At 51.9% G+C, this 278,359-nt stretch overlaps 9 protein-coding genes and 2 non-coding genes across 25 annotated transcripts in view; 6 read left to right on the top strand and 5 right to left on the bottom strand.

Annotated features, from left to right (window-relative positions):
* Positions 1-10,147: 10,147 nt before the first annotated feature.
* Positions 10,148-35,905, bottom strand: TMCC2 (transmembrane and coiled-coil domain family 2). 2 transcript variants are annotated; one of them, XM_062509393.1, is made up of 5 exons: positions 35,820-35,905; positions 26,113-26,628; positions 12,239-13,173; positions 11,878-12,013; positions 10,148-11,298 (listed from the first exon to the last, which is right to left on the bottom strand). In XM_062509393.1, exons 2-5 carry the CDS (start codon positions 26,599-26,601, stop codon positions 10,987-10,989), a joined length of 1,872 nt encoding a protein of 623 aa, XP_062365377.1. In that variant the 5' UTR covers positions 26,602-26,628; positions 35,820-35,905; the 3' UTR covers positions 10,148-10,986. The 2 variants fall into 2 exon arrangements, with proteins under 2 accessions (XP_062365377.1, XP_062365378.1); XM_062509394.1 differs by lacking the exons at positions 26,113-26,628; positions 35,820-35,905 and adding an exon at positions 22,946-23,063.
* A 1,028-nt stretch (positions 35,906-36,933) lies between these two features.
* Positions 36,934-58,735, top strand: DSTYK (dual serine/threonine and tyrosine protein kinase). The gene is made up of 14 exons (XM_062509391.1): positions 36,934-37,165; positions 43,402-43,571; positions 43,737-43,952; positions 46,091-46,700; positions 47,306-47,580; positions 48,507-48,590; positions 50,577-50,753; positions 52,308-52,437; positions 53,265-53,421; positions 54,637-54,769; positions 55,035-55,148; positions 55,604-55,718; positions 56,521-56,655; positions 58,533-58,735. The coding sequence occupies exons 1-14, from the start codon at positions 36,934-36,936 to the stop codon at positions 58,718-58,720; spliced, it is 2,736 nt and encodes a 911-aa protein (XP_062365375.1). The 3' UTR covers positions 58,721-58,735.
* A 2,250-nt stretch (positions 58,736-60,985) lies between these two features.
* RBBP5 (RB binding protein 5, histone lysine methyltransferase complex subunit) lies at positions 60,986-81,491 on the top strand. Of its 5 annotated transcripts, none has more exons than XM_062509397.1 (14): positions 60,986-61,020; positions 61,733-61,758; positions 61,929-62,101; positions 63,175-63,315; positions 64,220-64,382; positions 65,284-65,393; positions 65,511-65,630; positions 67,682-67,835; positions 67,973-68,044; positions 70,006-70,123; positions 71,693-71,762; positions 73,250-73,479; positions 74,604-74,798; positions 79,347-81,491. In XM_062509397.1, the coding sequence occupies exons 1-14, from the start codon at positions 61,002-61,004 to the stop codon at positions 79,373-79,375; spliced, it is 1,620 nt and encodes a 539-aa protein (XP_062365381.1). In that variant the 5' UTR covers positions 60,986-61,001; the 3' UTR covers positions 79,376-81,491. The 5 variants fall into 5 exon arrangements, with proteins under 5 accessions (XP_062365381.1, XP_062365380.1, XP_062365383.1 ...); XM_062509396.1 differs by having other exon boundaries at positions 79,350-81,491; XM_062509399.1 differs by having other exon boundaries at positions 74,604-74,681.
* Positions 81,492-82,737: 1,246 nt separating this feature from the next.
* TMEM81 (transmembrane protein 81) lies at positions 82,738-84,207 on the top strand. The gene is made up of 2 exons (XM_062509342.1): positions 82,738-82,910; positions 83,481-84,207. Exons 1-2 carry the CDS (start codon positions 82,831-82,833, stop codon positions 84,205-84,207), a joined length of 807 nt encoding a protein of 268 aa, XP_062365326.1. The 5' UTR covers positions 82,738-82,830.
* A 4,815-nt stretch (positions 84,208-89,022) lies between these two features.
* CNTN2 (contactin 2) lies at positions 89,023-105,565 on the bottom strand. Its single transcript, XM_062509392.1, has 22 exons — positions 105,511-105,565; positions 101,067-101,211; positions 100,215-100,390; positions 99,838-99,933; positions 99,414-99,623; positions 98,738-98,837; positions 98,331-98,506; positions 96,965-97,101; positions 96,430-96,559; positions 95,404-95,554; positions 95,005-95,132; positions 94,533-94,708; positions 93,544-93,664; positions 93,043-93,201; positions 92,776-92,925; positions 92,189-92,259; positions 91,742-91,976; positions 90,890-91,005; positions 90,368-90,554; positions 90,085-90,197; positions 89,831-89,999; positions 89,023-89,132 (listed from the first exon to the last, which is right to left on the bottom strand). Exons 1-22 carry the CDS (start codon positions 105,563-105,565, stop codon positions 89,023-89,025), a joined length of 3,111 nt encoding a protein of 1,036 aa, XP_062365376.1.
* Positions 105,566-123,102: 17,537 nt separating this feature from the next.
* On the bottom strand, positions 123,103-176,789 carry NFASC (neurofascin). Of its 7 annotated transcripts, XM_062509671.1 has the most exons (30): positions 176,540-176,789; positions 176,129-176,146; positions 175,150-175,255; positions 174,352-174,548; positions 173,521-173,643; positions 172,618-172,788; positions 169,390-169,440; positions 164,924-165,035; positions 164,152-164,336; positions 163,457-163,588; positions 162,777-162,920; positions 161,821-161,932; positions 161,554-161,720; positions 160,587-160,734; positions 159,864-159,988; positions 159,062-159,097; positions 158,130-158,231; positions 157,239-157,436; positions 156,154-156,224; positions 154,967-155,189; positions 154,268-154,383; positions 152,994-153,198; positions 151,122-151,244; positions 150,143-150,316; positions 147,201-147,220; positions 139,144-139,396; positions 129,750-129,881; positions 129,020-129,089; positions 126,220-126,231; positions 123,103-123,761 (listed from the first exon to the last, which is right to left on the bottom strand). In XM_062509671.1, exons 1-30 carry the CDS (start codon positions 176,631-176,633, stop codon positions 123,530-123,532), a joined length of 3,852 nt encoding a protein of 1,283 aa, XP_062365655.1. In that variant the 5' UTR covers positions 176,634-176,789; the 3' UTR covers positions 123,103-123,529. The 7 variants fall into 7 exon arrangements, with proteins under 7 accessions (XP_062365655.1, XP_062365656.1, XP_062365659.1 ...); XM_062509672.1 differs by lacking the exons at positions 126,220-126,231; positions 152,994-153,198; positions 154,268-154,383; positions 169,390-169,440 and adding exons at positions 135,321-135,476; positions 136,887-137,003; XM_062509675.1 differs by lacking the exons at positions 139,144-139,396; positions 159,062-159,097; positions 176,129-176,146 and having other exon boundaries at positions 147,206-147,220.
* A 56,329-nt stretch (positions 176,790-233,118) lies between these two features.
* On the top strand, positions 233,119-235,176 carry LRRN2 (leucine rich repeat neuronal 2). Its single transcript, XM_062509787.1, has one exon. It carries the CDS (start codon positions 233,119-233,121, stop codon positions 235,144-235,146), a length of 2,028 nt encoding a protein of 675 aa, XP_062365771.1. The 3' UTR covers positions 235,147-235,176.
* Positions 235,177-236,712: 1,536 nt separating this feature from the next.
* MDM4 (MDM4 regulator of p53) lies at positions 236,713-256,875 on the bottom strand. 4 transcript variants are annotated; one of them, XM_062509790.1, is made up of 12 exons: positions 256,761-256,875; positions 251,664-251,769; positions 251,369-251,443; positions 248,916-249,049; positions 247,924-247,973; positions 243,399-243,460; positions 242,554-242,650; positions 241,160-241,320; positions 240,034-240,168; positions 239,452-239,532; positions 238,445-238,494; positions 236,713-236,965 (listed from the first exon to the last, which is right to left on the bottom strand). In XM_062509790.1, exons 2-12 carry the CDS (start codon positions 251,736-251,738, stop codon positions 236,953-236,955), a joined length of 933 nt encoding a protein of 310 aa, XP_062365774.1. In that variant the 5' UTR covers positions 251,739-251,769; positions 256,761-256,875; the 3' UTR covers positions 236,713-236,952. The 4 variants fall into 4 exon arrangements, 3 of the variants coding, with proteins under 3 accessions (XP_062365774.1, XP_062365773.1, XP_062365772.1); XM_062509788.1 differs by having other exon boundaries at positions 236,720-238,494; XM_062509789.1 differs by lacking the exons at positions 251,369-251,443; positions 251,664-251,769; positions 256,761-256,875 and adding an exon at positions 250,692-250,807 and having other exon boundaries at positions 236,719-238,494.
* Positions 256,876-258,263: 1,388 nt separating this feature from the next.
* Positions 258,264-258,336, top strand: TRNAK-UUU (transfer RNA lysine (anticodon UUU)). The gene has a single exon. It is a non-coding gene; the product is annotated as a tRNA-Lys (tRNA).
* Positions 258,337-258,556: 220 nt separating this feature from the next.
* On the bottom strand, positions 258,557-258,629 carry TRNAK-UUU (transfer RNA lysine (anticodon UUU)). Its single transcript has one exon. It is a non-coding gene; the product is annotated as a tRNA-Lys (tRNA).
* An 11,007-nt stretch (positions 258,630-269,636) lies between these two features.
* Positions 269,637-278,359, top strand: part of PIK3C2B (phosphatidylinositol-4-phosphate 3-kinase catalytic subunit type 2 beta) — a 20,886-nt gene continuing 12,163 nt past the window's right edge. The window contains exons 1-8 of the mRNA XM_062509362.1: positions 269,637-270,503; positions 271,081-271,181; positions 271,435-271,589; positions 272,211-272,331; positions 275,356-275,467; positions 276,587-276,666; positions 277,396-277,459; positions 277,982-278,128. Of these exons, the coding sequence (XP_062365346.1) occupies positions 269,637-270,503; positions 271,081-271,181; positions 271,435-271,589; positions 272,211-272,331; positions 275,356-275,467; positions 276,587-276,666; positions 277,396-277,459; positions 277,982-278,128 (1,647 nt within the window). The remainder of the gene's footprint in view (positions 270,504-271,080; positions 271,182-271,434; positions 271,590-272,210; positions 272,332-275,355; positions 275,468-276,586; positions 276,667-277,395; positions 277,460-277,981; positions 278,129-278,359) is intronic.

Raw genomic sequence — 278,359 nt, forward strand, 5'->3', positions numbered from 1 at the left:
TTATTTGCAGCCTCGGGGCTGGGGGATGCCCTAGGGCCAGGACATTGAATGGACCAAAGCCCCCAATGTGACCCCCGAGTAGGGGCTGGGGGGTCCTTGCTGCCGTCCTCCCCTCTCCAACAGGCTCATCTCATCACGGAGGTGAAAGCAATGGGTTGGGCAGGGATTTTTGTTTTCTTTGCACTGTTTTTTGGCTGCACAAGGTAACGGAGGGCGTGGGTGATATACCTCAAACAAGCTGCAGATGTAGCAGGTGCTGGCGAGGGCTCCAAGGTGCTGCCCATGGGCTTCAGGAGGTGCTGGGGGCACCCAGGCCACGGCTCTGCCCTGTGCTGAGAAACTGGATATGGCCAAAAGCCCAGGCCGGGAAATGCTGTGATGCCAACATCTCTCATTGTAATGTGGAAAAAAAAAAAAAGAGAAAAAAAAAGGTGCCCTTGGTGAGGCACCGTGTCTTTATTTATTGATTTATTGCCTTTGCCCAGGCTGGTGTGGAGGGCAGCAGCACGGGATGTGTCTGGCTCCACAGAGGGGTGTTTTTGGGGAGGTGGCCGTGTCCTTGTGTCACACGGCTCCCTTGCACTATTGCCACGTGCGCTCGTGTTGTGTTTTCCCTCCTTGCTGCAGCACGGGCTGGAGAAAAACATTAAATTAAAAGCAAATGGGAAATTTGAGTTGTCACCTTGAATGTTGGGGCAGCCTGGGCCAGGCTGGTGTCCCCGTCCCTGTCCTTGTCCCATCCCCTGCTCCATCAGGTGAGGGTCAGCTCAGACACCTCTGTGTGCTCAGCCCCTCCTCAGACTGGGTTTAACTGGTGCCTTCCCAGTGCTCTGGAGCTGAACTGGGACTGGTCACATCGCTGATGTGGGCGCTCAGCACCCCCGCGAGTGGGAAATCTGGATTTTACGGCTGAGCAGCTGCTGGATAAACACAGCCCCAAATTTAGGGAGAGCTGTGATGGAAGCAGGGCATTTGGGGATGAGGATCCCTTCTCCCCTCCCCACCACCACCAGCAGCTCCCCTGTCCCAGCCCTGCTCCCAACCCCCTCTCACACCCCTGAACCCCTGTGGGTTTGGATTTGTGGGATATTCCCGGGTTTTGGTGGCAGGAGCTGCCTCTTCCCCCTTTCCCTCCATCCCCTTAACCCATTTTCAGCCGGGTTAACCGGAGTCATCCCATCTCCTCCCCCTCCCCCCCCCCCCCCCCCCCAGGAGCAGCGGGGTCAGGGTGGCAGGGCTGTGCCCGGAATGCCACCCCTTGTCCCACCGGGCTCAGGTCACCGCGCTCGGCCCCTGCTGCGCATTCCCCGCGTGCTTCCCGAGCCATTGGGAAACTCCGGAGCGCTTAAAGCTGCTCTGAGGGTGCCCAGGCTGAGTCTGGGCAAAGTCCTGGTGCCCTGGGTGCTGCCAGGCTGGGATGGGATCCATGGGATGGGATGGGATGGGATGGGATGGGATGGGATGGGATGGGATGGGATGGGATGGGATGGGATCCATGGGATGGGATGGGATGGGATGGGATCCATGGGATGGGATGGAATCCATGGGATGGGGTGGGATGGGATGGGATCCATGGGATGAGCCAGGCACAGGGCAGAGGCTTCTCTTCAGGTTTGCTGTTAGAGCATCCCAGGATGCCACAGCCCCGTTTCATCCAGGATTCACAGGGAAACGTTCCCACGTGCTGCTTTTGGAGCCGTGGCAGCTCCGGGTGGGCTGTGCTGTACCCCGGGGTTTGGGACTGCAGCTGCCAAAGGACCAGGGGACTTTCATGCGTGGCAGTGGGCATTCCCAAAGATTTTTAATGGGAGTGTTGAGGTGGGTGACGTGTTTGTTCCTGGCTGGGTCACATCTCAGCCGAAAATTCCACCCCAGATCCCACTGGGGACCTGTTTAGCCAAGCACTGGTGGCCACTCTGGAGCTCTGGGTGCGAGGAGCCCACCCTGTCCCCTGTCCCCGCTGGTGCCAGCAGAGCTCGTCCCGATGTCGTGGGCAGCTCAGCCCAACCCTGAGTGGTGGCATCTCCCGGGGGCTGCTCCGAGTCCCTTCCCACCTTCTCCGGGGCCATGGGAAATGCCCTTGGATGAGGCGGTGACAGGGGCAGCCGAGCCCGAGGACACCGCGGTGTCGCTGAGAGCGGGGCAGTGACCGCCCCCCATCCCTGCGCTCCCGGAATTCCCCCGCCAGCCCCTGGAAACGCTCCTTTCATCCCAGCCTTGATTTCCGCTGCCTCTGAGCCCCCCCCCTCAGCCCCCCACCATTATTCCCGGTTCTTTTATCCATCCAGCCCTTTCATCCCCAGGACTGGCAATTCCCGCAGCCCCCACCCCGCCCTGCCCGGCCCCGCGGGGGTTTGGGGCGGCTGGGAATGACCTCAGCTGCGTTTTGCTGAGAAAATGCCATTTTTTTGGGGTGACTTCAGCCCCAAACGCTGCGTTTGCTTCCCAACAGGTTGTGGGAGCGGGGCCAGGGAACAGGAAACCCGGGACAAACAGCTGGAGGTGAATTGTCCTGGAGGGCTCGGAGCACCCTGGGTTGTCCTGTGGGTTTGTATCCAGTGATCCAAGCTTCCCTGACCACTGTCCCAAGGGATTATCCAGCCTGGACCCTCCTCCTGCTGGTCCTGGGGGAAATTGGTGCTTCCCAGTGCTTCATCCCGGGGTTCGGGACTGCAGCCATTGCCAAAGGACAGGCGTAGGGGCATCCAGCCATGGGAACTGGGCATTCCCGACGATTTTTATTGGGAATGCTGGGGTGGGGGGAGTGTCTGTGCCTCTTTGGGTCACCCCAGGCTTGGATCCCCCCCTCACCCGGGGCTGCTTTGGGATCCGCATCCCTTCCCCCCGCCCCGAGCAGCGGCAGCGCCCCGAGAAAGGAGGAAAAGAGGGAATTTAGGGGTGGGATCAGCCGCGATCTGGCTGGGGGAGCGGCTCCAGCCGCACTCCCGTCGGGAGGATTTCCCGGCAGAGCGGAGCTCCGGGCGCTCCCCGGGCCCCGGGGGCTCTGAGTCACCCCCGGCCCCGGCTCCTGCCCAGGCTTGTGCCGGGAATTCCGGATCCACCGAGCCCTCAGTTGGGACTGGGGGCTCGGCGGGACGCGGGGGTGACCCCAGGGACAGCTTGGGGCCAAAGCCACCACTGGTGTCGGGAATGTAGAGCAGGGATGGGACTGGATCCTGCTGGAGCTTCCAGAACCGCTGGAAGGGGATGGATGAAGGACCGCAGGCAGCCCTCATTAACCGGTGGCTCTTAATGAGGCCCACAGCAGCTCAGGGATGTCCCCGGAGCTCTGGAACTTGGGTGTCACCTCCCCTCTGGCCTAGCTCCTTCTTTGGAACCTTGGGATTGTTCCTTCCTGTCGGAATCTCCCGCTGTCGCTTTTCCCTTCCTCGGGTTTTGTGTCGGAGCCCTTTTTTGTGTGTCTGACACATGGTGGGCCCAGAGCCAGGGATATTTCTGAGACATTTTGTCAGAACTTTGAGTGCCGGAACAATTAACACAACAAAGTTGAGGTGTTTCTTTGCCTCTGATTCTTTCAAAGTGTTTGGGTTTTTGGTTTTTTTGTAGTTTTTTTTTCCCACAACCACCTGTTTGATTGCTGGATTTCTTTGAAGATCTGAAGGAGAGAAATCCCCACATGAAAGTCCTCCCATCTTCAATGGCAGCCTGGAGCAGCCCAGAGAAAGGGGAGAAAGCAGTGCCTGGAAACTTTGATCCCATTTTTTTTCCTGGAGCACAGGGAATGGCTGGGTCACATCTGAGTCAAAAATGCAACCCCAGACCCCACTGGGAACCTGGCAGGCCAAGCACTGGTGGCCACTCTGAAACTCCTGTGCCCTCCTGGAGCTGTGGTGATGTGTTTTGGGGTGCTGGGTGTCTGCTGGAAGATTTCTCCAAGCAGGAGAGCTCTGCCCATCCCATGCCAGAAACTCTGGGATGTGCAGCAGAATGGGACAGAGGAGATCAGGTCCAGCACTGCTGGAGCAAAATCTGTGGCTGTGGGACAATCAGGACATCTCCTGTCCTTGTCATCCTTTGCAGGGTCCCGCCCATCGTGCCTGCCTTGAGCTGATGGGAGCCACGAAACATAAAATGATGGAATATCCTGGGCTGGAATGACCCCCACGGATCATGGAGTTCAACTCCTGACCACAGCTCCTCGTTCCGAGCCCCCGGCTGCTCCCGGGACACTCCGGGCTTACAAAAGCCACCACCCTCATCCCTCGGGCACCGTCTGGGGAGACGGCGCAGTGACTCAGTGACCCTGCGGGTCCCCAGGGGTTGTCACACCTCCTGTCACCGCCGCGTCACCTCCACGGCATCTCCGCGCTGCCCAGGCCGGCACCGGGACCGGAGGGACCCCAACACCGGGACCCTCCCGGCTGGGGCTGCCCGGGGTTGGGCACGGGGCTGCTGCCAGCCCGCCCGGGGCTCCAGGGGCCTCTTTTCCAGCGGCCCAGAGCCTCTCCTGCCCCAGCCGGGAGCTTCCATCCCGCGTCTCACACGGGAAGGGAGCGCGGCACCGCTGGCAGCTGCGGGCGAGGGCGATTTTCCCAGCGGGTCTGGCTGCCCGCGAATGCAAAGCAGCAACCAGACGGGTTTTGGAAAGGGGCGGGCCTGGCGGATCCCGAATTTGGGACGCTGATGCCCAGGCAAGCCCGCCTGGGAGTCGGGACCCTCCAGCGCATCCCCAGGCACCCGAGCCACCGCGGGACCCCGGCTCGTGCAGCTGGAGCACGGGGAACGCCGATCCCCAGCTCCCCGAGGGGCTGCTCCCCGCTCTCGCGGCTCTCCGGGGCTGGCGCATCGCTGCCGTGGCACGGGCAGCTTTGGATCCCGCTGGGAATTTCCTGCAGCGGCGCTGAGAGCCGGGCTAGGCTCTTGCCTCACCTGCTTTTGCAAGAAGCAGCCGGGGGAAGCGGTTGGGCCGGCTCCGGAGCTGGCAGCCTGGCACGGGGACAGCATCTGGGTGTGCCACCTCCCCGCCGAGCCGGTGGCAGCCCCGGCGGTCGAGCCAGCGGGGCCGGTTCGCCGCGTCCCCGGGGGAGCCTCCCGTGCCTGCTTTGAACGCGTGGGAAGGGCTTGAGAAGGGAGCGGGACGCGATTCCCATGGAGCTGCGATCCCACCGGGCATTCCCGGGACTGGGGGAGGGCTGAGATGGGCAGGGCGCCGTGCTGAGGTGGGCACGGAGAGCTTGGGGACAGATCCGATCTCTGCTCGCTGTGGAGCTGGGTCAAGGAGGGATGAGGTTGGGTCTGGGGAAAGGTTCTTCCAGTAGAGGTGGCACTGGAAAGGTTCCCCAGGGAATGGTCACTGTTCCAAAACTTTTTTCAGAGCTCCGGGAATGTTTGGGAAAAGGTCTCAGGGTGGGATTTTGGGATATTTTCTGTGCAGGGCCAGGAGCTGGATCAGTGATCCTGATGTATTCTTCCAGCTCAGGATATCCCAGGATCTTTTTTTTTTTTTTTTTTTTTTTCATCTTGGTGTCTTCAGTGCCAGAACCTTAACTCTGATATTTTCATTCCTGAGGAGAAATGGGAAGTTTGGATATTTTACTCATCCCAGGGATGCACAGGGTGGGATTTTGGCATCCATCATCGACCAGCGAGTGCCGCCAGCCCTGGGGGAACCCCGCGATCAATGATTTCTCTAATCTTATCTCACTGTCTCTCTGCTGCTTTCCCTCGTGCGCCCTCCCCTCGCTGCCTCCCCTCCCTTTGTAGCCGCTCCGCTTCCCCTCCAGCCCCTGCTTTGATCCCGGGAAGCAGCAATTGATCCTCCTTATCTTTATTGTGGGAGAGACATTCCCGACAAGGCCCTTAATTAAATTCCTCTTCATTTTCCTCCACGAGCCTCTCTCTCCCCTAAACCCCGACGAGGGTTTATTTTTAAACGTGCAATTAAAGGATTGGACTGGCCACGAGTGGGACCTGTGGGCGAGCTGTGGGACTGCTGGGGCCACACGAGCTCCAGGGGCTGCTGGCGGCCCCGTGGTGTTGGCAGTGGTCACAGCGGCATTGATGCTGGTCACAGTGGCCATGGTGGCACCGTCACTTGTCATTGTGGCACTGGCACTGGACACAGCGATGAGGGGATGGCCCGTGGTGGCGCTGGTACTGGGTATTGGCACCAGTCGCGGTGGCCACAGTGACATGGGGATGGCCCACACTGGCCCAGGCACTGACTACGGTGGAAATGGCACTGGTCACACCAACACCAGTCACAGTAGCAGAGGCACTGGCCGAGTGGCACAGGCACAATTCATGGTGGCACTGGCATTGGCCATGGTGCCATCGATCACAGTGACTTGGGGATGGCCCGCAGTGGCACAGGCGCTGGCTGTGGTGGCACTGGCACTGGTCATGGTGGCACTGGCACTGGTCACAGTGACATGGGGATGGCCCGCAGTGGCACGGGCGCTGGCTATGGTGGCACTGGCATTGGCCATGGTGGCACTGGCACTGGTCATGGTGGCACTGGCACTGGTCACAGTGACATGGGGATGGCCCGCAGTGACACAGGCACCTGCCGTGGTGGCCACATAGCCTGGGGCCAGTCACCGGCCGTGGCTTTGGCCTCCTGGAGCTTTTCCGCCCGGCAGTTTCTCCTGTAGGAACCCTGACCTGCAGGGCAGGAGCATTTTTCATGTGGAACAGCCGAAATTCCCCCGGAGACAGCGCAGGAATGCGAGGCATGTTATCCTTGGTACCAGCTCTCCCTTCTTACGGCCTAAGCTCGGCCACGCCGCCGGGGGGAGGGGACAGCCGGGGACCGCCGTGTCCCCGTTGATGGTTGCCAACATTCCCACTCCCCAATCCCTTCATCCTCCTCTTCCTCCTTGGGAAAACTCCTCAGCGCTGGGCCAGGTGAGGGTCTCTGTGCCCAGGGGATGCAGGTGAGCCCCTCTGGGTCTCTCCTGTTCTGCAGGGACATCCCTGGGGGGACAGCAGGGGGATATTTTGGGGGTCCCCTCAGCAGAGTGGAGGGCAGCGAAGACATCATTTTATCTGAGTGTAGCTGGAAAGCAGGAGCACAAGGCCAGGGGATAAATCAGAGCCTGCATTAGCAGCCATCACCTGAGACACCAACACAAGTTGTGACAATGACTTCAGCCAGGCTGGCTGCGGTGACACAGGACAGGGGACAGCGACAGTGCTGGCCCCACCCTGCAGGACCTGGGCACCCCGGGGCACCCTTGGGATGTGGCAAACCAGGCCCAAAGAGGGGACAGAGGGACATCCTGCTGTGCCATCCCAGGTGCCCCTCGCCCCCACGACCCTCCAGGCTGTCCCTGGCTGTCCCCAGCGAGCTCTGTCACACACACAGTCACACGATCACAGAATCGCACAACCACAGAATCTCACAAACAATTCCAGAACTTTATCGCTCTTCCCGTAAAAAACTTTTTTCCTAATATCCAGCCTAAATTTTCCTCGGTGCAGCTTAAGGCTGTGCCCGGTCATTGCTGTCCCCGCCGAGTGTCCCAATCTCTGTGTGTGTCACACCATGGGCTGGCTGGACCCCGGCCCCACGAGGGTCCCCGTGCCCGGTGCCACCAGGCCGGGGTGTCCCGCAGGGACATTCCCTGTCCCTCCCGCTTATCCCGCTGCCTCCCGGGAGCGCAGCTGCGGCTCTTACATAAAACGCAATTAGCGGCGGGCAGCGAGGCCTGAATGGAATTAAGGAATTCCTGCCGGGCTGACGTCAAAGCTTCACCTCTCCCGCACAAAGGGGGCCCTTGTGAGCCCCCCCTGACCCCGCCGGGACAAGGCGAGTCCTCAGGGAGCCCCGAGCCGTGCATGCCATGCGGGAATTGTCCCCTCCGCCAGCGCTGGGGTCACCGGCAGCTCCCTGAGCGGGGTTCGCTGGCTCGCAGCTCCCCCTTGCTGGTGCCAGTGGCCACCCAGTGCCAGATGCTCGCCCATGAGAGGGGGGGCTCGGCCCGAGCCCGGCCTGGGGAGCCGGAGGGTGCTGGAGGGGCAGCGGGGAGGTCTCTGCTGGCCAGGAGTGGACAGCTGGACATGGGGACAGGCAGGGCTGTGAGCGAGAGATCCCGAAATTCCCACTGGGATGGGATTGCCCCGGCTGGAGGAGTGAACCTCTTCTCGCTGCCCCAACCTGGGGCCTCCTCCGGCTGCTGCCAGCGGGGTCACAGGGACTGGGCAGTGCCAGGCCGTGCCGTGAATGTCCCCAAGTGTCACAGGCGGTTGGGGGGGGTGGCAGGGCTCACACCTGTGGGGCTCCTGCCCCACAACTGCCTCCACTTCACGGCGATTGTGCGACAGCACGAGGGGAACGATGAGTTTTAACTACAGAGGGTGGGATCAGATGGGACACTGGGAAGGAGTTTTTTAAAGGGAGGGTGGTGAGGCCATGGAATGGATTTCCCAGAACAGCTGTGGCTGCCCCACAGGAGTGTTCAAAGCCAGGTTAGGGGGCTTGGAGCAGCCTGGGATAGCAGAAGGTGTCCCTGTCCATGGCAGGGTGTGGCACTGGATGGGATTTAATGTCCCTTCAACCCAAACCATCCTGCGACGTCACGATTGCTGATGCTGCGCTGGGGGGGAGGGGCAGGAAGGGGTTAATGCGCTAATTTGGGGGCTGTGACCCCACTCTGGGCACTGTCCCTGCCCCTGCCCGGCCTCACGGGAAGATCCTCCGGAGCGGCTCCGGGATCTGCGCGGGGACCGGGGGCCCCCCTGCGGCCGCAGCGCCGCAATCCCATTCTGGAGCATCCCCTTCCTGGAGAATTCCCTTCCCCGAGCATCCCCTTCCCGGAGAATTCCCTTCCCCGAGCATCCCCTTCCCGGAGAATTCCAGTCCCTGAGCATCCCCTTCCCGGAGAATTCCCTTCCCCGAGCATCCCCTTCCCGGAGAATTCCAGCCCCCGAGCATCCCCTTTCCGGAGAATTCCAGTCCCTGAGCATCCCCTTCCCGGAGAATTCCCTTCCCCGAGCATCCCCTTCCCGGAGAATTCCAGCCCCCGAGCATCCCCTTCCCGCAGAATTCCAGTCCCCGAGCATCCCCTTCCCGGAGAATTCCAGTCCCCGAACATCCCCTTCCCGGAGAATTCCCTTCCCCGAGCATCCCCTTCCCGGAGAATTCCAGTCCCCGAGCATCCCCTTCCCGGAGAATCCCCTTCCCCGAGCATCCCCTTCCCGGAGAATTCCAGTCCCTGAGCATCCCCTTCCCGGAGAATTCCCTTCCCCGAGCATCCCCTTCCCGGTGAATTCCCTTCCCGCAGCATCTCGTTCCTGGATCATCTCCTCCCCGGAGCGTCCCCTTCCCGGAGAATTCCCTTCCCGCAATCCCTCTTGTGGCACAATTCCCTTCCCGGAGCTCCTGCCCCAGCAGGACACGGATAAAACCAGGACTGAGGGTTTTTTTCTCCCATCTCCTCCCTCCCTCGCAGGGCTGGGGCAGCTGAACTGCCGGGATCTCGATCTGGGCTCAGGCAGGGCATGGAACCGAGTTTAAATTTAATCCAGGAATTTTGGAATTTAATTACTCACGGTTTTGTTCTTTTCGTGGCGTCAGGGCTGACCTGGTGCAGGATGCACCTGGCTGGGAAGAGGCGGAGGAGGGAATTCTGCTGGAACTGAGGGTGGGACAGATTCCCCATCTCCGGCCAAGCCCCAACTTGCTCAGGTGACCATTCCTGACCATCCCCTCTGGAGGTGTCACCTGCAGCACCGGGGAGCCTCCACAAAGCCCTGTCCTGTCCATACCTGTCCATCCCACCTGGGCACAGCCCTGCTCCTGCTCTGAGCCTTACCTTTCATACCCAACCTTTATCACCTGCCAGCTGTGATGCTCAAGAGGGGATGCAGGGACCCCCATGTGAGACCACAGCAGGGCTGGGCTTGGCCCTGGGAGCACGGGGGGAGGTGGCAGAGGGACCCTCAGCCCTCCCAAACGCCCTGTGCCAGTCCTGGGAATCACCACCGAAAACGTTCAGGGCCAAATTCTCACCTGAGGCCAAGTGGTTCAGGGTTTCAAAGTGAGTGGAGCAGCTGCACCAGAGGAAACCCTGATTGTGCAGGTATTATATATATATATTTATATATATATGTGTGTGTATAGTTATATTACATAAATATATAGGTATGAAATAATTTAAGAACCATCCGAGACAGCATGCTGTGCTCCGGGGTGGGGCTGGGGGGAGCAGCTGCTGCCCCTCCTCCCCCTGCCCCACCAGCTTTGATTCACAAATGGAAACAAGAGTCTGGAATTAAATTAAAAACCGCACACACGCACACACACACACACACACACACACACACACACACACGACACGGGGCAGAGGCTGGACGAGTCCAGGTGTCCCTGAAGAGATCTGGATCAACTAAAGCCAAAGAGTTGGGAAGTCAGGAAGTGAAAGCAGCGCAGGGGGTGCTGCTTGTGCCGGTGCTGACTGCCCTGGGTGTGCCCAGCCCCTGTGGGGACACTGGGGCGGTGTCACAGCCCCGCCGTGTCCTGCCTGGGCTGTGGCACAGGCTGGTGGCACGTGTGTGTCCTGCTGTGTTTGTGGTGGCCCATCTGTCTCCATCTCCACCTGCTTTGTTTTCTCTCCGTCCCAGGACTTTTTGCCACCTTTGTTGTCAAGGCTGAAAGGGATAATCCTGCCCCAATGAACCCCCTCTCCTCTCCCTGCTGGAAGTTGTCCCAGAGCCAGGTTTGGTCCAGCTCAATCCTTCTCACCAACTGAAGACCCCTGGAGAAAATCTCCTTCCTGGAGACTTCAGGATTACCTTTAAAAAAAAAAAAACACCCAAAAACCCCCTTAGAAAAAGCCAGAAATCACCAGTGCCTTCCAAAACTCCTCCTCGCTCCCCATCCCACCCTTCCCAAACATCCCAGAGGGATCCCAGATCCGTGGAGGGCCGGGAAAGCGGCCGAGCCGAGCGCGTGGAGAAGGCTTTGGACCCTCATCCCCCTGTCCCTCCCCTCGTCGGGAAACGAAAACCCCCGGATGGGGCAGCTCAGCTGGGGAGCAGCACGTGCTCCAGCAGGTAGCTGATGGAGTCCCAGTGCTTCCAGAGGAAGAAGAGGAAGAGGACGAGCAGGGCGGTGCTGAGGATGCGCATGCGGGTCTTCATGAGCGGCGTGATGAAGTTGGCGATGGTGGAGACGAAGACGAGCAGCACGGCCATGAGGGCCAGGATGACGTTGATGAACTTGCCCAGCAGAGCCCGGGCGTTGGCGTTCTCCACCCCCTCCAGCTGCACCACCTGCTGCTGCTGCTGCTGCAGCTCCAGCTTGGTCACCCTCGTCAGGCACGACTCCACGGCCTCCTGCCGGGGGGGACAGAGGTGGCAGGGTTGTCCCCAGAGGGGTTCCAGACTCTTTGGAGATCCCAGGGCTTGCTGCTGGGCAGTTTTGTTCTGTCTGGGTGTCGGGGGATTGTGCTGGTCCATACGTGGCTTGTCACAGCTCAGTGGTGTGGTCACCCAGCTGAGCAGGAGTGACAGGACGAGGGGGAATGGAGGGTAGGGACAGATGGGATTTTGGGAAGGAATTCCTTCCTGTGAGGGTGGGGATTCCCAGACAATCTGTGGCTGCCCCGTCCCTGGAAGCATCCCAGGCCAGGTTGGAGCAGCCTGGGATTGTGGAGGGTGTCCCTGCCCATGGCAGGGGTGGCAATGGGTAATTTTTAAAGTCCCTTCCAACCCACATCAGCCTGGGGTTCCCTGGTTTTCGGGACATGGTTTAGTCACCTGATTTCCACTGTGACAGCATCACAGAGAGAACATCACCTGGAGAGTGCTGGGAGAAGGGATCCCACTGCCCCGCTCTCCTCCCCAGCCCAGGGTGTCTCCCTCACCGCGTGGCTGGAGGGAGCAGAGGGTGGCTGAGCCCTCCCACAGCCCTACCTGGATGTCCCGTGCCCTCTCGTAGGACTGGTAGGCCACCTTCTCCTCCATGCTGGCCAGCTCCTGCTTCAGGTTGGTCATCTCGTTCTGGTGCAGCTCCGTGAGGTCGTTCAGCTGCTCCTCCAGGCGCTCGTACCTGCGCAGGGCAGCCGGGCTGGGACACCTCCCCGAGACCACCCTGGCACTGGGGACACCACCCAGACCCTCCCACCCTCCCCCGGTGTGGGAAAACACCTCAACATCCTCCGTGGAGGTTTGGCAGTGAGGAGGACTGCAGCTCCCTGTGTCTCTTGGCTGGACAAGCCCAGGTCCCCAAAGAGCCACCCCAGGTGACACCACCCCTGGCACTGCCCGCCCCTACCTGTAGCGCTCCTCCTGCAAGCACTGGGTCATGTAGGTGTAATCCCTCTGCAGCTGGGCCTTGAGGTCCTCCATGGAGTCCTCCAGGTGGGACTGGCTGTCCTTGATCTCCCGCAGCTCCTCCAGGATGGTGTCAAAGTTGTTGTGGTGGCTGTCCAGCGTGTTGGACTTGGGGCTCCCCAAACCGCCGGGCCCCGCCCCTGAGTTGCTGCCACCAGCCGAGCCCGAGGTGGCACTGGAGCACTCGTCATCGCTGCCGTACTTGGGGCTGGACACCAGCGTGGCGCTGCCACTCAGCGCCCGGGACGCCTCCTCGGGGTGCCCGTCGTCCAGCGTGTCCTTCAGGTGGGCGATGTTGTCGGCGCTGCCGAACTTGTTGCGGATCAGGCTGGCGAATTCCCGCGGCTTGGACACCACGGCCGTGTGGGTGGCCTGGGACAGCCCCGAGAGCCCCCCCTTGACCCCTTCCACCACGCCGCCGCTGAAGCCGCTGATGCTGGAGCGGACGTTGGCGCCCACATCCTTCAACCCTTGGTGCATGTCCCGGAAAACATCCTTGGGTTGGCGGGAGGGGCCGTTCTGCTCGATCTCCTTCAGCTTCTTGTGGTAGTGCTCCAGTTTCCTGTGCAGCTGCGCGATGGTCTGGGCTGACTTCTGGTTCTTCTTCTCGAACACCTGCTTGATGCGCGACGCCTGCTGCTTGTCGGCGTTATTGGCCAGCTTCAGGTACTCGGCCACGTTGTCATCCCGCGCCTCCTGCTCGATCTTGATCTGCTCTGTGATCTTGAGGATCTTCTGGTGCAGGTGCTCGATGGCGGCTTTGGTGCGCTGAGGGTCCGGGGTGCCATCGGGCACGTCCAGGCACACGGGGCCGTCGGCGTCGCCGTGCCCGGAGCCCTGCGGCAGGTTCAGGGTGGTCACGTCGCCCTTGTCCAGCTGGAGGTGAACAAAAAAGGAGGAGGATGTTCAGAGGAGGGAGGAAAAACCCCAGGAATGACAAGGGATGGGAGGAAACTGGGCTTGGGATGCAAGGGAGAGGTGAGAACTGGGCAGGAGAATAATTAACTGGAGAAGTTGGGGGAGTTTTCCGGCTGGTTGGAGATTTCCCAGCCATGCTGGAAATCCCAGGAACACACCAGTAGTTCCCAGGAACACACCAGCTGATCCCAGGAACACACCAGTAGATCCCAAGGAAACACCAGTAGATCCCAGGAATACACCAGGAAAAGAGCACAGCAGCCAGTTGGGCTTCAGGGCTGGATTTTCCCTGTGGAGCAGCCACTGACTCTGCCTTCCCAGCCTCACCTTGTGGACAGATGGGAACTGGGATTTCTCCAGCCAGCCAGCAAAAAGGAGTGAGGAAAACCAGGATTCATCATCAAATCTCTCCCCAAACCAGCACGGAGCACAAGGATTGAGAAGCCCAGTCCTGATTTCAGCCTGGAAACACCCCAAAGCTGTCCAGCCCAAGAGGAACTGCCCTAATCCCAAATTTTGGGAGACTGGGGAAAAGCTCCTGCCCCCAGAGCTGCAGGTGCAAGGACTCCTCTGCTTTTCCAAGCTCCCTCACCTGGCAGTGCCAAGCTCCTCTTGCAAACACCAGCTGGGAATTCGGACAAATGCCAAAAATTCCGTTTTACAGACGGCAAAACTGGAGCTTTGGGAGAGGAAATCACTCGCCTGAAGCCACATTTGCAGAGCCTGGACTGCAACCCAGCCCCTGCCTCGTGCTCTCCAACCTGGACACGCCACTTGGCCAGTTGGACAAAATTTAAAAAAAATTTTAAAAATCCCTAAATCTTCCCAGTTGCTGGGTTTTACATGCAGATTCTTATGCAAAACCTCCCTGGTTGTGTAAATGGCTCCTGGCTTCTAATTAAGAGCTGCTTGAAAGTTAAATACTCTTGGCAGACCTGAGTAATTTCTCATTTCCATCCCACTTTCCCCGAGTGACCCTTTAATAGGGATAAAGCTGTGGGATCATTGCTTGGGAGTGTGTTATCACCAGGAAATGCAGGGGGGAAGAGGGAGCAATGTTCTCTCAAGATGCTGCTCGGGAACGCTCCCATCTGGAGCAAGGGCTTGGAAAAATCAAGGCCCTCCTGTTATTCCCTTCCATCCCCTCTTTTCCCCAGTTTTTTTGTGTCCTGCTGGGAGAGCCTGGGGATGTTGGGATTTCATCTCAGCTTCCCTCCAGCACACTCCCCAAAGCTTTTCCTGTCTCCTCATTGTGATGCTGTGATGGAGCAAGGGCCAGAGGATGGGAGCAAAAGGCCAATCCCAGCTGGACTCACTCTGTCTGCAGTGGCAAACTTTTTAAAAATAAAAGCGAAGTCATAACAAACCCACGGTTTTCAGACCCCACTTCCAGACTATTTTTAGGCTGGGCCCTCCACCGAGGGTTTTGCTTTGGTTTCTTATCACGAGGCAGAAATTAGAAACAGCAGGAAACAGACTTTTTGCCCAGATGTGCAATTCTCTGGACAGAAAAGGGAAAAAGTGACCATGGCAAAGGAAAAGGCAGCTCTGGAGAGGCCCAAATGGGAAACACCCACTGGGGAAGGGAGGGGAGAAGTTGCTCAGACTTTTTCCAAAGAGGGAGTTGCCCTCTCTAAAGCAAATTTTTTGCGTTGGTAAAGAGATTTAGATGGGATTTTTGGGAAGGAATTCCTGGCTGTGAGGATGGAGAGATGGAATTCTCAGAGAATCTGTGGCTTCCCCATCCTTGGAAGTGTCCAAGGGTGGGTTGGAGCAACCTGGGGTGGTGAAAGGTGTCCCTGCCCAGGGCAGGGGTGGGACTGGATGGGTTTTATGGTCCCTCCTAACCCAAATCATTCTGGATGGGTTTTATGGTCCCTCCTAACCCAAACCTTTCTGGATGGATTTTATGTTCCCTCCTAACCCAAATCATTCTGGATGGATTTTATGGTCCCTCCTAACCCAAATCATTCTGTAATTCTGTGATGTATCCATGGGATTACATCTGGGATGGGCAGGGAACAGCAGGGATCCAGTGCTGGGCTGAAATCCTGCTATCCTGAGGGAGGCGTATCAGGTTATTGCTTTGAAAACAACCCCCCAAAAAAAGACAATGTGGATCCCTGGAGCATTAACAGACCCTGCCTGCTAAATCCTAGCGAGCCTAAACGACTGTGCAGGGGATTTAACGAGGGGATTATGAAAAGCCACACTTTCCCTACATGCAGCAAACCTGCTGGTAGGCACCAGATGAAACAGAATTTCATCCTGATCTGGAAAACGCTGTTTTGCAGAGCTTGTTTTCCAGGCAGGCTGGCAGGGCAGAGCCAGGGCTGATGTGGGATGCGGGAGGAATGCAGGACGAAGGGAGGGAAATTATTCTTATCAACAGAGCTGAGCCCAGGAGAGCTGAGATCTGCAAAAGGCTCGAGCTAATGAGCTGAGCAAACAGCGCCCAGAGGGCCAGGGCTGGGCACAATTATTCAATGCTGGGTTCTTGGGTTGGGTAGAGATGAGCCCAGGTGGCAGGTGAGCAGCTTGGGGATGTGTCCCCACCTTGGGGATGTCACCCCAGCTCAGCGATGTCCCCCAGCTCAGGGCTGTCCCCCCCAGTTTGGGGCTGTCCCCCCAGTTTGGGGCTGTTCCCCCAGCTCAGGGCTGTCCCCCCCAGTTTGGGGCTGTCTCCCCAGTTTGGGGCTGTTCCCCCAGCTCAGGGCTGTCCCCCCCAGTTTGGGGCTGTCCCCCCAGTTTGGGGCTGTCCCCCCAGTTTGGGGCTGTTCCCCCAGCTCAGGGCTGTCCCCCCAGTTTGGGGCTGTCTCCCCAGTTTGGGGCTGTTCCCCCAGCTCAGGGCTGTCCCCCCCAGTTTGGGGCTGTCCCCCCAGTTTGGGGCTGTGTCCCCAGCTCAGGGCCCTGACTGTCCCAGCACATCCACACTTGGATTTAACCCCATTCTTAAGAAATTGCACAATTATTGCAAAGTTCAGAGCAAAATTCTGGAGGCACTGACATCACCCCCTGAACTATTCTGTTTTCTGTGCCTCCAGCTCCCTGGGAAGTGCTGGGGATGGGATGAGCCATGGCCGTGATCACCCCACACAAGGACTTTCCCTACAAAGTGTCACTGTGATTCCTGGCTGGAATCCATCACGGGGACAAAACAGCCGTGGGAAGGACCATGTGCACCTTCCAGCACGGGAAAAACAAGAACAAGTGCCACTGATGCCAAATCCAGGGCAGACCCAGGGAGATGCTGCCCTGATCTGTGCAGCACAAGTGTCACGGTGCCCGGGGGCACTTGGTGGCCATGGAATGCCACCAGGCAGAGGCCAAGGCCAGCACAGAAATGCAGGTGTGTGGTGGACGTGGGGAAGGGGATTTTGGGGCAGTTATTCCATGTGGTCCCTGTATCTCAGAACATTTTCCCAGCACAGCATCTCCTGTGCTGGTGACAGCCCAGTGTCACTGGGGACACTCTGAGTGTCCTGTCCCTGTCCCCACACAGACTCCCAGCCCTGTGCCTCCCCAAGCAGACCCACCCCAGGCACTGAAAATAGCAGCAGGAGCCCTGAGTCACAATTCCCACCCTTGTTCCAAGCCCACAGCAGCACCTGGGGCTGGCAGTGCCCGGGGTCAGCAGCACCGTGTCCCCCTCTGTGCCACCCCTGGATGGGCACAACGGGCTGGCAGCACTGCCTGCACTCATTCCCCAGCCTGGCAATAATTTTCCTTACATAATGCAGGGATTAACGTTCAGGCTTCCAGCTGCAGCGGAGTTTCCCACCCGGCACGGATGGCGCTGGGGGGGGGGGGTTTCACCCCCTGGTTTCACCCCCTGAGGAACGGGGGACACCAAAAACCCCCGTGGGTCTCTCTGCCCATCACCACCCTCCCCATCATCTTACCCGAACCCCAAAAGCTGCCAGGACGTACCTCCATGGCGGGCATGCTGGGGTGCCCCAGGGCTAGTTGGCCGCCTGGCCGTGTCCCCGCGGTGTCCCCAAGGCTGGCAGCGCTGCCCGGGCGGTGCCGGCTGCCATGGCAGAATTCCCGGATAGGGAAGGCAGCGAAGTTTTGGGGGAGCAGCAGGGAGGGAAGAGAAGAAGAAGCCTCTCGAAGACCCTGGAGCTGGCCGGGGGTCCTGGGAGCGATCCCGGGGAGATCCCAGCGCGTTCCCGGAGCGCTCCCGGCGCGTTCCCGGCGCGCAGGGATGGAGGCGCTGGCTCTGGCGGGATTGCCGACTCAGGAAATCTGCCCGAGCTGTTTACAGCTCCCAGCGAGCCGAGCTCTCAGGGCTGTAATGCAAAACCCCCGTCGTCCCCGTGCCGGGATATTCACACGCCTCCAGCCCCATACGCTGCCTGTGCCCTGACGCAGGAGGTCGGGACGGGCTCTTGTCATCTGCTGTGTCACAGAGCGGGACAAAAAAGCCTGAGAGAGGCAGGGGGAGGCATCCAGAAAGGAAAAATGAGAGTGGAAAATAGTCGGGGAAAAAAAAAAATAAATCCTGTCATCAAGCAAGGAGCTTTGTGGCCTGAGGGAATGAAAAACCAGGAATGAGCCACTCGTGCCAACACCAGGAGGGGTCTTGGATCAGGATCTCGATCTGTCCCTGTCACCCATGAGAGTGGGGGTGGCATTGACCCCATTCTGCCACGGGAGAACACACCCGGCACAGAAAACACATCCAGCCACTGCCCGGAGCCCGGCGCGGAGATTCACAGCAGCTCCCAAGATGTTCAACAGGACAGACGGAAAAAGGAGGGATGGCCCTGAGCAGGCTCAGCCACATTCCTGCCAGGCCTGTGGAACTGGGGAGGCACCGAGGGCACCTGAGCTTGAGTGTTTGACTCAGCCCAAAGCTGTGGGGCTGCAGCAGCCAGGGCTGGTGGGTCTGAGCAATTCGGGGAAGCAGAATGGAAATCCAGAGCCTTGTGCTGAGCCACAGCAAAACCCTCGTGGTGTCTGAAACCCCAAACCCACCGTGGGCACCGACAGCAGGCTGGCTGAGCCGGGCTCCTCTGCAGGCTCTCTGCTTCAGCTGTTCCTCAAAAACCCCCCCAGCAGGGGTTTTTTTTTTAGTTAGGATTTTTAGTTAGGAAGTGTTTGCAGGCTGCCTTTGAAGGGTGCAGGCTGGAGCCACGAGCTGAGCGTGCCCCAGAGCCAGGGGAACGGGGCAGCCTGTGCTGCTCCCACGCTGAGCCCCGCTCAGCCTGGCACTGCCAGAGCCCCCGGGCTGTCCCCACACCCAGCCTGGCACTTCGGGTGCTGCACCCCGAGCTGTGCTGCCTTCAGCCCCCCCAGCACTGCCAGACCCTCCTGGAGCAGCACTGGTGCCTGTGCCCGGTGTGCCCAGCCCCAGCAGGGACAGAAGGCACAGCTGGAACAGCTGGACACAGCCCAATCCACTCCGTGACGCTGCCGAGCACCAAAATCCTCCTTCCCTTCCAGCGCCAGCTCCCACTCGATCCCATCCATCCCCAGGCACAGATTCCCTGGGAATTCCACCCAGAACCCAGCCGTGCCTACCATGCGGTGCTCAGCCGTGCCAGGGCAGGCTGAGGATGGGGCAGAGCCTCCTGCCAGTGCCACACGGAGCCGTGGGGACCGGGTGGTGACACCCCAGGGCTGGGGGGTGACACCGCAGAGCTGTCCCCGGGGGTGGCACCAGCAGCACCCGGGGTTCCTCTCCTTCCTGGTGGGCAGGCTCCTGCTCCTGGCCCATCCCTGCATGCCAGGGGAGGATGGAGCAGCCAGGCCGAGCTCCCGGGGCCGTGGATGTCTCTGATGTGACACGGGGAAGGTGACCAGGGCTGGACAGCTCGGCTCTGGTATCTGCCATAGCATCACTTCTGCTTTTAGCACAGCAGGCAGAGCTCACTTCCCATTGCTCTGGTGCTGTCTCAGCAGGGCAGGAGAATCACCCAGCTGCACAGGACACTGTGGAAAGCACCCTTCCTCCTTGCCAGTTCCCTCTTTAAGGTGCTGGGGCTGGCCCTAGAGCCCTTCTGCTTCCCCGTCCCCCTCCTCCCCGTGGTTTTTGGGGCTGGGAAGGGAGTGGTTCACCCATCCTAGGGGAACCACGATGTCCCCTGCAGCTCAAACCCTGTTCCTGGCCTTGGGAAAAGATGGAGGAGCAGAAATTTCCCAGAGGAGGCTGATGGAGTGAGGACTTGATAAAGGTTGGGATGATCGGGAAGAGCCAGTGCAGGCAGGCTGCTGCAATGAGCCCTGGAGAACATTTCTGTGACTTGCTGGGGACCTCAGGCGCTGGATTCCCAGGAAAACACCTGCTCCCAGCTGCCCAGCACGAGGGGAAGGTTAAGAAATCATTGCAAACAACAAAGAGCGTTGCTGATGAACGCCCCAGCTGAGCCAGGCAGAGCAGTGGGGCAGCATCTCCCCCCCCACGGGCACAGAGTCCCTTCCAAACTCCTCCTGACATGGGAAAAATGGGAATTCTGCAAGGCAATTACCCAAGAGCTTGGTGTCAGACTCCTCATCATCCTTCCCCCCCCGGCAGCTGTTTTTCAGGCCTGACTGTACGAGGCAAATTTAGAAATAAATACCAGCTCCTGTGCAAAGAAAAGCGCTGGATTTTCCACATTTTACACAAAATCAGGGCAGATTTGGTGTGTGCTGGTGCTGGGCAGGGCAGGATCCAGCTACAACGCCTTGGGCTGAGCACCAGGTGGGTCCCCTTGTGCTGCTACGTAAATCTGGGGCAGCTTTGGGGCTTGGGCTTTGCTTTGCCTGGGGCTGGGCTTAGCACAGAGAAGCAGGAATTAAAACCAGCAGGGAAACTCTCCTTGGGTGGGCTGGGAGAACTGCATATGGATTATTGGGATGCTGATACAGGTGGAAATCTGCCAAACCCACTGCTCCTTAGCATCCCATTCCAGGATTTGGTGTCTGGAGCAAGCAGCTTCTGAGCCTCCTCCTGCAGCTCCAACCCTGCTCCTCACCCCTTATCCCTGCACATCCCAAATCCTTGCCTGGAAAGGAGAGCAGAGCAGGGGGTACTCACAAAGCCACCCAGCAGGGAATTTAGGAGCAGTGTCCTTTTCCCAGGGCAGGGTTTGGGAGCACAGAGCTGGATCTGTTTGCAGAGCACAGGGCTGGATCCTCTCCCTCCCTCGTGGCCGAGGAGCCCGAGGGGCAGAGGATTCACAGAGGAGCCTCCAGGCAGCCAAGAAGGAGCAGCACAGACCTGGGGGGGAGCCTGGGGGAGCAGGAACAGGAACAGGCTGGATGCCACGAGGCTGATCCCAATCCTCCAACTGTGCCTGGGAACAAACGGCACCGCCAAGCGCTACTTCCCAAAGGGAACAAACAAACAAACAAACAGCCACCACTGCTCTGGTCCCCATTGGGGCTGTGACAGTGCCACCACCCCACGGAGCTCAGGGCACTCGTGAGTGCAGATGTACAGATGGAAAAACCCCGGGATTCTCCCTTGGGAAGATTCTCTCCGTGCCTGTCCACGCCATGTGGAATTCGGTGTTTCCTAATTCCACACCACATCCTCTAGGCTGGGACTGTCCCTTGTGCCCTGTGGGCTCGCAGGTCACAGCAAAGGACAGCTCTGAAGGGACAATTCAGTGACCACCCCTCGTGGGTGAAGCCATTCAGGGCCCTGCCTACACTTGGAGAATATTTGGGGGAATTCCCGCTGTTGTTTTCACCGGAGGGAGTAACCCCAACACGGCACTAAACCCAGCCAGCAGTTCAGCACCTCCAGCAGGGTTTGTACAACCAGGGGAGATTTTTGGGAGATTCTGCACAGAGTATTCGAGATGGAAGCAGGGAGAGACTGAACCACTGCCTCAGCCAGGTGAGAGGCCACAAACAGGACCCTCATCCAGACTCTGGAGCCAAATCCTACTCCCAACCTAGAGTAGCAGGGATGCCTGGAGAGACCACAAGCCCCGCACCCCAAATCCTGCCCTGCACCCTGGGCATCCACCCCCAAACCCCCCGGGATCGCGGCGCTGCCTGCCGGGAGCAGGAGCTACGGGTGGGCTGCAATCAACAGCCATATGTCACCCAGGCTGAGGAACACGATGTCTTCATGAGGGGTGAATCAGTAGCAGAGTCTGATATTCTTCTCCTCCTGAATTAATTAAGCAGCAATCTCGGGTGTCTTTGTCTTTCCAGCTATTATCTGCTCATTCCAAAGCGCTCATCCCAAAGGGAGTGAGGGAAGGAGCTCCCAGCACCAGCCTTGGCTCACAGACTCATTCCCCTGCTGCACGTGGGGAGGTGGAGGTGGAGGTGGGGAGTGGGAGCTCACCTGGACTCTCACACCTCCAATTCCAGGTCAGGAGTTCCCCTCAAAATCTCTGGTGTTTGGAGAATCTCTGCACCCCTGTGCTCCCCAGCTCAGCCCTTGGGATCCAGGTGCCCAAGGGATGTCTCAGGGCTTGGAGGATGCAGGGAAAGCAGCTTTACACCACTCCCTCTGCTCCCTTTTGCCTGTTTCACCTCCTTCACTGGGATTTTAAGTCGCTGGGAATTTGGGTGGGGGGGAGGATATGTCAGAAAATCCTCCCAAGGAGATCCAAGACACTTCACCATACTCATGGATGGGCTGGCTCTGGATTCCAGCCGGGGAAACTGAGGCAGCAAGTGAGGGTAAACTCCTGCCTGGGGAAATTCTGCCCGGGGTTAGGTGTGGGGACAATCCTCACAGAGTCCCTGTCCCAGCTGCTGACTGAGCCCAGGAAACCGGAGCTGTGGGAGGCAGGAACCACATCCTCCCACTGCAACCAAAGGCACTTGGATGCCAGGAGGGCCAGAGGGGCTGAGCTGGATGTGCCCCAGGCAGGGAGCAGAGCCTGGGCAGGGGACAGGAACCTCTCCCGATATCCCTGAGCCACTCTGCAGCCTCCTGGTCACCCCAAACCCCTCTGTCCCCACAGCCACCTTGGGGTGGGTGCTCGGGAACTTTGGGTTTCTCCCTGCTCCCTGTAATCCGTCTGATCCTGATATAGCCACTGACCCGGGGGGAAGCTAAATTTAGCGGGATGAATCCTGCCCTTGAGGCAGCGCGACAGCAGGGCTGGGGCTGTAGGGACAGGTTCCACCCCAGGACAGTGTGGACACTCTCCCGAAGGGCCAGGACAGGGGAAGAGAGAGGAGTTTTGGAGCAGGGGAATGGCACTTTTGGGTTGTGATGCCATAAAAACGGGAGGCTCACAGCTCAGGAGCCGGCCTGAGGTGTGGCAGGAAGCCTCCCCCTGCCTCCCCCGTGCCCCCAGCGCCTCACAGGAGAAGCATCTGCTCCGGGAGGGGCACGGAGGGGGACACGGCCAGCGGTGGCAGCTGGCGCTGTCACTTGCCGAGGGACACCGAGGGCAGCGAGTCCGCGGCTCCAGAGCGGGGCTGAGCACCCGCACTCGAGACACTTGGGACGGATCCACTGCTGGGGGACGCGGCCAGAAGGAGGCCGGGAGCACGGCCGGACAGACGGACACACAGACGGCCGGACAGACGGACGCACGGACAAACACACGGACGGACGCACAGACGGACGGCCGGACGGACAGACGGTCCGACAGACGCACGGACGGACAGACGGGCGGTCGGACGGACAGAAGGCCGGCCGGACAGACGGACACCCGGCCAGCGGTAACGCCGCCCTCTAACGGCCGCCGGCACCGCCGCTCCCCCCGCTCTGCCCGGCCCGGCCCGTTCCCCCCGCGGGGTCGCGCTGCCCTCCCGGGGCTCTCACCTGGACGTGGACCATGCCGCAGTCCCCGCAGTCCGTGCAGCCCCCCGGCAGCACCAGGCACAGCACCCCGCGGCCGCCCCGCTCCAGCTCCGGCCGCCCCGCCGGGGACCGCGGGTCCCCGGGGATGCTGAGCCCCGCCAGCACCGGCTGAGCCCCGGCCGCGGGCACGGGGGGGGGGCTCCGGGGACACCCCCGGCCGCTGCCGCCGGCGCCGGGGCCCTCGCTGGGAGCTGCGGCCGCTAATTCCCGAGCGCCCGCCTCTGCCTGGCGGGTCACCAGCAGGAGATTAGGGAGATCAGGAGAAACAAAGATCCCCAGCACGCTCCCGGAGCCGTGCGCCCTCCCTGCTGCTGCCTCCCCCGGCCCCGACTGTGCCACTGTCACACGTGCCGCCAGCACGGCCTCGTGGCGAGCGGCGGCACCGGCCGCACCCGCACCCGCACCCGGCACGGAGGGTACGCCCCAAATGTGACACCTTGGGGCGAGCGAGAGCCGCGCTCCGTGCGGCTGTTTGGGATCCAGGGATGCTCCCGGATCCCAGGGAAGGAGCTCCTGCAGCCACGAGCTCCGTGGGACACAGGGCAGAGCAGATTTTTGGGATGTAGGGATGCTCCTGGCTCCCAGGGAAGGAGCTCCTGCAGCTAGGAGCTCTGTGGGATACACGGGACAGGAATGTTCGGGATGCAGGGATGCTCCAGGCCCCAGGTAAGGAGCTCCTCCAGCTCAGACAGACAGGAAAGTTTGGGATGCAGGGATGCTCCTGGCTCCCAGGGAAGGAGTTCCTCCAGCTCGGAGCTCGGTGGGAGACAGGGCAGAGCGGATTTTTGGGATGCAGGGATGCTCCTGGCTCCCAGGGAAGGAGTTCCTCCAGCTCGGAGCTCGGTGGGAGACAGGGCAGAGAGGATTTTTGGGATGCAGGGATGTTTCTGGCTCCCAGGGAAGGAGCTCCTCCAGCCACGAGCTCCGTGGGACACATGGGACAGAAAATCACAAACCCCAGCCAGAACTGGCACCCTCAGCACCAAATTCCCAGACTGTTCCATGATGCCACTGAACCCCTGTGGATGTCCCCTGTCACCACAGGCTGCTCCTGGGGGGAATTAGGGGGTGCAGGGGGGAGGAATTTTGTATGCCAAATTCCACAGGGTGAGGAGTTAGTGCAGGAAAAGTGAAGGCAGAACTGCAGGGACTTAATTAAAAAAATAAAAAAATAAAAAGGAAAAAAAAACAAAACACCAATAGCTGCTCAAAAAGCACTTGCTGAGACTGAGAGATCCCACAAGGGATCCATCCAGTGTGTGCTCCTCACGGAAGGGGTGGAAAATTCAGCACCAAATTTGTGTGTGGGGGGGGGAAACGTCTCTTTCCCAAGGGCCTCGTGCATCCCGTGGGGCTTCCAAAGGGACTGGAAACAGGGAGGAGGCGCCAGATCCTTGGGGACAAAGCAGGGACGAGGCCAAGCCCCACCTCTGGAGCCCATCCCTGAGGAAAAGGAGCTGCTTTGCTGCAGGCAGGAGGCTCAGGGCTTCCTAAGGGCTCCTGGAAAAACAACCCGGCTCCCGAATATCGCCCGGATCGTGTTTCTCTAAATAAGTTATTTTTCCACTGCCTCACAAAGGTGTTGTCTCTCTTCTTATTACTCTTTGTGTCATATGCAGTTAATTATTCATCCCCTCTCTGTGCTGCTCAGGGAGTGGACGTGGATCTGCTCTGGATGCTTCTGTCCCAGTGGGATCAGGGCTTTGGCCATAATCCCGGCGGGATTGGGATCCTGCAGTGCCACAGGAGGGAGGAATTTTGGCTGCAGATGCTCAAATGAACAACCTGATGCTCCTGCACCACTTGGTCTGGGTGTGACATTCCAGAAGGGAGGAGCAGGGACTGGAGGGAAGGGCTGGGGTGTCCTGATTTAGGGACAGGAAATTCTGGGCAGCTCCTTGGAAAGCTGCTGATCCAGTGACATTTTTATCCTCTGGGACCACATTCTCATGTCCCTGCCTGGCCATCTCCCCGTGCCAAGCTTTTCCAACCCACTGCCGGCTCTCTCAGGTGAATTAAAAACACAAAAAGAAGGATCCTCATTTCTCTGAGAGCTGCAGGGAGCAGCTTCAGGGTGTGGAACCCCTGGAACGCCCCCAGGCTCCGAAGGTCGAGGGAAGAACCCAACAGGAAAAATCCCCCCAGCCCCCAGAGCACCTCTCAGTGTCTGTCCCTTGAACTCAGCGCGTGCTAATTGGGGTGGTGCATAATTAATGGCACTAAACACTAGATGGAAACACCAGCCTGGCACAGACTGGTTTCAGAATCACTTGGGATGGGACCAAATCGCAGCCACCCAGCTGAGCCTGGAGGTGCCTTTGGATGCCCCAATGCCATGGGGATGGAGTCATGGCAGGGCCTTTTCTTTATCCCTCAAATCCCACTCTGGGAATTGTGTCCCTGCCTTTTGATTCCCCATGAGAGAAGCCTCAACTCCAGCAGCTCCAGACCCGAGTGGTTCTCAAAGGCTGCCATCACTGCCCTGAGGGACAACCTCATTCCAAGGGAATTTTGGGGTGCTCTGCACCCAGTCCTGCCCTGGCTCCCCACTCTGTTATCGTGCTCCCTAACCCAGGTGCAGCCACGGAACCCCAGGATCGCTGAGGATGGAAAATCCCTCTGGGATTATCGAGTCCAAGCTGTGCCCGATCCCCACCCTGAGCACTCAGTGCCATCTCCAGGTGACACCGCCAGGGACGGGCACTCCAAACCTCCCTGGGCAGCCCCTTCCAGTGTCCAATCAATATTTATAGCAAGAAATTCCTCCTGATGTCCAACCTAAACCTCTCGAGACACAGATTAAGGTGGGAGCAGAGCCTGTGGGAGCAGAGCCTGATCCCCTCCAGCTGCACCAAATCAAGGAGCTGTAGAGAGCCACAAAACCCCTCCAAAGGGAACAAACAAACAAACAAACAAACAAACAAACAGCCACCACTGCTCTGGTCCCCATCGGGGCTGTGACAGTGCCACCACCCCATGGGGCTCAGGGCACTCGTGAAGTGCAGTTGTAGAGATGGAAAAACCCTGACATTGTCCCTTGGGAAGATTCCGTCCGCGCCTGCCCACGCCATGCAGAACTCAGCATTTCCTAATTCCACACCACACCCCTCCAGGCGCTCCATCCCTACCTTATCCACCAGCCCCTCGCCGTCCTCGGCCAGCAGGTAGACAGCCCCACCCTCGGCCAGCAGGATGGCCGTGTCCGTGGTGGACGACGACCTGGGCCTGCCCTGGTGCTGATGCAGGATGGCCGTGAGGCCGCTGTCCTGGGGAGCTTTACGTCCCAGGTGGGGACTGCCCTTCTGGGGCTCCAGCGAGCCGCTCTTAGCGCGGCGGCCGCCGCTGTGCAGGCTGGTTCCGCGCTTGATGGACGGGCGGGAGCGGATCTGCTGCAGCACGCGGTTGAAGGCGGTGGGCCGGGCGGGGAGGTCGTGCAGGGACACGGCGTAGGACACTCGGTGCATCTCCGGGGATCTCTCCTTCTCGTCCGGGGACTCGTGGTCAGAGGTGCCGTGAGCCGCCGGCCCGGCCGGCCCCGAGTCCTGCGAGCTCTGCTGCTCCCGCTCCCGCGAGCGCCGGCGGCTGTGGAACAGATGCTTCAGGCCGTGGCCGAACATGGAGCCCTCGGAGAGCTGCTGGATTTTCTGTGGGACGAGGGAAGGAATTAATGGGAATGGGCGCTGGTCATCGGGATCGCCCTGTGCCCACCTCAGATCTGGAGACATCTCAGAAGGATTTGGCAACATCCTGGAGCAGCCCAGAGGGATCTGGGGAGTACCCAGAGGGATTTGGGAACTGCCTGGAATAGCCCAGAGGGATCTGGGGAGTACCCAAAGGGATCTGGGGACCACCTGGAATAGCCCAGAGGGATCTGGTGAGTACCCAGAGGGATCTGGGGACCACCTGGAATAGCCCAGAGGGATCTGGTGAGTACCCAGAGGGATTTGGGGACCGCCTGGAATAGCCCAGAGGGATCTGGGGAGTACCCAGAGGGATTTGGGGACCGCCTGGAATAGCCCAGACAGATGTGGAAACCCCTGGAGCATCCCAGAGGGATTTGGGAACATCCTAGAGCAGCCCAGAGGGCTCTGTGGACCCTTTGGAGCAACCCAGAGGGATTTGGGAACACCCTGGAGCATTCCCTGTGCCATTTGCCATGGCCTCGCTTCTGGGGATGCACCACAGCTGGTGGCCCTGGGCCACCAAACCCAGTCCAAACTGGGCAGCCACTTGTTCCCAGCAGGAGATGGGGACACAGGAGGGTTCTTCCCAGGAGCTGGTCTCACATTCCCAGCAAACACTCGGAGGGAGGCTCCCAGGGAATCAGGGCGGGGAAGAAGTGATGAATATGGATGGTGGAACAGATCCCGCTCCCGATTATGGCCAGGGCAGCCCGGCCAGGGCTCCCGCAGCCGCTGGAAATCCGGGATGTGTGGAACACCCAGATTTGCATCCCGGGAGATTTTGGCCGCTTGCCCTCCACAATCCCCTGTGCCAGCTGGATCGGAGGGGGGGGGGGGGGGCATCAAATTCCAGCATTTCCAAAGGGCTCAGAGCATCCCAAATCCCATTTCCCAAAGAAATGGTTTGGGATCGGAAAAAATCTTCTTCCTCCTGAGCAGCCTCTGGCAGAGCACAAGGTACAATCCTGGCCTGGTCTTGTCGTGTGAGCTGTGACCTTGGTGACATCCAGGGCCACCTCAGCTCCACTGTCCTGCAGCAGGGACTGTCCCCAGGGCAGCAGGGACTGTCCCCAAGGCCACCTCCCCTCTATTGTCCTGCTGCAGGGACTGTCCCCAGGGATGCTCTTCCCGTTACATTTATTCCTGTTCCAAACCAGCTGGAATCTTCAGAGCCCCAGCAGCAAAATAAATCAGGATTTTGGAAAAGTTTTGATGTTCCAGCCTTGACCACCAGGAGCTCCAGACAGTGCAGGATCTCGTGGCCATACAGAACGGGCTAAAAATCCCCTAAAAAAAAAAAAAATCCCAGCCAAAATCCAAGTGCATCACTCTCACCACAGCTGGAATATTGACAAGGAATCAGCAGTGAGATCCCGTGTCCCTAAACTCTGCAGGCAAAGCCTTTCATCCTTCCCTGAGATGTTCACAACACAAATCTCCATCCTTTCAGGTCCTTCCTAGGAAATAGATAAATATCCAGTGCCAAATCGCTTCTTGAGGAAATAACGATTTAAATTTTATTCTATTTATAGAGTCTCTATGGAAACAGAGGCAGCATTGGGGAAGTAAGAACTCCAAACCCCCAAATTCCTCCCATGGAGGGCACGGCCAGAGCTGCAGAAAGTCCAAGGGAAAAGAAACAACCAACTCCCTTCCCCAAGGGAGATGAAAACAAACTAAAAGTGGAGCTGGCAGGAAAGGAGGGGAGTTTTTTTTCCCCATCCCGAGGTGGGAGCCAGATGCCCTCGAGGCTTCTTGGTCCAACAGCTCCAACTGAGCAAAATTCACCTTTTCAAACAAACTCCCCTCAGGCCCTTTCCAAGTTTTCCTGAAAGAGGCTTTCATGGGCTCGCTAGGCACGGGATCTACATGGGGAAAAAAAAAAAAATAAAAATGAGGGAAGCAAGGAGAGATTCCAGTTCTGTTTCTCCAGGCTGGAACCCACTGAATTCCAGCTCTGGGTTTGTCTGCTTTAAAGAGCTGTGAGTGGTGGCCACAAACAAGTTCACTGCTGCTGGAAAAGCTCTTTTTTTTGTTGTTTTTCCCCATGTTTTTTTCATGTTTTCTCACGTTTTCCCAGGATACTCCTGCACTTCCAAAGCAGAAGCATTTTCCTGGCACGGAAACGCTCGTGGCTCAGAGCAGAGGCTATTTTGGAACAGCCATTGCTAACTAACCAAGGCAATGGACACAGAATAATTTCTCAGTGTGGATAGCTGTAAAACACCGAGGTGAATCCAAAAATATCTTTATTTCTTTGGATCTTTTCGTCAGCACAGCCAGGCTCTCCTGCTTGGTGGTGGGGACTGGTTTCTATGGACATCAAAGCCCCTGCACCGAGAGGAAAAATCCCATTTTAGCCCCAAAAAACAGGATATCTTGCAGGAAAACTGGGACTTGGATGACAGCTTTGGCTTGGACTCTTTGGCAATACCCTGTGCTGCCCTTGCCTGGCTGTGCCAGGCTCTCCAGGGTGGTTTTCCAGCCTGAAACCTCCCAGCTCCTCTCCAAACCATCCCTGACACCCAAACCCCTTCCTCGGCTTTCAGAGGGACACACAAGGAGAGGATCTGGTTGCCACGACCTTCCAGCATGGCCCCAAGCTGTGAATTCCTGCTTGATTGTTTGGTTTATTAATTATTTATTAACCCCCAACCCATCCAGAGGCTCCAGCCCAGGCTCTGCAGCTCTTCAGAGCGTTTGCACAAACCTGGGGGGAAGTCTCAGCCCTTCCCACCCCATCCCATTCCATATTTTAGGGCACAGGGGGAAGTCTCAGCCCTTCCCACCCCATCCCATTCCATATTTTAGGGCACAGGGGGAAGTCTCAGCCCTTCCCACCCCATCCCATTCCATATTTTAGGGCACAGGGGGAAGTCTCAGCCCTTCCCACCCCATCCCATTCCATATTTTAGGGCACAGGGGGAAGTCTCAGCCCTTCCCACCCCATCCCATTCCATATTTTAGGGCACAGAGGGAAGTCTCAGCTCTTCCCAGCCCATCCCATTCCATATTTTAGGGCACAGAGGGAAGTCTCAGCCCTTCCCAGCCCATCCCATTCCATATTTTAGGGCACAGGGGGAAGTCTCAGCCCTTCCCACCCCATCCCATTCCATATTTTAGGGCACAGAGGGAAGTCTCAGCCCTTCCCAGCCCATCCCATTCCATATTTTAGGGCACAGCCCCCAAAGAGCAGCAGGATCTTGGCAGATCCTGCTCATCCCTGTGTGGAGTTTCCAGTCCTGCTGCTGCTTTTCCAGCTGATTCTCCTCTGGAAGGACCCAGAGGCTCCTGCCACCACCCAGCACCCTCCAGCCAGGCTGGAGCACAGGCTCAGAGTTGTCCCCAAGTGGTGACAACCAGCCCAGCTCAGCCCCTTCTCTCACAACATCCCAAGCTCCTGCTCCTCCCGCTGCCACCAAGGAAAACGTCGGGATGTTCCCAAATGGCAAATGAAGCACTCCCCCACACCCGGGAGAGGAGCAGCAGCAGGAGCAGCAGCAGGAGCAGCATGTGACAAACTGAGTCACGATGGGCAGGGCACTGCCAGCTCCGGAGTGACAGCACCGGGAATTCACTGCCCAGGAGTGGGGAATAGCAGGGAATTCATTGTCCAGGAGTGGGGAATAGCAGGGAATTCATTGTCCAGGAATGGGGAATAGCAGGGAATTCATTGTCCAGGAATGGGGAATAGCAGGGAATTCACTGCCCAGGAGTGGGGAATAGCAGGGAATTCACTGCCCAGGAGTGGGGAATAGCAGGGAATTCATTGTCCAGGAATGGGGAATAGCAGGGAATTCACTGCCCAGGAGTGGGGAATAGCAGGGAATTCATTGTCCAGGAGTGGGAATGGTCTGGGAATAGCAGGGAATTCATTGTCCAGGAGTGGGGAATAGCAGGGAATTCATTGTCCAGGAATGGGGAATAGCAGGGAATTCACTGCCCAGGAGTGGGGAATAGCAGGGAATTCATTGTCCAGGAGTGGGAATGGTCTGGGAATAGCAGGGAATTCATTGTCCAGGAATGGGGAATAGCAGGGAATTCACTGCCCAGGAGTGGGGAATAGCAGGGAATTCATTGTCCAGGAGTGGGAATGGTCTGGGAATAGCAGGGAATTCATTGTCCAGGAGTGGGGAATAGCAGGGAATTCATTGTCCAGGAGTGGGAATGGTCTGGGAATAGCAGGGAATTCACTGCCCAGGAGTGGGAATGGTTTGGGGATAACGAAATGCATACTTAGGTGTGGGATGGTGAATTCCACCTTCTTAGTAGGGGATCTCCAAAGAAACAAACCAAAATAAAAACTTAGAAAAAGGTAAAATAAAATATAAATAATATGTAAAAATACAATAACAAATAAAAATAATACAAAAATGATATATATTTTATATAAAAATTATATAAAATATATAAAAGTAATATAGAGGAATATAAAAATAAACAATATATTATAATATATAAACATAAAATTTCAATGAGCAATATCTAAATTTAAAATAATACAAAATAGATAAGAAGATAGAAATAATCTATAATATATAAAAACATAAAATAAAATATAAATAATATGTAAATTAAAATATATAATATGTAAAATGATACATAATAATATAAAAATAATATATATAAAATAATATATGGCCATATGTAAATATACTAAAATTATGTGAGGAATTGGGAGGTTAATGCTCCACTCTGTCCCCTGCAGCCACTCCTGTCCCAACCCTGCTGCTCCTGTGGTGGGACCCCCCCTTGTCCTTCATGTCCCCCTTCCTCAGCAGAGGCTCCCCAGCTGCACAAAGCCCTGGAGAAACATTTTGTCCATGGATGTGGGGCTGGGAACAGGGAAGAGCTGAGGCCAACACCTCTGCATTCCTGCTGCTCTTGGCTTTTGGGTTCAGGAGCCATGAAAACCAAATTTGTGAACCTGGAGATGGGAAGAGGGTCAGGCTTCAACATTGAACCCTGGGCTGAGTCAGACTGCTGGGGAAAACAGAGCCAGGGAAAACAGGGAGCCAGGGGAAACAGGGAACCAGGGGAAAACAGGGAGCCAGGGGAAAAACAGGGAGCCAGGGGAAAACAGGGAGCCAGGGGAAAACAGGGAGCCAGGGGAAACAGGGAACCAGGGGGAAAACAGGGAACCAGGGGAAAAACAGGGAGCCAGGGGAAAACAGGGAGCCAGGGGAAAACAGGGAACCAGGGGAAAACAGGGAACCAGGGGAAAACAGAGCCAGGGAAAACAGGGAGCCAGGGGAAAAACAGGGAACCAGGGGAAACAGGGAACCAGGGGGAAAACAGGGAACCAGGGGAAAAACAGGGAACCAGGGGAAAAACAGGGAGCCAGGGGAAAACAGGGAGCCAGGGGAAAAACAGGGAGCCAGGGGAAAACAGGGAGCCAAGGGGAAAACAGGGAGCCAGGGGAAAACAGGGAACCAGGGGAAAACAGGGAGCCAAGGGGAAAACAGGGAACCAGGGGAAAACAGAGCCAGGGAAAACGGAACCAGGGGAAAACAGGGAACCAGGGGAAAACAGGGAGCCAGGGGAAAACAGGGAGCCAGGGGGAAAACAGGGAGCCAGGGGAAAACAGGGAACCAGGGGAAAACAGAGCCAGGGAAAACGGAACCAGGGGAAAATAGGGAACCAGGGGAAAACAGGGAGCCAGGGGGAAAACAGGGAGCCAAGGGGAAAACAGGGAGCCAGGGGGAAAACAGGGAGCCAGGGGAAAAACAGGGAGCCAAGGGAAAAACAGGGAGCCAAGGGAAAACAGAGCCAGGGAAAACAGGGAACCAGGGGAAAACAGGGAACCAGGGGAAAACAGGGAACCAGGGGAAACAGGGAACCAGGGGGAAAACAGAGCCAGGGGGAAAACAGGGAGCCAGGGGAAAACAGGGAGCCAGGGGAAAACAGGGAACCAGGGGAAAACAGGGAACCAGGGGAAAACAGAGCCAGGGAAAACGGAACCAGGGGAAAATAGGGAACCAGGGGAAAACAGGGAACCAGGGGAAAACAGGGAGCCAGGGGAAAAACAGGGAGCCAAGGGAAAACAGGGAGCCAAGGGAAAACAGAGCCAGGGAAAACAGGGAACCAGGGGAAAACAGGGAACCAGGGGAAAACAGGGAGCCAGGGGGAAAACAGGGAACCAGGGGAAAACAGGGAACCAGGGGAAACCCTTGGCTCAGGAATAGTGGCACTTTGGGATGCAGGCTGTTGGATGGATCCCATCACTCCTGCAGAAATCCCTGAGCAGAGCTGTCACACACCAGCTTTGCTCCTTGCCAGAACTTCTTTTTCCTTTTTTTCCCTAAGGGAGCCAGGGCTGGGGAAGGGAGAGCTAGCACGGATCTGCTGGAGTTCAGGGATGGAGGTGACACCAAGCAGGCTGTGGTTTCCAGGGTGCCACCTCAAATCCATCTTCAGCTGGCAATAAAGAGTTTACCCTGATCCTTCCCCTTCCATAGGCACAGCAATCTCTGATCCATCCCCATCCATGGGCACAGCAATCTCTGATCCATCCCCTTCCATGGGCACAGCAATCTCTGATCCATCCCCATCCATGGGCACAGCAATCTCTGATCCATCCCTATCCATGGGCACAGCAATCTCTGATCCATCCCTATCCATGGGCACAGCAATCTCTGATCCATCCCCTTCCATGGGCACAGCAATCTCTGATCCATCCCTATCCATGGGCACAGCAATCTCTGATCCATCCCTATCCATGGGCACAGCAATCTCTGATCCATCCCTATCCATGGGCACAGCAATCTCTGATCCATCCCTATCCATGGGCACAGCAATCTCTGATCCATCCCCTTCCATGGGCACAGCAATCTCTGATCCATCCCTATCCATGGGCACAGCAATCTCTGATCCATCCCTATCCATGGGCACAGCAATCTCTGATCCATCCCCTTCCATGGGCACAGCAATCTCTGATCCATCCCTATCCATGGGCACAGCAATCTCTGATCCATCCCTATCCATGGGCACAGCAATCTCTGATCCATCCCTATCCATGGGCACAGCAATCTCTGATCCCTCCCTATCCATGGGCACAGCAATCTCTGATCCCTCCCTATCCATGGGCACAGCAATCTCTGATCCATCCCTATCCATGGGCACAGCAATCTGGATTTGGAGCAGGGACAGCAGGACCAGCTCGAGCCCACCCCACCAGCAGCTCCAGAGAGGGTTTGGGGGCAGGAAAACTCTGATTTATGAACGATGCCACTCGTGGTGGCCGTGGCACACTGCCCCGCGTGTGGTGGCAGCTGCGGGCAGCAGCCAGCCCCAGCTTCCCCTGTGTTCTGCCCAGTTTGAGGATTTATTTTAATTAATTGCTCGGCTCCAAACGCATTAAAGGTGAGCACTGGCAGCAAACCTGCGGGAGGGCAGCACGGCCAGCTCGATAAAATCAATGGGGATTTATTTGGCCTCAGATGCTGCTGCTGCTGCTGGATGAGGCTGCGGGGCCGGAGGAGCTCCAGCTCCGGGCTGGATGTGCCAGCCCTGGAATGTTTGGGGTGCTGGGAGCAGCCATGGGAAGCTGCAGCTCCTTTTGTCCAACATTCCCACCCCTTTCTGAGCCTCTGTGCCCCATGTGAGGCTTGAGATGCCCCAAGCCACCAAGCAAAGCATGGCCCTGAGCTCCACATCCTCATGGATCACGGAATTACCAAATTGGAAAATCATGGAATGATTTGGCTGGGAAGGGACCTTAAAACTCATCCAGTTCCACCCCCTGTTTGGGTGGGGAGGGACACCTTCCACTGTGCCAGGCTGCTCCAAGCCCCATCCCAAGATCCAGGGATCCAGGGGCAGCCACAGCTTCTCTGGGATAAGCTGTGCCACCCTCCCAGCCCGTGGATGTGCCCAGCCCCGGCCCCTCCAGCTGTTTTTGGGGCAGCAGCAGCTGTTCCCCCACAGCAGCCTCAGGAGCAGGAGCTTGAGGGGAAGGCCCCACGTGTCACCGTGTCCCCTCCGGCAGTGTCCTGCTCCCTGTGCTCACAGCAGCCGAGTTTTCCTCTGGGAGCAGGGATTTGCTCTCCTGGAAGGGATGGCTGCAGGCTCGGCGCTCCTGGCCGTGCCATCGGCTTCCTCGTGACCTTGGCCGTGCTGGTGACACCTTCAGGGCCACCTGGGCTGCCACGACGAGGGGCTCCGTCCTGGATCCCATGGCTGAGCAGGGACATTTTCCACTTTTTCCAGGGCTTTTTGAAAGTGAGGAGTGGGAGCAACCCCTCCGTCTGTCCCACCACGGCGTGACTCTGAGCCCATCCCACTCTGCCCACGGCATTCCCACGCCTGCACCCCCCAAAGTTCCACGCTGGGAATTCATCCCTGGGGGATAAACCCCGGTTGAACAGCCGGGGGGTCGGAGCTGCTCCTTTCCCAAACGCAGGGGAATTCTGTGCCCGATTTCAGGCCGGATCCCCGCTCCAGGATGGGCTCTGTCCCTCCCGCAGCGCTGCAGTGCCGCGGGATTTGTTTTCCTCATCCACCGGCCCCGAGGCCCGGCAGGAGCAGCCTCGGGGCCATTTCCACACCGTCACTCCCGGTGCCGCAGCCCCGGATTCTCCCCGAGCATCCCTCCCGATTCCCGGCAGGGAATTCCCGGGATCTGCGCAGCCCCTTGGCAAGGGGGCAGCACCCAACGCCCCGCTCCCAGCCTGAGATTCCTTCATCCCAGGAGAATCCCTATCCCAGGAGCGTCCCCACTGCAGGACCACCCCCATCCCGACCCCAGGAGGATCCTCATCCCAGGCGCATCCTGTTCCAGCACCATCCCCATCCCAGGAGTGTCTCCATCCCTGAAGCATCCTCATCCAGTAGGAACCCAGCATCAGGATCGTCCCCATCCCAGGAGCATCCCAGTCCAGGTGCACTCTATTCCCAGGGATGTCCTCATCCGGGAGCACGCTATTCCCAGGATTATCCCAATCCCGGAGCGCCCCTGTCCAGGAGCCATCCCGCATTCTCCAAGGTCACACCTGTAGGACCGGGGGGATGGAGATAATGGCACCCCGGAGCTCCATCGTTCGGGTGAACCCGCTGGGATCTCCCCACACCGGTCACCACCGGGAACCCCCCCCCGCCGATCCTGCGGGATTTTCCCGTCTCCCGTGTCCCACCGGGATGCTCCCGCCGCTCACCTTCAGGTCGGGGGGCTTGGAGCGCGGCGCCGGGACAGCGCCCGCTTCGGGGGCCGCCGCCGCCGCCTCGCCGGCCTTGCCCTCCATCACGCTGTGACCGGGAGACTCCCCCGCGGCTCCGGGATCCTCCTCGGGCTGCTGCAGCTCATCCGAGCGGCACCGCTTCATCCCGGGAGCGCCGTGCCCGCGGCTAGCGGGGGGCGCCTCACGGCCGCGGCGGCGGGCGGCGCCCCGGCGGCCGCTGCGGGGCCCGTGGGCTGCGCGGCCCCGGCCCGCCCGCCCCGCCGAGCCCGGGCCGGGCGGCGGCTCCGCGCCGCGGCGGCTCCGCGCCCGCCGCCGGCACCGGCATCGCGGCCGCCGCCGTGCCTGACGGATAGCGCCGCCGGCCAACGGCAGCGCGAGGCAGGAGGGATCTCGCGCGGTGATTGGTGGAGGGTGGTCGGAAGGCGGTGCTGGCGGGAGGAATTAACCAATGAAGACGCGCGGAGGGCGGGGCCGCCGCTGGTGATTCGCGGAGGCGGAGCGGAGCCGGAGACGGGCGGGCCGCCTCCTGCCGAGGCGCTTCGCGCAGCGCGGGATGCGGCAGCAGCAGGCCGTATTTCATCTTCCCCTTTTGCTCCCCGCTCTTAAATACGCCTTCTTACGGTCGTTCTCTTTTTTTTGAGTATTTTTTCTCGCCCGCCGCGGGGCTGCGCAGAGGCCGCGGAGGTAGGTCTGCGGCCGCTCTTTGAGAAACTACATATTCCATGAGGCTTTGTGGAACAACAGACTACAACTCCCGGCGTCCCCCCGCGGGCCGGGGATAATGAACTACATTTTAACGTAAATGAACTACACCTCCCAGCGTTCCTCGCACGCGGGGTGCGCCCGGTCTCCTCCTCCCCCTTTGCCCTGCGGCGCGCCGACAAACGTTCCGCGCACACGCAGCGCGGCTGGTGGAGTCGCTTCCCCTCGGGAGAAGGCGGCGGCCGCGGGGGTCGGGGAGGGGCGGGGGGTGGGGGGGGTCGGGAGACGAGGAAATCCTCGGGGAGGTTTCTCCCCGAACGGCGGCAGCCTGGCAGGGCCCGAGTGCGGCCCGCGGTGGGGAGGGGATAGCGGGGCAGACCCGGAGGACATGGAGGGTGAGGAGGCCCCGTCATGGCGGGGTCCCGGCGGGGCTGTGCGGGAGCTCTGCCGCTCATTCGGCCACTACAACCGGCACCTGGCGCGGCTACAGCAGAACCTGAGAGAGACCAAAAGGTTCTTCCGCGACGTCAAGTACTCCCAGGGACATCCCTTCGCCTCGGCGCCTGCCGGTGACGGCCCCTCCTCCGCCGGGGATGGGGATGGGGGTCCCGGGGATGGCGGTGAGAGAGGGGCGGGGACGGGGAGGCCTCTCTGGGGGTGAGGGGGGTGTGAGGGTGAGGGGTCTGTGGGGTAAAGGGGAGTTCTCTGGGGGTGAGGGGTCTCGGAGGGGCTTGCGAGCGTTGGGGTGAGGAGTGAAGTGTCGAACTTGGGGGGGCTGTAATGGGGGTTATAGGGCTGGGGGTGCCTGGAGGGTGTGAGAGGCTTTGTGGGGTGAAGGGAGGAAGGCAGGGGGTGATTTAGGGTGGACATGAGGAAGATATTCTCCCTGAGGGTTTTGGGGCACAAGCGCAGAGATCAGGGAACTTTTGGACATGGCTCTCAGGGTGGGATTGTTGGGGTGTCTGTGCAGGGCCAGGAGCTGGATCCATGATCGCTGTGAGTCCTTTCCATGATTTCATGATGGGGACCCTCTCCCCCTTGTCCCTGACTCCCACCTGCAGCTCCATCCCCACAGGGAGGGAGGTTCAGAGGAGGCAGCACCTGGAGCGGGTGGGATGAGGGGCTGGCATTCCCTGTTTGTCCCGGAGTTCCATGGAAATAGTGGCCTCATTCAGGACCTCTCTGGTCATCTGCTGCTGTTGACAAACAGAGCTGCCGGTGGCCCCTCTCCTGCCACTTGGTGTTTCCATAAGACTGTCTCGTGAGAGGAGCTCAGTGTGATGTGGGAAGTCCATAAAGATCTTCTTCATTCATCCCCAAATGGCTCCTGAGTCACCTCTCTTGGCCACTTGTCCAGGATCCTTGTCCATGATTCTTGTCCCTCCTTGTCTTGCACTCCCAAGTCCTGGTTTAATGTTTGAAGTGTTGAGTTTTTCTGTCTGTGTATATAAAAAAAATTTGGTTTTGGGCTGATTTGGGGTTCGTTTCCCCCTGGTGGTACTGTGGAGTTGGTGCTGGAAAGGTTTTGGGAATGCATTGGGATTTTGGGAAGTGGCTGCTGCCCCTCTCACCAGGCTGGGTAGGGAGTGAGATTTTGGGAGGGGGCAGAGCCAGGACAGGTGACCCTGTGATGTTTGGAATTTGGGATTGTTCTGCTTGGAGAGGAGAAGGATTTGGGGTGAATTGAGAAAAGATGGAATATTTCCAAGGGAGGGAGTGCCAGCACACGGGGAATGGCTTCCCACTGCCAGAGGGCAGAGATAGATGGGATTTTGGGAATAAATCCTTCCTTGGGAGGGTGGGGAGGGGCTGGGATGGAATTCCCAGAGGAGCTGTGGCTGCCCCTGCGTCCCTGGGAGTGTCCCAGGCCAGGTTGAACAGTGGATAAAATGGAAAAAAAATAGATAAAATAGAAAAAAAAAAGGATCAAATGGCACCCTGGGATAGTGGGAAGTGTCCGTCCCAACCCAAACTATTCCAGGATTCCCTGAGCTGGTTTGGATGGGATGTTGGAAATAAATCCTTCCCTGGGAAGGTGGGGAGGGGCTGGGATGGAATTCCCAGAGAATCCATGGCTGCCCCATCCCTGGGAGTCCCCAAAGCCAGGCTGGATGTGGCTGGGATCAAACTAGGATTGTGGAAATTGTCCTTTTTTCTCTGGGGAGGTTTTTAGGTGACAGGAGGTTTAAAGAGTGCAGTTTTCCTTGACTTTTGCCCAAAATCTGCCCTTCAGGTGGTTCCAAAGTGGAAGAATTTTGTCCAAGGACTTGTGCAGGGTCAGTTTTAACTGGGCAGTGGAGTGGAGTGGACAGGACAGAATTCCTGGGATCTGGAGTGGGAAAAGGAACCTGGATAAGAAAAGTGGATGTCTTGGAAAGCAAAGAGATGTGAAGGGTCTGCCTTTGGGGCACCTACAGGACAGATGGGGACAGCACAGGGAGGGGAAGTTCCCTGTGGATCAGCTTCCAAACACAGCCAGGGCTGAGTATCTGCTGAGTATGTGTTGAGTATCTGCTGAGTAGGAGCCCCTGAACCCCTCAGGTGAGCTCAAGGTGGTGCTTCAAGGAGCAAACAAATCCTTTTATTTCTCACTTTCCCTGCTTGGATGGTGACACAACACCCATCACTCCAAGGCTGCTACTCTGAGGTTACTCTGAGGTTACTCCTGGGAGCAGAACTGAGCTGGATCCAGGGGGCAGCCACTGTTTGTAAGAGCAGGGAAAGTTGTGTTTGCTCTTCCCAGAGAGTCAACAAAATCCTGGCTGTTCCCCAGGGCTCCTTCTCCTCGCTCCAGGCAGGCTGGGAATTTGTGCATCCTTTAATTCCAGCCAAAAAAATCACCCACCCACCCACCCCCCCAAAAAAAAAAAAAAATCACTGAGATACAGCAATTATTGAAGGATTATTTATATGTGTGTACAAATAGAATCCTGGGGTGGTTTTCCAGGAATTCCTCCAGGAATTGCCTTTTGGGAATGGTTTTCTCCAATCCTGAGGGTTCTTGGGGAGCTGTAAAAACAAAACCTGAGTTAGGGACTTGCAGCATAAAGTAGGTAAAGATATGGGGGAAAAAAATCAATTTGTTTTCTGCTCATTGGGGTTGTTTTTTTTGTGCTGTGCCTGTAATAACTGGAACAATCTGAGCTGGAAACCTGAGGGTTTGGAGGATTCTTTTGCTTTATTTTAGAAATTTTTGAGAAAATCCCCAGAGTTTTGGGCAGCAGCTCGGGTTCCCTTAATGGTGTGTGCTGGGGCTCAGCTTCCAGAAATAAATGTATTTTTTATGGAGTTCTCCTGAGGGTTTGGAGGTGTTTTTGGTGCTGATCTCTGCTGACTGAGGAGTTCTTGCTGTTCAAAGCTCTGAGCTCTGTTGGTATCACCGTGATCCCCTAAAGATCAGGACTGCTTTTGGGGGTAAAAAGTTGGATTTAAGAGCAGTGGAGAGGTGGTTGGGGTGGGATTTGTGGAGTAACTCCTCAGGCTGATGAAAGGAGAATTTCCCAAGGAGCTTCAGAGGATAGAATTTGGTTCTGCAGCCTTTAGAGCTGCTGAAATCAGAATTAATTGAATTTTTTTTTTTTTTTTTGTCCTGGAATCAACACCTCTTTGTTGATATGGATCTAGAAGTGGGTTTATTTAGAATTCCAGCCTGGTTTGGCTTGGAAAGGACCTTAAACCTCATCCAGTCTCCCACATTCCAGGTTGATCCGAGCTGATTTTGGACACCTCAGTTGACACAAATGTGTTGAGATTAAATCTTGTGGTGGCCAAAGCCTGCTGGAAGTCACAGCCAGCAGCTCAGAAATGACCAGAATCCTTGGAAAAGCCTCAATAATGGCAAAACCAGGGTGTGGAAAATGGAGTAAAGGCCATCAAAGTGCGGGAAAGGGGATGAGTCAATGCTTGGAGCTTCTGTAGATCCCATAAATCCGAGCTTTGAGTGGATTTGGAGATGAGTCCTGCTGAGAGCTGCCCTTGTTCCATGGACAGGCCTCCTTTTATCCCGGGGAATTCATGGGATGTGTGAGCCCTGGGGCTCCCTGGATTGAAGTGTTCATCACATGGCCCATCCCAGCAGGATCTGGGATGGAGCTCCAGCTTTGAGCACAGCAATGTCACTGCATCCCTCTGGGAAGTTCTGATCCCACTTTTTGTTGAGTCCCTCCCACCCTGGGTCCGTGTCCTTGCTGATCACGGGGTGTGGAATCACAGGGAAGGTGTTTGAACCTCGGATCCTGGAGAAAAGATGCATTTGGGAGGACCTTGGGAAAGGTGTTTGAACCCTGGATCCTGGAGAAAAGTTGGATTTGGCAGGACTTCAGAGCAGTTTCCCAGAAGCCAAAGGAGCTCCAAAAAGACTGGAAAGGGAATTTTCACATGGATAAGGGGAATGGCCTCGAGCTGAAGGAGAGAACGTTTAGATGGGATGAATATGGGCAGAAATTCCTCTCTGTGAGGGTAGGGACATCTGGGATGGAATTCCTGGAGAATCCATGGCTGCCCCATCCCTGGGAGTATCCAGCAAAAGTGAGTGTCCAACAAAGCCAGGTTGGAGCAGCCTAGGATTGTGAAGGTGACAGAGGAACAGGATGAGCTTTCAGGTCCAGCCCAAACCATCCCAAGATTCTGCTTCTCCATCCATATGAATAACCCTTTAATAATTCCAGTTAAGCTGCTGTACCTGAGTGATTTTTTTGGGGGATATTTCTGATGGACTTGCAGATCCAAAAATTCCAAACCTGCCTGGAACAAGGAGAGGGAGCTCCGCTGCCTCTTTTCCCTTCAGAAGCCTCAGCAGGGAAAAGGCTCTGCCTGTGCAGCCCTCCCTGAATTGCTTTTTTCATGCTCTGGAGCCTGAATCCCAGCAGAAACTCCAATGAATGTCCCCAAATCAAAGCCATCCTTAATCCTGCAGATGAAGGCTCAAATGTGCAATTTGTGGGGTTTTTCCAGATCCTTCTCTTTTGTGAGCTCCTGGTCAGCTTCCAGCCATTTGGTCACTTGATGTGGCTCTTGAAAGGCTTGTTTGGAAACCAAATCCTAAAATCACATTTCAAGGAGAGATTCCTGCCTTAAACCATTCCCAAACTTAGGGTTTGGAGCTCAGAATTGGGGTTCTGTGGGGCAAGGGTGCAGTGCTGAGCCACAAAAAGTTTTTCTATCGTTTTGGGGTGGAAAAAGTCCTCCAAAATCCTATTTCCAGCTGGAAGATTTGAGGGGAAGGCAAACCTTGGCCAGGGTTTTAAAGAAGCTTTAAACCAGTCGAAGACTACACAACGTGCTCCAAATTTGGCCGGTTTTAATTAAACTGGAGTGATTAAGCTGTCAGAGTGAGGAGCAGGATGTGTTGTAGGATCTCTTTAGTCGGGTTTGGAGTGTGAGGAGGATCCTGGTGGAGGGGAGGATCTTGTTTTCCTGACAATTTGGGCTGCCAGAACATGACTCATGAAAAAAAGAATTTTAACAGCACCTTCCCTGTAAAATCCCTGTTGCTCCTTCCAGTACCAGAGCAATCCTGATGGTTTGTAGCTCTCAAATTGGGTATTTATAGGGACTGGCACCTCCATTTCCCATTTAATTTCATTCCTGGGCCTTGTGCCCTGGAATTTTTGTATTCCTGAAGCGCAGCAGATGAGGGATTTGTTTGTTATTCCACATTTTTGGGACTGTCAGAGTCATCCTGCTGCTGTGCACGAGGGAAACGCTGAATTTAGCCCTTCCCAAAGCCAGATTTAGAACTTTTAAGAAAAGAAAACAGGAGGTAAACTCAGCCCTGAGGCTGAATTAGTGCAGCCAGGTGAGGGGAGGGAGTTGTTCCATCCCACTGACCTTGGAATTCTTCACCCATGACGCTGCTCAGGGAAGATGAGTAAGGAGGGTGAGGACAGTGAGCTCCGGAAGGGAAGCAGATGTGGAGAAATTTCCTTTTCCTCCTCTCCAAGCCAATCCCTGGCAAACTCTGCTAGTTTATTGTTGGAGCAGCAAGGGGGAGGGGGGACATTTTTGGGGTTTGAGGGGAATTTGTGGGGTGTGAAGGGAGTTTGTGTGTTCTGAGGGACATTTGTAGGATCTGAGGGACCTTTGTGGGGTTTGAGACTGTTCCAGAACCTTCTGGTTGCCAGCAAAGTGCCTTCCCTGGGGCTCATCCCTTCCCAGGCTGCTGGCTTTCCCCTCAGGGATGAACCCCCTAAATATCCCATTTCCCCCCTCAGGGATGAGCCCCATAATATCCAATTTCCCCCTCAGGGATGAACCCCTAAATATCCAATTTCCCCCCTCAGGGACAGTCCCCTAAATATCCCATTTTCCTCCCCAGGGACAATCCCCTAAATATCCCATTTTCCCCTCACAGATGACCCCCTAAATATCCCTTTTTCCCACTCAGGGACAATCCCCTAAATATCCCATTTTCCCCTCAGAGACCAGCCCCATAATACTAATTTTTCCCCTCAGGGATGAGCCCCTAAATGTTCCATTTTCCCCTCATAGACAAGCCCCTAAATATCCCATTTTCCCCTCAGGGACAATCCCCTAAATATCCCATTTTCCCCTCAGAGATGAGCCCCAAATGTTCCATTTTCCCCTCAGAGATGAGCCCCTAAATGTTCCATTTTCCCCTCATAGACAAGCCCCTAAATATCCCATTTTCCCCTCAGGGACAATCCCCTAAACATCCCATTTTTCCCCTCAGAGATGAACCCCTAAATGTTCCATTTTCCCCTCAGAGATGAGCCCCTAAATGTTCCATTTTCCCCTCAGAGATGAACCCCTAAATGTTCCATTTCCCCCTCAGGGACAATCCCCCAAATCCCCATTTCCCCCCGATGCTGATCCATAACCTGCTGTCCCCTTGCAGGCCACGGCCCCGCCTGGTTCCCGCGGCACGAGGAGGAGCAGCTGCAGCGCTCGGTGAGCTGGCGGCCATGTCTGCTCATCCTGGGCCAGAACTGCGGCGCCAAGGGCCGGCTACTGAACGCGCTGCTGGGCCAGCAGCTGCTGCCTTTGCCCGGGGCTGGCACCGGGGAGGTGCTGCCCTCACCTCAGGATGGCACCGGGGAGGTGCTGCCCTCACCTCAGGATGGCATCGGGGAGGTGCTGCCCTCACCTCAGGATGGCATCGGGGAGGTGCTGCCCTCACCTCAAGATGGCACCGGGGAGGTGCTGCCCTCGCCCAGGGCTGGCACTGAGGAGCGCTGCCGGCGCCGCCGCGTGCGCTTCACCCACGGGGCACGGACGCGGCTCAGCCTGGCACTGCCCGGGCAGTACGAGCTGGTGCAGGTGCTGGCAGCCCACAGCGGGCACTGGGACACCATTCCCGAGCAGGACCTGCAGGTGCCCGGTGACGCCGAGGATCCCGCCCAGAGGGTGGCAGAGCTGGAGGTGGTGCTGCCCTACGCTCTGCTCAAGGTGAGGGTGGAACCATGCTCGGCACTGATGTGGTCTGTGGGGAGCTTTGGGTGGCACCGTCACTGTCCCTGGTCTGTGGGGAGCTTGGGGTGGCACCGTCCCTGTCCCTGGTCTGTGGGGAGCTTGGGGTGGCACCGTCCCTGTCCCTGGTCTGTGGGGAGCTTGGGGTGGCACCGTCCCTGTCCCTGGTCTGTGGGGAGCTTGGGGTGGCACTGTTACTGTTCCTACATCGATCAATAAATTCCCAATTGCCCAGTTGTCCCTGCCCTGCGGGGAATTTAGGGTGGCACTGCCACTGTCCCTGTCCTGGTCTATGGGGGGTGTGGGGTGGCACTGCCACTGTTCCCTGGTACTTTTTTTCTCCTCTTCCTGCTGGATTCCTGAATCCCAAATTTTCCCCAAGGAAGGAGTGAGGAAGGAACCAAAATCCCATTTCCATGGGGTGGCTGCTGTGGGAACCTTGTGCTGCTCTGGGATATTTTTAAATCTCGAATATCAGGATGGAAAAATCTGATATTTTGGCAGAGCCGCCCAGTTCCTTGGGGATTTTAGGAATTCAGTGGGGTCATGGGGAATAAACCACAGGACCAGACAGATTCTGGGATTATTATGGGATTTACAGCAGGAGCAAACACTCGACTGCTTCCCTAAATCCAGTCAGCTGTGCCTGGGAGCAGGGATGGGCTTGGTTTTCCTTGGATTTATTCCTTTTTCCTGCCCTTGTGGGATTTGGAATTTTGGGCTGAAAAGTGTAAGGATTGTAGGGAATGAGAAACTTCCAGTTGTTGTGACAAAACTGGAAAGTTAATGAGAAATCAAATTAATTGGGATTTATTTTGTGGCTCAACTTTTTTCTCCTCAGATTTCCATGGAAACAGGAAAAAAATGGGCGAGATTTGAGCAAAACTGGGTGTGTGAAACAAAACAAAGAGAATTTAAAGTGGAATCTGGGGGTACAAAAGTGGCTGGGATGAATGAGGGAGGCATGGAATGAGCTCCCAAATGGAATAAAAGCAGGAATTGTCAGACTGGAGTGAGTCACAGGCTGTTCTTGGAAAGCAAAATATCAAATTGGAGCAGGAAAAGGCTGAGCTGGGCCTGCAGTCGTTTTCTGAGGAGAAATTTGGGTGAAAACAGCACAAAATTGGGTTTTCAGCACCTCAGCTCACTGAGCAAACAGGGACTAAAGTGCCCCAAGCCTGGAAAAACGAGACAAAAAACTGGGATGGAGCCAGGAAATGCTTTAAACTGCTCTGGAAATGAGGAATTCTGTTGGTTTGATAACCTGGCTCACTCTGGTGGGTGCTGAGAGGATCCCACAGAATTTCTGGAATTATTGTCAGGGTTTGCCTAATCCCTGATTTTGATTCATGTTTAACGTTCTGGAATCATGCAGGAATTGCAGGTTGGAATCCCACTGAATTCCTGGATTTTTTTTTTCTGGGTCAAGAGCTGTTTGATCCTTGATTTTGATTTGTGTTTGGGGTTCTGGGAATGCTGTGACCATCCAGGAATTGCAGGGTTGGTGCAAAATAGGGCAGGGATAAGGTGAAAAGTTCTAACTTTTCCATGCTGGCTCTTTCCTGGGATACTTCTCCTAAACTTTGTCCTAAAATTGCAAGGATTTGGTGCAAAACAAGGAATTTGGAGTTGTTGCAGGTGAGGGTCCAGATCTGAAGAATTTGGAAGAATCCAGTTTTTTTTTCTTTGCATGTGAATTCCAGGACTTTGTCCTAAAATTCCAAGGCAGTTGGTTCAAAGTAAGGAATTTGGAGTTAGGGATCAGCCTTGTCCTAAACTGGGCTAAAACTCCAAGGATTTGGTCCAAAATAAGGAATTTAGAGTTAGGGATCAGCCTTGTCCTAAACTGGGCTAAAACTCCAAGGATTTGGTCCAAAATAAGGAATTTAGAGTTAGGGATCAGCCTTGCAGCCGAGACTCCAGATCTGCTTTGAAGAATTCCTTTTTTTTTTTTTTTTTTTTTTTTTTTTTTTTTTTTTTTTTTTGCTGTGTGAGCAAATTCCAGGGCATTTTTCCACAGGAAAACAAACAGATAAACAAACAAAAAAAAACCTCTCCAAACTTTTTTTTTTTTCTTTTTTTAATTGATTTATTGTATTTTATTTTCTTTTCCCCAGGAAGTGGACATCGTGGTGGCTCCATGCCGGGGTTTCCAATCAGCTGAAGCCACCCTGGATGAGTTTGTGAACCAGGTGCTGCCCGTTGTCACCTTTGCCATCAGCGAGCCACAACTGTCCCCATCCGACCAGGCAGAACTTCGGGAAATCAAGGAAAAATTCTCCCTGCCCATCTTCTTCCTTCGAGTGGGCAGCGAACCCGACAGGGACAAATCCCCTGTGCTGCACAGGCAGCTGCTGGATCTGGAATTCCTGACCCCCTCCAGCCCCTGCGGAATTCCCGGCTCTTCCATGCTGGAGAAGCTGCGGTTGTTGAGCGCCTTCTCCAGGCAGGTGCTGCAGCAGCACCTGGTGCAGGCGGCCACGAGGCTGAGCGAGGTTCACGGGCGCTGCCTCAACATCTTCATCAACCAGGCCTTCGACATGCAGAGGGACCTGCAGATCACCCCAAAACGCCTGGAGTACACCCGCAGGAAGGAGAGCGAGCTCTACGAGTCGCTGATGGGCATCGCCAACCGCAAGCAGGAGGAGATGAAGGACATGATCGTGGACACCCTGGGCAGTATGAAGGAGGAGCTGCTGGAGGATGCTGCCAGCATGGAGTTCCGAGGTGGGTGCTGCCTGGAGGGGTTGGAGGGTCTGGGAGTGGGTTTGGGGGTGGGTTTTGGTGTTTTGGGGTGTGTCTCGTCTGCTTCCCTTTCCCCTGTGGTTTTTCCTTTCCCTTTCCTTGTGTCCTCTGGTCTTCCCTTCCCTTCCCTTCCCTTCCCTTCCCTTCCCTTCCCTTCCCTTCCCTTCCCTTCCCTTCCCTTCCCTTCCCTTCCCTTCCCTTCCCTTCCCTTCCCTTCCCTTCCCTTCCCTTCCCAAAACTTCCCAAAACTTCCCAAAACTTCCCTTCCCTTCCCAAAACTTCCCTTCCCTTCCCTTCCCAAAACTTCCCTTCTCAAAACTTGCCTTCCCAAAACTTGCCTTCCCAAAACTTCCCAAAACTTCCCACACCTTCCCTTCCCCTCCCCTCTTTTTACCTTGAATAAAATGATAACAATCTTGCCTTAAACAATAATAATCTTGGGTAAAATAATAATAATAATGCAGTTCTGAGGTCGTGGCAGAAGAACATTTTATAAAACACCATTTGGAGCAGTTTGAGCTCCCTCAGGAGCCTTTCTCCCAACAATCCCATAACCTCCAGGACATTTTCTCTTCCTTTTCTTGCAGACATCATCATCCCCGAGAACGGCGAGCCCGTCAGCTCCAAGGACATCAAACGCTGCATCCAGCAGATCCAGGAGCTGATCATCTCCAGGCTCAACCAGGCTGTGGCCAATAAATTGATCAGCTCTGTGGATTATCTGCGGGAGAGCTTTGTGGGCACCCTGGAGCGCTGCCTCAAGAGCCTGGAAGAGTCCTGGGAGGGATCCGTGCACCCGCCCCGGGGGCTGGAGAAACCCCGGGAGGGATCCGTGCACATCACCAGCAATTACCTCAAACAGGTCTGGCAGGAAAGTGGGAAACTGGGGGGGTGAAACGTGGGGGAATTGGGAATTTGGGGGGGTGAAACGTGGGGGAATTTGGGGGGGTGAAACGTGGGGGAATTTGGGGTGGTGAAACGTGGGGGAATTGGGAATTTGGGGTGGTGAAACGTGGGGGAATTGGGAATTTGGGGTGGTGAAATGTGGGGGAATTGGGGTGGTGAAACATGGGGGAATTGGGAATTTGGAGGGGTGAAACGTGGGGGAATTGGGGTGGTGAAACATGGGGGAATTGGGAATTTGGAGGGGTGAAATGTGGGGGAATTGGGGTGGTGAAACGTGGGGGAATTGGGAATTTGGGGGGGTGAAACATGGGGAAATTTGGGGGGTGAAACATGGGGAAATTGGGAATTTGGGGGGGTGAAACATGGGGGAATTTGGGGGGGTGAAATGTGGTGGAATTGGGAATTTGGGGGGGTGAAATGTGGGGGAATTAGGAATTTGGGGGGGTGAAACATGGGGAAATTTGGGGGGTGAAATGTGGGGGAATTGGGAATTTGGGGGGGTGAAACATGGGGAAATTGGGGTGGTGAAACGTGGGGGAATGGGGAAATTGGGGTAGTGAAACATGAGGGAATTGGGAATTTGGGGGCGTGAAACGTGGGGGAATGGGGGGATGAAATATGGGGGAATTGGGAATTTGGGGTGGTGAAACGTGGGGGAATGGGGGGGGGGGTGAAACGATAGTTTTCCTAAATCTATGTGAAATAATCAAATTACAGCCTAAAAACATGCATGAAATAACACAGTAAATCAATTAACCAAGTGATTAATGGAATATCCCATTTTTTTCTATTTTCACAGGCTCTAGCAAAGTTCCTAGATGGCAGAATTCCCATTTCCCCCTCTTCTCCCAGAGGAAAATTCCCATTTTTCTACTTTTCCAGATCCTGAATGCAGCCTATCACGTGGAGGTCACTTTCCACTCGGGCTCGACGGTGACCAGGATGCTGTGGGAACAGATCAAACAGGTGAAAAAAGTGAATTTTGGAGCCAAGAATCCTCTCAGCTGCTCCCTATGTTCACTCTGTGAGTTTTATTCCTGGGGATTTCCACCCCTGGAAGTGCCAAAGGCCAGGTTGGATGGAGCTGGGATAAAAATTCAAATCTTTTCCAATCCAATTCATTCTGGGATTGCAGGATTCTCATCCAGAGGGGATTGATCCCAAAATAGTTGGAAAAAATCATGGAGAGGTGTTCCCAAATGGGTGAAATCTCCAGGGCAGCAGCTTTTTCCTGGGCCAAGGTGTGGAAATTCCAGGTGTTGGATGCAGCACTTCCTGTAATTAGTGGGTAATTAAATTGCTGTGCTTCAGCCTTCATTAGAAACCACAGAATTCCAGGAGTGGATCCCTGTCCTGGGAAGGGAGGAGGAATCTGGAGTTTGTTCCCACTCTGAACTGGGATTATTTGAGGAAAAGTCATGTTCTTGCTCATCCATCTGAGGAGGGAATAAAATTCCAACTCAGAGCAGGAATTTCAGGAATATTACAACTTTGAACAGCCAGAAATTGAAACCAAACCAGAGCAAATCTGAGAGGAGAGGAGCAAATTATCCTCTCAAATTATCACTCTGTGCAGCTCCCTGACAGGTGCTGTGCTCAGGTGGGGTTGGTCTCCTTCTCCAGGCAGCACTGACAGAACCAGAGGACACAGTTCTAATCTGTACCAAGGGGAATTTAGGTTGGATATCAGGAAAAAGTTTTTCATGGAAAGAAGGATAAAATACTGGAATTGTCTGCTCAGGGATGTGGTGGAGTCACATCCCTGGGTGTGTTAAAAACAGACTGGATGTGGCACTGGGTGCCATGGGTTAGTTCAGGTGTTGGGCTGGGTTGGACTCGATGATTTGAAGTGTGGTTTGGGTGTGCTTTGATCTGTGGGATTTGGGATGCTGTGGGATTTGATTCTGTGTGATTTGGGATTCTGTGTGGTTTGGATGCTGTGTGGGATTGGGGATGCTGTGTGGGATTGGGGATGCTGGGTAGGATTTGGGATGCTGTGGGATTTGGATTCTATGATTGGGATGCTGTGGGATTGGGGATGCTGTGGGATTGGGGATGCTGTGGGATTGGGGATGCTGTGTGGGATTGGGGATGCTGTGGGATTGGGGATGCTGTGTGGGATTGGGGATGCTGTGGGATTGGGGATGCTGTGGGATTGGGGATGCTGTGTGGGATTGGGGATGCTGTGTGGGATTGGGGATGCTGTGTGGGATTGGGGATGCTGTGTGGGATTGGGGATGCTGTGTGGGATTGGGGATGCTGTGTGGGATTGGGGATGCTGTGTGGGATTGGGGATGCTGTGTGGGATTGGGGATGCTGTGTGGGATTGGGGATGCTGTGGGATTGGGGATGCTGTGTGGGATTGGGGATGCTGTGGGATTTGGATTCTATGATTGGGATGCTGTGGGATTGGGGATGCTGTGTGGTTTGGGATGCTGTGGGATTGGGGATGCTGTGTGGGATTGGGGATGCTGTGGGATTGGGGATGCTGTGTGGGATTGGGGATGCTGTGTGGGATTGGGGATGCTGTGTGGGATTGGGGATGCTGTGTGGGATTGGGGATGCTGTGTGGGATTGGGGATGCTGTGTGGGATTGGGGATGCTGTGTGGGATTGGGGATGCTGTGGGATTGGGGATGCTGTGTGGGATTGGGGATGCTGTGTGGGATTGGGGATGCTGTGTGGGATTGGGGATGCTGTGGGATTGGGGATGCTGTGTGGGATTGGGGATGCTGTGGGATTTGGATTCTATGATTGGGATGCTGTGGGATTGGGGATGCTGTGTGGTTTGGGATGCTGTGGGATTGGGGATGCTGTGTGGGATTTGGGATGCTGTGGGATTTGGATTCTATGATTGGGATGCTGGGTGGTTTGGATCCTGTGGGATTGGGATCCTGTGTGATTCCCGCGTGCCTTTTTTCCCCGCATGATTTTTTTCCCTGTGCTTTCCCAGATAATCCAGCGGCTCACGTGGGTCAGCCCCCCGGCCATCACCAGTGACTGGAAGAGGAAGGTGGCCCAGGATGCCATCGAGAGCCTCAGTGCCTCCAAACTGGCCAAGAGCATCTGCAGCCAGTTCCGCACGCGCCTCAACAGCTCCCACGAGGCCTTCGCTGCCTCCCTGCGCCAGGTCAGGGAAAACTGCCCTGGGAAGGGGGGATTGGAACTCAAAACCACCCAAAGCTGCCCTGGGAAGGGGGGATTGGAACTCAAAAGCACCCAAAGCTGCCCTGGGAAGGGGGATTGGAACTCAAAAGCACCCAAAGCTGCCCTGGGAAGGGGGGATTGGAACTCAAAAGCACCCAAAGCTGCCCTGGGAAGGGGGATTGGAACTCAAAAGCACCCAAAGCTGCCCTGGGAAGGGGGGATTGGAACTCAAAAGCACCCAAAGCTGCCCTGGGAAGGGGGATTGGAACTCAAAAGCACCCAAAACTGCCCTGGGAAGGGGGGATTGGAACTCAAAAGCACCCAAAGCTGCCCTGGGAAGGGGGGATTGGAACTCAAAAGCACCCAAAGCTGCCCTGGGAAGGGGGGATTGGAACTCAAAAGCACCCAAAGCTGCCCTGGGAAGGGGGATTGGAACTCAAAAGCACCCAAAACTGCCCTGGGAAGGGGGGATTGGAACTCAAAAGCACCCAAAGCTGCCCTGGGAAGGGGGATTGGAACTCAAAACCACACAAAATTGCCCTGGGCTGCGGATGGGAAAGGGGATTTTAACTTAAAAACACCAGAACCTGCCCTGAGTTGTGGCTGGGAAAGGAGAATTTTAACTTTTATATAAAAATTATATATCTATAGCTATATATACCTCTATATATGTATTTATAAACTATATATATGTATAGCTATAGCTATATGTATATATTTGTCTATATATGAATTATATATCTAAATTATATATATAAAAATTACATATCTATAGCAATATACGCCTCTATATATGTCTATATAAATTATATATAAAAGTAATATATATAAATTACATATTTATAGCTATATATATATGTATAAATTATATATATATGAATTGTATATATCTATAGCTATCTCTCTCTCTATATATAAAAATCTAAGTTGTGTCTGTGATTCCCTGTGCCTGTGCGTCTGTTTCCGTGTGTCTGCGTGTCCATCCGAATGTCTGTCTGTCCGTGTTCCCGTCTGTCTGTCCGTCCGTGTTCCCGTCTGTCTGTCTGTCCGTGTGTCCGTGTTCCCGTCTGTCCGTGTGTCCGTGCTCCCGTGTGTCCGTCTGTCCGTGCTCCCGTGTGTCCGTCTGTTCGTGTTCCCGTGAGTCCGTGTTCCCATCTGTCCGTCTGTCTGTGTTCCCGTCTGTCCGTGTGTCCGTGTTCCCATCTGTCCGTCTGTCTGTGTTCCCGTGTGTCCGTGTTCCCGTCTGTCTGTCCGTCCGTGTGTCCGTGCTCCCGTGTGTCCGTCTGTTCGTGTTCCCGTGAGTCCGTGTTCCCATCTGTCCGTCTGTCTGTGTTCCCGTCTGTCCGTGTGTCCGTGTTCCCATCTGTCCGTCTGTCCGTGTTCCCGTGTCTCCGTATTCCCGTCTGTCCGTGTTCCCGTGTGTCTGTGTTCCCATGTCTCCATCTGTCCATGTCCCCGTGTGTCCGTGTCCCCGTGTGTCCGTGTCCCCGTGTCCCCGTGTGTCCCTGTGTCCGTGTGTCCGTCCGTCCCGCCGCAGCTGGAGGACGGTCACTGGGGCCGGCTGGAGAGGACGGAGGGCCTGTGGCTCAAGGTGAGGAAGGAGCACGCGCCCCGGCTGGCGCGGCTGGCCCTGGAGAGCAGATCCCTGCAGGACGTGCTGCTGCACGGTGAGGGCTCCGCGGGGAGCGCCGGGGAGGGGCTGGCATCCTCCCTGCCCCTTCCTCTCCGGGGCCAGCTGGGAGCTCCCGCAGCCGGCACAGCCTGGGAGTGTGCAGGAGGGACAAACGGGGGCTGGGGCTGGGGGTTTGTGACTTGGAATGGGGGTGGTTGATTCCTGGGATCTGTGCCTTGGGCTGGGGCTGATTCCTGGGATCTGTGCCTTGGGCTGGGGCTGATTGCTGGGATCTGTTCCTTGGGCTGGGGCTGATTGCTGGGATCTGTGCCCTGAGCTGGGGCTGATTCCTGGGATCTGTGCCTTGGGCTGGGGCTGATTCCTGGGATCTGTGCCTTGGGCTGGGGCTGATTCCTGGGATCTGTGCCCTGAGCTGGGGCTGATTCCTGGGATCTGTGCCCTGAGCTGGGGCTGATTCCTGGGATCTGTGCCTTGGGCTGGGGCTGATTCCTGGGATCTGTGCCTTGGGCTGGGGCTGATTCCTGGGATCTGTGCCTTGTGCTGGGGCTGATTCCTGGGATCTGTGCCTTGGGCTGGGGCTGATTCCTGGGATCTGTGCCCTGGGCTGGGGCTGATTCCTGGGATCTGTGCCCTGAGCTGGGGCTGATTCCTGGGATCTGTGCCCTGAGCTGGGGCTGATTCCTGGGATCTGTACCTTGGGCTGGGGCTGATTCCTGGGATCTGTGCCTTGGGCTGGGTCTGATTGCTGGGATCTGTTCCTTGGGCTGGGGCTGATTGCTGGGATCTGTTCCTTGGGCTGGGGCTGATTCCTGGGATCTGTGCCTTGGGCTGGGGCTGATTCCTGGGATCTGATCCTTGCAGGGAAGCCCAGGCTGGGCAGGGAGCTGGGCCGAGGCCAGTATGGGGTGGTGTACCTGTGTGACACCTGGGGGGGACACTTCCCCTGCGCCCTCAAATCCGTCGTCCCTCCGGATGAGAAGCACTGGAATGACCTGGCACTGGAATTTCACTACATGAGGTCTGTATGACCTGAGTGCTTCCCCCCTTCCACTGGGATCCCGTTGGTTTCCCAGGATTGTCCAGGCTGCAGGAGCACCCCCAGGCTGTGGCTGGTGTCCCCTTTGTCACCCAGCCCGGAGCTCTGATCCAGCTTTGCTGCAGTTCCACTCTGGAATGTGGGATTGGAGCTCCTGGAATGCTCAGCCATTCCCAACCCTGGCAGGACACTAAAAAAATATTGGTGAATAAAGATGGGCACAGAACTTGAAAGTTTTGGTGGCAAAAGCTCTAATTTAATGTTACAGTCTTATTTTTATATAGTTTTTTAAAGGCTTTGTGTTTAATTGCTTAGTAATTTTCTTGCTGCTTAATTTCTTGATTAGGTGTTTGTGTGTATATTCTCTTTTCATATTGGTGTTTATATATTTTTTATGGATTCTCATGGCATAGACTTTTTTCTTTTCCATAGGTGCAGCTTGTTTTTCTTAGTAAGAATAAATTGTTACATAAATTGATTTTTATTTTTAGGTTCTTTTTCATGGGGACTTGACATGCTAGTTGTTAACTGCACTTAGCTGAAGTAACAATCTTAGGTCATGATTTTATAAAGCTTTTCTTTTATAAGTTTTTTTTTTCTTATACACCTTGTGAAGGGCAGGGATGCTCCTTCCTGCCTTAATTGGATTCTCTGCTGCCAAAATTCAGGTTAAAGTCCAATTTACAGACCATAATAACCAGAAATTCTTTTCCCCCCGACTCCTGGCAGTGAATCCTCCCTCTTTTCCTACTCCTTTTCCTGCCTCAATCCCCAAAAAAGCCAGGGATGGTTCTGCAGTGCAGAGAGCAGCTGGTTTGCAGTAAACAGCTGCAGGCACAGCCAGCTGACAGAAGAATGGGTTTTTTTGTGACTCTAACCTTTAAAAAGGCTTTTATTTTTGAGTTTAATTGGCTGAGACAGCTGAGGATTGTGCTGCTCTGAGCTGGGCTGGGAATTTTTGTTAAATCTGCAGCTCTGGGGCATCTTCCCTTGGCCTGGGCTGGAGGACAGGGATAAAAATGACCCCAATTTTTTGTGCTGAACCTTCTGCAGGTCACTGAAGAAACGTAGGGGACAAAAATTACCCCAATTTTTTGTGCTCAACCTTCTGCAGAGACTCTGGGGTTTCTTCCCTTGGCCTGGGCTGGAGGACAGGGATAAAAATGTCCCAAATTTTCTGTGCTGAACCTGCTCCAGGTCCCTGCAGTCCCACGAGAGGCTGGTACACCTGCATGGCTCCGTGATCGATTATGGCTACGGGGGAGGCTCCAGCATTGCTGTGCTGCTCATCATGGAGAGGCTGCACAGGGACCTCTACACAGGCCTGAAGGTGCTAAATTCCCTTCTTAAATATTGATTTTTATATCTGTTTTATTCCTGGAAGTGCTGGGAACAGATCTTGGTGCAACCTTGGTTTAGTGGGAAGTGTCCCTGTTCATGGGGTGTTTTAATCTCCCAACTCAAAAAGTGATTCTCTAATTTAAAAAATATGCATTAATCCATGAAACAAAGATGGAATTGCTCAATTTTCAGTGTTTTGATAAAGGAGAACAAATCAACTTTTAGGAATAAAATCCATGTTTTTTTCCCCTCAGGCTGGGCTAGAATTGGAGCCACGGTTGCAGATTGCCTTGGATGTGGTGGAAGGGATCCGGTACCTGCACAGCCAGGGCTTGGTGCACAGGGATATCAAACTCAAAAACGTCCTGGTAAGGAAAATCCCTGCCCCTTCCTCATCCCAGAGACTTTGTAGTGGCAAAAAGAAGCTGGAAATGAGGGAATAACTTCCTCCATGTGGAATATTTGAAGCTGTGCTGGTGTCAACCACAGGGAGGTTTTGCTGCCTCCTTTCCTGGCTGGAAGCCTGGGGCAAAGGGAGCAGGGAATGATTCCTTTGGAGTGCAGACAGCTTAATCCATGAGTAGAATTTCCAGTTCCTGCTTCCCTGAAATCCCAGCCACACCCCTGGTGTGGGAGATGAGTGACTCCAGGGAAAAGCTCTGGAACAAGCAGGATATCAATTAAAACCCAGTTAAAACTCCCAGTATGAATCAATATAAAAAAAAAAAATCTATTTTATGGGAGACACGGGGTTCTCACCTGCCTGCCTGTGTTTGTTGTTTTTTTTTTTTTTTTTTTTTTTTGGTTTTTTTTTTTACCCCAGCTGGACAAAAAGAACCGGGCCAAGATCACAGATTTGGGGTTCTGCAAACCCGAGGCGATGATGTCCGGCAGCATCGTGGGCACCCCCATCCACATGGCTCCTGAGCTGTTCACAGGTGGGATCCCCCTGAACCCGCTGCTCTGCCTGCAGTTCTGAGAGGGAAATTCCTTGGAATTCATCTCTCAGTTGCTCCTGAGGTCATTCCAACCCCACAAAATTCCCTGCTTTCAATGCTCGCTGTATTTTTCCCATGTTTTAAGTGCCGCTCTTGACAGGGGATAATGGGGTTGATCAGCTTTGCTGAAGTAATTAGAAAGGTAAATTAGTGTTGGTAGGAAGCTGGAAATTTTTGGCTTTCATAGGGAAATATTCCAGGAAGGAATCCCTGTAAGGAATTTCCAAGCTGTTAGTACCTTGGAGTGAATTTGGATTTGCTGGGAATTCTGGCAGCTGTTCCAAATCTTTTTCCTGAGTTTTGGAACCACTTGGAAATTTAAATCCCACTTGTCTAAATCTTTTTGCTCTGTCAAAGCTGCTCCTGCTTGAAGAAGGCTGGGATCAAATGGAAGCATCTCAGTTTGTGGGAATTTTGGGGATACCTGGAGTATTTCTGGGATGAGAGGCTGATGTTTGGCTCTGACAGAGCTAAACCTTACAGGTGCTGGTGTTTAAAACACACCTGAGCTCAGTTTGGGAATTCCTGGTACAGCTTAAATTTATAAATCCTGGGAATTGGAAAAGCTTAACCTTGATCCCAGCTCCTGCTGCCTTCCTGGGTTTCACACAAGTTTTGCCTTCCTGCTATGAAACTGAGATTTAAGTTTGAGGAAATGGGACTGTGAAATCACCACTTAGCCTGGCTAGCTCCCAGTGATTTTTTTTTTTTCCTGCTGATCCCACGTGTTTTTTTTTCCCAGGGAAATATGACAATTCCGTGGATGTTTATGCCTTTGGGATCCTGTTCTGGTACCTCTGCTCGGGCCACGTGAAGTTACCTGAGGCTTTTGAGAGGTGTGCAAGCAAAGATCACCTGTGGAACAACGTCAGGAGAGGTACCTGGGCTTGGCTCAACTCTGAAAAACCTGAGCTGCTGGGAAAATCCAGTTTTATTCTGGTGGTGGTGGTGAAGTGAAAGGAAAAAAAATCCCAGAATCCCTGAAGTTGGAAAAGATTTCTGGGATCATCGAGTCCAAGCTGTGCCCAAATCCCCACTCTGAGCACTCAGTGCCACCTCCAGGGATGGGCACTCCAAACCTCCCTGGGCAGCCCCTTCCAGCCCTTTCCAGGAGGAAATTCCAGCCTGAGCCTCCCCTGGCCCAGCCCGAGGCCGTTCCCTCTCCTCCTGTCCCTGTTCCCTGGGATGAGATCCCAAATCCCCCCCGGCTGTCCCCTCCTGTCAGGGAGTTGTGCAGAGCCAGAAATTCCCCCTGAGCCTCCTTTTCTCCAGGCTGAGCCCCTTCCCCTCAGGATTCTCCAAACCCTTCCCCAGCTCCATTCCCTTCCTTGGACTCACTCCACCCCCAAAATGCCCCCACTGAACTGGACACAGGGATTGAGGCTCCTCCAGGGACAATCCCTGTCCTGTTCCTGCTGCTCCAGGAGTTTTTGATCCAGACTTTAGAGGGTTCATTCACTGGCCAGGTTCTGCTGGAAGTTGAACTGAAATTCCCTGGATTAAAGAGGTTTTTGGGATCAGCTCCTTCCCCAGCAGCACAGGGAATGCTCAGCATGCTCAATCCAGGAAGCAGCAGAACCTTGGGATGAAAATCAGCCCCTGGAGCAGCCAGGAATGATCCCCTGAGGAATGTTTAATCCCTGGCACTCGTGGGATCTGCACATCCAATTCCTTGAGGAATGGGACAGAGCTGGATGTGGAGGGAAAAATCTGCTCCAGCTGTTCCCCAAAATATCAATTCCTGACTCCCTGGATCTGGGGAGGGCTGGGATTTGTGTCAGCAAAACCCCTAAAAATACCAACTCCTGCTGGTTCCCTGGGTTTGGGGATTTGTCCCAGCTTTGTCAGGAAGTTTGATCCTCTGTGCCTGGAGGTTTCTGTCTGTGGAAATTCCTCCTGGTCAGGTGGGAAGGATTATCTGGGATGGGCCAGGCTGTGTCCCACACTCCGGGGAGTTCCCGGGTGGAGCTGGCTGCCAGAGGCTCTGGAATGTGCAGCCGGGTGAGGGGATTGGGATCCCGACAGGAAAAGGGTTTTGTTGATCCCAAATAGCTGCACGAAAGGAGATTCCAGTGGAATTAACTGGGACAGCTGGGAAGAGAAGATTCCAGGGACACCTCAGAGCTCCTTCCGGGGCCTGAAGGGGCTCAAGAAGGAGGGAGAGGGATTTTTCACCTCAGAGCTCCTTCCGGGGCCTGAAGGGGCTCAAGAAGGAGGGAGAGGGATTTTTATATGGAACGGAGTGACAGGACAAGAGCTGATCAAGTAAAAGAGGGAAGGTTTGGATGGGATTTTGGGGAAGGAATTCCTGACTGGGAGAGTGGGGAGGGGCTGGAATGGAATGGAATGGAATGGAATGGAATGGAATGGAATGGAATGGAATGGAATGGAATGGAATGGAATTCCCACAGAATCCATGGCTGTCCCATCCTTGGGAGTGTCCAAGACCAGGTTGGAACATCCTGGGACAGGGAAAGGTGTCCTTGCCCATGGAATGAGATGAGTTTAAAGCCCCTCCCAACCCAACTCTCTATTTCAATCCATGATTCCATGGATTTGACCCTTTGGAAGTGCTGGAATGTGCCCCTTTCCCAAGTGCTCCAGACCCCTGTGCCCAAGGGGGCAAGCAAGGCTTTCCCTGGGAAATCCTGGCATCCCGTCCCTTTGTCCCTTTGTCCCTTTGTCCCTTTGTCCCTTTGTCCCTTTGTCCCGTCCCTTTATCCCGTCCCTTTATGCCACCCCCGTGTTTTCCAGGGGTTCGTCCGGAGCGGCTCCCGGTGTTTGACGAGGAATGCTGGCAGCTGATGGAAGCGTGCTGGGATGGAGACTCCTCCCAGCGGCCTCTCCTGGGAATCGTGCAGCCCATGCTCCAGGGAATCATGGACAGGCTCTGCCGGGCCGGCTGCGAGCATCCCAGCAAAGGCCTGGATGACTCCACCTGAGCGGGAATTGCGGCAGGATTCGGGAATTGCGGCGGGGTTTGGCAATTCCAGCCCCGCCTCTGCCGTGGAGCTCCGAGGCAGCCCCGAGGGGGACAGGGAGGAGCTCAGAGGGGGCTCAGGGGGGTGAGAGCTCCATCCCAATCCCACCCCGGTATCCCTTTGGAATTGTGCTGCCGAGGGATGGCAAATCCCTTTGGAATTGTGCTGCCGAGGGATGGAAAATCCAAACCCTTCACAGGGGGCTTTGCCAATCCCACCCCAAGCCTTGTGAGTGATCTGTGGGATGGGGGAAATCCCTTCCCAAAACTCCAGGATAAGGATCCTGCTCCTCTCTCAGCCATTGGCACCAATTCCAGAGTGCTCAGAGAGGAAGGAAAAGGCACAAAACTTTAGGATAAGGAAGTGTTGGGTAGCTCCAAGGAGCTGGAAATGTTTACATGGACAGGAGTAAAGCTTCCGTGTTTTTCTATGGGGACTTGGAAAACCCCACCTGGATAAGCTATGATCCCTAATCCCACCTTTTCCTCCTTTTTTTTTCCCCCTCTCCTTTGCTTCCTTAAATTTCCTGGAATGGCTGGAGAAACCTTGCCTTGATTCCACGCTCCATTCCTCAGAGGTTCCACTTTGTAGCAGCACAAAAGAAGTCCTTAAAATTACTGATTTTTTTTTCCTTGGGGAAAGTGCCAAAATTCCTTTTAAATCAGGATGGGGCTTGGAATTCATGGGAATGTTGTGGCAGTTTTAAAGTGGGCTGAGTCTGCACAGGAATGTTTTTTAAAAATGAGGTTTTTCCAGCTTTTTTTTTTCAAGTTGGATGGAAGAAAGATCCTTCCTTCTTCTCCTCAATTTCACTCCAGGGCTGGAATTTGGTTGGAAAGAATAATTTAAAAAAATGGGGATATGGGAAGAGGGGGATCATAGGCAAGGTTTTCTTTCCCAAATTCCTGGAAATCCCAGTTTGCTTCCTGCATTTTTGGGGTGGAATTGGGCTGATCTGGAGCAGGAAGGGCCCCTTGGTGGCTCCATGAGGAACTGGGGAGTTGGGAATTCTCCCTGGAATTCCCAGGGCAGGTGAAATTCCTTGACTGAAATTCCAGCTGCCCTGGAGCTGAGGATGGGTTTAGTGGGAATCTTTTCCTTTCTTTGTGCAATAAATGGATTCAGGAGCTTTTTTATGGAGGAAAAAAAAAAAAGAAAAAAAAAGAAAAACCCAACAAAAAACCAGCTTTTTTGTGTTCCTTCCCTGCACCTGTGGGGGATGTGCCAGCATTCCCAGCAGGATGGGGATGGATCCATCCTCTCCTGCCATTCCAGAGGGGTTTTTATGGATCCAAACTCTGCCATTCCAGGGTGGTTTTCTACGGATCCATCCTCTCTCCTGGCATTCCTGGCTGTCCCATCCCAATCCAGCTGCTCGTGCCAAGAATTCCCACCCCTTTTCCAAAGACAGTGTTGAGCCCGGGAGGGGAAAAACTTCTGGAAAAGCAGGAATGGCTTTGGGCTGGTGCATTGAGGAGTGTAAATAATAAACTGAATAAAGCCCAAGCTCTGTGTTTCAGTTCCCGAGCTCTTCCTGGGGCCCCATCCTGGACAATTCCCTGATGTGTCTTTTGGGAATTTCCCTGTGGAGTTTTTTTAGGGGGGAATATGGGAATCTCCAGAGTATCCCAAGTTTATTTTCTCTGCCTGCCTGGAGTTGGTGTTGGGATATTCTTCAGCTTTTTATCCCTAAAATCAAGACTTACTTCTGTTTTGTTTTGTTTTATTATTATTTTTCTTTTTTTTTTTCCAACAGCAGCAGTCCTTTCCAGCAGAAATCCAGGCAATAACAGCAAGAGTCCAGCTTCCCCCTTACATTTTAGTTAACTATTATAATAATAATTATTATTTTAATCATTAATTTTAATTCATTATTGGTGCTCTTTTATTATGCCCCCTGCCGGCTTCTCCCCCTCCCCGGAACCTTCCTGCGCGGCCGCGGGTTTCACCCGGCCCTTTCCGCGCAACGCGCCGGGGCTGTCCGCCGCGCTGCCTGATCCCCGCCGCCCGTTGCCGGCCCCGCCACCATTCCCGGCCCCGCTGCCGCGCCGGGAGCGAGCGGCGCCGCTGCCCGAGCCCGCCGGGAGGGGCGGGCGGAGCCGGTCCGGGAGGCGCCGGGAGCCGCGGCGGGGGCGGAGGAAGGGAGCGGCGGGCGGTCAGACGAACGGAGCGGCGCAGGGCTGGACAGGCCCCCGCGGGGTCCTTCGGCGACGGCGGCGGAGGGAGCGGGATCGGCGGCGCGATGAACCTGGAGCTGCTCGGTGCGAACGGGAACGGGAGAGGGAACGGGAATGGGAATAGGAACGGGAATAAGAATAGGAATGGGGTGCGAGCGGGGCGCTGCGGGACCGGCAGGTGGCGGGAATGGCAGTAGGGAGGGAGCTGGGAACGGGGGGCGGCGGGGGCGGGACGGCGGCGCGAAGAACCTGGAGCTGCTCGGTGCGAACGGGAATGGGAACGGGGAGAGGCACGGGGTCAGAGAGTGGCACGGCTGGAATGGGAATGAGGAGGTAGCGGGGGTCGGTACCGGGAGCGGGGCTGGGTGAGCCGGGCGGTGCCGGTGCCGGTACCGGAACGGGGCAGGCTCTGCGGGGCCGGGAATGGGGCGGGGTGAGCCGGGCGGTGCCGGTGCCGGTACCGGAACGGGGCAGGCTCTGCGGGGCCGGGAATGGGGCTGGGTGAGCCGGGCGGTGCCGGTGCCGGTACCGGAACGGGGCAGGCTCTGCAGGGCCGGGAATGGGGCTGGGTGAGCCGGGCGGTGCCGGTGCCGGTACGGGAGCGGGGCAGGCTCGGCGGGGCCGGGAATGGGGCTGGGTGAGCCGGGCGGTGCCGGTGCCGGTACCGGAACGGGGCAGGCTCTGCAGGGCCGGGAATGGGGCTGGGTGAGCCGGGCGGTGCCGGTGCCGGTACGGGAGCGGGGCAGGCTCGGCGGGGCCGCTCTCGCTCAGGCGCCGCCTTCCCCTTCCTCTGCAGAATCCTTCGGCCAGAACTACCCCGAGGTAAGCGCTGCCCGCCCGGAGCCGCGCCCGAACCCTGCCCGGGCAGCGGGGTCGGCCTGAGCGGGTCCGAATAGATCTGACCCAGTATGGGCGGGTCCGAGTGGGTTTGTCCGGGTCTGCCCCGGCTCGGAGCGGACCTGCCCGGCTGTGAGGTGCTGCTGTCCCCGCAGGAGGCGGACGGGACGCTGGACTGTATCAGCATGGCTCTGACGTGCACCTTCAACCGCTGGGGCACGCTGCTGGCCGTGGGCTGCAACGACGGCAGGATCGTCATCTGGGACTTCCTGACCCGCGGCATCGCCAAGATCATCAGCGCCCACATCCACCCCGTGTGCTCGCTCTGGTGAGCGGGGAATGCTGCGGGAATCCCGCCGGGATAGCGGGAACGGCACGGGAATCCCGCTGGGATAGCGGGAACAACACGGGAATCCCTCCGGGATAGCGGGAACGGCACGGGAATCCCTCCGGGATAGCGGGAACGGCACGGGAATCCCTCCGGGATAGCGGGAACGGCACGGGAATCCCTCCGGGATAGCGGGAACGGCACGGGAATCCCGCTGGGATAGCGGGAACGGCACGGGAATCCCGCTGGGATAGCGGGAACGGCACGGGAATCCCTCCGGGATAGGGGGAACAACACGGGAATCCCTCCGGGATAGCGGGAACGGCACGGGAATCCCGCTGGGATAGCGGGAACAACACGGGAATCCCGCTGGGATAGGGGGAATACCATGGGAATCCCACTGGAATTCTGCTGGGATAGTGGGAACACCATGGGAATCCCGCTGGGATAATGGAAACACCATGGGAATGTTACTGGAATTCTGCTGGGATAGTGGGAACACCACGGGAATCCCACTGGAATCCCACTGGGATAGTGGGAACACCATGGGAATGTTACTGGATTTCTGCTGGGATAGTGGGAGCACCACGGGAATCCCACTGAAATAGTGGGAACACTATGGGAATCCTGTTGCAATAGTGGAAATTGCAGGAATCCCACAGGAATCCTGCTGAGATAGTGGGAGCACCACAGGAATCCCTCCAGAATAGTGAGAACTCTGGGAATCCTGCTGGAATCCCACTGGGATAGTGGGAACTGCAGGAACACTGCTGGAATAACTTTAGTGGGAATTTCCTGAGCTTCTTTAACCCCCCGGCTGCATTTGATTTCTGTAAGGAATAACATTCTTGGGAAGTCCTTCAGCTCCTTTTTTCTCTTTAAGGAATATCTTTCTTGGGTATTCCCTGGGCTCCTTCTCTCCCTTTAAAGAATAATTTTACTGGGAATTCCCTGACCTCCTTCCCCCCTTAAGGAATAACTATTGGGAATTCCCTGACCTCTTCCCCCCTTTGACTGTATTTGACCCCTTTAAGAAATAACTTTTTTTTGGGAATTCCCTCCCTGTGCCACAGCTGGAGCCGGGATGGGCACAAACTGGTCAGTGCCTCCACCGACAACATCGTGTCCCAGTGGGATGTGCTGTCTGGGGACTGTGACCAGAGGTTCCGCTTCCCCTCGCCCATCCTCAAAGTCCAGTACCACCCCCGGGACCAGTAAGTGCCCTGGGAAGAGACTGGGATTACCCAGCGGGGTGGAACAGCTGCTTGTTTGGATTTCCCAAGTGGAAAATCGTTTGGTTTTTCGGGGGGGGGGGAGGGGAGGGTTTTGTGTTTGGGGTGGGGCTTTTGGGAGGATCAGGATGGGAGGGAACTTGTGAGCCAGTGTGGAAATGTCTGCTTGGGTTAAAAATTCCTGCACGGACTCGGAGGTGGGAAGGAAGTAAAAGGAGACCTGAATTTCACGTTGTTTTGTTTAAGCACCAGAAAGATGACAACAAAAATAGAGATCTGAATTCCTCAGTCCATCTTGATGCTTTTTTTGCTCCAAATATGGGAATCCTTTTTCAGGATCTCCTGAATTCCTCAGTACAGTGCCATGCTTTTTTTACTCCAGACATGGAAATCCTTTCCAGATCTGAATTCCTCAATCCATCTTGATGGTTTTTTTGCTCCAAACGTGGAAATCCTTTTTCAGGATCTCCTGAATTCCTCAATCCATTTTGATGCTTTTTTTGCTCCAATATGGGAATCCTTTTTCAGGATCTCCTGAATTCCTCAGTACAGTGCCATGCTTTTTTTGCTCCAGACATGGAAATCCTTTCCCAAATCTGAGTTCCTCAATCCATCTCAATGCTTTTTTTGCTCCAAACGTGGAAATCCTTTTTCAGGATCTCCTGAATTCCTCAATCCATTTTGATACTTTCTTTTCTCTAAACCTGTAAATCCTTTCCCAAGACCTGAACTCCTTAATCCATCTCAATGCTTTTTTAACTCTAAATCTGTAAACCCTTTTCCAAGACCTTAATTCCTCAGTCCATCTTGATGCTTTTTTTTTCGCTCTAAACCTGGGAACCCTTTCCAAAGGAGGGAATTCCCAGATGTTCCCTGTGCTCTGCAGGAACAGGGTGCTGGTGTGTCCCATGAAGTCAGCCCCAGTGATGCTGACCCTGTCAGACTCCAAGCATGTGGTGCTGCCCGTGGATGATGACTCTGACCTCAACGTGGTGGCCTCGTTTGACCGGAGAGGGGAATACATCTACACTGGGAATGCCAAGGGCAAGGTCAGCCCGGCCTCCTCGGGCCGCTGAGCATTCCTGGCTGCCACCAGGGCACGGGAATTTCCTCATGGAAAATGGTGGGAGGGGTTGGGGGGGGATAGGGGGGTGGGTGGGTTAGGCTTTGGAAGTGGCCATGGTGGGTTTGGGGTTTCCCATCCCTGGAGGTGGGCACTGAGCGCTCAGGGTGGGGATTGGGGCACCCCGATGGGTTTGGGGCACAGGTGAGGGGTTTGGGGCACAGGTGAGGGGCACAGGGATGGGTTTGGGGCACAGGGAGGGGTTTGGGGCACAGAGAGGGGTTTGGGGCACAGGGAGGGGTTTGGGGCACAGGTGAGGGGCACAGGGATGGGTTTGGGGCACAGGGAGGGGTTTGGGGCACAGGTGAGGGGCACAGGGATGGGTTTGGAGCACAGGGATGGGTTTGGAGCACAGGTGAGGGGCACAGGGATGGGTTTGGAGCACAGGTGAGGGGCACAGGGATGGGTTTGGAGCACAGGGATGGGTTTGGAGCACAGGGATGGGTTTGGGGCACAGGTGAGGGGCACAGGAATGGGTTTGGTGAACAGGTGAAGGGAGCAGGAATGGATTTGGGGAACAGGAATGGATTTAGGGAAGAGGTGAGGAGCACAGGGATGGGTTTGGGGAACAGGGACAGGTGCAGAGATGACTGCAGGGTTTGGGGGACAGGTGAGGGATTGCTTGATGATCCTGAAGGGGTTTTCCAACCTCAGGGATTCTGGGATCTTTGCCTGACACAAAATTCTGGGATCTTTGTTCTTGACACATTTTTGGGCTGGTTTCCCGGCCTTTCTGTCTCAGCAGCTCCTGCAGTGTCCCCGGGTGGGCTCCCAGGGTGCTGTTTCAGGTGAAGCCACTGATTGTTCTCTGTCTGCTCAATCTTCAGATCTTGGTCTTAAAAACAGACACTCAGGATCTTGTTGCTTCCTTCAGAGTGACCACAGGGACCAGCAACACCACGGCCATTAAATCCATCGAGTTCGCCCGCAAAGGGAGGTGAGCGCCTCCGGGGATGATCCCAAAACTGCGGAGAGCCCCTCAGAGCCCCCGCGGGTTTTCCCCAGGACAGGATTTGGATTGGTTCCTCAATGATTTGTCCCCGTTTTCCTGCAGCTGCTTCCTGATCAACACGGCCGACCGGATCATCCGCGTGTACGACGGGCGCGAGATCCTGACCTGCGGCCGCGACGGCGAGCCAGAGCCCATGCAGAAACTGCAGGACCTGGTCAACAGGTGAGGGGACGGCATGGGGACAGGTGAGGGGACAGGTGAGGGGACAGGTGAGGGGACGGCATGGGGGACAGGTGAGGGGACAGGTGAGGGGACAGGTGAGGGGACGGCATGGGGACAGGTGAGGGGACAGGTGAGGGGACAGGTGAGGGGACAGGTGAGGGGATAGGTGAGGGGACGGCATGGGGGACAGGTGAGGGGACAGGTGAGGGGACAGGTGAGGGGACGGCATGGGGACAGGTGAGGGGACAGGTGAGGGGACAGGTGAGGGGACGGCATGGGGGACAGGTGAGGGGACAGGTGAGGGGACGGCATGGGGGACAGGTGAGGGGACAGGTGAGGGGACGGCATGGGGACAGGTGAGGGGACAGGTGAGGGGACAGGTGAGGGGACGGCATGGGGGACAGGTGAGGGGACAGGTGAGGGGACGGCGCGGGGGACAGGTGAGGGGGCGGCATGGGGGACAGGTGAGGGGACGGCGCGGGGGACAGGTGAGGGGACGGCGCGGGGGACAGCACAGGGGACAGGTGAGGGTGCAGCACGGGGGACAGGGACAGGGGAGAGGAGAGGGAACAGGGATAGCAGAGGGGACAGGGACAGGAGAGGGCACAGGTGAGGGAGGGCAGGGGCACAAGGCCAGGATGGATTTAGGGAACAGCTGAGGGGCACAGGGCTGGATTTAGGGAACAGCTGAGGGGAACAGGGCTGGATTTGGGGAACAGGGCTGGATTTAGGGAGCAGGGCTGGATTTAGGGAACAGCTGAGGGGAACAGGGCTGGATTTGGGGAACAGGGCTGGATTTAGGGAGCAGGGCTGGATTTAGGGAACAGCTGAGGGGAACAGGGCTGGATTTAGGGAACAGCTGAGGGGAACAGGGCTGGATTTAGGGAACAGCTGAGGGGAACAGGGCTGGATTTGGGGAACAGGGCTGGATTTAGGGAACAGCTGAGGGGAACAGGGCTGGATTTAGGGAACAGCTGAGGGGCACAGGGCTGGATTTGGGGAACAGGGCTGGATTTAGGGAGCAGGGCTGGATTTAGGGAACAGCTGAGGGGAACAGGGCTGGATTTGGGGAACAGGGCTGGATTTAGGGAGCAGGGCTGGATTTAGGGAACAGCTGAGGGGAACAGGGCTGGATTTAGGGAACAGCTGAGGGGAACAGGGCTGGATTTAGGGAACAGCTGAGGGGAACAGGGCTGGATTTGGGGAACAGGGCTGGATTTAGGGAACAGCTGAGGGGCACAGGGCTGGATTTAGGGAACAGCTGAGGGGCACAGGGCTGGATTTAGGGCACAGGGCTGGATTTAGGGAACAGCTGAGGGGAACAGGGCTGGATTTGGGGAACAGGGCTGGATTTAGGGAACAGCTGAGGGGAACAGGGCTGGATTTGGGGAACAGGGCTGGATTTAGGGAACAGCTGAGGGGAACAGGGCTGGATTTGGGGAACAGGGCTGGATTTAGGGAACAGCTGAGGGGAACAGGGCTGGATTTAGGGAACAGCTGAGGGGAACAGGGCTGGATTTGGGGAACAGGGCTGGATTTAGGGAACAGCTGAGGGGAACAGGGCTGGATTTAGGGAGCAGGGCTGGATTTAGGGAACAGCTGAGGGGAACAGGGCTGGATTTAGGGAGCAGGGCTGGATTTAGGGAACAGCTGAGGGGAACAGGGCTGGCTGCTCCTTTTCCCTGGGTGCTCAGCCACTGGTAAAGGCTCCCCAGGGAATTGTGAGACCCCAAAGGCTGTGGGGGTTTGGACTGGGATGCACTGGGAGCACATTTTGGCTGTCTGTGAGGGGCTGGTGGTTGGATGAATGATCCTACTGGATCCTTTTCCACTGGGAACATTCCCTGTGCAACATCCCACGTGCCTGGGAGAATCTCCGAGGACACGAACTCCCCGCGGGGATTTACCCACCTCACCTCCAACTCTTACAAAAAACACCGTACTGAAAAAAATCCCAAACCCCGCTTCCCTAATCTTTGATTTGATTTAATGTAATTTCTTATTTATTTTATTTTATTTTTTTTTTTTCCCTCCTTTTTCCCTGGCTGCAGGACCCCCTGGAAGAAGTGCTGCTTCTCGGGGGACGGCGAGTACATCGTGGCGGGCTCTGCCCGGCAGCACGCGCTCTACATTTGGGAAAAGAGCATCGGGAACCTGGTGAAAATCCTCCACGGCACCCGCGGAGAGCTCCTGCTGGATGTGGCAGTGAGGAAAATCCCAACCCTCGGCGTCCTTTGGAATTTTAGGAATTCAACCGGCGCAATTCCTTTTGCTAATTCAGATTTTCTTTCTTTATATTTTTATTTTTATTTTTATTTTTTGAATCCACCTTTTAATTCCAGTGGCATCCCGTCCGACCCATCATCGCCTCCATTTCCAGCGGGGTGGTTTCCATATGGGCGCAGAACCAGGTGGTGAGTGAGATTTTTTTATTTTTTGTTTGTTTTTTTCCTGGAAAATTCCATCCTTGGAATTGTCTCCCGAACCAAAATGGAGCAATTTAGGATAGGGAGAAATCTGGAGTTGATGATCCTTTCCAAACCAAAGCATTCCAGGATTCCCTGTGCTGGTTTTCTGCTGTTTTTAATGGGATATTCCTGAATTTTTGGGGGTTTTTAGGGGATTTTCCTTGATGTTTTTGTGGGGTTTTTCCATGATTTTTAATGCATTTGATGGGATTTTCCTTGATGTTTTTATGGGATTTTCCTTCATGTTTTTATGGGATTTTCCTTGATGTTTTTATGGGATTTTCCTTGATGTTTTTATGGGGTTTTTCCATGATTTTTAATGCATTTGATGGGATTTTCCTTGATGTTTTGATGGGATTTTCCTTCATGTTTTTATGGGATTTTCCTTGATGTTTTTATGGGGTTTTTCCATGATTTTTAATGCTTTTGATGGGATTTTCCTTGATGTTTTGATGGGATTTTCCTTGATGTTTTGATGGGATTTTCCTTGTTGTTTTTATGGGATTTTTCCATGATTTTTAATTCATTTGATGGGATTTTCCTTCAGGTTTTTATGGGATTTTTCCATGATTTTTAATGCATTTGATGGGATTTTCCTTGATGTTTTTATGGGATTTTCCTTCATGTTTTTATGGGATTTTCCTTGATGTTTTGATGGGATTTTCCTTGATGTTTTTATGGGATTTTCCTTCATGTTTTTATGGGATTTTCCTTCATGTTTTTATGGGATTTTTCCATGATTTTTAATGCATTTGATGGGATTTTCCTTGATGTTTTGATGGGATTTTCCTTCATGTTTTTATGGGATTTTTCCATGATTTTTAATGCTTTTGATGGGATTTTCCTTGATGTTTTTATGGGATTTTCCTTCATGTTTTTATGGGATTTTCCTTCATGTTTTTGTGGGATATTCCTTGATGTTTTTGTGGATTTTTCCATGATTTTTAATGCTTTTGATGGATTTTCCTTGATGGTTGATGGGATTTTCCTTGATTTTTGCTGCTTTTGTGAATTTTTCCTTGATATTTAATACTTTCATGGCATTTTCCTTGATTTTTAATTACTTTCATTGGGTTTTCCTTGATTTTAGTGCTTTTGATGGGATTTTCCTTGATTTTTTTATTCTCTTTTTTTTTTATTTTCCTCGATATTTTACTGCTTTTATGATTTCCCCCTGATTTTTACTGCTTTTATTTCAGTTTCCTCCATTTTTGATGCTTTTAAAAATTATTATTTTCCTGATTTTTTTTTTTTTCCCCCTGCTTTTCAAGCATTTCAATGAATTTGCAAAACCACAGAACAATCCAGTTTGGAAAACCCTTCCCAGATCCCAAATTCCAGCCATTCCCAGCTCCTCTCCCTTATCCCCAAGTGCCACATCCACATTTTAAACCCCTCCAGGATATTTTAATTCCTTGAAATTCAAGGAATCCGGTGCTGTTTGCATGAACTAAAACTGGGGTTTTTTTCACCTTTTTTTTCACCTTTTTTCTCACCTTTTTTCTCACCTTTTCTCACCCTTTTCTCACCCTTTTTCTCACCTTTTCCACACCTTTTTTCCCCCTTTTTTCCCCTTTTTTCCCCTTTTTTCCCCTTTTTTCCCCTTTTTTCCCCTTTTTTCCCCTTTTTTCCCCTTTTTTTCCCCTTTTTTTCCCCTTTTTTCCCCCTTTTTTCCCCTTTTTCCCCTTTTTTCCCCTTTTTTCCCCTTTTTTCCCCTTTTTTCCCCTTTTTTCCCCTTTTTTTCCCCTTTTTTCCCCTTTTTTCCCCTTTTTTCCCCTTTTTTCCCCTTTTTTCCCCTTTTTTCCCCTTTTTTCCCCTTTTTCCCCTTTTTTCCCCTTTTTTCCCCCTTTTTCCCCTTTTTTCCACCTTTATTTCACCTTTTTTTAACCTTTTTTTTTTATTTTCAGGAAAACTGGAGTGCTTTTGCCCCAGATTTCAAGGAGCTGGATGAAAATGTGGAATATGAGGAAAGGGAATCAGAATTTGACATTGAGGATGAGGATAAAAGCGAGCCAGAACAGACAGGTGCTGCCCCAAAAAAACAAAAAATAAAAATTCCCAAAGAATTCCCAACCTCTCTAGGATCCTCAGGATCAAAATCAAAGAGAAAAAAAAAAAATCCCATTAAAAAAAAAAAAGTGAAAAATAAAAAACCAAAACAGGAATGAGGATTATTAGCAGAGTTCAATTTTTTCCTATTAAAGCACTCCCAAAATTAAATTAATTGGATTTTAGCAGTGCTATGTGTTTTAATAGGAATTATTTTAGATTTTTTTGTTTTTTTTTTTTTTTTTTTTTAATTTTTTCCTGCTTTAATAGGAAATGTTTTAAGGTTTGCTTTGTGCTCTAATAAAATATTTTAGGTGTGTTTTGTGCTTTAACAGGAAATATTTTTGTGCTTTATGCTTTAGTGGATCTTATTTTTTGTGCTTTAATGGGAATTCTTTTAGGGTTTCTTTGTGCTTTAATATGAAATATTTTAGGTTTGTTTTGTGCTTTAATAGGAAATATTTAAGTTTGTCTTGTGCTTCAGTATTAATCATTTTAGGCTTGTTTTGTCCTTTAATTGGAAATATTTTAGGTTCTTTTCCTGCTTTACAGGAATTATTTTAGGATTTTGTGCTTTAATGTTTTAGATTCTTGTTTTTTGTGCTTTAGTGAGAAATAATTTGGATTTGTTTTCTGCTTTAACAGGAAATACTTAGGTTTGTTTTGTGCTTTAATAGGAATTATTTTAGGGTTTCTCTGTGCTTTAATGTGAAATATTTTTGGTTTGTTTTGTGCTTTAATGGGAATTATTTTAGATTTGTTTTGTGCTTTAGCAGGGAACATTTTTCTGCTTTAACTTTTCGTATTTTAGATTTGTTTTGTATTTTAAGAGGGAAGTTTTTTCTGCTTTACAGTTTCCTATTTTAGATTTGTTTTGGGTTTTAACAGGGAACTTTTTTTCTGCTTTAACTTTTCATATTTTAGATTTGTTTTGTGCTTTAAGAGGAACTTTTTCCTCCTGTAACATTTCCCATTTGAGATTTGTTTTGGGTTTTAACAGGGAACTTTTTTATGCTTACAATTTCCTATTTGGAATTTGTTTTGTGCTTAAGAGGGAACTTTTTTCTGCTGTAACATTTCCTATTTGAGATTTGTTTTGTGCTTTAAGGAGGGAACTTTTTCCTGCTGTAACATTTCCTATTTGAGATTTGTTTTGGGTTTTAACAGGGAACTTTTTTCTGCTTTATAATTTCCCATTTGAGATTTGTTTTGTGCTTTAAGAGGGAATTTTTTCCTCCTGTAACATTTCCTATTTGAGATTTGTTTTGGGTTTTAAGAGGGAACTTTTTCCTCCTATAACATTTCCCATTTTAGATTCGTTTTGTGCTTTAACAGGGAACTTTTTTCTGCTTTACAATTTCCTATTTGAGATTTGTTTTGGGTTTTAAGAGGGAACTTTTTCCTCCTGTAACATTTCCCATTTGAGATTTGTTTTATGCTTTAACAGGGAACTCTTTCCTGCTGTAACATTCCCCATTTGAGATTCGTTTTGTGCTGCCCCGGGTGCTTTTCCTGCCGTTCATTCCCATTTTTCCCTGGCTGCAGGAGCTGATGCAGCAGAGGATGAGGAGGTGGATGTGACCAGCGTGGATCCCATCGCTGCCTTCTGCAGCAGGTGCAGAGCTGACCCCAGGAACTCGTTAACAGGCACTAATTAACCTTCAGGGAGCGTTCCCTTTGTGAGCCACAGCATTCCTGTTCTGAAACTCAGCGTTCCCTTTAGAAATTGCAATATTGCAAAAGTAACAAAACGCAGCCTTCTCCTTGGAAACCACAAAATTCCCCTTACAAGCTCTGACTTGCCCTTTAAACATTCCCTTCATAAAACCCAACGTTCCTTTTAAAAAACATTCCCATTACGAACCCCAGAATTCCCTTTTCAAGCCACAACATTCCCATTACAAGCCCCAAAATTCCCTTTACAAACCCCAAATTCCCCGTTTCAAACCCCAAAATTCCCTTTAAACGTTACCTTTGTAAACCACACCATTCCCTCTGTAAACCCTAAAATTCCCTCTACAAACCCTAAAACTCCCATTCCAAACCTCCAAATTCCCTTTACAAATACAAATATTTATACCAGTATGGAATACAAATTTCCTGTTACAAACCCCAAAATTCCCGTTACAAACCTCAAAACTCCCACTCCAAACCCCAAAATCCCCATTCCTCACCCCCACCACCCCATCCCCACCCCACAAACTCCCTGATCCCATCCCTTCCCCACTCCCATTCCCATTCCCCAATCCCATTCCCCAGTCCCATTCCCCAGTATCCCCAATCCCATTCCCTGATCCTATTCCCTGCTCCCGTCCCCAATCTCCACAATCCCATTCCCAATCCTATCCCAAATCTCCCCATTCCCTGATCCCATTCCCTGATCCCATTCCCCAGTCCTATTCCTGCTCCCATCCCCAGTCTCCCCAGTCCCACTCCCCAATCTCCCCGATTCCAATTTCCCCAATCCCATTCCCCAATCCCATTCCCCAGTCTCCCCAATCCCTTTCCCCAGTCCCATTCCTGTTCCCATTCCTCAGTCTCCCCATTCCCAATCCATCCCCAATCTCCCCGATCCCAATCCCATTCCCCAATCCCATCCCCAATCTCCCCGATCCCAATCCCATTCCCCAATCCCATCCCCAATCTCCCCATCCCCAATCTCCCCGCTCCCATTCCCCAATCCCATTCCCCAATCTCCCCATTCCCCAATCTCCCCGTTCCCATTCCCCATTCCCATTCCCCAATCTCCCTGATCCCAATCCCATCTCCAATCTCCCCAGTCCCATCCCCAATCTCCCCGCTCCCATTCCCCAATCCCATTCCCCAATCTCCCCGTTCCCATCCCCAATCTCCCCATTCCCCAATCTCCCCGCTCCCATTCCCCAGTCCCATTCCCCATTCTCCCCGTCCCCAATGTCCCTGTTCCCATTCCCCAATCCCATTCCCCAATCTCCCCATTCCCCAATCTCCCCGTTCCCATTCCCCAATCTCCCCATCCCCAATCTCCCCGATCCCATTCCCCAATCTCCCCGCTCCCATTCCCCTTTCTCCCCGTCCCCAATGTCCCCGTTCCCGATCCCATAGCCCGTGCCGTCCCCGCAGTGACGAGGAGCTGGAGGATTCCCGTGCCCTGCTGTACCTGCCCATCGCTCCCGAGGTGGAGGATCCCGAGGAGAATCCCTACGGGCCCCCTCCCGACGCCGTCCCGGCCGCGCTGCCCGACGACGCCCTGGGCCCCGACAAGAAACGCCCCGGCTCCTCGGACGGGCCCCAGGCCCCCAAGAAAAAACCCAAAACCACCAACATCGAGCTCCAGGGAGTCCCCAACGACGGTGGGTGCGAGCGCCCCGGGATTTGGGGTGTTGAGAGAGATCCCAAAGGGTTTGGGGCGTTGGGAGGGGTCTGATCCCAAAGAGTTTGGGGCGTTGGGAGGGGTCTGATCCCAAAGGGTTTGGGGCGTTGGGAGGGGTCTGATCCCAAAGGGTTTGGGGCGTTGGGAGGGGTCTGATCCCAAAGGGTTTGGGGCGTTGGGAGGGGTCTGATCCCAAAGGGTTTGGGATCTTGGGAAGAACCCAATCCTAGGATTTCCCCACATTTTAAATCCTACTTCACCCCATAACCTTGATTCCCCCACATTTTAAGTTACACTTCACCCCATAATCCCAATTTCCTATGTTGTAAATCCCACCTCACCCCAAAACCCCAATTCCCTACATTTTAAAGTCCCACCTCACCCCATAACCCCAATTTCCCCCCAATTTAAATCCCACCTCACCCCATAACCCAATTCCCCCCAATTTAAATCCCACCTCACCCCATAACCTTGATTCCCCCACATTTTAAATCCCACCTCACCCCATAACCCCAATTCCCCACATTTTAAATCCCACCTCACCTCATAACCTTGATTTCCCCACATTTTAAATTCCAATTCACCCCATAACCCCAATTCCCCCCATTTTAAATCCCACCTCACCCCATAACCCCAATTCCCCCCATTTTAAATCCCACCTCACCCCATAACCCCAATTCCCCACATTTTAAATCCCACCTCACCCCATAACCCCAATTCCCCACATTTTAAATCCCACCTCACCCCATAACCCCAATTTCCCCCCATTTTAAACCCCCACCTCACCCCATATCCTGGATTTCCCCCCATTTTAAGTCCCACCTCGCCCCATAACCCCAATATTCCCCCATTTTAAATCCCACCTCACCCCATAACCTTGATTCCCCCACATTTTAAATCCCACCTCACCCCATAACCTTGATTTCCCCACATTTTAAATCCCAATTCACCCCATAACCCCAATTTCCCCCATTTTAAATCCCACCTCACCCCATAATTTTGATTTCCCCCCATTTTAAACCCCCACCTCACCCCATATCCTGGATTTCCCCCCATTTTAAACCCCCACCACACCCCATAACCCCAAAATTCCCCCTCTCCCAGAAGTGCACCCGCTGCTGGGCGTGAAGGGCGACGGTAAATCCAAGAAGAAACAAGCGGGCAGGCCCAAAGGATCAAAAGGTAAAGACAAAGATTCTCCATTTAAACCGAAACTCTACAAAGGGGACAGAGGTTCTTTACCTCTGGAAGGAGGAGCCAAGGGTAAAGTGCAGGCGGAGCTGGGCCAGCCCCTCTCAGGTAAGGAATTCTTGCTTTGCCACCCCCTGATCCTTCCAGGCTTCATTCAGATTTTTACATCCAAGCTCGGTTGTTGGTAAGGAAAAGCAAAATTGGATTTTTTTTGGTTTTTTTTTTTGGGGGGGGGGGGGGGTTTAAGGTAAAAATTGGGGTTTTTTTAAGGTGGAAATTGGAATTTTTGGGGGTTTTTTTAAGGTGGAAATTGGATTTTTTGGGGTTTTTTTAAGGTAAAAATTGGGTTTTTTTAAGGTGGAAATTGGATTTTTTGGGGTTTTTTTAAGGTAAAAATTGGGGTTTTTTAAGGTGGAAATTGGATTTTTTGGGGCTTTTTTATAAGGTAAAAATTGGGTTTTTTTAAGGTGGAAATTGGATTTTTTGGAGGTTTTTTAAGGTAAAAATTGGGTTTTTTTAAGGTGGAAATTGGATTTTTTGGGGTTTTTTAATGTGGAAATTGGATTTTTTGGAGGTTTTTTAAGGTGGAAATTGGATTTTTTGGAGGTTTTTTTAAGGTGGAAATTGGATTTTTTGGGTTTTTTTTAAGGTGGAAATTGGATTTTTTGGAGGTTTTTTAAGGTGGAAATTGGATTTTTTGGGGGTTTTTTAAGGTGGAAATTGGATTTTTTGGGGGTTTTTTAAGGTAAAAATTGGGATTTTTTTAAGGTGGAAATTGGATTTTTTGGGTTTTTTTTTAAGGTAAAAATTGGGGTTTTTTAAGGTGGAAATTGGATTTTTTGGGTTTTTTTTTTAAGATGGAAATTGGATTTTTTGGAGGTTTTTTAAGGTGGAAATTGGATTTTTTGGGGTTTTTTTAAGGTAAAAATTGGGGTTTTTTAAGGTGGAAATTGGATTTTTTGAGGCTTTTTTAAGGTAAAAATTGGGGTTTTTTTAAGGTGGAAATTGGATTTTTTGGGGGTTTTTTAAGGTGGAAATTGGATTTTTTGGGGTTTTTTTAAGGTAAAAATTGGATTTTTTGGGGGTTTTTTTAGGTGGAAATTGGATTTTTTGGGGGTTTTTTTAGGTGGAAATTGGATTTTTTTAAGGTAAAAATTGGATTTTTTGGGGTTTTTTTAAGGTAAAAATTGGATTTTTTTAAGGTAAAAATTGGATTTTTTGGGTTTTTTATAAGGTAAAAATTGGATTTTTTTGAGGTTTTTTTAAGGTAAAAATTGGATTTTTTGGGGTTTTTTATAAGGTAAAAATTGGATTTTTTTGGGGTTTTTTTAAGGTAAAAATTGGGTTTTTTTAAGGTGGAAATTGGATTTTTTGGGGTTTTTTTAAGGTGAAAATTGGATTTTTTTAAGGTAAAAATTGGATTTTTTGGGGGTTTTTTAAGGTGGAAATTGGATTTTTTGGGGGTTTTTTTAAGGTAAAAATTGGATTTTTTTGGGGTTTTTATATGGTAAAAATTGGATTTAAATGGGTTTTTCTAGGGTAAAAATCAGATTTTTTTTTGAGGTTTTTTAAGGTAAAAATTGGATTTTTTGGGCGTTTTTTTAAGTTAAAAATTGGATTTTTTGGGCTTTTTTTAAGGTAAAAATCAGACTTTTTTGGAGGTTTTTTTAGTCAAAATTTGGAGTTTTTTGAGGTTTTTTAGTCGACATTTGGATTTTTTGGGAATTTTTTTGGCTGGAAATTGGATTTTTTGGGGTTTTTTTTTAGGTAAAAATCAGATTTTTTTGAGGTTTTTTTTGGTTGGAAATTGTATTTTTTTTTGGGATTTGTTTTTTTTTTTTGTTGCTATTTTGTTTTTTAGTTGAAAATTGGATTTTTTTTGGGGGGGGAGGGGGCGATTTTTTTATTCTTAAATTGGAGTAAAATCTATTTATGCCCCTTAGCTCCAGTTTAATAATCCCAGTTTAATAATCCCATTTTAATGGGTTAAACTGGAATTCACTCATTTAACCCAGTGGCTGCACAGCAGGAGAAATTTGGGATTTTCCTCCTTCACAATTGCTGCAAATAGGGAAAAAAAATTGGGATTTTCCCCCCCTTTTTTTTTACCATATTTTGCTGCCTAGCTCCATTAAATCCCACCCTGAGTCTCAAAAATTTCCCATTATCCAATTCCCTTCTTTATTTTTTATTTTATTTTATTTTATTTTATTTTATTTTATTTTATTTTTATTTTTGGTGAAAAGCTCCTCCACAGAAAGCACAATTATAACTGCAGGGATAATTAATTTTTTTTTTTTATTTTAAATAATTTTAATCCAGAGCCTCATGCTTGGGATAAAAAAAAATCCATCTCTCCAAAAATAAATCTGATAAATCCAATTTTGCATTTCCTTGATTCCAGCAGCTGCTGCCGTGGATTTTTGACTTTCCAGGAATAATTTATTCCCTTTTTTTTCTTTTTCTTTTTTTTTTTTTAATTCCCCTCCCATTTCTGCTCAGCTCTTTGGTGTTGCTTGTCCTGATCCTTGTTATTTCCAAGAATGGGAATTTTTAATGGAAAAAAAAAAAAAAAACAAAACAAAAAAAAAAAAAAAACAAAACTTGGGAATGTTTTCTAGGAATATTTCCAGCTGAGGAAAAAAAAAAAAATAAAATAAAATCCAGAGTTGGAATTTTCCAGGAGCATCCTCGAGTGGGGTTTGGGTGGGATTTGATTGGAATTTTTTTTTTTTGGGGGGGGGGAGGGGTGGTTTTCCATGATTTTAGGGCGTTTTCAAGGATGGCAGGATCTTCCCAAAGCTGGTTTGGAGATGAATTTCACGTTAATTGTTGCTTTCCTCGCTGTTAATTAATGTCATTAACAACAGAAATGAGAGAGGATCACGGTCTGGATCCTGAATATTTGGGATTTCCAAGGAGAATTCCAATCCTTGGAATTCCAAACACTGCTGGATCCTGGGAATTTTCTGTGTTGGACGAGCAGGGAAAAATGCTCAGGGGGGGGAAAAAAAAAAAAAAAAAAAAAAGGCTTTAATTTTTAATTAGCTTTTCATTTCTAATGAACCTTGAATTTTTTAATTAGCACTTAATTTTTAATTCACCGGGGTGGTGCTGACTGTGACTTTGTACTCAGCTGCTGTTCCCTGATTCCTCCTTTCCTCTGGAAAAACCAAAATAATTTGTTGTGAACAGAGAATTCTTTGTTTTCTCTGGAGCTTGGATTTTATTTTTTTTTTTTTTTTTCCCTCCCTTCTCTGGGAATTCCCATTCCCAATCCTTCTGGAATGTTCCAAGCAGCCAAACTCCATTCCTGATTTTTTTCTGCTTTTCCCTTCCTTTTTGGAAGGATTTTGATGTGGATTTGCTGTTGGTGCAGGGAACTCTTGGGATTTATTTCCCTGCTTCTTTTGGGATGGGATGAGATTCCTGAGCCAGCTTGGGAATTTTTTTCCACCAAAAAAAAACGAAAGAAAAGAAAACAAAAAATTTATTTAGACTCAAAATTCCACTCGGTTTTCCCATCAAATGGAGGTGGCGGAGCTCCCTAAAAATCTGCTTTTAGGCTTTGCAGCCTTGGAGGTGTTTTCCATGCAAGTTTGGGACGAAGGGAAATTGGGGAAAAAAAAAAAATAAAAATTCCTGCCTGGAATGGGGAGGGAGTTCCCAGAAGAATCCTTGGAAATGTCCAAGGATTGAGGTGGGAGCATTCTGGGATGGGGAGAGGTGTCCCTGATCATGGAATGGGATTTAAGGTCCTTTCCCACCCAAAGTGGGACATTCCATGAAAATCCTGGAATTTTCATGGAATCCTTGGCCTGGGGAGGATCCAGCAGATTCCCAGTGCTGGAATCTCTGTTGGAGCCACGCTGGGAGAGGAGAGAATCCATCCCAAACCCACGGAATTCCCTGGAATTCCACTCTTCCCTTTGTTGTCTTTGTGCCTTGTAACCAAAATTCCAAGAAATTTGGGCTTCCAGCACATTCCAGATTCCCATGGAATTTGGATCCAGGCTCCCTTTTCCCATCCCTGCTGGGAATTCCGTGAGCTCTGCTGTTTCTCCAGAGGAGTTTTCCTGGAAAATCTTTGGGATTTCCATGTGGGAGCTGCATGGTTGGGACTGGGATTAAATAATTCATTCTCTTGTGCCGGCAGAAAATGTTGAAAATCCCGAGTTTTGTCTTAAAGTCAGTCAAAAAAAAAAAAAAAAAAAAAAAAAAAAGAAAATAAATAAATTTTAAAAAAGGGCAATTCCATCATTTTTCAGAATAAAATCCTCTGCTCTGCTTTCAGCCAGGTAGGGCTCGATCTCTTTGGCTTTTTGCTCAGAAATGTTGGGAATTCCAAATTGCTTGACACCAGCTAAATTTGGGAATAGAGAATTTCTGAGCCCAGAATCTCAAATAAATCCCAGAGCCATCAACGAGCAGCCTCGCGCTGCTGAAAATTTCTGATTTTTTTTTTTTTTTAGCTACAAAATCACCCTCTCCCATTTTTTTTTTTTATTCCCCCCTGCATTTCCCGGGTTTTTTTCCCCCTTTTATTTATTTATATATATATATTTTTTTTTTTCCTGCTCCACGTGGGGCTCTCTTGGTTCCTGGGAGCCTCTGGGTGGGGCTGGAATCTCATTTTTCCATCTGTGCTCTCTTTAGCAGGTGGTGCAATCTCAGAGTTGCTATGAAGATTCTCCCTTCTCTCCCTGTCTCCTTTCCTCTCTTGGCTCCCCAGTATGGAAACGCTGTGGAATTCCCAGTCAGGACTGGCACAGACTGAATTCCATGGATTCAGGGAGTGGTTTGGGGCAGGAATGACTCTGGAAAGGGGAGCAGCTCCGTCCTCCTGCTGCCTCTCCGCGGATCTGGAGAAGGCTCGGACTTGAGCTCCACTTGGGAATTTTTTGGGACAAATCCCTGACCCAAAGCAACCTGAGCCCCTTCCCTGCTACTCCTGAGCTTCTCCACTTTTTTATCTCCCAAAATCTCTCATCATTCCCGGATGGAAGAGCTCCCCAGAGCGTGGATTTGGATTCCTGCCCGTGTCCTGCCAAGCCTCCCTTTTCCAGTTGGGAATTCCCATCTGGCTCAGCCCATTCCTGCCCAGCTTTTCCCTGGCTCGTCAGGGCAGAGCTGCTGATCCCAGCTCAGATTTTCAGGAATTTCCAGTGGGATGTGAGGAGCTGAGGCCCCTCTGGAATCTGCTTTGGTTTTGTGTTTATTTTTCCCACTCTGCCGGTGGCAGAAGGAGCAGCTTTAGATAAAAATCTCATTTTCCAATGATTTTTTTTTTTTTCCTCCCTAGCCTGTGATTCCCAAAGATCTGCTGGAATTCCCTCCTGTCCTCTCCAGTGGTTTTGTTCCTTTTCTTCCCTAGGAAATTCTCCAGGAATATCCAGGCTCCTCCTTCACTGGGAGATAAATTAAAACCAATCTTTTTTCTTGGAGCTGAAACAGAACTTTTCCAAAGTTTTGGTTTTTTTGTTCTTTTTTTTTTTTTTTTTTTTTTTTTTTTGTTCCATTTCTGGGTTAAGAATGTAAACTGGCAGCTCATTCCCAACCTTTTATTCCTTCAGGATTTCCTGGAGGAATAGGAATGGCACTTTCCCTGCCCAGCACCCAGAGCCTGGCACCTCTTATCCCACACCAACATCCTGATAAAAGGAAATTTCATTCCTAAATCCCTTTTTTTTTTTTTTTTCCCCTCAGACTTTGGAATTTCATTGTTCTCAGTGTTCCCCTGCATGGAATTCTTTGGATTATCAGGAATTATTTAAATTTCCTGGGTGTGAAAAAGGTGGGGGGGAGAGAGAAAACATTTTGGAAATCAGAGGTTTTGAAATTTTTTAAAACTTGGTGTTTTCATTCCCAGCTTTGGTGACACTTGGCTTCATTTTGGGAAATTCATGACCCCGAGTGTAAAATTCCTGGTTTTTTTTTTTTTGTTGTTGTTTTTATTTTATTTTATTTTATTTTTTGGTTCTTTTTGCTTGTGGGGTGACTCTGCCATGCCAAACCCAACCAGGGTTCTGGGCCTGACCCCCCCCAAATTCAAAATGCACAGGCCAAGGTTCTGCAGGTTGGGTTAAAACATTGAATTCACCCCAAAAATCAGCTTCCTTCTGTACAGTGTAAATGCCCTGCCTTGATTTATTCCCATCCTTCCTTTATTTCCTGCTTTATTCCCATCTTCATTTCATTTCCTGCTTTATTCCCATCTTTATTTTATTTCTCACATTGTTTCCATCCTTATTTTCTGTTTTATTCCCATCCTTATTTTATTTTATTTCCTGCTTTGTTCCCATCCTTATTTTCTTTCCTATTTTATTCCCATCCTTATTTTATTTCCTGGTTATTCCCATCCTTACTTTATTTTCTTTCCTGCTTTATTCCCATCTTTATTGTATTTCTCACTTTGTTCCCATCCTTATTTTATTTCCCGATTTATTCCCATCCTTATTTTATTCCTTGGATTTGTACAATATTGGATCAGCTCCTGCAGTGGTGGTGGTTCTGTGTTTGTAAATAAAGAGGTATCTTCCATTTCCTAAAATCTTGGTAAATCTTGGCTTTTCCATGGAAAAGTTGGGGGTTTCTGGCACGCTGGAATTCGGGAATCCTTCAAACACGCCGTGTTTGGGGTTTTTAGAGGAATTTCTGTTGGTTTTATTGAAGAGAGAGGAGTAAATCTGGAATAAAAACCAAACCCTGAGTGCTCCAAGAATGGAATTCCTGGAGAATCCATGGCTGCCCCATCCCTGGAAGTGTCCCAGGCCAGGCTGGATGGGGTTTTGGAGCACCCTGGGATGGTGGAATCGATGGGATTTAAATCCCAAAGCAGTCTGGAATTCCCAGATCCCTGAGTTCACTCAGAGCCAGGCTGGGAAAGGGGAGCTGAGAGGGGAGGGCAGCTCCAGGGGGATGAGGGATGGAAAATCCTCCTGGAGTTTTGGGAATTCTTCAGTTTAAGGAGCGTGAGGAAGGGAAGTGAATCCGGACGTTCGGCAAACCCAAATCCCTGTGGGAATCCAGGGATGCCCACCAGGAGACCCTGATTATGGGATGCATTTCCCATAAAATTATGGCAAATAACTACAGGGAACGTGGTTCCATGGAACTCTGGGGGGTTCCTCCATCAAAAAACCTGGATTTTCCATGGAAGAATGCTTCAGCAGTGCATTCTTTTTTTGGGATGCTCGAGCAGTGCGTGGATCCCACTGGGATCTCCTCTCCGAGCGTTTTCCTGGGGTAGCAGCATGGGAACAAATCCTGTGGGTCCATCAGGGGAAGTTTAGGTTGGGATCCCTCGGGAATGAGGGCTCTGGGAGCTCTCCCAACTCCTGTGGCTCCTTCCAAGTCTGGGAATTTTATGCGGAGCCTCTCTTGGAGCCCTCAGCTCCCAGGATTTGCTCAGCCTTCCCTGAGGGTTCTACCTTGGAATTTTGGGGCTGTTGTGCCCGGGCTGTGACATCAGAGCTGCTCCCATGGGAACAGCTCCAGGGCCTGGTGTGGGCGTGGAGCCAAACCAGCCCAGACCGCCCCGGATTCCCATGGATCAGCCCGAATAGAGGTTGGAATGTTGGGGTTGGATTTGGGGAATGCTCCAGACTCCGGGATGTGTTTGTGGAAGTCAGGATTGGATGGGCCCTCCACGGGGAATTGGGATTTTTTGGGATTTCCTCACTCTCCACAGCGTTATTTGGGAGATTCCAGCGGTAATTCCTGCTGAAAATTAGGAGTTTGGCGGGGAAATGAAATTGGAGCCGCTCCTTTTCCAGTGGAAATACATCAGAAATAGAATCCATCTGAAATAATGTGGGAAGTCCTACAGAGAGGGGAGAGTTTCACTCTTAAATATCCGAACACACCCAAAACTGCTGGAATTTGGGCAGTCGGATTGGATCCAGTGGATCAGGGCATCCTGTTGTCCTGTTCAAAGAACCTTCCCGATGGAATTCCTGCAATTCCCGCCCTGCTGGATGCAGTAACTCATTGCTGTCTTTTTTCAGTTGTGCCTCCGGCTCCACACCTGGGAGGATTGTCCCAGGTGGAAGGATTAGATCTGGTGGGATGTCAGAGACATCCCGAAGAATCTGGAAGTTTCATGGAATAATTCCGGGGGGTTGGAGTGTTGAACCCTGACATGAAAAAAAAATCCCAGGAGATGGAGCAGAGCCCCATCGTGGTGATCCTGCTGTGCGCCCTGTGCATCCCAGCAGCGCTTCCATTGGGATCGGAGCTTCCCTTGGGATCGGAGCTTCCCTTGGGATTGGAATTGGGATCAGAGCTTCCCTCGGGATCGGAGCTTTCGTCAGGATCGGAGCTTCCCTTGGGATTGGAATTGGGATCAGAGCTTCCCTCGGGATCGGAGCTTTCGTCAGGATCGGAGCTTCCCTTGGGATTGGAATTGGGATCAGAGCTTCCCTCGGGATCGGAGCTTTCGTCAGGATCGGAGCTTCCCTTGGGATTGGAATTGGGATCAGAGCTTCCCTCGGGATCGGAGCTTTCGTCAGGATCGGAGCTTCCCTTGGGATTGGAATTGGGATCAGAGCTTCCCTCGGGATCAGAGCTTTCCTCGGGATTGGAATTGGGATCAGAGCTTCCCTCGGGATCAGAGCTTTCCTCGGGATTGGAATTGGGATCAGAGCTTCCCTCGGGATCAGAGCTTTCCTCAGGATTGGAGCATTCCTCGGCATCGGAGCTTCCCTTGGGATCTGAGCTTCCCTCAGGATCGGAGCTTCCCTCGGGATCAGATCTTTCCTCGGGATTGGAGCGTTCCTCGGGATCGGAGCCTCCCTCGGGATCGGAGCCCATCCCGCTGGGGCTGAGGGCCATGGTGTTGGTGAACTCCACGCCGTGCAGCGTCACCTGCGGGCTGGGCGTGAAGGAGGAGCAGCGCTGCGAGGTCACCCCGGCCGGGGAACACCGCAATTGTTCCCCGGTGCGCTCCCGCTGCCTCAGCGATTGGATCTGCGGCCTCCAGCACCTCAGCGTTCCCGAGGGAAAACCCTTCCAGCTCACCTGCCTCTCCCCGGAGGCCGCCAGCCTGGAGGGACAAAATTTTGGCTACACCTGGAGGTTCTCCCAGGGGCTCATCACCACCAACGACCTCCTGTTCCATCCCATCCGCAATCCCAGCCCTTCCCTGCGCTTCTCGCCCGCTCTGGAGTCGCATTCCGGCACCTATCGCTGCGACGTGCAGGTGCTGAGCTCCTTCCAGCTCGTCAAGAGGATTTACTTCGGCCTCAGGGTGATCCCCAGGGATCTGGTGGATCTCGACTTCCAGAAATCCTTGACTTGGGAGCAGCAGCTGGCGGCCAACGGGGAGGAGCCGCCGGGAAACGGCACCGGCCCCGCGGAGCTGGAGCAGCGGCGGAATTTTTGGGAGATGCTGTGGTTTTATGAGGTGGTGCTGGGACTCGGCAGCGGGGTGATCCTGGGGATCCTGTTCAGCGTCGGGCTCTGCTGCCTGGGCAGGATTTGCAGGGAAAGAGCAGCAGGAGAAATGAACGGAGATTGACGCAATTCCCTGGCTTTGGCTCTTTGTTTGGAATTCAGTTCAGGGTGGGATTTTGGGATCGTCCGCTGCTGGATTTTGATGATCCTCCCCTTCCAACTCAGGGCGTTCAGTGGATCCCATGGAATTTAATGGGATATTTATAATTTATTTTCAACAGACACAGTTTATAAATTAATATTTTCAGCCACTTTGGAGCATGGATTAGGAGTTTAGGAATTCAGGAATTCAGAAATTCAGGACAGGATTCTTGGGGTCATCCACTGTTGGATTTTGGTGATGCTCCCCTTCCATCTTCATCAGGACATTCCATGCTTCCCATAAGTATTTAATGGGATATTTATTTTCAACAGTCATGGTTTAAAAATGAATATTTTTGACCACTTTGGAGTCTGGATTAGGAATTCAGGATGGGATTTTGGGATTGTCCACTGTTGGATTTTGGTGCTCCTCCCCTTCCAACTCTGGACATTCCATGGATCCCATAACTATTTATTGGGATATTTATAACTTATTTGCAATAGACACAACTTATTATTGAATATTTTTGGCCACTTTGGAACCCAAAAAGTCAGGACAGGGCTGGAGAACCTGTGCTGGATTTCCCATGGAATTCCGGAATGATCCAGCTGGGATTTGGAGCACCCTGAGCTGTAGCAAACAGCTCCCAGCTCCTTGAAAGAGCCTTTGCTTTACCTCGACGTGTTCGGGGGTTTTAAATTTAACTTCTCATCTTTATTCCTGTCAGATTTCCTCGGATTTCCTTAAATCCAGGAATTCTGGAGGGATGGAGCTGCCAGGTCAGGGGTGAGAGGAGCGAGGTGATTTCTGAGCCAGCGTCGTTTCCCTCTGCTCCAGGCTCTGCTCCCAGCTGTGGGGACGAGGGATCCCTCACTTCCCTTCCATGGCATCCTGGAAAAATAATTTTCTGGGATATTCCTGGCTCGTGCAGGGCAGGGAGCATCGGGAAGCAGGAGATGAGAGCTGAGGGTGTTTGATCCTCACAGAGCTGAGCTCATCCCTAAAATCCTTACGGGAACAGCTCAGTGGGGTTGGGATCTTTGTTTTTTCCTGGTTATTAATGAGGATAAAGCAGGAATTCTGTAGGGACTGTAATCCATGGAGGGACTTCTAAAATACCTTATATATATTTTTTTTTTTAATTTTTTCTTTCCTATTTGTTGTTTATTCCATTTTTCCCTATGAGCTACAGGGACACCCAAATCCAGGGAAAACAACAGCACAGCTCTAACATTAAAAACTGAAAAAATTCCCGAATTTTTCCTTTTACCAAAACAACACAAAAATGCTTCGATATTGAAAAATGCAGGCATGGAGGGAAATAATTGTATTTATTTGAATGAAAACCAAACCAGGCACTTTCCAGAGCTGAATCCCAGAGGGTTTTTTCCACCTCCTGAACATGGAAAAATTGGGAATGACCCATCACAGCGGGCTGGGAGTTAATGGTCCAGAGCTGCCCCATCTGCAGAACCCTCTCTGCTCTTTGTCATGGAAATTTCAGTGTCTTGGGCCCAGCTGGGATTCCCAAATCCAGCGGGATGAAAGCTCCAGCTCTGCTGGAGAAGTCAGAGTGGGAGCCAAAAATCTCCTTCATCTTTGGATTGTGGGGCTTTTTAATTTCTGAGGGGAGCCAGGTGCCCAGAGCAGGGAGAACGAATCCATAATTGGAGTTTTTATTTGAAGACCGAGGGCTGGGATGGCCACTGGGGTCCAGCTGTCACAAAGAGCCTTTAATGGGATTTCTTTGGGGTGCTCTTTGATTTTTAGAGGGGTATTAAGGACTGGGGGATGTTTATTTTAACAGGGGAAGGAAGGGAGAAGGCGGGACAAAGGAATAGCAGAGATTGGAGCTCAAGTAGGGAAGTGAAAACCTTTGGAAGAGCATCCCCATCCCTCCTTTTCCCCCTCTCTCCCTGCAAAATCATCTTTTCTCAATCACTGCCCCTGAATTCCCACCATAAACAGCAGAAATCAGCCCTGAACTGGTACCTGAACTCCTTTTTCCCAGTTTTCCACCTGGAGGCGAGGATGGCACAGACTCCATGGAAACTCCAGGAATTCTGGACTCCACGGAAACCCCAGAGATTCAGGAGTTCTGTATGCTCCCTTTCCCAGCTGGAGGAATTGCCCTGGTTTCCAGGAAGGATCAGGAGCTTCCAGGGCTGCTCTGGGCTGATCCAGGAGGAGCTGGGAGCAGAGGGATTGTGAGGAAATCCCTGGGATCTCCTTGGGCTTCCCTCAGCTGAGTAATGTCCATGTCACTCACTGGATGGCAGCAAAAGAATCCCCATAAATTGATTTTGGGGCTTTCTGACACATCCATCCTCTGCTCCTGGAGCTGTTACCCCATTCCCTGATTCACTGGGACGGAATTCCTGTTCCCACTTTCCCCTCTCACTGCTGATGTCCCTGCGGAGTGACCAAGGCTGTCCCTGCAGTTCCTGGGGACAGGACAGGAGCTGGTCCAGCACAGCTGAGCCCAGAGCTGTGGGACCTTTGGGATCACCAGAAGCCAGAGCTGGGTAGGGCTCCTTCCCTCTCTCCGTCCTTCCCTCTCTCCATCCTCCCTTCTCTCCATCCTTCCCTCTCTCCATCCTCCCTTCTCTCCATCCTTCCCTCTCTCCATCCTCCCTTCTCTCCATCCTTCCCTCTCTCCATCCTCCCCTCTCTCCATCCTTCCCTCTCTCCATCCTCCCTTCTCTCCATCCTTCCCTCTCTCCTTCCCTCTCTCCATCCTTCCCTCTCTCCATCCTCCCTTCTCTCCATCCTTCCCTCTCTCCATCCTTCCCTCTCTCCTTCCCTCTCTCCATCCTCCCCTCTCTCCATCCTTCCCTCTCTCCATCCTCCCTTCTCTCCGTCCTTCCCTCTCTCCATCCTCCCCTCTCTCCATCCTCCCCTCTCTCCATCCTTCCCTCTCTCCATCCTCCCTTCTCTCCATCCTTCCCTCTCTCCTTCCCTCTCTCCATCCTTCCCTCTCTCCATCCTCCCTTCTCTCCATCCTTCCCTCTCTCCATCCTTCCCTCTCTCCTTCCCTCTCTCCATCCTCCCCTCTCTCCATCCTCCCCTCTCTCCATCCTTCCCTCTCTCCATCCTCCCTTCTCTCCGTCCTTCCCTTCTCTCCATCCTTCCCTCTCTCTGTCCTCCCTCCAAATCCCTCCAATTCCAGTTCTCTCCCTGTCTCTGCACGCCTTTACCCCCTGGGCTGGATTTTAGGAAGCTCTGAGAGGTTTTAAGGAGGATTCCAAGCATTTTCCTCCCGTTGGTGGCTCTGGCTGGGCTTTAAATGTAGATTTTTGTCACTTCCCGAGGTTGGAATGCTGGATTTGCAGGTGCAGATCCTTCCCTGTGGCTCTTCCAGCCCTAGATCAGTGGAAATCCCAAAACAGGGCTTAACTAAGCCTGAGCTGCCCACTCTGGAGTGGGATTTCCCTGCCACCACCTGGGCTAAACAGGGCAAAGAATTGGCATTTAAATGGAAATCTGCATGTCAGGGCCCAGCCAGGAAATTCTGGGATTGGGATTGCCCAGGCTGGCACCGTTTTCTCTGGGATTGACGAATCACAGCCAGGGAAAAATCCCTAAAATCACCACTGGGATAGAACCAGCAGCAACACCAAATCAATTCTCGTTAACTTTGGTCAACTGCTTTACTGGGAGACAGAGATTTCAACAGGCAACATCGATTCCCAGCCAGTCCTGTGGGTGCTGGGCTCAGAATTCCTGCTTTTCCAAGCCTCTGGAGCAGAGGGGACTCCTCAGCATCCCGCTGCTTCCTCTGGATATCTGGCAGTGCTCGGAGCTGGAATCCAGAGCTGCTTCCTGGCTGGATCTCAGCCTTTGCAGTCCCAATCCCAGCCTGGAATTTTGGCTGGATGAATTCCCAGTGCAGGGAGATGAATCTGAGTCCAAGTTTTCCTCGTTGTCCCACTGGTGGCTTCCTTGAGTCTCCCGTTCCTGTTTTAATTTTGTCATTTTTTAAAATTCCTGCTTTAAGCCCCTCTGAAACTGGATTTATTGGTACCTTCGTTTTTAAGCAGAGATGCCCCAATTTGGGATTTTGGGAAAGGATCCCCTTCTCCCAAGAGGCAAACAGGGTGACAAACCCACCCCAAAATGGATATTTTTGGGGGATAGTGGTGGGATGTGGGAAAACACAGAATTTGCACCTCACAGCTGAGACAAGCACCAGGCTGGGGCTGCAAGTGAACACCAGAGTTGTAAAAAAAGCTTTTCAGGCCAGGGCAGAGCTCGATCCTCCTGTGGATTTGCTTCCTTGGGCTGGTTCCTGCAGGATTTGGCTCCTTTTTTTTTTTTTTTTTTTTTTTTTTTTTTGTGGGAAAAAGGATCAATCCTGTCCCACAAATGCTCTGAGCTGGCTGTGGTGAGATGGGTGTGGAACATGCTGGTCCCTGAACTCCTCAGTCCCCGTCCCCCCACGGAATTCACTGTACATAGTTTTAAAAAAAAGTCAAATTTAGCAGTCTGGTTATCTCACACATGGCTTCGATAAGGCAGAAAACCTATGGATACAGTGAGGGGGTGTGGGGCAGTTGGCTGCAGAATTCCCGAAGAATTCTTCATTTTCTTTGTTTTCCTTAAAAAACATTTAATCGGTTAAAGACCCATGTCTTGTATGAAAGCTTTTGTTCCTCCAAACCAAAGAAAAAAAAGAAAAAAAGCTGTTTTTTAATTTCTTCCTCCCTTCCAACCACGAGGTCCAACCCTCTCCAATCTGGTCAGAGGTGGGATTTGCGTTGTTCCTGTGGGATTGGGAGGAATTGTGGCCGGGGGAGTTCAGAGCTCCAGGGAGCTGATCAGGGCCACCATCAGCAGGGAGTTGGTGGCGATGACTACGACGTGTGGCGCTGGCCTGGTCCCCGAGTCCTCCACCATCATGCTTGTCCCTGGAAAAACAGGGAACAGGGATGGCTGTGGGACGGCGCGGGGAATTTGAAGGAAGTGGGGTTTTGTGGAGTTTTTTGTGTGTTTGGCACTGATAAAACTCCTGGGAATGCTGTGAATGGGAATTTGGGGATGGGCACTGAGAGTGTACCCCTGAATTTAGGGAATTTGCTGGAGCTGTGGCTCCACAGAGCTGGGATTTCACTCTTGGTGGATAACTTAAATGGTTTTTAGTTCTTAACTTTTGGCAAGTTGGCTGTTGTGGGGTCTCGAGGCTGCAAATCCTAAAGCTGAGTGTGGGAGAGGAGAGAAGGAGAAGAGTCAGGAATTCCTAGGAGTGAACAGCACAAGGGAACCAAAGACTGATTCCAGGAGAAAACAATTCCAGGATCTCAGCCTGAAACACTGCGGGAGGATGTTCTAGTGGGATTGTAAACACAATTTGTCGGGATCGTGCTGTGGCCAGGATGGGAGGGGCAGGACTGAGTCCTTCCTGCTGGGGAAGGACAGGAGGGGTCCTGTGGGTGAGCTCCAGGGCCTGTGGAGAGCCTTGGAAAGGGGAATTCGGGCATGGAGAGGGTGTGGGCAGAACAATAGGTGTGGTCAGGGAATCACATGGATGGGTGTGGTCACTGGGATGGGTGTGGTCAGTAGGACAGGTGTGGTCAGGGGACAGGTGTGGCCCGAGGAGCGCAGGTACCGCTGTTCCGGAGGATGTGAACTTCTGCCGGGGTTCCGTCCCCTCCGGGTCCGGTGACCCGGATCTGGACGAAGGCGTGAGTGAAATCCTCGGGGATGGGGATGTCGATGTGGCTCTTGCTGGCCAGGTACAGGGTGGGGGCCGAGTGGGAATCCTGCCTGTAGAGCATCTGTGGGAAGAGGAACTGCTGAGTTCCTGTTCCCTGGGATTTCCTTGGATCTCCTCCAGGAGAAGCCCAGCCGTGCTGGCCGTACCTTGTACCCCGTCACTGCCGACTCATCCGCCTTGGCCACCACAGGGTCCCACTTGATGCTGACTGTGGAACCGGAAAAAGTCCAGGAGATGTTTCCAGGTGGCCTTTTTGGTGCTGAGGGATGCAAAAGCAGACAGGGGTTGGGTAAATCGGGGAGTGAGGAGAAGCCTGTGCTGCTCCCAGCCGTCCCCTGAGCTGCCACCACTGTGGGGCCTTCAAAGGACATCAAACCAAGAGCGAAGTTTGGGTGATTTTGGGGGATCCTGTGGCGAGTGGAGACTCACGAGGTCTCGTGGTGGTGACGTTGGTGGAGGGGCTGGGGGGGCCGGTCCCTGCCCGGTTGTAGGCTCGCACCGACACGTGGTAGTCGGTGTTGGGGTTCAGGCCGGTGACATGAGCCGATGTCACCAGCCCCGCTGTCCTCACTCTGTCAGCCGCCTCCTCCTTGTCCCCATCCTTCCAGTACCGGATCTGCATGAAAAAAAGGACAGGATGGGTTCAGGAAGGAGAGATCTGTAAATTCCTTCAGCCCACCCTGAAGGGTTTTCGGGTGTTTGTTTCCGGGTATTTTGCTTTGTGTGTGCCCAGGAATGAGGCCACAGCCTCCTGGGAAAGGCAGGCAGGAAAAATTGGATGATTCCCTTTAATGTCTCCTGAGAGAGCAGTGCCAGCCCCATTAGAACCACGTGGTGTGAATTATCCCCCACCTCTGGAATCAAAATGCTGTTTCTTTTCACCTCACATAACCCAGGGGAATTTTCCTTGCTGGGCTCTCAGGGTCTCCCATTCCCGCTGGAATCTCCTACCTCGTATCCCAAAAGCACTCCAGTCACTTCTCCCTGCTCCACGGGCTCCCAGGACACATCCATCTCCGAGGACAGGACGGACTTGGCAATGACCCTGTAAGGAGCCGCTTTGGGTTCTGAAAGACAGGAATAAAATCACTTTCCTGATTTTGGGGCCCTGTTGGGAACAAAAGGTTTTCCTGCAGCATCATCCCGCAGGCAGACAGCTGGTGGTGTGTTACGGAGCGAGGGGAAGGATTTGGGGGCTTAGGAGGACGAGCAAGGCGCCAGCTGCGAGCTCTGGGATCTGTGTCTGCCCCGAGGCTCTGGGGCAGTCGGGGCTGGGCTCAGGGAATCGTCACTCTGCGTGTTTGGAGGAGCTGGAGTCGCTGTTCTGGGAGCCAAAGGAGTGTCTGAACTCCTGCGTCTGCAGGGATATGGCTGAGGAAAGGAGGTGGGTTGGACAAAACGAGGAATTCTGAGTCTGTGCAGTCATGGAATAGTTTGGGTGGAAGGGTCATCCAGTGCCACCCCTGCCATGGCAGGGACACCTCCCAATGTCCCAGGCTGCTCCAAGCCCCAGTGTCCAGCCTGGCCTTGGGCACTGCCAGGGGTCCAGGGGCACCCACAGCCTCTCTGGGAATTCCGTCCCAGCCCCTCCCCACCCTCGCAGGGAACAATTCCATCCCAATATCCCATCCAGCCCTGCCCTCTGGACCATTCCCTGTGTCCTGTCCCCCCATCCCTTGTCCCCAGTCCCTCTCCAGCTCTCCTGGACCTGGAGCCCCTTCAGGCTCTGGGAAGGGCTCTGAGCTCTCCATGGAGCCTTCTCCTCTCCAGCTGGACATTCCCAGCTCTCCCACTGCCCTTTACCTTCCTCTGCCGAGTACACGATGGCTGTGAGGCTCTCGGGGCCCTCCCCTTTCCTGTTGTAGGCCTTGATCTTCACCTCAAAGGGGGTGTAGGGCGCGATGCTCTCGTTGCGGTACACAAAGTGCAGCGACTCCGCGTGCGGCACCCGCGCCCTCAGCCAGGCCTGGCTGCCCTTCCTCCGGAAGGACACGATGTACCCAAAGCCGTCCCCGTTCTGGTAGTCCCGCAGTGTCGGCTGGGAAGAGACAGGGAGCCTTGGTCCACCCAAACCAGCCCTTAGCACATCCAGACTGCGATGGCAGCACTGATTTCCCGAAGGAAATGTGTGCTTGGTCTATCCAAACCAGCCTTTGGCTCATCCAGACTGGAATGGCAGCACTGATTTCCACCCCTGCTCCAAAAATGCCACGTGGTCCCACCTTGGTGTTTTCCCTGTTCCCAACTCACCGTCCAGGTGATGATGAGCTCGTTGGGAGCTCCTCCGCCGCCGCCGAGCCCGGACGGTGCCACCGTCGGTGCTGTGAGGTCCCCAGAGAAAAGCAGAGTTTGGGTTAAGGAGGTGGGAGTGATGGAGGGGAGCACAAACATGGTGACACCGGTTGGGATAGCTCCCAGGAAAGGTCTAGGCTCTGTTTCCAGCCATGAAAATGCTGTCTGGAATTCCAGCTTGTGCCTGACCAGATTATTTAGGACTGGGACAAGGATTTGGTGTCCGAGGGCACAAGGATGGAGCTCAAAAGCAGGGATGTGGAGGGAGTTTTATTAGGAAGACGCTGGTTTGTGTTTGGTGGATTGGATGCAGTTCTGCTCTTCTCGAGTCCCTTCTGTCCAACAGCTGGACATGGAATGAACATTCCCAGCTGGATGCAGTGCTGGGGAGTGCAGCTCTAATCCTACTCATCTTTCACATAGAAATGGGCAAAAAGTTGAAAAATCCTGTGGTGTCCTCAGCTTCAAGAGCTCTCCAGGAGATGATTCACCCCTTAGGACCATCCTTGGCAGGGACAGGGACCTCAGGTTGTCTCCACACCCACCTGCTTCCTTGGTCCGGATTTTGCTGGAGGGCAGACTGGGCTCCCCAATTCCCAGGATGTTGCTGGCCAGGACCCGGAACTCGTAATCCATCCACGGGATGAGGTTCACCACCTGCGCTGTCTCCGCGTTGCCCTCGATGTTTACGGGATCTGTAAAATCCAATAACACCAGAGGGGAAGGAATAGAGCGAGGAGCAGCATGGAGCCAGGACTGGCCGGTGTCCGGTGGCCTCGGTGTGTCACCGGTGCCACCGTGGGGACACTCACTGGTGCGCATCTGCTTCCATTGGCTGGACAGGAGGGTCCGGGCCTCGATGAGGTACCTGGCGATGGGGCTGTGGTTGTCGAAGCCGCGGCTCCAGCTCAGCTGGACGCTGGTGTCACCAATGTCCCTCACCACCACCCCCCCGGGTGGGCCTGGAGGTCCTGGGGAGGATGGGAAATGCATCACTGACATGGAGGATCTGGAGGTTTATCACTCTGCGCATTGTGCAAGTCCTAAATTCACAGTGGGCCTTTCTTTTCTGGAAGCTGAGAAGCCTCACCGTCAGCTTTAGCCTCTGGAAAAACTCCCAAGCCTGGTTGGAAAGGTTGGAAAAGACCTCCAAGACGATCAAACACAAGTTTTGGGTGAAAATAAAACCCACTAGGCCGTATCACAGAATTATTGGGTACGAGGTGGTTGCAAGGGAAGAGCAACTGATCGCACAGCCCCATGTCAGTGCTCTGGCTTTGTCAGGAGCAGGGGATGTTCCCACAGGGAATTACCTCGGACGGTGAGCGTGGCTGACTCGGATGCGCTGTCCACCACGGTCTGGGCCGTGCAGGTGTAACGCCCCGAGTGCCGCAGCTGCGCGTTGGAGATGCTGAGGTCCCCGATGGCCTCCTTCTGCAGGGTGACGCAAGAACACGGTGGGGACACCATCAGAAGGTGTCCAATCACAGTCCAGAATTCAGTGTGGTTTGGGTGGCTGGGTTGTGGTGGAGGTGAAAAGGGAGATGGGAAGAGATTCCCCCATGGGTGATAGAGCTGGATGGATCCAAGACAGATCTAGTGGTGGCCAAGGTCGAGCCTGTGCTGGGTCTGATTGGCCTGAGATGGTGATCAATGAGTGATCATTAATGATCAATGAGTGATCGTTGAGTGATCATTGAATGATCAATGAGTGATCAGTGAGTCATCACTGAGTGATCAATGAATGATCATTGAGTATCAGTGAGTGATCAGTGAGTGAACATCAAGAGATCAATGAGTGATCAATGAGTGATCAATGAGTGATCATTGATTATCATTGATTGATCATTGATTGATCACTGATTGATCATTGAGTGATCAATGAGTGATCCATGAGTGATTGAGTGACCAGTGAATGATCATTGAATGATCAATGAGTGATCACTGATTATCGATTGATCATTGAGTGATCACTGAGTGATCTCTGCCTGCCTTTATCCACGGGCCTTTCCCTTTCTCCTCCAGGTTAGGAGGGGAGTGATCACGGAATCATGGAATGGTTTGAACTTAGAAGGATCTTAAAGCCCATCCCATTCCACCCAGCCATGGGCTGGGACCTTCCACTATCCCAGGCTGCTCCAAGCCCTGTCCAACCTGGCCTTTGACACTTCCAAGGATGTGGAATTCACAACCGCTCCGGGCAAAGCGATGGAGCAGCTTTGGAAAGCACAAACACGCAAAGAACGAGCATGGAATTAATTTTCCATCATTTTGAGTGGTCTGGAGTTCCCTCTGCACTCACTGCGCTGGCTCGCCGGTAGTGCCCCTCAGACTTGTCAAAATCGATGGGGAAATCATCCAGGGACCAGGTGAAGGTGAGGTCCATGGTGGGGTCGTGGGACGCGTGGCACTGCAGCGTGAGGTTCTCGCCCACGTTGATGTCGGCACTCGACGGTGCCAGCGTGATCTTGGTGGCATCTGCAAGGAACGGGCGGGAAGGGCCTTTAGCTGCAAATATCCCCATGCCAGTGTCCAAACCATCCCTCCAGCTCCTCATCCCACCCCAACAGCTGGAGCTCCACAGGAGGAAGAGGAGGGGCTGGGAAATGGAAATGCTTTTCTCAAGGCCTATTTGTTGGTGGGTCAGGCAGAAGCTTTGAATCACTTTGATTCCCTGATTATTCTTTTTTTGGGGAGTGTAAGTAGAGGAGAAAGATCGCATCATTCATTTTTAGCCATTTTTTGCTTGATTGACCCTAAATGAACCTCCCTACCTCGGACAGAGAGGATTCCAGTGCTGTTGGCCTTGCCCATGAAGTTCTCAGCAAAGCAGGTGTATTTTCCCTCATCGGATTTGCTGATGTTCTGCAGGATCAAGGTCCCGTCCGCTGTAATCGTCACCCTGCAAAGGAAGAGGAGCCACACAAAGGAAGGGTAAAAGGTCTGCTCCTGATGGGCATTTGGGAATTCCCACTGATTCTAGAGAAACTGGGGACAAAAATCAGGTGGAAGAACTTGTGTAGGAGTTTGCTAAGGAAGAAATTAAAGGACTAAGAAAATTCAGGGATGGCAGCAGCACATTTGGATGATCGAGTCCAGTCTTCTGGTAAAAAGAAAAAAATAAAAAAAAATTAGCTACATTTTCTAGGTGGAAGCTGACTCTGTGCTGCTACCTGCTGCTGTTGACCAGGAGTTCTGTCCCTTTGGTCCAGAGCACGGTGGCTTTTGGTGCTGCTCGTGGTTGGCACGGGATGATGACCTTCCCACTCCGGGCTGCCGGGATCAGGCGCTTCACTGGGTTTAGTCTAAAATCTGGAGCTAAGGCTACAGGGATAAAAAAAAAAAAAAAAAGAGGATTAAGGCACGATTAGAAACGCTGCCCTGGGGGGAATTTCAGCGCCGTGCGAGTGGGAATTAATTTGTTGTAGGATGGCTCGGTAAGAGAAGCAAGGCAGAGTCTGGAGAGCGGGATAAGGGAGGAATTCCTCGGCTGCCGGGTGGATCTTGGTGCCTGCCAGGCAGGAATTCTGTGGCACATGAGTGGGACAGAGCGATGGGAATGACCCTAACAAGTGCAAGGTCTTTGAGAGACACAACAGCAGCTGCTTTGGAACATGTTGAGGATAATCTCTTCAATACCCTGACAAACACAGACATCCAGCTTGCCTGAAACTCCTCCTGGAATTGCAGATGGAATTGGGATTTACCTGTTGGCCTCAGTGTGTTAATTTTGAGCAGTTGGTGCTCAGGGCCTTTAATTTATCTCTGGCATCTCCATGAGGAGATAAACTTTTGGACTAACGTGGAACAAGTTTGGCAGCAGTTCAGCTCCAGTCACCACCCATCAAAGCAAGCAGAATGAAGGCTGAACTCTTTATTTTTATGGACCTCTTTCCTTCAAGAAAGAGGAATTTGTAGTGGAGGAGAGATTGTAGTGCTGCTGCTGGGTGTCCTATCCACTTCCTGTGACTGAAGAGATTTTTTTGTTTGCTTTCACACAGAATTTACAGAGGATTTAAAATTTAAAGGCTGGCACAGTGTCTTGTTGAACCAGCAGCCATTTCAGTGGTGAGCGAAGCAGTTTTAGCCTGCTCTTATCTCACTGCGACATCACCATGTCAGGATCACATCAGGATATTAGGAAGAGATTTTTTTCAGTGTCCCATTGGAACCCAGAGCTCTGGGAAAGGAGGAATTACCTTGCACTGTTAATTCAGCACTTGCATAAACTGTGCCATGCTTGTTCTCAGCCACACACTGATACATGCCAGAGTCCTCCAGGACTAGCTTGGAAAATCTCAGCTCTCCACCGCTCACTTCGATGCGGTTCTGTGCAAACAAGAGGATGAACCCATTAGGTGAGAAAAACGAAAAAAAAAAAGAAGAAAAAATGGAACTCAGTCCTCGGCTGGATCAGGGTTGAGTTTCGTCACAGACTCCTTGAGGCTGGCCTGGTTTTCCTTGTGGGGAAAACTCAGGAATTGTTTTTATGTCTGTGCGGTCACTCCCGCAGCTCACCGTGCTCCGTTTGCCGAGACACCTGAGCAGCAGTGAGCAGGTGACACCAGGACAGGTGACACCAGGACAGCCACGTGGGGCTGTTTGTCCTCCCTGTGGCCAGCTGTGAGTCCCTGCAGCTGCACGAAGCAATGGCTGGGATGGCAGCGCCAGGAGAGGGATGCAGGAGGAGGGGCTGGGGCTGGAGGAGCAGGATCGGAGCTGGCTGGGGGGTACCTGGGACGTCAGGGGCTGCCCATCCCGCAGCCACCGCACCGTGGGCCGCGGTTTGCCAGAGGCCACGCAGCTCCAGCGCAGGTCGGAACCGATGTCGGCCTCCGTGTCCGAGATCACGTCCAGCCAGTCGGGCTGAGCTGCAGGGGACAAGAGACAGAGGGCAGAGCCAAGGAGCTCAGCTGAGAGGTGGCAGTGCCAGGCTGGCAGAAGGATGTCCCTGTGCCAGCGCTGTCGGCACAGCGGGATCTGCCACGGGAACAGCTCTGGCCTTTTGTGCAGTGAGAGGCAAGGCCGGGTCCTGCTGGGCTCTGGCTGAGCAAGATCAGAATCCAGGGCAGAGGGATTGGTTCTTCTTCTTAAGAGTAAATTCAGCCATTCCTGAATCATCAAGTCATGGGATGGTTTGGGTTCAAAAGGAACTTAAAGATGCCCCAGTGCCACGCCTGCCATGGGTAGGGACACTTTCCACCATCCCAGGTTGCTCCAAGCCCTGGCCAGCCTGGCCTGGGACACTTCCAGGGATGGGGAATCCACATCCCCAATCCACCCTGTGCCAGGGCCTCACCACTCTTACAGTCAAGAATTTCTTCCTGTTATCTCCTCTAAACCTTCCCTCTCCCAGCTCTGGGCCATACCTGAACTTCAGGGATAGCTGGAATCAGGCTGAGGTAACCAGCTTAAATTTTTTAGCTTGACTAGATCTGGTTGACAGCTCAGGGCATTAACCCTGGTGGAAGGTCCTCAGGCTTGGGGAGGATCTTGAGCATGAGCCAAGTCTGATTTTTACCACTCTTTCCTTCTCTGGTTCCCTGATGTTTGCTGTGATGATTTTAGAGCCCGTTAAGAGCTCTCTCTGTCTCCTTGCCACAGCCCAAATGTGCCCACTGAGGAAAGATTTCCCTGATCCCTGCAGGCCTTGGCTGGGGCTTTGCAAGGCCTTTAATTTGGACAGGATTAGAGGGGGTGGTTTTGGTCCCAAAGCCTCAGACCATTGCCTGGGGCACCTTGGTGTGCTCGGGGAAGTTAAAATGTGTCCCCTGGACAAAGGACATGTGTTTGTGTCCCCTTGGATGAAGGACACGTGTTTGGATGTGTTCACTGGATAAAGGACATGTGATTAAATGTGTCTCTTGGAAAAAGGACACGTGTTTTAATGTGTCCCTTGGATGAAGGACATGTTTTTGGTTGTGTCCCTGTGGACGAAGGACATGTTTGGATGTGTCCCCTCAGATAAGGGACGTGTTTGGTTGTGTCCCTGTGGATATGTTTGGATGTGTCCCCTGGGATAAGGGACATGTTTGGTTGTGTCCCTGTGGATATGTTTGGATGTGTCCCCTGGGATAAGGGACGTGTTTGGATGCGTTACCTTGGATGATGATGCGGCCCTGGTGGGTGTCCCTGCCTTTGGCGTTTTCCGCCTCACACTCGTAGGTCCCCTCATCCTCAAATCCAGCGTGCTGGATCTGCAGCAGGGGCTCGCTGCCGATCCACTTGGAGGACTGTGGCCCGTCCAGCTTCCTCCACTTGATCTGGGGCACGGGGCTGTGGAAAAGCCATCCGGTAAATCCGGGCTGAACTCGGTCCCGGTGTGACCACCCCGGACCTGTCCCACCAGGCCTTGGCTTTAGCCAGTTCCTCCCTTTTCCCATTTCCCTCCATCTCTGGTCTTCCATTGCAGAGAGGAGGTGTGGAAGTTCTGCCATCCCTATCCCAATCCCCAATCCCAATCCCCAATCCCATCCCCATCCCCATCCCACTCCACGCTGCTCTCACTTTCCGAAGGCGAAGCACTCCAGGGTCACCACCTGCCCAGCCAGAGCGTAGGTGTCCGCAGGGAACCTGGCCTTGATGCTGGGTGGGAACTGCCTGGCATCTGCCGCAGGGAAAACACCGCTCAGGACACCTGGGTGACAACGAAATACCACCCGGGGGGGCTCAAAGGGCAGAGGGACCCGTGAGGTGACTTCCCAACCCCTTTGTTTGGGTGAGGGGACAGGGGTTTCACTTTCTTTATCAGACAGCTCATGCTGAAGTCTCTAAAACTCTCTTTTTAACACCTCAGGACTCCGTAATTCCTGAGAATCACAGAATCCTGGAATGGTTTGGGTTGGGAGGATCCTTACAGCCCATCCAGTCCCACCCAGGCCATGGACAGGGACACTTTCCATTATCCCAGATTGCTCCAATCCATGTCCACCCAGGCCTTCCTCCTGTTTAATTCCCTTTTCCCTGTACCAGAATTATCCTTTAAAAATAGAGAAACATCATGGATGGAGTGGGAACAGGGAATCTTAGAGAGAGAGAGCTTCTTCCCTCCCATCCCAGCCCATCCATAATTTTGAAGCTCTTAAGAGAGGCTGGAGGGTGATTTGGGCGCTTTGCAGGGGGTTGTTAATTTGGATTTTTCCTGTAAGAATTGGCATTTTTAGGACAATCCAAGAGGACTGACCCTCTGCAGCCAGGCTGAGGCGGGAGAACTTGCTGAAGACACTTTTGGTGATGAAGTCCATGTGGCTTGTGGCAAAGCAGGAGTAGTTGCCCAGGTCTGAGGCCTCCGTCTTGGCAATGTAGAGGTTGCCCGTGGTCTGGGAGATGAAACGTCTCCCGTCGGCCGGGATGAAATTGGGGAATTCATTCAGGAGCCACCGGTAGGACAAGCCTGGGGGAAGAAGGAAAGGAATAAACTGGGCAGGTTTGTCCTCCCAGGCAGGATGGACACAATGGGATTCCCGGCTGGAATTGGTCCTTGCATGGACACACCATATCCTGCCTCTGCTTTGTTGTGTTGCAAACTCTGAATTAACCCCAAATTTCCTTCCCTGAAACTCCCAGAAAATCTGGGAACCGCATGCTCTGCTGTGTCCCCCTCTCACCTGGGTAGTGGGGTGGGGGGCTGCAGGTGAACATCACCCCCCAGCCCTCGGTGATCTTCACAGGGTCCCGCTCTTCTGCCGAGAATTCCTGCAAAACTGAACAGGCAGAGTGAAAACCAGACAGGAAAAAAGAGCTGAAGGAACCTCTGCTCTTCCGCTGCCCCTCCTCGGGTGGCTTTGTGCAGAGGGAGATTCAAAATTATCATTGGCTTCCTCCATAATGCTCCAAATTCTCCAGATTTCCGTGGAAGTGCCAGGGGATTTCACCATGGCGTGATGTGTTGGAGAGGTTCTCTCCAGCCTTATTCCAGGCAGGCTCTGCTTAAGTCTGGCCTAACTGTGCTTGTGTTTAATTTACCTGGCGGTGCCAAACTTACAGCCAAAGCGGAGCGAGGCCTCCCTGCTCACCACGGTGCCCCTGGAATTGGATGCCACGCACTGGTAGGAGCCGGAATCCTTGGCTTTCAGGGGATTGCTGATCACCAAATCCCCGGCCACCAGCCTGTAGCGGGAATCTGGCTCCAGCTTTAGCTCCGTGCCATTCATCTTCCACCTGCCAGGAGAAAAGGGAGCAGGGACAGGGATAAATCCCCATGGGTGTGCCCTGGTGGTTTTCCAGCTGGGGTGGGGTTGGAGGTGGATTTGGATCCAAGCTGTGCCCTGGGAGGGGTGGAACAGCTCAGAATTGTGGGGTTGTTGAGGTTGGAAAATGCTTCTGGGATCATCGAGTCCAAGCTGTGCCCAAATCCCCACCCTGAGCACTCAGTGCCACCTCCAGGTGCCACCTCCAGGGATGGGCACTCCAAACCTCCCTGGGCAGCCCCTTCCAGCCCTTTCCAGGAGGAAATTCCAGCCTGAGCCTCCCCTGGCCCAGCCCGAGGCCGTTCCCTCTCCTCCTGTCCCTGTTCCCTGGGATGAGATCCCAAATCCCCCCCGGCTGTCCCCTCCTGTCAGGGAGTTGTGCAGAGCCAGAAATTCCCCCTGAGCCTCCTTTTCTCCAGACTGAGCCCCTTCCCCTCAGGATTCTCCAGACCCTTCCCCAGCTCCCTCAGGATTCTCCAGACCCTTCCCCAGCTCCCTCAGGATTCTCCAAACCCTTCCCCAGCTCCCAGGGCAAGGAATCTCCTCGCCAAGTCAATTCCTTCTCCATATATAAAAGCGGAGGGGAGAAAGCAGAATTCTGGAGGTTTTTTCTCGCGTTCCAGGTGCAGAGGGAGCCCTGAGCTCACCTGTAGGTAGCGGGAGGATTGGCCCGTGCTCGGCAGGCCAGGGTGACCTTTTCTTCAGCTGAGCCCTCAGGGAAGAGGGTGTGGGACGGCTGCTCCTCGAACACCGGCCCGTAGCTCCTCGTGCCACTCTGGGCTTGGCACCAAACTGCGGGAGAGGGCAAAACCTGCTCAGCTCCATTCGGCTTTTCCTAAAAACTCCTCCTTTTCAGTTTTGTAGGGTGTCCCCAGCAGAGAGGAGGAGAGAAGGAGCAATGTGACAACCGCACCCCATCTGTCAGCACAGCCTGGCCCTGGCTGTGGGAACACAACCTGCAATTCCCACCGAGCATCCTGCACCATTCCTTCCCTTCCAGAGGGACCAGCATCCCTGGGGACACGTGCAGGAAGGAGCAGGGACCTCCTGGAACAGCTCAGCTGGAGCTGGGAGTGTCCCCTTGTCCCCGAGGTTCCTCCTCTGCCTGCACAGGCTTTGCCTGGTTCCTTCTTCCGAAATCCTCTCCAGGGTGAAGGAGGACAGGGGAGAACCGGGATCTTCACAGCTCTGGACACACCTGGCAGGTCCCTCTGTCCCTGCAGCTCCAGTGGCTCCTGACACCTCAATCCAGTTGGTTGCTGGTGTGGAAACCAGAGCAAACCAGTAGAAACCAGAGGAAACCAGTACAAACCAGAGGAAACCAGTACAAACCAGAGGAAACCAGAGCAAACCATTCTGTTCCATGACTGGGATGAGCCTGAAGCTGCTTTTGGGGTGTTCAGACATGGATTTAACTCTGGTTTTGGGAATGGGGAGGAACAAGAGGGACAAAGGCCCCACGTGGCTGACCCACCCCATTCCTTTGGGGACAGTGTGGCACTGGCTCGTGCCAGCTGCCGCCATGTCTCAGATAAACAGCAAATTCCAGCAGATCCCCATCCACACAGGGGAATCCCAGAACCTCAGACTGGTTTGGGTGGGAAAAACCTTAAAGCTCATCCCGTTCCACCCCTGCCGTGGGCTGGGACACCTCCCAGAGCCTGGGGTGCTCGCTGGAAGGGGCACTGTGAACAAGAGCCAGGCAGAATCCGCCTGGAAATCTCTTTCTTGTAGGAACAGCCGGTGGAATAATTGCCAGCATGTCTGTCCTCCCTGTCCCTGTCCCCCTGGAGACGCCTGGCCCTTATCAGGGAAGGAGCCACCAGCACTGATAAGCTCCAAGCTGCTTCCCGGGCTCCAAGATCCTTCCCAGTTCTGTAATTGAATTAATGAGCATCTCCAACCTGCTGTGCCAACGCCAATCTGTCTCCTTCCCCTGCTTGGCGGGGTCGCTCCTAGATGAAGCGATTCCTGGGATTGGGATGTTTTATGGAAGAGTCACTTCCAGCTGGGAATGGTCTGGGATCAGCAGGAGCAGCTCCCAGGGTTTGCCTCGCATTCTGGCTGCTCCAGGAGGAGGCTGGGATGGGATGGGATGGGATGGGATGGGATGGGATGGGATGGGATGGGATGGGATGGGATGGGATGGGATGGGATGGGATGGCAGCTCTGCTAATTGGCTCTGGGCTGGGAGCAGCTGCTCCCCTGTCCCTGCTCCAGGCAATTATCCCGGCTCCGCTCCTCAGGATGTGCTCGGGATGGTCCCCAGTGCCACACAGCTTGGATTCTTTGGAATGAAGGAAAAGTGGCAGTTTTGGGGTTGTTTCCCCTCCCAAGCAGCGCTGTTTTCCTTCTAGGATTGTTCCGTTCCTAAAGGAAAAGCTGGGAATCTTCTCCCGTTTGGGTCAATGCTGAGGGAGTTCTGGCTGGAATAAACTCTGCTGACCAGGGGGTAAAACCATGATGAGTTAATGGGGAATTAATGAGAAAGAATTAATTGTGTGCTGATAGATGAGTCAGTTGTGCTCTGATAGATGGCGGTGACAGGCTCGAGGCTGAACAGCTTTAACTTTGAGTTTAATTAGGGAGCACAAGGTAAAGAATTTCTATTTATTTAACAAATAAAATATCTATTGGTACCACTCCCATCCCTGCCCTTTCCTGTGAGATTTTTTATTCCAATCAAGCCAAATGAGGCTCATCCTCCCTCCTGATCCCACCTGGAGCCCGTGTCCCCTTGCTCTCCTCTGCTGTCCCTTTGTCCCTGCCAAGGTTATGGCTGCCAGTGCCAGTCATCGATTTTCCCACTTGGAATCGATGGCTGGAGTTCAGGTGAATTTTAATCCACAATTCCAAGGTGCTGGGGGTGAGACGCTTGGATTTCGCTCATTAAACAAATCAGGGGTTGGTTAAAGTGGTAATTAAACAGTTACGAGGTGGGGAAAGGTTAAAATTAAGAACTGATAAATCCCAGAACTTCTGAGACTGATCTGGGCCCATCCTGTCACCCCAGAATTCCCAGTTTTTAATGTTGCCAACCCAGGATCTGTCCTGGAGCTCTGGCATTTGGAAAATAGGGAGAAGATAGGCACAAAATGAAGATTTTAAAACCAAATTTCAAAGGAGATGAGTAACCTGTTCACAGTTTTCCATGTCCAATCCAGCTAGGAGAGCTGGAACAAGGGGAAAAACCCCACCATGGCTCTGGAATAACCTTCAGTATTCGGGAAAATTATAATTAGCACCAAAATAATGGGAAAAGGGTGAAAGCAAAACACCTGAAGATAAAGATTTGGAGAAGCAGCTGCAAGGAGGTGACTCCAAATCCTCCCTTTTGGGTTACTTTTGGGGATATTTTTAGGAATATGCTGAGAGCCACGCCTGGAAAACCCAGGTGTGCAGGAGGCTGCGCTTTGCCTCCGTGCTGAGCCCAGGAAATTATGAATTATTTCCTTGGTGGAATGTTTTCCAAGCTGAATTCCTTTTTTCTGAGGACATCCACAGCCCTGAAGCCTCTGGATCACAGCAAGGAGCTGGGCAACAAATTGGTTTTGCAGCAAATTTATGCTCAGAATCCAACTGGATTTGGGTTGTTTTGGTTTTTTTTTGTTTTTGGCTTTTTTTTTTTTTTTTTTTGGTGGTTTTTTTTTGTTTTTGTTTTTTTGATTGTTTGTTTGTTTTGAGGATCAGCTCTCTGAAGAAACAACGCTATGTTTTGGGTTATTTTTAATGAGCAGCTTTCTGAGGAACAAAGAGTCAGGGCTTGGATTCCCAGATTTTCCAGAGATTTTCCCCAAATGAACAAAGGCTGGGGAGAATTTGGGATTTTAGAGTGGTCTCTATACACTTGAGAAGCTTTAAATATTTAAACCACACTCCAGGCCTGGAAGTTTTGGCTCTTTTCCCACTCCATAACATTTCCCTGAGCCTCATCCATGGCTTCCATCCTTTTGTCCCGACCCCTCCTCGCATTCCCAGGATTTCTCCCTGTCCCAGCTCCGTGGCACCATCAGCCAAAGGTCAAAGTGAAAATCACCCTCCCGGGGTGCAGTTTCTGGGGGGGTTTGCCTGAACTCAGGTGGTTGATGGGAGACCCCAACTCCGGCTCCGTGGCCGTGTTGGGGTCAGGGCGATTTCCAAGCGGGATAATTGCTCCGGATCCAGGGCGGCCCCCCCTGCCTGGGCCTCCTCAGGGATGCAGAGAACATTAAAAGGTAATTAGATATTTATGAGGATGGGCCAGCAGGCTGTGCCCAGCATGATGGATTGGCTGGAGGACATTATCCAGGCTCAGCTGGAGAGGAAATGTCTCCCTGCGGAAAAAGAACCTGCTGGGAGCAGCCTGAGCCTCCCCGAGATCCAGGGATGGGCCCTGAGGTCTGGAAACTATCCCCAAAATCCAGAAATCATCCCCAAAATCAAGAAATGCTCCTTGAGATCCAAAACTTCTCCCTGAGATCTCTAGGGATGGTCCCCGAGATCTGGAAATGCTCCCCAAATTCCAGAAATGCTCCCTGACTTCCAGAAATGTCCCTGAGATCTGGAATTTCTCCCCGCAATCTGGAAACGGTCCCTAAGATACAGAATTTCTCCCTGAGACCCAGAAATGTCCCTGAGATCAGAAATGTCTGGATGATCTGGATGTCCCTGACATCCAGAAATTCTCCCTGGGTTCCAGAAATTCTCCCTGAGATCCAGAAATGGTCCCCAAGATTTAGAAATTATTTCTGAGATCTGGAAAACATCCCTGAAATCCAGAAAAGCTCCCTGAGTTCCAGAATTTCTCCCTGACATCCAGAAATGCTCCCTAAGGAGCAGGGGGACTTTTTCAGGATATGGCCAGCAAGGAATCCTTGGAAAAATTGGGATAGGGAGCGGAATGACTCCCACTGGCAGGAGGAAATTCCACCTGCACCTCCCTAAATCTGAGTTTAGAAAGGGGGAATTGTGTCAGACATCCCTGTCCCAAAAGGAATATTGGGAGCAGCACAGACATGGAACAGCCCATCCCAAACCACGTGGAGATTTGGGATCCAGCACCGCTGCACCCCAGGGACCGGAGATTCCCGGTTAATCCCGAAATTCTCTTACCCAGGAAGGTGCCAACAGCCAGGGAAGTGTGGATGAATCCAGCGGTGCCTCCCATCCTGCGCCGGCTCCTGCGGGGCCTCTACGGGCGCGTGGGGACAGCGGCCCTGGGGGGGACACACAGCGGGGTCAGCGGGGCCCTTCCAGCCCCAAATATTCCATGGTGCTGCAATTCCAGAGGTTCTGGAGTCAGCGGGGCCCTTCCAGCCCCAAATATTCCATGGTGCTGCAATTCCAGAGGTTCTGGAGTCAGCAGGGCCCTTCCAGCCCCAAATATTCCATGGTGCTGCAATTCCAGAGGCTCTGGAGTCAGCAGGGCCCTTCCAGCCCCAAATATTCCATGGTGCTGCAATTCCAGAGGTTCTGGAGTCAGCGGGGCCCTTCCAGCCCCAAATATTCCATGGTGCTGCAATTCCAGAGGTTCTGGAGTCAGCAGGGCCCTTCCAGCCCCAAATATTCCATGGTGCTGCAATTCCAGAGGCTCTGGAGTCAGCGGGGCCCTTCCAGCCCCAAATATTCCATGGTGCTGCAATTCCAGAGGCTCTGGAGTCAGCAGGGCCCTTCCAGCCCCAAATATTCCATGGTGCTGCAATTCCAGAGGTTCTGGAGTCAGCAGGGCCCTTCCAGCCCCAAATATTCCATGGTGCTGCAATTCCAGAGGCTCCAGAGTCCAGCTGTGCCTCCCTGCTGGCCACCAGCCCAAGCAAGAGTCACTCCAGGGCAAAATTCCAGTGGTGCCAGAGGAGCAGGAGCAGCTGAAGGAGCTTTTTTGTCCCCGATGGGACAGATGAGGGAGAGGAATTGTTGTCCCATCTCCTTTGCTGTTTTCCAGTCTTCCCCCCTCCTCTGTAAATTCTCCTTTCCAAGTGTTTCTGATGGAAAACACCAAGCCAGAAGCACACGGGATGTTGGTGGGGAGTGAGGAATAATGTGGGGTTTTGTGAAAACAATGAAGGTATCGGGAAGGAATTCTTGGCTGGTGAGGGATGGGATGTCCTGGAGCAGGATTTTCTGTCTCTGGAAGTGTCCCAGGACAAGGTTGGGGCTTGGAGCACCCCAGGATAATGGAAGGTGTCCCTGCCCATTGCAGGGGTGACACTGGGTGGGCTTTAAGTTCCTTCCCAACCCAAATCACTCCAGGATTTGGGGATTCTGTGACAAAGGAATCTCTAATTGAAACTCTTTAAGTGCCAGGACATTTCCTGATGGCCTTTCCAATCTCCTCCACAGCCTCCTGTGATCCCAAAGCATTCCCAAAAATCAACCCTCCAACCAAACCCTGAGCTCTTTGTGCAGCCCCTGCTCCCCAAACCCTCTGTGGGAGCAGCTCCACCTCCAGCATCTCTTCCCACCGAACTCCAGCCGGGATTTTGGGCTGGATTTCCCCTCTTTGTTAACAAACCCTTGGGGAACGGTGCACAGAGCTCTCCCCCCAGCCCGGCAGGGCCTCATTTCCCGCTGCCCTCCCCAGAACACCCCGGCGAGGAGCTGAAGATGCTGCCAAAAGCTCCTGGGTCGCTCCTGCTGCTCATCCCCCCTGCTCCAGCTGGTGCTGCTTCCACTCCTGTCCCTGCCCATCTGTCCGCCCCCCAGCCCCTCCGAGCAGGGATTAGCCCATCCCAAGGGATGCTCTGCCCCTTCCCAGCCCCGTCCCTCATTAGCAGCAGCACCTGAGCAAGCAGCCGGAGCTCAGCTCCGCTTCCCGGCCCCCTCCGGGCTGCAGGAACCGCGCGGCCTCTTTGTGTCCTCACCCCACAGAGGTTTTGCTACCAGCATCCCAAAATCCTGGAGTTTTGTCTTGGCTGAGTCTGAGGGCTGGATCCCAGCGCTGGGAGATGGGCAGGGGACACGGGGAGGGGAGAGAGGGGGGACAGAGAGGGAAGAGGGAGAGGACAGAGAGGGGACAGAGAAGGGACAGAGGGGACAGGCAGGAAGGGACAGAGAGGGGAGACAGACGGGACAGAGGGGATGGAGGGGACTGACACGAGGGGACAGAGGGGACAGCCGCCCTCAGCCCTGCTGGGATTTTGTTCCCTGCCAAGCCCCAAAATAAAGCTGGAGCTTCATTATCCCGCCTGGCCGGGCAGGGAGGAAGCGCTGCCAGAACGAGGTGGCAGCTCCTGGTGGGAGAGGCACGAGCTGTGTCAGGGACAGGGAATTTGGGGACGGAGCGCAGCGGGGCGGGAGACGCTCCCACGCAGAAGCCGCTCGCTCCAGCAGCCCTGGAGTGGCTCGGTCACATGGAGTCACTTGATGTCACCGAGAATCCTGCCCCAAACAGCGTCCCGAGCCCACGGCCCCGCAGCCAACACTGTCCCTTTGTTCCCCTGGCCTGTCCCTCCGCCTTGGGGACAAGGGGCAGCTTTGAGCCGGGCGCGCTGTGGGGCTGCAGGAGATGCCAGCCCTGCGCTAATTAATGAGTTGACTTTTCCAAATCTCTGCGGCTCCGGGGTTTGCGAGAGGCAGGAGCGGTGGAGCCGTTCCTGCAGCAGAAGCTGCAAATTAAACTCCGGGAGTTTTTCCAGCCCCGTTTCCAGAGCCGGAATCCCGCCTGGGAAGGCTCCGGCTGCAGCTTTGCTTTCTTTGTTCCCTTTCCCTCACACTTTGAAAACAAACAGGGAAGAGAGGGGGAAAGCTGGATTTTGTTATTTTTCGTGGAATCCCAGACTGGTTTGGGTGGGAAGGGACCTCAAAGCCAATCCCACCCTCTGCCATGGGCAGGGACACCTCCCGCTATCCCAGATGGCTCCAACCTGGCCTTGGACACTTCCAGGGATGGGACAGCCGCAGCTTCTCTGGGAATTCCATCCCAGCCTCTCCCCGCCCTCACAGCCAGGAATTCCTCCCCGATATCCCATTGAAACCCATTCCCTGCCAGTTGAAATCCTTTCCACACGGAGGAGGCAGCGGCAGGAGGTCGGGGTTGGCTCCTGGGGGTGGGAGCTCTTTGGGGCAGCTCCGAAATTCGGGGAATTTCTCTGCCATTCCCTGGATTTATCAGCACTTTGTGCCGTGTTTGAGCGAGAGCGAATCCTCGGGACGGTCCCGAGGGCCGGGATCTGCTCGGGATGAGGGGAGGAATTCTTGTCATGCCTTTCCATGGGAACACAGCCCCCAGAATCCCTCCGGCTTCCCCCGCTGCAGCCAAGCCAGGCTGGGATCGCGTTCCTCCCGGGCTGATTGGAATTATTCCATGATTTTCCGATTCATTATTTAGGATGCAAATCGCGGCTCCCATCCCGCTTCTGCCGCTTCCCTTTTCCCACCCCGCTCTTCCCATCTGCTCTGGTCCCTTTCAGTCCCCACATTTCCCCTCCTCACTCCCCCGTGTCCATCCCTCCACCTCTTCAGAACCTCCTGCCCAGGTTTTTGTTCCCAAAACCCTGCGGGAAGCGGGAGCACGGCAGGTGGGATGTGCGGAGCTGCTGAGGGGGATCCTGGTGCGGTTCTTGTGAGGGAGAATAGGGAGATGCGGCTGTTTTCCCGTTTTCCCTTTTTAAATCCAACCCCAGCGCTTCCCGTGCTTTAACTGGGTAAAAAATCCGGGATATGGGAGCCAGGAACAGCTCCAGGAATAACAAAGACATGCGGGAGGAACAGGAATTTCTCCAAATAATTCTACAATTCCGGGTTGGATGAGACAATCCCCTGGGATCCCGTTTTTCATGGTCCCCATTGCCTTTGTCACCAAAGTGTCACCCTCAGATTGTGCCTGAGGGGCGGCTGCTCCCAGGTCACACCTGGGGACACCTGGGGCACCTCCAGAGCCACAACCCCGAGCTCCTGATCCTGGATCCGACCCCCAGCTCCTGATCCTGGATCCGACCCCCAGCTCCTGATCATGGATCCGACCCCCAGCTCCTGATCATGGATCCGACCCCCTGATCCTGGATCCGATCCCGATCTCTTGATCCTGGATCCGACCCCCAGATCCTGATCCTGGATCCGATCCCGATCTCTTGATCCTGGATCTGACCCCCAGTTCCTGATCCTGGATCCAGCCCAAAGCTCGGGAGCACTCTGCACTGGATATTGAGCCTTGCTCTCATCCCTAATTAGGGAAGGGCCACAGGGAGCTGGTTTTTTTTCCCTCTTCCCGGGGTATTTTGACAGTCACTCGAGAGCCTTCTGGTGTCCTGAAAGGGGATCTATCACCGCCGCTAATGGAGGCTGTCACCGATACCTCCGGCAGCGAGGCGGGATGGAAAACTCCGCATTATCCCTTCCCTCTGGAGCTCCGGCATCTGGGAGTGCTCCATCAGCGGGGAGGAAGAGTCGGAGAGCTCAGGGAGATTCTGAGGGGTGCTGGGAGAGGAGAACGGCCTGGAACAGCACCCACAGCTCTGACTGTGGAGCTGCATCCTCTGCAGGATGATCCCAGCGGGATTTTGGGGAGATCAGGGGTGGATTTTGGCAGGAGATGCCACATCCAGCACTATCCATTACCGGGATAAATCAGTGTAATTCCATCTCCTGCACTCAGCCACCAGAGGAGCATTTGGGATTAAGTGGGGCAGCTCCTTCTGCCGCAGCATTCCCCAGGGAAGGATCGCTCCGGAGAAGGGCCAGGCTGGAATTCCTCCTGTGCCTCTTTTTATTTGGGATCGTGGCTAAAGCTGGAAAGGGCAGGTGTGTGATGTTCCCTGGATCCTGAGTCTCAGAACCTTCCCAAGGCTGGGAACATCGTGTCCGTCCCAGCACAGCGTGGCTGGGGAGGTACAAACGGGTTCATTGTCACGGGTTTGTCCTCCTGGAAATCAGGGACGGATTGAAAGGAAAACTCTGCATTCAGCCCATCCCAGAGCTTTTTTTGGGCTCAGATCTGTCGGTGGCTCCAGATCCTGCAGGAATTCTGGGCCACTCCAAACCCATCCTGAGCAAGGAAAATTCCAAATGAGGACCAAAAGAGGGGCTTGGGGTCCTGGGTGGAGGGGGGGGGGAGATTCTGTCACCCCAAACAGACCCAAAACTGCGCTCGTGGGGGTTGGGACACAATGCCAGGGTCCCTAGCTACAAGATGTGTCCCCAAAACATTCCTGGAGTGTCCCGTGTCCTTCTGTCCTGCCCATGGGATCCATGGGATGGGATGGGATGGGATGGGATGGGATGGGATGGGATGGGATGGGATGGGATGGGATGGGATGGGATGGGATGGGATGGGATCCATGGGATCCATAGGATCCATGGGGTGGGATCCGTGGGATGGGATCCATGGGATGGGATCCATGGGATGGGATCCATGGGATGAGCCAGCTGCTCTCACCCCGCACCAGCCCCTTGTCAGCACTGCCGAGTCTTACACTGATAACCATAGATCGACAATTTAAAATCGATCGTTTTAAAATAAATCGCCATTAATTGATTTATTTAGAACACATCGGCCTTGATAAGGACCAACTTTCCAGGTCTGGCTTCCCCCTGGGCACAGCCACTCCCTCTGCTCCCGGCTCTGATCCCAGCTGGATCTCCGGCCGTTCCCTGCTTTCCCTGCTCCTGGAAGTGCTTTTCCCGAATAATTGGCCACAGCCCCGCGGGTCGCAGCTCCGCAGGGCTCGGGGGGAGTTTCCTTCGGCTCCAAACCCTCCCTTTGTGCGGGAGACAAAGCCGGGAGGTGTCTTTGGTCCCGCACATGGAAAGGGGAGTGGGCGGGGTGGGCTTGGGGGTAAAAGCGAATTGTGAATTTAAAAAGAGGTATTTAGTTATGAGTGGGACTTTCCTGCTCTGGGCAGAGTGAATTTTACATCCGAGCTTTGCAGTGAGTGCGTTACCCTTTAAAAATTAACATTATCATTGTCGTTATCATTTTCGTTTTCATATTTTATTTTTATTTTATTTCATGTTTTAATGATCTTTTTCCTCGCCAAACAAGCCCCTTCCCGTCTCTCTCCACGGTGCTTCCCGGGGGTGATGGGAATCCTACCTGAACTACGCGAATATCCCTTGAAAAGTTCCCGGGGTTTTGGAGCTGGAGATCCTGAGGATTCTGGGTTTGGGCCACCTCTGGTGGGACCTCGGGAGCCCTGGGTGGCCCAGCCCTGAGCCAAAGCCTTGGGGCAGGTGACAAAGTGAAGGGGACCTGCAGAACGAGCCAGGAGACTTTTCCATGGATCTCCAGCCCCTCGGGATGGGGGAATTTTGGAAAGGGAATTCCCCACCCCCCAACCCCGGCCCTGGTGTTAAGCCAGGCTTAACCCTCCCTCCAGACTCGAGTTCCAATGGAAAGCTCAGCCCAGAGCAGCTGGAATGACGCTGGGAATGTCTGAAAATCCAAGCAGGAGTGAATCCAGCAGGAATTCGGGAATTACATGGGATGGGACTGGGGTTTTTTTGCTCTTGCGATGCAATTCTGTGACCATGGGACGCGATGTCGGCCCCAAATCCCGGTTCGTGCTCCCACAGGCACATTCCCGGTGCCGCCTATGTTCCCTTTTCCCGGGAAAATTCCCGCTGTTCCTCCTACTCCCTCTGGACCGGGAGGGATTTCAGGCAGCGAGCACGGAGCTGAGCTCCCTTTCCCAAACTAAACCTCCCCATTCCCGCTTCCCGCTGCCTTCTCCAGGCCCGGATCAGCTCCGGGAAGCTCAGCCTAAAGCCGGGACTATCCCGCCCTCCCTCTCGCGCTCCGGTGGCGTCAGAGCCGCGGCGCGGTGATGTGGCTCAGGTATAAATAGCTCCTACCTGCTCCAGCCCCTCCCCGCCGCTGGAAGAACTCCCGGGAGCCGGGAAAAACGAGCGGAGAACTCGGGAAACCTCCTGGAGAAGGGCTTGGAAAGGGAAGCCCTGATCCAGCAGCAAGAACCATCCCAAGGTTTTCGAGTTTGGGGGAATCTCACGGAGCTCCTCAGCCCTCCCAGTGCACTGCTGGGTGCTTGTACTGGTTATACTGGGGCGAGGCAGCACCCCCGAGGGGACCCTGGAGTTCAAATCGCCCCTCGGGAATCTGCAGCTGCTCCCAGCGGTGGTGCCGGGTTTGTTTTACTCCTTGGGATGCTCCATCCCCGTGTTCAAGCTTCTCTCCTGCCCGTGGGTTTGGGATTCGGGCTCCAGACATTCCCAGCCTTGACAAGGATCAGCGCTAAACAGATTTTTCCTGGTGCCTCCTGGTTTTAGGGATGTCCAAGATGCCCAGTAAATAATAAATGTCCTAATTTAGGAGCAGGATTGCTGGGCACGGCTGGGGCTGGGATTCACAGCCAGCTCCGGGTGGGAATGTCCCTTGGATCATCCCAGTGGGAGCCTGGATTTTACAACCGCACCGGGGGTGTTTGTCGTGGAAAAGGAAAGATCTGGGGTTCAGGAGAAGAGATTTTGTGCAGGTGGAGAACTGCACTGAGCAAACCCGTGGGAGATGGGGAAACCCCCACCCCCAACTCCCTGAGACCCTATCCCAAAGTCCCTGAGAACCTCATCCCAATCTCCCTGAAAACCCCACGTTCAACTCTCTAAACCCCCACCCAATCTCCATGAAAACCCCATCCCAACCTTCCCGAGCCCCCATCCCGAGCTCCGCGCAGGGATCGGAGCCGGCCCCATCCCGGGGACGCGCGGCCCCGCCCGGCTGAGCCGGGAGCGGCTCCCGGAGCTGCCGGGAGATCCCCGGGGGCGCGATGAGCTCCAGGTGCCTGCGTGGGCTCGAACCTCACACTCCGGAGGTGGTGACACCGCCAGCGACAGGGACAAAGTGCCACGAGGAGAGAAACCCCGGCAGGGCTCAGCCTTTCCTCAAATATTTCATGGATAATTCGGATTTTGGCCATTTCCAAGCCAGCTCCAGGTGGATTCCCGTTTGCATGGGCTGCTGATGGGGTGAAATCCTAACGGCACGATTTGGGTTTTGTGCTCTTTATGGTTTATTTGTGGTAAATCCGCGGAGAAAATCCTAACCCAGACCATCAAATCCTCTGCAAATATTCCAAAGGGATAAGAGTGGCCGCTTCTGTTTTGTGGGAATTAATCAAAGGGTGGGGAGGAGCTTTGGAAACTCTTTGTCTCGCTCTACCTGAGCCCCAGGTGCAGCTGGGCTGGACAGGACCCCCCATCTCCCATTTTCTGGAGTTTTTGGGAATTCCGAGCCGCTCCTTGGAAAGCTCAGTTATTTCTGGAAAGTTTGGGATTCCCTGCTGAGCAAAGCAAGAGGCTTTTAGGATCGCTTCTCTGTGCTAAATCTCAAATATCCAGCCAGGAAACGTTCATTTTTTGATCCTAAATCTCCTGCAACACCCCGTGCTCCAGCTTTGCGCCCTCACTATTCCTCATGGATGTTCCTGGGAGGAGCAGGGCCGAGCTCGGGCTCTGGGAAAGCCTTGGGATTTCTCCCAGCTCCGGGCTGCTGCCTCCCATCCTCACAGCAACCGGTGTTTTCCTGGGAGAGACACGATCTCCCGGGAACACGGCCCGGCCCAGCCGCGGGAATAACGCGGGGGGCTCCCAGCAGAGCCCGGGGCAGTTTTGGGGTCAGCGTGGGTGGGGGTGAGGACGGAGCCCGAGGAGTTTGAAGACACGAGAAGGAGCCCCAGGAATCCCCCCCAGCTTTCCCTGCCCACCCCCCCCCCGGCTGCTACCCCATGCCAGCGTCCATCCCTCTGGGAACAGGAGCAGCCCTGATTGTGGGGTGCCCCCCGTGCCCACGGGGAATGGGGTGGGAATGGATCCGTGGCTTTGCACAGCCCCTGGAACAGCCCCAGGCGCACAAATGCCCCCGGAGCACCCCCATACCCCAGCCCTCCCCTGGGATCTGCCCTCGGGAAGGGGAATCGGGACACCACGGCGTTCCTGGCGCTCCCTCCCTGGAGAGGAGACTCTGGGGCTGCTCAGGGCTCTGCCAGCTCATTCTGGGGCTGCTGAAGTACTTTTGGGCAGCAGAACCCCCTGTGGATCCCCCCTCCAAGCACGCTGGAGATGCCCGACCCCACCAGCGCGCTCCCGAAGTGCCTCGGGCCAGAACGCGCCGGGAAAAACCTCGCGACAATCGCTGAGAACCGAAATATTCCCCGATTTTTTTCCCTGAAGAGACATTTCTGCTGACAGCCGCCCTGACCTCGGCCGCGCCTCGCTGCCACAAGTGCCACCTCCGCGGTCCCCCCACCCTGCTCCCAACTCCACTCCCGGAATGCCCGAACCACCCCCAGCTCCCGTCCCCGACCCTCCGGAACCCAGCGGGACCCCGCAGTGTCCCCCACGGCCGGAGCGGACCGGGAGTCGGAGAATGATGCCCTGAGACACCCGGAGCCTTCTCCATCGCTCCGGGATGAACGAAGAGCTTACCTGGAGCGGGAGGGCAGCGTGGGCATCAGCCGGGGGCCCGCGGGGCCTGGCGGCTGCCGGGGGCTGGGCTGCGAGGCAGAGCTCGGCTGGTGGCTGGCCGAGTGTGGATGTGTGTGCCCAAAGCCACTGCAGCATCTCTGCATTAGGATGTGCTCCTCCCTCTCCTCCCTCCTTGCGTGCGCGCTCCCTCGCTCGCTGCCAACCACCACGCCGCTCCCTGGAGAAGGGGAAATTTTTTTTTATCTTTTTTTTTTTTTTTTTTTTTTTTTTTCCCCTCCCCTGCTTTTACCTCGCTCGCCACAGCGCAAGGAGCAGGCGGGCAGGCAGAGCGGCATCATCATCATCATCATCACCATCATGATGCATAATTCATCCCACTGCTTCTCCCTCCGGCTGCGCCCTCCGGCAGAGCCCCCTCGGCTGCTGCTGTCCCTGGGGCCGGAGTAGGTGTGGGGCCAGGGGGGACCTGGAGGGGTCTGACTCCCTCGCTGTGGGGTGGGAGCAGCCCCAGGGCCCCCAATCCTTGTGTGGGTCTGGGTGTGTGCACCCCCCCCGTGCCTAAATATATCCATGGATTACACAATCGATCCATAATTACACAATCTATCCATGGAAATCCGCGCGTTTCTGTGTCTGTAGACACCCAAGGATGAGACTCGAGCCGAGGAAATCCCTGCACGGCCAAATTTTGGGATGCTCCGGTTGGCGTGGGTGGTCCCCGACAGGGATTCCTCACAGCGACGGCGCGGGGGTGACATCGTGGTCACCTTTGGGTCACCTTTGGGTTTTTGGGTGTGCCCAGAGCCGCTTTTGGCCGGGGCTGTGTCCCGGGGGGCTCAGGATTTGCCCGAGGGGGATTTTCCTGGGAAGATCCGCAGCTCCCGACTCGTCTTGGGCTGCCGGGGGAGGGACGCGAGGGGATGTGACAGGGACAGGAGGTGACAGGGACACTCCGGGACCCCCGAGGGTGCCCGTGCTGGTGGGAACCGAGGGTTTGGAATTTGCCAGGGACCCTCGGGCCCTTCCAGCTCCAGCCTAGAACTGTTCATGATGTCGGGAGATCGGCGGGCGCCGGGGCTGGCCGCGGGTTAATGGGCTGCAATTAGAGAAAAGTAATTAAGGCATTAGTGTCTCTATTGATTGACAAAGCTCCCGCTGCCAGGGCAGGAGAGGGGCTTGAGGGTCCCGCGTCGCTTGCCCTCGCCCAGTTTGTCCCAGTTTGGATTCCCCGCTGCCAGTTTTGGGGTGAGGAAAGGACGAACAGAGCGGGAGCCAGGCCCGCAGGGAAAGGATGGATGGAGGGAAAGCCCATGGGAGGGAAGGGTCCTGTCCCGGAGGAGGGACGGGGACCTGCTCTTTGTCCCCTCCGCTCTGTGCCTCCTCCAGGGCCACCCTGCAGGTGACAAGGACAGCGGTGACCCGGCGGGTGTCAAAGCACGGGGACAGCAGCGACAGCACTCGGCTGGGGAGGCCGCTCTGTGAGAAATCCCTTGGATATTCCCAGCTCCAGCAGGGAAAACTCAACCATGGGAATGGGCAACAGGCTGGAGCTGCCTCCCGCAGCAGAGGAGGAGGAGGAGGAGGAGGAGGAGGAGGAGGTGCCGGTGTCACTGCCGGGCCATCGCAAGGAACAAGCGGCAACGAGAGCGTCTGGCCAGGATCGACGCCGAGGATCAGCCCGGTCCCGCTGCCGCTCCTGGAGGGAAAAAATCCCGACGGGAATTCTGGGAGAGAGGAGAGGCTCAGAGGAGAGAAGCTCAGACCTTGGGCTTGGTGCTTCCAGCGACTGCGGGCAGCGGGAATGGGGGACTGGGGGACTGGAGGAGTCCCCGGGTTCCAGCCAGATGGAATTTCTGCACCAGAAGCCAAGCGCAATTCCACAATTCCATAATTTCACAATTCCACAGTTCCATCCTTCTTTGGGGAACGGACAGAAGGTGGCTGGTGTCTCCATTGCTCTGGGAATGTCTCTACTGGGCAAAAAGTGCTTTTCCCCCTCTCTGCTGTTCCTGGAAAAGCTGGGAGCGGGGCGGGAGAAGCCCCCGCTGCAGCAGGAAGCACTCAGCCCTTCATCCTCTTAGCCGGGCCCGCCGCAATTACATCTCAATTAACCAAATTACTCTGTCGCTCCCCCTCCTTTCAGCCCCTTCTCCACCCCGGGGAGCCTCTACCAGGAGCACTCGGGAGCCTCGGGGCAGGAAGGGCTGGGAGAGAGGGATGGATCCCGGCGGGAGCCGCGCTTGGCTGCCAGGAACGGGGGGCTGGGGTCAATCCCACATTTTCTGAGCCCTGGGAGCTTCTCCCCCTGTGCTTCCCGAGGGTTTGGGGGCTGAAAATGGTGCTGGAGAGGATGCAGTGCTGCCCCTGAGCATCCTGCTTTCCTGTTCAGGCTGGGAATTTTGGGAATGTTGGGGACCTGCACAATCGAGGTTCTGGTTCTGGAGAGGGCCCAGAGTTGATCCAGCTGGTCCCTTCCTGGTCAGGTTGGGAATTTTGGGAATGCCAAGATCCGGCACAATCCAGGTTCTGGTTCTGGAGAGGACCCAGAGCTGATCCAGCTGACCCAGGATCCTCTTTTCCTGGCCAGGAAGGGAATTTTGGGAATGTCGAGGACCGGCACAATTCAGGGTCTGGTTCTGGATGGGACCCAGAGCTGATCCAGCACCACTCTCAATATCCTCCCTTCCTGGTCAGGTGGGGAATTTTGGGAATGCCAAGGATCAGGATCTGCTCCAATTTCTTTCTTGGAATTCGATGGGAATGACTCTCAGGCTCAGCATGAGTTTTGAACCATGTTTTATTATATGTTTAGTGTTTTCTCTATACAAAAAAAAAAAAAATCCAGTCTTTTTTTCTCTTTTTTTTTCCTTTTTTTACAGTGATTCAAAAAAAAAAAAAAAAAAAAGATATCTGAGTAGTTTGGCCTTCTCTCATCTCTCATGCAGTTGGTTTAGAAGTCCTTCAATTAAAACTCTATTTTCCCCGTTCTAGCCCATAAATCTCGCTGGAAACTGAATTTTTACAGCCTCAGCTTTACATTTCTCACTGGAACAGGTGGGGTTAACGCAAAGGTGGTGTTTTTTTCTTATTATTTTTTATTTATTTATTTAAATTTTTTGCTTTAAAAAAAAAAAAAAAAGGCAAATAAATACACAGGATACTTGAGACCAGCCGGGAGGTTGGACAGAGAGGACAGACGGACGGACCGCGAGATATTTACAAATAAAATGAAAACAAAACAGTCCTGGTACTTTCTGTCAGGTGTGAGAGGGAGGAACGGACGTTTAAAATGATGTTTTGGAGGGAGGACTCTAGTCTGGGCGTCTGATGTGAAATTTTGGGGATCTGATGTGAGATTCTGGGAGTCTGACACGGGATTTTGGGATTGACATGGGATTTGGAGGGGGTGATATAGAATTCTGGGGTTCTGACAAGGAAATTTTGTATGTCAGAAATGACAGAATTTTGGGGGATTGACATGGAAATTCAAGGGTTGACATGGGATTTCGGGTGGTAGACATGGGATTTTTGGAGCTGGCAAGGAATTTTGGTTGACACAGGATTTTTGTTATTTGACATGGAATTTTGAGGGGTTGACATGGAATTTTGAGGGGTTGACATGGAAGTTTGGGGGTCTGACAGAATTTTGGGGGGTTAACACAGAATTTTGAGGGGTTTGACATGGAATTTGTGGGTCTAACATAGAATTTTGGGGTTTGACATGGAATTTGAGGGCTTGACACGGAACTTTGGAGATTTGACACAGAATTCTGGGGCTTGACATGAATTTCGTGGCTTTGACACGAAATTTTAGGGGTGCGACATAGAATTTGGGGGGAGGGGTTGACATGAATTTCGGGGTTTGGCATGGGATTTGGGGGTTGACACGGAATTTTGGGGGTTTGACGCGGGGTTTAGACAATGTCAAACAACCAAACCCCAATGCCCGATGCGAGGACACGGAGACAGAGGTGAGGGGCGCTACTGATGCCATGGGTGGCGTTGTGAGGACCAGAAAAACATCATTATTCTCGTTAATAAAACAGCTTTTAGTGCAAGAAATAGGAGGTGTCTCTTTTTTTTGTCTTTTTTTTGTGGTTTTTTTTTCCCCCTTAATAAGTTATATTGTTTTTTTTCCCCTTAAGGTTGATTTTAATTTTTTTTTTAATTTTTTTTTATTGCTTAACTGAAATCTTGGTGGCTGCAGGTACAACGAAAGCCTGGGCCGAGGAGGAGGTGACGTCGCAGGTGGCACTTGCAGCTCTGCTTGGGACTTGTGTGACCAGGAGAGGGTTTGGGATGTGCCAGGATGGGCAGTGCCGTTGGGATGTGCCAGGAAAAGTTGGTGGCGTGGCCAAGGTGAGCGCTGAGGTGGCCCTGGGTGACACTGCCCAGCTCTTCCCTTCTCCCTCCTGCTCTCCCCCAGCTCCTGCTGGATCTCCCGGCTCATCGGTGACACCTGGATTTGGGATCTGTCACCTCCAGGAGGGCAATGCTGGCAGCAAGGACAGCATGTCCAGGTTTCTCCAAGCAGGATTTTTGATTTCCAAGCTTTTCCCGCTGGTTTTGTCACCTCAGGGAGAACGGGAGCAGCCTCCAGATCAGGGAAGCACAGCACTGTCCTTGTATCCCGAATTCCTGGTGTTCCCATCAGCTGTCCCAAGGCTGGGTGCCAGGGAGGTCCCTGGAACTGAGATGGAGCCTGGATTCATCTCCAGGACATGGATGAGGAGTTGGCTCAGAATGTTGTAGGAACAGGACAAATCTACATGTTTGGGGTTGAGCTCACCTCCTGAGAGTGCTGGAATTTGGGGTTTGGTGCTGGAATTGGGGGTCTGGCTCTGGAATTTGGGGTCTGGTGTTGGAGTTTTGGGTCTGGCTCTTCCCTTTTTACTGATGAAGGAGAAGTAGGCTCCTAATTTAAACTGTTGATGAAGAAAGGATTCTTTCTTCTGGAGAACTCGAAGAGTTCCCTGTCCCAGAGAGGTTGTGCAGATCCCAGGGAAGGATCGTGGTGCCTGTGATGGGAATGGGACCATCCCTGCTAACCCTGGGGGTCACCAAAGGAATCAGGACAGGAGGTGACCGGGATGTCCCTTCTGGAAAGGAAATGGAGCAGCAGAGCAGCTCCCAAGGAATGGGATCAGGAGCAGGGTGGGGAAGATCCCTCAGCACCACAAATCCTCGTGCGGATTCTCCATCCATCCATCTCCTTCTCCAGGGATACTCCTGGGACATGGTGTGGGTTCATCCCAGCCCTGCCTGGGGTTTTGGGATCTGTGGGGTCACCCTGTGAGTGCTGTGGAAGGTTTGGGGTCAGGGCTTTTCTCCCCATGTGAACATTGGACTTTACTCAAAGGAGTAAAATATGAGAAGCTCAGGATGAGTTTTTAGCCTGAGTTTTGTTTGGGCTCCAAAGCTTCAGGGGGAAATTTTAGAAGAAATATCAGAGTTTTTGCTAAACCTTAAAAATGTTGAGTAATTTTGGCACAGAGCTGAGACAGGGCTGTGAGTAACTTACACCGAGTTTTTTGTGCACCTCTGCATCTCCTCCCTCTTCTCATTACTCAAAGTAACGTGGGGGTAGGACTGGGAATTGTATGAGGAAATTTGGGATAAGGTTGGGTAGAGTCCAGCTCCTTCCCATTCCTCCTTTTCCAAAGGGATGCTGAGAGGTTTCCTCAGGCATGAGGTGGTCCAGGGATACTGGTTTTAATGGGAATGGCACATCATGGACACCCAGCACGGACCTGCTTCCCAAAATCCTGGCCTCATTTCCAGAGGTTTGGAGATGTTTGTGGTCCCTGGCAGCAGCGAGGACTGGGAGAGATGGGAAGATCCCAGATCCAGAGGCTGGATTTGTTTCTCATTCCCAGCAGACCTTGAGCAGGGAGTTGCCCAAACTCAGCTGGGAGTTGGGAATGGGTTGGGAATGGGATTGTCCCCATCCCAGGGGCTCTGTCACCTCTGGGAATGGGATTGTCCCCATCCCAGTGGTTCTGTCCCCTTTTGAAATGGGATTGTCCCCATCCCAGGGGCTCTGTCACCTCTGGGAATGGGATTGTCCCCATCCCAGGGGCTCTGTCACCTCTGGGAATGGGATTGTCCCCATCCCAGGGGCTCTGTCACCTCTGGCCTGGGAGGTGTTTACCTAAAAGCTGGATGGAATGCCGGGAGCCGCTGTCCCGAGCAGGATGGGCAGCAGGAGTGGGATCGGGGCATGGCTGTGTCCACACTGAGGGTCACAACGGGGCTGTCCCTGCCAGGGGACACGGCTGGAGGCTCCTGGCAGGAGGTGATGGACAAGGGACATCCCTGGGACAGCTCCCCCAGCTCTATGAGGGGGCTCTGCCTCCTGACCCCGACCTAAACCCTGGAATTACTTTGCCATTGGTTCCATGGAACAATTTGCGTGGGAAGGGACTTTTTAAGGTCACTAAATCCAACCCCACGAGCTCCATCTTCACCTCATGTTTGACCTCTCACAGAAGACGACCAAGATAAATGATAATTATTATTTTAAGGAAGGCATTTGCATTGGATTAATTTGCATCCATCTCTCCTGTCAGCCTGGTGCTGGCTCTTCAAGGAATCCATCGGGATGTGGGAAAAGTCCCTCTCCACAATCCATAGCAGTGGGAGTATCCCTGTCACTGACATATCTCCAGAGCAGAAATAACTGCACGAATCCCATTGCATCCCATCCATAAAAACTTCCATTGTCCTCAGGGGAAAAAACAAAAAACAAACCAAAAAAGAAACTAAAGGAAAATCCATCCGAAAATCCATCTTTTCCAAAAGAAACCCGATCTCTCCTCGAAGGTACCTTTGGTTTCAAAAGTGCAGGAAGTGGGAGGATTCACGGGACACAGTCCTTAAGGAATCCCTGCCTTCTACCCTGATCCATGCTGGGAGAGCTGGGAACGCTCCCAGATATCCCATTCCTACTGCTCGGGTGGATCCGAGGCCGTCAGGGGCGCGGAAGCGGAGTGGGAAGAGCATCCTTGGAGTGACTCCCTGGGAAGTCCCAAGCTGTGTAAGGCATGTGAGGGAGTGCTCGGGGTGGGGGTGGACGGGGGGTCACTGAAATCCTGGGAGTCTCCAGGCAGGATGGGGGTCCCACGGTGGCTTGGCTGAGTGTTGGAGGGGGGAAAGGCCACTGTCAGAAAGGACGAGGGGATTTAGTGGGAAAAACAGCGTCCGTCCGGCTCATCCCGGTGCCTGCGGAGGTGTGGATTTCAGTCCGGCATTCCTTCCTCATGGTGTTGCCCCGAATCCTTCCACCCGATCCCAGGGGTTTTTTTCCATCCTCACCAGTTGGCTTGGATTGTTTTTTTTTGTTTAACATTCCGGTCTCCTCGTCCTATTCTGATCCTGCTCCTGCTTCCAGGCGCTCTTTGCTACATAGGATTTATGGAGTTGCCTTGAAAAGAAAGCAGGTGTGAGGTGGGGGGGGCAGCTCCACCCCTCAAAAATCCCAACAAAGCAAATTTAAACCCAAAAGAGGTTTTGTCCGTGGTGCTGTTACCCCAGGCTCGGCAGGGGAGAGGCTCCTCCCTGTCCTTCCACAAATTCCAAAAGTTTCTCCACAACCTCTTCTCCTCCTGGGATGCTCCGGAGCTCGGTGGGAATGGGGGATGAGATCCCTGTGGGTTTTCCCAGCCTCAGCACGGACAAATCCCGGTGCTGAGGGAGGTGGTGGGGACCTGCTCTTCCCTGCATAGGTTTTTTCAGGAAGGAGGGTTTTCTGGGAGAGGTTATGGGCAAGGTGCTGCCGTGAGGATGGGCGGCTCAATAATTCGGTGTTTTCACCCCAAAATTCACCCCTTTCCTCCTTCCATGCCTTTGTTCTGCCCAGGCCCCTCTCACCCCTCTTTATCTTCCCAAATTTCTTTGATTTCTTTCCCCCCTCCCCTCTGATCCAGAACCTTCCTGGAAAAATTAAACCCAAAAAGTTGGAGCGCCATCCTAAAAGAACCAAAAAAAAAAAGCCTCGGGGAGCCGAGCCCAACACAGGGCCACTCCGGACTGGCACTGAGGCACCCCAAAACTGGGGACAACCCCAAAACTGGGAAGCAACCCCAAAATGAAGAGCAGCCCCAAACTGGGGAGCAAAGCAACCCCAAAACGGGGGAGCAATCCCAAAACTGGGGAGCAGCCCCAAACTGGGAAGCAGCCCTAAAACTGAGGAGCAGCCCTGAAACAGGGGAGCAACCCCAAATTGGGAAGCAACCCCAAACTGAGGAGCAGCCCCAAGACTAAGGAGCAACCCAAAAACAGGGGAGCAACCCCAAAACTGGGGAGCGACCCAAAAACTGAGGAGCAGCCCCAAAATGGGAGAGCAACTCTGAAACACGGGAGCAGACCCAAACTGGGGAGCAACCCCAAACTGGGAAGCAGCTCGAGCATCTCCTTCCCTCCAGCCGCTCCAGCTCAGCCCCGATTCCTGCTCTGGCTCCCTCCCCGCGCGCTCTTTGCCGTTGGCTCATTGCTAAGGATAAATGGCGCCGGCGGCCGCCTGGGCTGCCTGGTTGCTTGGAATTTTTTCTTTTTTTTCCCTTTATTTTTTTAAATTTTTTTTTTACTATTTTAATATTTTTTTCTCTATTTTTTTTTGTTTTTTTTTTTTTTTTTTTTTTTTTTAAGTCCTCGCTTGATTCCCTTTCCTGTCGGAGGCAGCGGCGACGGCGGCTGCCAGCGGAACCCCCGGCCGCTCCGAACCCCGTGGGTTGCGGGAGTTTTTTTCCCGGTGTTTTTGCTATGCCAAGGAATAAATGGCATTGACGGGGGACGTGGCCTCGGAGCTCTCATTGCCCTCGGTCTCCTCTTTGTCCTTCTTGACCGTGTACTGGCCGATGAAGGAGCCGTCCTCGTTGAACTGGCCCTCTCCCCCTTCTCCGTAGTCCACCAAGCTGTCGTCGCTCTCCTGCTGCTTTATCGTCCCATCCAGCGAGGTCTGGCTGTTGGGAAGAGGTTTGTTGTCTTCATCGCTGGCAGCAGAAGACAGACAGACACAGCAAGGGTTGAGAAACGGGGCTCAAAACCTTCCCCCAAAGGATGGAGATCCTAAATCAATCCACAGTGGGAATACGGCTCGGCAGAGCCCTCGATAACGGGGGTTTGTCAGGGTGTGGGTGGTGAAGGTGGTTGGGATCTCTGAACACCCAATTTTGTCATTTTTCAGCTCAGAAGTTAAATTTCTTAACCTCAATTTCCTCATCTCATATTTCTTAAACTTAGATTTCCTCATCTCAGTTCCTTTACCTCATTCCCTTGATCATAATTTCTAAATCTCAGTTTCTAAATCTTAATTTATTAACCTCATTGTCTTCACCTCGATTTCTTACTCTCCATTTTTCGCCCTCAAATTCTTACTCTCAATTTCTTTAATTTCTTACCCTCAGATTCTTATTCTCAGTTTCTAAATCTCGGTGTTTCTGAACCTCGATTTCTTGCCCTTGATTTCTTAACCTCAATAGTCCACGCAAAACTTGGGTCAATGGGGTTGGATGGACATCAGGAATATTCTTCCCTTGCCATCACTCAGATCCTTTTATTCTCAGTGTTTTATCCCTCCTTGATAACCTGGTTTAGTTCCCTGTTTTCCTTGAGGAAACAGTTTTTCCTTGAAAAAACCTGCATTTTATTCTTGGAAAAAAATGTTGTTTTTTTTTTCCTTGAAAAAATACAGTTTTTTCTCAGAAACCACATTTCTTCCTTGAAAAAAACACAAGAAATGAGGAGCATTGTGAGGTGACACTTTTAGGATGCCAAGTTTTGTGCAGCTTCCAAAACTCCTGGAAATTTACCTTTCCCAGTTTATTTCTGGGCATTTTTCCTTGCTTAGTTGGGTTTTTTTTTCCCTTTCACTAAAAGCCAGGTCAGTAAATAATAAAAAATTCAACCCAAAAGGGAAAAAATAATCACTGCAAAAAATTCCTTTAAATCAAAATCTAACCAGGGAAAAGATATTTTTCCTTGGAGGGCAGGGATTGGCATCCCATAATTTGAGATATTTTGGGAAGGATGAGAGTGGATTATTCTAAATTGATATAAAAATTAATTTTTATATCAACCGTTCCTTAGTTCACGCAAAATCTGTCATGTTCTTGAAGAAGTCCCTGAAATATTTGTCCTTCCAATTCCATTCCTGCATTTTTCCAGTTTTGGTTTTTTTTTGTTTTCTTTTATTGGGTTTTTTATTTATTTATTTTTTTAACTTGGCATTTGCCAGGCTGGCTCCAATCCATTCCTTATTTTCCTTAAAATTGGTGAAAATTTTAGGATTTTTTTTTTTTTTTTTTTTTTTTTTTTTTTTGCTTTCCTTGGGCTCTTGAGCAGGGCAAGGAATTAATTTTCCCTCATTCCATGGGATTAATTTTCCCTCATTCCATGGGATTCATCAGCTCCCTGAAGAGGGAGAGGAATTCATGATCCCACCACGGGTTTCCTTGGATCATCGCTTTGGGAATTCAATGATAACAAAACCGCAATATTTGATACTTTCTGTTAACTTGGCATCACAACAAAAAATTAATCTGTTAGCTCTGGAAGCAGCTTTTTTTGGAGGGGGGAAAAGGAGGAAAAATTCAGTGTTGGAAGCAAGACTGGTGAGAAAGTCCCAAAAACGCTGAGTGGAGAGCGGAAAAACACGGATCCTCAATTCCCAAACTTTGGGGGGCAGCTCATCTGAATCTTGAGCCGGATCATCCCTAACAAGGGAGATTTTTGGCACCAAATTCCTGCTGGGAACGTATTCCCAGAGAATTCCCGCTGGTTTTACCTCTCTCCAGGACTGTTTATCCCGTTAGTGCATTAGGAGGGAGCAGCGGTTTTCCATCAGCTCCTGATGGGATCTAACCCTGTTAAAATGGATTTCTGAGCCGGGCTTTAGGGAACAGGAGTGCCCAGATGGGAATCACGTGGGAAACGCTCTCCTGAATCCCATAAATCATTGGGAAGAGGGGGAGGCTGGAGCTGGAGGGAAGATTTTCAGGACCAAGAGTTGGTGGATTGGTCAGGATCCAGCAATCCCTTGTTCCCAACCCCTGGGATGCACTTTTTCTCGGAAAACAATAGTTTTTCCTTGAAAAAACACAGTTTTCCCTTGAAAATTCACTTTTTTTTGCCTTCAAAAAACACACATGCATCCCCAAGTTCAATCCTGCTCCACCAGGAGGGATCAGCAGCTGGAGTTGGAGGGGCCTGGCTGGATCTGGGGGGTACACCCAGCCCACAGAGCAATTCCAAGCAGGATCTGACTCTCCAGAAGCCCTGATGGAAGCGGGAATTAGAGGGATCTTGTTTAATGTGTTAGGCAGGGATGTGGGAACAGGGATAGGGAAGTTTTGGCCGTGAAGAAATCAATGGGAGCAAGGAAGGAAGGAAAATAAAATTAAAAAAAAAAAAAGCGGAATGTGCCGGACTTCTGGCAGCACAAGGTCCTACCTTTCAAGAGACCTTCATGGTCCATGTGGATAGACCAGGTGAAAAGGAGGAGAAGGAATGGGAATAAAACAGAGAGAAGCAGAAAGAGCCTGATCAGAGAGAGAAATGAGGAGGTTCTGCATTCACAGGGGCAGTGCTACGACCAAAAAAATTAAAAACCGGGAATCATCGCCTCGTTATACCAAATGGGGCCTGGAGAACTGTTCCAGGTGGGATCAGACTCCTTGGGTGCCTCCAGGAAGGCATCCCAGCATGGAAAGGGCTATCCAAGAAGGGCTGGGGATGACGTCCAGGGGACAGAGGTGGCTCTGGGGTCCCGTGTGCAGCAGGACAAGGGTGGCTGGGTTCACCCCACTGTCTTGTGGGATTCCTTGGGATGTCCCTGTGGATAAACCTACACCTTCCCCGAGTTTTCCCAGAGCCTTCCTCCCTCACGAGGCTCCTGGGACAGTTCTGTCCCCTGTCGCTGCCTGCTGAGATGTCCCCTCCTGGCAAGTGGCACTGCCTGCTCTGTGTCACCTGTGCCGTTATCCTGGGTATCCTGACTGGGAATCCGGACACTAAATCTACTCGGCTTCCCCTTCCCGGCATTCGGAGTTTCCAGCTGCCTCCCCACGGACAGCACGGAACATTTGGTATAATGAGGCACCGGCACTGGCAAGGAACGCTGTCCATGGATAACGGTCCTGGCTCGGGAAGGAGCTTCCCTGCTCGGGAACACCATTATCCCGGGATTGGAGAGATGAGATGGGATCTCGGGGTGAGGAGCTCGGAGAGCGGCATGCACAGGGCTCTGGGGACATGAGGGTGACGAGGGCACAGCAGCCATGCCATGGGGAGGAGGGGACGGGAGCCGGGATGGGCTCAATTCCTGCTCTTCCCTGAAATCCTAAATGCTGCCCCTCCCGGAACCCGGCCCCGCAATCAGCCCCGAGCTCGATCAGGAAACAGCTCCAGCCTCTGTCTTCACCTTCCCTTCTGCCTCCCAGAGGGAAAGCTCCTGGAATTCTCCTGGGAATGTTGGTGTGCCTCAGGAGCAGGGGCAAAGTCTGTGGGTTTATTGGGTTTTTCTGTTTTGTTTTGGTTGTTTTGTGGTTTTTTTTTTTTTTGGTTTGTTCTTATTATATTGGGGTTTCCCCCCTTTGTTTATTCCATAAAAGTCAATGGACTCCATTCTGGAGTTTTATAGTTCTTCCACTGACTTCTTCCATTCCCTTAGAATGGGATTGTCCACAAACATCATAAGGATGAAGGATTCACCCCAATCCTTCCCGTTGCCTGGAAGGAAACACCCCTTGGATGGTGCTGGGGAATTTCTTCCCAAAAAAAAGTCATTCCAAGAGCTTGGATTCCCTTCAGAGTGAGGCAGGGGGCGCCTGGCCATGGATTTGATTCAGGATTGGTGGATGGGGCCAGGAGGGGCTCCAGAGAGGCAGAGCCAGGAAATCTGTGAGTGCTGCCAGAAGCTCGGCCTGGGGGAATCCCTGTGGGAATCCCTGTAGGAACCCCTGTGGGAATTCCTGTGGGAATCCCTGTGGGAATGGGGCATTTTGGGGAGTCTGGGGCGCTTCATGGAATCCTTTGGAATAAAAAAAAATCCCTCTGAAATGGAGTTTCTATGCCACTGATGAAACAAATGTGATCCCTGGTTGTGTTCCATTTCTGTTTCTGATTCATTTTATTTGCCCTAAATCCTCTGGCAGAATCTGTTCTTATTCCACCCCTTCTTGAATCCCAAAACAATTCTTCCCATGCTGGGAATGACATGGGATTGAATGAACCCCTGGTTTAAATGAGGAGGAAAAATTCCCACTGGGTTTCAGCTCCAGCTCAGGTGGGAAAATGAATTTTAATTCTTTAAGGAATTCAAATTCAAATGTCCCAAAACCCCACGGCTGCCAGGTGAGCCCTGCTCCCACTCCCAGGGAATCTTGGAGAGCTGGGAATGCTTGGGAAACTCCTGTCCCTTTCTGACACATCCTGGGAGTTTTCCTGGAGGGAAAAAGACTGTTGTTCTTTAAGGTGACATTTGCGTGCAAAGAATGGGATGGAGCCGGGGAAGTCAGAGAGGTTCCAGCTGAATCCCTGCCGGAGCCCTCATGGGGGTTTTGGTGGGATTGTGTAGGGCTGGAGCACAGGAAGACCCCAAATTATTCCCATTTCCTGCTTCCAGGACTGATCCCAACAGAACTTTTGGAATTCTTCCCATGGATATTCCTTTGTGGGAAGGACCAGGACTGAGCTATGGGGTGTGACTCCAGAAAAACCCTCAGGCTGCTACAAAGTCTGGGGTTTGGAGTGATTTTTTTGGGGATTTTTTTTTTTTTGTGTCAAAAATTTCATTAGGGTCGCTCTGCTCTTGGTGGGAGCTGTCCCAGGGAGCTGATCCCAGAATCCCAACTCTGCCTGGACTGATCCCAACAGAACTTTGGGAATTTCCCCTTTAGGATACTCCAGAAATACCCTAAGGCTGTACGGAGTTGGGGTTTTGGGGATGTATTTTGGGATTTTACGTGTCAGAAGTTCCATTAAGGTTGGTTTACTCCTGCTGGGAGCTGTCCAAGGTCTCCAATTCCAGAATCCCAGGAAAAAGAGGCAGAACCCCACAAGCCGGTGGCTCCGGCAGCATTTTAGGAGCCGTTTCCTTCAGGAATTACTCACAGTGGGAAGGCAGCAGGAGGAGGAAAAATAGGGGACAGGGATCGTTCCGGGGAATTTGTGGCACCACGGGGTGGGGGAGGGAGGCTGTGATGGTGGGGGAGGGGCTTATGGGGGGGTCGGGCATTCCATGGGATCCTACCTGTAGTCGAAGGATCCATCCTCCACGTTCTTGTCCTCGGGATTGAGGTGCTCGTCCTTGTTGTCCCGCACTGTGAAGGAGCAGAGCCCCCCCCCCGCCGGTTAAACCAATAAGGATTGAAAGGGTTTGGAAATGGGGAGGGACTGGGGAAAAGTCCTGGGGTGTCCCTGAGGGGGAAAAACTGCACCGGGGAGAGCTTGAATGGGGTTAAAAAGGGGTTTACAAAGGGGTTACAAAGGGATTTACAAAGGGGTTACAATGGGGTTACAAAGGGGTTACATAGGGGTTTACAAAGGGGTTACAAAGGGGTTACAAAGGGGTTACAAAGGGTTTACAAAGGGGTTACTAAGGGGTTTACAAAGGGGTTACAAAGGGATTTACAAAGGGGTTTACAAAGGGTTTACTAAGGGGTTTACAAAGGGTTTACAAAGGGATTTACAAAGGGTTTTGAAGGGGTTACAAAGGGGTTTACAAAGGGGTTACAAAGGGGTTACAAAGGGATTTACAAAGGGGTTTACAAAGAGTTTTAAAGGGGTTACAAAGGGGTTGCAAAAGCATTGCAAAGAGTTCCCCACCTCTCACCTGGATATTCCCCAGGAGTGGATGATCCCCAAGGATCCTGGATCTATTTAAACTTTGGGATTACCCATTCCCACTCTCACCCGGCTATTCCCCACCACTGGATAATCCCCGAGGATCCTGGATTTATTGAAATTTTGGAAATTCTCACCCGGATACTTCCCGCCGCGGCTCCTCTTGATGAAGCAGACGATGAGGAGGATGAGCACGAGGAGGGCGATGGCGCACATGAGGCCGATGAACCAGCCCTGCGTGGCGATGTCCACCTGGTTCTTGGTGTAGGCTGTGGCAAAACGGGAAAATATTCCTGAGGAATGGAGCAAACACCACGGACGGAATGCAGGAAGAGGAATTCGGGGAATTTTCTTTAGTTTGGGTGTGTGGTTGAGGGATTTGTGGGTTTTTTGGTGCTTAATTGGTGATTTTTTTGGTGGTTTGTTGATGATTTTTCTTTTTTGTGGTTTATTGTTTTTTTTTCAGTGCTTTATTGGTGATTTTTTTTGGTGGTTTATTTCTTTTGGTGCTTTATTGGTAATTTTTTGATGGTTTCTTGGTGTTTTTTTGGTGTTTTTATAGTGCTTTATTAGTGATTTTTTTGGTGGTTTCCTGGTGGTTTTTTGGTGCTTTATTGGCAATTTTTTTGGTGGTTTATTGGTTTTTTTGGTGCTTTATTGGTGATTTTTGGTGGGGTTTTGTGGGGTTTTATTGGTGATTTTATATGGGTTCCTATGGGGTGGTTTTTTGTGTTTTCTTGGTGTTTCTTTGAGTTTTTTGTGGAGTTTTTGGTGTTTTCTTACAGTGTTTTGGTTGGTTTTGGTGGATTTTTTCCTGTGGAGGTTTTTCCTTTTGTGTGTTTTCTGGGTGGATTTGGGGTGGTTTTTAGTGGGGTTTTAGTGGCTTTTTCATGTTGTTTTTTTTTCTTTTTATAGTGGAAAACAAAATCAGTTTTACAATGAGCCACAAACAGCAAAGAGGCCCAACAAAAAGGAAAATCTGGGAAAAGGGAATTGCAGGTAAAGGTGAAGGAAGCTGGGGAAGGAATTTGATTGAATTTGCTGCATCCAAAAACTGCCCTTGGGTGTGGGAAGATCCAAGAGAAACATTCCCAAGTCCTGCTGTCCAGGGATTTTGGGCAGCACCAGTGGTTCAGGGAATTGCTGAGTTCTGAGGGTTCATTGGAAGCCTTGAACTGGGATGAACTGGGAAGAACTGGGATGAACCAGTGTCCGTGCAGAGGTGACAGAGGTGGCTCTTCTGCCACCACCACCTGGCTCCTGCTGCCTTTGGTGGCCACCGAGGGTCGCAGGGCTGGGAGGGGCCTGGTGGAAACCCCAAAGACCTGGGAATAAGTGGGAAAACCTTGGGATGACAACGGGAATGAGAACAGGAATGACAATGGGAAGGACAACAGGAATGACAACGAGAATGACAACGGGAATGAGAACAGGAATGACAATGGGAATGACAATGGGAAGGACAACAGGAATGACAACGAGAATGACAACGGGAATGAGAACAGGAATGACAATGGGAATGACAATGGGAAGGACAACAGGAATGACAACAGGAATGACAATGGGAATGACAATGGGAAGGACAACAGGAATGACAAGGGGAATGACAATAGGAATGACAATAAGAATGACAAGGATTCAGCCCTTGTGTCCAGGGATCACTGGCAGCCTTGAGCTGGGATGAACTGGGATGAACTGGGTTGAACTGGAGCACAGAGGGATCTGATAGTTCCAAGTGGTTTTTTTCCCTGGAGCCAATTCCTGCTTTCCAGTACCTTCCCAAGGGTCCTGCCTGTTTATGGGATTAATTCCAGGTCTGTTCCCATCCTCCAGCTCCTGTGTCCTCCCTGCCACTCCCAGTTCACAGCTCTCCCATACACTCAGACAGAAAAATCCATGGCCTAAAAATAGCTCCAAGGCTGCCTTTTCCAGCCTCTCCTTGGAATTCAGAGAGGCAGAGGAGAAAATAACCTTCAGCACAGTGGAGAGGCTGGATTTATCCAAGCTGAGGGAAAACTGAGGCATTCCCGGTGGGAATGTGGGAGAACCAGGGTGGCTGGGATGGGATTGGGAATGGGGTTGGGCAGGATAGAGCTGGGAGAATCCTGAAAATCTGGAGGGAAAAAGATGGACAGAGAAAGGAGGGAACGGCCTTCCCTTAATGTGTTCAGACAGAAGGGATCTTGGAAGAGAGGCAGCGAAGGGAAAAATGGGTTGGATTGGCAAAAATTCCTAACCCACAAAATTTCTGGGATCAAACTGTGCCTATTCCATTGGAATTGCACCCAAGAGAAGAAGTGCTGTCCTTGGGATGGAATCCAGGGAATTGCAGGAGAGCCATGACAAGGAAATTTGGATTAAAGAGGAGAATGACAAGGAGGAGAATCTTTGGTCAAGAAGTGATGCTGAACCTGGAATGATTTATGGATTTTGGGCAGCACCGAGAGGGGAAGGAGCTGCCTGATGATTCCTTTGGCTCCAACTCTGCCAAATCCCACATTTCCTTATCCTAGCTTGAGCTCCAGAGTCCTCGAGGATGCACTTTCAGATGGAGACAATGAGACGATGACAAAGAAATGGATTCAATTATCCGAAGGGAAGGAATCTCTGCTGGAAAGTTTGGAGATGGAAAAATTCCATGAAGAGCAATGGGATGGGATTTTTCCAGGGAGAAACAAGGGGGTCTTCAAAACATGAAATTCCAGAGAAGCCTGAGAGGAGGGATGGGGGTTGGAGCTGGGTTTGGAAAGGAGGGAGGATTTTAAACCTTGGCTCCCCAGGAGGTCACACAGGAGGATGGCGACACTGCCTGTGGGTAAGGGGGAAATTCCCATCCTTCCAAAAAAAACCAGGGGATAAATTTCATCCTTCCCAAAAAACAGGGGATAAATCCACCTTTCCGCAAAAAAGGAGAAATAAATCCACCTTTCCCAAAAAACGGGGGGGGGGGGGGGGGGGGGAATAAATCCATCATTCCCAAAAAAAGCAACACTTGAGGAGCAAATCAAAGTCCCTGCAGAGGTGGATTTGGAGTAACTGTCAGGAAGGAAGGTTTGATGCCTGTGATGTCCCAGGGGATTTTGTGATTTGCTTAAAGGTGAGGCCAACCTTAAGGGAAAACTGGAAAGCAGCTGCAGGATCTGACAGGTCCTGATTGGAATTGCAGCTGCAGAGCCTTTAAAAAAATAATTAATGATAATTTCGTGGCAGAAAATTCGTTAGCTAAGAGTCAGCCTTGACATGCCAGGAGCAGAGCTCAGCTCCATCGAGGTTTTGTCTTGAATTGCAGAAGAGATCTTTGGGTGTGAAAAGTCCCCTCTGGCTCCTGACTTGTGGGATCCTATTCCCACAGTCCCAGGATCCCTGAGGCTGGAAAATCCCTCTGGGATCATCGAGCCCAAGCTGTGGCCGATCCCCACCCTGAGCACTCAGTGCCATCTCCAGGTGCCACCTCCAGGGACGGGCACTCCAAACCTCTCTGGGCACTTCCAAGGCGTGACTGCCCTTTCCATGAGGAAATTCCTGCTCATCCAAAGACCCCAAATTCTGCCCGGCTGTCCCCTCCTCTTAGGGAGTTGTGCAGAGCCAGAAATTTCCCCTGATCCTCCTTTTTTTCCAGGTTGACCCCCTTCCCCAGCTCCCTCAGGATTTTTCAGCCCCTTCCCCATTTCCATTCCCTTTCCTGGACACTCTTCCCAGTGTTTGGACAAGTAGAGAAACCTACTTATTTATTTAAAATTTAGCAGCTCTCCTTCTACTCAGCTATTTTTGTCATTTCCAGGTGCCCTTTGCTCCTGGGAGGAATTCTGTCGGCTTAATGAGCTGCCAGTTAATCAGGACCAAAATCAGAATTCAGCCTCCTGCAGGGGAATATTTCTTATTTATCTGCCCCCAGCCTGAAGAAACCTTTAGAACAATGATTTACAACATGCAAAAAAATATCAAAAAACCCAAACCCCCAAAACTGCTCGGTTCCTTTTTATCCAAAGCATCCCCCATGCCATAGGATTGTCAGCGGGGGCTTGGCACTTGTGTCAGCAGCATCCAGCCAGGAGAGAAATGGATGTGGAACGTTTTTTCCTGCAGGGAAGGCGACAGCTCCGTGCATCCCACAGGGCTCAGGTCAGCACCAGCCTCAATCCCGGGGACAAAGGTGGCTCCATCCCTTATTTTCCATGAAAATATCAGTAGGAACCTCTCAATTATGGAAAATATATGCAAAGTCTTCCCAGCAGGAATCAGCCAAGGATGTTGTGCTTTTTTTCCCTGTTTCTTTTTTGTTGTTTTTTTTTTTTAAATGATTCCCGGCCACTTGCTATCCCCTTCATCACCCCTTGGATGTCAAAGTGGGGGGAAAGCAGGGGAGGAAGGAAAAGAGGCGGGTCCAGGTTGGGAATGGTTTTCCAGAGGGATGAAATGGTTATCAGAGGGATAACATTGTTATCCATAGGGATAACTCCAATTGTAGGGTGGGAGTTGATGGAGATTTCAGATTCAGGGTAAGATCCGGAAACAGAAACAAAATTGGGAATTTAACACAACACTGGAGCTGTTCTGGGAGAGGTCTGGGTCCAAAATCAGCTCTAATGGGATCAGAATATTCCAGGGGCTGCTGTGCCATGGATTCGCTCATTCCGGAGCCTTTTGGGGACAGAGCCGAGGGCAGCCCCAGCTGGGGTTTTGCCAGCGTTGAGCAGGGTTGGACATTCCAGCAGCACCTGGATGTGGCACCTGGGGACATGGTGGCCTTGGCAGTGCCAGGGAATGGTGGCAGAGGCTTTTCCAAATTTAATTCCATGGAATACCAGCAGCTGCCATCTGTCCCCGCCGGGGAATTGCCTGGTGACATTCCAGATTTTCTCAAAATTTTGGATGCGCACAGGGGTTGTGGGGAGCTCTGCTCCCCAGTTCCTTCAGCTCTCCCTGGCTGGGAACCCCATTTTCCTTTTGCTATTCCCAGCAGAGCCCAGAAATTGCCAGAGCTTCCCGTGCCACAAATGGAGCCAAGCAAAACCATTTTAATTCCTTGGAAATCCCCAGCTCTACCTACAGCACAGTCAGGGAGGCTGCCCCATTTCCTGCTCCACAGAATTCCAGCAGAGTGGAACTGACAGGAGCTGTGCACAGATCCCTATGGAAAATCTCCGCGTGTATATGAAGGGATTTAAGGATGTTTGGAATTACTGGGAATCATAGGGAAGGAACGGCAGAGTTTTACAAATGTACAAAACTCCTGGGGGACAAAGGAGGGGAATGCCTGGAGCCAGGTGGGAAATGGGGGAATCCACAACAAGGAACATGTGGAAACCACACGGATACAAAGCCTGGAAAACTCCACACGAAGTGCCAAAGGAAACATCCCAGGACTATGGAAATCCCTAGGGATACTCTTGTGCCAACACATTCCCACTCCCAATCCTTTATCCCATCAGTGACATCTTGTCCCCCAGAGTCCCAACGCGCAAGCAGAGGCTGTGACAACATGAACGCGCTCTTCTCCCTTTCCTTCATTCCAAGGAATCCCCATCCCGAGGGATCCCCATCCAAACGGATCTCCATCCCTTCCTGGGTTGAGAAATGCCGAGAGCAGAGGGTGGCAGGATGAGGGATTTCCATGCAGCTGTGGCCAAAGCACCATGGGGATGGCTGGGCCATGCCGGGGACATGCCGGGGACACTCTGGGGTCACGCGGCCGCCGCCTGTCTCACCTGAGCTGGTGGTAAAGGTAATGTACGAGTGCTCGCTGGGGTGGGACCATATGGGGAACACCCACAGCTTGTACATCATCCCCGGCGTCAGATCCGCCAGCTGCACCGAGGACGGGCCCTGAGCTTTAACGGGGATTGATTTCTCTGTCTTGTTACCTGGGGAACAGAAACCGCACATCAAACCCCGCCCTGACACCCCACGGGGACACTGGGGACACTGCGGCCCAGGCGTGGGGCTGGCCGGGAGTGACGCGGCTCCTGGGACAGGGAGCTGCTGGTTTGGGGTCGGTACCGAGCCAAGGAGCTGCTGGTTTGGGGTCATTTCCTGAGCTGAGGAGCTGCTGGTTTGGGGTCAGTGCTCTGGGGACAAGGAGCTGCTGGTTTGGGATCATTTCCCAAACTAAGGAGCTGCTGGTTTGGGATTATTACTCTGGGGACAAGGATCTACCAGTCTGGGGTCAGTACTCTGGGGACAAGGAGCTGCTGGTTTGGGATCATTTCCCAAACCAAGGAAATGCTGGTTTGGGATTATTACTCTGGGGACAAGGAGTTCCTGGTTTGGGATTGGTACCAACCCAAGGAGCTGCTGGCTTGGGGTCACTACCCCAGGGACAAGGAGGTGCTGGGCTCGATACCCACTGAGAATTGTGGCTTTGAGGTTTTGTTCCTTCAAATGCCACCAGAAAGGGGTGGACAACCACAGCTGTCCAGGAAGGGCTGAAATCTCCAAGATTTTGTCCCTCAGCCAGACCATGGAGAGGGAATCCCAAGGGATTGGTGCTGCTGCATGGATTGAGCACCTGGGCTTGTTCCTTGTGCCTCCCAGTGACTGGGAAAAAATAGGGGTGGGTTGGGAGCTGGGATGTTTAGGATTTAGGGCCTGGCAAGATCATGCATATCCTGAAATATGGGAATTTCAGAGACTGGTTTTGCACAGGGAATCACTTCAAGGATAATTCAAGGTCATCTCCTAAGGGAAGCTGGAATGGCCAGGAGGGGTCTCCTGCCTGGAATTACAATTTCAGGGATTCCAGACCTGCACAGCAGTGGATGCAAGGGTTGGGAAATAAACTCAGGGATGAGCAGCAGCTGGCACTGCCTCTTCAGAAACCCCAAACCAAACAACAGCACAAAAACCTCTCCCTAAACCGGCACCAAACCCGGAGATCCCGGCTCTGCTTCCAGCCTAGGACAGAGCTGTACAATGCTAAGAGACACCGAGGAGGAGGTTTGGGGATCTTAGAGGATTCTGCCAACTCCAGGTTCAGGAATCCCATCTTCCAATTCCCATCAATTTCGCTTCCTTCTGTTTCCCACCTCTTTCCATCGACCGCAACTCAACATTCCCAAAGATCGTCAAACCCCACGGCCGTCGGCGCACGGAGAGGAAACCCCTCAAGAACCACCTCTGATCCACCCCAAACACCACAGCCATGATGCTTTGCCCTCCCGTTTTTCACAGCTGGTTGTGGAATCATGGAATTAAATCCAAGGAAAAGTCGGGAGCTGGCAGGATCTCTAAGGGCAGCGCCACCCCGTAGAGTCCCCACGCGATCTGATGCTTACTGGTGATATACTTAACCACAAAGTCAGTTCCTGCCGAGAAATTGTGGCTCCAGGTGATGTTTGCCCAGTTACTGTTTGCCATGGCTCTGATGTCCCATATGGACGATCCATTGGCGGCTGGGGGACAGGTTAGAACACGAGTTAGTGTTGAGTGGGGTTAGGCCCGGCCCAGAGCTCAAAGCTCGTGAAAATCTTGAAAAAAACTGATAAAAACATGACAAAAACCTGACAAAATCTGACAAAAACCTTAGACACAAAAAAACCTTAAAAAAACCTGACAAAAAGCTGACAAAACCGGACAAAACCTGACAAAAACCTTACGACAAAAACCTTAAAAAAATCTGACAAAAAGCTGACAAAAACCTTATAAAACCTGACAAAACCTGACAAAAACCTTAAGAAAAAACCTGACAAAAACCTGAAAAAACCTGACAAAACCTGACAAATACCTTACAAAACCTGACAAAAACCTGAAAAAACTTGACAAAACCTGACAAAAACCTCAAAAAAAAAATTTAAAATGTACAAAAACCTTATAAAACCTCATAGAGACACACAAGCATCATAAAAACTTCATAAAGACATTCAAAAAGCCTTACAAAAATGTCACAAAATCCTGAAAAAATCTTGACAAAAACCATGCAGAAATGTTATAAAAACCTTAAAAAGTTTAAAAAACTTCACACAAAACTTACAAAAACCTGGAGCGAACACTTTGGTCTCAGCCTAAGCACAAATTAACCTCAGCCTAAGGTTGGATCAATTCTTTCCAAGATTCCCAACATTTTTAGGGAATTTTTGGTGGTGTTTAAATCCAGGAATTCTTCCGGGGCACATCCCCGAGGTTCTGGGCCAGCGGGGAAACCTCGTCACGGAATTCCCGCATGGATGAGCACGGATCCAGCGCCGGGAGTGGCAGGGAATTGTCACTTTGCTGTGGCCCCGGTGGGACAATGAGGTCAACTCGTGTGTGAGGTTGAAGTTAAGGGATCTCGACGTGGCTTGGGATGAGTCCTGCTCCTACAGAAGCAGGAGCAAATCCCACACTTGTGGGATTTTAAGGGACAGCAGAGAAGTGACACCTTGGGATTTTATTGTCATTTTTCCTCGAGGGGTTTCAACATTTTGATGTCACAAAATTCTGAGATCGACTGCTGCAACCCCTTGGAAAAAGCCAGTTTTGGGGTTTTTAGGGCATCGTAAGGACCTGGTGCTGTGGGGTGACCTGGAATCCCTTAAATCCCAGCCTGGGCTGGGTGGGAACACCGGAGGTTCCTCGTTTCCTCCTGTCCCCTTTCCCTGTTCTGTGCTTCATGCTTCATTCCCTATTTCTAATTAGCAGCGTTTTTCCATGGATTAATGATGGATGTGGAGGTGATGTCGCTTCATCACCAACCCTAAGGTGTCAGGTGGGGGTAGATCCCCCCTGCAGAAGGTTTTGGTGGTTTAAAAACATTTTAAACTGATTTTATGCAAAAATGTAGAAATGGCTTTTATCTCAGTCATGGAATCATCCCAGACTGGTTTGAGTGGGAAGGGACCCAGAACTCACCACATTCACCCCAAATCCACATTTTCCACTCTCCCAGGATGCTCCAAACCCCATCCGTATTTTTAATCTTGATTTCATTCCCTTTTTGCTTGATTTCTTTTTGAACAGTCCTGATTATTTATAAACCATAAATATTCCATTATGCTGGTGTTTCAAAGCCAGATAAATCCTTCCAGATTTATCCCTCAACCACATCCAGGAGGGAAGATTTCCCTGCCAGAGCCAAGTTTGTTTCTCCTGACGGTCCAAGAAGTTTCTCCTGACCTGGGAAACGCCTGGCACGGGGATGGTGCTGGAACTCCCACCCTTCCTTCCCCAGCGTTCCCGGGGGCTCCAGCAGCGCAGGGAGCAGCGGGATAAACCCAAGCACTCGGATAAATCCTGACAGGTCTCCTTGTGAACAGCTGAGGTGCTAAATCCGATCTGACATCTCCTGCAGAACCTGTTTTTAACAGCTCTAAGCACCAGAGAACACTTTGGGGGGAATTTTGTATGGTTTTCCACCTCTTCCCAAACCACATCCGGCATCACCACATCCCCAGCATGGCTGGGTGACACAGAACCCTCCAAATTCCTACTTGTGCAGCCAGATTCCCATCCTGGAGCATGGGATGGCTCAGATTTCCCCAATATCCCAAAGACTCGAGGTGAGGAAGGGTCCCAGTAGGGTTAGAGAGGGGTTAGAGGAAAAGGAAAGCTCAGTACCCAACTCATGCCTGGTGGTGGCTGCTGGAGCCCTCTCGGCAGCGGCGCTGGTGCTGGCGGCAGTGCTGCTGGTGGTGGTTGTGGTTGTGGTGGTGGTTGTGGTGGTGGTTGTGGTGTCGGTGGTTGTAGGACTGGTTGTAGGACTGATTGTAGGACTGGTTGTAGGACTGATTGTAGGACTGGTTGTAGGACTGGTTTCAGGACTGGTTTCAGGACTGGTTTCCTCCACTGCAGTTGGAGGTGGCCCAGTTGCCTCTGGGAGAGGGAAACACTGGCTTTGTACCTGAGGTGGCATCCCCTGGACACTGCCCTCCCCAGAATGGCACGGCATGGAGTAAATCCCACTGGGAATGCACGGCTGGACCCCTTTTCCTGTCCCTGGCCCCTTGCAGGGATGGCCTGGGTTGATTCCAGGGACTGGAAAAAATCCCACTGGGAACATGAGGCTGAATCCCTTTTCCTGTCCCCCTGAACCCACCCCAGGGGCTGGAGAGGTGCTGGGGCTGCTCCCATTCCCCCAGTTCGATCCCAAACCCAATCCCAAACCCAAACCTAAACCTAAGTTTGTCCTCTGCCTTTTCCCTGCCCATCACCCTCTGGGATAAACCAGCCTGCAAAAATGCAGCTGAAGGGATGCACAGGTTTGTCCTCATCCCATTGTCCCACCGCATCCCAGGAAACGGGATTTAGCTCGAAGAAAAGGCACTAATCCCATTTGTAGGGCGAGTCGGAATTCCATTAATCCAGCAGCCCCTGGACTACACCTCCAGCTTTGCTTTTTCCAGTCTGGAGAAGGAGCAGCTTCGGCATCGAGGGGGATTTAACTGGCGGGGGAGGGAGGGTTGGAGCCTGGGCAGCGCTGCCTCTCCCAATTTCCATTGAAATGGAACACCTCGAGCTGTCCAGGGCGATAACTGGGAGCGGTTTGTTTGTTAATTGTCTCACTTGGGCTGTGATTCCAAGGAAAAGCGGAAATGTGCTCCAAGGAAAGGGGGAAATGTGTCCTTTAACCCACCCTGAGTGGGATGAGGGTCCCACCGGGAGGGAGGGGGGCTCTGGTTGGGGCTGGAATATTCCAGCAGAAAATACAGCTGGAGTTCTGCTCCAAATACCGAAGGTGACTCCGGAGGGACCCACCCTGGGATGCTCAGGTTAAATTATATTTATCATCATTATTCCTGTGATTCCAAATCCCTCTGATGGGCGAAGGGAACCAGACTTTATAAACATCACCCCCTAATTAGAACGGCTCTAGGGAAGCACTTTAAAACCAGTCTCAGGATCAAGCCAGGTTTTTCTTTCCCACTTGGCCCACCCCCAAGGAGACCAAATCCCTGTAACTCAGCACCCAAAGGCTGAGAGGGGCAGGAGCTCACTCCTGGAATTAGAGCACAGGTGAAAGCACCAGCCCAGCTCAGGGGTGCCCCCAGAGCACTCCCAGCTCCTCAAAGTGCCCCCAGAGCAGCCACAATCCCCCCAAAACTCTCATCCCAGCCCCAGATGTGCTCCCAGAGCAGCCACGGTCACCCCCAAACTCCAGGCCAGCCTCAGGGATACCCCCAGAGCACCCCTGGTTCCTCAAAATGCCCCAGGAGCAGCCACAGTTACCCCAAAACTCCAGCCCATACCCAGAGGTGCCACCAGAGAACCCCCAGCTCTTTAAAAGCACCAACCCAGCCCCAGGAGCAGCCACAGTCACCCCAAAAACCCCATGCGGCCCCTGGAGCAGCCACAGTCACCCCAAAAAACCCTCCCGGTCCTGACCCCACAGCATCCCCATCTCATGCACCCCGATCCGAAGCCCCCCGGTGCACAGCCCGTCCCTGCCCCAGCCGGGGGAGGTGACAGGGAGGGGACACGTCCAAAGGCTCGGCTTTGCCCTCGCGTGTTCATGGTGAGCCCAAAAAAAAAAAAAAAACAAAAGGATTTTCGTGTTTTGCCCTTCTGAGTTTGTTCCACAAGGACTTTGCTAAAAGCTTTTCCTGCTTTCCTTGGGATTTGTCCCCATCCATCTCCCGTGACTCCTGGCGGGTTTGTGGGGTTAAGAGATTGGTGTCGTCGGGTTAATGTCCCCATTAACGGGATGGAGACGCTCCGGGGGCTAGGGACAATCAGGGATCAGCTAATGCAGGCTGGGCATTCCCATGGGAATCCCAGCTCCCTTCGGAGGAAAACGAGACCTCCAAAGGCACAAAGTGACTTTGGGGAAGGCAGGGGCCGGCGGAAAACCCGGCACGGTTTTCCAGCTTCCATCGAGGCCTCCCAGGAGCAGCAGAAATTCGGTTTTAATGTTCCTCCAGATTTCAGATGGGAAGGGATTATCCGGGATAAATCCCAGCCTCGCTAAGCCTGGTGCGGGATCTCTTCTCTGAGAATCCCTCACGTACCCAAATCCTCCGGAATTCTGCCCGGCTTGGAGCACCGAGATGAGCTGGCAGCGATTCCAGGCGGGATTTGCCCTCCCTGCCCCACTTCCCTGGATCTGGGGGAAGCGATCCCCGGGAGCGGAGCCGTCACTTCCCATCGGGATAACTCAGGCTGGCTCCCGAGCGAGATCCGGGAGGGGATGAAAATCATCCTGGCAGGAGCAAGGACGGGTGAAGAGTAGGATGGGGTGAGCTGGAAAACTCGGGGAGGGGAGGGCTGGGATTTGATCCTCAACCCCACCGGGATGCGAGGCTGCGACATCGTTTGGGTTTAAATGTGAAATGGGGGCGGGAGGAGATTTGGGGTGGGGGAGATTGGGGGCCTTGAAATCCATTCCCTAATGAGGGTTGGGGGATCCCAGAGATCACGGGGAACTCAGGGATCTGATATCTCCCAAAGAAAAGGGGTCTCAGGGATCAGAGGGATCCCAGGGATCCCATGGATCCAATATCCCCCAAAGAAAAGGGATCAGAGGGATTCCAGGGATCCCAGGGATCCAATATCCCCCAAAGAAAAGGGATCAGCGGGATCCTAGGGATCCCAGGGATCCAATATCCCCCAAAGAAAAGGGATCAGAGGGATCCTAGGGATCCCATGGATCCAATATCCTCCAAAGAAAAGGGATCAGAGGGATTCCAGGGATCCCAGGGATCCAACATCCTCCAAAGAAAAGGGATCAGCGGGATCCTAGGGATCCCAGGGATCCCAGGGATCCAATATCCCCCAAAGAAAAGGGATCAGAGGGATCCTAGGGATCTCAGGGATCAGAGGGATCCCAGGGATCATGAGGATCAAGGGGGATCTCAGGGATCCCATGGATCCCCCAAAGGAAAGGGATCTCAGCCATCCCAGAGTCCCTTCCCGGGGTCACCTCTCACTGCCACCAAAAGTGACGAAGATCCCAAATGGAGACAGGAGACCCAGGCTGGCATTCCCAGATCTTTGGGAATCCTGGAAATCCCAACCACGCTCCTAAAAACAGCCACCATGTTCCAGACTTGACATTCCCGAGCTTTGTGGAGGAGCTGAAGTTTTCTTCCTGCATTCTCAGGGCTTGGATGGAAATTTTGGCGACAAGGACGGAGCACCTGGAATTTGTAGGATGGGGGGGAAATACCCCCCTTTTCCAAAAGAGAGCAGCCACTTTCCCCATCCCTGGGAAATTGCTCCAAGAAGGAAGAAATCACCTGGGAAATTCAGATTTAAAACCACCAGCAGCAATTCCCAGCTCTTGATCCCATTTTAGCCGAACCAAACTTCCTGGAAAGAGCCAAACAAGCACTCAGCTCTTTAATTGCCTCCCTTTCAAGGCTTTTTCTATCTCCAAGATCCATTATTCCCTCTCAGGGAGAGATGGGGGAAAGATGATGGATTGAGGATGCAGCAATTAATAATTTCACTAATGAGAGATGCTGAGCTCTTCGCTGCCTCCCCAGCCAGGAGTGGAGCAGTAAAAAATGGATCCCAGCCTTCCACAAAAATGTGTTTGAAGCTCAGACTAGGAGAAAAAAAATCCTGGAGAGGAAGAATCCTAAGGGAAAAATGGGATTTTTTTAAAGGAAGCTCTAAGGAAAAGACACATATCCTGCTCAGAGTAGGATAATTCAGAGAAAAGTGGCTTTTTTTTTAACTAAATCCAGGAAACAATCCCAATCTCTGCTGCTTTTTAATTATTTAAAGACGCTTTTAATGTGTTGTTGGGCTGCAGAACAGCTTTCCCTGGGGTGTGTCTACAAAATAATGAGGCTTGGAGAAATTGGGATGAATTTTTCATGATTTTTGATGATTGGGCTGAGGACATTGGGGGAGATTTATTTTTAATTCTCCTGGTTTTTACCAACAGAATGGAATTGGGAATCCTTGGCTGTGAAGTGCTGAAAATCCAGCGTGGAAAGAGAAGAAATTGAAGAAGAGAAACGGGTGATGGGACACAAAGAGAGGGCTGAGCAATTCCTTCTGTTTCTAAAAGGAAAAATGGGATTTTTTTCCCTCAAATTCCCATTTATGGACAGAGAAAAGTCAGGATTTTCCCTCTGATTCTAAACCAAATTTCTTTATGGTCCCTGATGAAGTTCTTTCCATGAGGATGAAGAATTAAAAATCCAGTTTTGGATTATTTTTTCTCACTCAGAGCATAAATAAAAGCTCATTTTTAACCTTCTCTTTTCCCCAGATCTCCTCTCCTGTTGTCCAAAGCCTGGTTTAGGAAAGGTGAATCCTTTCCTGAGGGAAAATCCCTGCACTTCACTTCGATTCCATCACCTGCTCTGGTCCCTCCTGGTCCTGACCCTGCCTGTGGCAGCTTTTCCCTGGAAAAGGAACATTTCCATTCCCTGTCAGCAGCAGGAGAATTTCCCTGCAATTCAGGACAAATTCCATAAAAATCCGCCCGATCTGGGTCATCCAGCAGAGGTGGGAAAGGTCAGGGAGCATTTCCTGGGATTTGTTGGGAAGAGAAACATCCTCCTGAGACCGAGGAGGTTTGAGGAGAAACGAGATCCAGCTCTGGGATGGGAGAGGGAAATTTCCATGCCCTAAATCCTCTCCTGGAGCCTGGAATGGGGAGGAAGATGAGGCAGCAATTCCCGACCTCCAGCTCCACTTCCCAACTCTCAGCCCATTCCAAAGTGTTATTTCTCCTTTTTGGAAAGGGGAAAAGGGAGAGATGAGCTCTGGATAATTGGAAGATTATCCCTGAAATCACAAATAATTCCAGTGGGGCAAAAAAAATGAAGCTGGGAATGAATTGGTGCTGGGAGGATGAAGAGATCAGCGAGTGATTCCAGAGTTCAGCAAAACCCTCTGGAAGCAGAAAAGGACTTGAGGTGATCCTGAGCCACAAAGAAAATTCAGATTCTGGTGGATGAGCCAATCCCTGGATGCAGAAGGAGCTGCAGGAGAGGATGGTCCTGATCCCAAGGGTTTTTATGTGCATTTCCAGGGATTTTTTGTTGATTTCCAGAAATTTTTTGCGTTAATTTTCAGGATTTTTATGTGCATTTCCAGGATTTTAAAGTGCATTTTAAGGTCCACACCACCTAAAACTGACCAATCTGTTATTCCTACTTTTTTTTTTTTTTTTTTTTTTTTTTGGGGTGGGGGAGAAGGTGGAGGAAGAGAAAAAGGCGAGAAGGAGAAAGATTGAACAGGCATCTGTTCAGGAAGAGGGGGAAAAAAGCAAAATAATATCAGGAACAGACATCGCTGCAACAAAATCCAAGGAAAAGGAACATCCACGAGGCAGGAAAGTGAATCCTGCACTTGGATCCATGGGAAAACCTTTCCTGGGAAGTTGTTCCTGCTTGGAATGTGCTGAGGCAAAGCAGGACCTGTTGAGAGCCCTTGGGGTCCGGGGAATCAGGAGCTGCTTCTGCTCCCAAAAAAAGTTTTTTTGGGATGAGTTTGGGGCTGGCTGCATCCCCTGCTAGGTTATTCCCACATTCCTGAGCTAGGAAAAGGTTGGGAAAAAGCTCTTCCTCTGTTTAGGTCTAAACCTAATAAAAACCGGTTTTGGCACCGAATTTCATCTCGGTTTTTCCTTGCTCGTCCCATCTGATTTAAACTCCACATCTGGAGAAGCATGTTAATGACTTTAATTTCCTTATTTTCCTGCTTATTTTCCTTAAATCCCAGCCTCATCTTTCCCTCGGCTTGGCAGGAAGTCCCATCAAAGTGAGCAAAACTCATTGATTTGTGTTGGACCTCGTGTTTGGACGGCAAATTTCTGTGATAAGGGAGTAAATGATGTAAATTTTATGGGGTTTTTTTGCTTTTTGACAGCCAAACTTTGTCTGTTTGGCAGCTCCAGCTGCCACATCCTCACCCCAAACCTCACAGCTGGGATTCCTTATCTTGTCCAACAGGTTTGGGATTTTCCTTGCTCATCCCTGCTGATTTAAACTCTGCATCTGGAGGAGTCTGGCGAGAAGAATGTGGGAAATGCGTGTCGGGTGTGTGGAAATCAGAATTTTCTAAATGTGTGAGATGTGGGAATCCTTCTCTGGGTGACTTGGAATTGTGCAGGGCGGCGCTGGGATAACCGGGATCGGTTTTTCCATGGAAGCGGCAGGAGGAGGAGCTGTCCCTGGTGCTGCAATAAGTCTCTCCCTGCTCCCAATTTTTGGGAATTGCGAGGAGGGCAAAGCCAGCAGAAGGCTCCATGCAAAACATGCACAGCTCAAATTCCCGTTCAACCCTTCCAATGGACACCGAGAATGGGAGGAATTTCTTGGATCAAAGCCCTGGGAGAACTACTGGGAATCCCAACCCTAAAAAAAAAAAAAATCCCAAATCTCCAGCTGCAACCCCACAGGGGCTGGAAGGGATCCCGTGGAACCAGGAATGTTCTGTGGTTTGTGGGGTGGGGATGGAGAGAGTTAAAAAGGGAGAGGGGTTTGTGCAGAGCTGGGTTAAAAATCCTCTCTGGGAGAGGGAAAAGCTTTTTTTATAGGGAAAAAAATCTTTAATAGGAAAAAACCACCCTTTTTAATAAGGAAAAAGACCTCTGTAATAGGGAAAAAACCCTCTTTCATATGGGGAAAAAAACCTCTGAAACAGGGGGAAAAGTCTTTTTTAATAGGGGAAAACCCTTCAGTAATAGGGGAAAACTCCTCTTCCTTAATGGGGAAAAATGTCTTTAATAGATGGAAACAAAACCTTTAATAGGGAAAAGTCCCTCTTTCATATGGGGAAAGATCCCTCTGAAACAGGGGGGAAAGTCTTCTTTAATAGGGGAAATCCCTGCTTCCTTAATGGGGAAAAAATATCTTTAATAGACAGAAACAAAATCTTTAACGGGGAAAAAAAGTCTTTCTTATGGGAAAAAAAATATTCCTTAAAATAGGAAAAAAGTTCCCTCTAAAATAGGGGAGGAAATCCTCATTTAGAGGGGGAAAAAAATCCTGGTTTAACTGGGGAGGAAATGGTGTAATAGGGAAAAAAAACTTCTGTAATAGGGGAAAACCCCTCTTCCATATTGAAAAAAGCCCCTTTAATAGGCAAAATTCCCCCTCTTTAATATGGGAAAACAACCCCTCTAAAATAGGGGGGAAACCCCATTAAAATAGGAAAAAAATCCCCCTTTAACAAGGATGAAACCCTTTTTAATATTGAAATAACCCTTTGAATAGGGAAAAAGTCTGGTTTAATAGGGGGGAAAAAAACCACTTTAATAGGGGGGAAAAAACCCCCACTTTAACAGGGAAAAAACCCTCTTTAATAGGAAAAAACCCCATTTCAGTAGGGAAAACCCCATTTTAATAGGGAAAAAAATACTTTAATATGGGAAAAAACCATTTTAATAGGAAAAAAGCCTTTTTAATAGGGAAAAAAAAAACCTTAATAGGGAAAACCCCAATTTTAATGGGAACTCGACTCTCCTTTGGGCTCGCCCAGTCCACAACCACCGTGATTTGGTTTTCATGAGATTTTTGAGCAGCTTTTAAACCCGGCTTAGAGACCTTTTAATCTTCGCCTGCCCCGCTGTGGAGCTGCCCCGGTCCCCTTTGTGCCTGAAACGATTGAAATACCCAATTGGCGTGGCCATTGGAAGGGTTTTAATGAACTTTTCGGCTTAATTGGCAGCTTAATTGGCAAGCTCCGTTGCCCCCATGCCGGTTACCTCCGGGTACGGTACCTGGGCTTGGCGTGGCTTCGGAGGCAGCGCCAGGGATAGAGAGAGAGGGAGAAAAATGGGAAAACGGAGAGAAAGAGGGGAGACAAAAACACAGGAATTTATCAAACGACCCCAACGCGCCGCCAGGACACTCGGAGGCATCGGAGAGCAGAGAGAGAGGGGAAAAAACGGGAATAAATCCAACCTGGGACAGCTTCTGGAATCCAGGATAAGGGATAAACCAGGGATCTGGGATAAACCAGGAGTCAGGGATAAACCAGGAGTCAGGGATAAACCAAGCCAGGAAATCTGGGGTAAATCAGGAATCTGGGGTAAACAAGGGATCCGGGATAAACCAGGAATCAGGGATAAACCAGAGGTCAGGGATAAACCAGGAATCAGGGATAAACCAGGAATCCGGGGATAAACCAGGAGTCAAGGATAAACCAGGAGTCAGGGATAAACCAGAGGTCAGGGATAAACCAGGAATCAGGGATAAACCAGAGGTCAGGGATAAACCAGGAATCCAGGATAAACCAGGAATCCGGGGATAAACCAGGAGTCAGGGATAAACCAGGAATCCAGGATAAACCAGGAATCCAGGGGTAAACCAGGAATCCAGGGATAAACCAGGAATCCAGGGGTAAACCAGGAATCCAGGGATAAACCAGGGGTCAGGGAATTTGGGATAAACCAGGAATCAGGGAAAAACCAAGGTAGGAAATCTGGGATAAACCAGGAGTCAGGGATAAACCAGGAATTAGGGAAAAACCAAGGTAGGAAATCTGGGATAAACCAGGAGTCAGGGATAAACCACGAATCTGGGATAAACCAAGGCAGGGAATCTGGGAAAACCCAGGAATCCTGAATAAACCACGCCAGGGAATCCGGGATAAACCACACCAAGATCCATCTTAAACATCCAGGAGGGGTCCGAGGTGGCACTGAGGTGGCATCAAGGTGACAGTGGTGTCATTAAGCCGAGTACTTCAGAGGTTGTTTAGGTCTAATTCCAACAAAAAATCGGTTTTGGCACCGAATTTTGCCTCGGCTTTTCCTTGCTCATCCCGTCTGATCTAAACTCCGCATCTGGAGGAGCGCATAATGACTTTCATTTCTTTAATTTCCTTGATTTCCTGCTTATTTTCCTTAAATCCCAGCCTCATCTTTCCCTCGGCTTGGCAGGAAGTCCCATCAAAGTGAGCAAAACTCATTGATTTCTGTTGGACCTCGTGTTTGGACGGTAAATTTCTGTGATAAGGGAGTAAATGATGTAAATTTTATGGGGTTTTTTTGCTTTTTGACAGCCAAACTTTGTCTGTTTGGCAGCACCAGCTGCCACATCCTCACCCCAAACCTCACAGCTGGGGCTCCTTATCTTGTCCAACAGGTTTGAGCACCACCTGATATTTCCAGGACATAAAACCGATTCAAATAGTTACAATTTATTCACCACGACTGCTATCTCACTATTGTCAGTGCCCAAAATTTGGGCGCGAACCAGTTAAAAATATTCAGTTTACAGCTTCAATCCAACCCTTGAGCTCTCACAATTCCTTTTAAAGCAATTCCAGGCCCCTCTCATGTTTTCCTCGGCCGTTTTCTTCCCCACCCCCCCCCCCCCCCCATCCAATAAACATTACTGGATCCCACCCCAAGGCTGTCGGGAATGGTTTTATTCCCACGGGATCTGGGCAGGAATCGCTTTCCCCACTCAGAGCCATTAGCTGGGATGGGGGATGGAGGGAAGGAGAGAAAACCCCATTAAATCCCAGCTCTAACCCAATCCCAGCTCTGTGAGCCAAGCTTAAAGAGGGGAGAGAGCTGCCCTTGGTTCCCTCAGGGCTCCAGAACTTCCACTTAAATTTGATGGATATTCCACAATGGGAATTGTATCTCATTATGGGGCTGAGGCTGGGGATCTGGAGGCTTTTAGGGTCGGGTGACACCTGTGGGGTGACAAGGAGGTGACACCAGGAGCTTTATCTGATTATGGGGCCGAGATTGGGGCTCTGGAGGCTTTTAGGGTCGGGTGACACCTGTGGGGTGACAAGGAGGTGGCACCAAGGTCCCTGCACACAAAAATCCCCCAAAGCTGCCCCTGTTAAGCTCACACAGAAATGCAGAGGGACAAGTCAGAGCTTCACTCTCAGCACAAGGAGAGCAAGATCCCAAAATCACAGCTTGGTTCAGGTTGGAAAGAACCTTAAATCTCATCCAGTGCCATCCAGGGACACCTCCACCACCCTAGGTGGCTGCAAGCTGACCTTGGACACTTCCAGGGACACAGGAGCATCCACAACCTCTCCGTGCCAGCGTTTCCAAACCCTCCGAGCAGGAATTCCTTCCTGAACCCCATCTCGCTCTGCCCTCTTTTGGTATAAAACATCAAATTCAGCAAATATCCTCCTACTCCAGGGCACACGAGGAGTGTCCCTCCCTTGGGGACAGCCAGGAGGTGCCCTGGAGCACGGGACAGTCCCCAGGTCACCTCAGCTGGGTTTTTACTGTGGCCTTTGGCCACCTCCACCTGTGCAGGAAAACCTCCATGGCCATCGCTATCCTGCACTCCTGGTGTTTTGGATTCCCTGATGCCATTTTTGGGTTTGCCATGGCCCATCACAATGTCATTTTTTGGGGTTGCCACATCCTGTCACAATGTCATTTTGTAGCTGTTCCATGGTTTGTCACAATAGCGTTTTTGGGCTTTGTCACATCCCGTCACAATGTCATTTTTTGGGGTTTGAAACATCTTGTTACAATGTCATTTTTTGGCTGTTCCATGTCTTGTCACAATAATGTTTTTGGGGTGTGTCACATCCTGCCACAACACCAGTTTTTGGGATTTGTCACATCCTACTACGACACCATTTTCAGGGTTTGTAGCATCTTGCCACGATGCCATTTTTGGGGTTTGTCACATCCTGTCCCCTCGGTAGAGCCAGGTGCTGCCCTTACCTTCATCCAGCAGTGCCGGTGATGACTCCACCAGGGCCTCTCCCTCTCCCACCTGGGTGCGGGCGCGGAGCACGAAGCGATAGCGGGAGATGGGGTCTGACCTCTGCAGGGTGAACCTCGTCTGGTTGGGGGACAGATGCTCCACCACCGTCCGGCCCATCTGGGACCCGTTAACTGCAGAGGGAACCAGGGCAGGCTGGGCTCAGCCTGGGCCAGGAATTATTGGGGTGTCCAGCTCACCCCTCAGCCCCTGGAGGGTCTGGGGGGTCACTGTGGGGCTCAGAGCTGCTCTTGAATGTGGTTGGGCTTGGTGACATTCTGGCTTGGGGACTTTCTGGGGGGAGACCTTCAGGTGTTCTCTACTGCCACAGGCTCTGGGGTATCACTTCCTAAATCTTGTATTTGGATGAGCAAAAAACCAATTCTGGCTGCACCAAAAATCTTCCTAAATCCAAGATCCAGCTGATTTCCCCTCAAAAATTGAGTCTGAGGAGCTGCTGAGGACCCACCCCCGCCTTGATTGGGTGCAGATATCTCCAGCTTGTCCCCTCCCCCCCAGAAAGGTTCTGTGGGGTCACTGTGGGGTTCAGAGCTGTTAAATACACCCAGCTTGAGGCACCTGGGGACAGCCTGGTTGGGGACCTGCTGTGGGGGACCCTGAGGTGGACAAAGACAACCAAGGGACCTCCAGGCTCTGGGTATCACCTCATCTAGCTCGTGTTGGGTGAGCACAAAAATGCCTCAGGCTGCAGCTAAAACCTCCCTAAACCTGAGATAAAACCAATTCCCTTCCAAAAACTGAGCCTGGGAAAGCTGCTGAGCACCCACCACCCCCCCTCCAGATGGCCAGGATCCCTCCCCCACACCAGTTTGTCCCACCATGGAAGTCTCCAGTTCCTCATGGATCTCCCTGCCCTGGCAGAAAGCAGGAAGGGAAGGATTTCCTGATTTATCACCAGGAAGAAGCCGTGGGACGTACAGGGCTGGTATCGGAGGGTGTATCCCGTGATGATCCCATTGGGATGCTCGGGGTGATCCCACTCCAGGTTGATGATTTCCAGGTTGGGCTGTCGGATCCGCAGGTACCTGGGGGAGCTGGGCACTTGGAGGGGAGCGGGGAGGAGAAGGGAGAGAGAAGAAAACACACACGGGGTAACAAACCTGGGCCATGCCCTGGTGACTCCGAAATTTCTGCACAGACACACACGGAGTGGATTGCACAAGGATTTATCCCAAAAACCCCGAGCAGGGAGGAAAAGCGGAGCAGCTCCAGCGCAATCCAAATCCCGTGGGATCCTCCAGAGATGGAATGCAGCTCCAACCCCGCTTCTCCTGTTGAACCCAAATTTCCCCGCCTTCCTTACACCCCCCTCCCATCCCAAGGTTTCAGTCCCAAAGATTTCTCCCTTAGAAGTGCAAAAATATCTCAAAAACTTCTCTTAACTCCAGCCCTACTTCTCCTCTTGGACCTAAATTCCCTGACCTTCCTTACACCCCCCCACTCATCCCAAAAATTTCTTCCTTAGAAACACAAAAAGGATCCCAAAAACTTCTCTTCACTCCAGTCTTATTTCTCCTCTTGGACCCAAACTTCCCAACCTTCCTTACATCCCAGTCCCTTCTCAAAGTTTTCATCCCAAAGATTCCTCCCTTAGAACCCCCAAAAGTGGCATCTCTTATCCCAAAAAATCACTGGGAAACAGAATTCCAGAGATCTCCCCCAGGGAGCTGCTCCCCATTGCCCCTCACCCTAAGGAATGTTTGGGATTATCACTGCTTTAACTACTGAAGGAAGGAGAGAATTATCCAGCATGGAGTTAAATTATTCCTCTGATTTCCTCCTAATTGCGGTGTCTTAATTGGGGAAAGAGAGATGGGAGAGCTCAGGGATTTATTTTTAGTTGTTCAGGATATCCTTCAGCTTTCTCAATGTCAGTTTGAGTTGATAAAAGGGTTTGGAGGTGTAGGAAAAATTAAAATCCGCATTTTCCCCATGTTAAGAGTAAAATCCACTGTAATTATTAATTAGCACCACTCACATGTCCTTATCGTTACCTCAAATGTCCAAAGCCACCCCAAATCCCCCAGAAATAGCATCATAACGCCCATGCCAACAAAACCTACAGGAATCAAACCCTTTCTTCTGAAACAACCTCAATGATCCACAGAAAATCCTTTAAAAATTGGGATTTTCCCAAGGAATTGGGAAGGAAGAGGCAGCGCTGGAAGACACATGGGAAGATAAAAGGGGAGAACCCAAAATATTTTGAGGCAAGACTTGCAAATCCTTTCTTGTGTTTTTGTGACCTTCTGTGCCTGAATTCCCTGCTGCGCTGTACGAAAAGTCACTTGCAGCCGTTGGAATTGCAGCTCCAACTTGGAATTATCGGCGTGTCTATAAATAGCTCCTGTGCCAGCAACAAAATTAAACCTTTGAGTTCATCCTTGACACGAGAACGAGGTGCTCTTGCCTTAAATGTCTGGCAGGGGAATCAGTGATTCCTGAAGGTCCTGGGAAGGTTTTCTGGCTTTTTCCAGGATGAATCCAACCACTGCCACATCCCCAAACTGCAGCTCGGGGACATTCATGGCAAACCAAGGGCACGGAGCTGCTCCTAGGCAAGGCTTTCACAAATATTTCTCACGTTCAGCCCAAAATCTTCTTGGCCGAGATATCCAAAGCACCTGACAGGGATTTTTGGGAATGCTGAAGAGCTCAGGAGCCAACTCAGGCGACATCACCAACAGCGACAGCAGCCGGGTGGCGCTCAGCTAAAATCACTCCTCAACTCCCTGGATCTGCTTCACCCAAACTTCTCCCAGTGGAAAAAAATTCCCTGTGGGAACGTACCTCCTTCAGGGGTGGGGAATTCCTTCGTTTCGCTGCGGGGCCCGTCCCCACGGCCATTGGTCACCACCATCTCCAGCTTGTAGTTGCTGTAAGGGAACAGCCGGGACACGGTGCCCCGGTTGCGGTCTCCAGGAAAACTCACAAACTGCCGTTTTTTGGAGACCCACAGGTTCTTCAGCAAGCTGCTGTCTCTCCAGAAATAGGCCTTCAAGAGACAGGCAAGCCAGGTGAAGCTTTTTCCCGTTTCATCACGGGTTTTTGGGGGTTTTTAGATGTTAAAAAGCGGAATTTTGACCTTAATGGTGGCTTGAGGCTGTGGGAGTTTTTAGAGGAATTAGTGAAGCTCCGTGAGGAAAATTGGGGGTGTCACCTGAGGAAGAGGCTGAGCGGGGGGTTAAGAGCTTCCCAAAACCACTGAGCTCAGACTAAAGATGTTCCTAATTCCCACGGATTAAAATCTGAGTGGTTTTCCCTTTCCACTCAGAGTAGTGGTGGACAAGGAAAGGTAAGACACACCCAGGCAGCAATAAAAAATGGGAAATCTCCCATTGAACCTCCTGACTGTAAATCCTATTTCATACAGAAACAAGAATTCATTCAGAAAATCCCCCAGAATCAGCAAAAGATGATCAGCAGATGATTGGATTGGGAATGCTGGGGCTCTTTGCTGGACATGAGGTTTTGGGAATGTTTTAATGCCCAGGGCAGGGCCGTGCTCACTTTGGCTTGGTTTGAACAGTTCCATCCTATGTGCACCAGCAGAAAATATTAAATATTAGCTGTAAGTCCAGAAAGACAGATAAATATTCAATATAAACCTGGAAAAACCTGGAAAAACACGGCTCCACGCTGGTTTTAGTGTGCAGTTAGTCCTGACCGCGGGTTTAGGGGTTGTTGATCAGTAAAAAACGGTGTCAGTATTTTGGGGATGACACAAAACCTGAACTGGTTGGGGTCACTCCCTCAGAGCCCATTTGCTTCATGGCCAGGACTATCCCAACCCCTCCCTGTTTTCTTGGAGCATCCCAAATCCTGCGACCAAGCCCAGAGGAAACAACAGGAGACGTCCCCAAGCCCATCCTGACACCCCAATGAGCAAATCCTTGGTGCTGCCCCAAACCCAAAGACTCCTGATAACCAAAAGAAGTTTTCTGTCATCCCCACACCCAGCAGCTCCATCCCCAGGAGCCAGCTGGGATTTTTGGGAGGTTTAGCTGTGTTAATGGTCAGTGCTGGGCGGGGATTTGGGATCAGGGAATTTGGGATTTGCTCACTCGGTACTCCTTGAGCTGTCCCTGGATGGTGTCCAGGTGCACCCGGGTCCAGGTCAGAGCTATGGCTGTGCTGTTTAAGACTCTGATCCTGACATCCGTGGGCGCAGCCTTGGGATCTGGGTGGGCAGGGATAAAGCAGAGTGGCCATTAAGAACCTGGAATGACCCTGGAGCTCAGACAGATGGACAGCTGGACACCTGGACAGCCCCCGAAATGCTTTTCCCATCACGAATCCCTTGAGCAGCAGCCCCACCATGGCTTCACCCTCTTCCATGGGAAGAAGATAAATCCAATTTCACTCCTCCAGCCATTAGGAGAACATTCCAGATCCAGCTAAAAGCAGAAATTCCTGCTGAAGGGAAGGCTCTGACTCACCTCCCTCTCCAGGTGAGGGACTCCAGACCATCCAACACTTTTCTGCCTCACCTGTCTTAAAGATGGACCCCAAAGTTCCAAAAAAACCCTGATTTCCATATTTTTAATAGGAATTTGATCAAATTGCTGTCGATCCAGTTGAGATTTTACCTCTTTTCTGCAGCTCCTGCTGTGTGGAGAGATCTGGAGTGAAGCAGCTCACATCTGACTATTTGTCCAAACCAAAAGCGGATTTTTGTCCCAAATCCCTCAGTGTCCCAACCACTCCTTTCCCCTGGATGGGATCATCCCCAAAATCCCACCTGCAGCTGAGGTCATACTCACAATCCTCCCCGGAATATCCGATGTAGGTGTCGGGCTCCGGGGCTCTGCCGAAGTCGTTCTCGGCCTGCACCTTGATCTCGTAGGGGACGTAGATGGGCGTGTTCCACACCACGTGCCGCGCGCTCCGCACGGTCTCGTTGTACCAGCTCCCGCGGGGGTCCCGCCGCCGCCACCTCACGATGTACCTGAGGTTGGGCCCATAAGCCTGAGTTGCATTCAGAGGCTTCGGTGGAGCGAAACAGAGAAGGGAAAGTGAGAACGTGAAAAAAACCAAACCAAACAAACAAACAAATCCAAAAGAGATTGGATTCCTCCGCCAAGGAGATCCAAAAGTTCTGCTCAGCAGTGGGGTTTTATACCAGGCTCTATCAGCAAATCCCAAAGGAGGGCAAGGTTTTGTTCCCGAGGAGAGGCAGAACGAGTTCTTGCCCTTCAGAGGGCAAGGGCCAAGAAATTTTATTCACAAAATCCAGGATTTTATTTCCTGGAATGGTTTGGGTTGAGAGGGATTTCAATTCCAAGCCCCTCCCACGGGAAGGGACACCTCCACAAATCCAGATTCCTTATCTATATTTTACATAAAATAAATCAAATATGTGCATTATGCAGAATTACACAATAAATATTCCCTATCCCCCATCCCCATATCCCAGTCTCTATTCCCTCTGCCATTCCATCCCTCCTCTCAGCTCATCCGTGATTTGTGGCTGACACCTGCTGGTGCAGGGAACAAAGCAGGAGCAGCTCCGTGAATCCTGAGCTGCTCAAGGACTCGACCTCGGGCCGTCCTCAGGAAGCTGAGTCTGGAATCTGGCATCTTTGGGTTCCACGTCTTTGATTTATTTTTATTTTGAATTTTTTGAATTATTCTTTTTATTCTCGTGCCTTCTGTTTTTATTTCATGGAATCCTGGAATAGTTTGGGTTGGATGGGACCTGAAATCCCATTCCATTCCACCCTCATGAGCAGGGAGATCTCCCATAATCCCAGGTTACTCCAACCTGGCCTTGGACACTCCCAGGGATGGGGCAGCCATGGATTTTCTGGGAATTTCATTCCAGTCCCTCCCTGCCCTCCCAGGGAAGGATTTATTCCCAATATCCCGTCTATCTCTGCTCTCCAGCACTCTGAACCCCTTCCCCCTCATCCTGCAACTCCATCCCAAAAGGCATCCAAGCAGAACTCACTGTCCACGTTATCTCCATGTTGTTTTTTTGGGTCCCCGCCCCTTGAACTCCCGTGGGATTTATTTCAGGACCTGAAATTCACATTGAAAACCGAAACAATGATTTTTTTCAACATCAAAAAACGGCCACTGAGTGGTTAAAACCCTGCAAGCCAAAAGTCCTTCCAAGACACAAGTTAATGGCCTGATTTTTCCAGAAGTTCCCATTCAGGTTAATGGGACACGAGACTCTCAGTCCTGTGGAAAACCAGGCCATTTATTTAGGAGGCTCTTTTTTGTTCCCTAAATGTCCTAAATCTTTGAAAGGAAACCATTGTGGAGGGAGCAGAGTTTGTCACTTTGAGCCTGAAACACGGCGGGCACTGCTGGCAGCCAACACTAGATGCCAGCAGATCCTCCAAAAATCTCCCTGGAATGGGTAAAGGAAGAAACGCAGCAGAACTTCTGAGATTCCCAGGAATTCCACACTCAGAATTTTCCCAAACGTTCTCTGACAAAGCGCTGGGAAGAGAATTTCAAATCTGGGTTGTGGATTGGAGCTTGTTGTGTTCTTTTGTCATGGAATTTGGGTGAGAAGGGATCTTAAAATCACCCAATTCCACCCCCTGCAGTGGGCAGGGACAACTTCCCCTATCCCAGGCTGCTCCAAGCCCCGTCAAACCTGGCTTTGGACACTTCCAGGGATGGCACAGCCACATTTTTTCTGGATCATCTGTGCCAGGGTCTCTCCAGCACCCCCACAGCATCGACCAGATTTAACAGCGGACAATAATTAACAATATTTGCACTTGAGTCTGATTTTCCTACAGATTTCCAAGCTTCCTGTAGTGTCAAAGAATTCCTTTAGGAATCTTCCCTTTAAGGAAAAGAAGGAAAAACAGTTTTTTTCTATAAAAAAATTACTTTTGTATAAATCTCTGCATTTTGCTGCCCTGAAGGACATCACCCACAGGCTCGAAAATCCCATACAGAAAATTCGACCCTTGCCAACCTCTTCCTGGGATCCAGGGAAGAGTCTCCACGGAGAGTGGTGGATTCCAAGGACCAAATAAACAAAAAAAAAAAAAAATCCTGGGAAAAACTCACGTGCCCCGTTGGTCTGGTAGCGCTCGGAGGGCAGGCTGGGCACGCTGCTGCCCACGTCGTTGACGGCGATGACTCGGAATTGGTAATTCACGTACGGCGAGAGGCTCAGCACGGCCGAGTTGACGCTCCCGGGATACCTGGAGTGGTTGTGCCACACTCCTGGCTGGATGCGGTCCTCCTCAAACTGGACAATGTAGTCTGGGAAGAGCAAGAGGAGGAAGAGGAGGGTGAAGGGTTTGGATGGGATTTTGCCTCACTGGGAACGTTATAAATGAGAAACAAAAAGTCTCGATATTCAGCAAAATTGAGATTGATTGATTTGATGTAGACTGAGCAAGCAGCGCTGGGAAATGTGAGGGGTCACGGCCAACCCAAGCTCCATCCAACCTGGGTTTGCAGCTTCTTACAGTATGGGCTCTTGTAATCAACAGTTTTTTGGGTTTTTTGCTGTCATAATTTTACCAGGTAAACAGTGGTGGTCAAATAAACATCCGTAAAGTCTTTGGGTGATAGTCAGTCTCACAAAAAACCCTCTGGTCTTGGTAGATAAAAACCAGCAAAAATCAGGAAGTCTGGTCTTTGTAGGTAGGCAATATTGATCAAATAAAGCAGGAAATCTGATTTTGCAAAATCTATCGGACTATGGGAAAGTCTGATTTTGCAAACTGGGAGTAGATACAAGTGATTTAGAAAACATTATATTCATAACAGAGGGATTTAAAACAGAATGATTTCATCATATATTTTCCTCTATGTAGTGTCCATGCTTCACTTCAGACCTTGGTGTTCTGGTTCATCCAAACTCCAATACTTTTATGATTAACACAAATCTTTTATCAATTATCACAGGAAGAAGGAGGGGGATGTGGGTTTTGGGGACAGGGGACAGACCTGTGATGGGGCTGTTGTTGTCATCGCCAGGGATCCACGTCAGCCTCACGCTCCTCTCGGCCAGGTCTGTCAGCTCCAAGTCCCGGGGCCGGTCAGGTCGTTCTGTTGGAATGGGATAAATGAGGCTGGAATTGTCCCAGCAGCAAGTCCCAGTTCCCATCACCTCTCCCAGCCCCATGGGCAGGATGTGCTCCAGGGCACAATCCACGTCCTGCAGCTCTTTAGGGGACCAGAGTGATTTTTAAAATATAAATGTGGTCATTTCTGATGGTGTCTTGTCTGGAAATCTTGCATTTCCCAGAAAAAATCCTGCCCTTTCCAAGAAAAATCCTGCATTTCCAGGAAAAATCCTGACTTTCCCAAAAAGAAAAAAGTGGTGGGGGAAGCACCAGGTGCTGGTTTAGTGGAATTTGTGACCTTACACAGAGAAATGCAAATGAACAGCGGGAAAGGACACAAAACCTCAGTGGAAACATAAATTTGATAGAAATACCTGTTGTTTTTTTTTTTAATCTGGTCATAAGGACCAACTCATGCAATAACAGGAATGAATTCCAGGTAAAAATTAGGGGATTCCCTGTGAGGGGCTTTTTATTTCCCCATCAGGATTTTCAAGTACAAGGTGAAGTGATTGCTGGGCTCAGGAACTGCCACCGTGGGACACAAAATGTGGTGGAACAGGAGCTTTTTACACATCTGGATGGGTTTTCAAGGACAACTTGGGCAGGGCTTGGAAAAATCAGCTCCTTCAAGGACAACCTGGAAGCACCAACACCTTCAAGGACAATTTGGAGCTTCAAGGACAACCTGGATTCATCATCCTCCAGTTTTTTTCCAGCTGCCACCCTTTTTTCTCTTGGAGTTACTGGTGAGGGGAAAACCAAAACCAAGGTGGAAAATAAAAAGGAAGGTGAGGAATTAGTGACGATTACCTTTGGGTAAATCTCTCAACCGATTAGCGGGGACGGCTGCAAGGTAAGACAGTGCTTGTTAACCGGGTTAGTTTAAGCTTGGGTGGCCAAAGGAGCACCTGGCAAACATAAAGTTCCAGATTTCAGCGGGAATGGATCCATTTTGGGAAGCAGAGCAGGAATATCCTTCCCCCAGAGACCTACATGTTTTACTCACAGTTGTAGTTGACAGCAAAAGGGAAATATCAGCCTGATATGGGGTTAATGAGGCATTAGGGGAAAGGAGGGGAAATAAATCAAGCCCAGGGGAATTATTTGGGATTTGGGATTCCTTTTCTAGCTGTCCTAGGTGGTGGCATTCCCGGGAATATGAGGTGGCCAGGGATGATAAATCCCTGTTTGCTGTGCAGAGCTTGCAGTGGCACAAATGGGGAATGAATGAGGTGTGGTTTGTCCCTCCTTGTGCTGCAAAGGGGACACGCAGGGACAGCAGGAGCTGGCTCAGCCCCAATCCCGTTGCTCAACAGCCCCACTAAATTCACCCCAAAAATTTAGGGCTTTTCTCATGGAACTTCAACATCCACCTGGGGATATTTTGGACTGTGTGCAACAATTCCTGTTTCATTTTTTGCCCTCAAATCCCCGGGGGGTTGGGTTTTTTTGCACCATTTGAGTGCCATCATCCGAGACGAGGCAGCGAATCCTGTGACAATGTAACCCCAGGGAACAATCCTGGAGCCCAGACCCCACTTCCAGCCTGATGTCGATGTCAGGGTGTCCCGTTCAAACCAAGCACTCAGCTGTGGGGTCAGGAGGGCTTTACCCAACACAGTGAGATAGGCCTTGGCCGCGTCCTTGTCCAGCTCCGTGCTGGCCACGCACGTGTAATCGCCCTGGTCCTTCTCAGTCACACCATAGATCGTCAGACCATCCTCTTCCTTCTTCATCCTTCAAGAAAACAACATCCCAAAATTCTGCCCCAAAGTATTTAGGAAGCAATGTCAAAGGCTGGATGTTCTCTGACAAAATCCAGCTGGAAATCCAATCCAGAGCAGGAAAACATCTCCGGTCTGGAGGTTTCATCAGTTAAAGTTGTGCTGGGTTATTCTGGGAAAGCTCATTTCCTAATAAATCACATGCCCTGGGGTGTATCTGGGGAATAATCACATTTTTAGGATAACAGCCAAGCCTGAACTCGTGCCCTGGGATCAGATCTTGAATGATAAAAAAGGGGAGTCAGGTACAGAAAGGAAATTAAAGTCGTGCCAGCCACAGCACAAAAACATTAATTTTGGAGCGGCCTGTTATGAATTCCTAGATTTTATCAAGATGTCCTAAAATACCCAGGAATAAAACCTGTGACAGTCTGGATTTACTGATAAATCAACTGGAATTACTGGAGGGAGCCAATAAGATTAAAAGTGTCAAAAACATCTAACATTGTTTTGGTGAGAACTCAATATTTATCCCTGGGGACTCCTGGAATGTTGTGCTAAAAATCCAACAATTCTGGGAAAGAAATCGATGGAATTTTTTGGGCACAGACCTGTTCCCCAGGTACAGGGGGGCATCATCCTTGAGCCAGGTGACCATGAGCCGGAGAGTGGGGTCGTGCTTGACGCGGCAGTGGAGCCTGGGCATGGTGCCCCTCTTGACCACCTGGTCCTCGGGGCCCCTCACGATCCTGGTGGGGTCTGTATGGGGTCACAAAAAAAGGATCACATTCCAAACTCCTCAGGAACTCTCATAATCTTGGTGGGGTCTGTATGGGGACAAGGGTTATGTCCAAAATTTCTTGTGTTGCCCCATGGTCCCTGTGGGGTCTGCTCCAGGTCAAGCATTGTGTCCCAAATCCCTCAGGCTCCCCCATAACCCTTCTGGGGTCTGCACGGGGTCACAAACGAAGGGTCACACCTCAAACTCCCCACTCCCCATCTCATGTCCCCTCATGATCCTGGTGGGGTCTACAGGAGGTCACAAAGGGTCGTGTCCCAAAACCCAGGGGCTCGGCTCAGGGGCTCAGCAGAGAGTGGGGTTACTATGGAAGGACAAACACTTTTGGGGTGTCTGTCCCACTTCAAACAAATAAATTAATTTACCAAGTCATTAATTTGTGCTGAGCCTTTAAAAAAAAAAACCCAATCTTTTGGAGTCAGCAGCCAGATTTGCTGAGTGGGGCAAAATAGATTCAAAAAATATTTTATTGCCTTCAGCCAACCCCGAGGAACACTTGGGGTTCGTGTCGGCGTTGCTGATGGCGTCTCCCAGCCTGACACCCATCCCAAGCCCTTCCACCATCCCCAGCATTGGTTTTTCCCAACTATAAAATGGAATCTCTACCACTTTAAGGCTCCCAGCTCTGACCTGCTGGAAGATCAGATCAGTCACAACCAGCCCTCTTCACCTCAAGGATTATTCCTGATGCATCTTCCAGAAGAGCCAAGATTTTGATGTTAACTCTTTCTGCTGCAGCTTCCAGAAAATCTAAGATTTTGGCACATCTGTGCCCCTACCTTTGACCTCCAGGCGGACCTGGGCCTCAGCTTTCCCCAGGATGTTGGTGGCCACGCAGGTGTAGATCCCCTGGTCCTCCTTCCGAGCCATGAACATCTCCAAGCTCCCGTTCTCGTGGGCTTTGTAGTTGCCTCCATCCAGCGTGTTCCCCTGGCCGTTCTTAAACCTCCCAACACCACAAAGTGCTGTTGGAAGGGAAGGAAAAGCAGGAAACCCCCCCCTTTTCCCACCCCTCGGGATGGAGTGGGATGGGATCCAGCTCTTACCAGCGCAGGGTGGGGATGGGGGACCCAAAAAAGGGACAATCCAGGCGGGTCCTGTTGTTCTGGATCACCCTGATCAGCTGGTTCCGGGGAGCCAGGATCCGGGGGGGAACATCTGCCAACAGCCAAAATTCCAGCCATGGAGAAGGCAAAAAAAAGTGGATTCTGCTGCTTTTTTTCCCCCAGCCTTTTCCCTGATTTTTCAGTTCAGTTTTCCTACTGGTACTTTCAAAAGGCAGTAGAGCTTCTCCATTCCCACTCACCTCCCCTTCCCTCTCCTTCCAGCCTCCTTTTGTGACTCATATCCATGGATTTGCCCAGCCTTTGTGGCAATGGATTCCTGCTCCAAAGCCTGGATGCCTTTGTGCATTCCCTCAGAGCAAAGGGGAAAACTCATAGAAAACTTCCGCAGGGAAAAGGGGGCTTGGAAAAACCAGGGAGAGGGACTTTTACATGGGAATATGATAATAGGATCAAGGGGAACAATTCTGAACTAAAATAGGAGAGTTTAGGTGGGATATTGGGAAGAAATTCCTGGCTGGGAAGGTGGGGAGGGGCTGGGATGGAATTCCCACAGAAGCTCTGGCTGCCCCTGGATCCCTGGAAGTGTCCATGGCTGGGTTGGATGGGGCTTGGAGCACTCTGGGGTAGTGGAAGTTTCCATTCCCCACCCATCACAAGAGGGCGGAATTTCAGATGAATCCCAGAACCAACTGGGAAAAAGGTTCCAACTTTTCCAACCAGTTGGGAAAAGCTCAGAAAAGATTTCCAGCAACGCTGGAAAAGACCTTTAAAATCACCAAGTCCAACCTACAACCCAACACCACCACGGCACCACATGCCACATCCACCCTTTTAAGAGGAGCTTTGAGCTGAGCTTTAAGGTCCTTTCCAACCCAAGCCACCCTTGGATTCCATGGAAATGTGAGGTTTGGATGCTCCCGTTCCCACAGGCTCACCCAGCACACTGACGAAGGCGTTGGCCAGCAGGTAGCCGTGCTCGTTGGACGCGTTGCACTGGTACACGGCACTGCTGCCAATCTGCGTGTCCCGGAACACGATGGTGTCCCCGGCCACCTCCCGGCTCGGGTTGGGGGGAGACGCTTCAAAACAAAGACGACTCCTTCAATTCCATTCCATAAATAAAAATCCAACCCATAATATCAGGGAGCATCATCCCAGCCCAGTTCAAACCCGGTGATGGTGTGTGAGCTCCACAGCCACAACTGGGAGCCACTGGGTGAACTGGGCCCATCCCAGACAAGCTGGGGGTTCACGAGGAGCCCGTGAGGGTGTTGGGCCCCACCAGCAGCTCTGGCTCATGCACAGACAGGAGTTCCTTGACTGAGACTTGGGCTGAGATTTTGGTGGGATTTGGGCTGGGATTTTGGAGGAGGAAGTGACTCTGGTTCATACTCAGCCATAAAATCCTTGGCTGGGATTTGGGCTGGGATTTTGGTTGGGATTTTGGCAGAGGAAGTGACTCTGGTTCATACTCAGCCATAAGATCCTTGGCTGGAATTTTGGTGGGATTTTGGCAGAGGAAGAAACCACTCTGGCTTGTGATCAGCCATGTGACCCTTGGCTGGGATTTGGGCTGGGATTTTGGAGGAGGAGGCCCAGTGTCTCCTTCACTCACATTCGATGGGCTCTCCGTTCACCAGCCACTGGATGGATGGTTTGGGGTTCCCGTTGGCCCGGCACACGAGCCTGCCGTCCTCGCCGGGGGCCAGGATCAGGTTCTCCGGCTGATCCAGCCAGTAGGGAGCAGCTGGAAAACAGCCCCACCCCGGTGACACAGGGACGGCAACACCGCCCCCAAATCCCCCCTCCAACACTCCCTGGAAACACCGAGCAGGTTTCCCAGGATTCAGTGAAGAAGGAGAGGCCCCTTTCCCTCTCCTTGGCCACACAAACCCACCACTGTTTCAATCACTGGGATCCCACCTCCCACTTCAGGGTCATTTGGACAAGATTTAATTTGGAAAAGGGAAGATTTTGATGGGATATTGGGATGGGATCATTACTTGGGAGGGTGGGGAGGGGCTTGGATGGAATTCTCAGAGAAGCTGTGGCTGCCCCATGATCCCTGGAAGTGTCCAAGGTTGGGTTGGATGGAGCTTGGAGCAACCTGAGATCACAGAATGTGTCCCAGAACGGGGTGATCTTTAAAGTCCTTCCAACCCAACCCATGCCACGATTCCCTGAAGAACACGGGCGCAGCACAGACCCATCCCCAGGGAAAGGCCCCGCTGTCCCTCCCAGAATTCCAAGAACGTCCCGTCCTGGCTGCAGGCAGCCAGGACCCAAAGAGGGAAGGTAAAGGTGACGTACCCTTCACTCTCACCAAGATCGTGTGGCGGATGCTGCCCATCTTGTTGGAGGCCAGGCAGAAATATTCCCCGGAATCCTCCTCGGACACGTTAGAGATGCGCAGGGCCTTGTTGAAATTCTCCAGCTTGGTTTTGTCAACCGGGAGGTCTCCGCCTTTTTTGTACCACATGATGTCCGGTGCTGGTCTGAGGAGAGGGGAGCAGATCAGAGCTTTTCCAAAGGTGAGGGAATGACTCCCAAGCAAAGAGTTGTTATTCCTAAATTACAGTGAAATTCCCATCCTGGGAGCCACTGAATCCCATGGACAAGGTCTGATCTGACTGGTGGGCCGCCGTTATTCCCATCACTGCCCCTAAACCACAGCCCTGAGCATTCCCAGCTGGTCAGGAACCACATTCTCCTCCTGATCCTCCTGGAAATGGAATTCTGGGATGGTTTGGGGTGGAAGGGACCTCAGAGCCCATCCCTGACCATGGTCTGAGGGTGTGGGCAGAACCACGAGCCCTGGACACAAATGTCCTCCGCCACAGCGTGGTGAGGAGCTCCCAGGAAATTCCCAAATTTTAGGACAAAGCAGTGGGGAATTATCCTTGGACAAGGATCTGAAGACAACTGGGAACCTCATCTCTTCCATTCGCTCATTGAGCAGGTTATGGGAGCATTGTTAACAGCTAAAAAGGAGGGAATGATCCCTTTTCCCCAATCCAGTGGTGATTCCATGCCCTGATCCTGCTGGGAATTGCCGGGGGATCACCCTCTCCGTGGTACGTACACTCCGGAGGCGATGCATTCCAGCAGGAGATCCACCCCTCGGAGCACCATCTGGCTGCTGGAAGTTCCGTAGGGATACATGAAGCTGGGAGTGGTTTCTGTGATCCCTCGGGCTGGAATCAGCAGGAAGAGAAAGAAAAACGAAAACAAAACAAAACAAAACAAAGAAAACAAAACACGGATCTTTTAAAAGTCTCCAGGAATTCATGGAAGGTGTCACCTCCCAGGCCATCCCGGGATTCTGAACTCACCCAGGAATGTGCCTGGAAAGGAAAGGAGGGCTCCAAATGAATTTGGGAAATTTGGGATTGAAAAATTAAAAGAGGAGAGAGAGGAAGTTTGGTGGGCAGGGAGGAGAAGGAGCAGCAGAGGGAGCTGAGCACTGGGGACAGACCCCATTCCATCAGTTCGTGCTTTTCCTGCCCTCCCTTTCCTGCCTCTGGAAAATGGGCTGCAATCAGATGGAATTGAGAAATATTGATGGATGTAAGATGTAACAAAGGACAGCAGGAAAAATGGGCACAGGAAGGGTTTATTCAGACCCGGAGCTGTTTTTCCACAGAAATCTCCGGGATATGGAACATCCCCGGAGCTCCAGCAGCACCAAGGAAATTTTCCAGCTTTCCTGGAGGCCTGGAAGGATAATTCCCCTTGGAAAGGGACAGCTCAGCCACCAAGATGACCCATTTAGGGCTGGACAAGGAAAATAACAAAGGGAAGACACGAGACAATTCCCTACAGATCCACACACAGTGAAGGCCTCTTTGCAGGGGGAAAAATATTAATTATTCATGAAAAAAATTCTATTAAGAAGTGGAATGATTGACCTAGATCTCGATCAGTGAGGACAAAACAGGATGAGATAGGTGGGAAAGCAGCAATAGCAGGGTTGGAAGCAATGGGATTAGGAAAGGGGTGGGATGGGATGGGATGGGATGGGATGGGATGGGATGGGATGGGATGGGATGGGATGGGATGGGATGGGATGGGATGGGATGGGATGGGATGGGATGGGATGCTTGGGATGGGATGGGATGGGATGGGATGGGATGGGATGGGATGGGATGGGATGGGATGGGATGGGATGGGATGGGATGGGATGGGATGGGATGGGATGGGATAGGATGGGATGGGATGGGATGGGATGCTTGGGATGGGATCCATGGGATGGGATGGGATAATGGGATGGGAACAGGGACACAAAAAATCCCAGAGTGATTCATAAGGAGAGACCATCCTGCCTCTGGAGCAGGATTTGGGATGCAGCCTCAAAATTTCCTTGGCTCAATGAGTGGGAGGTAACCAGGATTTTGGGAATTTTGGGAAACTTCCAGAGCTGCGGCAGGTGAATGAGGAGGGGAGTGAGAACAGGGGCTCTTCCTGGATCTCCCACTTTAGGGAAGGAAAACCCAACCCCAGGATTCATCCGTGGAATCCTTGGAATTTGTTCCACACCCACGGGCTCTGCGTGCGCTCCCGGTTAGTTAATTATGGATTAATGGATTATCAAGGCAGGAAAAACTTGAATTTATCCTGAAGAGCCGAGTTCTCCTGGTCTGTTTGCATCCCTGCTCCGGAGGAAATTCTCATTCCCAGTTAAACCAGCTCAACTCATCCCAGGGCAGAGCTCCCAAACCTCCACCACAATCAGGAGCTTCTCCCATCAAATCAGAAAAATGGGAATTCATTCTTTTATCAGCCAAGATTGGCTTTGATCAGGATTTACTCCCACTCCAGACCCTGTGGGATAACTGGAAGCGCTAAGTGGAGCAAGCCGGATTTTATAAGCCTGTATTAATGATGGAAATTAAAAATCAGGGGGATTAATTAGTACCCTCCTGGCTTTAATGAACCTAAGTCAGCGCAGAAAAAAACCTGAGTTTTGCCTCAGCACAGCACCCCTAATAAATAAGAATTAATAAATAATAAATATTAAATAATACATAATAAATATTTTGCTGTTTCTAAGAGGGAGCAGCCAGAAATTCCCTCAGAACCAGAGGTTCTGAGCATGTGGAAGTTCCAGCTGAAAGTGTCAAGGTTTTCCTCATCCCTCTGGATGTATCCAAGCTGGAAAAATAAATCCTGGAGTTGTTTATTTTGACTTAAAAATCACCTCTGCTCCCAAGCTTTGTTGTGAACTGGGATCATCCCAGAAATATCAAATTTTCATCCCAGAGTTGCCAACTGCCTCAAAATTCCTCCATCAGCTCTGTTTTCCAGGGATGTGCCCATTTTGACACATCCCAGCTGCTCAGACCTGGAACAGCCAGGCTCAAACAGCCTCAGGTTTGCCAAAAAGAGAGGAAAAGGTGCAAAACAGGGTTTTATTTCCATTTAAAAAAAAAGTGTGAATTCTGCTAATGAAATATCCCATTTATCCTTTTGGATTGTTTTTCTCCCTGATAATCACAGCCAGTTTGTCCATGGAATTCTGGGATCATCATTCCAAGCCCGGGGGACAAGGGGTGGGTGACACTTCCTATGGTTATCCCAGCCCTGGAGAGGAACTTGGGACAAGTGTCCCACAAATCTCCTGCGCTCCACATCCCCACCAGCAGATCCCACATTCCCAAGGTCAGGAACATCCTGGGAATGGCATTCACAGCCTTCCAGAGCCCTTTTCGAGCTGCCTCTGGAGCTGAGCCAGGATTTTGGGGATCAGCACCCCAAGGAAGAACAGCCAAGAGCCCCAAATTCCCCCAAAACCTCAAATCCTTGGCATTCATGTCCTTCTCCAAAATCCCAAAACCTCCAGCATTCCCAGCCAGGCCATTCCAGGGAGCAACCAGGAAAAGGACTGAGGGTAAGAATTTTTATCCCCAGTTCATTAATTTTTGGGTTAATTAAGGTCTGGGTTGGAGTGGAGGTCTCCACAGGGGTAGGAGAGAGGGATCTGGATCCTCTGGAGCCAGGAAGTTTTCCAGGGAATGTTACAACACAAACAGCAGGAAGTTTCTCCAGTGCATCCATTAAATAGAGTGGGATTGTGTGGATAAAATCCCATTTTCCTGATGGGGTGACTCTTGAGATCCCTTTTCCCTGAACAAAGATATCCAATGGGAAATCTGGAAGCCCAGGAAAACTCTCCACTGGGATTCCCATTGTCCCTGTCCCATCTCTTGTCTCCTCCCTTCCAGGTGGTCGATGCCACTCTCACCAAAGCTGATTTTGCTGACAATCCCTTTTCCCAACCATTTTCCCAAGGAATTCCAGACTGTCCAGCGCTTCCTCCCAGGCCAATTCCAGTGCAGAACCGTTCCCAGCTCCTCCTCAGAATCCTCCAAACCCTCCTGTTCCCAATACCAGCATCCAAATTCCCTCGGCCGTGCCCTGGCCTGGCACATCCCGCTCTTTCCGCACTTCAGCTCTCCCTGCTCCCAGCTGGCAGTGCCCTCCTTGTCCCCAAAAGTCCCCGTGGGATGGGTTTTGTTCCCTGGGCTGTGTCAGGCCCTAAGGAAGCTCCAGCTCCAGCAGGGGTTTCCCTCCAGGACTCAGTAGGACATTCCCAGAACTGACCCCACACAGCCCGGGCCCCAAAAGCAGCAGGAAGTGAATCCTGCCCAGGACAGCTCCGGATCTGGAAGCAGTTGGAATTCGTGGTGGCTTTGGAGAGGTGGTGACATTCCCAGGATTCCCTGTGCTCCCAAACCAGCCCCATCACCCGCTCCCTAAAATCCCTCACTGCTGCCCTTATTATCTCAACACATCCCTGACAATTCCAACCCTTTCCCAGGGCAGCCATCCTGGGGTTTTCTTGTGTCTGAAGCATCGTTTAGGATTTTGGGATGGGCTTCTCCCAGCAGGCACAGAATCCAAAGGGAATTCCCTGCCCAGACAAATCTGGGAGTTTGGGATGGGCTTCTCCCAGCAGAAGCAGAATCCAGAGGGAATTCCCTGCCCAGATTCAGAAATTTGGGATGGGATTCTCCCAGCAGAGGCAGAATCCGGAGGGAATTTCCTGTCTCGACAAAGGGCAGGAGCCTGTGGAAGTGTTCAGCACATGTCCAACCTCTCTGCACAGAAATCACCCAGATTTCAGGAAAACTCAAATATTCCTCTTTTTCTTCCCTCTTTTTATCCCTGCCATAGTTCAGCTGGAAATACTAGGAATGCTCCCTCTGGAAATGCTGCTTCTGGAGACACAGAAAAGAGGGTTGAGGATCTGATGTTTAAATCCTGAGCTTTGCTGAGGACAGGACAGGAGGGACCAAACTCAGCTCAGCCATGTGGGGCAGACCCTAAAAACCCCAAACACCCCAAGCTCGACTTAACTCTCTTAAACCCCACTCAGCAGGAAGAGAGAACTTTGTGAGGTTTTGTGGTTGCTTGGGTGGATTTATGCCGATAAATTTTGGCCACAACGGGGACACGACGACAGCAAAGGGGACGCGGGCGGGGAATGGGGTCAGTGGGGTTAGGCGGGACTGGGTTAAGCCGGGACTCACAAAGCCAGCGTGGACTCACCGCGGTACATGGCAGGGGAATTTCCTAAAGACGTTTCGTTATGGGACTTCTCTGCAATTAAACAAAACACCGTGAGCAGCTCCGGGGAGGCGGGGACAGAGTGGGAAGGGGACACGGAAATTCCAAAAAAACAGGCGGGATGGGGACATGGGGACATCCCAGAAAATAGCAAGGACAGGGAATGTGGGGAATTCCCAAAAAACAGCAAGGGTGGGACAGGGAAGGGGACATGGGGACGTCCCAAAAACACCAAGGATAGAACAGGGTGGGGGTCATGGGGACATCCCAAAAAACAGCCAGGATGGGGACACAGGGAATTCCCAAAAAACAGCAAGGACAGGGGATGTGGGGACATCCCAGCAAACAGCAAAGACAGCCAGACTGAGGACGCAGGGAATTTCCAAAAAACATCAAAGATAGGACAGGGTGGGGGTCATGGGGACATCCCAAAAAAACAGCCAGGATGGGGACATGGGGAATTCCCAAAAAACAGCCAGGATGGGACAGGCGGGAGCAAGGAAGGGATCCAAAAGCACTCGGAGCACGGCGCCTTCCCGGACAAACACAGCCAGGAACAGCAGGAAAAGGAGCTAATTTCCCTCTCCAAGGGGTGGGAAGAGCTAAAAGTGTGGGAATTATAAAGTAAATATTTCCTTGGAAACTTTTTCTCTTTGGAATCTTTGGGAAAACCCCAAAATTGGAGCAATATGGAGGGGGAAATCGCCCCTTTCCAACACTTTATGGATAAAGAATTTTTTTGTGGGTGAAATTAAAGCTGCAGTTCCAAAATTTTTAAGGAATCTGGGAGGCTCCTGGGGTGGAATTTGCCTCTGATCCTACAACAGTTGTTCCCCAAGGAAAATTGGAAGTGAAGGATTTGATTTTCCAGGGTCTGGGACTGAAGGGCTGTGGGGACACCTGAGGGGAGCAGGGATGAGGGGAGCTCAAATCCATGAAAATCCACCAGAATTCCACCCAGGTTACTTCCAGAGCTGGATAAATACGTCAGGATGGAGCCCTTGGTGGCTCCAAACCCCACAGATTTTTGTTTTCTGGGATTTTTCCCAAAAATAAATGCTGGGATTTTCTTTTCCCAGCTGTGCAAACAGACAAATATCCAGAATTCACAAATTATATCCGGAATGAACAAGCTGCCCACATTCCCAGCGCTGGAAAAAGAACCTGCTGGAATTATTTAAATCCCTGATTCCCTACTCCAGATTTGCACTGAGGAGAAGTTGCTACACCAAGGTGGAAAACTCATCACTCCCAGGTCCCTTTCATCACATTCCTGTTCATTCCAGCTGCCAGGAAATCAAATTAAATTCCCCCCACCAGCATTCAGGAGTTCCTGGTGCTTCCAATACAACAAGCACCTCCCAGCTGGATTTTCCTGGGAATTCTGAGAATGGGTGGAAACTCCTGCCCAGTGATGGTCAACATCCATGACAAAATTCTCATTTTGTCACCTCTGTGACAGCTCAGGGTCCTTGTGTCCCTAAAATTTGCCCCATTCCCTCTTCCGGAGTCACCCCAGTGCACCAGGAATTCTTTTTCCTTCAGGAATTCTCACTGAAGAGCCTGGAGCCAACGGAAAGGCTCTGGAGAGAGCCCCTGGTGTCCCCTCATCGATGCTCGGGAATGCCCATCCCGAGTGCTTCACCATATTCCAGAGGCTCCCACCCTCCTGGAGGCACATCCTGGAGCAAAGGAAGCCCAGGAATAACCACAGCCACATTCCACACTCGTTTTTCCACATCCAATCCCCAGGAGCAAACCATGGCAAATTCCACCTTCCCAAAGCAGGGAATGTTCTCTGGATATTTTACATTTCCCTCAATGTGGTGGGAATGTGGAAACACACCCAGTTTTATCCCAAATACATGGAATTGGTGATTCCTGTTCCAAGTTACCTCTGGATATTTTACACTTCCCTGGAGATGAATTTCCTGATGATACGGAAACATTCTCCAGTTTATCCCAAACACACGGAATTGGTGATTCCTGCACCAAATCACCTCTGGATATTTTACATTTCCCTGGAGACAGTAGGAATACTGCAGATGTGTTAAAACTGTGATTTATCCCAAATACACAGAATTGGTGATCCCTGCATTTCCCTGGGTATGATTGGAACACTGTATGTGCTGGAACGTTCCCTGTTTTATCCCAAACACCTGGAATTGGTGATTCCTGCAATGAGTTCCCATTTCCCTGGGGATGGTGGGAATGCCCCAACTGGGCTGAAACACTCCCAGTTTTATCCCAACAGGGATTTGGTGTTTCCTGCTTCGAGTTACCTCTGGGTATTTCACACTTCCCTGGAGACAGTGGGATTGCCACAACTCTGTCAAAACATTCCCAGTATTATCCCAAACACACAGAACTGGGAATTCCTGGATTCCCCTGGAGAGGGAGGGAATGCCCCATCTGTGAAACACTCCCAGTTTTATCCCAAACACACAGAACTGGGAATTCCTGGATTCCCCTGGAGATGGAGGGAATGCCCCATCTGTGAAACACTCCCAGTTTTATCCCAAAAACACAGAACTGGGAATTCCTGGATTCCATTGGAGATGGAGGGAATGCCCCATCTGTGAAACACTCCCAGTTTTATCCCAAACACACAGAACTGGGAATTCCTGGATTCCCCTGGAGATGGAGGGAATGCCCCATCTGTGAAACACTCCCAGTTTTATCCCAAACACACAGAACTGGGAATTCCTGGATTCCCCTGGAGATGGAGGGAATGCCCCATCTGTGAAACACTCCCAGTTTTATCCCAAACACACAGAACTGGGAATTCCTGGATTCCCCTGGAGATGGAGGGAATGCCCCATCTGTGAAACACTCCCAGTTTTATCCCAAACGCACAGAACTGGGAATTCCTGGATTCCCCTGGAGATGGAGGGAATGCCCCATCTGTGAAACACTCCCAGTTTTATCCCAAACACACAGAACTGGGAATTCCTGGATTCCCCTGGAGATGGAGGGAATGCCCCATCTGTGAAACACTCCCAGTTTTATCCCAAACACACAGAACTGGGAATTCCTACACCAAACCACCACCACAACCCTAAAACCAGGAAACTACAACCCCATCCCTCCCCAAAACCACCGCTCCCCACTCCAACCAAACCACTCAAACCAAACTCTTCCCTTGCTGGATTCCTGGCCGGAAAACCCTTTGGGACAGAGCCCAAACTGGTCACCCAGTGAGCCACTTACTGGTTTTGACCTTGAGGGTGTAGGGGTTCTTCTGCTGGATGGTGTGGGTGAAGTGGAAGCGGGCGTTGCAGCTGTAGTCGGTCAGAGCGTCCTGAGCCAGCACGTTGGAGAAATAAAGGTCCCCGTTGTGACCCTGGGACACGCGCTTGTCCTGCGGGATTGGCTCCATGGCTGAGGGAGAACGGCAGGAATTCAGGGAGGGGTGGGATCCATGGAGGAAGGGAGTGGTGGAGGGATTTGGGGTGTGGGGTGGGGAGTAGGGGTTGTGAGCCTAAAGTAGGAGGAAGGGCCCTAAACTGATAGAAACTACCCTAAATTAGCAGAAAGTGCCTTAAATTAGTGGTTATGAGACCCTAAACGAGGAGGAAATGTCCTAAATTAGCAGAAAAAAAACCCTAAATTACCAGAAATGACCCTAAACTACTGAAAACTACCCTAAACTCACAGAAAGTGCCCTAAATTAGTGGTTATGACCCTAAACTAACAGAAATTTCCCTAAATTAGCAGAAAGTGCCCTAAATTAGTGGTTATGACCCTAAACTGGCAGAAAGTGCTGTAAGTTAGCATAAAAAATCCTATCAAATCTACCTTAAGACAACGACTAGAAATAATCTTAAACTAGTAAAAACTACCCTAAACTAGCAGATAGCGCCCTAAATTAGCAGTAATTACCCTAAACTACCAGTAATGACCCTAAACTAACAGCTACAATCCTAAACTAGCAGAAATAACCCTAAACTTTCAGGCCCAGCCCTAAACTAAGAGAAACAACCCCAATCTGGCAGAACCAATCCCAAACCATCAACAACAACCCCACTCACATTTTAATTGTCATTTTAAACCCCCTAGGTGATGAAGCCGCCATTCCCAGAATTCCGGGTGGGAAAAGCGTTCCCGACTCACAGCTGCTCATCCAGAAGATGACGGGCTCGGGGAGGCCGGGTGGGGGATTGCACTGCAGGCTCAGCGGGGCCCCCTCATCCACCTCGATCACATCCACCTTCTCCTTGGGCCACAGCGGAGACTCTGCCACAGGAAGCGAAGGAAAGTGAGGAAAGGAGGGAAGGATTCCTGTGGAGGGATTCCCACTGGATCCGGCCTGGTTTCAGTGCAAAATTCGTCTGGGTAGCGCAAAACTGACTGGAATCCAAGCCCTTAAATCCATCCCCCAAAACCATCCCATAATAATAATAATAATAATAATAATAATAATAATAATAATAATAATAATGAAAATACCTAAAATGTCCCTCAATTCCATCCTCTTAAATCCATGACCTCACGTCCGTATTCAAATCCATCCCTGGAATCCACACCCTAAAATTCATCCCTCAATTCCATCCCTGGAATCCACACCCTAAAATTCATGCCCTGAAATCCATCCCCCAAAACCATCCAATAATAATAATAATAATAATAATAATAATGATGAAAATATCTAAAATGCCCTCAATTCCATCCCCGCAATTCCATCCTCCTAAATCCACGTCCTCACGTCCGTATTCAAATCCATCCCTGAAATCCACACCCTTAAATTCATATCCTCAAATCCATTCTCTCAAATCTATCCCGAGCAATTCCTGTCAGCTCCAGCCACAACCTCACTCTTTCCCTGTTTCCCGGCCACACCAGGACACACCTGGACACACCTGGACACTCCTGGAGCCATTCAAGCACTGGATATTTCCCCCCAAACCTCCCATGGACCTGTCCTGCTTCCCAGGAATCACTCACTGGAAACCTGGAGGTGGATTTTGCTGGAAAGGGCCGTTCCGAAGTCATTCCTCGCAAAGCACTGGTACTCGCCCTCGTAGTCATCGGGCCGGCCCCCGCTGTGGAAGTCAATGACCAAAGTCCCCGATCTCCTCCTCATGGACACCTTGGGATCCTTGGCCACATTGAAGAACTTCCCATTCCGTGTCCAGGAAAAGCTGGAATGGAAAGGAAAGCTGTGTGTGGAACCATTTCCCTGGGGTGGTTCTTATCTGTGATGTGCCTGGGATCCGTGGGATGGGATGGGATGGGATGGGATGGGATGGGATGGGATGGGATGGGATGGGATGGGATGGGATGGGATGGGATAATGGGATGGGATAATGGAATGGGATAATGGAATGGGATGGGATGGGATGGGATGGGATGGGATGGGATGGGATGGGATGGGATAATGGGATGGGATGGGATGGGATGGGATGGGATGGGATGGGATGGGATGGGATGGGATGGGATGGGATGGGATAATGGGATGGGATAATGGGATGGGATAATGGAATGGGATAATGGAATGGGATGGGATGGGATGGGATGGGATGGGATGGGATGGGATGGGATAATGGGATGGGATGGGATGGGATAATGGGATGGGATGGGATGGGATAATGGGATGGGATAATGGGATGGGATAATGGGATGGGATGGGATGGGATGGGATGGGATGGGATGGGATGGGATGGGATGGGATGGGATGGTGAACAGCTGGAGCTCCTCCAGAGCGCCAAGGGACAGGGAGATGAGGGCTGGAAATTCACTTACGTGGGAACGGGATTGCCTTTGGCTTCGCATTCGATGAAGATGTTATCCCTGGGATCCACAATGTAATCCTTGATGGATTGCTTGGTGATTGTGGGGGGCTGCGGCACTGCAAGGAAAAGAAAATCCCTGAGGAGCTGGGGGAGATCCCTCTGTGCCATCCCACAGCAATTCCTGCTGGGATCTCAGCTCCTTCCCCTGGCTGGGTGTGTGATTTGGAGGCTGAATCCTGAGGAAATTCCTGTGAATTCCCTGAATTCATCACCTTTCAGAGGATCACAGTGTCCACACTCCCTTTGGGTACCAAGAAACCTCAATTCCCTCTCCGTATCTTGGTCTCATTAGGGAATGTCCCAGTTCCAGCCTCCTGTTCCCACAGGGTAAATCCAATGGGAATTCATCCCGCATCTGCAGCTCCAAAGGGGCTGGGCCACAGATCCTGAGACATTCCTGGTACAAAGAAGAGGTTCCAACCCCCAGGATGGCCCCAGAGGAGCTCAGGCCTGGAATTTAGGAGGGCAGAGATGGAAAAAGGATCACAGGAACCCCATGGCCAGAATAGGATCCGGCCCTGATCTCCAAACTGCAGATCCCATCTCCTGGGATGAGGATCCAAGACTGTTTCTTCATTCCTTGAGATCCAGGGATGCTCTAGACTCAGCTGGAAGTGGGGCTGAGCCTGGCACAAGTGCCAGGAGGGGATTCCCACCCTTCTCCAAACCCAAACCCTGGAGGAACAACTTTTCCATGGCAAACACAGCCTGGCTCCTGCTCTGGGGACAGCGTGGAGAGCTGGGAGCTGATCCCAAGCTGCCCCAGCCTTTCCAGGCTTTTCCCAACCTGGATGGGCAGGAAAAGTGGCTCCAAAGGGGCCACGTCCTCCTTGTGCCACCACAGTCACCACCAGCCCCTGCTCAGGGGTCCCTCGTGCACTTTTAGGGACAAGGACACGGCCACCACCCGGAGGGAAGGGAACACTTACATTCACTCTGGATAACTGCTGTTATTCCCAAAGGGAAAGCATAGGGGGAAAAAGACAGGAGGTTAATTCAGGAGCAGCCCCGATCCCAGCTCAGCCAGAAAACAAATCCAGGGAGTTTTTACAGGCATTAGAAACCCTACACAAAAACCCTTTTCTTTCCAAATGTGAAGAAGAAACCCCAGATGTGGAGAAGAAAATCCAGCTGTGGAGAAGAAAATCCTGCTATGGAGGAGAAAACCCAAATTTGGAGAAGAAACCCCAAATGTGGAGGGGAAAATCCAAATGTGGAAGGGAAAACACAACTGTAGAGGAGAAAACCCACCTGGGATGTTCCCACCTTCATGCCACCTCCTCCCCATCCCAGCAAGGAATTTTTTGAGAGGAAGTGGAGAGGATAAATCCCAAACTTACAGTCCAGGGGCACCTCGATGGCACTGACGAGGTGCTGGAGGCAGAGGGCAAAGGCAATTCCGGCACAGGAGATCTGGGCTCTCCTTGGGATCATCTTGGAGCTTCCCTGGGTGGCCTCAGGATTTTGGGGTGTCCCCTGGGGTGGCACGTGCAGAGGGATCCTCAGCTGGAAAAAAAAAAAAAAAACAACCCCAAAGTCACATCACTGAGCCAATCCTGGTGTTTTCCCTTTGGAAACTTTGGGAACACGGTGTTTCCACGCAAAAAAAAAAAAAAAAAATGGTGGGAATGGTGCCCAGGATTTGGGGAACATGTGGAAACAGCTCTCCTGAGCCTGGGATCATCCTGCTGGAAGGATTTATGGAATTGTTTGGGCTCTGGACCAAGAGAAAATTCCTGGGAGCAGTGGGATCCAAATGGAGTCTGTGGCATTGAACAAAAAGGTGAATTTGCTGTTTAAAAAATTAATATTAATTTTATTTTATGCATTAAAAATATTGAGGAGTATCTGATCTCTCAGTGCATGGGGATGAGCTTGGGGGTCTGGACCCACCCTTGTTGTCCCAAAAATCATGGCATTGATCCAGAAGAATTCTGGGATTGGGAGATTTCCCAAGTGCTCTCCAAACAATCCCATTCCCAGCCAGGATCCAGAAGTTCCCTTTGCTGCTGCCAGATCCCATCCAAGCTCCCAGGATCCCATTTTCCACCCAGACACTTTTTGTCCCTCCGGTCACAAATACAGATCCCAAAAGGACAAAGAAAACTTTAAATCCATTTAAACTGGGATGTTTTAGGGGAGGGAGGCAGTGAGGGTTAAAAATTAAAAACTAGGAACAGTTTGGTCCTGAAAAGTGAGGAATTTTTTGTTTTCCTTGGATTTGAGGGTAGGAAAAGGCTGAGAGGGAAGGAGGAAGTTCCTGGCACAGATTCCTAGGGAATATTTGTAAATATAGGAATATAAAAGGGCTGAGCCCAAGCTCTGATGGCAAAGCACAGAATCCTGGAATGGTTTGGGTTGGGAAGGGAATTTAAAGCTCGTCCCAAGGGCAGGGACACTTTTCCCTATCCCAGGTTGCTCCATCCTGACATTGGACAACTCCAGGGATCCAAGGGCAGCATCTCTCAACAAATCCCTGTAAGCCCCACTGCAATGGGGCTGCAAAAATCCAGGAATATTGGGAAGAAATGAAATTCCAGGCAATTTCCAAGCTGTAAAAGTGGCATGGAATCTCTGACTTGAACCCATGAGCAGAATCCTGTGGGAATGTCCCGGCTGGATGATCCAGGATGATCCATAGGATTGCACAGAGCAGCACTGGCCGGGAATGGGGAAAACCACAGAGCGAATTCATCCCCTGGAAAATGCCAGGCTCCTCCAGGCTCCTCCAGGCTCCTCCAGGCTCCTCCAGGGCTCCTTTGTCCGGAGCAGATGTGGGCAGAGGGAACAATCCCTGGGAACAATTCCTGTGCGTGTAGGTGGGTCCTGGAGAACACAGCCCTGCATTGTCCCGGCTGCTCCCGTCGGGAACGGGGAATTCTCCCAACACAGAGGTTGGAGCTGCCACAGGGATCAGGGACATTCCGAGCTGGGGGTGCTGGAGCTGGGGGAATGGCAGGGGAGAAGCTTTTCCCAAGAATCAGCATTTTCCCAATGTTTTTTTCCTGCATAGAAATGATCTGACACTAGCCCAAAAAAGCAGAAAAAATCCTGCAGCCTCATCCCTACATCCCAAAGGGAAGGATAGTGTGCATTACAACAGGATAGCCCTCTGAATACTGGAATTTTTAGTTGGAAAAACACCACACCGTGGATTAATTAGGATGAGTGAGATTGGTTTGGGAGGAACAAGGAAAGGAAGTGAGGGGAAAAATAGGGATTGAAAAGGGAAAATCCAGGCGGTAAAGGAAAAAGCTTGGTGCCACCGAGGACCCTTCCTGTGTCTCCTCACTGGACACTGGGGCTGCTCCAGCACCATTTTCCCAGGAATCCCAACAGAAAATCCCAAAGAATCTGTGGGGTGGTGACTCAGGGACACTCCGGTCCCCTTGTCCTGTTCCTGATGGAACGGCAAATCCTATCCCAGCAAATCCCATCCCAGCAAATCCCATCCCAGCCCCCCTGGCAGCCCAGAACAGGTGACACTGTGCCACTGTCACCTCCTTTCCAGGGCCATCCATCCCACGCTGCTCCCAGAAAACCCACGGAGCTGGTGGCACATAGGGACACGGGCACTGCCTGTCCTCAGAGTGTCCCCGGGTCACTCCCCCCTGGTGGCATCTGGTCCTGGGATCAGCTGAGCCTTAATCAGGTGGAAAACCAGCTCTGGGATGAATCCGGAGCCTCTGGAAAAGATTCCTGGCTCCCACCTCCACTCCTGCTGCCAGGCACAACCCCAGAGGAGATTCTGGACCCGGGTTCAGAGCAGCCTGAGCCTCGCCAAGGATGGGAATGTTTGGACAGGCTGTGGGATTTTTGGGATCCCCAGGAGTCCCGTCCCACTTGGGATATTCCGTGATTTTGTGAATAAAATGATGGATGTAACACTCAGAGAGAGGAAAACTCCACATTTCTCCATTCACACGGGGCTGGGAGAAGGTTTGGCTGGAATTCCCTGCTGGACACAGCCCACAGCTTGTCCATGCCTGGGATGTCTGTTCCCATGGGAAAATCCACTCCGGGAACTTGGGACACTTGGAATTCCTCTCCTGTAGAACTCTTGGACACAGGAACAGCAGATCCTGATGCCCTTGGAGCCCAGACCTGGCTCTCCCTCCTGCCAAGGCCATCAGGCATGGCTGATCCCAATGGGAACCAACTGATCCCAATTGGAACTGGCTGATCCCAATGGGAACCGACTGATCCCAATGGGAACTGACTGATCCCAATGGGAACTGACTGATCCCAGTGGGAACTGGCTGATCCCAGTGGGAACTGATTGATCCCAATGGGAACTGAATAATCCCAATAGGAACTGACTGATCCCAGTGGGAGCTGATTAATCCCAATAGGAACTGACTGATCCCAATAGGAACCAACTGATCCCAGTGGGAACTGGCTGATCCCAATGGGAACTGATTGATCCCAATGGGATTTGACTGATCCCAATGGGAACCGACTGATCCCAATGGGAACTGACTGATCCCAATGGGAATTGATTAATCCCAAGAGGAACTGATTGATCCCAATGGGAATTGATTGATCCCAATGGGAACTGATTAATCCCAAGAGGAACTGACTGATCCCAAGAGGAACTGACTGATCCCAGTGGGAACTGATTGATCCCAGTGAGAATTGATTGATCCCAATGGGAACTGATTGATCCCAATGGGAACTGATTAATCCCAATGGGAACTGACTGATCCCAGTGGGAACTGACCTGGCCTTGGACACTTCCATGGAAGTTCATTCCCTAAAAACCCAGCTGGTGACCCAAAGTTGATGCTCCATGTGTGCCCATCATTCCTGGCAGGTGATCCCATTCCCGCTTCTTTTCCTAGGAATTGTGCCAGCCCTCAAGGACATTTTCCACGGGAATGTGACAAAATCCCAAATTTATTCAGTCCCCAGAGTTGGGAATGAGGAGGGCAACACCTTTCCCTGCTATTTCCCACCATTCCCTGCTTTTTCTCACTGTTCCCTGCTTTTTCTCATCATTCCCTGGCATTTCTCACAACTTTTCCTGTCACTCTCCATGGAATTGTCACCCTTTGTCACTCAATCATCAAATCCTGGTGTCACCACCTCTCCATCTGCCGCCGGAGCTGCCTCTGGAATGGGAATAAATTAACTGGGAGAAGCTTTCGGCTCCGGGATAATGAAGTTGGCACAAGCCCAGCTCAGGAGGGAGCCCAGGGATGCTGTGGTTAAAAATTCCATAAAAATAAAAGGGATTTTTGGGGAATTAAAAGGCTGGGTTGGAATTTAAGTTTTCCTTGGAAAATATCAAAGGATGGGGGGATGGATTGAGCCCGGGATGAATGAAGTGAGGATTTTTAGCCTACAAAACTTTTCCAAAATCCCTGGAAAAGGTGGAATCCGTGTCCTGCAAATCCTTGGAAACACAAATCTCCCCTTGCTGACACCACTGGAAGTGGGAGGGAAAATCCACAGGAAAATCACGGAGTTTGAAGTCAAGGAAAAAAACAAAGGAAAGGGAAATTGCAGTATTTAACTCCTCCCACCTCATCTCCAATCCACCAAAGTTTTCTGCTGGGAATATTCAATGGAAAAAGCATGAAAATCCATTAAAACCCTGGAGCTGAGGGAAACAAAGAACAGGAATTGGGAATGAGGGTTGGATCAGCAAATTAATGGAATTCTTCACATTGGAATTGGAGCTGGAATCCAACTTCAGTAAAATACCAAGAAGGTTTTCTATAAAAAAATTCAGGAGAGGAGGAAGAATCCCACCTCTGGCACAGCTCGGGCACAGGATCCTGGCATGAACTGTCCCCCCCAAAAAAAACATGCCAAGTTTCCCTTCCCAACATTTCCCTGCCTTTCCCGGGATAATGTGGGATTGCAGAGCATGTCCTGCCTTGGCTGAGGTGATGTGGAAATTTGGGAATCTCCCTCACGTGGCTTTGGGAAGGATTTCTCTCCCTTTTTCCAAGCTCAAGACAGAACAGGTGCTCAGAGCATGGAAAAAGCAGAATTTTCTTGTGGGAGGGATGAATCCCACAAGATCCAGGCACAAAACCCCTTTAGGATGTCAGGGAATCCCACAAAAAGCTCAGAGCGGGATGATCTGGAGCATCCCTGCAGGATGCCAAAACCCTTTTTGGGATTTTCCCATTTTTCCAACCTTTTTCCTGTCGTTCTCCCGGATCCCTCGGGATCGCATCCCTCATTTGTGGCCATGGAAACGCCAATTTGTGCGGGGAAAGGGGAGGAATCTGGAAAATTATTCATGAGGAATGAGGGAGAACTCGGAGCTGAACCTCTGGAAGCTGCTCCTGCCTGGAGCAGGCCCTTCCTCAGCGTTCCCATCGGAAAAACACTCCCCATTTATTATTAAAAAGGGAAAATATTTCTCTCCTTTTTTTGCTGTTGTTGAGCTTAATTAGGAGGAAAATCTTCCTGGAGGGATCCTTGGTGATCCCAACTCTGCTCCCAACCCCTTTCCTGCTCCTGTGGTTCAGCTTTTCCAGAGCCTCTGGGGTCAGAGCATCAGAGCAGGTGATTTCATGGAAGCAGAGCAGGCAAAGCCTGGCTTTAAACATTCATGGAATTGTCCCGTTCCCAGGAGGAGGATGGGGCTAATTCCCTGCTCCAGAGGGAATTCTGCTCCATCAGCTCTGAAATCCCAGAGGATTTCCAAACCTCCTGCCTTGTGCTTCCCACTGCTCCATTCCTGGAATTACCCCCATCCCACAAACCCCAAAAATCCCAAAAATCCCACTTCTCTCAGCTGCAGCTCCAAACTCCTGGAGGCTGCAGGGAACTCCAAACCTTCTCCCGTGTGCATCCCTCTGGAATGAGCCCAAACCATGCCAGGGCAGATCCCACAGTCTCCAAGGATTTGATGAATTCCTCCTACTCCAAGGGCAGGGAGTCACCTCCCTTTCCCTCTCCCATGGCCAGCACAGTTTTCCCTTTCCAGAGCTCGGGTTTTGAAGTCATCTCTCTCTCTATCCCAAACTCAAATCCAAGGATTTTCAGGAAATCTCCTCCTCCTCACAGGTTATTCCAAGCACAAGGAGCCACTTCCCTTTCCCACTCCCAGTTTTCCCTCTCCAGAGCTCAGGTCGAGGTTCTCCCTCTCTTTATCCCAAATAAAAAGTGCCTCAAATCCAAGGATTTATGGAAAAATCTCTGCCACCTCCTCACACGTTATTCCAAGGGCAGGGAGACACTTCCCTTTCCCTCTCCCATTTCCCCCCCCCTCCAAAGATCAGACAGAGCTTCTCCCTCTCTTTATCCCAAACGCAATTTTCCACATCCCAAAGGATGCCCCCACATCCCAAAAATTCCACCTTTCCCCCCTAAGATTTTCCGCATCCCTGAAAATTATGCCCTGACTACCCCACATCCCAAAAATTCCCCTTTTCCCTAAGATTTTCCACATCCCAGGATGGACACTCTGAGCTCCCCACATCCCAAAAAAATCCCCATTTCCCTCTCCTGTGCTCCCCACAGACAGCCGAGTTATCCCAACCCCTCCATCCCAGAGAAGCGCCTAGGCTCCACAGCCCTGATCCATAATTCCTATTTTCTCCATCTTTCCCTTCTTTCTCCCTTTTCCCGCTTTTCCCGCGGGAACAATGGAGCCGTGGCACCGGACACTGCCCACTCTGTGCCCTCCCTGTGCCCGAGTGCCAGCCTGGGCCTGTCCCCGTGTCCCCAAGGAGGGGGTGACAACGTTTTGTTCTCAGATGCAGCTTCCTTTTGTTCCCGACCCTGTGGAAAAGCTGAGCAGAGACATCCCCACCACTGAGAATTCCCAGTCAGGAATTTTTGATTATTCCACCGATATTCCAGCTTGGAATTATTGGGTTTTTTCGCCTCTGTAGCAGTGGCGGCTACAGTTTCACAGCAAGAAAATTCCAGAGGAATTAGGGATGGGGAAGGTCACAGGGATCCGCATTTCCCAACCCCCTGCACCCTCGTTGCTCATCCTGGGATTTTCCAGCTGGGAAAGAGCCAAACCCAGCCAGGGAAAAGAGGGAATTTAACTGAAAATAAAATTTAAAATCTGCGCTGAGTATCCCAGCTCCAGCAGAAACTCGGGAACAGATGGGGGAAGGAAGGACAGGGAGAAGAATCTTTGTTGGGATAATTGCTGGAATAGAGGTGGCCGGGATTTCCCTGGAGAGCGGTGCAGGAACTTCAGGAAAGACTTCCCAGAGAATAAAAGAGGGAATTTCCCAGCGAAGGACTAATCAGGCAGGCCCAGCAGCAATAAACCCGACTTAAAAACAAAGATCCGCTTTGTAGCTTTAAATGAGGAATCGCCCAATCCCATCCACGGCTTCATTAGCATCTCATTAATATACAATTTCCATTTTCTTGATTAAACGGTTGGGAGTAGGGATGGCTGGGAGGAGGAGGTGTCCTGGTGCCAGCTCCGAGTCCTGGGGACACCTTTTGGAGCGAGAATTCCAATTTTCCTGCTTCCCAAAGTGTCCTCCAAGGATTCACCTTTTTCCTGGCCCGGCTGTATCCAAACCCTGATATTTGGGAGTGAGCACAGCAACATTCCCTGTTTTCCAGCTCCCGCATCCCAAGATGGAATTAACGTCGTGCCAAGAGGAATTTTGTTATCTCCACCACCAAAATTCCTTCAGCAGCGATTCTGAGAACTTGGAGCTTCCAGGAGCCGCTCCCGAGGTTTTTGGTGATTCCCCGAATCCCATCCCAGATCCCTCTATCTCCAGGATCTCCCAAATCCTCCCTCCCCCACCACAAACCCCTTCTGGTTCTACTTTGAGCCTCATTAAACCCTCGGGAGCCACCGGGAAAATTCCAGCCTGGCTGATCCTGGATTTTCTGGGATTGGGCGATGCCCACCGGACACAGCAGAGAGATTTCCAACAGCTGGAAAATTGGGATGGGGTCAGGAGGGAGAACGATGGGACAGCGAGAGGAGCAGAACTCGGGATTTGAAACCATCAAACCCCATCCCTGCCGGTGGATTTGTTCCTTTTCCTGGTTTTCCCTGGATCTGCTGGAATTAAAAGCTTCTCTAATCTCTTGGAGAGGGAACATGAAAGAGAGACAGGATCTGAGCGAGGCCGAGCCAGTTTGGATTTTATTCCCTGAAGCAGCTCCCGGGATGTTCTATTGGAATACCAAAAGAAAAATGGGATTTGGAGAGGATCTGCTCCCACCCTGGGGGTTCTGGCCATTCTATAATTTCCGAGGGAGCAGAGGAGGAGGAGGGAACAGCAGCATTTCCAAGGGTGGCCACGGTGGCACCTCCCAGGTCACTCTGCCCAGTGTTGGACTGGTCCTTCACAAGGGTTTTGGGATTTCCCAGTTCCCAGAGCCAGGAAATCCTGTCCGGAGAAGCCTCAGCTTCCCGATTTCCTGGGTTTGGCTCCGGCTCTGTGGGACTGGAGCTGCAGTGGCCCTGGGACATCTCCTGGTGGTGTCCCCAGGATCTTCCCTGGAGAGTGCAGATGTCCCCAGGAATTTCCCTAGACCCTGGAGACATCCCCAGGAATTTCTCCCAAATTTCAAGATGTCCCCAGAAATTTCTCCTGGGGGGGAATAAGGGGAAGAACGAGGGGAAATAAAGGGAGGAATAAAGGGGAATAAAGGGAAGAATCTTCCTGATGAACAGTCAAGGCTGAATCCCAAAATCCCTCCGTAAATCCCAATTAAAACTTCAGAAATCCCAATTATCATTTCAGTGCAGCTTGAACTTCCCACTCCTTCTCTTCCAGCATTCCCAGCTATTCCCGCATTCCCATTCCATCTTTCCCTGCTTAATACATCCCACTCCCTGGCTCCCAGGGGAACACTTTGGATCCTTTTCTCCCAAAAAGCCGCTGAGATGAGCTTTAGGGATGAGATTCCAAGGATGTGGCTGGAAGAGCCAGATGAATCCCACTGGATCAGAGGGCTCAGCTCCATCTCAGAGTACCATTCCCACTGTTCCCTCTCCTCCAGTGGAGCACGGGGCTAAAATTATCCCTGAGCAGCTCAAATCCCAAATCCTGGCGCTTTTTTTATGGCCTCTGGAGCCCTATCCCAAGGGCAACTCTGGCTGTGGCTCAAATCGGGAGCAGAAATAGCAGGAGGGTGGCACGGATCACTCCAGGGTGGCACGGTTTGGGATTGGCACATCCCGAATTGGCACATCCACCTGCACGGGGTCAGAGCTGGGGGATCCCCTGGGAACGGCCATTCCAAAGCCTCTCCTGGCTAAAATTCCCAAAGCACCTCCCTTAGTGGGAAAGGGATCCCCAAGCTTCCCAAAGCACCTCCATGGCTTCTCCTGGCTCAGATTTAGTGGGAAAAGGATCCCAAAGTCTCCCAAACCCACTCTGCATCGTCTCCTGGATCAGGTTTACAGGAAAGGGGATCCCAAAGTCTCCCAAAGCCCCTCCTTTAATGAAAAGGGGATCCCAAAATCTCCTAAATCTCCTCCACAGCCTCTCCTGGCTCAGGTTTGCAGGGAACGGGATCCCAAAGCCTCCCAAACCCCACAATGTCCATCCCATTGCAGATATAATTGTGCCATCTGCCCTCCCACATCCCAGCAGCTGTTCGGGATCAATCCCAACCATCCCAACCCCCTTTCCACCAGACAATAGGGCAGGAACTTCTTTTCCCTTGAGAAAGAGGATTTTGTTTTGTTTCCTGGGGGATTTCATCCCTGGATGCTCCTGGATATATCCCTGATTTTCACCTTGCTCTGGTTTGGAGGAGGAATTCTGAGAACCACCCGTGGATGGGAATTTCTAGGAAATGCCCATTCCCCCCTCAATCCCAAATCCGGGATTAGGGTCAAAATCCTGACAGGAACACTTAGAAAACCCCAAATCCCTCCCAGCTCAGCCATGCCGCTCCCAGGAATGATTCCCACACCCATCCCAACCCCAGGCCTGTCCAAAAAGGCTGGAAAAGGGAGACAAAGGAGCCTGAATCTCTGGAATCAAACATTTGGGAGCAGCCTGCTGTCCTGGGCCGGGGCCAGCTCAGCCTCACAGCTGTCACCGGGGCCAGCACGATTCAGACGAGGTCAACCAAAAATCCCCAGGCTGGTCCCAGCTGCTGGGATGGCCGGGAATAAATCCCTGGGGAGAGCTGGCAGCTGGATCCCGGAGCTGTCAGCAGGAAATGGCAGCCTGGGATGAGCAGAATCAGATTTTGAAGGACATTCAGGGAAAATCCGCCCTCTAAAATGTGCGGGTCTGGTGTTGGATGTAAAAAACCACGTGGATGAGTTCAGCTGCATTCCAGCTTTTCTGGGAATGAAGGGGGAGTGCTGAGTTTTCACAGGAAGTTTGGGGCTTTAAATATTTTATGTTAGAATTGAAGTTTTCTGAATACAGGGGAAGAAGGAAATGGGGTTATCAATTTCTTGAGTGGGTTTGAGGTGGAATTGAGCAATCAGGGAAGGTTTGGGTTGGGAGGGAGATGAAAAACCCCCCCAGTGCCACCACAGGGACACCTCCCATGATCCCAGGTGGGTACAACCTGGCCTGGGACAGTCCAAGCCATGGATTCTCTGGGAATTCCCAGAAACCCCAGGGCCTCCCCACCCTCACAAGGAAGAATTCTTCCCAATACCCCACCCAATTTCTCCCCTTTTTCAGCCTGAACCCATGTCCTTGTCACATCACCCAAATTCCTGCTGCAGATTCCCTTTTCCTTCCTTGTAACCTCTTCACATCCTGAGATTTCCACACAAATTGAACCCCAGAGTTTCCACACAGATCAGATCCTGAGGTTTCCACATAAATCAGATCCCAAGGTTTCCACACAAATTGAACCCCAAAGTTTCCACACAAATCAGATCATGAGGTTTCCACATAAATCAGATCCCGAGGTTTCCACACAAATCAGATCCCGAGGTTTCCACACAAATAAGATCCTGAGGTTTCCACACAAATCACATCCCGAGGTTTCCACACAAATCACATCCCGAGGTTTCCACACAAATCACATCCTGAGATTTCCACACAAACTGAATCCTAAGGTCTCCACATAAATCCAATCCCGATATCCCCACACAAACCAAATCCCGATATCCTCACACATTCCCTCCTCCAGTCCAACCATTCCCAACACCCTCAGCCTGTCGGAATTGTCACCAGAGGAGATCCCTGGCTGCCCTGGCACGTGCGGGTGGCACAAAGCCCCGTCCTGTCCCTCCCCTCCTCCTGCTCCCAGCTGGGATGGCCTCAACCCCATCCCAAGGGAGATCCCAACAAGGAGCCTTTGTGGCCGGGTCTGCTGGGAATGTCAAAGCCAGATTTCAGGAATGTGACAGCACCGAGGTGACAGCAGGACGGGAGCTTCTCCTGGGCCCTGCACTCCATCGGCTCACAGAGGGGCCTTTATCCCGCACGGAGCGGGAACGGGAGCGATTCCGACCCCAGAGATGGGGCTGTGTCCATAAATCCAGAGTGGCTGGGGGTGTTACCATCCTGGAGAGCTGAGGGAAAGGAAGAAAGGGGGGGAAATGGAAAAGCTGGAGCAGAAGTCATCCAACAACACAGAAAATGAGGGAAATGAGGTTGGAAAGGAATTCCCTCCAGGGCAGGAGAAAATCCAGACCTCCCTGACAAGATCTGACAAAGATTGTAAGGGAATCCCACACCTGGATGGATCCTGGTGGGTTTAAAATCCAAGGGAATATTTTGGGAGAAAATAAAACCCAAGGGAAGAGCCTGAGGGATTGGAAAGAGCCTGAAGGATTGGGTCATCTTCACCCAGGGGAAAAGGGAAGGCTGGGATTCTTTCCCTGCCACAAATTGGGGGGAATATCCAATAAAAACTGCTCCTACAAGGATGGGCAGCTGAGCTTTTTCCAGGAACAGAAAAACCCCCAAAGGCACACGAAGAGGAAGTGGATGTTGCTCCTTTCTCCCAAAAATCCGGGAGGGAGCCACATCCAATTCCAGCTGGAATTATCTCAGGAGGTCACCACCATCGGGAGCAGGATCTGCCCTAAGCTCAGCCCGGCTGAGCCAGGCTTTCCCCAGATGGGATTTAAAATCTGGCCTAAATTGTGGAGCCCATCCAAATTCCAGCATTGAAACCACGCTGGAGATGGAAAAGGAGGAATTTCCACATTCTCTGCATTCTGCTGTTCCAGTGTATCCCTGTTTTCCCTTTTTATCCTGGATTCGAGTGGGAAGAGGGAGATGGGAACTCAGGGAATAACGTGGAGTTCCCAAATCCCCAGGAGGGGCTTCAGCACCCTGGAGAGCGGCCGGATCCAAGAGGATCCTTTTCCCCCCCAAGGACATTCTTGACTTCGGCATTCCCAGGTTTTCCAGAGAATCTGTGGCTGCCGCGTCCCTGGAAGTGTCCAAGGCCAGCGTGGAGCAATCTGGGATAGGGGAAGTTTTCCCTGCCCGTGGAATGGGATGAGCTTTAATTTTCCAACCCAAATTAATCCATGATTCTGCAGCTCTTTGAACTCGGGGATACTTGGGATAACCAGGAAAAGGGAAAAATTCGGAGGGGGAAAAGGGAATTTTGGTGCATTTTCTACTGATCCAAGAAGAGCCTTCATGTCCTCCCAGCTCCCACTGGAGCTGCCAGCCTGGCCTAGCCATGCCAGGAGATTTCAGGAGGAATTTGGGATTCAGGCTGACAGAGCTGCGGGATCAGATTCCGACCGTCCCTGGGAAAATGAGCAAAATTCCGCTGCCAAGGAGGCAAAAAGCGACGGAAAAACCTGCCAGGAATTCCAATGAACCTCCGGCTTCACCTTGCACCAACCCCGGGGGTTGTGCTCCTGTTTTCCCACTCCCTGTGAGGATCCAGGTTTGTTTGCAGAGGTGGGAAAGGAGCATCCTGGGATTTCTCCAGGACAGGAATTTATCAGCTCTTCCCAAATCTGGATTGCTCAAAGCTCCCTGTTTCCTTTGGGTGCTCCTCCCGTAAACTGGGAATGCACCAGCCCCCTGCTTTGGGCTAGCAGGCAGAGGAATGCCAAGGAAAAAAAAATTCCTGAATTCTCCTTTAGAGGGAAAATTTCCATTATTCCCTCTCTCCTGTGCCCTTTGGATGCTCCCTCCCAGCTGCATCCCTGAGAAAAACAGGGCTGGATCTCAAAACACCAGGATGAGATCCGAAGGAACCTAAGGAGGCATTGTCAGGAATTTCTGCCCAGCCGAACTCATCCCTGGTTTTTTTCCGTGGATAATCCCACTCCTCCGATCTCATTAAGTGGGAATGGTGATCCTGATAAGCCGAGGGATAAATCCTTCTCTTTTTTAATCTGTAATAACCCAGCCCACTTTCTTTCATCTTGGGATTAAAGGAAAATGGAAAAGGGAGGGGGGATGGGGGTTATGGAACATTTAAACTTCCATCAAGTTCATTCCGAGCTGGAATTCCCTGGAATCACGCAATAATTATCCTGGATAGCCTAGAAAGGTACAAAGGGGTTTTTGGGAAGGGGGGGGGGGGGGGGGAAGAAATGGAAAAGCTGGAGCAGAAATCATCAAACAACATGGAAAATGAGGGAAATGAGGTTGGAAAGGAATTTCCCCCAGGGCAGGAAGAAATCCAGACCTCCCTGAGAAGAACTGACAAAGATTTTAAGGAATCCAACACCTGGATACATCCTGGTGGGTTTTAGGAATACTTTGGGAAGAGCAAACAAAACCCAAGGAATGAAGGGAAGTGCCAGAGGTTTTTTTCCATGTTTTTTTAAGAGTCTTCTCACAGGTTTTGCTATTTAAATTCAAAGAAAAACTGATTATTTTTTTTTTCTGTGAAGAGCTGATTTTCTCAATGGGTTTGAATCATCCCAATTCAGCTGTTTTTATTCCACCTAAAAAGTGTGGCAAACAGGGAATTCCACAGCTCCCAGAAAGCAAAGGACTGAAGGAATTCTGCCTGAACTTCCAGGTTTTTCTCCCTGTAAATGAAATCCTGCTGGGATTTGGAAGGTTGGTGCTGCCCAGACAAGTAAATTACAGCCCCACAGAAAATCCACTCCCACATGGAAAACAAATCCTGAAATTCCTGCCGAACGCTCCTAGATAAAATCAGAACCTCAGGAACATCCTGGGAATGTGGCTGCTCTGTTTTCCCAGGTTTCTCAAACATATCTCAAACTTTTTCCTTGGAGATTCCTCCTTCCCTGAGAAGGGGCAGGATGGAGCCAAAAAATTCCAAAGCTTCCAGTTCCCTTTCCAAGCTCCACCTGCCCAGGTGAGCTCTACTGGTCTTTATCCAGGGAATATTTCCTAGGAACATCCCAGAACTGCCCCATTCCTGTTAATTTCTGCATTTCTGGATAAAACTCATCTTTATCCAGGGAATATTTCCTTGGAATATCCCAGAACTGCCACATTTCTGTATTTCTGGGTAAGACTGGTCTTTATCCAGGGAATATTTCCTTGGAAAACCCCAGAACTTCCCTGTTTTTCTCAGCTGAGCAGGTGTCAGGGACAGAGGGAGGATCCAATCCAAGGCCATGATCCCTATGGATAATTCCTTTTCCCAAGGCCACCCCACCTGGGATGGAGCACTGGGATTAAGAATGGTTCCAGTGGGAAGTGAAACTTCCTTAAATCCATTTATTCCCCCTTTTCCCAGCAAAGGTAGCACCAACAAAGATCCCTTCTCCTCCTGCCCGTGTCCATCCCTTTCCTCACAATCTCAGCAATCTCCAAGAGTTTCCTGGGATGGCATTCCCAGCTTCCCATCCCCATTCCCATTCCCATCCCTATTCCCAGCTTCCCATCCCCATTCCCAGCTTCCCATCCCCATTCCCAGCTTCCCATCCCCATTCCCATTCCCATCCCCATTCCCAGCTTCCCATTCCCATTCCCATTCCCATTCCCATTGCCATTCCCATTCCCATTGCCATTCCCAGCTTCCCATCCCCATTCCCATTCCCAACTTCCCATTCCCATTCCCATTGCCATTCCCAGCTTCCCATCCCCATTCCCATTCCCAACTTCCCATTCCCATTCCCAACTTCCCATTCCCATCCCCATTCCCATTCCCAGCCCCTTCCCTACTCATCCTTGAGATCTGAAGGTACAACACCTCTACACCCAGGAGTATCCCATGAGTATCCTACTCAGAATATCCCAATTACTTGCCAGGTGGAAAAAGTGAGGGGAAAAAAAATTCCTCATTTTGCCCATTATTATTCAATATTTTTGCCCATTTTTGGGACTCTTTGTGGTGGAGTTTTTCTAGAGGATTTTGGAGGATTTTATCCTCCCCAAAAACCCCGGAGAGAATGAGAGGAAAACAAATCTTCAGCAATTAATTTGGAAAATTTGGGATGTTCTCTATTTAATCATCAGCTGGGAGAAGGGATGATTGGATTGGGCTGGGTTTAAACCAAATCCCTCGGGATGAGGATGAGGACGGAGCTTTGTTAAACCCAGGATTAACACAAAGCCAGGCCCAGGTCCCAACTCCTGTAAACAAAGTCACTTATCCAAACGAACAACTTCTCCCTGTCAGCCGAGTGCTTTTCCATGCATTATTTATGTTGGATTCACGTTACAACCACACACACAAAAAAAAAAATAAATAAAAATTAAAAAGGAAAAAGCAGCAAAGGCCCAGCCCGGAACTGGGAAACGGCAAAATTAAAAATAGAAATCAAGCAGAAAATGCTAAATTTGAGTTTTCTTTCAGGAGAGAAAGCAAAGTTTTCTTGGAACAAAGCAGCCCCTTGGTGTCTGCCAAAGAGGGGGAGGTTTTCCAGGAGCACGGGCGGAAGGAAAGTAGTCAGAATCCCTGGAAAAGTCACAGGATTCCTGCTTTTGTCCTCGGCAGCTGCCAGGACCACCCCGGAAACACCACAGCGCCACAGGATGCATCTTAAAGCAGCCGGGCCTGTGCTGGGCATGTCAGAATTCCAGCTTTTCCCGCAATTCCCGCAATTCCCGCATCCCCCCGGCCCTAGGCACTGCCCTCTGCTGGGACCCAGCCGGGAACACGCCGGGGTGACTTTGGGGAGTGTTCCAGAGCCATCCCAAAGACCTGACCTTGAGGAAAAACCCACAGGCAGCATTCCAAAGGGAAAAGCAAAACCCCAAATCCAAGCGGGATGCACCGGCCATTCCCAGTTTTAGCAGAGACGGGATTTTCAGGACAAAACTTCCTTTTTCCTACCCAAAATTCTTCTCGGTGCCACTCCTGGAGCCCTCCCCGGAATGGAATGTGAGGCTTCACGGCTCCCTGTCCTCCAAGGAGCAGCTGAGGCCGTGGAAAAGGGAGGACCCCGTTGCATCCCTGCTCCGTTCCTGCTCTGTCCCTGCTCCGTCCCTGCTCCCATCCCTGATCCATCCCTGCTCCCATCCCAGCTCTATCCCAGCTCCATCCCTGCTCCGTCCCTGCTCCATCCCTGCTCCCATCCCAGCTCCATCCCTGCTCCCATCCCAGCTCCATCCCTGCTCCCATCCCAGCTCCCGTCCCTGCTCCCATCTCAGCTCCATCCCTGCTCCCATCCCTGCTCCCGTCCCTGCTCCCATCTCAGCTCCATCCCTGCTCCCATCCCAGCTCCATCCCTGCTCCCATCCCAGCTCTATCCCTGCTTCCATCCCTGCTCCCATCCCTGATCCATCCCTGCTCTATCCCAGCTCCATCCCTGCTTCCATCCCCGCTCCATCCCAACATTCCCTCTCTCCCAGGCCCCAGCGCTCCCACGGCCTCCTCGCCCTCCTCAGCCTCATTCCCGAGCTTTTGACGGCGATGGGAGCAGCGGGAGCGCCGGTGGAGCCGGGATCCCAATGATTCAGCACTTTCCCCGCTGTTCCCGAACGGAGATCGATCCCCGGGAGCGGCTGCGGGAGGATGCGGATCCCGCACCCGCCACTCACCGCTCGCCGCCGGGGCCCGGCGCTTCCCAGCGCCGCATCCCAAGCCAGGAGCGTTTTTCCCCGATGGATTTTTCCGGCCCAGGATGTTCTTCCGGAGGGAAGGAGCGAGGCGCGTTCCCCCGCAGAGCGACCGCCTCTCCCCGCGAGCTTTCGGCGCCCCAAAGTTGCGCTGTCACCCCCCAAGGTCCCCACCCGGGCTGCGCTCCTCGTGCCCCCGCACTGCCACCGCGGGATTTTGTCACACGCAGGGACGCGAAGCCGTGACGTAAGAACCAAAATCACATCACATGCACCTGCTCCCCCTTCCCGGGGTCCTGACAGCAAAACCCGGGAGATTTTGGGGGTCACCGAACACCTTTAGGACCCCAAATCCGCGCTGAGGATTCGCGGATTCCCCCCCCACCCCCCCTCCGTTCAGTGCGCAGCCCCGAGCATCCCCCGGGAGCCTCCCGCATCCCGGTGCGTCCCGATCCCGGTTTGTCCTTACCCTGGGGTTGAGGTGGCCGCAGCTGGGGCTGGGTGCGGGCTCGGTGCGGGCTCGGTGCGGGCTCGGTGCGCCGCACTGCGCGCTCCCGGGCGCGGCCGCGCCGCACTGCGCGCTCCCGAGCGGGCGGAGAGCGAGCGCGTCCCGGCAGCGGCAGCAGCAGGAGCAGGAGGAGGAGGAGGAGGCAGGGAAGGGAGGGAGGAAGGCACGGGCTGGAGGGGAGGGGGCTGAGCAGGGGGAGGAGCTCATTAGCGGCGTCCTTAATGAGCAGCCGCAGGCGCTCAGCGCGTGGCTCAGCCCTCCCAAGGCTAACGGCGCAATCCGGGCATAGAAAAGCGAATTTTGGGCAAGGACAGGACGAGTTTGGGTCACCCCGAGGGGGCGGAGAAACCCCCAAGGGTGAGGAGCTGAGCCCTCCCAAAGCCTCGCGCGCAATCCCGGGACAAAAACCGGGAATTTTGGGCAAGGGCAGGACGAGTTTGGAGTGTGCAGGGTCCCCGGGGGGCTCTGTGCCCCCACAAGGGCGAGGAGCGCCCCCGGTGCTGCTGGAGAGGAGCGCGAGTGGCACAGCCCGGCTCGGGGTGCGACATCAGCTGCTGGCACCGGTGGCACCGGTGACACTGATGGTACTGATGGCACTGGTGGCGCTGCTGGCACCGGTGACACTGCTGACCCTGATGGCACTGCCGGCACTACTGGCACTGGTGACACTGATGGCACTGCTGGCACTGATGGCACTGGTGACACTGTTGGCACTGTAGACACTGCTGACCCTGATGGCACTGCCAGCAGTGGTGGCACCGGTGACACCGGTGACACCGATGGCACTGCTGGCACCAGTGACACTGCTGGCACCGATGACATTGCTGGCATTGGTGGCACCGGTGACACTGCTGGCACTGCTGGCACTGATGGCACTGATGGCACTGATGGCACTGATGGCACCAGTGACACTGCTGGCACCGGTGACATTGCTGGCATTGGTGGCACCGGTGACGCTGCTGGCACTGGTGACATTGCTGGCACTGCTGGCACCGGTGGCACTGCTGGCATTGGTGACATTGCTGGCGTTGGTGGCACCAGTGACACTGCTGGCACCGGTGACACTGCTGGCATTGGTGACATTGCTGGCGTTGGTGGCACCAGTGACACTGCTGGCACCGGTGACATTGCTGGCATTGGTGACATTGCTGGCATTGGTGGCACCGGTGACACTGCTGGCATTGGTGACACTGCTGACACTGCTGGCACCGGTGGCACTGCTGGCACCAGTGACACTGCTGGCACCGGTGACATTGCTGGCATTGGTGACACTGCTGACACTGCTGGCACCGGTGGCACTGTCCCCCCGGCTGACCCCACAGCGGTGACCGTGCCCGGGTGTCTCCGTGGCTCTCTCCAATCAGAGCTGTCACTTTAATTAAAGCTCCCCCCACCCAGCGAGGTCTGCGGCCTCCCCTTCCCGGGATTTTATTAAATTCCCGATTTTCTGCTGAGGCTGCAGAGCTGGAATTGATGGAGGCGGATGTCGGGAAGCGCCAGAGGGAGCCTGGGTTTCATCTCCTTGCTGATTGAATATAAGAATGTGAAATATTTGATTTTATAGATAGATTGATGCATAAATTAAATATGTTGGATATGCCAGTGGAAATCATGGAATGATTCATGGAATCAGGGGATAGGTTGGGTGGGAAGGGTCCCTAAATGAATCCGCTTCCATGGGCAGGGAGACTTTCCACATTCCCAGGTTTTTCCAGCCTGGCATGGTACAATTCCAGGAATGGAGCAGCCACAGATTCCCTGGGAATTCCATCCCAGTCTCTCCCCACCCTGCCAGGGAGGGATTTATTCCCAATATCCCACCCAATCTTCCCTTTTTTCAGCCTGAACCCGTCCCCTTATCCCATCACCCCAATTCCTGCTGCAGATTCCCTTTTCCTTCCTTGTAACACCTTCACACCCGGAGGTCTCCACACAAATCAAATCCCAATATCTCCATCCCCAGGATTCCCTGGGAATTCCATCCCAGCCCCTCCTCACCCTGCCAGGGAAGGATTTATTCCCAATATCCAACTGAAATTTTCACTCTGAGCCCATTCTCCCTTTTCCTGTCGCTCCATCCCCTGTTCCAAAGTCCTTTACCATCTTTCCTGTTCTTCCCTCAGCTCCTGGAAGGCCACAACTGGATTATCCCAAAGCTTCCCTTTTCCAGGCTGAAGGATCCCGATTTCCCAGCTTTTCCTCACTCCATCACATCACCCTGGAGCTTCCTCTGGATTTGTTCCAGGTCCTTCCTGAGCTGGGAATTCCAGGGCTGGAGCAGCTCTGGGGTGGGGAGGGTCTCACCTGAGGGGGCAGAATCCTCCCCTCTCCTGCTCCATTCCCTCTTTATCCCAAAAAAAAAATCCATTTCCAGGTGTCCCCATCCCATGGAAACGAGGAAAGAATTTCCCGTGGCAGAAATTCCGTGGGGATCCCAGCGTTTGCTGGATCGCCAGAGGGGGAAAAACTTCCTGGAGGGGATGTGGGGACACAGCTGGAAAATCCTGATTTCCCTATGGAATAACAGATCCAGGGAGCAGCTGCTGGGAAGGGAGGGAGATAAATCAATCAGGAATATTCTGGGATAGAGCAGAATTCCAGGCCACCGTTCGCAGCTGCTGGGAGCTGGGGAAAACCAGGAAAAAGCCATGGGGAAAACTGGGGAAAAGCAATGGGGAAAACTGGGAAAAGCCATGGGGAAAACTGGGAAAAGCCATGGGGAAAACTGGGGAAAAGCAATGGGGGAAAAAAGGAAAAAGTCGTGGGGAAAACTGGGGAAAAAGCCATGGGGAAAACTGGGGGAAAAGCCATGGGGAAAACTGGGGGAAAACCATGGGGAAAACTGGGGAAAAGCAATGGGGGGAAAAGGGAAAAAGTCGTGGGGAAAACTGGGAAAAACCATGGGGAAAACTGGGAAAAGCCATGGGGAAAACTGGGGAAAAGCAATGGGGGGAAAAGGGAAAAAGTCGTGGGGAAAACTGGGGAAAAACCATGGGGAAAACTGGGAAAAGCCGTGGGGAAAAACAGGAAAAAACCGTGGGGAGAACTGGGAAAAGCCATCAGGAAAAACAGGAAAAAGCCATGGGGAAAAAAGGGAAAAACCATGGGGGAAAACAGGGAAAAAACATGGAAAAAAACAGAATAAAACCGTGGAGGGGAATGGGGAAAAGCCACGAGAAAAACTGGGAAAAAAAAGCCATGGAGAAAACGAGGGAAGAAAAAAAAAAAAAAAAACAACCCCAAACCATCCCTAAGGATCAACAACAAAGGACAAAAAAATAAAAATAAAAATAAATCCCGGAGTTGAATTCAGGGACGTTTTTCCACGGATGTCACGAAGTCAGGGATCTTCTCGCTGACTCTGCAACTTCGGGAACCTCAGATTTCACCGGAATTTGCTTTTTTCACCCCGATCCTGCTGGATTCCGGGCAGGAGAAGGGAATTTCACTCCGGAGCTGCCTCTCCAGGAGTGCTGACTGCTCCTCCAAGATGCTGATCCCAGAGAATTCCAGAGGGATCCAAGGGCGCTCTGCGCTTCTGGAAATTCTCAGTGTTTTGAAAAGGTTTTTCCACTTTTTTTTTTTTTTTTTTTTTTTGCTTTTTTCCCCCCTCCCGTTTTCCTCCTCCTCTTTTCCTCCTTTTTTTCATTTTTCCCCCTCCTTCCCGCCCTTTTCCCTTCTTTTTTTCCCCTAATTTTTCCCCCCTTTCCTTCCCATTTTTTTCCCTTTCCCCCCTTTTCTCCCCCTTTTTTCCCTTCTCCCCTTTTTTCTTTTTCCCCCATTTTCCCCCATTTTTTCCTTTTTTCCCCTATTTTCCCCCTATTTCCCCCCTATTTTCCCCCTATTTTCACCCTTTCCCCCCCTTTTCCCCCTTTCCCCCCCATATTTCCCCCCTATTTTTCCCTTTTCCCCCCTTTCCACCCCTTTTTTCCCTTTCCCCCTTTCCCCCCGTTTTTCCCCCTTTTTTCCCCCTTTTCCCCCTTTTTCCCCCTTTTTCCTTCAAGGGTTCTTCTCTCCCATTCATGAACACAAATAGCTGGGAAGGAACTGAAATATCCCCTTTTTTTGGGGGGGAAGATTCCATGGAAAATCCCATCTGGAAAAACCCCACAGCCCTCCCACCCCTCACAAAATCTGATTTACGTGGCACAGGACTGAGCTCTTCAGGTATGAGCCAAAATTCCCGGATTTTTTTTCTAACCTGGAAGAGATTCTGGAAGAGGGGGAGAGCAGGAGGAAAAGCTTGGAATTTGCTCATGGAGGAAAAAAAAAACCAGGATGTGTCTTCTGATCCTATGGGAACAACCAAATCTGGTGTAAAAATGAGGAATTTTTTTTTTTTTTAAATAGGAAATTCCCCCCAAAAATCACATAAATAGGATGGGAATTGCATCCTGAAATTCCAGGATCTCTTTGGGAGTTCTGGGATCAGTTGGGATTTGGGCATTTCCCAGCAGGGAATTCCCAGATCCACCCTGGATCTTCATCCTCCTGACCCTGTGGAAGATCCCTTCTTTTGGCTTCTCCTTGGAGATTCCCAGCAATCCAATTATCCCAGTTAATCACGGGATGGAAAAGAGGGAAAACGAGTTCCTTCAAATGTCTTTGTGGAAAAATCGATCCGGCTGAAATCCTTTGGAATGATGGATTTGTGGGGAGGATTTAGGGAAAAACTGGTGATGGATGTGCATCCCAGGAACTCGGGTTTTATGGACGCACATCCTAAGGAATTCCAATTTTTTGGATGCATATCCCAGGAACTCGGTTTTTATGGATGCACATCCCAGCAATTCCAATTTTATGGATGCACATCCCAGAATCTGGTTTTTCATGGATGCACATCCCAGCAATTCCAATTTTATGGATGCACAGCCCAGAATTTCAGTTTTTAAGGATGCACATCCCAAGGAATTCCAATTCTATGGATGCATAGCCCAGGAACTTGGATTTTATGGATGCACATCCTAAGGAATTCCAATTTTATGGATGCACAGCCCTGGAATTCCAATTTTATGGATGCACAGCCCAGGAACTAGGTTTTTATGGATGAACATCCCAGGAATTCCAATTTTATGGAATCACAGCCCAGGAATTCCAATTTTATGGATGCACATCCCATAATCTCATTTTTTATGGAGCAACAGCTTCTCCTGCCCCAGGACATGGATGATCCCATCCAGGAAATCCGGGGACATGGAAATTCCTGGAGCTTTTCCAGGAACTCCACAGAAGCACGGGCAGAGGGCTTTGGCCTCATTCACTGTTTATTCCCTATAAATCCAGGAATTAAAACCTGGATTGGGATTTCAACAAACTCATCGGAGTTTGTTATTCCAACAGGAAAAGCGACACAAATTCCAAAGTGGATTCCCTTGGGAGCCAGTTATTGGAATTAAAGGAGAAGGAATCGCTCCTCTCAGCAGCATCCAACTCCGGAGCTGCTGAAATTCCCAATCCCAGAAGGAAAATCCCACTTGATATTCCCAAAATTCCAAAAAAAAAAAACCCTCCGTTTTGGGGCTGTTCCCGGTCGGGGAGTGCCACCTGCTGTCCCCGCCTGTCCCTGCTCCAGGGATTTATCCTTCCCAAATCAAGAGCCACAAATCCCGGAGTTGTGGCACCGGGGATTCCCAAACATTCCCAAAATTCCCAAACATTCCCATGTTCCCTTCATCCCTCTGGGACAGCAGCAGGAATTTCCTGCTGGAAAAGTTGGAGAGGCTTTGGAAGGAGCTTTGGAATCCCCGCAATCCTGGAGGTATCCAAGGAATTCTTGGATGTGGCACTCAGGGTGGGGATTAGGCATGGATTGATTATCCTGGAGGGATTTTTCCAGTCTCAGGAATCCGGGAATTCTGCACAGCGGGAGGCTACAGCTCCTGGATTCTATCCCACAGGAAAAGGCCAAAATTCCCAGGGACCAGAGGCTGGGATGAGGCTGGAGCTGAGCAGGATTTGGGGGAAGGAAAAAGGAAAAGAATTCCAGCAGGGCAAGATCAGGGAATGCAGGAAAAGAGGGAAAAGCAGTGAAGCCGAGCTTGATTATTAATTAAAAATCTGCCTCTAATTAAGGATATTTCCCCCTCGGGCAGAGGGATGAACCAGAGCTGATCCCACGGAGCATTCCAGGCAAAATTCCCACTGGGATTTGTTTCCTGGGATGTGTCCGGAGCATTTTGGGAGGGATCTGGGCCCGGGCAGGCTCCAGGAGCGGAGCAGGATTTGAGGGAGGAATTTGCGCTCCAGGATTTCTTGGATCCTGCATAAATCAGGTTCTTCCCGGGAAAACAACCTGGAAAATCCTGGCTTGGGAAGGCTGAATCCAGCCTAAGGCGAATTCCAGGATTCTCCTTCACCACTAGATCGCAGCACATCCCCAATTTCTGCTGCCAGCACATTCCCGGGCAGGAAAAAGGAGCCGTTGGAACATCTTGGAATTGCTGGAGCAACGATCCAGGCGGGAAATGGTGCGGAAAGAAGGACACGGCCGAGAACATTCCTGCCCTTAGGATGAATCCAACCCGTGGGAATTTCCTGGCGCTTGGATGGGATGGGAAAAAGTGCCACGGGCAGCGTCCAGAGTGTCCAGGGCTTCCCAATCCATGGGGGAATAAAGCTGGAATGGGATCACTGGGTTCTACTGGTTTCCCACAGTCCTTGGATAAACTTGGCCATGGATGCTGGAGGGAAAATCCTGGAAGAAATCCGGGAAGGAAAAGAGGGAAGCGGTGAAATGGGAAAGACAAATTGTCCCCAAACCCGGGGGTGGCTGTCACCAAATCCCACCAGGACCTGTTCACATTCCCAAATTCCTGCCCTTGTCCTGTTCAAATTCCCAAATTCCTGCTCTGTCACATTCCCAAATTCCTGCCCTTGTCCTGTTCACATTCCCAAATTCCTGCCCTTTTCCCACTTCAGGGACACATTCCCAATCCACAAGTTCCTGCCCTTCTCCCACTTCAGGGATATGCTCCCATCCCTGAATTCCTGTCTATTCCCATTCCCAAATTCCTGCCCTGTCCCATCTCTAAATCCTTCCCCTTTTCCCCTCCTCCAGTTCCTGAGGAGCCCTGGATGAATCCCAGTGGAATTCCCTCTCTCCTTTCCCCTTCCCTGCCTTTTCCAGCCCCTCAGGATCCCAAATTCTGGGAAAGATGATCCCAATGGGATTTGGGAAAGATGATCCCAATGGGATTTGGGAAGGATAATCCCAATGGGATTTGGGAAACATGATCCCAATGGGATTTGGGAAACATGATCCCAGTGGGATTTGGGAAAGACGATCCCAATGGAATTTGGGAAAGATGATCCCAATGGGATTTGGGAAGGATAATCCCAATGGGATTTGGGAAACATGATCCCAGTGGGATTTGGGAAAGACGATCCCAATGGGATTTGGGAAGGATGATCCCAATAGAATTTGGGAAAGATGATCCCAATGGGATTTGGGAAGGATGATCCCAATGGGATTTGGGAAAGATGATCCCAAAGGGGTTTGGGATTGGCATGGGGGGGTGGCCCAGGCTTTTCCCAAGCTTTGGTGTGGAGTGGGATTGGAGCTTGGGATTTGTGGGATCCTTGGAATTTGTGGGATTTGGTGGCCACAACCCCAGGAAATCCAAAGGCACCAAATGGCCCCAGAATCCCTCTCCTGTGGGGATTTTTGGGATATTTCTCCCAATTTTAACCCAGATCCCATTAATCCCATCTATTCCTCAGCAGGAAGATGTATCCAGCTCCAAAATTCCATTTATTCCCATCAGCAAACGGAGAAACACAGAAACATCCCTCAGTTAATAAAATCAGCATTTAAAATATCGGGATTTTATTCCCTTTTCCTCTTTGCCAAGCAGATATTTGGAGTAATTTCATGGAAAAGCCACCGTGATTCCAATTGATCCCAACCCCCTCTCCAGCAGAGCCCCCGGAATTTAAAATACTTTCAGTGCTGCCTTTCCCTCCGGAGAAAAACGGGAATAAATCCTGGGAGCCGACCATAAATCAAAAATTAATCTCCCCGAAGCGCCCGGCCTGTCCCGATCCCTCAAACAAAACAGCAGGAATTTATCATGGGAATTCATCCCGGTGCCTGCCAGAGGAGGATGGATGAGGGTGGAAAAGCAGGGAGTTGAAAACCATGGAAGAAAAACATGGAAAAGCCTCGGGATGTGGCTCTGGGGAGGGTTAAATGTCACCTTCCGTTGTCACATCCATGGATTGTCCTCCCCCAAATCCCTGGAATGCTGCCCCAGAATTCCATGGAGCTCCAGGGAATAAATATCCATGGACTTTTTTTAGGGAGCAGCACAAAGAGGAAGGAATTCCAAGGGGCTCCCATGAAAAAGGGACATGGGAAAGAAATTCCAAGGTCTTTTCCATGAAAAAGGGACACAGGGAAGGGAATTCCAAGGTCTTTTCCATGCCCAAGGTCATTTTTTTCACCCCAAATATTCCCATCCTGTTGGCACATCCGGATACCAACCACTTTAACCTCAATTTTTTAGGGAAAATTTCACTTTTCCTTCTTTGTTTGTGCCCAGGATCAGGGCTTGATCCAAAAATTTGGAACTTCCCGAGTCTAAGGTGCTGCAGGAGGGCTCAGGTCACATCCCACAGGTGGAAAAAAAAGTCCTGGAAAAAGGAATTGCTCCAAGTTTTCCAGGAAAATCAGGAAAGAAACAGCAGGAATGATTAAGGAAAGAAATTCCAGGATTTTTGAGGCTGGAAAAGCTTTCCAAGGTCACTGAGTTCAATTTTGTCACCAAGAGCCCAGAGTGCCACTTCCAGGAATTCCCTGGACACCTCCAGGGATGGGGATTCCAGGAAGGATGGGATTCCAGAAATTTTGCCTCCTGGAATTCCAAGGGGCTGAGCTCCAGCTTTCCCAGGCCAGGGGTCATTCCTGCCCTTCCAGAGGGGCAGAAATCCCAGATTTTCCAGGGAAGATGAGAAAATCTGCCCAGATTTTTTATTTGGAGGGAACAACTCCATAACCAGTGGAGCTCCAAGGAATCCTTGGATGCTTTGATGTGGGAATCACATGGGAAAGGGGCGAGGGGGGAAAAAAAGAGTTCCATGAATTCTCTGTGGGTCTTCAGGGAAAATTTTTCCAGGGTGGGAAGCAGAGGAGAGCCTCAGGAGCAGCTCCAGAGCTTCAACCTCCTCATTCCCACATCCCAAATCCCTACGGATCCATCCCAAATTCTGGCAATTTTCAAGCTGATTCCTCTGAATCCCAAAATAGTTTCCTTCCCCCCCCCCCCCCCCCCCTACAATTCCCAGCTTTTTTCATCGCTTTTCCTGCAAAAAATTCCTTTTGATCTTTATTTTTCCCTCCTTCTCTTCAACAAATTTATCTCAAACTCAGCAGAAGGAATTGTTCCCACTGGAATTACTCCGGGAACCTCCTGATCAGAATGGAGTTGTTCCATCTCCTAAAAAACAGTAATAATAATTAAAAAAAAAAAAGATGGATGAAGAAATTAAAGAAATTTTTTGGAATATTTCCTTGGAAGTGGCTTTGGAGTCTCCTGGAGTGCTTGGGGACAGCTCGGACACTTCTCCCTCAAATTTGCCTTTTATTGGAGCTTCTCTTCCCGCTTGGAGCCGGGGTTTTTTGGGATGTTGCTCCCAAATATTTTAAGGAATGGGATTTAGAAAGTGTAGGGGCTCTGTGGTTGCCTGGGTTGTTCCCAGAGGATCCATCCAGCATTTCCATTTCCCTCCTTCCCACTCCCGTTCCCACCCATTCCCACCCCTATTCCCATCCCTACTTCCACCCATTCCCACTCCTTCACACCCACTCCCATTCCTATTCCCACCCCTATTTCCGTCCCTATTCCCACCCTTGTTCCCATCCCTATTCCAATCCTTATTCCCATCCTTATTCCCACCAGTTCCCACCCATTCCCACCCCTATTCCATCCATTCCCCTCCATTCCCACCCCTTCCCATCCCTTCCCACCCCTATTCCCATTCCTATTCCCACTCCTGTTCCCATCCCTGTTCCCATCCCTATTCCCATCCTTATTCCCACCAATTCCCACCCATTCCCATCCCTATTCCAATCCTTATTCCCAGCAATTCCCACCCTTATTCCACTCCTTCCTACCCATTCCCACCCCTGTTCCCACCCCTATTCCCATCCTTATTCCCGTCCCTATTCCCACCCTTATGCCCACTCATTCCCACTCCTTCCCACTCCTTCCCACTCCTTCCCACTCATTTCCACCCATTCCCATCCATTCCCATCCATTCCCACCCATTCCCACCCATTCCCACCCATTCCCACCCATTCCCACTCATTCCCATCCATTCCCACCCATTCCCACTCATTCCCACCCATTCCCACCCATTCCCACCCATTCCCACCCATTCCCACTCATTCCCATCCATTCCCACTCATTCCCACCCATTCCCACTCATTCCCACTCATTCCCACCCATTCCCATCCATTCCCATCCATTCCCACCCATTCCCATCCATTCCCACCCATTCCCATCCATTCCCACCCATTCCCACTCATTCCCACCCATTCCCACCCATTCCCACCCATTCCCATCCATTCCCACCCATTCCCACCCATTCCCACCCATTCCCATCCATTCCCACTCATTCCCACCCATTCCCACTCATTCCCACCCATTCCCATCCATTCCCATCCATTCCCACCCATTCCCACCCATTCCCATCCATTCCCATCCATTCCCACCCCTGTTCCCACCCCTGTTCCCACCCCTGTCCCCATCCTTATTCCCACACCTATTCCCATCCCTATTCCCATCCTTATTCCCATTCCTATTCCCACCCTTTCCCACCCGTATTCCCAAGGATTTCAACGCCACCATCCCACATTAACCCTCGGAGCCCGGCACGTTCATTTGCTGGATGCACAAACACGAACTCATTAGCAGCTCTAATTAGCAGCCTTAATTAGCAGGATGCTCCAAAGGGAAGGAAAATGAAGGAGAGGCGAAGGAAGGGAGGGAGCGGAGGGGGGAGGGATTGGGAAGAGGGGAGAAAAAAGGGAATGCAAAGGGAATGGAGAGAAAAGGTCTGGATAAAAATGGATAAAAAAAGAACCGAGATCCTTCCCTGTTGGTGCTCAGCAGGGATCTGGGTACCAACAGCTCCAGGAAGGATTCCCGATATTTCCGATATTCCCAGTATTCCCAGTATTCCCAGTATTCCCAATATGCCCAGTATTCCCAGTATTCCCAATATTCCAAATATTCCCAATTCCCAGCCAGATCTTGGCATTCCAGGGAATTCAAACTGCCAGAGAGGAGTGACAGACAAATCCTTCCTCTCCCTCTTTCCATCTTCCTCCTCCTCCTCCTCTTTCTCCAGGTTCCAAAAGCTGGAGTTTATAGGATCTAAAGCCTAATTGGGATGGGATGGGATGGGATGGGATGGGATGGGATGGGATGGGATGGGATGGGATGGGATGGGATGGGATGGGATGGGATGGGATGGGATGGGATGGGACGGGATGGGATAATGGGATGGGATGGGATAATGGGATGGGATAATGGGATGGGATGGGATGGGATGGGATGGGATGGGATGGGATGGGATGGGATGGGATGGGATAATGGGATGGGATGGGATGGGATGGGATGGGATGGGATGGGATGGGATGGGATGGGATGGGATGGGATAATGGGATGGGATGGGATAATGGGATGGGATAATGGGATGGGATGGGATAATGGGATGGGATAATGGGATGGGATAATGGGATGGGATAATGGGATGGGATAATGGGATGGGATGAAGGCACAGAGCCCAGGACTCTGCAGCAGCCTGGAGCTGATCTCCCTCTCATTTTCCCACCAGGATCATTCCCATCTCTCATCCCATCCAGCAAATCCATGACTGTAGGGAAAACTAAAATCCGGAAGCAGGGAAAACTGAATTTTCCCCAAATACCTGGAAATCCCACAATTCCAGGACTGGAATTCCTACACAAAGCCATTCCCTCTGCTCTGAACACTCCAAATTTTCCTCCACTCAAATCCCAATCCTGTGGAGCACAGGACAGATCCCAGCTGGGACTCAGGAGTTCTGTGGTTGATATTTTTCCTGTTTTCCCTCTTTTCCCCCCCTCTTTTCCCTGCTTCTTTCCCCGTCCCTGTTTTTTTTCCCTGTCCCTATTTTTTCTCTGTCCTTGTACTGGAGCTGTTCCAACAAAAACGTTGGGATGACAAACGCTGCCCTCGCCTGCAATTCCATTCGGGGCACAGGCGATGGATTTCTGACCTTAGCCCTTTTTGAAGGCATAAAAATCTAAAAATCCTTTTTTTTCCTGTTCCCCCTGATGACTCCACACCCATCAGGGCCATTAATTGCCGGGAATATTCCAAAGGGCAATGGAAAATTGTGGATAAAAAGCCTCTCCCAGCTCGTTGGAGAAATAATTGGGGACCTGGAGGTTGTGCCACATGTCCCAGCTGAGCTCATTTCTCTGGATTTGACAATCAGAGAACGGATGGGAATCAGTGGGAATGTGGCAGAGAATGGGAAAGTTGGGATTTGGGGATTTATGGCATGGGAGGAGCCAGTCTGGGATGTCTGTAGGGGTCTGGGATGATCCATATGGACACAAATCCGAACAAAACCATTCCTGTGTCTTCATTCCCGATTTAAAAAGCCTCACGATGAGTTCAGTTCCCATCAGAAATTCCAGGTTGGCAGGAAAGGGGGATTTTCCCATTGCTCCTTACCCTGAGTTGGAAAAAAAATTCCTGGTTTTGGGGGGAGATTGGTTGGGACTTAATTAGCGGGAGAAATTAGTTAATAAATCCAACATTTCACCCTGGAAATGCCTCTCCCGTAGGATCAGAGCTCTCTTCTGCCTCTCCTGTAGGATTTGGATTATTTTCCTGCATTTCCCATCGGATCAGGGCTCTTTCCTTGCTTCTCCTCTAGGGATTAGGATCCTTTTCCTGCCTCTCCTGTAGGATCAGGGCTCTTTCCCTGCTTTTCCCAGAGCTCCCAGCAGGCCTGGAGTGCAGATTTCATTCCCAACCAGAATTGGAGCAGCAGCAAATCAAGGATTAATCAGGTGCTATAAATATCAACATCCCGTTCCGTCACCTTCCCTCAAAACCTCAGGATTTGCACATTCCCAAAAATCCCTCCCAGCCTCCCATTATCCACCTTTCTTCATTCCACATTTTTCCTCCAGCTTGCCCAACCTGATCCCAAATCACATCCATGGGAAGAGAGGGGGAATTTCCTTTCCCAAATCCTGGGCACTGTGGGTTTAACAGGTGGATGAACTTCCCGAGGATATTCCAGAGCCCTTCATTATCCCGGAATTCCTGATTTCCTGCATCCAGGAGCCCCCAGCGTGGCCATGGCAACTGGTTTTGCTTAAGTGCAGCTCAAGAGCCGAGTTAATTTTAGATGAAGTGAGGAGGGAGCTGCTGCAATCCTTGGATTTCTCCTCTCAGAATGATTCCCAGGAATTCCTGCACCACGGCAGCCGCCTAAACTTCATTATCCAGGGAATAATTCATGATCCGTGGGATTACAATGGGGTTTGGGTTGGGAGGGGCCTTAATGATCGTGTTCCAATCCCAAATTATTTAATTCCAACTGATCCCTGGAGTTGATCCTAAGGAAAGGGGATTATCTATTTTTTTCCCCTCAGTTCAGGGAGGACTTTTTGGGACTGGAGGATTTCCAGGAAAGGGGATGGAGCTGGGGAAGGGGCTGGAGAATCCTGGGGGAGCTGTGGAAGGGTCTCAGCCTGGAGAAAAGGAGGCTCAGGGGAAATTTCTGGCTCCCAACATTTCCCAATGTCTGAATTCCCAACATTTCCCAATGTCTGAATTCCCATTTGCCAATGTCTGAATTCCCATTTCCCAATGTCTGAATTCCCAACATTGCCCAATGTCTGAATTCCCAGCACTTCCCAGTGTCCAGAGTGTGAATTCCCAACATTTCCCAGTTTTCAGTCACCAACCCCTACAGAGGAGCCAAATTTCTCCTCCGTGAGCTCCTCAGACTCCGGGTTTTTCTCCATGAATATTTTGCTGATGGATTTCTTGGCTCCCGTGCTGGAGCCAACAGCCAGATCCAAAGGAATTTTCAGAGAGAGCTTTCCAGAAAGCGTATCCAGAGCTGCCCGTCCCCAGCAATCCCAGAGCCACCCTGCTGGGAAAAGGGATGGAAGGAAAACAGAGCCGGAGCTCGGAGCTCATCCCGAAAATCTCCTCCTGTGCAGCTGCTGCAGGAGCCATTCCATAATTTATTTTTATCTGGCCAGGAAAATCCAAAGCCACTCCAAGGATGTTTTCCAGGCAAAATTTACCCATGGAATTATTTTCTGGGAGGAATTCTCTTTGTTCCAGCCTTGCCCCAACAAATCTGAGCCCGTGCTGCCGGTGTTCCTGCCCGGAGCTTCTTCCAGCAGCACCAGCCACGGGATAATTCCATGGGAATAATTCCATCCTGAATGGTTGGAGACTGGACTGGAGCTTCCCCAAGGACTTTCCAAGAGTCCTGAGCTTCCCAAAAACCCCCAGGCAGCGTTGGCTGCATGGAGCTGTCTCTTCCCATGGAATGCTCTGAGGGATTAGCCCACATTAATCCTCACCCTGTCATTAACCACAGCATTTAATTAATAAATTAGCATCTGGTTAGGCACGGACAGGAGCGGGAAGGAGTCTCCGGTGGCCATGGATCTGCTGCAGTGTCGGGAATACGGGGTGAGGACAGGAATAGGAAAATCCCGTGGGAAGTGGAGCGAGATGGATCCGGGACTGTCCCGTTGTGCTCGCCTGGCAGGAGAATTCCTGGAAGCTGGAGAAGGAATCTTCACCAGGAGCTGGAGCGCCAGGACACGGGGAATGGCTTCCCACTGCCAGAGGGCAGGGATAGACCGGATTCTGGGAAAGAATTCCCGGCTGTGAGGGTGGGGAGGGGTTGGAATGGAACTCCCTGAGGAGCTTGGAAATGTCCGAGGCCAGACTGGATGGGACTTGGAGCAATCTGGGATAGTGGGAAGTGTAGGGGGTGGAATGGGATGAGTTTTTGGGATCCTTCCTGCCCAACCCATCCCAGGATAATTCCAGCCAGGAATTATCCTGGGTGCATCCCAATTCCAGCAACAACATTCCCGTGCTTCCATCGCATTCTGCAGTTGTTCGAACCTCTCCCCTGAGACCTCAGGACGATCCCAGCCAGGATCCCAACCCCATCCCGGATTTAGGATAAGCAAACAGGGGATTTATCCCTCTCCCTGATCCATTTAACCGCTCATTTCCCTTTTACCTCCGGCTTTCCTGGGAATGCTCTGCCACTGCTGCAAAAGCACAGAATTATTATTCAGGGAAGGAGTGGGAGAGAGGCTCGAAATGCAAAGCACGGGAGCGATCCTTAATCATCCTCATCATTAGTTAATTGCCGGAGCCGAGTCCATTCCGAGGAGAACATGGAATGTTAAATTTAGACGGAGCAATGGGATCTATTTTGGGGGATTCTTCCTCCCGCTCTTCCCAGGAATGTCAACAGCGGGGACTGGAGGAGCAGCGCCAGCCTCGCATTCAGTGGGCTCCCACCACGAGTTCCTGGGAATGCGGGAATGCGGCAGAGCCTGGGAAACGGTGGAACGAGGATCCTGCGGGATCCTGCACGCGGCTTTTGGAGAAAAATCTGTTCCACGGCTGCTTCTGACAGGGCTGTGCACAAAAAAGCCTCGGGATGGGATGGGATGGGATGGGATGGGATGGGATGGGATGGGATGGGATGGGATGGGATAATGGGATGGGATAATGGGATGGGATAATGGGATGGGATGGCATGGGATGGGATGGGATAATGGGATGGGATGGGATGGGATAATGGGATGGGATGGGATGGGATGGGATGGGATGGGATGGGATGGGATGGGATGGGATGGGATGGGATGGGATGGGATGGGATGGGATGGGATGGGATGATGGGATGGGATGGACAGAATCCGACCCAGTGCTCCACTGGGGAGGAAACTATGGATCCATTTCTGGGGTCCCAGCCTGGCAGGATTCCTTGTTCTCCTCATTCCCTGCTCCCCATTTTCAGATGTTTTCCTAGTCCTCCTGGAGACTTTCAGATGGAGCTCCAGGAGCAGAGTTGGGATCTCCCACACCCATCCCTGATTCCCATTTTTCTCCAGCAGCAGCACCTCCCAAAAATTTTCCTCTGTGGCCACGCCACCTCAATCCACACATTCCCAATTTTTTTGGGACTCTGGAAGGAGCCGTGCTGCCCCTCTGCCCCTCACACCTCCCCTCCCTTCGGATGCTGCTATTCCCGGGAAAACAGGTGGCGGGGTGTGGGGGGGAGGGGGAAAGTCAAAACTTAATAAGACATTAAGACAACAGATCCATTAAAAAGTCGTTAATCCCTGTCAGGAGCGGCTTTAATTAACAAATGCCAGGAACTGCGGCACTGCCACCGCTCCTGTGACCACCTGAGTGCCGCTAATTAAATGCCAGTTAAAATTCCCTGGAATCTGGCAGCGTGTTTTCCGCCCGCTGCCAAGATTTTCTCCGCAGCCTCCGAGTTCACCTCGTTTGTCATTGTCCTCCCCGTGCTGGAGCAGGGGGGCTCTTGGCAAACATTCCCAGATTCCTCCTCCCCTTCCCAAGAAAGGCTGTGTGTTTCTCCCGGGTTTTTTTTGCTAAATTCTGGGTGTTTTTCCTGGGTTTTTGGAGCTGTGGGTGTGTTGGCTGTGCTGTTTTCCACGGAATATCATCCTGCTGGCTCTGGGATGAGGTTGAAAGGGAGATGTCCCTGCTCAGGGACTCAGTAACCTCCCTTCGAAACCTTTCCATGATTTTGGGAGGATTTTCTTCATCCAAGGCTCCTTCTGCATCCACAGCCAGGAAAAATCCTCGTTCCTCCTCCCAGCCATGGGTGACAGCCCCGGTGGGACCCTCAATCCTTGAGGATGGTCCTTGACCTTCCCAGAAATCCCTTGTGAAGGGAATGGGCTTCATCAGCTCTGTTTATTCCTTATTTATTCCTTCCTGTTGACTTTCTCTGAAGAAACCAGTTCCTGGTTGGAACTGTGGAAAAGCTGAGGGGCCCTTCCCTTCCCTTCCCTTCCCTTCCCTTCCCTTCCCTTCCCTTCCCTTCCCTTCCCTTCCCTTCCCTTCCCTTCCCTTCCCTTCCCTTCCCTTCCCTTCCCTTCCCTTCCCTTCCCTTCCCTTCCCTTCCCTTCCCTTCCCTTCCCTTCCCTTCCCTTCCCTTCCCTTCCCTTCCCTTCCCTTCCCTTTTTTCCCCTTTTCCCTTTTTTCCCCTTTTCCCTTTTTTCCCCTTTTCCCTTTTTTCCCTTTTTTCCCTTTTTCCTTTTTTTCCCTTTTTCCCTTTTCCCTCCCCTCCTCCTCTGAAAATATTCCCAGGATAATGGGATTTCTTCCCCCAATTCCAGCCTCCTCCACACTTCCCACTGACCTCTGTTGGCAAAATCAAACTGAATCCATTTATCCACAGGGCTCCCGATTTCCTGGAGTTCTTTTTTTTTTTCCCTTGTCCTTTGATGTGACAATCCAAGGTGTCCCCTCAGCTGCGCAAACTCCACATCCGTAAAATCCACGACGTTCCCACGCTGGGATTTCCGTAATGGGGACACGGGAGGCATCAAAAGGAATTGGAGATGAGGTTTAAGAGCGATTACAGATCCCATGGAAAGGAGGGAGAGGGAAGGGAGAACAAACACCGGGATGTTCCTGGCTCTCTCAGTGCCTCTTGTCCTGTTTTATCCAGAAATTCCAGCTCCAAACACTCCCAGGTGTCCCGGTTTTCCTTGGGAGTGGCAGCAGATGTGCAGGGGCACATCTGGAAGGAGCATCCTGAATTCTCGGAAGAACTCCACAAGGAGGGGACACAGGCTGGTTCTTCCCGAGGGATTTTGCAGCTGGGTACAGCTGGAAGAACATGGGATGCTCCAGTGGTCCGGGAAGGGACTGAGGCAGGTGAAGTTTAATCCCAAAAATCAGAGGGTCACTCGATCAAGCTCCTCTGGAATTTGGGAAATGGCTCTGGGAAATGTTGCCAGCATTGAGCTGGCTCCACAGAGCCTGATCCAAACCCATCCAGACACCCAAATTAATCCCAATTTAGCCTGAATTCCATGGGCCAGATCCTACAGTGGAAATCCAGGATAGATTTGGGATCACAGGATCCCTGAGAGGACAAATGTCCCATAAACCACCCCAAATTCCCTATTTTTTGCTGCTCCGAAGGTGGAGTTGAGCCCCAGAGCTCGAATTTTAGGATTCCTCCACTAGGATCAGAATTCCTGGGCTTCCACACTCCTCTTCCTCGTATCCCAACTCTCCTCCCACCCTCAAGGTTTTCCCTCAGCCTAAACAAACCCAGGGATAAATAATCTGAGGATTTGGAGATGTTCGGTCACCATGGCAACCCCACAATCCTCTTCCTCCTCCTCCTCCTCCTCCTCTTCCAGCCAGGAGCATTCCTCATCTCCCACCACCTTTCCAGGGCTCCACTGCTGGGAACTGGGGCAAACTGGGAGCAAAACCTCGTCCTGCCCGGTCTGAGCCTCCCCGACCCCTCCAGGATGTGTCAAAGCCGCAGAAAAACATTCCAGTGTCCCCCCAAAAAAAGCAGATTCCAGGATTTTTATCCCATTTTTTTTCCAATCCCTGTGGATTATTCTCCGTCCTCTTCATCCCAATGGGTTTTGCCTCTCAGCAGTGCAGCGTTGATCCCAACAGGAAAGGACTGGGATTGGAGCCTTGAAAAATCCACTGGGTTTGTGGGAATTGAGCTCAAAACTGTCCAGGGGGTGATCCCTGATGCTGGGGAGCAGTTCAGAGGGAATAATCCAAAGAATCCATCCCTAAAATATCCATTAAAAAATTCCCCTATGTTATCCATAAAAATCCCACACAATATCCATAAAAGAACCCCGTGTTTTCCATAAAAAATCCCGTGTTAGCCATAAAAAAATCCCATGTTGTCCATAAAAAAACCCCAAGCTATCCATAAAAATTCCCATGTTGTCCATAAAAAACCCTCATTATCCATAACCCCCCCAACCCCCTCCCCCCCAGTGTTATCCACAAAAATCCCCACATTATCCATAAAAAACCCCATAAACAAGGAGACTCCACCGGGTGTTCTCACCCCTGGAATCGCTTCCCAAGGTGGATGTGGAGATGTCTGGGAATGAGGAAAGGACAAATCCTGACACGTTCCCAGCTCTGCCAGAGGGAGCCGGTCCCATATGGGCTCCAATTCCAGTTATTCCCGGTTTTTATGGGATCAGCCCTGATTTATGGACAGCTTTTATGGCAGCCATAAAGCAGCCTCAAAATAAAGGGAATAAAGGAAGCAGAGGAACATTTCCCACCCCTGGATCATGGGAAGGGTTCTCTGGAGGAATCTGGGATCTCTGCATGGGAACAAGCAGGAGGTGGGAGTTTGGGGACGTTTGGGATTGGGGTTGGAAATGGGATTTGAAGGGGTAAAAATGTGGGGAATTCTTGGGATGTGGGAAGGGAGAGGGTCAGCCCTGAATTCAGGGCTCTGGACTTCGGAATTCACCTCCAATTTGGGAAAGGGGACAGAATCCCATTCCCATCCCCGACACAGGGCTCACTCCAAATTTATGGGATTTTGCTTTAATTTGGGATGAGTTGAGCAGAGTTAATTTAATTGAGCAGAGTTGATTTGAGCAGAGTTAAAAATGGGATTTGGGATGCCTGCAGCGCTCCGCCGTCCATGAGGCTTTCCTGATCCAGAAGGGAATAAAAGGTGCTGGAGCTCTTTGTTCACCCAGGTCTGGCAAAGCTGAGCTTGGCTGAGCCCGGCTTAACCCTCCAAATCCTCTGGTTCTCCAGGAAAATTCCTCAGGGGAGCTCGAGACCACGCCGTGTCCTAAGGGATAAAAGAACGGGAATCTCCTCGCAACCCCGCAAGTGTCAGAGGGAAAACCTACTCCACGCTCCAAGCTTTTCTTTCCCCTTTATCCAAGGAAAAAATTGTAACCCTTTCCCAGGGATTATTCTCCAGGTGGATCCCAGACCCGGCCAGGGAGCAGCGCTGGCGCTGCAGGGAGGAGAAATCCGAGCCATCTCGGCTTCAATCCCACGCAATTAAAACCTGGATCGGGATGTTCCCGGCTGCCTGAGGAGCATCTCGGGAGCCGCAGGAATTACTCAGCAGCACGGCAGGAGCTGCTGAGGCGAGGTGGGGCATGGAGAGAGCTCCGGGACACCTGGGAGCGGCTTTTCCATCCCCCAGGGAATGTCTGGGGCACTGGGAATGTCGGATTCCAGCTCCTTCCTTCCCCCAAGGAATGTCTGGGGCACTGGGAATTCCAGATTCCACCTCCTTCCATCCCCCAAGGAATGTCTGGGGCACTGGGAATTCCAGATTCCACCTCCTTCCATCCCCCAGGGAATGTTTGGGGCACTGGGAATTCCAGATTCCACCTCCTTCCATCCCCCAGGGAATGCCTGGGGCACTGGGAATTCCAGATTCCAGCTCCTTCTTTCCCCTAAGGAATGTTTGGGGCACTGGGAATTCCAGATTCCACCTCCTTCCATCCCCCAAGGAATGTCTGGGGCACTGGGAATTCCAGATTCCAGCTCCTTCTTTCCCCTAAGGAATGTTTGGGGCACTGGGAATTCCAGATTCCACCTCCTTCCATCCCCCAGGGAATGCCTGGGGCACTGGGAATTCCAGATTCCAGCTCCTTCCCTGCCCGGAGCCGGAGCTGTCTGGAAATGCGGTTATGGGGATGCTCCTGCTGATCCTGAAAGGGAGGGGGGACACTGCCAGGATGGCAGTGACGGTGCCACGTCACCAGGGAGGTGACAGCGGTGTCCCCACCCTGCTGGAGACCGGGATGGACCCAGCGCCTCCAGGGGCGCCTTTAGGGGTGAGGGGTGCCCCCCCAAAAAACCCCAGGGGTGTAGGGGGACCCAGCCAGGACCATCCAGCACGAAAATCCTTCGTGTCCCTGTCCCTGTCCCCGGAGGTGGCCCTGGCACGCGGCTGTGGCACCTCTGAGCGATGAGAGATTCCCTCGGGAATCGGGACAGGGCTGGAACTGCCTCCAGTTCCGTGGGAAGCACCGGGAATGGCCGTGGAATGGTCTGGGGGGATCAGAGCTCCCGGGATCTGCCCGGGGAGGTGTCAGGAGTTCTCCCTGCAGGCCCCGCAACAAAACAACCCCTGCCCCAGGTACCACCAGCCCTGGCAGCGGGCACCGGAACAAAATCCACCTGGAATCCGTTCTCCCAGCCCACCGGGAGCTGATTTGCACAGGGTGATAATAGGATCTGGGAAAAAAAAAAATAAACGGATGTTTATTTTTAAAAATAAACGGATGTTTATTACCCGGTGCTGGCTGAAACCTCCGATTTTTTTCCTTTTGCTGCTGGAAAAGCCTGGAGGGCCCGGCGCAGCTGAGCCCCCCGACCCCGGGGACGCGCTGCTAAGCCCGGCAGTGACGCTAAAGCCGAGCTCTGCTGAGCGGGGACCGGCCAGAGACTCGATGCCTTTGAAGTGCTGCCAATTAAATCAGGTCACTGCGAGCGGGAGATCACATCTCCGGGCTCTGCTCGCTGTGAGCGCGGCCCGGCTGCAGCCCCGAGCCCCGGACCTGAGCCCCGGACCCGAGCTCCGGTCCTGCTCCATCCCCTGCTCCATCCCCTGCTCCATCCCCTGCTCCATCCCCTGCTCCATCCCCGCTCCATCCCCGCTCCATCCCCGTTCCACCCCCGTTCCATCCCCGTTCCATCCCCTGCTCCATCCCCTGCTCCATCCCCTGCTCCATCCCCGCTCCATCCCCTGCTCCATCCCCGCTCCATCCCCGCTCCATCCCCTGCTCCATCCCCTGCTCCATCCCCGCTCCATCCCCAGTTCCATCCCCGCTCCATCCCCGCTCCATCCCCTGCTCCATCCCCGCTCCATCCCCGCTCTATCCCCTGCTCCATCCCCGCTCCATCCCCGTTCCATCCCCGCTCCATCCCCTGCTCCATCCCCTGCTCCATCCCCGCTCCATCCCCGCTCCATCCCCTGCTCCATCCCCGCTCCATCCCCGCTCCATCCCCGCTCCATCCCAGCTCCATCCCCGCTCCATCCCCGCTCCATCCCCTGCTCCATCCCAGCTCCATCCCCTGCTCCATCCCCTGCTCCATCCCCGCTCCATCCCCGCTCCATCCCCGCTCCATCCCCGCTCCATCCCCGCTCCATCCCCGCTCTATCCCCTGCTCCATCCCCGCTCCATCCCCAGCTCCATCCCCTGCTCCATCCCCGCTCCATCCCCTGCTCCATCCCCGCTCCATCCCCGCTCCATCCCCGCTCCATCCCCAGCTCCATCCCCTGCTCCATCCCCGCTCCATCCCCTGCTCCATCCCCGCTCCATCCCCGCTCCATCCCCAGCTCCATCCCCTGCTCCATCCCCGCTCCATCCCCTGCTCCATCCCCGCTCCATCCCCGCTCCATCCCCCGTTCCATCCCCTGCTCCATCCCCGCTCCATCCCCGTTCCATCCCCGCTCCATCCCCGCTCCATCCCCGCTCCATCCCCGCTCCATCCCCGCTCCATCCCCCGCTCCATCCCCGCTCCATCCCCGCTCCATCCCCGCTCCATCCCCGCTCCATCCCTGCTCCAGCTCCAGCCCCGGGCGGTAGCTCTGGGAAGGAGCCAAGCTCCGCTGGCCGAGCCGAGCCTGAACCGGGCACTCGATGCCGCTGTCACCGCCCCCCCCTCCCCGGGGCTCTCTGGCATTTCCCAGAGCTGGGAAAGGCTTTTCTGGGATGCAAAAAAAAAAAAAAAAAAAAAAAAGCTGTCGGTGCTCTGCTGCCCCACCCCAAATCCTGCCCTTGTGCAAGCCCCACAGCTGCGGCTGGCAGGTCTTTGTCCCCATGTCACGTTGGGTGTCACCGTGGGTGGGGATCTCCATCCCCACCTCTGGGTGACACAGCTGGGACCCCAGCTCACTCCAGAGCAAAAGGCTGAATTTTTCCCAGTTTTTTTCACAAGGTTAAGAGTCGCCGAACATCCGTTTTTGGGAAAAAGGAGCCACTGGCAGCGCGTCCCGCTTGGGGACCGAGCTGGGAACCCCGCGGGGTGTCCGCGCTGTCCCCGTGCGGTGGGACACGGACCAGGCGGGGCCACACGGATCTTTGGAAACGCCAAGAAATCCCAGTGAGTAGAAGGAGATTTGGGACACAAATCCCAAATCCACCGAGTGTCCCCCTCCCCGGGCGACCCCGGCCTGCGGGGAGGGGACGGCGGTGGCGCAGCGGGAGCACTGCGGATGCCGAGGGCCGGCTCAGCATCCCTGGGAGCGTTTTCATCCCTCGGGGACATCCCCCGGGTGCGTTTTCATCCCTCGGGGACATCCCCTGCCAGAGCCGCAGGGGTTAAAGCGCAGCCGGCAGGAGCTGCCTCGGGTGGGTGGCACGTCGTGGCGACAAGGCTGGAGTGAGGAGGAGGAGGATTGGGGAGGGAGGGGAGAAGGGAGGAGGGAGGAGGAGGAGGAGGAGGAGGAGGAGGAGGAGAAGGAGGAGGAGGAGGAGGAGGAGGAGGAGGAGGAGGAGGAGGAGGAGGAGGGAGCGGGGACTGTGCGGCTGCACAGGGTGAAGGGCTCTCCCCACCGCCTCCAGCCCTGGGGGTCAGCGTGGCCGGAGGGTCCTGCTGGCCCTGTCCCCGTCCTAAGCCACAAGGACGGACCCCGCCAGCGGTGACAGCTCCAAAAACCACCCGGCCTTTTGTCTGCCAGCCCAGCCAGATGTGCGGGCAGCTGTGGCGGGAGGAGGCAGGCGGTGACAGCGGCTCCGGGGGACGGGGACAGACACCGAGGGTGAGTCGGGGGCCACCGCCGTGGTTTGGGTTTTCGGCCTGGGGTGGGGGGAGATTCTGGGGGAGCTCCTACGCTCTGCAGCACCGAGCTGGCCCCTCGGCAGTTTGGCCGGGATTGTTTGGTTGTTTTTAATTTTTTCCCCCATTCCAGAGCTTTGCTTTCCCTGCTCGATGGTGGATTTGAGGAGAAAAGGGGTGGGGGAAAAAAAAAAAAAAAAAAAAAAAAAAGCAGGGAATGGACAGAGAGCGACGCTCCGGGAGGGGATAAAGGGCACGGGAGGCGGCCAGGGATGGCTCCCAGGTGCTGGGAGCTGCATTCCCGCTCCTGGAAACTCCTCTGGGATCGAGCAGATCCCAGCACGTCCCCTCTCTTTGCCGGCACGGATGGGAATGGGGGGTGATGCGCTGGTCACGGAGCCGCCGGCGGGGCTGGAATCCAGGGATGCTGGCAGGATGCGATCCAGGCGGGAGCGGCGCTTCCCGGGCATTAACCCCTCGGTGCCCGAGCGACGAGGAAAATGTGACGGGAGGGACATTGTGTGTGAAATCCATGAACAGCGCGGTCCTTGGGGCTCCTGCCCAGCTCTCCTTCACCTGCGGGCGCCGGGCTCGGTCACCCCAGGGAGGGGACAGCCAGCCGAGGAGGGGGGGACAGCAAAGGTGACAGCAAAGCACACGTCGGGAGCAGCCGAGGTGTCGTTTTGGCGTCGTTTTGGTGTCATTTTAATGTCATTTCCCTGCTTTCCGTGTTTAGCTTTCCGTGTTTAGCTCCCCGCTCTGCCCAGCGCTGCCCCTCCCCGCCGCGGCTGCACCGCCCGCAGTGCCCGGGTGCCCGTGCCAGAGCCCGGGGGCTGTGCCCTGCCAGCCTGGAGAGCCCCGCGATGCCCCCGGGAGCCGCTCCGGGAAAGGGCTCGGGGCTGGCAGCGACCCCGAGCTCCGAGCGTGGCAGAGCCAGCGCTGCCCTCGCCTCTCCCGGGCTCAGCCCGGCCCTGGCCGCCTCCCCTGGCTTCTCCCAGAGTCTGGAAAAAGGGATTGGAGCCAGCCAGGAGGAGCGGGAGAAGCCTCTGGACACGCGGGGTTGGTCCCAGTGATCCCCCGGAGGGGAGCGGGGCGAGCTCGGGGCAGGGAAAAGCCCCTGGGAGCCGGGAAAAGCCCCTGGGAGCGGCGTTGGCAGAGATGCTTCGGCCGGGAGCTGCAGGTGGGCGCTGCCATCGCTCCTGGGCACCGGGATCCGCTTCCTCCGGCCTCGATGTGTCCGGAGCCACGCGCGGGTGTCACCTCTGTCCCCTCCTGTGTCCCCTCCCCGTCGCCTCCTCGGGACGCGGCGCTGGTGCCGAGCCAGGACCCAGCCCTGCCTTCCCTGGAGCCCCGATCCTGCAGCCTGGATGTGGGCAGAGCCCCTGGAAAAGCTGGGATGGGAATGGCTCATCCTTGTCTCCCTCAGCCCTGCGGTGGCGACGGGTGGCTCAGGACAAGATTCCCTGTCCTGGGGATTGTCCTGGGATGTCCCTCAGGTCACCCTCCCGGCTCCAGCCCTGGTCCCCTGTGCAGGAGGATCCCGCTCCTGCCCTGCTGAGGATTTTCCTGCCATTCCCGGCTCTCGGTGTCCCCTCTGCGGGCAGTGGGAGCGGCTCTGGCACCTGCTGGCACCGCTGGAAGTGGCAGAGCACGATCGGGATCTGAGGGCTGGGCTTGGCCTCTGCTCCTCGGCCATTCCCAACCCTTTATATGGGATCTCCCTTCCCATTCCCAACCCTTTATACGGGATCTCCCTTCCCATTCCCAACCCTTTATACGGGATCTCCCTTCCCATTCCCAACCCTTTATACGGGATCTCCCTTCCCATTCCCAACCCTTGCATTTATGTGGGATCTCCCTTCCCATCCACAGCAGAAAATTGGGAGTTGAGCCGTGCCCAGAGCCCCAGCAGATCCCTCTGGCACAGGGAAAAGGGCCGGGAATTCTGCAGGACCCCGATCCAACCCCATCCCGACCCCATCCTGCCTCAGCGGGGCTGCAGAGCTGCAGGAAATCGCTTTTCCCAAAAAAAAAAAAAAAAAAAAAAAAGAAAAAAAAAAGAAAAGCTGTGTTGAGCTGGATTCACCCCCTCGAGGGTTCGGAGGAGCTGTTCTCATTCCCATGGAATTTTGGATTCCCACGGAATCCCGATTCCAGAGGTGCCCTGCCCAGCCGTGGCTCCTTCTCCTGACGGCTCAGGGCACCTCTGGAATCGGGATTCCATGGGAATCTCCTGGACTAGGAGATTCCTGGAATCTCCTGAATACTCCTGCTCCTGGAGTAGCTGGAAAAAACACTTCCCTGCCATTCAGGGATGTGATCCTGGATTTCCTGGCTAGGACAGGGACTGGGGGGATGCTGAGAATGTTGGGAATTCCACCTGTCCAGGTGAATCCCAAACACGTGGCTCTGCCCCTTTATTCCCAGATTTTCTCCTGGATCACACTAACACTTCTTCCCTTCCCGGTGAGATTCCATGGGATAGCATTCCCGATGTCCCAAAGTGACAAAAATTCATCACCACCCCCTTCTTTTGCTCCCAAATCCCTTTTCCAGGACATGAAAGAGCTGTTCCTGTTGTCCATTCCCAATCCCAAGGTTCCAGGCCTTGGAATGAGGGCTGGGATCTTTCCCCCCTGACTTTGGTTTTATGGGATTATTCCCAAGGGAATAATTCCCAGCTCAGCTCAGGAAGGAAAATTCCAATCCCAGCTGCTGCTTCCCATCAGGGAAGCACTGGGATAAACAGGAAAATGTGATGAGCTGAAAATTCCTGAAATCTGGGGGCGTCCCCTGTGGATAAAGCCCCGCACTGGGATTTTGGGGTGGAATTTTGGGATCGGGATCGCTGCTCCTGAGTTGAGGGACAAACCTGGATAAACCTGTCCTCTTCCAGCATCCATTTATCCAGAACCCAGGAACCTCTGGAATGCCCAGCAGCATTCCAGGACATCCATTTATTTATGGAAGGCTTTAGAAAAGGTGGATCCAGAAGTTGAATTTTAGGATTTTTTGGGGAAAATCACCCCGGGAGAATTTGCTGTCCCCTCTACCATCCAGTCGGGAGCTCTTGGGGATCATTTCCATGGAAAATTCCCACAATTCCAAGGTGGGATAGGGGCTGGAAAATCCCAGGCATCCCTCCCAAATCCTGGCAGTGGGAGCTGTTTGCAAACACTCGGGAAAAGCAGGAATTATGTGCGGCTCTGTTTGGAGCGTGATCCCAGAAAACAAATAAATATGGGAAAAATTGGGATCCGTTCCCAGACAATTCACAAAGGCCTTAATTGGGATTGAAGTCTGGGGCTCTTCTCACCCAGACTTGATACATAAATTATTTGGGATAAATTATTTGGGATAAATAATAATTCACCAGCTCTGCTTGGAATTAAGGCTGGGTTTTCCCTCCAGGAATGATCCTGGATTTTCCTGACCCTCTCCAGGCTCTCAATCTCTGTTAAAATCCCATTTTTAATGGAATTTAGAATGAACCTTAAAAAAAAAAAAAAATCATTCCCAGGTGAAATTTGAGGGTCGGGGTTTTGTCCTTCCAGGTGGCCAAAACAAGGAAAATCCAGGCTGGGAATTTTTTTTTTTTTTTTTTTTTCAGGAAGAGAGAGGCTTTAATAAGGAATTTTAAATGAGGAATTTGGAATTAGCAGGAAAAGGAGTTTTGCATCTTAACCAGCTTTTCCCAGAGGATCAGAGGAGCCAGCTCCAGATCTTTTTTAGGAAGGAAAAAAAACAGCTTTGCTTCCCTGAATCCCAGCAGAACCTTTGGGAATAAAGAGAGGGGGAAAAATGATTAAAAATGCAAATTCTGGCTACGTGGAAAATGGAAAATAAAAGGGATTTTTCCTATTTATGATCCATTAAAAATGAGCCAATTCGGTCTGTGCCAGGAGAGGCTTTTCCAAAGCTTTTTTGTCGTGTGGTTGTCGCCCTTTCCAGGATGATTCTTAAATTTCAAGGAATATTTTGGCCGCTCCAAGCAGCGTTTGATGCCTCATCAAAGCCTCTTCCCTCCCCCCGCCAAAAAAAATAATTAAAATAAAATAAAAGCGAGGAAAAAGGGCGGCGGCTTTGATCCCGATTTGCAAATTGCTGCGGGGCCGAGCTTTTCCCAGGAATGTTTGGATTCCCTTGGAAAATTCTGAGCACATTCCCATTTCTGAGTGACTTTTCCCAACTCCCACGAGCTCCCGGGATGGGTTATCCCAGTCCCCGGCTCTGGGAAGTTCCCGAATTCCCGAATTCCCAAAATTCTCAGGATTCTTCCCCTTGGAAGCGCCGAGGGGCAGGATCTGGGTCAGTCCTTCCCTGAATTTCCATCCGCGCTGAAATCTCCCGCTGGAATTCCCTTTTTGTGGAATTCTTGTTTAAAACAGGGATTCCAGGGATATTTTCCAGCTGTTTTTATGGCTCTGTAATAATTCCTTGGCTCCTTTTTCCCTGTAAAATCCTCTAAGGAAACGTCGCTTCCTTGGGCAGGGTTGTCCTTCCTGGCTTGGCAATAGATTTTCCCGGAATTCCCAAAATGCTGAAAAGATGGGAGAGCAGGGATTTCTCCTGCTGTGCCCACACTCGTGCTGGGAAATGGATTTGGGAAACGGATTTGGGAGTGGATTTGGGAGTGGATTTGGGAATGGATTTGGGAAGTGGATTTGGGAATGGATTTGGGAGTGGATTTGAGAAGTGGATTTGGGAAGTGGATTTGGGAAGTGGATTTGGGAATGGATTTGGGAATGGATTTGGGAAGTGGATTTGGGAAGTGGATTTGGGAATGGATTTGGGAATGGATTTGGGAAGTGGATTTGGGAAGTGGATTTGGGAATGGATTTGGGAGTGGATTTGAGAAGTGGATTTGAGAAGTGGATTTGGGAATGGATTTGGGAATGGATTTGGGAATGGATTTGGGAATGGATTTGGGAAGTGGATTTGGGAAGTGGATTTGGGAAGTGGATTTGGGAATGGATTTGAGAATGGATTTGGGAGTGGATTTGGGAGTGGATTTGGGAAGTGGATTTGGGAAGTGGATTTGGGAATGGATTTGGAAATGGATTTGGGAAGTGGATTTGGGAATGGATTTGGGAATGGATTTGGGAAGTGGATTTGGGAAGTGGATTTGGGAATGGATTTGGTTCTGTCAGGAGCCCTCAAGGTCTGTGGGGACAGGGATCGGCTTTCCCTGCTGCATTTTCCAGGTTTTCCTGTTTCCTGCTGCCGAATCCCTGGAAACAGAGGGATTTTTCCATGGGAATGAGAGGGATGAGCAGCTGGGATTCTCCTTGGATCTCCAAAGCTTTTCCTTCCTGCTCCAGCGCCATTCCAGCCTCCAGCTCCCCCTGGCTCATCCCACTTTTCCCTCCATGGATTAATTCCCTTTTCATTCCCTTTTCCCTTTGATTTCATCCCAGATAAGCTGGAAGTGGAATTTCCCGGGAATCAGGGAAGCTTTTCCCAGGCTGTGGGTGGAGGGGAGGGGAGAGGGAGGTTTGCGCAGGATCCACATCCCGCTGGAAAATCCCTCAAATTCCATAAAAACAGCGCTGCTCCATCCCTCCCCAGCTCCCCGAGCCTTTCCCGGCGCTTCCAGAGGGATTTGCCTCCATCCCACGGATCGTGCCCCGGAGCCGTGCCTGGCAGTCGCCATGGCAACCGTACATTTTCCTTAGGATTCTGAACCTCTCCTTGGCATCTGCACCGATCCGTGGCTTTTTTTTTTTTTTCTTTTTTTTTTTTTTTTGGATGCTGGAGGTTGTTCCCCTTCCTTGGAGGGGCTGGATCCGCTTGAAAAGCCTGGATTTGATTTTTTTTTTCCCGGTTTTTGTTTGGTTGGTTTGTTGTTGTTGTTTTTTTTTGTTTGTTTTTTTTGTTACTGCTGGACCTTCCCTCCTTTTTGCCTTGACCTGCGGTCAGCGACTCCAGAGTTGCAATTTGTCGGGAATTGGGAGCCCATGTGACCCCATCCCGGAGCCCATTCCCTACTGGAATTCCCTGGAATCGCTGCCCCATCCCTGCCTCCCTTCCCTCAGGGAGGAGCAGTTTCATCCATGGATGGAACGACAAAAAAGCTGGAAGCGGGAAGGGCCCAGCAAAATTCCCAATTCTCCAGTGAGATTCCTGGTTCTCCAGTGAGATTCCCATTTTTCCAGCCCTCTCCAGCCCCTTCCCTGTGCAGCATTCCCACCTGCAGCAATAGCACTGAGCCACAGGAATATTTTTTCCCAGCCACAGGAATATTTTTTCCCCAGCCACAGGAATATTTTTTCCCCAGCCACAGGAATATTTTTTCCCCAGCCACAGGAATATTTTTTCCCCAGCCACAGGAACCTCTGGAGAAATAACAGGAATGCTTCCGCCATGGGTTTGGTTTTAATCACACTCAGGGAATCATTCTCAGGGTTTTTTTTTCCCACTTTTAATACCCTGGATTTCCCCTCCCTCCCTGCCTGGGGGAATTTTAAGGAGCCTGGATTTATCCCTGTGGAGGGAATCCCACACCAGCGCCAGACTGGAGGAAGATTTCTTCCCAAAATACCCCAAGGGAGCCACGCTGGAGCAGCCCCAGATCACTCCCAGCCTCTGGATCTGGGGGCTGGGAGGTTTTTCCACCCAATCCAGGATCCTGGAATGCCGGGAGCTGTCACTGGAGCAGCCCCAGGTTATTCCCAGCCTCTGGATCTGGGGGCTGGGAGGTTTTTCCACCCAATCCAGGATCCTGGAATGCCGGGAGCCGCCGTCTCTGGCGTTTCCAAAGGGAGCGGATTGGTTGGGATGCGCTCCCCCCGCCTCTGTGTCCTTTGGAACCCACAATTTATGGAAAAATTTGGGATTTGGGAGCCTTGACATTCCCTGGAGAGTGCCGTCCCCATCCTGCTGCCCTTGGAAAGGGGAAGGGAGGTTTGGGGGGAGCTGCTCTGCAAATGAGGCGGCGTTAATGAGGAATTAATTATCGATCCCATCCGCTGGGAAGGTCACTGGGAATGACACAGCAGCGTCCCTGGAGTGTCCTGCATGGAGCAGCGCTGGGTTTATGGAATTCTGGGGGGGCTGAGCCCTTCCCTGCGCTCCCAGAGAGGGATTTTCCAGTGGGATGTGGATCCAGATGGAAAAACCTGGCCTGATCTCCAGTAAAATCCCTCAGATCCTCTAGGGAATGGGATGGGATCCATGGGATGGGATCCATGGGATGGGATCCATGGGATGGGATCCATGGGATGGGATCCATGGGATGGGATGGAGACCCTGGAGTCTCCCAGCAGGTGGGATGAACAATTCCTGAGCCCTCAGGAGGGAATTCCCAGCACTGACCCAGAATCATCCCCGGCTCCAGCTCCAACTCCAGCTCCTGGAGCATCATTCCCAATTCCTAGAGCAGCATTCCCAACTCCTGGAGCTGCATTCCCAATTCCTAGATCAGCATTCCCAACTCCTGGAGCAGCATTCCCAATCTCTGGAGCTGCATTCCCAATTCCTAGAGCAGCATTCCCAACTCCTGGAGCTGCATTCCCAATTCCTAGACCAGCATTCCCAACTCCTAGATCAGCATTCCCAATTCCTAGACCAGCATTCCCAACTCCTGGAGCAGCATTCCCAATTCCTAGATCAGCATTCCCAACTCCTGGAGCTGCATTCCCAACTCCTAGATCAGCATTCCCAACTCCTGGAGCAGCATTCCCGATCTCTGGAGCTGCATTCCCAATTCCTAGAGCAGCATTCCCAACTCCTGGAGCAGCATTCCCGATCTCTGGAGCTGCATTCCCAACTCCTGGAGCAGCATTCCCGACTCCTGGAGCTGCATTCCCGGTTCCTGGAGCTGCATTCCCGACTCCTGGAGCTGCATTCCCGACTCCTGGAGCTGCATTCCCGACTCCTGGAGCTGCATTCCCGGTCCCTGGAGCTGCATTCCCGGCTCTTGGAGCCTCATTCCCGATTCCTGGAGCTGCATTCCCGGCTCCTGGAGCTGCATTCCCGGCTCCTGGAGCTGCATTCCCGACTCCTGGAGCTGCATTCCCGGTCCCTGGAGCTGCATTCCCGGCTCCTGGAGCTGCATTCCCGGTTCCTGGAGCTGCATTCCCGACTCCTGGAGCTGCATTCCCGGTTCCTGGAGCTGCATTCCCGACTCCTGGAGCTGCATTCCCGGTCCCTGGAGCTGCATTCCCGGCTCTTGGAGCCTCATTCCCGATTCCTGGAGCTGCATTCCCGGCTCCTGGAGCTGCATTCCCGACTCCTGGAGCTGCATTCCCGGCTCCTGGAGCTGCATTCCCGGTCCCTGGAGCTGCATTCCCGGCTCCTGGAGCTGCATTCCCGACTCCTGGATCAGCATTCCCGGCTCCTGGAGCTGCATTCCCGGTCCCTGGAGCTGCATTCCCGGTCCCTGGAGCCTCATTCCCGATTCCTGGAGCTGCATTCCCGGTCCCTGGAGCTGCATTCCCGGTCCCTGGAGCTGCATTCCCTGTTCCTGGAGCTGCATTCCCGACTCCTGGAGCTGCATTCCCGGTCCCTGGAGCTGCATTCCCGGTCCCTGGAGCTGCATTCCCGGCTCCTGGAGCTGCATTCCCGGCTCCTGGAGCTGCATTCCCGGTTCCTCGGGCAGGGTCCAAAGCCGCGCTCCCCGATCCCAGCCCCACCTGGGAACGAGCCCAATTAACCCCCCCGATCCGCAGGATAACAATTAGCCGCTCGCAAATTGCAATTGTCACCTCGCTCCCGATTTTAATTTGGCCTAATGAAGGTTAAGTGATTCCGTCTCGCTCCTGCTCCCCCGGCCCCGCCGACCCGCTGGCGTCCCGCAGCCTTTTCCTGGGAATTTTGCCGGGAATTTCCGGGACGTTCCGGATCCCAGAGCAGATAAAAGTTCCATTTAAGGGTTTTTGTCGCCGTGCGGCACAGCCCGGCACTGCGGCTGCTCCTCCTTTGTCACCAAACCTCTCCGGGATGTCCTGGATTCCCTGAATTTTTCTGGGATGTTCAGGGAATCCCAAACCTCTCTGGGATGCCCAGGATTCCCTGAATTTTTCTGGGATGCTCAGGCAACCCCAAACCTCTCTGGGATGTTCAGGGAATCCCAAACCTCTCCGGGATGCCCAGGATTCCCTGAATTTTTCTGGGATGCTCAGGCAACCCCAAACCTCTCTGGGATGTTCAGGGAATCCCAAACCTCTCCGGGATGCCCAGGATTCCCTGATTTTTTCTGGGATGCTCAGGGAATCCCAAACCTCTCTGGGATGCTCAGGCAATCCTGGATCTCTCTGGGATGTTCAGGGAATCCCAAACCTCTCCGGGATGCCCAGGATTCCCTGAATTTTTCTGGGATGCTCAGGGAATCCCAAACCTCTCTGGGATGCTCAGGGAATCCTGAACTTTTTCTGGGATGCTCAGGCAACCCCAAACCTCTCTGGGATGTTCAGGGAATCCCAAACCTCTCTGGGATGTTCAGGGAATCCTGGATCTCTCTGGGATGTTCAGGGAATCCTGGATCTCTCTGGGATGTTCACGGAATCCTGAACTTTTCCTGGGATGTTCAGGGAATCCTGGATCTCTCTGGAATGTTCAGGGAATCCTGGATCTCTCTGGGGTATTCAGAATTCCCTGAATTTTTCCTGAATGTTCAGGGAATCCTGAACTTTTTCTGGGATGCTCAGGGCATCCCAAATTTCTCTGTGGGAATGCTGGGGGCTCACAGTTCCCCACAGTTCCCAGTGCAGGGACTGGAGCAGCGCCGATCACAGAATTTCCCAAAATCTGGAAGCAAATTCCATGTGGAAACTTTCCCTGGAACCTTCAGTGATGCCTTTAAGAGGCTGAAGGGCTCCAAATTATCCCTCAGGAAGGAAATCCTGGAAAAACGAGGCAGCAACAGCCGGGAAGGGCGTGTGGGAATATTCGGGATATTCTGGGATGCACCTGCGACTTCTCCTGCCTGGATCGGGAAATTCCATGGAACCGACCCTGTGTGAGAGGAAAAACGACCCAAGGCTCTGAAAATTAAAAAAAAAAAAGAGTTGGCCGGAAGAAAAATACCCCAAAATCAGCTTTTTCCTCCTTCCCCATCCCCTTTCTGCCCAGAATGTTCTGGATTTGCCGTTGGAAATGTGGGATTTGGGATCTGCGGGCACAGCTGGAGTTCAGCTCCTGCTGCAGCCTGGAGCGGCTGCCAGGCGCTGGAGCTGCTCCCAAAAATGCAGAGAGCTGCAGCCCAGCACGGCTCGGGTAGGGGATAAAAACCTGGATTTTCCAGAGGGAAGGACAATCCAGCTAAAATTCCATCTCCCCAGTCTTGGATTTCTCCAGCCAGCTTTTCCCCCATGGAATTTGGACAATTCCAAATGCTCCAGTTAACCCCACGGACTGAGGCTCAGGGATAAAATGAGATGACCCCAGGCTGAAAATCATGGATTCGAGGTTTCCTGGTTGAAAATCCTGGATTTGAGTTCTCCTGGAAGAAAATCCTGGATTTGAGTTCTCCTGGAAGAAAACCATGGATTTAATATTTCCTGGTTGAAAATCCTGGATTTGAGTTTTCTCAGCTGAAAATCATGGATTTGAGTTCTCCTGGAAGAAAATCATGGATTTGAGATTTCCTGGTTGAAAATCATGGATTTCAGTTCTCCTGGAAGAAAATAATGGATTTGAGTTTTCTCAGCTGAAAATCATGGATTTGAGATTTTCCACAGCCCGGAACGCGCCGCACTCAGGGGACAGCGCTGTCACCTCTGCGGTTTGTGGTATCCAGAGGGAAGATCCTCATGGATTTTGCTCCCAGATTTCACTGCTGAGTCCTCTCCTGATCCATGGTCCAGGATGTCCAAGGAAGAGCTGGAAGCCACCCCAGGAGATGTCCCTGTCCCCAGGAGATGTCCCTGTCCTGCTCCCACCCCTCCCCAGCACCGCTCTCTGTTGAGGCCTCGCTCCCGATTTTTCCAAGATGAGGAAGGAGAAATGCTTGGGAAAATCCCTGGGGATTGATCCCGACAGAATGAAGGAATGAACCTTCGGGAAGCCCGCGAGAGGTGCTGAGCTGAATTTTGGAGAAGGGACCAAGGCGGGTGACCTGAGCATCTCCTCAGCCTCCAAAGCTCCCTGGGTGTGGGACGGGATGAGCGATCCCTAGGGAATGTCTGTGGGATCCCAACCCTTCTGGAATGTGCAGTTTGAGGCGGAGAGAGCCAAATTCTGCCTTTTTTAAATTATTATTTTCCAGGCTGGAGGCTCGAGGAAGCCACAGGAACCTGCGGGAGCAGTTCAGGGGGGTGTCAAAAAACCACAACCAAAACAATTCCAGAGGCGAGACAACAATCCCAGAGGCGAGACAACAATCCCAGAGCCTGGAAGCGCCAGGATGAGCACACCAGGCTGATTTCCCAGCCCTCCTCATTAAAATCCAGCCGGAGAGAGGCCGAGAAGCACCGGGATAAGAAGCGCCTGCTGCCCCCGGGGCTCTTCGCTGCTCCCGGCTGCGTTTTTATCTCCTGGCTGCCTCCCAGACAAGCAGGAATAACAGGAATAACGTTATCGCCCGCCGAGATGCAGGAGGATCGAAAAAAAAAAAAATAAATAAAATAAATCCCATCCCCTGTGCACAAAACAAGGATTAAGTGAGGGGAGAAAAGGCTGGGGAAGGTTTGGAGAGGATTCTGCTGATCCTGGTGGCTCCAAACCCTGTCGAGCCTGGCCTTGGACACTTCCAGGGAAGTGGGGAAAGCTTTGCCAGGGCCTTGCCACCCTCGCAGGGAAGGATTTCTTCCCAAAATCCCATCTAAAGGCACCCCGTGTTCCGCTGGGAACAGCTCCAGGTGAAAGCTTCCAAAGCCGCTTTTCCCGAGCAAAAATCCCGGCTCAGAGCTCGGCAGGGACTTTGCCAGGTGCTCCCGTCTCGTGGAAATGTTGGCTTTTTTTATTTTTTAGGGAATGACATCCCAAAATGGCAGCTGGAGGCGGCCATGGGGTGGCACAAGGGGACACGAGTGGGGACACGGCCGTCACCTGCGGGGGTGATGGGGTTAAGGGGTGGAGCTGCTGGGAAGGGGAGTGGGAATGGCCTGGTATCCCAGGAAAATCCTCATATCCCAGGAAAGTCCTCATATCCCAGGAAAACCTCTTATATCCCAGGAAAACTTTCATATCCCAGGAAAACTCTCCTATCCTAGGAGCAGCGTGGTATCACAGGAAAACTCTCATTTCCCAGGAAAAGTCACGTATTCCAGGAAAACTCTCATATCCCAGGAAAATCCATCTCTTCCAGGAAAACTCTCCCATCCTAGGAACAGCCTGGGATCCCAGGAAAATTCTCCTATCCCAGGAAACCTCTCCCACCCCAGAACTCCTCTCCCATCCCAGAACTCCTCTCATATTCCTGAACTCCTCTCCCACCCCTGCACTCCTCTCCCACCCCAGAACTCCTCTCCCATCCCACAACTCCTCTCCCACCCCAGAACTCCTCTCCCACCCCAGAACTCCTCTCCCATCCCAGAACTCCTCTCCCATCCCTGAACTCCTCTCCCATCCCTGAACTCCTCTCCCACCCCTGCACTCCTCTCCCACCCCTGCACTCCTCTCCCACCCCAGAACTCCTCTCCCACCCCAGAACTCCTCTCCCATCCCAGAACTCCTCTCCCATCCCAGAACTCCTCTCCCACCCCAGAACTCCTCTCCCACCCCTGCACTCCTCTCCCACCCCTGCACTCCTCTCCCATCCCAGAACTCCTCTCCCATCCCTGAACTCCTCTCCCATCCCAGAACTCCTCTCCCACCCCTGCACTCCTCTCCCATCCCAGAACTCCTCTCCCATCCCAGAACTCCTCTCCCACCCCTGCACCATCCATCCCAGGCACATCCCCCTCCACGTCCCGAGCACCAGAAGCTGCCGGAATTCTGCAGACGCCTCCAGGACTCCAAGATTTGCCCCGGCCCCATCCCCGGGCGAGCTCGGCCAGCTCGGGGTTGCCATGGGAGCGGCCTCAGCCCGGGCATACAGATGAGGGGCGAGGGCGAGCGGTTGCCACGGCACCGGCGACATTCGGGGTCCTCTGTCCCTTCCTTTAGTTCTCCTTTGTCCCCTGATTTAGCTCTTCTCTGTCCCTTTATTTATTGATGTTTGCCCCTTTTTATTTCTTCTTTTTCCTTTTATTTATTTCCTGTTTTTTTTTTCCGCCTACATTTCTCCTTTGTCCCTTCATATTTCTTTTCCTTTTATTTCTCCTTTTCCCCTTCCTTTATTTCTCCTTTTCCCCTTCGTTTAGCTCTTCTTTGTTCCTTTATTTATTTATGTTTATCCCTTATTTCTTCTTTTACCTCTTTTTATTTTCCCCTTTATCCATTTACTTATTTCTCATTTTTCTCTTCATTTAATTCTCCTTTGTCCCCTTTTATTTCTTCTTTTTCCTTTTATTTCGTTTCCCCTTTTATTTAGCTCTCCTTTGTCCCTTTTTATTTCTCCTTTGTCCCTGTATTTTTCTTTGTCCTTCTATTTCTCCTTTTTTCCTTTTTTATTTCTTCTCCTTTTCCCCCTTATTTCTTATTTTCCCCTTTTATTTTCCTCTCCTTTCCTCCTTTTTTATTTCTTCTCCTTTCCCCTTTTTTTATTTCTTCTCCTTTGTCCCCTTTTTATTTCTTCTCCTTTTCCCCCCCTTATTTCTCCTTTGTGGGGAAAATGGAGAAGCTGCAGAAGCCAGGGAAGGTGGAAAAACTGGAAAAGCTGAAGAAGTTGGAGAAAATGGGGAAAACGGAGAAACCAGAGACACTGGGGAAGATGGAGAATTCAAATATGGAGAAGCTGGAGAAAATGTGGGAAATGGAAAAGCTGGGGAAGCCAGGTATCCCAGGATAGAGAAGATGAAGCTGGGAAATCCAGAAAAGGTGGAGAAGCCAAAGAAGCTGGAGAAGATGGAGAATCCAGAGAAGATGGAGAAGATGGGGAAACCAGGGAAGATGGAGAAAATGGGGAAGATGGAGAAGCTCGGGAAAATGGGGAAAACAGGGAAAATGGAGAAGCTGGGGAATCCAGAGGAGATGGAGAAGCTGGGGAAGGTGGAAAATCCAGAGGAGATGGAGAAGCTGGGGAAGGTGGAAAATCCAGAGGAGATGGAGAAGCTGGGGAAGGTGGAAAATCCAGAGGAGATGGAGAAGCTGGGGAAGGTGGAAAATCCAGAGGAGATGGAGAAGCTGGGGAAGGTGGAAAATCCAGAGAAGCCAGAGAAGCTGGAGAAGATGGAGAATCCAGAGAAAACTGAGAAGCTGGAAAAGCTGGAGAAAATGGAGAAGCTGGGGAATCCAGGGAAGATGGAGAAGCTTGAAGAAAATAAATAACCCGGTCCCAAATTCCTCCACTATATATATATATATATATTTATTATTTTTTTTTTTAAAGAGAAAAGATTCCCGATATTTTTGAGCAGCTGGAGATTTCATAAACCCAAAAAACACCGGAGCACTTAAAAGGAAATGTGTGGATCCATCAGAGGGAAGTGGGAATCGATGGATCCATCCTTTCCTTTTGTGCTGGTTGTTCTGGAGCTGCTTTAAAAGCAGCAGGAAAGGAGAGAAGAGAGCAGGATCGATCCAGGAGGAGTCGATGAGGAATAAACTCAGCTCAGGAGCCCTTTCCAGGGACAGCACAGCAGGGATAAAACAGAAATTTTGCTTTTCCCACTCTTTTAATGTTGTTTTGTTGTTGTTTTATCCCTGCTGGGTGAGAGGTTTTTAAGGAAGAAAATGCTGGATTTGGGGTCAGCGTGGGGCAGGAGAGCTGGAGGAAATCATGGAATTCAAGGTGGCTCTGTCTGGATTTGGGAGAGGTGCCGGGGGGCTCAAACCCATCATTCCCGGGGCTTGGGGGATGATTTTCCCTATGGAATATCCCATTGGAGGGCTGCAAATGGGGCTGGAGCTCCTGGATGGGGGAATTTGGAGCTGGGGAGGATGAGGAGCAAGGAGCAGAGACCGCAGGAAGATTATACCCATGGATAATTATTCCCATGGATAATTATTCCCAACACCTGCAGCCCCAGGCTCTGCTCAGCCACAGATATCCAGGGGCTGCTGGGGGTCCTGGGCAGATTCCATGGGATAATTCCACCCAGATTTTCTGGGATGGGAGAATACCGTGGACAAAAAATGGAATTAATGGATTTGTTTGGAACATCCTGGGCAGATGCCATGGGATAATTCCATTTAGATCCCATGGGATGAGAGGACACGTGGATATAAAGTGGAACTCACGGATTTGTTTTCAGGGTCTTGGGGGTCCTGGGCAGATTCCATGGGATAATTCCACCCAGATTCTCTGGGATGGGAGGGCACAGAGAATACCACGGATAGAAAACAGAATTCATGGATTTGTTGGGCAGTTTTGAGGGTCCGGGGGGGTCCCATGCTCAAGTTTTTACCTCTCCAACCCATTCCTTGCCCCCAGCAGCCCAAACCCTCCTGTAACCCAACTCTGCTGTTTTCCCAGGAATGACCTCAAGGAGAAGCCCGGAAGATGCGGCCGAGCGCTGGAACGACTCCTTTGGGGAGGAAGAAGAGGCCCAGCTCTGACTGAGGTGCCCCCAGTGCTTTGAGCTCCCATTTCGGGGGCGCTAGGCCGGGGTTGACCCTTCCAGGGGCTCGCATGGAGCATCACCCCCCACAGGCACCGTCCCCACCTCGCCGTCACCGCTGTCCCCCCGTGACCAGCTCTGGATGCTCCCTGTGACTTTCTCCAGCCCAAAATGAGAGGCCTCCAGCCCAGCTGCCTCTTGCTGTGCGTGGTGGCCGCCAGCGCCATGCCCACGGTGCCCTGGCGGGTGGCGTGTCCCCCGCGCTGCGTCTGCCAGATCCGGCCTTGGTACACGCCCCGCTCCGCATACCGCGAGGCGGCCACGGTGGATTGCAACGACCTCTTCATCACCTCGGTGCCCCCCGAGCTGCCCGAGGGCACGCAGACCCTGCTGCTGCAGAGCAACAACATCGCCAGGCTGGAGCAGGGCGAGCTGGGCTACCTGCGGAACCTGTCGGAGCTGGATCTGTCGCAGAACAGCTTCTCTGACATCTGGGATTTTGGGCTCAGGAATATGCCCCAGCTGCTCAGCCTGCACCTGGAGGAGAATCAGCTCTCCCAGCTGCCCGACGGCAGCTTCCCGGGTTTGGGGAACCTTCAGGAGCTCTACCTGAACCACAACCGGCTCCGCAGCATCGCCCCTCGCGCCTTCGCCGGCCTGGGCGGCCTCCTGCGGCTCCACCTCAACTCCAACCTGCTGAGGACGCTGGACGGCCGCTGGTTCCAGATGCTGCCGAGCCTGGAGATCCTCATGGTCGGGGGGAACAAGGTGGACGCCATCCTGGACATGAATTTCCGGCCTTTGGGCAACCTGCGGAGTTTGGTGCTGGCCGGGATGCAGCTGAGGGAGATCTCGGATTACGCCCTGGAAGGGTTGAGGAGCCTGGAGAGCCTCTCCTTCTACGACAACAAGCTGGCAGATGTCCCCAAGAGGGCTCTGCAGCAGGTGCCCGGCCTGAAATTCCTGGATCTGAACAAGAACCCGCTGCAGAGGGTCAAGCAGAGCGACTTCACCAACATGCTGCACCTCAAGGAGCTGGGCCTCAACAACATGGACGAGCTGGTGTCCATCGACCAGTTCGCCCTCATCAACCTCCCCGAGCTGACCAAGCTGGACGTCACCAACAACCCCAAGCTGTCCTTCATCCACCCCAAGGCCTTCCAGCACCTTCCGCAGCTGGAGACGCTGATGCTCAACAACAACGCCCTAAGTGCCTTGCACCGGCAGACGGTGGAGTCGCTGCCCAACCTGCAGGAGATCAGCATCCACGGAAACCCTCTGCGCTGCGACTGCGTCATCCGCTGGGTCAACAGCACCCGGCCCCGCGTGCGCTTCATCGAGCCCCAGTCCACGCTCTGCGCCGAGCCCCCCGACCTCCAGCGCCGCCACATCCGCGACGTTCCCTTCAGGGAGATGACGGAGCAGTGCCTGCCGCTCATCTCCGCCCGCAGCGTCCCGGCGCACCTGGACGCCGAGCTTGGGGACGACGTGGCGCTGCACTGCCGGGCGCTGGCGGAGCCGGAGCCGGAGATTTATTGGGTGACGCCAGCTGGGGTGAAGCTGCTGCCGTTCGGGGATGACGGGAAATTCAAGGTGCACTCCGAGGGGACGCTGGAGATCCGCGGGATCGCGGCGAGCGACGCCGGGCTCTACACGTGCGTCGCTCACAACCTGCTGGGCGCCGACACCCGCGGCGTCCGCGTGTCGGTCAACCGCTCCTTCCCGCTGGGCCAGGCCGAGCTGCAGCTGCTGGTGGTGGATGTCCAACCCCACCACGTCCTGTTGGCCTGGCGGCCGAGCCTCAACGCCGTCTCCTCCAACCTCACCTGGGCCAGATCGGTGCCGGGTTCCCGGTTGGGAGAGGCGAGGATCCCGGCGGGAATCCACAGCTTCAACGTCACCCGGCTGCGCCCCGACACCGAGTACCGCGCGTGCCTGCGCGTCGCCTTGGTGGCATCGCCCGTCAGGGTGGCTTGTGTCACCACCAGGACTAAAGAGGCCACGCAGGGGATGCTGTGGGGACAGGGGACGCTGGTGACGGCGCTGCTGCTGTGCCTGCTGCTCCTGGGGGCGGCGGCGCGCGCCGGATCCCGGCGGGAATCGCTCCGTAGGGCCGGGGCCGTGCACGTGGTTTATCCCCTGCGGCCCCGGGGACACCTCCTGGCCGTGGAGGTGCAGGCGGCGCCCTTGGAGTGTTGAGGGAGGATGGATTTTGGGGGGATTCAGTGGGATTTTGGGGTGGGTGGATGGGGATGGAGGGAAAGGGTTTTTTTACCAAAAAAAACCACGACGGACGGTGGGGAAAAAAAGAAAAAAAAAAAAAACCAGAATGGGATTTTGTGGACGTGACCTAGAAGAGGCTTTGGATCAGTGGGAAGTGCTGGATCAATGTGGAGGGGATGGCTTTGGACACAGATCCCAAAAAAAGCCCACTGGGAAGTTGGGAAGGGATGGAGAACGCTGTGGGGACGATGCCCTGAGAGGGTGAAGAGCCATAACGAGGAACCCCAAACCTTCGTCCCCCTGGCACCAGGGACACCCCAGAGGTGTCACCTCCCTCGCTGGACAGTCCCTGCTTTGGAAATCCGAACAAGTCCCTTTAAAAACCCCTAAAAAATGAGGTTTCTTCCTTTGGGATCTGTGTGGGGTCTGGGGTTTCTTTTCTGAGGTTTTTTTTTTTTTGAGCGTTGGGATCATCAAACGAAGCACCCCCAGTGTCACCTCCCTCGCTGGACAGCCCCTGCTTTGAAAATACAAAAAAAAAAAAAAAAACAAAGAAAACCCACAAACTTTAAAAGCCCTAAAAAAAAAAAAGTCATTTTTTTCCTCTGAGATTCATGTGGGGATTGGAGTTATTTTTTGGGGTTTTTTGGATTCACTGCTGTCACATGGGGGGAAGCAGGAAGGGATTTGGGATAAAAGAACGGTGACACTTCCCTGTGAGTCTGGATGGATCCCAGATCCCACAGCATCCGACAACTTCTGTGGATAAAGGGTAAAACAAAACAAAAAGAGGAAAAACAGGAAGAAAAAAAGGGGAAGAAGTTGTGCGTTTGTTTAAAAAAATCTGGGAAATGTTAGGATGCACCTGGAGGGGAATCACTGGGATTTGGGATGGGGTGGAAAACTTGGATTTGTGGGTTTGGGAAATCAGGAAAAGCAACCCCCGAGCAGGGAATTGTGTCCCTGAGCGTCTTTTCCAGCCGGGAATGTGGATCCTGGAACCAGGGAGAGCAGCAGGAGCTGGGCGTGGGTGCCCTCTAGTGAGCTCTGCCTTTGCCAGGAGCTCTGATCCCAAAAAAAAAAAATTAAAAAAAAAAAAAAAAAGCTGGAAAAGGGAGAAAAATCCCGCTCGGAATTGTCTCAGAGATGGGGACGGTGATCCCATGGGAATGCCAGAGGAGATGGGATTGGGATGGAAAATGAAGGTTCAAATCCAGAGGTTTTGCTGCCATTCCCGAGGGATTTTGCAGATACTGGATCGGGAAAAAAAATCTGCCCGGAAAGGGAAAAAATTTCCTAAAAAGGGGGGAAAACTTGGCTCGAAAGGGGGAAAAAAGTCTATCTGAAAAAAAGGGAAAAATCTGCATGGAAAGAGAAAAAAAAAAGAATTTGAAAAGGGGAAAAATCTGCCTGAAAAGGGGAAAATTGTGCCTGAAAAGGGTACAAATGGGGCTTTAAAGGAATTATTTTATCCCTCAAAAGTTCATGCTTTGTTTTTAAAGCCACTTTTCACTCAAAAATGAGGATTTTTTTTAAATCCTAAAGGATAGACGAGGGCAGGTGGAACATCTCAAAATATGACAAAGCTGCTGGAATTATATCCTGCTGGACAGAGGTGACATAGATTTAAATATGGGGGGGGAAAAAAAAAGAGAAGAAATAGAAATTAAAGAGCCAAAAAACCACAAAAATATAGTATTATTATTTTTTTCCATCTGATTTGTGACCTGAGAGGTGTGGATTAAAGTTGTATTTATTTCCCATCTGGGAGCAAGAAATTCTTCACCCTGCTGACCTTAAACAATAAAAAAAAAAAAAAAAAATCAGGAATAAAGTTATTTTTCTTCTCTCCATACCAAATCCCCTGCCCTCCCACCATAAATATTTATTTCTGTTTTCATCTCTCCATTCAAAAGGAATTGCACAAGTCAGGACTTATGGAAAAAAAAAATTCCAAAAGTCACAATTTTTCCCAAATGTTCTGTTCTCGGTCAGGAGAAAGAATCCCAAGAGATAAAATCTGGCAGAATTTGAGAAATTTGGAAAATTTCCAAGCTAGGATTTTGATCTCGAGGTGATTTCCATGGACAATTGGATCCTGCAGAGGATTCTTGGCGGGATTTAAATTTTGGTTTTCTTTGGTTTCACTGGCTCAGCTCTGGAATTGGAGTTTGAGTGCAAAAATCTTCATTTTGGGCTTATTTTAGGGGCAGGAGGTCCTGCTATCCCATAAAGATCCCACGATCATCCTGATCTCTTTGCTGCACACAATGAAATGGGGATTTGAGTGCAAAAATCCTCATTTTGGGATTATTTTAGGAGCAAAGGGCCCTGCTACCCTATGAAGATCTTGATGACCATCTTGATCCTGCAGACCAAGCTGTGGAATTGGGGTTTTTGTGCAAAAATCCTCTTTTTGGGGTTATTTTAGGGTCAGAAGATCCTGCTACCCCATGAAGATCTTGATGACCATCTTGATCCTGCAGACCAAGTTCTGGAATTGGGGTTTTTGTGCAAAAATCCTCTTTTTGGGGTTATTTTAGAGGCAGAAGATCTTGCTATTCCATGAAGATCCTGATGGTCAGCCTGATCTTCCTGCTGAAACTGGGATTTGAGTGCAAAAATCCTCTTTTTGGGGTTATTTTAGAGGCAGAAGATCCTGCTACCCTATGAAGATCTCGATGACCATCTTGATCCTGCAGACCAAGCTCTGGAATTGGTGTTTTTGTGCAAAAACAACCCCCCCTATTTTTGGGGTTATTTTAGGGTCAGAAGATCCTGCTAACCCATGAAGATCCTGATGACCATCTTGATCTCCTTCCTGCACACGGGACACGGCGATTTCTTCTTCTTCAGCATCCTGGCACACCTGAAGCAGGCCACCAGGTGAGCAGTCCTTCCATGGACAATATTCCCATCCCGAGGCCTGTGCTGGCACAGGAAACAGGGATTCAACAGGGTTTTGATGCTCTCCAAAGATTCCATCTCCTCCTCTTTCTTCAACTTGGCAAAATCCCGATTTTTCGCATCCCGCGCTAGATCCAAGGACTCCATGGAATCACCGGGATCCGCGTGGGGTTTGGTTTCTCCCAAGAAAAGATGTTTGGCTTGGCCAGCCGGGGCTGAAATTGTCCTCCTGCAGTCTGGGACGTCCATCCCTTCATCCTGCTCCTGGTTTTCCATGGAATTGATGTTGGAAAGGGACAGGGAATGGGGCAGTTTGGGGCAGTCCCGGTACCAATCCTTACGTAGGGCCCAGCAGCGATAGCAATACCTTTTCCCTGGAGAGTTGAACTTCTTGCATTTGGAGCATTGCCAGCAATCCTGAGGGATTTAAGGTGAAAAAATTCCAGCCAAAAATAAAAAATAAAAATAAAAAAAAAAATTAGTTTTGGGTATTTCTCGTTTTAGCTGTGTGGGAAAAGCAACAAGGAAGCCTCGTTTAAAAAAAAAAAAAGTTATTTATGAGTGGTTTATAAACTGGAAAAACATCAACATTTTGTGGTTTGGGATTGATTTATTCCAGATCTTTCCCTCATGAATACATCTCCTTCCTCTCTCCCAGTCCTCTGGAGGAATCCAAGCTGGGGCAGTTTATTTTTTTTTTTAATGTCAAGAGAATTTTCAATTTTTTGCTCAAAATTCCAGAGGAGGAATTTGGCAGGGATTTGTTTTCCAGGCTCACCCATCACTTACCAGGTGTTGAATCTGTATAATTAATGGATTTATTAATTAATTATATCACAAAAAAGGGCAGGAGCTGCCCGAGTGCAGAGCCAGGACTCAGCTATCCAAAGCCAGGGACATCCCTACTTATTCTAGGCTGGACAATTCTGCTAAAATTATTAAAATTCTGCTAAACCCATTCAAATTCTGAGTTTTTTGAGTGATTATAAAATGCTACTTGAGATTTCCAGGTCCCTTCCACGGACAATCCTTCAGATTTCCATCCAGAGGACAACACAGAATTAAAATCTTAATAATACCTTATCTAAAACCTTATTAAACCATGCCTGGGTATTAATATAACTTCACCCAGGCAATTTTTTTTGTTTTGTTTGGGTTTTGTTTTTGTAGGTTTTTTGTTGCTTTTTTTGTTTGTTTGGTTGGGTGGGTTTTTGGGTTTTTTTTGTTTGTTTGTTTTTGTTTTTTGTTTTTTTGGGTTGTTTTTTTTTTTTTTGGAAACCCCAAGAAAATCAGCTTTTCCCACCCCAAAAGTAGCAGCAGATGTGGGATGAGCTCTTCCAGCCCCAGGTAAAGCTGATCCCAAGGAATTCCCACCTCAGAAGCAGCCTCTGTGTCCGTGTCATCACTCAGGCACTGGGAATCCTCCAGCTCATCCAAGCACACATCCTCAGGCACCTGGAATTCCAGAAAACCATTGTCAGAGGGTGGGAACGTTGGAATATTCTCTATTTATTGCTTGCCTGGAGCTGCACACCCCTATTTAAGGATTATATCATCACTTCACTCATTAAATCACCCCTAAAAGTGAAGAAAAAGCCATTTTTGCAGTGTTGTTTGTTTTTTTTTTGCAGAATGTTGGCAACTTTTACTGGTTTACCATGATCAGATTTGAGTCTTTAGCCAGACTCGATATTTAAAAACCTTTTCCAACCTTAATTCCATGATTTTTTTGATTTATATTGGTTAGAAACCCACTTCAGTCGCTGCGAGAAGCTAAATTCATTTTTAATTGATTTTATACCTTGAAAATATGAATTTAAACCAAAACCCAAGGAGTAAAATCACCAAATACATGAGGAAAGGTGACAGGATTTAACCTGTGGATGGGAATAGATCCAGTTTTTCCAACGGTAGCAACGGGATGAATTAAAATGGAGGACAGTGTGGCAGAGCTACCTTTGTGTCACCTTCTGTCACCTCCTCACAGTCCAGCACCTCCACCTTGAGGCCAGCACTGCCCTGCTCCAGGGGACACTCGTTAAGGAACCACAAATCATCAGTGGTGTCCGAAACGATGGCAGTGTCAATGTCCTGAGGGGAAAAATTAAAATTAAAAAAAAAAAAAAAAAAAAAACCAAAAAAAAAAAATCATTTAGGAGCAGCACTGCCCCATTCTCCTCTCGAACCTCCAAAGCCTCAGGTACCCCTTGGTAAAATTTCTACATCACATGTTTCCCTTTTTGATAATTTTCACCTCACAGGCTTCTCTTTTCCCAGTTTTTACCTCACAAGTTCTCCCTTTTTCCAACCTTTTCTCAATTTTCACCTCACTTCTCTTTTCCCAATTTCCCCCTCACAAATTCCCAATTCCCACCTCACAAATTCCCCCTTTCCCCAATTCCCACCTCACAAATTCCCCCTTTCCCCAATTCCCACCTCACAAATTCCCCCTTTCCCCAATTCCCCCCTCACAAATTTTCCTTTTCCCCAATTCCCCCCTCACAAATTTTCCTTTTCCCCAATTCCCCCCTCACAAATTTTCCTTTTCCCCAATTCCCCCCTCACAAATTTTCCTTTTCCCCAATTCCCCCCTCACAAATTTTCCTTTTCCCCAATTCCCCCCTCACAAATTTTCCTTTTCCCCAATTCCCCCCTCACAAATTCCCCTTTTTCCCAATTCCTACCTCACAAATTCCCTTTTTCCCACCTCACAAATTTCCCTTTTTTCCAACCTTTTCCCAATTTCCACCTCATAAATTCCCCTTTTTCCAACCTCCACCTCTTCCAGCTCCCCCTTCCATCTTGGCCACCACCCTACAGTGTCGATCCAAATTAAAAAAAAATAAAATCCCAAAATCCAGGCACCACTGAGGGCCTTGAAGGCAGAGTTTAGTTAATTTAAAATCACTAAAAAATCACCAACCACCCAAGGGAAAAAGCTGGGACAGGCCCACAATGGGAAAAAAGCTGAAAATCCTGGAGTGGCAAGTGGAAAGAGAGGAAAAAATGGGAATATTGGATTTCTTTGGAACCCAAAAGAGAAGAAGAGGATAAAAACCCCCTTTTTAAAGGGGTCACACACCTGGTTAGTTTGAATATCCGTGGATCCATTACTCCTGGATTTATAATTGCTTCTGAGATTCCCTAAAAACCACCAGGGCAACCCAGCCACATCCCATTCCTCAAAAACCAGGTCCAGCTTGGGCTTTTTGCTTTTGGAGAGGTTTTCTAGCAAGTCTTTGTCTGGAAGAGCCAAGCAGAGTCCAAGTTATTGGATAAAGATCAGCAGAGAAAAATTTGGGGCCAAATCTGTTTTTTTTTTGTTTTTTTTTTTTTTACTTCTTGCATCAGGTTGAGAGCTTTGGGGTTTGGATGTCCCATCTGGCAAAAGTCAGGGAATATCCCAGTGTTCCCAGTTCCCCTCTACTGGGATAGGCTGAGTTTAATTTGAATTTTTACCACAGAAACATCAGATTTCCCCACTCAGCCAACCCTGAGTGGATTTCCTGAGTGATTTCAAATGCAGAAATTGTTGGGATTTAGGTTTGCAGCTCCTGAATTCCCAAGAAGTGGAGATTCATCCTCCCCATGCTCCAGCCTGGGATCCCAAACTGAGCATTCTGGATTCCATGATCACCTTGGATCTCCCTCCCTCCCTCCCTCCCTCCAATGCCTGGATTTTCCAAGGCTGTTTTGTAAATCCAGGGAATTTCCAGCTCTCCCATTTGAGCTGCAAAAAAGGAGCTGCTTTTCCAACTGAGCTTCTGTCATACAAGAGGATAAAAAGTAGAAAAACAAGAAAATCGCTCCTAAAACTTCTGAAATCTCCAGCAAAAAAATATGACAAAATATGACAGATCCACCAAAAAAAAAAAAATCCCATTTTTGTTCAGTTCCCTGCTTGGTTTGCAGGGAACAAATGCAAGGCTGTGCTCTGGAGCCTCCCCTGGGAAAGGGGATAGATCCAAGGATAATTCCAGCATTTAAAACACCCTTAACCTGCCACTGCATTCAGAAAATTTGTTTATGAGGCAGAAAATAAAATACCTGTGGTGATCTCTGCAATTTCTCAGATTTTAGCACCATAATTTTTAATGTTTCTATCCCAAACCAGGGGTTTGAGTCTCCCAAATCCCTCCTCCAGCATTTTGCTGTTGTGTGTCCCACACAGAAGGTTTGTAAATTCTTGTGATAATGCAGAAATTTGTTCCTCACCTTCACAAGTGTCACATTTGGGCTCTGAGGTAGCTGGAGCAGAGTTTTTGCTGTCACCCTCCAGGATCCCAAAGCCTCAATCTTTAGCACCAAGATTTTTAATGATTCTATTACAAACCAGGTTATTTTTGGAGTCTCCCAAATCCCTCCTCCACAGTTTTGCTGTTGTGTGTCCCACACGTGTTTGTAAACCTTGTGATAATGCAGAAATTTGTTCCTCACCTTCCAAACCTTGTGATAATGCAGAAATTTGTTCCTCACCTTCACAAGTGTCACATTTGGGCTCTGAGGTAGCTGGAGCAGAGTTTTGGCTGTCACCCTCCAGGATCCCAGAGTCAGATCCTTCTTCCTGGCTGAGCTGCAGGAAGGAAAATCCAGGAATTAGCCCAGCAGAGCTTGCAGGGACAAGGGGATGCAGCACTTCCATCCCCAGGCACCAGCTGCAGGACAAGACCAAGCAGGTAGGAAGAAGAAATAATTCAGAATAAAAACTACAAACTGTATCTCTTTAAAGCCTCTGGAATCAGCACAAACAACCAAGGAAAAATCTTCAGCTGGGCAAAAACCCCCAAAGTTGGTGGTTTTTCCTGAAGTAAAAGTGATTTTGTGACTCTCTGACACCTCCCATCCCTCGCCCCAAACCACACCTGGAAAAACTTTGGAGGTGCTAAGATTTTTCCTAGGTTTTCACCTCTTGCCTGATAAAACTGGAAACAAATCCTAAGTAGGCACAGTGAATTATCTGGCAATTCCTACTGGGAGAAAAGATGGGATAAAAGGTAGGGGGGGGGGGTGAAAAAAAGCAGGAAAGCATTGCTGGAGAAGCTGAGGTCTGGAAGTGCTGCACCCCAGAAAAGCACGCTCAGAGACTGGCACTCTGTCACGAGGAGAACAGAGAAGGGTGGCTCTGTCCCTGCTCTGTGGACTCCCAAGAACTTTATTTATTTATTTATTTATTTATTTTTTAAATGTTGGGAATTCAGGAAAGTGAGGAACAGCACAAAACCAAATAAAAAGAGGAAAAGTTCTGGCAGTCCACCATGCAGAGGTACAGAGAAGGGGCGGCTCTGTACAAGAAAAGAACCCACAGGGTTGTGGGGTTTTACCTGCAGCTGGTCTGGGCTGGGCTTAGCGACGCTCTGCTCCTTTGGGAGAGTCTGTGCAGCATCTGCAGATGGCAGGTAAAACACAAGGAAAATCCTTCCCTGGAAATCCCCACTCGCACACCACGCAGGGCCTGGGACAAGCAAGCAACCAGCCAGGCTTGGCAGAGTTCAGGGAATTCCTTGCAGGAAAGGTTTTGGATTCCTCAGGGATGAGTGGGTGGATTTAGGGGAGAAGCGGGTGGGTGAAAATTCAGAATGTTCTGTCCAAAGGGAGGAATTCTTTTCTTTGTTGCAGATATCCCAAATTCAGAATGGGCTTTCCAAAGGGAAAAATGATTCTTTTTCCTACAGATATCTCAAATTCTACAGCCATCCTAAATTCAGAATATTCTTCCCAAAGGGAAAATTTGTTTCTTTTTCCTACAGCCTTCCCAAATCCTGCAGCCTTCCCAAACCCTGCAGCCATCCCAAACCCTGCAGCCATCCCAAATTCAGAATATTCTTCCCAAAGGGAAAATTTGTTTCTTTTTCCTACAGCCTTCCCAAATTCAAAATATTCTTCCCAAAGGGAAAATTTGTTTCTTTTTCCTACAGCCTTCCCAAATCCTGCAGCCTTCCCAAACCCTGCAGCCATCCCAAATTCAGAATATTCTTCCCAAAGGGAAAATTTGTTTCTTTTTCCTACAGCCTTCCCAAATCCTGCAGCCTTCCCAAATCCTGCAGCCTTCCCAAATTCAGAATATTCTTCCCAAAGGGAAAATTTGTTTCTTTTCCCTACAGCCATCCCAAATTCAAAATATTATTCCCAAAGGGAAAGATCTGATTCTTTTTCCTACAGCAATCCCAAATTGAGAATCTTCTCCCCTAAGGAAAAAATATTCAGAATATTCCTCCGAAAGGGAAAAATTATTCTTTTTGCTACAGCCATCCCAAATTCAGAATGTTCTCCACAAAGGGAAAATCTGATTCTCTTTGCTACAGCCATCCCAAATTCAGAATATTCTTCCCAAAGGGAAAAGAATTCAGAATATTCTTCCCAAAGGGAAAATCTGATTCTCTTTGCTACAGCCATCCTAAATTCAAAATATTCTCCCCTAAGGAAAAAATAATTCATTTTGCTACAGCCATCCTAAATTGAGAATGTTCTTCCCAAAGGGACAAATATTCAGAATATTCTTCCCAAAGGGGAAAAAAAAAAAAAGTTTTTCTACAGTCATCCCAAATTCAGAATTCACAGGGAAAAATGATTCTTTTTCCCACAGCCATCCCAAGCTCCAGGGCTTTGCCACAGGAATTCCTGGTTATTCTGGGTGTCTGTGCATCTGTTACTCCTGCATTTGGAATTCTCCTGAGGTTTTGAATTTTCCCTGGAATTTCCAAGGCACAGCCAGGGCTGGTTTGTACATCCAGGGAATTTCTAACCAATCCCATTCCAACTGGGAACACCCACATTTTGCAAAGAGCTGCTTTTCCAACTGAGCTTCCTTCATACAAGAAAAATAAAGAGTGGAAAAACAGGAAAATTGCTCCCAAAATTTCTAAAATCTCCACGAGCGACCCAGCAAAAAATCCCCATTAGGGGAAACGTTAAAATATGACAAATTTAGCCCAAAAATCCCCATTTTTTTTGTTCAATTCCCTGTTTGGTTTGCAGGGAATGACTACAATCCCATTCCTCAAACACCAGGATTCCAGAGGGAATTCCACCTGGAAGGATTTTTTTTTTTTTTTTAATTCCTGAGGATTCCTGCCCTTCCTGAAGGGTTTGGGCTTGAGGAATAAAGAGCAAAGAAAGGAAAATTCCATGCTAGACAAAGCTGGATCCAGCTGATGATGCTGCTCCCAAGAGTTAATTAAAAGGTCGAGATAAATTAACAGGAATCCAATTAACAGGAATTTTTCTGAGTCTGGCTTTGAACAGAGAGAACAAAAGATGCCAGGCTGGCTCCTGCCTGCTCCTTTTTAAATTTTTTTAACAGGAAAATTCCCTCCTGGATGAGGCTGATATCCACAAGGAATCACAAATGGATAGGGAAGAGCTGGAAAGTGGCAGAAAATTCCACCTTTAAATGGAGGAAAATTCCAGGATCAAAGATGGCAGGGATGCAGAAATTCCTTATATTTTTTTTCCTGCTTCCATCACCTTCCAGCTGCTGGGTTTTGAATTCCTGATGGAAAACAGGGAGACTCCTCCTTGCAAAATGTGATCTTCAGGGAGTGAAAATCCTCCAGGTGCTGGGAGGTTTCCCAGAAAAAGCAGCTTGAAGGTGAGGGATTCCTAAATGCATCCTGTGGGAATCAGACCTGGGAAAAGTGGGCAAGGAAGGGGGGAAAACTAGGAAATAAAAGGGGGGAAAAACTAGACAAGGGGGGAAAATTAACTGAGAGAGCTGGGAAAGAAAGGGAAAGAAGGAAAAGAGCTGGGAAAGAAGGAAAAGAGCTGGGAAAGAAGGAAAAGAGCTGGGAAAGAAGGAAAAGAGCTGGGAAAGAAGGAAAAGAGCTGGGAAAGAAAGGGAAAGAAGGGAAAGAGCTGGAAATGAAAGGAAAGAAGGGAAAGAGCTGGGAAAGAAAGGGAAAGAGCTGGGAAAGAAAGGGAAAGAGCTGGGAAAGAAAGGGAAAGAGCTGGGAAAGAAAGGGAAAGAGCTGGGAAAGAAAGGGAAAGAGCTGGGAAAGAAAGGGAAAGAGCTGGGAAAGAAAGGGAAAGAGCTGGGAAAGAAAGGGAAAGAGCTGGGAAAGAAAGGGAAAGAGCTGGGAAAGAAAGGGAAAGAGCTGGGAAAGAAAGGGAAAGAGCTGGGAAAGAAAGGGAAAGAGCTGGGAAAGAAAGGGAAAGAGCTGGGAAAGAAAGGGAAAGAGCTGGGAAAGAAAGGGAAAGAGCTGGGAAAGAAAGGGAAAGAAGGAAAAGAAAGGGAAAGAAGGAAAAGAAAGGGAAAGAAGGAAAAGAAAGGGAAAGAAGGAAAAGAAAGGGAAAGAAGGAAAAGAAAGGGAAAGAAGGAAAAGAAAGGGAAAGAAGGAAAAGAAAGGGAAAGAAGGAAAAGAAAGGGAAAGAAGGAAAAGAAAGGGAAAGAAGGAAAAGAAAGGGAAAGAAGGAAAAGAAAGGGAAAGAAGGAAAAGAAAGGGAAAGAAGGAAAAGAAAGGGAAAGAAGGAAAAGAAAGGGAAAGAAGGAAAAGAAAGGGAAAGAAGGAAAAGAAAGGGAAAGAAGGAAAAGAAAGGGAAAGAAGGAAAAGAAAGGGAAAGAAGGAAAAGAGCTGGAAATGAAAGGAAAGAAGGAAAAGAGCTGGGAAAGAAAGGGAAAGAAGGAAAAGAGCTGGGAATGAAAGGGAAAGAAGGAAAAGAGCTGGGAATGAAAGGAAAGAAGGAAAAGAGCTGGAAATGAAAGGAAAGAAGGAAAAGAGCTGGGAAAGAAAGGGAAAGAAGGAAAAGAGCTGGGAATGAAAGGGAAAGAAGGAAAAGAGCTGGAGCCTCCCTCCCTGTGCACTGCAGGGCCTGGTCTGCCAAGCTTGGTTGGTTTGGGTCCCACTCACACAGAGCCAGGTCTAACCCTGTCCTAGGAACAGCTTTTCCTGAGCCAGGCTTAAAGTAAGGCCAGGCCTGGCCCAGGAAGAGGCACATTCCCAGGAATTCCCAGGATTTAGCTGGGAATCCTCAGCTCTCACACACAGCTTTGTTTGGGAAGACACAACAGCACTCACACAATTTTCCTACAGATGAAGAGTCAAAAAAAAAAAAAACCAAAAACCAAAAAAACTCCAAAGATTCTTCTAGAAAAGAAATCAAAATATTCTGGAAAAGGATATTCTGGGGAAAAAAAAATTCAAGGTAGAAAATGGAATCCTTTGGGGCCACGTTTTGAATTTTAATTTAATTTTTAATTTCTCTGCTGAGCCCTCCTAAAGGTTTAAATCCATTTTGTATTTTAAAAAATGGGAAATGTGGCACAAATGGATTACATCTATTAAACATGATTTTTAAAAAATAGGAAATGTGGCACTAAATTCCACAGCTCTGCCAGTGGAGTTTATTTTTATTTTTCCCAGTCCTACAACAAGAACTGGTTTCAAGGAAGCCATCCCAGCTCAGATTAATTTTATTTTTAAATTAATTAATTTTTTAAAATGAGAATAAATTTTCATTCTGATGGAGTTTGATTTGATTCCTCTCACAAACTGGGGAAACTGCAAGGTTCAAGATTAAAGCCTTGCAGAAGTTTTAGCACCCCTAGAGATGATAAAAATATAAAATAAGGCGAGAGCAAGAATTTTCAACTCTGAAGCTGAAAAAAATCTGGAGAAATCCATAAAAGACTGATTTGGATATTTCAGGATTTAGCTTTGGCCCAAATTTGGTTATTTTTTTTGCACCACTCAAACAGCTCCTGGCACACAGAAAAGACACAAACTCTGAGAGATTTGCTTGGAAAAGCTTCTGAGAGAAGTTTATTCTTCCTTCAGCCACAGGATTTTGGATTTTCCTGGATTTTGGTACTTACCAGGTCAGAGCAACATTTATGGAACAGGACCAACCTACCTGGGAGGGCAGCAGGGCTCAGGTTCCTCTTCAGCATCTCGTACACGGGGCTGGGGAGGGACAGAAAAATCCCTTTAGTGGGCAGAGAGGTCCCAGAAACCACAATTCCCCAGGGACTGATTGATCCCAAAAACCACAATTCCACAGGGACTGATTGATTGATCCCAAAAACCACAATTCCACAGGGACTGATTGATTGATCCCAAAAACCACAATTCCACAGGGACTGATTGATCCCAAAAACCACAATTCCCCAGGGACTGACTGATCCCAAAAACCACAATTCCACAGGGACTGATTGATTGATCCCAAAAACCACAATTCCCCAGGGACTGATTGATTGATCCCAAAAACCACAATTCCACAGGGACTGATTGATCCCAAAAACCACAAACCCCCAGGGACTGATTGATCCCAAAAACCACAAACCCCCAGGGACTGATTGATCCCAAAAACCACAAACCCCCAGGGACTGATTGATCCCAAAAACCACAATTCCACAGGGACTGATTGATTGATCCCAAAAACCACAATTCCACAGGGACTGATTGATTGATCCCAAAAACCACAAACCCCCAGGGACTGATTGATTGATCCCAAAAACCACAATTCCACAGGGACTGACTGATTGATCCCAAAAACCACAATTCCACAGGGACTGACTGATTGATCCCAAAAACCACAATTCCACAGGGACTGATTGATTGATCCCAAAAACCACAATTCCACAGGGACTGATTGATTGATCCCAAAAACCACAAACCCCCAGGGACTGATTGATTGATCCCAAAAACCACAATTCCACAGGGACTGATTGATCCCAAAAACCACAAACCCACAGGGAACTGATTTCACAGACCCCAGAAATCACAAACCCACAGGGAACTGATTTCACAGATCCCAAAAACCACAAACCCACAGGAAATCTATTTTTTTTTTTTTCCAGATACAAATGTGAATTTTTTCATATAAAACCAGGAATTTTCCCCTACCTGGGATCCTTGACAGAGAAGCTCTGCAGTCCCAGCAGCTCTCCCAGCTGATCCCCTCCACAGTGAACCAGGTGCTGCTGCCTCTTGTCGTAGAGCTGCCTGCCCATGATGTACTGCCCCAGGAAATGCATCACCTGTGGGGACAGCACATCCCCTCAGCCCCCAAATCCCAGGAATTCCCTGGGATTTGGGATATCCTGCTGCTCTGGGGGATGGGAGGGGAATTGGAGCTGATTTGGGGGTGTTGGGTGAGGGGGGGGGGGGGTGTGGGTTGGAGCAGGAGGTTTGAGGTTGGGAACGGTTGGGGAGGAGGGGGTTGAGGTGGAGGAGGGAAATGTCCTGGTGAAAATGGGGTTATCCCAGTCCAAACTGCACCATTCCCAGTTCAAATGGGGTTATCCCAGTTCAAAGTGCACCATTCCCAGTTCAAACGGGGTTATCCCAGTTCCAAAGTGCACCATTCCCAGTTCAAATGGGGTTATCCCAGTCCAAACTGCACCATTCCCAGTTCAAACGGGGTTATCCCGGTCCAAAGTGCACCATTCCCAGTTCAAACGGGGTTATCCCAGTTCAAAGTGCACCATTCCCAGTTCAAATGGGGTTATCCCAGTTCCAAAGTGCACCATTCCCAGTTCAAATGGGGTTATCCCAGTTCCAAAGTGCACCATTCCCAGTTCAAATGGGGTTATCCCAGTTCCAAAGTGCACCATTCCCAGTTCAAATGGGGTTATCCCGTTCCAAAGTGCACCATTCCCAGTTCAAATGGGGTTATCCCAGTTCCAAAGTGCACCATTCCCAGTTCAAATGGGGTTATCCCAGTTCCAAAGTGCACCATTCCCAGTTCAAACGGGGTTATCCCAGTTCCAAAGTGCACCATTCCCAGTTCAAACGGGGTTATCCCAGTCCAAACTGCACCATTCCCAGTTCAAACGGGGTTATCCCAGTTCCAAAGTGCACCATTCCCAGTTCAAACGGGGTTATCCCAGTTCCAAAGTGCACCATTCCCAGTTCAAACGGGGTTATCCCAGTTCCAAAGTGCACCATTCCCAGTTCAAACGGGGTTATCCCAGTCCAAACTGCACCATTCCCAGTTCAAACGGGGTTATCCCAGTTCCAAAGTGCACCATTCCCAGTTCAAATGGGGTTATCCCAGTTCCAAAGTGCACCATTCCCAGTTCAAACGGGGTTATCCCAGTTCCAAAGTGCACCATTCCCAGTTCAAATGGGGTTATCCCAGTTCCAAAGTGCACCATTCCCAGTTCAAATGGGGTTATCCCAGTTCCAAAGTGCACCATTCCCAGTTCAAACGGGGTTATCCCAGTTCCAAAGTGCACCATTCCCAGTTCAAACGGGGTTATCCCAGTTCCAAAGTGCACCATTCCCAGTTCAAATGGGGTTATCCCAGTTCCAAACGGTGTTGTCCCAGTCCAGCACACGACTGTCCCAGTTAAAACTGGACTACCTCAGTGTCCCCCACAAAGTGACCCCAAAGTGACCCCAAAGTGACCCCAAAGTGACCCCAAAGTGACCCCAAAGTGCCCTGCAGTAAAATGGGAATAAAATGGGAACATTTCCAGCTAAGGGCTGAAATAAAGGAAATGAAAGAATGAATCCCAGCCCAATTCCAAAACCAAACTGTGATAAGGAATGTATGGGACGTCTGGAATTCCCATAAGGATAAGGAACGTCTGGAATTCCCACCAGGAACGTCTGGAATTCCCACCAGGAACGTCTGGAATGTCTGGAATTCCCACCAGGAATGTCTGGAATTCCCACCAGGAATGTCTGGAATTCCCACCAGGAACGTCTGGAATTCCCACCAGGAACGTCTGGAATGTCTGGGATTCCCATCAGGAATGTCTGCAATTCCCACCAGGAACGTCTGGAACGTCTGGGATTCCCATCAGGAATGTCTGCAATTCCCACCAGGAACGTCTGGAACGTCTGGAATTCCCATCAGGAATGTCTGGAATTCCCACCAGGAACATCTGGAACGTCTGGAATTCCCACCAGGGACGTCTGGAATTCCCACCAGGGACGTCTGGAACGTCTGGAATTCCCACCAAGAATGTCTGGAATTCCCACCAAGAACGTCTGGAATTCCCGGAATTCCCACCAGGAATGTCTGGAATTCCCACCAGGAATGTCTGGAATGTCTGGAATTCCCACCAGGGACGTCTGGAATTCCCACCAGGGACGTCTGGAATTCCCACCAGGAATGTCTGGAATGTCTGGAATTCCCACCAGGGACGTCTGGAATTCCCACCAGGAATGTCTGGAATGTCTGGAATTCCCACCAGGAATGTCTGGAATTCCCACCAGGAACGTCTGGGATGTCTGGAATTCCCACCAGGGACGTCTGGGATTCCCACCAGGGACGTCTGGGATGTCTGGAATTCCCACCAGGAATGTCTGGAATGTCTGGAATTCCCACCAGGAATGTCTGGAATTACCTCCTTGAGGGTGAAGGTGTCTCCCTGGGCCCCTGCAGCCTGCAGGATCCTCAGCAGGGGAACTTTGGGAATCACCTGTAAAACACAGCAGGGCCTGCTTGGAATTCCGGGAATCAAATCCCACAAAACCCCACCAAAATAAAAAAAACCCCAAGGAATTTGGATTGAACCCCTCCTGATTAGATCTGAGATTTTCCAACATCTCATCCCCACTGGAAAAATTAAAAATCAAAAAGGGGGGGAAAAAAATCAGAAAACAAAAGGGGGGGGGGGGAACTAATTAGCTGCTAATTACCTGATGGGCTTGTCCAAGGGAGATCCTGCAGGAATTCCCAGCTCCTGGATGTTGGCTGGAATTTGGGAAGCTCATCCTGCCAGTGAGGAACTGCTCCAGCACCGACCTGCAAATGGATTTTGGGTTGAAAATTCCCAATTTTCATCCTGGCCCCGGGGCCCCTCTCGCTTTGTGCTGCTTCAGGAGGGGCTGGGGGGAAAAAAAAACAAAACCAAAAAAAAAAGGGGAAAATTATCCTGGAAAAAATGGGAATGGGCTGGTCAGGGTAGGGGTGTTATCCCTGCAAGGTGAAAAATCCCTGTGGAGGTGGCACTGGGGGACACTGCTGGGCTGGATTTGCTGATCCCAAAGGTTTTCCCAACCCTAAACATTCCAGGATTCCCTAAAGATTTCCAGGATTCCCAGTTGGGTTGGACTTGCTGATCCCAAAGGTTTTTCCCAATCCTAAAGATTCCAGGATTCCCAACTGGGTTGGATTTTCCTGATCCCAAAAATCTTTTCCAACCCTGGGTTGGAATTCCTCATTCCAAAGGTTTTTCCAACCCTAAACATTCCAGGATTCCCTAAAGATTTCCAGGACTCCCTAAAGATTTCCAGGACTCCCAGCTGGGTGGGATTTTCCTGATCCCAAAAATCTTTTCCAACCCTAAACTTTCCTGAGTTGGATTTTCCTGATCCCAAAGGTTTTTTCCAACCCTAAACATTCCAGGATCCCCTAAAGATTTCCAGGATTCCCTAAAGATATCCAGGACTCCCAGCTGGGTTGGATTTTCCTGATCCCAAAAATCTTTTCCAACCCTAAACATTCCAGGATTCTCTAAAGATTTCCAGGATTCCCTAAAGATATCCAGGATTCCCAGCTGGGTGGGATTTTCCTGATCCCAGAAGTTTTTTCCAAACCTAAACATTCCTAGGTTGGATTTTCCTGATCCCAAAGGTTTTTCCAACCCTAAACATTCCAGAATTCCCTGAAGATTTCCAGGATTCCCTAAAGATATCCAGGATTCCCAGCTGGGTGGGATTTTCCTGATCCCAAAAATCTTTTCCAACCCTAACCAAAAGCACAGGAGGTGGAATTTTGGGATTTGGGAATTGTGCAATTCTCACTGCCCAGCCCAGTGAGGAATTTAGGGAATATCCAGGACTCCATCAGGAAAACAATCCAGAGGGAGAAATTCCTGACTCAGAGCTGGGGATGGAGCAGCTTTGAGAATTCCTGTGGAATTCTCCCCATTCCCAAGGGAGGAGTCACAACCAGCACCTCCCTGATTTCCCAAAAAAATTCCCAAAAAAAACCCCTCAGCCTGGATTCAGGGAATAAATGAATTTTAACAGCATTGCTGGATGAGGAAGTGCCAGAGCCATTCCAGGATGGGAAAAGGCTGAAAAATTGGAATTTTTCCACAGAAAATGCCCAGAAAAATTGGAATTTTCCACAGAAAATGCCCAGAAAAATTGGAATTTTTCACAAAAAATGCCCAGAAAAATCAGCTTCACCTCAGCAATCAATCCCCAAATCCACTTAAATCCTTCCCTAAAAAAGGATGGAAAACTTGGAAATAATCCAGTTATTTTTAGGAATAATTTTAGGAATTGTTGTCAGTTAAATAGTGGGGGGAAAGCAACTTTGAACTGGCTCAAAGTCTTGAATTTGAGTTAAAATTTGTGTCTCCCCAGGCCTGAAGTTAAGATTGAAATCTCAATTTTTGTAAGAATCTGGTTGCAAATAAACCCTGAAAGAGGTTTTGGTTTTTTTTGTAAAAAAAAAAAAAAAATATAGGAAAATAATTCCCAAAATTGCCTTCTGAATTTTGGGGATGATTTAATTGGATTTTTAATCCGTGTGAGAATTTAATTTTTTATTTTAATTATAAATTTTAATAATATCTTTAAATTTAGTTTTTCTTTTAATTATAAATGTAATAATGAGATTTGAAAATGCAAAGCCTCAACGTTTTCAAGGTAAAAATCTAAATTGTTTTCAGGGAATTCTACCTGATAAATGGATTTATTCCCACAGGAATTATCAGGAATTTGAGGCACACGATGAATTTAAAATGAATATTTTGAAAACAATCAAATTCCTGCCTCGGGAATGGAGCTGCAGACAAAACAGGCTGGAACCTCAAAACTCCACAAAAATCTGAATTTTAGCATCAATTCTGAGCTCTAGGAACTTCAGAGCTGCCCAAAAAAAATAAAAAAAATATTTTTAGGGAAAATAATTCCCAAAAATCCAACATCTCTAAATATTTGGGAAAGATTAATTCAAGCACATCAAATATTCAAATTTCTAAATTATAATTCAAATTATAACAGTTTCAATCCCTCCCTCAGTTAATATTTCCCTAAATTTTAACAGATTTCTGATGGGAAAAAAAAAATATTGAACATAAAATACCCTTAAACTTCTCAGGATGAGCTGGACATTCCATGGAATAAAATCATTCCCAAAAAATCCAACATCTCTAAATAAGTGGGAAGGGTGGATTCAAGCACATCAAACATTTAAATTTGTGAAAAGCATTAACAGCCACCTGAAATAATTCAAATTATAACAGCTTTATGATAATATTTTTAAAATTTTAATAGATTTCTGATGGGGGGAGGGGAAAAAAAAAATATTGAAGATAAAATGCCCTTAAACTCCCCAAAATGAGCTGGGCAGGGTTGAATCAAACTTATCAAATATTAAAATTTCTAAGTAATAATTCAAATTAGAACAGCTTTAATCACTCCCCGGTTAATATTTTTAATATTTTAACCGATTTTTGATAGGAAAAAAATAAAAAATAATCCAAATATTGATCACAAACATCCTTCCAATGAGCTGGACTTACCGAGCTTGATTTTCTGGATCCGGTAGGAATATCCCGGGATTATTATCCCGGATTTTTTTTTTTTTTTAATTTTTATTTTTTTTCAGGGATAATTCCCGGGGAAAGCTCTGAGGATGCTCTGGGAGTGTTTTTTTGGTTTTTTTCTAAAATCGTTTTATTTTAAATCTCACCCGGAACAGGGATGGGAGGGGACCGAAAGTGGCCGATAACGCTCGGGGGCTGGGGTGAAAATTAACTTGAAAGAAAAGAAAAAAAAAAAATAAATAAATAAATAAAAATCGGGATTTCCTCTCCCTCCCCTTTCCTGGAAAAAGATTTTGCTGCCCCAGGGTTGAGATGAGTTTTAACCTTTTCAGCGCTGATTTTGTCACTTAAAAACTCCGGGTTTTATACAGATTTTTTTTTTTTTTTGCGGGGGGGGGAGGCGGTTTCGTCCTCATTAATATTCGTATTTAAGAGGAAATTCATCTCGGGTTTAATTAAGGTTTTTGTTCGTGAGTTTTCAAATATTTCCAGGTAGAAAATTCAAAATTTAGGGATACAGCCCACCCTAATAAAAATAAAAAAAAAAAAAAAAAGCTCCCACGTAGTGGAAATTCCTAAAAAAAAAAAAAAAAAAAAAGGGAATTTAGTGCTCGGCTAGCTCAGAAATTTGGCTTATTTATGAATTTCACTAGTTGGAAATATCTCCATTTTCAGTATTTGGAAATATCCCAAATTTCTCCTTCCAATCCCTCAACCTGGAATGAGTCTCTGGGAAATTTTAGGTGCTTAAAAACGTCCCTGGAGCAGAGACAAAAAATAAATAAATAAATCAATAAATCTCGAGAGGAAATCGTGAATCACACCCGAGTCATGAGCTGAGCAAATTTTCCACTCCAAAATTTACAGAAAGGACTCATTTGTCTCTTTTATGACTAAAAATTCCTTTTTTCAGACACCAAAAAAAAAAGAAAAAAAAAACCCTGAGGGCTTTTTTTTAAAACTAAAAATTTCAAGTGGCTGAAAAGTCAATTTAAAACTTACTCAAGCTCCGTTTGGGTTTTTTTTCTTTTTTAAGCTAAATATAAGGAAAATATGAGGTTTTTAAAATTCCGTTTAAAGTAGAAACGCAGCAGGGGCTGGGTTTAGGTGAGAGAAATTTTTTCCACCTTTCAAATAAATTAAAATATTGAAAATAAAGTTGGGATTTTAGATAATTTTAGGGAAAATAGCTTTGAAGGAGAGGCCTTAAAAAGGTACTGATGCAATCATGAAGTCATTGATAATTAAATTTGTCTTCATCAGAGTCCCTGAGAGGGTTCATGCCTCAAATTTAACCCTTTAAAAGAATAAAAAACACTTTTAAATTCTTGATTTGCACCTGAGATGATTTTTGTGGCTGCCACGACGCATCTGCCAAAAAAAAAAAAAATTTGGCAAAAATTCCACCCAAATCGAGGGTAAATTAAAGATGACAAATAATAATAGTAAAAAAAAAAATGTTGTGCTGCTGCTCCTCGGTTGTGAAATGTTGCGAAAGCGGGAGGAAAAAAACAAAAGTGATCAATTCAAGTCACGAAGAGCCAAATGCTGTGCAAATGTCCCTAAATCCCTCCAGCAATTTGGGATAAAGAAACACTTCCACCACCCTGATTTGAGTTTATCTCTATTTTAAGAGGGACAAAAAAAGGGTTTTTCACGGGTTTTTCCTTCCCACTAGTTGATATTTCCTTAAAACAAAACTCGTGTTTTGTGGGATTAATCCCTCAGAACTTTATGAGGGTGAAATCCTGGAATTACAGAGCGTTTAGGGTTGGGAAACGCTTGGAAATTCAATTCATTCCGGGGGGGGGGGGGGGGGGGGGGGTGAGGGAATTTTCCACAATCGCAGGCTGCTCCAGCCTGCCCTGGGACACTTCCAGGGATCCCGCGGGAATTCCCGCTTGCCAAGGAACGATTTATTCCCGAGGCCCGCTCCTGTCCCTCGGACGCCATTTCCCCTTCTCCTGTCACTCCAGGCCTCAGGGAACCTTCCCCATCCATCTTTATCGCCGGGTCCCTCAAAGTCACAATTCAACCACCCCGAAGTTTCCCTTCTCCAACCGCAGTTATCCCAGAGTTTTCCTGGGAAGAGATAAAACTTCACGGCCGCTCCCGCCGCCTCATGGCTCCTCCCGCCGGCACCGCCTCCTGCCTTCCCCTCCTCCTCCTCCTCACCCTCACCGCCCCCTCAGCCCCCCAGGGATCCCCGCGTTCCCCTCAGCACCGTGCTCACCCTACAGCCGCTCCATGGGCTCCAGCCCGGGGATCGGGGAGGGGAAAGAACCCCTACACCCCCCGAAGACTCCGCGCCTCCATTTTAGCGGGGTCCGGGCCGCCGCTTCCCCTCACGGCCAACATGGCGGCGGGACCATAGAGAGAAGCGGGGGCGTGCTGCTAGAAGGGAGGGGGCGCCGCCGTGAGGCGCGTGGCGCCCCCTAGCGGCTTGGAGGACCCCGGCGGTGCGGCCTCGGCCCCAATGGAAAACGTAAATTACTTTAAACATGAATTTAAAAAAAAAATACAACTATAATAATTCAAACTATATTATTAAATTAAATCATATTCAATGCTGAATGTGCAATAAATAGTTTGTATTGTATTTATTATATATCATAAATATTATAATACATTTTATAAATATATATTATAAATATAGATATTATAAATATATATAATATAAATATAAATATATAGAATATAAATATATATTTAAATATGAATATAAATATATATATAAATATACATAAATGTATATAAATATATTTATATATTTGTATAAATATATATAAATATATAAACATATTGATAATATAAATGTTATATATATTTTATATACACACAAATGTATAAATACATATAAAAATAAACGTATAAAATGTGAAAATTAACGTATAAAATTCTTTATACATAAAGTGTATAAAAATTATATACACAATTTCATTGTGTAATTATTTAAAAGGTATTAAAAATTATATACCTAATTTTTCTATATTTATAATTTATGCAGTATAACAAATTCTAATTAAAAATCCATCATGCTAATTAGTGCTAGAGAATAATGAAAGGAACAAGAAATTCCTGAAAAAAGAAAACATTATCTCAAGTCAGGATGTTCTTTGATGGAAGATCTTCAGCACCAGGAGCATCCCTGACTCAAGGACACCCTGGAATTATCGACCCTTAAGAGTGGAATAAATCCAAATGTCCAGGTGTGTCTAGGTAGAAATCGCTGGCACGGCAAAATATTCAAGGTCCCTGCGTCCTAGAGCTGAGCTATTTTCATTTTTGTATCCACCTGGAATTGAGGATGTTCTCCTGGGCATGATAATATCCACTGGAATATCCAGCTGGATATTAGAATATCCACTTAGACATTGGAATACCCAGCTACATTCATGAGAAACCCCTCACTTTCCTGTGTCACCCTCTCCAGGTCACCCTGCCTTGCTCGAATGAATAATTTCCAGAACTCCTTTCCAAGGTGTGATCCACGCAGCTGGAAAATTCCGAACTAACACAGCGCTTGGGAAGCCACCGAAGCAGAACCCAACAGCAAAATCCCGTGTTGTGTGCTGCGTTTTGGGCGGAAATAATTTAGCTTTTTTTATCGAATTATATGTTTGGGTCCGGGTGGTGGGAACCGGGCAGGAGGAACGGATCCGAATTTCTGGGAAAAGGCAGGAACGGCCGCCCCGCTGTGCACTGATAATGGCTCTGAAAGGGCCGGAGTCGCAGAGCCCGGATAGCTCAGTCGGTAGAGCATCAGACTTTTAATCTGAGGGTCCAGGGTTCAAGTCCCTGTTCGGGCGGAATAAGCTTTTCCATGCATTAAACAATTTTTTTTAATTTTTTTTTTTTTTTTTTTTTTTTTTTTTTTTTTTTTTAGTTCCTGCCAGGATTCCTCGCAGGCTCAGCCGGGACACTCCGGTGGGAAGCGCTGGCTGCGTTGGGGGTGTTAAAAAGGGATTTTTTTTGGAGAAAAAAAAAATAAATAACGGGGCAGTGAAAAAAAATAAAGGAAAAAGAACTCGCCCGAACAGGGACTTGAACCCTGGACCCTCAGATTAAAAGTCTGATGCTCTACCGACTGAGCTATCCGGGCTCTGCATGTGGAGGGCACGCTGCAGGGATATCACCGGTACCGCTGGGCAGCCGCCGGAGCTGCTTTGTTTGTGTCCCATTAACTGCACCCCATTTATTAACTGCACCCCATTAACTGGACCCCATTAACTGAACCCCATTAACTGCACCCCATTTATTAACTGCAGCCCATTTATTAACTGCACCCCATTAACTGAACCCCATTAACTGCACCCCATTTATTAACTGCAGCCCATTTATTAACTGCACCCCATTAACTGAACCCCATTAACTGCACCCCATTTATTAACTGCACCCCATTAACTGCACCCCATTAACTGAACCCCAGAGTCCGCACCCCCCGACTGAGCCCCCCAGCATCCCGGGGGTTCCGTGGGGCAGCCGGAGCGTGCCTGGGACACGAGGGGGGGACATCGGGGGACACCGGGGGATACAGGGGACACCTCGGGGAGGGATCATCCCGAGCTCTGTGCAAAGAGAAGGGAGACAGGGAACACCACGGGGACATTCAGAGCGACACCGGGGGACACCGGGGGGCACCAGCCTGAGCTCTGTGCAATGCAGAGCACCCCGGGGACATTCAGGGGGACATTCAGGGGGACATCGGGGGACACCAGCCCGGGCTCCGTGCAATGCAGAGCACCCCGGGGACATTCAGGGAGACATCGGGGGGCACCAGCCTGAGCTCTGTGCAATGCAGAGCACCCCGGGGACATTCAGGGGGACATCGGGGGACACCAGCCCGGGCTCTGTGCAATGCAGAGCACCCCGGGGACATTCAGGGGGACATCGGGGGGCACCAGCCTGAGCTCTGTGCAATGCAAAGCACCCCGGGGACATTCAGGGGGACATTCAGGGGGACATCGGGGGACACCAGCCCGGGCTCTGTGCAATGCGGAACGCGGCCGGGAGATGGCCCCGCACTGCCCCGCGCTGTGCCCGCCATTGTCCGCCCCCTCCGCCGCGGTGCTCCCGCCTCCCTCCGGCTCCTCCCGCATCCTCCCGGCTCCTCCCGCATCCCCCCGGCTCCTCCCGCATCCTCCCGGCTCCGCCGCCGCCGCCGCTCGGAGCAGGTAGGGCCGCGCTGGGGAGCTGGAGGGGGGAGGCTCTGCTCGTCTCGTCCCCGCTAAAAAAAAAAAAAATGTTATTTTTATATTTAAATGTAGGTTTGTGTATCTGTAATTTGCCTGAGCTGCGGCTCATGCTGGTGCTGCTCCACAGCACCGGGAACCCCAAAATCAGGGTGGGGGGAAGAGGGGCTGCCCCTTCCCAGGGCACGCGGAGGGGTCGGGGGGTCTCGGGCCGCGGGCAGAGCGAATTTGGGGGGTTTGGATGAGCGGAACAATGAAATGATGCCCGAGGAACGGAGAAGTTGGGCAAAGGGGACAGGGCTGGGGTGAGGGGGGATCCTGTCCCCTCCCGGCAGGGCAGGGGGAGCGACAGGCATGGGGACAGGAGGATAGAAATAGGGAAGGGATGGGGATCACAGAATCCTGGAATGGTTTTTTGGTCTTGGTTTTTGGTTTTGGACTTGCTGGTGCCCACCCCAGTGCCCTGGGCAGGGATGGCACCGCTTGGATCAGCGGCTGGGGACAGGGACAGGGACAGTGATGGGGACAGGGATGGGACAGGGACAGGGACAGGGACAAGGATGAGACAGGGATGGGACAGGGACAGGGACAGGGATGGGACAGGGACAGGGACAAGGATGGGACAGGGGACAGGGACAAGGACAGGGACAGGGACAGGGACAGGGACAGGGACAGGGATGGGACAGGGACAGGGACGGGATGGGACAGGGACAGGGATGGGACAGGGACAGGGATGAGACAGGGACAGGGATGAGGCAGGGACAGGGATGGGACAGGGACAGGGACAGGGACAAGGATGAGACAGGGATGGGACAGGGACAGGGATGGGATGGGACAGGGACAGGGATGGGACAGGGACAGGGATGGGACAGGGACAGGGATGAGGCAGGGACAGGGATGGGACAGGGACAGGGACAGGGACAAGGATGAGACAGGGATGGGACAGGGATGAGACAGGGACAGGGATGAGGCAGGGACAGGGATGAGGCAGGGACAGGGATGGGACAGGGACAGGGACAGGGACAAGGATGAGACAGGGATGGGACAGGGACAGGGACAGGGATGGGATGGGACAGGGACAGGGATGGGACAGGGACAGGGATGGGACAGGGACGGGATGGGACAGGGACAGGGACAGGGACAGGGACAGGGACAGGGACAGGGACAGGGATGGGACAGGGACAGGGACAGGGACAGGGATGGGACAGGGACAGGGACAGGGATGGGACAGGGACGGGATGGGACAGGGACAGGGACAGGGATGGGACAGGGACAGGGACAGGGACAGGGGTGGGACAGGGACAGGGACAGGGACAGGGACAGGGACAGGGACAGGGACAGGCCAGCCGTGGTGTGAGGCCGAGCAGGGTCTGCTCAATCCCAGCCCTAAAACCCCACGGTTTTAGGGGCGGGAGGCTCTTGTGAGGATGTTGGTGGGATCTTGGATCCCTGTGCTCCTGCAGATCCCAAACCTCCCGGAACGCTCCTGGATAACGAATTCCAGAGGTTTGGGAGCCGCTCCCCTTGGGAGAGGCAGCTCCATCAAATCCTGCTGTGTGTGAGAGGCCGAGCACGGCTGGGATTGTTCCTGGGATCTGGGCCCGGCTCTGCGAGCACCAGCGTGACCAGGAAAATCAATCCTTCCTTCCCAGAGCAGGAGGGACGGGATAACGGAGCTGTGGGATGAGGGAACATTCCTGGAGCCTGGTATTCCCTGGAAAATCAATCCTTTCCCTCACAAAGTGGGAAGGAGAGGATAACAGGGAGCTGTGGGATGGGGAAACCTGCCTGGAGCCCGGATTTCCCGGGATAACCGCCCTGGCCAGGCACCTTCCCCACCTCCTCGCCTCCGGAATTCCAGAGGGAGGCTGGGGAGAGGATCCAGAGGATCCAGGGAATTCCTTGCCTGCTGCAGTGGGAGCAGCTGCTCCATGTGGGAGCATTGCTGGGATTCACCGGGATGTGCTGGGATTTGTTGGGATTCACTGGGATGTGCTGGGATTCACTGGGATGTGCTGGGACTCACCGGGATGTGCTGGGACTCACTGGGATGCTCTGGGATTCCCTGGGAAGTGACAGCTGGAGCACAGGGATACCCTGGGATGGGAAGGGCTGTGTGAGGTGGGGAATGGGAAAGGTTCAGGGATCCCTTCAGGGGCAGCAGCTGCATTCCCAACCCTATTCCCAGCCCCATTCCCAGCCTCAATCCCAGATTCCCAGTCCCAATCCCAGCCCCATTCCCAGTCCCATTCCCAGCCTCAATCCCAGATTCCCAGCCCCATTCCCAGCCTCAATCCCAGATTCCCAGTCCCATTCCCAGTCCCATTCCCAGCCCCATTCCCATCCCCATTCCCATCCCCATTCCCAGCCCCATTCCCAGCCCCATCCCGGTTTTCCAGGCCTGTCCTTGGGCTCCCATGACATGGGAATCCTGCAGGATGAGCAGCCCCCGGAGCTGCTTCACATTCCAGACTGGGATGGGTCTGGTGAGGATTATGGAGCCCTAAAGGAGTTTGGGGTGCACTTTGGGATGATCCCAATCCTCCCTGAATCCCTTTTCTTCTTCCAGAGGGTTGGATTTGCTGGATTTGGGGTTGATGGATACATTTGTACCTCCAGAAACAAAACCCTCTGTGTGTTGTTTAATTTTTATTTGCCATGATTTTTGGGACCGGGTTCATTTTTTGGCACTTATAATCCCAAACTGAGATGGGAATTCTGAGTTTTCCCTGCATCCCGGGATGATCCATGTGCTCTCTGCATCCCGGCACTTCGCCTGCGGGAGCATCTGGCTCCGGGAGAGGCGCCCCATGGCAACAGGGAAGGGGTTGGAACATTTTCCATGGATACAGCAGCGGGATCCATCCCTCGGGACCGCCCTGGAGCAGCGCGGGCAAGGGGAGGGCGATCCCAAATCCACCCCAAATCCACCCCAAATCCACCCCAAATCCACCCCAAATCCACCCCAAATCCACCCCAAATCCACCCCAAATCCACCCCAAATCCTGCTGCTGCTGCTTCCCCAGCGCATCCCGGGATGCTTCCCGAGCTGAGCTCCACATGGATCAGCTCTGGAGGGAGATTTTGGGGTGGTTTTAGGGTGGTTTTTTTGGGGGGTTTTCAAGACGTTTTGGGGGTGGTTTTGTGGGGGTTCTGGAGCGTTCTTATTAGGGTGTTTTTTGGGCGTTTTTAGGGTGTTTCGTGGCGCTGTTTTTGGGTGTGTTTGGGGTGGTTTGGGGGCGTTTTTGGGGCATTTTTGATTTTATTTTTTTTGTGGCGTTTTAGGGGTGTTTTTAGGGTGCTTTATGGGGTGTTTTTGAGGTGCTTTGGGAGAGGTTTTGAGGTGTTTTGGGGGTGTTTTTGGAATGCTTTGTGGGGCGTTTTTTGGGGAGGTTTTGGGGTGTTTTGGAAACGCTTTATGGAGTGTTTTGGGGGTGTTTCTGGGGGAGGTTTTGGTGTGTTTTATGGGATGTTTTTTTGGGGTGTTTTGGGGGAGGTTTTGGGGTGGTTTTGAGGTGTTTTGGGGTGTTTCTGTGATGGTTTTGGGGTGTTTTTGTGATGGTTTTGGAGTGTTTTTAGGGCCCCTCCTGTCCCCTGTGCCGCCGCTGCCGGGTGGGTGGCAGGGAGGAAGCCAAGATTTGCATAGGACACGGCTGGTGACATCGGGGACAGCACGATGCCACCTCCAGCGTCCCCTGGGGGTGGCCCGGCCCCCCCCCCCCCTCTCCCCCAGAACCCCGGCTCTGGGGAGGGGGGGTGTGAGCGATTCCGAAAGTCCAGGTGTGGGTGTGACACGGGGACAGGGACAGGAGGTGGCTCCGGGCTCTGGGGACACCGTGGGGTGGAGTAGAGGTGTCACAGCTCTCTTTGAAAGGAGGGGGACCTGTCACTCCCCTCTATCCCACCCTGGTCCCCTTGTCCCCTCCATCATCCCCAGCTGTCCCCACTTGTCCCCATCACAGACACAGCTCCAAGAGGTGCCAACCCCCCTCTATCCCACCCTTGTCCCCAACTGTCCCCAACTGTCCCAAATTGTCCCCATCACAGACACAGCTCCGGGACGTGCCTCCTCTCAGCCCCACCCTTGTCCCCTCCACTGTCCCCAGCTGTCACCAGGTGCCTCCCCCTCTCTGCCCCTCCCTGGTCTCCTCGTCCCCCCAGCTGTCCCCAACTGTCCCCATCATGGACCCAGCTCCAGGGGTTGCCTCTCCACCTCTGTCCCACTCTTGTCCCCAGCTGTCCCCACTTGTCCCCAACACAGACACAGCCCCAGGAGGTGTCAACCCCCCCTCTATCCCACCCTTGTCCCCCCACTGTCCCCAGCTGTCCCCATCACAGACCCAGCTCCAGGAAGTGCCAACCCCACCCTTGTACCCTTGTGCCCTCGCTGCCTCCAGGTTCTCCCTCTTTTTTGGCTGCCCCCACTCGGAGATTTGGGATTCTCTCATCCCAAACCTTTCCAGGGCAGGATTTCCTCCCGAGGGTGGAAATCTGTGGAAAACCATGGAAAAGCCTCTGGCACGGTCCAGCTGCACATCCTGCCTCCTCCAGAGAGCTGGGGCAGGGCTGGGCCGGGCTGTCCATAGGACAAAAATCAGCTGGAAGAGCAGGAAAATCCTCCAAAACCAGGTTGGAAGCAGGGTTGGATTGTTGGGATGAATTCCAGGCCTTTCCTGCCGCTCTCCCAAAAAAATCCTGCCGGCAGCTCCTGGCGTGGGGATCCAGCTGCAAACCCCTCTGGAAATCTGGGAGTGCAACCCATGGGGGTTTGGGGTTCGGCTTTTTGTCCACAGGGTGGGGAATGGGAAGGGAGATGCCGGGAAAAGTCTGTTGGGATGGGATTTGGGGGAATCTTTTGCTTCCAGAGGGTTGGATTTGCTGGATTTGGGGTTGATGGAAGTATTTGTGGCTCCAGGAATGAAACATTCTGGAAGTTGTTTTGATTTTTTTGTTTGGGTTTTTTTTTTGGGGTTTTTTTTTTTTGTTGGTTTTTTTTCTGTGGTTTTTCAGGCCAGGTTCCCTTTTGGGATTTCCCATTCCAAACTGGGATGGGAATTCTGAGCTTCACCCATGTCCAAACAGCACATGGAGACCAATCCCAAAGAGCATTCCACAGGGAATGTCACCCAAAATTCCTCTGTCTGCCCCCTGAGAGCTTTTCTTGGAATGGGGGGAGTGGATCCCACTTTTCCTGGAGCTGCTGGGATCCTTGGGAACATATCACCCTCCGTGCTCTGGAGAATCCCTGAGGATATCCCAGGAGTTCCGTGCATCCAGGGAGCTTTGTCACCTCCCTCGGGGGTGACACGGGACCAGTGGCTGGGCAGGGATCATTCCAGAGGCTGGGAATTGCGGGTGGGAGCAGCAGGATGGAGGTGGAGGCCGGGACTTTATCCGGAGGCTCCTCCCTCCCTCCCGGATGATGAATGGATTGGGAATTGTGTCCCGGATAGGCAGAACCCCCCCCTCCCCCGCCAGGAATGCGGTGCTGTGTATTCCCAAATAATCCGGGATGGGGCTGGGGGGGATGGAGGGAATCCCTGGGATCCCATCCCTGGGCACAGGGATCTGCCACGGGATCCTGTAGGATCCTGAGAGGGGAAAGCAGGGATGGAGAGATCGAGGTGGGCAGGGAATCCTTGGGATCCTAGGAATGGGAATCCAGGGATCTGCCCTGGGATCCCATGGGATCCTTAGAGGGGGAAGGGAAGGATCGAGGTGGGCAGGGAATCCTTGGGATCCAGGGAATGGGAATCCAGGGATCTGCCCTGGGATCCCATGGGATCCTTAGAGGGGGAAGGGAAGGATCGAGGTGGGCAGGGAATCCTTGGGATCCAGGGAATGGGAATCCAGGGATCTGCCCTGGGATCCCATGGGATCCTTAGAGGGGGAAGGGAAGGATCGAGGTGGGCAGGGAATCCTTGGGATCCTGGGAATGGGAATCCAGGGATCTGCCCTGGGATCCTGAGAGGGGGAAGGGAGGGATCGGGGTGGGCAGGGAATCCCTGGGATCCCATCCCTGGGCACAGGGATCTGCCACGGGATCCTGAGAGGGAAAAGGGAGGAATGGGGGTGCTCAGGGAGCCCCCAAAGCTCCATCTTGGGATGCCATCCCGGGGCATGGGAATCCAGGGATCTGCCATGGGATCCCATGGGATCCTGCCAGGTTTCCCGGGATCAGGGTGGCACCTTTAACGATGGCACCATTAAAATTCCCAATAAACCCCTGGAGCGGGAGGCTCTGACCCAGCATCAATTCCTGCTCCTGGACCAGCACTTTGAGGCTTTTCCATGGGGATTTTCCAACTCCTTGCTCCTTCTGGGAAGGGAAGGGGCTGTGAGCCACCTGCTCAGGGTGTCCCCAACCCTGGTGACATCCCCTGGTGGCAGTGAGACCCCTCAGCGGGGATTTCCTCCAGCTCTGAGGGGTCGAACCTGCTTCATTCCCAGCCCGTTCCCAGCCCATTCCCAGCCCATTCCCAGCCCGTTCCCAGCCCGTTCCTGTGGCAATTCCAGCCCCACACTCGGCTCCCAGCTCCAGCACGGTGCAGATGTTTATCTTGGAGACCAGCACAGAGCTGTGGCTTTGTCAGCCACAAAATTCACTCAATTTTTTATTATTTTTTTTTCGGAGTTTATTGCTTTTGGGTTAAAAGCAGATTTTCCTCTGTTTGGTGTCCAGCTTTTGGGATTTCTGCTTTTCCAGGAAAAAGCCACAGCTGCCAGCAGGGCCCAAAATGCCAGGGAAGGGAATATTCCCAACTTCTCCCCCTTCCTGGAGCCACTTTTTCCAGCTGGGAAGCACCAAAATCCCTGGATGAGCTGGTGCTGGAGGGCTGAGAGGGACTTGGGAAGGGACAAATCCTGTGGGAATTGTGGAGCTCGTTAGGAACCATCTGGTCCTGCAGAGCTCGGGGTCAGGGGGGTCCCTTGGAGGAGGTGACAAAAAAAAAAACAAAAAAAAAACCAGGACCAGCCTGGGGACACCCTGGGCTGGAGGGAGGTGGCCACTGGCCACTGGGGTGGGGTGTGGGGGCCACTTGTGGGGCTGGGGTGGGTCCCAGACCTCTCCTGGCTCCGGTGTTTTGGGGTTTAGGATTTTCCTGCTTTCCCCAAAATGGGCGTGGTGATGCCCAGGGCTCCCAGTAAAATATTTGTCATTACTGGGATGGGGGAGTGGCCCCTTTTTAACCCTAAATAGAGGCATCAACAGAGCCCTGTGTGGGGCAGAGGAGAGCCTGGGGGGGCACTGGAGCCAGGCTTGTTCAAACCCCAAAAACTGGGGAGGTTCCATGAGCCAAAACTCTCTAAAACCCCAAAAAACTGCAGAACCCATGAGCCAGACCTGCCCAAAACCCCAAAAACTGCAGATCCCATGAGCCAGACCTGCCCAAAACCCCAAAAACCTGCAGATCCCATGAGCCAGACCTGCCCAAAACCCCAAAAACTGCAGATCCCATGAACCAGACCTGCCCAAAACCCCAAAAACTGCAGATCCCATGAACCAGACCTGCCCAAAACCCCAAAAACTGCAGATCCCATGAACCAGACCTGCCCAAACCCCATTTGATTTTTAGACTGAGCAGTGCCTGGGTGGGTGCTGGGCAATATCCTTGAGATCCAGAAATTCCCAGACCATTCCCAGTTCCCTCTCCTGAAATCAGGTTTGGATTCAGGAGCTGCCCCCTCATCACCCTCATCTCTTCCTTTCCCATCTCTTCTTTTCCATCCTGCCTTAAAAAATCCCTGGATTTGCTGGCAGGGGCTGATTTTTTTTTTTTTCCTCAAATCATTGATAATTTTAATAAAATCACGGTGCTGGGGTTTGGGGTGGCTCAGCCCCAGCTGTTGATCCTGCTGCCCTCTCCAAATCTGGTGCTGATTTTATTTATCCACGGGGCAAAAAAAAATAAAAAAAAATTTGGGATTTCAGCTAGAGACCATGAGTGCCCGTGGGCTCCTGGGGAAGGGGAAGGAGCAGCAGCTGCAGCCACATTTTTATTTTTACCCCCTGGCCCTGCAGGGCCCCTACACGTTTCCCTTTTTCCAGGCACACAGGAAGGGCTGAGCCAGCAGCTGCCAGCCTGGCTTTCCTTATCCAGGAGATTCCAGATGGGTGGGAAGGACCTTGGGATATTCCATCCCAACCCAGCCACGGGCAGGGAAATTTTCCACCATCCCAGAATGCTCCAACCTGGCCTGGGACACGGCCAGGGATGGGGCAGTCATGGATTCCGTGGGAATTTGCAAGCTGGGAATGAGTCAGGAATCCTGAAACTGGGATATTTTTAATGGAATCGTGGAATGGTTTGGGTTGGAGGACCTTAAGGATCATCCCATTCCCACCCCTGCCATGGGCAGGGACACTTCCCATAATCCCAGTTTGTCCCAAACCCCATCCAGCCTTGGGGACTCCCAGGAATTCCTCTGCAATTCCATCCCAGTCCTAGGGAAGGATTTATTCCCAGTACCCCACCCAAACCAGCACAGGGAATCCTGGAATGGTTTGGGTTGGGAGGGATCATCTGATCCCATGGGCAGGGACACCTCCCACTCTCCCAGGGTGCATTTCATCCATTTTATCAAATTTTATCCATTTTATCCACTTTATCCACTGTCCAACCTGGCCTGGGACACTCCCAGGGATGGAGCAGCCACAGCTCCTCTGGGAATTCCATCCCAACTCCTCCCCACCCTCACAGCCAAGAATTCCAGTGGGAATTCTTTTCCAATGGGAGCCCATTCCCTGTGTCCCTCCATCCAAAAATCCCTCTCCAGCTCTCTGGGGGCCTCCTCCATCCACCAACCTTCTCCTCCCTCCTTTTCCTATTCCCAGCACTAATCCCTTGCTTTTCCCTGCTCCCAGCATTTCATGGAGTGCCCATCCATTAATCCCTCAGATTCCCCCATTCCCAGCATTAATCCCTTTCTTTTTCCTGTTCCCAGCCATGCATGGAGTGCCCATCCATTAATCCCTCAAATTTCCCCATTTCCAGCATCTGTGGGCATCCATCCATTAATCCCTTTCCCCATTTCCAGTATTAACCCCTCACTTTCCCCATTCCCAACATCCGTGGGCACCCATCCATGAATCCCTCACCTTTCCCCATTCCCAGCACCTGTGGGCACCCATCCATGAATCCCTCACCTTTCCCCATTCCCAACATCCGTGGGCACCCATCCATGAATCCCTCACCTTTCCCCATTCCCAACATCCGTGGGCACCCATCCATGAATCCCTCACCTTTCCCCATTCCCAGCACCTGTGGGCACCCATCCATGAATCCCTCACCTTTCCCCATTCCCAGCATCCGTGGGCACCCATCCATGAATCCCTCACCTTTCCCCATTCCCAGCACCTGTGGGCACCCATCCATGAATCCCTCACCTTTCCCCATTCCCAACATCCGTGGGCACCCATCCATGAATCCCTCACCTTTCCCCATTCCCAACATCCGTGGGCACCCATCCATGAATCCCTCACCTTTCCCCATTCCCAGCATCCGTGGGCACCCATCCATGAATCTCTCACCTTTCCCCATTCCCAGCATCCGTGGGCACCCATCCATGAATCCCTCACCTTTCCCCATTCCCAACATCCGTGGGCACCCATCCATGAATCCCTCACCTTTCCCCATTCCCAACATCCGTGGGCACCCATCCATGAATCCCTCTCCTTTCCCCATTCCCAGCCCTCCGCAGGTGCCCATCCATTAACCCCTGACCTTTCCCATTCCCAGGAGGCCGGAGCAGCACGATGCCGTTCTCCTGACCCCGATCCCGGCAGGATGTCGGGTCCTGTCCCGTTCTCCTGACCCCGATCCCGGCAGGATGTCGGGTCCTGTCCCGTTCTCCTGACCCCGATCCCGGCAGGATGTCGGGTCCTGTCCCGTTCTCCTGACCCCGATCCCGGCAGGATGTCGGGCCCGCGTGGCCCCGGCGAGCAGTGGCCGGCTCTGGAGTCGGTGGGGCTGAGCCGCAAGGAGCTGGCGCTGGCCGAGGCGCTGCAGATGGAATACGACGCTTTATCCCGGCTCCGTCAGGACAAGGAGGAGAGCCGGGCCAGGAAGGAGCAGCTCCAGGAGCGTCCCCTCATCTCCTGGGATGACCCCGTGGACAGGAACGGCTGCGCCGGCATCAAAGCGGCGCGGGCGCTCTCGGGCTCTGACCCCACGCTCTGCTACGACGGCCCCGCTGTCCCCGAGGGTCCCCAAGTGCCACCCGGGCCCAGCACGGAGCCGCGGCGGTGGCGGAAGGGCCCCCTGAGCGGGGATTACCTGTTCATCCTGGATGGCTCCCAGCGGGATTTCCTTGGGGAGCCCCTCAACGGCTCCCAGCCCCACAACGGCGCCGGTTCCCCCAAAAAGCTCTCGCCGCCCCCTCTGCCCCCGCGGCACCCGCTGTGGGGTTGTCCCGAGGGTGGCCAGCGCTCGGGGAAGGTGTCCCCGCTGTCCCCCAAGGGCCAGGGCCAGCCCAGGGACATCAACATGTACTCGGTGGCTCAGGACAAACTTTTGGGGCGCCGCATCTCCCAGGAGGATCCCTACGGCGTGGACGCCATCACCTGCCTCAACCTCAAGTCCACCTACGAGTCTGAGGTGCTGCGGGAAAATTCCCGTGGCTGGAAGGAAGGCAGGAAAATCCTGGAGAAGGAATCCAGCGGGAAGCCGGTGGCGCGGAGCAAGACCATGCCCCCCCAGGTGCCCCCGCGCACCTGCGGACCCCGCACGGGCAACAGGAAGAACCTGGTGGCCAACAGGAACCGTAGGATCTCCGTGGAGCCGGTGAGAGGATCCAGCTGCTGGAGCTGGAGTTGGAGTTGGAGTTGGAGCTGGAGTTGGAGTTGGAGCGGGGATGAAGATGGGAGTTCAGAGCTGGGATGTCCCAGAGCTGGGATTTTGGAGCTGGGGTGTCCTGGAGCTGGGATTTTGGAGCTGGGGTGTCCTGGAGTTGGGATTTTGGAGCTGGGATTTTGGAGCTGGGGTCTCCTGGAGCTGGGATGTCCTTCTGGGTGGGTTCTTCTTGTCCCGTCCTCGTGGCTCTGTGGAATGTTGTGTGGGATGTGATATCTGAGCATGGAGACATCCCATAAAACAGACCTGCCCAAAACTGAATGTCCCATAAGCCAGACCCACCCAGAACCCCAAAAACTGCAGATCCCATGAGCCAGCCTTGGCTGGAACCCCAAAACGTGGAGTTCCCATGTACCAGATCTCCCCTGAACCCCCAAATGTGGGATGAATCAGACCCTGGGATGGATGCGACCTTTCCAGAAGGGTGGGATCCTGCAGCCGGTGACTCCCATGGGGTGTGGGGCCCTGGGGGTGGCCCCAGGTGATGAGCTCATGCCCTGCCCCACAGGTGGCCCCCCGGCCGCACTCCTTGGCCAATGGCTACGAGCTCTTCGAGGTGTCCGAGGAGCGGGATGAGGAGGTGGCCGCCTTCTGTCACATGCTGGATGTGTAAGTACCCAAAACACCCCCGAAAAACCATAAATGGGCTGCAGGGCCACCCTAAGGGGGTTCAGGGCCACCCCAAGGGGATTCAGGGCCACCAAAAGGGGATTCAGGGCTACCAAAAAGGGCTGATCCAAAAGGTGCCGATCTCTTGTGTTGCCAAAAGAGGCTTCGAGGCAACCCGGGTGAGTTTTGGGGTAGGGGGACACCCCTGAAATCCCGCAGGATTTCCACCCCTGAGCCGTCCCTGCTCCCCCAGGCTGCGCTCCAGCTCCGGCACCGAGGATTATCCCGGGACGGGTTTGGTGTGGAACGCCGTGAGCCGGAGCCCGGAGCAGCTGGGCCAGGGCGTGAGCCTGAAGGTGACCGTGGTGTGTGAGAGCCTGAGGGAGCCGCTGACCTTCACCTGCGACTGTGAGCGCCGGCGCACCTCGGGAAACTGGGAATTCCCACATTCCCAAAGTTCCCGCCGTTCTCGGTGTTCCTGTCAATCCCAGCATTCCCACCGCTCCCAGCATTCCCAGCATTCCACCATTCCCACCATTCCCACCGCTCCCAGCATTCCCAGCATTCCCAGCATTCCACCATTCCCACCATTCCCACCATTCCCACCGCTCCCAGCATTCCCAGCATTCCCAGCATTCCCACCATTCCCACCATCCCCACCATTCCACCATTCCCACCATTCCACCATCCCCACCATTCCCACCATCCCCACCATTCCACCATTCCCACAATTCCACCATTTCAGCATTCCCACCGCTCCCACCATTCCCACCATCCCCACCATTCCACCATTCCCACAATTCCACCATTTCAGCATTCCCACCGCTCCCACCATTCCCACCATCCCCACCATTCCACCATTCCCACAATTCCACCATTTCAGCATTCCCACCGCTCCCACCATTCCCACCATTCCCACCATCCCCACCATTCCCACCATCCCCACCATTCCCACCATCCCCCCCATCCCCACCATTCCCAGAATTCCCGGAATTCCCAAGGATTCAGGCCTGCTCCGTGTCCCCCCAGGCTCCTCCACCGTGGACCTGCTCATTTACCAAGCCCTGTGCTACACCCACGACGAGCTCGGCGCCGTCGACGTCGAGGATTTCCTGCTCAAAATCTGCGGCCTGGAGGAATTCCTGCAGAAGTGAGGGGCCTTGGGAAAAATGGGGGGGAAAGCAGGGAGAAAATGAGGGAAAATGGGGAAATAAAACGGGGGGAAATGGGGAAAAAACAGGGGGAAAATGGGGGAAAAACTGAGGGAATAAGAGGAGAATAATGGGGGGAAATGAGGGAAAAACTAGGGAAAGGGAGGAAAAAATGGGGAAAGCAGGGAAAATAAACAAGGGGAAAATGAGGGAGAAACTGGGAAAAACAGGGAAAGCAAGGTGAAAACAGGTGAAAACAACTGGAAAACATGGAAAAATGGGGAAATGGGAAATAATAGGGGGAAAAGCTGGGGAAAAATGAGAAAAAAACAGGGGGAAACTGGGGAAAGTAAACAGGGAAAAACCAGTGACAACCAGAGGAAAATCAGGAAAAGAAAAACAGGGAAAAAAAACACAGGGGGAAAACCAGGGGAAAAAACCAGAAAAACAGGGAAAAGCAGGTGAAAGCCAGGAGAAGAAGGGGGAAAACCGGGAAAAAAACAGGGAAAAATCAGGAAAAATCCACCTCCTGGCATCCCGGGGTGTGATGAACACCCAGGGTTGATCCTGGTGAGCACAGCAGGAGTTTCTCCGCTCTTTTTCCTGCCTCTGGAGCCACTCCTGCCAAAAGCAGCGTGTTGGGAATGTCACTCCCGATGTGTCTGTCCGGCTGGGAAACGGGCTGGGAAGCTGGGAGCTGCCAAAAATGCTTTTTGGAGGAGAATTCCATAAAAGTTGTGTCAGGGAGAGGAGCCCAGCTTCTCCCAGCTCTGGATAAATCCCAGGAGAAGGTGGGAGAGGGATGTGGGGGGTTCAGGAATCCCAAGGGTGGGCAAAGTGGATCACATCCCTCCATGCTTCGTTGTTTTTCCTGGAGGAATTCTGGTTTTCCAGGGGGTTTGGAGGTTTGGAAGAGCTCCCTGTAGAGGGACAAGCATCAGCCACGGCATTCCCGGCTTTTCCTGGGGCTGGAGCCAGCTCCTGCTGCTGGAGAGCTGCCCTGGAGCCGGCCCTGCCGGGAATTCTCTGCGGGAATTCCGTGGGAGCCGCGGGTTTGGGATCTAAAGGGGCGGATGGGAATCTCAGGAGAGGCTGAGAGGGAGCCCAGAGCTGCTCCTGGCACCCTGAGGGGCTTCAGGGCTACCCAAAGGGGGTTCAGGGCTACCAAAGGGGTGTCAGGGCTACCTAGAAGGGATTCAGGGCTACCCAAAGGGGGTTCAGGGCTACCCAAAGGGGGTTCAGGGCTACCTAGAGGGGATTCAGGGCCACCAAAGCAGGCTACAGGGCCACCCAAAGGAGCTGTTCCTGAAGGTGCCGAGCCCTTGTGAACCCAAAGAACCCCGTGCAGATGTGCCCAGGTGTGCCCAGGTGTGCCCAGCTGTGCCCAGCAGCCCTGGGGGGCTCGGAGCTGCCAGGGCTGGATCCATCCAGCTGTGGGCTGGCATTCCCAAAGGAATGAGCAGACCCCAAGGGACATTTCCCAGCTCCTTTGGGAACACAAAGCCCCCTTTGTGGCCGATCTTTTCTTCCCACATCTTCCCATGGCCGAGGAGATGCTGGAGGTGCCAAAACCCTCCCAGCGGATCCGGGCAGGCCCTGGAGCTCTGCTCGGCTCCCTGAGCTGCTGCCACGGCATTCCCGTGGGATTTATCCAGGCTCAGTCGGCTCCTTCCGCCCGGAGGAAGCGGGGTTGGAGGGGTTTGGATGGGGGAATCGGGATGGCATTCCCAGATCCAGAATTCCCCCCGTCATTCCCAGCTCCAGGGTTTTCCTTGTCATTCCCACATCCAGAATTCCCCCCATCAATCCCAGCTCCAGGGTTTTCCTTGTCATTCCCACATCCAGAATTCCCCCCATCAATCCCAGCTCCAGGGTTTTCCTTGTCATTCCCACATCCAGAATTCTTCCTGACACTCCCTACTCTAGGGTCTCCCTGTCACTCCCAGTTCCAGAATTCCCTATGATTCCCAGATCCAGGGTTCCTTCTGTCATTCCCAGCTCCAAGGTCCCTGTGATATTCCCAGTTCCACGGCTCTTCTTGTCACTCCCAGCTCCAAGGTTCATCCCAATCCCAAGGATCCCTCAGATCCCTGCCCTGGTTCATCCCAATCCCACAAATCCCTCAGATCCCTGCCCTGGTTCATCCCAACCCCACAGATCCCTCAGATCCCTGCCCTGGTTCATCCCAATCCCACGGATCCCTCAGATCCCTGCCCTGGTTCATCCCAATCCCACGGATCCCTCAGATCCCTGCCCTGGTTCACCCCAATCCCACAGATCCCTCAGATCCCTGCCCTGGTTCATCCCAATCCCACAAATCCCTCAGATCCCTGCCCTGGTTCACCCCAATCCCACGGATCCCTCAGATCCCTGCCCTGGTTCATCCCAATCCCACAAATCCCTCAGATCCCTGCCCTGGTTCATCCCAACCCCACAGATCCCTCAGATCCCTGCCCTGCTTCCCACGGATTCCTGGGCAGGTCCTGGCAGGCTGGGCTCCTCCACGCCCGGCTCCGGAGGGGAAGGAGGGAAAACAATTCCTCATTCTCCGCCTTTCCTGGTGCCACAAAGGTCTCTGTGCAGGACCCTGAGCCCCTGCCAGGGCTGCCTGGGTGTGGGGTTTTGGGATGGGCTATTCCAGAAGGGGTTTTGGAGCACCCCAGGAGGGATTTTGGGGCACTCAGGCAGAATTTTGGGGTGTGGGATGAGTTCTCCCTGGATATTTGGCACTTTGGAGTTCATCCAGCCCTGCAGGAAGTTCAGCCTCGCTCTGAGCCCATCCCAAGGGTGCCTGGCTGTGGAATTTCAGTATTTTAGGGCACCCCAGGAGGGATTTTGGGGTATGGGATCATCCTGTAGGGCTGTCCCTTCCCAGCCCTACAGGAAATCCAGCCTCAGTGGGAACCCCAGCCAAGGCTGCCTGGCCATGGGATTTGGGGATTTTGGGTCACCCCAGGCAGGATTTTGGGGTACCCAGGTGGGATTTTGGGTTGTGGGGTGAGCCTGTGTCCCTGTCCCCACAGCAAACACGCGCTGGGCAGCCACGAGCACATCCAGCACTGCAGGAAATTCGACATCGACATCCGGCTGCAGCTGCTCAGGAGGAACGGGGTGCGCAGTGACCTGGCCCGCACGGTGGGTGTGGGACACCGGGGGGTCGGGGTCACCTCCCTGGGGTCGGGGTCACCTCTCTGGGACACCTCCCTGGGGTCACTGTCACCTCCCTGGGGTCACTGTCACCTCCCTGGGGTTGGGGTCACCTCCCTAGGACACCTCCCTGGGGTCACTGTCACCTCCCTGGGGTCACTGTCACCTCCCTGGGGTCGGGGTCACCTCCCTGGGACACGTCCCTGGGGTCACTGTCACCTCCCTGGGGTTGGGGTCACCTCCCTAGGACACCTCCCTGGGGTCAGTGTCACCTCTCTGGGGTTGGTGTAACCTCCCTGGAACACCAGGGTGTCAATGTCACCTCCCTGGGACACTGGGGCGTTGGTGTCACCTCCCTGGAATAGTGGGGGGGTCAGTGTCACCTCCCTGGGGTCACTGTCACCTCCCTGGGGTCGGGGTCACCTCTCTGGGACACCTCCCTGGGGTCACTGTCACCTCCCTGGGGTCACTGTCACCTCCCTGGGGTTGGGGTCACCTCCCTAGGACACCTCCCTGGGGTCACTGTCACCTCCCTGGGGTCACTGTCACCTCCCTGGGGTCGGGGTCACCTCCCTAGGACACATCCCTGGGGTCACTGTCACCTTCCTGGGGTTGGGGTCACCTCCCTAGGACACCTCCCTGGGGTCAGTGTCACCTCTCTGGGGTTGGTGTAACCTCCCTGGAACACCAGGGTGTCAATGTCACCTCCCTGGGACACTGGGGCGTTGGTGTCACCTCCCTGGAATAGTGGGGGGGTCAGTGTCACCTCCCTGGGGTCACTGTCACCTCCCTGGGGTTGGGGTCACCTCCCTAGGACACCTCCCTGGGGTCACTGTCACCTCCCTGGGGTCACTGTCACCTCCCTGGGGTCGGTGTCACCTCCCTGGAACACCAGGGTGTCAGTGTCACCTCCCTGGGACACTGGGGCGTTGATGTCACCTCCCTGGAATAGTGGGGGGGTCAGTGTCACCTCCCTGGGGTTGGTATCACCACTCTGGGACACCAAGGGGTCAGTGTCACCTCTGTGGGACACCAAGATGTCAGTGTCACCTCCCTGGGGTCGGTGTCACCTCCCTGCAGCCCCACTCAGCCTCTCTGTGTCCCCAGGCCAGCGATGACCGGAGCCCCTCCACCCTGAACCACCACATCCACCTGCAGGAGCGGCCCATCAAACACACCATCAGCAGGTAGGGCTGGGGACACGTCCCCTGGGGGCCCTGGGGCTGCCACTGTCCCCTCCTGGGGGACACGATGGCATTGTCCCTATCCCCACCTGGGGGACGCGCTGGCACTGTCCCCTGTCCCCAATCCCCTCCTGGAGGGGACACGCTGGCACTGTCCCCACCTGGGAGACATGATGGCACTGTCCCCATCTGGGGGACACAGTGGCACTGTCCCCAACTCAGACCTGGGAGGGACATGGTGGCACTGTCCCAGTCCTCACCCGGGGGGACACGGTGGCACTGTCCCCAATCCCTACCTGGAGGACACGGTGGCACTGTCCCCACATTGGGGGCACACAGTGTCACCGTCCCCACGTGCCCACCCAGGGGAACTGTCCCCACATGTCCCCTGACCGGGGCTGAGCACTGTCCCCTGTCCCCACGTGTCCCTGTCCCCACATGTCCCCTGACCGGGGCTGAGCACTGTCCCCTGTCCCCACGTGTCCCTGTCCCCACGTGTCCCCTGACCAGGGCTGAGCGCTGTCCCCTGTCCCCACGTGTCCCTGTCCCCTGTCCCCACATGTCCCTGTCCCCACGTGTCCCTGTCCCCTGTCCCCACGTGTCCCTGTCCCCACGTGTCCCTGTCCCCTGTCCCCACATGTCCCTGTCCCCACGTGTCCCTGTCCCCTGTCCCCACATGTCCCTGTCCCCACGTGTCCCTGTCCCCTGTCCCCACGTGTCCCTGTCCCCCAGGCAGGCCCTGAGCCTCCTCTTTGACACCTTCCACAACGAGGTGGACGCGTTCCTGGCGGCCGAGGTGAGGCCAGCGCTGCTTTTGGGGGCTCTTGGGGGATTTGGGGGGTTTGGGTGGTTTTGGGGATTTTGCGGGGGGGGTTGGGAAGTTTTGGGGATTTTTGGGAGGTTTTTGGGGTCACTTTGCTTTCACTGTGGACTCCTTCCTCTTTTCCTTGTGAGAAAAGCCAGGAATCCTGGAATACCCACAGAGAGAAGGGGTCCATAAGGAATATCAATCCCAACTCCTGGCCTTGCACAGACACCCCAAAACCCCACCCTGGGTGCATTTCCCAAACTCTCCTGGAGCTCTGGCCATGCCTAGATCTCCATTCCCTGGGAACCCTTTCCCAAATCCCACCACCCTCCAAGGAAAGATTTTTTTATATTTTTTTCCCCCCCCTAAAAATCCACCTAAAGAGATGAGCAAACAGAGAAACCGAGGCACAAATCTCTGTGTTCTCATGCCGGGCGTGTGCCAAGGATCAGCCCAGCCCCCCTGGGATTTTGGGGGTCCCACTCCAACCCCTCTCCCCATCCCTGGCAGGGAGATTTTTCCCTGAAAGCCGAGAGGGTGATCCAGTCAGTCATGGCCATCTGCAATGCCCTGGCGGCCGTGGAATCCCAGGAAATCACGGCTGCTCTCAACCAGATGCCGCCCTGCCCGTCCCGAATGCAGCCCAAAATCCAGAAGGTGAGCCAGGGGCACCTGCAGGGCTGAGGGAATTCAGCCAGGAGCTGGGAGAGAGGGGAAGAAAAAAAAAAAAAAATGGTCACATCTGGATGTTTTCCTTCCTTCCACCACGTGGAAAATCCATGAATAGCCTGGATCTGGCAGCCTGGGGTGGTTACGTAAAATAAATAAATCTGCCTTGGCAGCACCGGGCTGGAGCTTGGGGGGGTTTCTTGTGGTTTCTTTTTTTTT

This window comes from Cinclus cinclus, chromosome 27 (genome assembly GCF_963662255.1).
Source record: "Cinclus cinclus chromosome 27, bCinCin1.1, whole genome shotgun sequence".
Taxonomy (NCBI): Eukaryota; Metazoa; Chordata; class Aves; order Passeriformes; family Cinclidae; genus Cinclus; species Cinclus cinclus.

Bases quoted from the DNA above. Each gene is read 5' to 3' on its own strand.
- RBBP5 (XM_062509395.1), top strand. The intron at 65,631-67,681 runs GTGAGGGGACGG...CCCTGGCTGCAG, and splicing joins CTGCAGGACCTGGTCAACAG to GACCCCCTGGAAGAAGTGCT. The intron at 68,045-70,005 runs GTGAGTGAGATT...TTTTATTTTCAG, and splicing joins TATGGGCGCAGAACCAGGTG to GAAAACTGGAGTGCTTTTGC.
- TMCC2 (XM_062509393.1), bottom strand. From the start codon at position 26,601: ATGTTCGGCCACGGCCTGAAGCATCTGTTCCACAGCCGCCGGCGCTCG. The intron at 12,014-12,238 runs GTAGGGGCGGGC...TGCCCTGCGCAG, and splicing joins TTGCAGGAGGAGCGCTACAG to GTACGAGCGCCTGGAGGAGC. The intron at 11,299-11,877 runs GTAGGGCTGTGG...CCCCCCCGGCAG, and splicing joins AGAGGGCACGGGACATCCAG to GAGGCCGTGGAGTCGTGCCT.
- TMEM81 (XM_062509342.1), top strand. From the start codon at position 82,831: ATGAAAAAAAAATCCCAGGAGATGGAGCAGAGCCCCATCGTGGTGATC. The intron at 82,911-83,480 runs TCCATTGGGATC...GGGATCGGAGCC, and splicing joins CTGTGCATCCCAGCAGCGCT to TCCCTCGGGATCGGAGCCCA.
- NFASC (XM_062509671.1), bottom strand. From the start codon at position 176,633: ATGATCCCAAGGAGAGCCCAGATCTCCTGTGCCGGAATTGCCTTTGCC. The intron at 173,644-174,351 runs GTGAGTGATTCC...TTCCTGTGGCAG, and splicing joins AATCCACCTCCAGGTTTCCA to AGTCTCCGCTGTGGCCCAAG. The intron at 154,384-154,966 runs GTGAGTATGACC...CTGCCCACCCAG, and splicing joins CGGATATTCCGGGGAGGATT to ATCCCAAGGCTGCGCCCACG.
- LRRN2 (XM_062509787.1), top strand. From the start codon at position 233,119: ATGAGAGGCCTCCAGCCCAGCTGCCTCTTGCTGTGCGTGGTGGCCGCC.
- DSTYK (XM_062509391.1), top strand. From the start codon at position 36,934: ATGGAGGGTGAGGAGGCCCCGTCATGGCGGGGTCCCGGCGGGGCTGTG. The intron at 50,754-52,307 runs GTCAGGGAAAAC...GTCCCGCCGCAG, and splicing joins TCGCTGCCTCCCTGCGCCAG to CTGGAGGACGGTCACTGGGG. The intron at 53,422-54,636 runs GTCTGTATGACC...AACCTGCTCCAG, and splicing joins CTGGAATTTCACTACATGAG to GTCCCTGCAGTCCCACGAGA.
- MDM4 (XM_062509788.1), bottom strand. From the start codon at position 251,738: ATGAGCTTCCCAAATTCCAGCCAACATCCAGGAGCTGGGAATTCCTGC. The intron at 251,444-251,663 runs GTAATTAGCAGC...TGTGTTTTACAG, and splicing joins CCCTTGGACAAGCCCATCAG to GTGATTCCCAAAGTTCCCCT. The intron at 241,321-242,553 runs GTGAGGAACAAA...TGGCTCTTCCAG, and splicing joins CAAATGTGACACTTGTGAAG to ACAAAGACTTGCTAGAAAAC.
- CNTN2 (XM_062509392.1), bottom strand. From the start codon at position 105,565: ATGGGAGGCACCGCTGGATTCATCCACACTTCCCTGGCTGTTGGCACC. The intron at 95,133-95,403 runs GTAGCAGCACAG...CTTCCTTTGCAG, and splicing joins CTCCTGGTCAACAGCAGCAG to GGTGACGATTACAGCGGACG. The intron at 89,133-89,830 runs GTACCTGCGCTC...CTGTTTTTCCAG, and splicing joins TCACATCCTCCGGAACAGCG to GGACAAGCATGATGGTGGAG.